At 43.4% G+C, this 224,028-nt stretch overlaps 3 protein-coding genes across 6 annotated transcripts; all 3 read right to left on the minus strand.

Moving 5' to 3' along the window:
* Positions 1-5,882: 5,882 nt before the first annotated feature.
* On the minus strand, positions 5,883-26,853 carry DUS1L (dihydrouridine synthase 1 like). 2 transcript variants are annotated; one of them, XM_084837867.1, is made up of 14 exons: positions 26,729-26,853; positions 24,845-25,035; positions 22,488-22,596; positions 20,997-21,047; positions 20,442-20,554; positions 17,672-17,754; positions 17,341-17,444; positions 16,070-16,214; positions 15,766-15,862; positions 14,940-15,028; positions 14,107-14,273; positions 10,052-10,089; positions 8,016-8,091; positions 5,883-6,377 (listed from the first exon to the last, which is right to left on the minus strand). In XM_084837867.1, the coding sequence occupies exons 2-14, from the start codon at positions 24,908-24,910 to the stop codon at positions 6,229-6,231; spliced, it is 1,287 nt and encodes a 428-aa protein (XP_084693993.1). In that variant the 5' UTR covers positions 24,911-25,035; positions 26,729-26,853; the 3' UTR covers positions 5,883-6,228. The 2 variants fall into 2 exon arrangements, with proteins under 2 accessions (XP_084693993.1, XP_084693992.1); XM_084837866.1 differs by having other exon boundaries at positions 24,789-25,035.
* Positions 26,854-33,341: 6,488 nt separating this feature from the next.
* On the minus strand, positions 33,342-97,888 carry FASN (fatty acid synthase). 3 transcript variants are annotated; one of them, XM_084837878.1, is made up of 43 exons: positions 97,652-97,888; positions 83,453-83,593; positions 82,288-82,440; positions 80,117-80,290; positions 79,472-79,672; positions 78,755-78,877; positions 77,803-77,918; positions 77,166-77,300; positions 75,273-75,732; positions 74,017-74,204; positions 71,335-71,524; positions 68,599-68,693; positions 67,075-67,209; positions 66,753-66,956; positions 62,805-62,920; positions 61,870-62,045; positions 61,394-61,585; positions 60,171-60,251; positions 59,886-60,071; positions 59,369-59,548; positions 58,916-59,119; positions 57,473-57,783; positions 56,980-57,369; positions 55,554-55,718; positions 54,951-55,069; positions 54,689-54,843; positions 54,079-54,282; positions 52,594-52,744; positions 51,235-51,413; positions 50,672-50,791; positions 50,382-50,504; positions 48,528-48,751; positions 47,025-47,223; positions 42,981-43,132; positions 41,673-41,764; positions 41,398-41,549; positions 40,923-41,165; positions 39,185-39,373; positions 38,082-38,303; positions 37,122-37,342; positions 36,733-36,831; positions 36,363-36,614; positions 33,342-35,243 (listed from the first exon to the last, which is right to left on the minus strand). In XM_084837878.1, exons 2-43 carry the CDS (start codon positions 83,577-83,579, stop codon positions 35,106-35,108), a joined length of 7,536 nt encoding a protein of 2,511 aa, XP_084694004.1. In that variant the 5' UTR covers positions 83,580-83,593; positions 97,652-97,888; the 3' UTR covers positions 33,342-35,105. The 3 variants fall into 3 exon arrangements, with proteins under 3 accessions (XP_084694004.1, XP_084694003.1, XP_084694005.1); XM_084837877.1 differs by having other exon boundaries at positions 61,364-61,585; XM_084837879.1 differs by lacking the exon at positions 33,342-35,243 and having other exon boundaries at positions 36,269-36,614; positions 61,364-61,585.
* A 9,584-nt stretch (positions 97,889-107,472) lies between these two features.
* On the minus strand, positions 107,473-202,885 carry CCDC57 (coiled-coil domain containing 57). Its single transcript, XM_084837880.1, has 18 exons — positions 202,797-202,885; positions 189,730-190,138; positions 179,988-180,096; positions 177,784-177,885; positions 175,641-175,798; positions 174,016-174,090; positions 171,743-171,943; positions 163,126-163,284; positions 154,948-155,110; positions 152,689-152,823; positions 132,434-132,638; positions 130,621-130,803; positions 130,250-130,350; positions 128,741-128,969; positions 127,917-128,053; positions 125,853-125,975; positions 122,879-123,101; positions 107,473-108,140 (listed from the first exon to the last, which is right to left on the minus strand). Exons 2-18 carry the CDS (start codon positions 190,128-190,130, stop codon positions 107,917-107,919), a joined length of 2,928 nt encoding a protein of 975 aa, XP_084694006.1. The 5' UTR covers positions 190,131-190,138; positions 202,797-202,885; the 3' UTR covers positions 107,473-107,916.
* Between the last annotated feature and the right edge of the window lie 21,143 nt (positions 202,886-224,028).

Here is a 224,028-nt window from a genome sequence, read left to right on the forward strand (position 1 = left end):
TGGGGTGGATGGCCCTCCCTTGGCAAGGAGTAGTACTGTGGCCAGGTGTCCTACTTTCCAGGGGACAGTCTTCTATTTGAAGGTGTCCTCTATTTGATAGGCTGTCCAGCCTGGTTTGAAGTCAAAGAACCATAAGGAGGGAGAGCCCACGGGCCTTGAAGTTGCCCATCAACAGTTAGCAGCTGGAAAGCAGACACACAGGTCACCTCATCAGTTTTTTCCACTATGGTGAGATGTATTGTATTTCTGTTTAAATTATAGTTATTGCTAAATTTGCACATATACCTATAGAGTGATAAGGCTAGTTAGACCTAGCAAAACTAAAGGCCTACCTGCAGGGCTAACATGTTTTCCAGTGTACCATGGGCAGTGGCACTGCAGATGCTCTGTGTCACCTCTAGGCTGAGAGATTCTGTTCTTTGGTGGTTGGTACCAACCTGCATCTAGACCCCATCCTTGGGGAACCGTGGGCTCTTGGCAGCAATATATAATGTGTGGTGTGTTAAAGTCACTAGGCTGAACTGCTCAGTCCCTCTTTGTGGCCACATCTTGAAGCCTTCAGGAAGTGGCCTTCCCCAACCTGGTGTCCTTGGATTTCAACTCCCACCAGCATGGGCAATGGCTGGGAATGCTGGGAGTTGTAGTCCAAAACATCCAGAGGGCACCAGGCTGGGGAAGGCTCTTCTGGAGTGCCTATCTTCCCTATTTAGTCTGAGATCACAACCATTCTGCTGGCAGCCATCACTTTTATTCAGTAAAGCCAATGGCTTCCCTGACCCATTTCCAAAAAGCCTTCGAAAAGTTCGAAGGTTTGGGGAAGGCTGTTCCTAGGGTTTGGGAATGGCAGCAATGCCTGAACATTTGAGCTGCTGGAGTATCTTTACAGCATCTATAGTTGGCTCATCAGCCTACATGGCTTCAATATGTAGAGCAGCTTTCACTCCTTCTTTGGGCCCCTAAGTGTTAGCAGTCTAGTAGCAGGTTCTGAAATCAGACAGGACATTGCACTTGTAGGGCCTGCAGTTAAGAGGGAAGAACCTTAGCCTGACAGTGCAGCATACCAAGCTGAACATCTCCTGCACCTGGCTTTTGCCTGTTGTGGTTGCTATCCACTTATACAGCTTGCATGCCCTGGCCCCCAGGACTCCCTTGTTTATCCTTCAGGGTGCCCTCCCCTCCTTCCTGGTAGCAGATTTGTGCTGTCTTTTATCAAGGTTTAGCAACCCTTAATCTGTTCTAGAGGGAATTCTGAGCTCGCTCCTTTAGGATCAGCACAGCCCTGCAGGCTGTGGTATGGTGGACCCATGATGGCAAGCTCATAGCCCTGTTCTACTTTTGTTTCATGCGTAGAATGCATGCATGGTGGGGCGCCATGGCCACTGCTTCCATCCCCTCTGAATCGGGTGGGCAACTTCAGGCCCTCCTGCTGTTGATGAACTATGGCTCCCATCAGCCCTTGCCATTGGCTATGCCAGCAAGGGCTGATGGGAGTTGCAGTCAAACAACATTTGGAGGGCCACAAGTTGCCCATCCCTGCTCAAGGTTCAGCATAAGGTGAGAATGAGTTCTTTGTGCTTACACAAAGCTGTTTGGGACCCGTACAGATAACCAGGGCACCTGGTATGTGCAGGGTCCCCAATTACAAGAACGGTTGCATGAACATCAGTATTCGAGGCCATTCTTACCTTATACTGAATGCGCAGAGGTTGGGGGCAAGGACAGCAGGCACAATCCCACTCCCATTCCATGCATGCCTGCTCCCGGTCTTGGAATTCATGGCGTCTGGAACGCCAGACATCCTGCTGATGCAGCTATATAAGAATGATCCATGGGAGCAGTATAGCATCAACACCCTGTGTGAAGCTTACAAGGCCTTTGAATGATGCCTGGCACATGCTCTCAAAGGCTTGAGGTTAGATCTTGGAGCACCTTGGCCTTCGTTTTGGTGGTGGAGCCATGCAGGCTCTTGAGCTGTTTGCCTCCCATGGTCCTTTGCTGCAGGCAGGGACCCAGTCTTTGGGGTGGGCGGGTTTTGTTACTCCATATTAACCCTTGGAAGGCATCTCCCTAAGAGGCTCAGAGGCTTTCACCCTAAGCCAGTTCTGCAACAGGAATAGAGTTCTGCTTCACCTTATAGGGGACAGCTAAAGGCATGGGAGCCCAACTGTTGGGCTCTGCCAATATGCAAGCTGTTTCCCAGCACTTGGTCAAGATTCATTCTTGACCAAGCTAATCACTGTCCTTGCATGTTAATCCAGCTGGAAGCATGGCCAATAGTAACACCGTAGTTCAGTTGTTCACCCAGCTCTGGAAGTTGTCTCCCTTACTTCTCCCCTCCCTTCTACTGTGAGCACAAAATGGGAGCTTGAATTTATGCCTTCCTGTGAATCCATTAGAGGTAGAAATGTGGGTCCAGGAGTGTGGTTAGAGGTTCCTGATTCTGCATTAGGGAAGATTATTCTGCAACATGTAATCCAGAGCATCTAGGCTTCTAAAACCTCCTACTTTGTGATACAATTATATTTCTTTAAAGTTAAAGCGCCTGGTGATCCCAACACTTATGTACTGTTCTTCCTCTCCATGCACCATACTTGCACTGTAACTTTAGCTAAAGGAGTGTGTGAGTCTACAGCAGGGGTGGGCAATTTGTACCCCTCCAGGTGTTTTTGCCTACAACTCCCATGATCCCTCACTATTGACTATGATGGTTTGGGCTGATGGGAGTTGTAAGCCAAAACATATGGAGGGCCACAAATTCCCCACCCCCGGTCTACAGGGACGGTTTGACCCAGCAGCCAAGTCTGAGTATGATGAGCAAATGATCCAATCCGATTTCAGTCGGGCTTCATGCTTGGGCATGGGACAGAAACGGCCTTGGTCGCCTTGGTAGATGATATGAGGAGGGCTCTGGATAGGGGCGAATGCTCCTTCCTTGTTCTCCTCGACCTCTCAGCGGCTTTTGATACCGTTGACCACGGTATCCTCCTGGACCACCTGGAGGGGTTGGGCATTGGAGACACGGTATTGCGTGGTTCCGGTCCTTCCTCTCCAGCAGGTACCAGAGTGTAGCACTGGGAGAGGGGGTTTGGGACCCGTGGCCACTTACTTGTGGGGTGCCACAGGGTTCCATCCTCTCCCCAATGCTATTTAACATCTATGTGAAGCCGCTGGGGGCTATCATCAGGAGGTTTGGGGTGCAGTGTCATCAATATGTGGATGACACGCAGCTCTACCTCTCATTCAAATCTTCACCAAGGTTGGCTGTCCAAATGTCTGGAGACAGTGAGTGGCTGGATGGGGAGGAATAAGCTGAAGCTGAACCCTGACAAGACCGAGGTACTTTTGGTGGGAGACAAGAGGAGGCTAGGGGATGTTGACCTGATGTTGAATGGGGTACGGCTACCCTTGAAAGACCAGGTCCGCAGCCTGGGGGTCATTTTGGACTCCCAGCTGTCCATGGAGGCTCAGGTGTCAGCTGTGAGCCGGACAGCGCTGTATCAACTCCATCTGATATGGTGGCTGCACCCCTTCCTTCCCGACCATCTGCTCCCATCGGTAGTACATGCCCTGGTCTCCTCTCGTTTAGACTACTGTAATGCGCTCTACGTGGGGTTACCCTTGAAGATGGTTCGGAAACTGCAGCTGGTACAGAACGCGGCGGCTCGCCTGATTAAAGGCAGCCGCCGGCGAGATCACATCACTCCAGTGCTGAAGGAGTTGCACTGGTTACCAGTTGTTTTCTGGGCCAAATTCAAGGTGTTGGTTTTGACCTTTAAAACCCTATATGGTTCCGGCCCAGCCTATCTTAAGGAGCGCCTCCAGCAGCACCAGACAGGCTGCTTAACAAGAACAGCCTCGGATGGCCTTCTCTCTGTCCCATCAGCCAGGACAGCTAGACTGGTGGGGACGAGGGAGAGGGCCTTTTCTGTGGTGGCCCCCACTCTGTGGAACTCCCTCCCTAGGGAACTCCGTCATGCCCCCTCTTTAATGAGCTTCCATTGTGCATTAAAAACGTGGCTGTTCAGGCAGGCATTTGGGGTGGGTTAGGGTATTTTAGAAAATGTTTTTATTGTTTTTATTGTATGTTGTACATCGCCCAGAGTGGCTGGGTGACCAGCCAGATGGGCGATTAATAAATTTAATAATAAAATAAAATAAATAGGCAAGGTAATGACAAAATATATTCCCCTAATGCTAATCTCAGAAGGAATGAGATGTGGGAAATGGGGCAAGTACAGGTGTGTCTGATGTTTGTGATGGATGACTTATCTCATGGACAAGATTACATTCGAACTAAATCATAAACAATCTCTTTATCAGGTCATTGCTCTGATGAAAGCTTCGGCTTGCAAAACAGTTCTGACGATTTAGCAGCGGAGAATCAGGATGCTGCAAAAAGCTACTTGAAAGAATAAAAATGTGGGGATTACTTAATGTTTTCCCGCATTATCAAAGCCTTTGGCTGTGGGGAAATATAGGAACCTACATAATATATAGGAACTCATACATTAAAAAGCTCAGACGCTTTAAGGATGAACAGACTGATTATTTTGAGATGCAATTGGACTCTTAACAGGCTTTTAATTCCTTAAATGTTCCCTAATTGTGTGTGGGGTCTGCAAATAAGAGCTTTGGTTAAGCAACTTTTTATGAAGCCAGAAGCACTAGGCCACAAGGCGCTGTTGATTCATTCGAGGAGAGGGGAAAGAATGACAAAGGCTTTTGCTAAGAGACTGTGTTTCATTTGTGTGATGCAAGTGCTACCTTAGCAGCAATCATGGTGTTCTGCGCTTAATGCTATCAAGCAATAAACGTTTTCCCATTTGAAAAAGGAACTGTCAACTTGGGCCGGCTGGACATTTTCTGAGTATCAAACAATGTACATACTCATCTTTTATGCCATTGCTACCATAAAAAACCTTGTAGGTAGCGTGACAGTTAAATTGAAATCTTCTGGGATAATGAATTGTTTACCCACATCTTCTGTCAGTTTCTCCTTACAGCATCAATCTGAGCTATACTGCTAAGTACGTTTACAGCTTGTTGTCTTAGTATCACAGCTTGAAAACAAGTGCTTAAGAATAGCAGGTTGTTGCATTCAAATTTGCAGTGCTAGAAACATCCTACCAGCAATCAGAATGGAGAACACAATGGTAGGAACAATATCTTACACTATCCAACACATGGCCAATAATTCTCTTTTTTAAAATTAATGTGTAACTTAGAAGCAAGATAAAATGTACAATGCATTAAACATCAAGCACTTAGTGCAATTAATTATTTCATTGAAGTCAATGGAGCTAAAAGTGCTTGACTGGGTTCAATTGAGCCAAAAAGATTATTTTCTAAATTTTGTTTTTAAAATCTTCCACAGCATGTATTAGGTATGTGGAGCACCTTCCAAAACTATAATTCTTTCTTAGATTACTTAGAGCAGATGGTTTTTCATATTGAGATGTATATACTCATGCCGCAATAGAAACTAAGGACACAATCCTATGCATTGTGAAAAGGGAAAAGGCCTACTACAATTCCCAGCATTCCCCAGCCAGCATTTCCTGTTAATCCCTACATCCAAGCATTCTCTATTTAGGTACTAGGAAGCAGTGCACCCTCATGAAGGGCACAATCCTATGCATGTTTAGACAAAAAAAACTCCTGTAATTCCCAACATGCCCCAGCCAACATGGCTGGCTAAAGGATGCTGGGAGTCGTAGGACCTTTTTCTGTCTAAACATGCATAGGATTGCACCGTAAGTTTCATAGTATCCCTTGACACCCATCTTCCTGCCTATCCTGACAATGTCAACCTCAACCAAACCCCTTCCTTTTGTGTCTAGAGTCGCCCCATGTCTTTTTTTTCTTATAATATTCCAGAAAACTATACTTATATCAAATATTTATTTGCTGATTTTAAAACCACACATGATGCTTAAAACAGGCAGGTCATATCTTTAGAGGTGTCTCCAATGCAGCGTGTTAAGGCCAGCACTTCTGGCTCAGTCCTCTGAAGTCTTTTAAACACAGCGTTGAAAGCTTTCATTGCATCCTTTTTATTTCCATTACAGGACATTTCCCTGAGAAAGAAACTTTTCCTTAAATAAGACTTGTCAATCATTTAAGAACAGGTCTGTGGAGTCAACTGCTGTGTTCTGGAGGCAGAGATTTCTCTGGCCCATGGAAGGAGAGAGAGGCCATTGAGTAGATCCAAGTGGAGGTTTCCCAGCCTCACGCCACACCATCAATAGCTTCTCTGAGCAATATAGTCTCCTCTACCTCACCTTGTTGCGCTGTCACTTCAATATGTTCCATGCTGGATTGGTCACTTTTCCACAGAAGGGTTTTTTCATATTTAGTTTTAAATAACAGACCATGACCTGAAGGAGCAAAAAGGGAAATACACCTTCGTTAACTAGCAGCTGTAGGGGAAAAAATAGTATTTAGGGGATTGACGCATCAGGGTACTAAAACCCCCCACAATATACAAATGGTATGATGACATAATTTCCATCAGCAGTTAAAAATTGGATTTAATTCTTTAACAGAGTTCATAGACATGAACTTGAAAGAGTTGATGAAGAAGGCTATGTGCATCTCAATGGGAAAATCCACGAAATAGTTAGATATCTTATTGGAGACAGAGGGCTTTCCATGTACTGCTGTAGACACGGTCTGTCAGCTTTAATAGCTCTTCTGCTCCAATTTATTAATTCATTTATTCAGTCAGTCAGTCATTCTAAAGCATTTATGCTCTGCCTTTCCACTTGGAAGCTCAAGGCTGCTAACAAAAACCATAAATTTAACAATTAAAGCATCTTTACCATTTAAAACACACTAAAATTAAAATATAAAAACTACAACAGCAGCAAAAATATTTAAAATATTAAAAAATAGAGACAGATTAAAACAGAAGGTTAAATATTACATATTAAATGCCATCTTGAAAACAAAGGCATTCACCAGCTTCCAGAAGGTCATTCATGAGATGGGTCTCTCTTGGAAGGGAATTCTAGAGCCTAGGCGCAGCCGGTGAAAACTCTCGCTCCCTGGCCTAACTAAACGTGCCACTGGGCTTGTTGTGACATACAAGAGAGCCTGTGAAGATACATTTCAATAGGTGGTCAGGCTCATATGGGAGAAGGCAGTCCTTCAGATATCCTGGCCCTCTCAGGGCTTTCACTCCCTAAATTCAGTTGTGCCCCGCCCAGATGATCCAGGTTTACTGCAATAACAGTCTGATTGGGGCTGTGTGTGGGGCTCTCAGTTCAGCAAGGGATTCACTTCTGTAAGCTTTCTTCTGTGGTTATACTGCCCTTCTTGCTGGATTGGGACAAAAGAATCAGTGCTATTTTATTTGGTGATCGTTTTATCAGGCTGCTTGAATAATTTCTGTGGCTTTAGTATTAGTAGTCTTGAACTATGTCAGCAGGAAAAACATTAATTGCATGGTACTGGAAAAAGCCGGATTACAGACTATTCAGCAGTGGCTTCAGAGAATTTGGGAATTAACAAAAATAAATACATGCACTAGAATGACCAGATATAGGGAAGGAGAACTGTAATATCTGAAAAGGACTGAGAAAATTATTCTGTAATTAAATGCTAGATATAGGATTAAGAGCATGATAGATCTGTATTTAATTAATAATTCCTGGACTATTGAGGGAGCACAGAATTTTTCAGTAGTTTGCCAAAATTTGAATGTGGATTTAAATTGCTCAGTTGTATTGTCTATTCTTAACACTAAAAAAAAAATCAACAGCTGAAGAAAAAACCCTCTCTTTCATCTTTTTTGTTATTTCAGAGATGCCACTGGACCATTGGGAAGTGAGCTAGGTTTATCTAAAAGTCAAATCAGTCAGGATTTGAGATCTAGACTTTGTATTTTTTGATCTACTAACATTTGTAAGCATGTAAGTACTCAATAGGCCTAACTGACTGTCAAAGTTTGACTTACACATTCCTTCCTTAAAAGTAACCTGCTATTCTGGAAAACTGACCTGGCCTATACTTACCTGGACAGTCTGCTGTCTCTCTAAAAGCCCTTTTCTTACAGCATCCTCGGCACAGGTTAAACACACATTTGTTGCCCTGGGAACAGAGAGAAACTAATTAGCTTGGCTTTTTACATTGCAGTCCCAAGTTCCTAATAAATGTGTGAATATGAAGATAAAGTACTTCCTTGGAGTTGAATCGGATTATCAAACAAATGTCAAGCCCCAGAGATGGTTCAAAACTTTTTGTTAATAGACTGCCCTTTCATAGGAAAAAAAAAATCCCCCCCAAGATGCATGGGTCACGCTCTTAAAGGATGCAAGGCAGGTTTTGAGAGATCTAAATGGGGCGCGTGCATACTTGCTTGCTAAAATTCTGCTTGTTTTGTATTCATATCTGAAAAGCTGACTGGTATATGCTAATGCCCTTTTTGTGCTTTATTAGTTTATCAGTGGGAACTCTGTCTTGATTTTCTATAGTTTGATAAGTGCTATGAAGGTCCTAGAAGCCATATGGACTTGATCATATTGGCTCAAGAATTCCGTTCTTGAACTCTGGTTTTCTTAAGATGAGAGGATGAGCTTAAGCAAATACCCCTACAAGCAACTTTCTAATAATAATAAATTAGGCAATCAAGTAGCAAAGGCTTCATTTAATACACATTTCCAAGATTTTCTGCTTAATTTGAACTATATACTGTCCATTATGTAAAATCACTCCAGTAAGCATCTAATCCCAAGTATTATAAGGAGAACACCACAACAGGTAGGAATTCACATCATCTCTTTCCTGAGTGGTTTTTGGACATAATCAGTGCAGATCTTGATGTAACTGTATTCTTCTTTACTTCATTACAAGGAACCAGCCCACTGTCACTGGTGTCTAGCAGATGGCACCAAACCACCATAAACCACAGTGAACCAAATACCAGGCCTGAGATTCCCCATCCCTGGTTTAAGGGGTCTCAGATTTAGAGCCACTTTGTGTTATACCTGAGACCCCTTAAACCAGGGGTGGGGAACTTCAGGTCCAGTATTCTAATCCTGCCCCCCCCCCCGGGATTCCAATATGGGCCAATCTTGCCCCCCCTGGATTCTATACCCCTTCCTTTGGCCCCACCCCATTTCCTCCAACCTTTGTGCACCATTGCCAGCTTTTATGTAGCGTTTTCTCTTTCTAGAAGACTGAAATGCCTCTCCTAAGGCTTAGTGACTGGTTGTAAGAATTTTAAGCTACAATATGCTGGCATTTTTGTTTTTTGGCCTCACCCATGACTGGAATGTGGCCCCCGAGAACATCTATGAGGCTGAACTTGGCCCTCGGGAAGAAAGTGGTTCCCCATCCCTGCATTAAATACTTAAAGCACAGCACAACCACAAGAAAAGGGATAGTAACCATTTGGTATGAACAGAAGAAGTTTAAAGTAACCATCATAGGTCCTGATAGCAATATATGTCTCCCCTTTAGTTGTGCCTCAGAGTATTGTAGAAAAGCTGCGGTCTAAGGAGTTGCCTGCAGATGGCAGCACATCTGCAAAGCTTAATAAAGTTGTTTCCATTCCACAATTAGTGATACTCAATTGGCAGAAGATTCCTTCTTGGCAAGCATCTAGTGTTAACATTTAAGTGTAACAAAGCTGTCTCAGCAATGAACTCTTGATCAACAAACTGCTAAGAATGCTCTTTTAGGAAAGAGTGGACAAAACAATTCAAACCCACATTTGGGGTGGGTTAGGGTGTTTTTAGAAATACGATGTTTTTAATGTAGAATTTTATTGTTTTAAACTGTTTTATTGTAGACTCTGTACATCGCCCAGAGTGGCTGGGTGACCAGCCAGATGGGCGATTGATTAATTAATTAATTAATTAATTAATCAAAGCAAGCTATTTAAATCTTTAAGGTTTGGCTTGGGCTACAGTTTTAGCTGAAATGCTGTCATTGTAATTAGGACAGAAGCCCTTTGCTCAAGCAACAGATATAGCACTTGTCATGTCCCTCAGATGGTTGATGTAGTAATGAGAATTACAAGGAGAGAGACAGAAGATGACAGGCCCACCTTTGGGTTTCCACACTGATCACACTTTGCATATTTAGCTGAAAAAAAGAAATAAAATATTTAGTCTCTGAGAATTTCAAACAGGCACTATGTCCCCAGTTATTGACATACAATTTCTACATCTCAATTTAAAAACAACTAAGATCACAAGAGAAAACTCAATCATGCAAAAGAATTTCGTTGAAAATTAAAAACACCCACACCTTGCCATTAACTGTGACCCTCTGAACAGAGAGATTCAGTAGTTATGCAGAATTGTTCGGAAAGACAACAAGTAGTGGTGAAGAAAGAGGAGAGACAGGTGGGATTTAAAAGGTTTGTTACAAGTCAGCTTTCACTGTAGTGACTGCTACTGTAAAGGAACCTGGATTTTAGGAAAGCTGATTTTAATAAACTCAGAACAATGATAAGTAAGGTCCCATGGCAAGAAACTCTAACGAGAATAGGAGTCCAAGATGGGTGGGAGCTTTTAAAAAAGGAAATTCTAAAGGCACAATCACAAACAATTCCAACAAGAAAAAAAGGTGGAAGACAACAGAAGAAGCCAATGTGGCTTCACAAAAAGCTTAGAGATGACCTGAAAACAAAAAAGCACACATATAGGAAGTGGAAGGAAGGCCAAGCTACAAAGGAAGAGTACAGGCAGGTAGCACAGAATTGCAGGGATGGCGTCAGGAAGGTTAAAGCTGAGAACGAGCTGAGGTTTGCGAGGGATGCTAAAAGCAACAAAAAGGCTTTCTTCATATACATGCATAGTAAAAGATAGAGGAAAGAAATGGTGGTTCAGCTATTAAATACGGATGGCAAAATGATAACAGATGACAAAGAAAAGGCAGAGGTGCTCAATTCCTACTTTGGCTCAATCGTCTCCCAAAAGAGGGTCTATGACCCCGCTGGCAAAGGCGAAGTACAGGCTGAAAGGGCAGGATTGCAGCTTGAGATCGATAGGCATATGGTCAAGGGACACCTAATTACTTTGAATGAGTTCAAATCTCCGGGGCCAGATGAACTGCACCCTAGAGTAATAAAGGAACTGGCAGAAGAACTCTCAGAACCACTGTCTATTCTCTTTGAGAAATCATGGAGGACGGGTGAAGTGCCAGATGACTAGAGGAGGGCTAATGTTGTTCCTGTCTTCAAAAAGGGTAAAAAGGAGGAACCTGAGAACTACAGACCAGTCAGTCTGTGATCAATCCCTGGGAAAATTCTGGAGCAGATGATAAAGCAATCCATTTGTAAGACCTTGAAAACAATGTAGTGATTACTCAAAACCAACATGGATTTGTCAAGAACAAATCCTGCCAGACAAATCTGATCTCATTTTTTGATCAAGTCACCTCCCTTGTGGACTGTGAGAATGCTGTGGACATAATATACCTCGACTTCAGCAAAGCCTTTGACAAAGTGCCCCATGATATCCTGATGAGCAAACTAGCTCAAAGTGGGCTAGATGAAACAACGATCAGATGGATCCACAACTGGCTACAGAATCGGACTCAAAGAGTGCTTATCAATGGGACCTTCTCAAACTGCGGAGAGGTAACGAGCAGGGTATCACAGGGCTCAGTCCTGGGCCCAGTGCTCTTCAACATTTTTATTAATGACTTGGAGGAGGAGGTGCAGGGAATGCTGATCAGATTTGCAGATGACACAACATTGGGCAGGAAAGCTAATACTTTGGAAGACAGAAACAAAATTCAAAGTGATCTTGATAGACTGGAGCACGGGGCAGAAAACTACAGAATGAAATTTAATAGGGATAAATGCCAAGTTCTGCACCTAGGAAAAAGAAACCAAATGCACAGTTACAAGATGAGGGATATGTGGCTCAACCACACTACAAGCGAGAAGGATCTTGGAATTGTTGTCGATCACAAGCTGAATATGAGCCAACAGTGTGATGTGGCTGCAAAAAAGGCCAATGCTATTTTGGGCTGCATTAATAGAAGCATAGCTTCCAAATCCCGGGAAGTACTAGTTCCCCTCTATTCAGCACTGGTTAGGCCTCATCTGGAGTACTGTGTTCAGTTCTGGGCACTGCACTTTAAGAAGGATGCAGACAAGCTGGAAGAGGGTTCAGAGGAGGGCAACAAAGATGATCAGGGGACTGGAAACAAAGCCCTATGAAGAGAGACTGAAAGAACTGGGCATGTTTAGCCTTGAGAAGAAAAGACTGAGGGGAGATATGATAGCACTCTTCAAGTACTTGAAAGGTTGTCACAGAGAGGAAGGCCAGGATCTCTTCTCGATTGTCCCAGAATGCAGGACACGGAATAATGGGCTAAAGTTACAGGAAGCCAGATTCTGGCTGAACATCAGGAGAAACTTCCTGGCTGTTAGAGCAATACGACAATGGAACCAAAGACCTAGGGAGGTAGTGGGCTCTCCCACCCTGGAGGCATTCAAGATGAGGCTGGACAGCCATCTGTCACGGATGCTCTGACTTGGATTCCTGCACTGAGCAGGGGGTTGGACTCGATGGCCTTGTAGGCCCCTTCCAACCCTACTATTCTATGATTCTATGAACTGTGAACAATACTTTGGGTAAAAACGTTATTCTAGTACAGGACTCATAGTAACATATTTTATAACCAATATTAAAAATTTCAACTGGAGAAAAGCTTTTACAGACTTATGATTTCAGTCCATGAACTCTGCTATAGTTGAAGGATGCTATCATTGGATTCCTTATGAACAGAGAGTTTGCCCATGTGGTGCCAATATGCTTGAAGACCTACCTTGCTACCTACTTTTTCGCCCAATTTATGAGGACTCAAGATGTTACAGCCTTGTTTAGAGACCTAGATCTGCTATCCAGCAGACCTGTTGGGTATTTGATTAATTTTTTATTGGGGAACAGGCCCCCTCATGTTCATGAAAAGGTGGCTTACTTCGCTTTTACAGCAATCCTTTATTTCTTAGTATGCTAGTTTTAAGGCGAAATCTTACGGCTGCTAGATGGTGTGTAGACAGCCATTGGTTTCTGGGAACTGAGAGCAGAGCCCAGGTTCCGAGCTCAGTTCCCAGAAACCTCACTCCCCGCCCCCTCCCCTGCCACCTTGTAGGCAGTGTGGTTCGTCCCTGTCTCCGTGCTTGTAAGAATGGCATGGAGCGGGCAAAAAGAGGGCATTCCCGGGTGCAAGGAGACCACAGAAGCATCGTTATGACATTTCCTATGTGCCATCTGCCCCCCCCCCCGCTCCAACACACCCCAGCTAGCTGCAAATGCAGGGCAGCTGGAGCGCGGGGGAGGGGATCCCCTCCATGCTCCACCCACCCTGCCTTGGATAGTCGGCCACCCCCCAGGATTGTGACCTCCATTAATTATTTTAATGGATTAATGTATTTTTACTTCTTCTTTGATGTGTTTGGTGTTCTGTTCTGTAACGGCTTCTGTTCTTTGATGTTCTGTTTTATAATGGCTTCTGCTACAGAAAATAAACTATATTTGATTTGATAACATATTTTATGAGGAAATCTGCAGTTTATAGCTAGTACTTTTTTAGTCTGAAAGATACTTGAAGGCTATTCTGTTCTGATAAAATATTTTTCCAACTACATAAGGGAAATAGTGTTGTGAGCAGCCTTCCCATAGTGCTGTCTAGACAGTCAGAAATAGGACAAGTTTTAGCATATTACTTGGGCTGTTACCTGATTAAAGAAACCTTAGTCAATTTGCACAGTGCAATCCTATGCGTATTAACTGATTGTATTCAACAGGGCTTACTACCTAGTAAGCACATTTTGTATTGCATTATTAGCTACTGAAACATATAAAAGTTCGCATATCAGTAAAAACAATAGTTCTGGCAGAAAAAACACATATACTTTTTCTACACAATGCACATGCATTCAGGGGGCATTTCTTCCTGTTTGGGGCAGGGGGGAATTGCCCTTTTTAAGATGGCACTCACCATTTGGAGATTTTAAAAATCCTTGTACTAAAAAAAAGAATCTGCTGCCCAATTAATCAGGAGCACATTTTTAATCAATGAAAAGGAATGTTTATAGATTAATCTAACCCACTGACTAAATATTAGAGCCCTGCACCTTACGTTTTAAGGATGGATCAAAACTTTTATTAGGATTTCTTAGTTTCTTCTTTTGTTTGTTCTTTGAAAGAGAATCAGCATTCCCATCTTCCTCATCCTCCAGAGCTCGTTTCCCCCGTGTATTTCTTTCCATCGGACTAGTGCCATTTTCCTTGCATGTCTCCTTTGGCCTGTGAAGGTTGAATGTCAAAGTATTTAAAACACAAGGCAACAATTGCTTTCTTTGCCAACCCCGCAGTTATAGAACCCTGTATATGGCCTGTATATGACACAGGCACCTTAAAAATAAAGCAATGGTGCGTATTCTTCTAGCTACACTATTAAAGATGAACAGATGTTTGTGTCATTATAGAACAGCCAACCACTTGGAAGAAGACTAAGGATGCAATCCTATGCATATTTAGCCTGAAGTTGGAAGTTCTGAAGTTGTAGAACTTTTTGCTGTCTAAACATGCATAGGTTGCACCCTAACTGGATCAGCACTCAGGGACATCAGCCAGAAAAGATGATATAATTACTGGTCTTGGGAACATAAATCTCATCAAACATCCAAAGATCCCACACACTGGAACTCATCCTTCTACAGCTCAAGGCACCTGTCAAGGGAAAGTAGACCAAGAGCTTAACTAAATCAACCTCCCATGCCTTCAAACATACCTCCACTCACCTTGTTGCAAGACAGGCTGGAAGGCAATGCTTCTTTGGCCTCTATGTTCCCATAGGTGTACTCAGCTCTAATTCAAAGATCATAGCTAATCAATTTAATCCTCGGGTGGAAGGACCTAAGCTGCATGTATTGCACAACTTATACTTAACACTGTAATATAGAAACTCACCCTGGCCTCAGATATGGCTGACAAATCCAATGGAAGAAAGGCAATCCACCCTTTGGCTTCTGTTCTTCCTTCAAATGGGCTATTTCTTTCTGTGAACATAATTTTATAAATCATAAGAAATCAGCTTTCCTAGAGAAGACACACATTGCTTCAATCCACACGGAGAGCAAAAATGGAAATTAAAACCAACACTCCGACCTCTCTTTCCCAGGTTCATCACCCATGCACACAAACATACCCATTCTCTCAGGAGCACTCCCCTCCTCCCACAACTCTTTCATACACATATGCACCTCCATTCATTTGCATTCACACACACCCTCCCTTCTCCTCCTGTTCTCTGCAGCCCTGGGTGTTCCCCACTGCCCCCGCAGTCCTCTTCCACAATCCCTGCTGCTCTCGCCACCTCTCCCTATGATTTTCTGCATCCTCTAGCCCCAATGCCAATGCTCTCCTCCCCCAGCTTATCAGGCAGTAGCAGTAGCAGGGTCTCCTTTTCTTTCTGGCCAGCATTTTCAGTGGGCAGCCTGCAAGACTCCCAGCCAGCTGCCATCTTCATTTTCTAAGAGTAGGGCAAAGAGACATTCTGGGAAAAAAAAATATGCCAGGTGGCTGAAAGCCAGTGCTGCAATGGCCGGCCATCTCCATATAAAAATATTTAAAATAATTTAATTTAAATAAATTAAGTGGGGGCGTGGGGCATTGTAGGCACCATGTTGGGGAAGGCAGGATTAGATCAGCAACGTATCTTTTGGCCATGTGGGAGCTCTTAACAGGCTCTTCCTCAAGCAGAGTTGCCCTGATCATGTAAAACCTCAACTGGTACCTGGCAATGTAATTTTAGCTCCCTGCTGACAGCCACAAGTCCTTCCAGTGTCTTCACTTTAGCCAATTCATCACGCAGCTGTTGGTGAATTTGCAGCCTGAGGGAAACCAACACAGTGTTAGTTATTCCATTCACCTCTGCAAGGACTAAGTGGCAGAAGATATTCATAGCCAGATCTTGAATCCTATATTCTGCAAATGGAGTACAGATTTCCAGCTCTGCCATGGGGCATAAAAACTGCCAATAACAAGTACACAGTTTATAAGATGTCACTGTTGGGGCCATAAACAGCAAAACCACTCACGTATGATGCCAAAGCTTGAAGAGATGAGCCCGGACATAGGACAGTGGGCAAGGATACTGCTGAACTATTTCCAGGTATTCCTCAGCCATCTCCCAGACTGCAGGGTTTCTTCCCTCAAACAAAGCTGGATTATGAAGATTGCCCTCTAAGATGAAAAAGCCAGGACAAGGTTTTCAGCATTTTGTCCTTGATGGATACAGCATGTGAGATTCCAACCCAGAGTTAGTCTCATAATGCCAATATTCAGGGACTTGTAGGGAGGCATTTGCAGGGGAGAATGGCAGGCAGGCAGCATTTAACCTTCTCTCAAATGACCCCAAGCGGTTTTAGCTCTCTTCTTCAGCTGAGGTTAGAGATGTCTAGTTGGGGGGGAAATAGCTGGGGTATTTGCTGGGGGACAATATGTGGGTAAAGGAAGAGTTAAGCACTTCCTCACAAATTCTCCCAACAACCCAACATGCAGTTCTGCGTCAGTCATTCAGATTTATTAAAAGGAAAATTAATGCATTTTAAAATCTGTTTCCTGACATTCTTAGAAAGAATTCAGAACAACATTTTAGTCTCATAAAGCACTGTGAGGTTAGTTAAGCCAAGAGATATGAATCTGTCCAAGGTTCCTCGCTGAGCTTTATAACTAAGTAGGGATTTGTTCAAGCCTGTAGCCACTGCACCACTCTTCAAATTAAAGGCCTGAGCAGGACTTTGCTCATCTCCTTTGTTGCTCTCAGAAAACCACCAAACCTTGAATCAATCATTTTGAAGGAAAGGTAGCTCCCTCCAGTGCTCAGCTTCCAGAGTTATACAAATGTTAGCTCCCATTTCATGAACGTTTGCTCCTCCAGTAGATTTTACCTGTATGGTCAACGTCCTTAATAAATAGTATTCCTTACATAGGCCAAGGCATAAGCAAACCCCTTATCAACTATTTGTTGTTGTGAACTGGTTGACCAATGTTGTACAGAATTAAGGGCTTCCTCTTATCTATTATGTATATAGGTAACTATCCTATCTCTCTACAGAGGTCAGGCATAGAGAACTAAGAACTACTGGTCTCTGTTCTGAAACCTTTGAAATTTCTGTCAGCTAAGTACACTAAATGAAGTCTGAGCCATTTATTCTAATTTTCTCAAGGCTTAAAATGGCATTAAAAACCAACAGCAGCAGCAGCTCACAGTCATATTTAGAGCAGGCTACTCAAGATCACTTGAACCTGGGGTTTGTCATGGATTCACTGAACCATTCAGCAGTATCTAGAAGTTCTCTCTTCCTACCTGCACTCATGACACCTTGAACTCCTGTCTTCTGAATACATTGTTCCACATCAGTGAGGTACTGAATGTTTCCGTTGGCAAAAACAGGGATGTTTACAGCCTTTCTATGACAGCAAACAAAAAAGCAGAGACAATAAAAGCAAAAAAGAAAAGAAAAGTCCAGAGCATGTTCAAATTAAAATCTTCTATTGCTGCTATAAAAGGGGCAACTTCACCTTTTAGAACATCATACACAATGCCCTGATCCTCAACTACATACATTTAGCCTAAAACGTTGGTTATGGGGTGAAGAAAACTGTTCTTTTTACCATGCTACCTGCTGGTACCTTACCTCACAGCCTGTATGTGCTCCCAGGAGGCCACACCAGCAAGAGGCCCCTTCTGTTCTTTAGTGCGACCATGGACAGTCAGGAGCTAGAATAGAGTTGTATTTGTTTTTCAATGTACATGAGTCAAACACATCTAGAGAAAGAATTGCTTTTTTCACTTGCTTTGCATATGAAATGCAATAAGATTCTTTCCATCAAATATTTCACCTGTTAGGTAGGGTTTCTGATTCAAGACTAATCCTCCCATTCCAGCTGATATGTCAGGGACTTGAAATCTTGTGAATACTAAACTCTCTACATGAGAAATCATACATGGAGTCCATTTTGTAAGCACTCTCTTAGATTAATACTGATCAAGGATGAAAGTTGGATCTGGAACTACAGCTTTCTCTAAATATACAGCTAGAGCAACACTGCTGTACAGCTTGAGCAACTATCTGCTTGTCTGCAACTAACTCATTCAACAAGAAGCGAATATGACCAAACACAGATGAAAGCCCATTTTAGGGCTTACTCTGTGGCTATGAAAAAAGCTTCTTTCTCCACCACCACTGTATCTGCACAATGTTGGCCAAGGGAGCTGTTTCAGGTCACCAGAAGCCTGCCTGGTACAGGCCCAATGGGTTAGCAGTTGGAATTTTTGAAAGGCCCATGGTAATTTGCATATTTTGCAGATAATTTTTTTTTGTATTCACTCTGACTCAGATGCTACAGTTTTGACAGAATCAGAGATGGATGTAGCTATAGCACCATCTGGTCCTGTTGTTATGGATACTTTTCCACTTGTGTAGCTGAGGATGTTGACAAGCTGCTTGGAGGACTGAGGCCTACCATTTGTTCTTTAGACCCTTGCCCCTCCTGGCTAGTGAAGTCTGCCAAAACCGGGCTTACAATATGGATATCAGAAGCAGCCAATGCATCATTAAGGGATGGGGTGTTGCAGTGGCTCCATTCCTTCCTGTGGGTGACAGACCCAGAAGGTGGTGTGAGGGGACTTTTGTTCCACTCTTTTGCCACTGACATTTGGGGTGCCTCAAGGTTTTGTCTTGTCCCCCATGTTTCTCAAGATCTACATGAAACTGTTGGGAGAAGACACCTGGAGGTTTGGGCTGAGGTGTCATCAGTATTTGATCACACCTCAGTTTTTGACGAGACCTTGATGAGGTACCAATATCATATACCATATTTTTCAGATATGGTAAGTGGTATAATAAATAAATAGACTTTATCTGTGTGTTTTTTTAATCAATACGTGGATGACACACAACTCTATGTCTCTTTTCCACCATCTAACCTTAGGGAGCCAGTTCAAACCTTGGATGATTGCCTGGGGGCAGTACTGGAAGAGATGAGGGCTAACAAGCTGAAACTTAATATGGATAAAGTGGAAGTATTATGGGTTGGGAAATCCAGGTCACACTGCCCTTGGAGGGCCAGGTTTGTAATCTGGAAGTGCGCCGGGACTCAGTGCTGTCAGGGAGGCACAGATGGCATCAGTTGCTAGGAGTGTTTTTGTACCAACGTAGGCTAGTTTGGCAGCTACAACCCTATGTATTTATTTACTACATTTCTATACTGCCCAAAAGCCGAAGCTCTCTACAGGAAACTGACCTAGCCATAGTGACACATACTTTGGTTACATCCAGGTTAGATTACTCTAATGTGTTCTACGTGGTGCTACCCTTGAAGATGATTCAGAAACTGCCACTGGTACAGAATGTGACAGCTAGAACATCTATGGCAGCAAGGTGCTCAGATCATATTATTTCTATTCTGTATCATTTACACTGGCTTGTTGTTAATTCATTCAGTCGCTTCCGACTCTTCATGACTTCTTTACATTGGCTGCCTGTTATTTATTTATTTAATTTCTATCTCGCCTTTTTTCCAAAGAGCGGTGCTCAAGGTGGCTAACAATAAATTTATTATTTTATGTTGTGTGGGGGACAGCCTGCTGTTGCTCACTAATGAGGGGGAAAGCATCCCGTATGTGTGGAGAGGTATTTTTCTTTATTACTCCTATCCTGTGTCATTTACATTGGCTGCCTGTACATTTCCTGCCCCAACTGGAGGTCCTGGTTTTGGCCTTTAAAGCTCTAAATAGTTTTGGGCCATGTTATCTGAAGGACCACCTACACCTGTTTGAACCTGCCTGAACATTAAGATCAGTGCCAGAGGCCCACCAGCAAGTGCCTGGCAAGTAGCGGGGATAAGGCTTTCTCAGTGGTGGCCACACACCTTTGGAACTCTCTCTCCAAGGAGATATGTATGGCCTCAACACTGCTAGCTTTTAAAAAAAATCCTTGAAAACACATTTATTCCAGTCTGCATTTGGCATGTAAAAATCATTAGCTTCTACTGCTGCTCGTGTGTATGCATTTAATTGTAATTGTATGTTAAAGTTTTTGTAATATTGTAAGCCGCTTTGTGAGGGCAGTGCACCCTGAAAGGTGCATTAAAAACATTTTAAACAAGCAAACAAACAAACAAAACTGAGGTGAAGTCAAACCCCTGGAATGTTGTATTTTCTCAGCTGTTACTGGTTCTTTTCACAGAAGAAAGCATTTTGCCTCCAGCTTGTTTCAAGATGATAACCTGAGTCAGGAAACCTAATTTCTATTTCTAACTTTGGCAGGAAGTACCTTTACCACATCTTTTCCCATATGCAAAAGAAGCTACCAAAACTTCTTTGAGTGTACATTATCTGTTTCATGTAAGAATATCAGAGCCCTGTAACGAGTACAACAAAATATGGAACAGTTGATTCCTTACTTGACAACCAGCCTCCTCTAGCAACTGGGCATATTTCACAGTCTTGCCAATTTCTGGGAAAACACGGATTTTGCAGGTGATAGGAATAGAAAGCTTCTCATTAGCCAAAACAACTGGAAAACAAGACAAAAATAATAATGGTGAAACTGGCTAAAGTCTACAGATCATGTTTCTAAAACAGCTTCGTATAGCACAACTCCTTTTCCCCACTACATTATTTACTACAAAATGCAGTAGCAAAGCAAAAAATAGAGCAGAATCCAGCTTGTCCCTTTGTCAGCAGAAGGCTTCCGTCAGCCAATAGGGAGTGTTATGAGTTTCAGTGATTTCCACCTCCATTTTGTAGCCTCCCAGGGACCCTTCAGACCAGATTTGGAGGGATGCAAGCATGGGGTTACAGGGAAGAGGGGGGAATCACTGTCAATGAACAATTCTGAGGCCTTGATATGCATTAGATATCTTTGTGTGACAACTCCAAAGACACATAAAATTCCATGTATTTTTCATTTATTCTGCTCTTCTCCCATCCTTTGCTCAAGAGCTTCATGGACTTACTCATTCTCTGAAGAAGGTCCCACTCCTCCTGCAGGAACGCTCCATAATGACCTATAAACAAACAAAACCCCCACAGCAAATCATGACTTAATTAAGACTGGGATACCCCCATTGTTTGTTACACAAAACAGTTAGCCAGAGATGAATGTAGACCCACAGAGCAGGGAAAGGTAATCCTAACCTTGATTTCTAAAGTATATATAGAAAAGAATAAGCTATCATCTCACTGTTCATGCCAGAACTACAGAGAGCTAAAACCTGGCAGAGCCTGAAAGCTTCGTCATGAAAAGTCCTAATTAAATGTCCGTTCTCTTTACACTAACTGATGTTCCTAGAAGCCTGTTCCTTTTCTTTCCTACATATTAATTTGAATGAAGGCAAAATATGAAGCTCAGGATGCAATCCTATGTATGTTTAGACAGAAAAAAGTCTTAAAACTCCCAGTATTTCCCATCCAGCATGTCTAAACGTGTGTAGGACTTTTTTTCTGTCTAAACATGCATAGGATTGCACCCTTAAATATACAGCAGCTCAAGTCATGGAATGGTCTCTATTATTTTAATGTGGTAGAAGGTACAAACTTTCACAAGTATGTATATGCACACATAGGAAATAGAGTCTTAACTGATCACAATGTGGATTATCAAACATACATGTAATTGTCGGTACCAGATTATGCAACTTGAGTATGTAGTTGGATTTTTTTTATTGCACTTTTAAACTGAATAATAACCCAAGTTCTCTGGGTAGCATAAAAAAAAAAGTAAAGGTGTCCCCAACCAGTCGTGTCCGACTCTAGGGTGCGGTGCTCATCCCCATTTCTAAGCCGAAGAGCCAGCGCTGTCCGAAGACGCTTCCGTGGTCATGTGGCCAGCATGACTGAACACTGAGGTGCACGGAACGCTGTTACCTTTCCCGCTGAAGCGGTACCTATTTATCTACTTGCAATTTCTTGCTTTCGAATTGCTAGGATGGCAGGAGCTGGGACTGAAGACGGGAGCTCACTCCATCACGCAGCACTCGGGTCTCGAACTGCTGACCTGCTGACCTTCCAGTCTGCAGTTCAGCGTCTTAACCAAGATAACATACAAGAGAGCATTTAAATGGAAAGTTTTACGAAGAGCTTTAACAGAATGATTAAAACAGGTTTACTAATGTTTTTCTTCTTGAAATTATATTTAAGGACTGATTCTGAGGCTGCTGCACAAACCAAGGCTGCAATCCTAAACACACTGAGCAGTACTTATGGCTAAACTCAGTAGAACTTACTTCTGAGTAAACATATTTAAGATTGGACTACAAAGATCTACTGATTTATTTCAAATGCAACTGTCCAACAGTCTTACGTCTTAGTTGTCTTACCACAACTAATCTTAAATGTCTTAACACAATTCCATGCATTTTTATGCAGAAATTCCACTGCGGCTTACTCCCACATAAGCATGTATAGCATTGCAGCCTAAATTATTTTAGATTATGATTTGTACATACCTCTCTTTGCAATCATTTGAGGACACCCCAAATTCAGGTCAATAGCATCGCAGTAATCCTGAGCCAACAGGGCAGCCTGGACAAACACTTCTGGGTCATTGGCACAGAACTGTGGAAGATAAACATAAGCCAAAGAATAAACCAGACATCATTTTAACCCCAAGGTATTAGAAGTATTTTATGAGTTCATAAAACAATAGCTTACCATGTGATAAATTATGGTAAACCTCATAAATTATGATTGTCACTCACTCCAAGACATTATAAACACATTTTTATCCTCCCAAGCCAACTGTTTGCCTATTTGGCAAGTTTCCCTGTGACTTCCACATTAATTCCACAGCACACACTTTCCTGTCCTGTTATTATTAACTTCAGCCCTCCCCATAAAGATCCAGATGGACCAAATACATGTCCAGATATCAGGGTTTTGTGTGTCTTGGAAATTATGAGGTTCTCTGAGGTAGCACGCAAATCAGCATTGTCACATTTCATGTTTTTCATAAACACTTCCCACCACATAATTGCAGGCTCAGGGTTTCCTCCTAAAAGAATGCTGGATTTGCACCCCCTGTGTACCCTTCCAGACCCCACACTAAATCTGATGCACCATGACATTAAAAAATTGGAGGAAGGGGAAGATCCCTGAGATGCAACTGCAAAGTAGCCAGGTTTAGTTTATGCTAAAACAATATAGCAGAAGAAATTAGCAAGATATTTATGGCAAATAAATATCTGGACAGCTATTTACACGGACAATGGCCACTAAAAGGAACAGCCTGAGATGTTTTCCTTGATCAGTCATGGAATGGTTTGTATTGTTTTCATAAGGCAGAAGCTTTCATACGTTTTTAATGAGGTACAAACTTTCACAAGCATGTACACGCACACATAGGAAACAATCTTCTCACAGTGTGAATTATCAAACATACTTGTGTAATTGTCAGTATCAGATTTTGCAGCTCAAGTATGTAGTTGGATTTTTAATGGCACTTTTAAACTGACCAATAACCCAAGTTCTCTGGGTGGCATACAACACATTAAAAAATAACATACAAGCAATGCAACAATTAATAAAAATAACACATAATGCAATCATGATAAACCAGCAGCAAAAAATTAAAACACATAAAACCAAGGCAAAAAATTAGCAGCAAAATAAAAGTGCTAAGATCTAAAAGCACTAAAAACAGTTCTTAAAATGCTTGGGAGAATATAAAGGTCTTCACCTGGTGCCAAAAAGACCATAACGTAGATGCTAGGTGAGCCTCTCTGGGGAAGGCGTTCCATAGATGGGGCACCACCACCGACTGTGCTGCTGGGTTACACAGTCCATATGTACCCCTCTATTCTAATTCTGTGATGGAATTATTGTGATTTCCCCATTCACATTAGGTTAAAATGTATACCCCTAAAAAATTTTTCACACCCTATGATACAGAGCTTTCTGTAACACAAAAAAAGCATTGTACTTTGGGGGTATATTTTGTGATCGCTATTCCTCCTGCAGCCCCTTCTCACTCCTGCTTAATTTACAGGCTTCAGTGTGGTCACATATTTTAAAAGTGCATTGTTTTGTAATGTATGGACAACAGTCCAAGCCAGGCTGCACCATTAAGATGTTCCTTCTCATTTTGCAATGATATGCTTATAAAAGCTGGTGATGCAAACAACCCCGTGAGTCTGGGAGGACACTGGTAAGGATACACAGAGCAGTTTGTGTCAATGAATGCACATCTCATGAGAAATAAAAAGATAGAGGTTGTTTCATAACGATGGCTTGACTTTATTACCAATCCCACTTGTACTTTTGTTATCCTAAGGGACATTATAAGGGGCACACGTAACAGAATGAAGACAAACTGGACAGTATCCCACTGCAGCGCTGTTGTTCCAGTTTGGTAAAATGTTGATATGAGGACTTCTGTGAACCATACAAATACACCCTAAGAACATCCCTACCATTCCTGTCTCTCACAGTGCTCCAGCTGCAGGAGCCTGATCAATGAAGGGAAGTATCTGGCTACTAGACATGACCTACGTGTGAAGTTATACTATGTAGCACTGATTTAGTCCACAGAACTGGTGACATATATTAATAGCAGCATGTATGATCATGAAGCAACATGTTCTCTAGATAGGTGCAATTACAGTGATTATATAATAAGTATTGAAACGTTGTAGCTATTTTAAAGCCACCTCTCCTAAAACATTTATTGTACTGTACCACCATGCAGGAAGAAGTGCTTCACACTCCAAAGAGTCTAAAAATCTAGAGAGAAATCATGTGGTCGCTATTACCTGCACAATCAAAGGTCTATCTTCAGGGCATACATCACAATACAAGTTTTCCTTACGGTAATTGGCATCTCTGACAAAGACCTGAGCGTGCAGCATAGGGGTGTAGCATAGCTGGGCTCCATGGCGGCGGCTTAATAGTCTCCAAGCCAGTTCACTCTGATCCACCATGGGAGCAACCACGAAACGGGCACCTCTCAATGTGTTTCTCCAAAACTCAAAGCCCTTAAGTTTGGGCATCTTCCTCCAACTGGAAGGAAATGGAAACAGTAGATGCTGATAGTCTCCTATTAATTTTAGTAAATAATTGTATACAACACACTAATTATGAGAACAGTATGGTACAAGCAGCAATTCTTGCCACTGACATTTCTATGGCTTTTAGTTTAGCCCCATACATCTCTCCACAGTAAGCATGCCCAATGGAATGTACAGAATATTTGGGGTGCCCTTCCTTTAAAAAAACCAACAATATGAGAAAAGGAAATATTTGTAGAGGCCTGGTGTGTGTGTGTGTGTGTGTGTGTGTATGTACATATAAAGCTATGTAATATACAATTCAGATAAATATACTTATAAGTCCCTACTATGTTCTTTTATGGAATTCTTACAGAAAGCAAATGGGAATTTCTACAGTATTATTTGGTATCTCATAGTTTGGAATATTCCACATTTCATAGATGTCTTTTTACATTTTATGGTTATAATTTTATGATTCAGTGATTATCATTCTGTGAGCTGCCTTGAGAATTGTCACAACCTTTCTTCACAATGGCAGAGCATACCTAATTTTGTTATTTTGTCTGTTAAAGCAGGAGTGGGCAACCTTTTTGGCCCCGAGAGCTACATGTGGTGCTGGGTAGGTACACATGCACACAGGGGATGGGGAGGGTAAAGCCCCACCTCAGAGCAATCCTAATTGGGGTGATCTCAGCTACATTGGGATTGCTGGGGGTGGGGAGGCTAAACAGCAATCCCAGTGACATCTTTAACAGTTAAAATTTTGTGTTCATTATTGTGTTCATTTTGCCAGTCCAAATGGTACCTAACTCGTTTGTTAGCACTGCATTACTGTAGTATTGCAGTAATGCACTGTACTGTACATTATTGTACTGTAGTAATGCCATGTTCAGAATCAGGGACATATTAAAACAGTGCTACACAAATACACTTTCATATCCTCATCCTTGGATGGTTCACATGGGCAATGCACTGCAAGAAACCAGGGCTGCCAAATCAAACTTTCATATTAAGTAACATCTATGTCACTCCCTACCCTATGAAGATCTATCAGCAACGTTGGGGGTGGAGAAACAACCCTCATTTCTAATAATTAGACACCAGCCCAGTACAGAGTAACCGGGGGTGGGGGGTGTCCTAGGTACTAGCATTATGTTTTTCAGCAACTGGGATTTACTAGTCCTGTTTAGGGAAATGGATGTAGAAGATAGAAGACAACACATCATTTCAATGGGGCTGACCCGTCTTGGTTATAGCAGACTATTTGATTTGTTTACTTTGTTGGTTATTTTATTAAATAGTCTGTATGCTACTGAATGTGGCTCCCAGCCAGGAGAGTATACGTTTTTATTACTGACAGCTAAATAAAGAGGACAGAGCGACTGTTTTCTGGAGCTGGCATTTGCTCTTCCTTCATAGTAAAGCAATAGGAACCTGTCCACGCTTCCTTCTGGGCCGGCATTTTCTGGAAGGAACTGCGTTAAAACGAGGCAGTCCTTTCAGACCTGCGGAAGCCTGCGTGCGCCCTGTCCCTGAGCATGCCAAGCCCAGCACCCGTCAAGCTCGCTCAGGCTGCTCAAGCGGGGCTACTTTTACGCTCGAGGCAGCCCTCCCAAAGCTAGGCCAGGAGCCGGGCCCGCCCTCCAGAGCGACCGCCCCGGTTCCTTTGCCCGCCTCCCTTCGTTTTCTCTTCCGAACGGTACCTGACTCCTACGCGGCGACTATGGCCGCCCGCTGAGGCGGAGCCCCAGGGAGGGCGCTTAGACAGCCGGACGGCGCCTCCGCCATCCCACTCCGACCGGCATGGCAGTAATGTAACGTCGAACTCGGCCCCTGCGGAAACGACGGCGCAGACTAAGGGGCCGCACGGAGACCTGGCTCCTCCCGGTTTCCCCCAAGCGGCCAGGTTTAGCATCACCGCTCCCCTCCCTTCTGCCGCCGCGGGAAAGGCTTGGGAAGGAACGGGAAAGTTCAGAAGGATAAGGCGCCTCCCTCAGAGCTGTGTGATTGCCCGTGAGGAGGCAAAGTTGGTCTTGCCGCTCAGGGCTGGGTGTTATTTAGCCCGTCACTAGTAAGGCTGCTTCGCTGATATGCGCGTGTGAGGTATCTTGGTGAACTTTCCCAGAGGGCAGGGACTTTTGTTGTTGTTCAGTCGTGTCCGACTCTCCGTGACCCCATGGGCCACAGCACGCCAGGCCTTCCTGTCCTGCGCTCTCTCCCGGAGCGTGCTCAAGTCCATATTCATTGCATCGGTGATGCTATCTAGCCATCTCATCCTCTGCCGTCCCCCTCTCCTTTTGCCTTCAATCTTTCCCAGCATCAGGGTCTTTTCCAGGGAGTTTTCTCTTCGCATTAGGTGGCCAAAATATTGGAGCTTCAGCTTCATTATCTGTCCTTCCAATGAGCACTCAGGGTTGATTTCCTTTAGGATGGACTGATTTGACCTCCTTGCAGTCCAGGGGACTCGTAAGAGTCTTCTCCAGCACCACAGTTCGAAAGCATCAATTCTTCGGCGCTCAGCCTTCCTTATAGTCCAGCTCTCACAGCTATATGTTACTACTGGGAAAACCATAGCTTTGATTAGACGGACCTCTGTCGGCAAGGTGATGTCTCTGCTTCTTACTATGCTGTCTAGGTTTGCCATAGCTTTCCTCCCAAGGAGCAAGCGTCTTTTAATTTCATGGCTACAGTCACCGTCTGCGGTGATCTTGGAGCCCAAGAAAGTAAAATCTGTCACTGCTTCCATTTCTTCCCCTTCTATATGCCAGGAAGTGATAGGGCCAGATGCCATGATCTTAGTTTTTTTAATGTTGAATTTCAAACCAGCTTTTGCACTCTCCTCTTTCACCCTCAACAAGAGGCTCTTTAGATCCTCTTCGCTTTCTGCCATTACGGTGGTATCGTCTGCATATCGGAGGTTGTTGATAATTCTCCCAGCAATCTTAATTCTGACCTGTGATTCATCCAACCCGGCATTTCTCATGATGTACTCTGCATATAAGTTAAATAAGCAGGGTGACAATATGCAGCCTTGTCGTACTCCTTTCCCAATTTTGAACCACTTGTTTGTTCCATGTCTGGTTCTTACTGTTGCTTCTTGACCCTCGTACAGGTTTCTCAGGAGACAGGTAAGGTGGTCTAGTACTCCCATCACTTTATGAATTTGCCACAGTTTGTTGTGATCCACAATTTGTTGTGATCCACAATCAAAGGCTTTAGCGTAGTCAATGAAGCAGAAATAGACTTTTTCTGGAATTCTCTTGCTTTCTCCATGATGCAGCGAATGTTGGCGATTTGATCTCTAGTTCCTCTGCCTCTTCGAAACCCAGCTTGTACTTCCGGTAGTTCTCGGTTCGCATACTGCTGAAGCCTAGCTTGTAGGATTTTGAGCATCACCTTGCTGGCATGTGAAATGAGCGCAATTGTGCAGTAGTTTGAACACTCTTTGGCGTTGCCCTTCTTTGGAATTGGAATGTAAACTGACCTTTTCCAGTCTTGCGGCCATTGTTGAGTGTTCCAAATTTGTTGGCATATTGAATGCAGCACTTTAACAGCATCATCTTTTAGGATTTTAAATAGCTCAGCTGGAATACTGTCATCTCCGCTAGCTTTGTTGTTACTAATGCTTCCTAAGGCCCACTTGACTTCACTCTCTAGGATGTCTGGCTCAAGTTCAGTGACCGCACTATCATGGCTATCAGGGACATTCAGATCTTTCCTGTATAGTTCTTCTGTGTATTCTTTCCACCTCTTCTTAATCTCATCTGCTTCTGTTAGGTCCCTGCCTTCTTTGTCCTTTATCATGCCCGTCTTTGCACAAAACGTTCCCTTGAGATCTCCAATTTTCTTGAAGAGTTCTCTAGTCTTTCCCATTCTGTTGTTTTCCTCGATTTCTTTCCATTGTTCATTTAAGAAGGCCTTCTTGTCTCTCCTTGCTATTCTCTGGAACTCTGCATTCAGTTGGATATATCTTCCCCTTTCTCCCTTGCTTTTCGCTTCCCTTCTTTCCTCAGCTACTTGTAAAGCCTCATCAGACAGCCACTTGGCTTTCTTGCATTTCTTTTTCTTTGGGATGGATTGAGTTGCTGCCTCCTGAACAATGTTACGGACCTCCATCCATAGTTCCTCAGGCACTCTGTCTATGAGGTCTAATCCCTGAAATCTATTCCTCACCTCCACTGTATATTCATAAGGGATATGATTTAGGTCATACCTGAATGGTTTAGTGGTTTTCCCTACGTTCTTCAATTTAAGCCGAAATTTTGCAACAAGAAGCTCATGATCTGAGCCACAGTCAGCTCCAGGTCTTGTTTTGACTGACTGTATAGAGCTTCTCCATCTTTGGCTGCAAAGGACATAATCAATCTGATTTCGATATTGACCATCTGGTGATGTCCATGTGTAGAGTCGTCTCTTGTGCTGTTGAAAAAGAGTGTTTGCTATGATCAGCGTGTTCTCTTGGCAAAGCAGGGACTTTAGTGTCCAAAAAATAGAGGCTGTTGCAGGCCTGGGTTTCTGCTGTATATGGACCCCCCAACTTCCCAGGTGACGAGGGTTCAGTGCCTTCTCTCAGCTGCAAATTCAGGCCTATTGTCTTGCCAAATTTAGGCTCTCCGATGGGGACAGTGAGGTTTCCTTTGGTAGAATGCCTTGGGACCAAATCATTGGGAGAAACTGTTCAACACAGTGTAGGTGGCTGGATGGGCTCTGCACCTTTAATAGTTGTGTAGAAGAGGGATTTTCAGACAGTGTAGTTTATCATGCACAGGCCCAGGGTCAAGGGTAGGCATGGTTGGGAACCTGCTGAGGGCCCACAGCCCAGCTGAGGCCCACTGACAACAGGCCCCTGGAGCTGCTCTTCCTCTTCACCATTGCAAACTACTTGGTCACTTGCCTCTTGCTCTGGCCCAGACAACAGTGATGGTGAGAAGGAGGAGGAGCAGATACCACTGCCTACTTGCCCACTGGCTCTCTGCCTGTCAAACAAGCAAGTAGTATCAATGATGAGAAAGAGGAGCAACAGCAGCTGGTGACAATGGTGGTGAGATGGTAGACTGAGGAAGGAGGCCCATTGAATGTGTCTTGCCCAGCAGCCCTCCAAAATCTGGAGCCCACACTGGTCATGCAAGTTGAAACTCCTTCTTCTACACAATTATTAAAGGTGCAGGAGCCCTGTCCTCTTTTGCATCTAGACATCCTAACACAAGGAATATATGGTTTTATTTCCTCCAACTAACACATAATAACACACATTGTGAGTGCAATCTGGGTTGCGTGAATGTCACGGGCATATTTTGTATGATGCCTGGGATATTGGTGGAGAGCGATCGCCTCTTCCCCTATTCCTGGGGGGGACATACTAAAACAAATGACAGTACTTGCCCATAGGGAAAGTATGAATGTCCATAGGGAAACATAGGCTTCTACCTGCCCATAGGGAAACATAGACTTCTACCTGCCCAAAGGGAGATCCTGAATGCCCATAGGGAAACATAGACTTCTACCTGTCCAAAGGGAGATCCTGAATGCCCATAGGGAAACACAGACTTCTACCTGCCCATAGGGAGATCCTGAATGCCCATAGGGAAACATAGGCTTCCACCTGCTCATAGAGAAATCTTGAATGCCCATTGGCAGGGGTGGGGGACCAGGTTTAATGGTCTGCCCCCAGAGGTTGATGAATCTGGATGGACTTCTGAGGTCTCCTGGGGATTTTCCTGCAGGCCTAACTGGTTATCATGCCAAGATCCTGGTCACTGTTTGGATTGAGATGACCTGGGCTATTGATATGTTCACTCCCAAATATCCTTGACCTAGTCACAGAAGCATGTCAGCTCCTTGGTATGCTGAGGGTGATGAAACTACTATGTTGATGATTAGAGTGCAAATGGTGGAAGACTCATAACAAATAATATCAAACACAGGTACGAATACATTTGAGATCTTATTCTGTGGCAGTGATGGTGAAGAAATCCTACTTCTCAGCCACCATTCCATGTGCTCAGTGTTGTCCAGCTAAGCTCTTTCGGGTGGTTAAAGGCCTCTTGGGTGTTGGCTTTAGAACAGAATGTTCTTGGCAGAATATTAGCTTGCAAGCGGCTATCTGGCCTTCACAGCAGAATATTTCACACTATGCTACTGTTCATTTGGTAGGGAAACACAGATTCCAGAAGAGTAGCTGTTGCAGCAAAAAGCAGCAAAGAGTCTTGTGGCATCGTAGAACTAAGACAGATGTTTGCTTTCATGTTGGTGCTTTCCACTACTTGTCAATGTATGTTTGTGCCTGGTAGGAGGGCACTTTGCAGAAGTAACTTTGCTGGGTTCTGTAATAACAAATAAAATATCACATATTCTTCTTCTCATCTTAATACTACATTTTATGTTCCAAGGGTAGTTGCATTTGTATCCACCAAACCCAGAGTGGGCAATGTGTGGCCCTCCAGATGGTTTGGCCTACAACTCCCATGAGCCCTAGGCAACATAGGCAATGATGAGGAATGATGGGAGTTGTAGGCCAAAACATCTGGAGAGCCACAAGTTCCCCACCCCTGTACAAAATGCTGGTTTTCTGGCTCCTCACTGGGGACACTAGAGTGGTAACAGCAATCGTCCCCTAGATGATGGGTGTGGAAGACCAGAGCATTTGTCACTGGCTGTCATCCTTGCCTCCCAGTGGTTTACTTCTCACGTACATCTATGCTGTGAATGCACTTTTAAAATCATAATATGACCTATCTTATATAACCTATAATTGACAAATGCAGATTAGAGCTGCCATTTTTTTTCTTGATAAGAGGCTCTAACAACAATAAATTATCTTAAAATGTCCTGATGCAAAAATGTTTAACTATGCATTTCAGTTTGTAGGATTCTCAAATCTTTTATCACTGTGATTTTTCTGCTTTTTCTGGGAACATTTTTTACTGATCCTATCTCCTTTAGAAACAATAACAGATGCATACATTTTTAAGTGAAAAGGGATCTTGTGTGGTTGGCTGAATAAGCTGAGAACAGGGAATGGCTTTTGATACAAAACTGTTAAATTTCAGATTCCAGTAACTAGTAGCCTCTTGTATGCTCTGATTCTTTCCCCGACTTTCTCTTTTGCAGACAACTATTCTGCATTTTTCTCTTCCACTTTTGCAGAAAATCATGGTTTTGCCATTGCATCTGAACTGGGCAAACTAAGTACAAGCCATGATTCTCAATTCTGGTTAACCGACAAACAATATTTTGCACATGTGATCATTTGCCTGGTTAATATCTAATGGCAAACTATGGTATGCTGCAAAATAGGAAATCAGAGAGGACATAAGGAGAGGAGGAGATGCGGGAACCTGAGGTTTACTCACATAACACCAAACCTTACACAATCTGAATTAGCTTAATGAGTTAAAGTGCTTTCCCCATAATCTCAGCTCAGCTATTAACCCTCTGATATAATTCCTACGCAGTTACAATTGTCCTTTTATTTCTCTGCTTACTGCCAAGTCATTTGGCAGTTTTCATGAACAGGAAAATTATGGCCATGTTCTCTTTCCCCCATTCAATGTAAAACAGTGACTGCAATGTTCCATTTCCTATGCTTTGCTGCTTCTTTCTTTGCATTTGCAGCTGCAGCCTCAACTTCTGTTAATTTCCTATTTTGTCTCTCAAGCCTGGCCCGCAGCTGATTCACACCACTGCTCATTGATTCACACCCATTTGCCCCCACTTCTCAGTGCCGATGCTAAGGAGCTTAGGCCCAGTGGTCCTCATTATGAACAATGGTCTACTTGTCTTCAGCAGCGTTCGCGTAGTGTAAAAATACGGCTTTTTCTATTTGCTAGTATTCCACATCAGTCTGTACACTTTGCAAAATGTTTAGAAGGGAGACCTTCATGACTTCCGATTAGAGATGGCGTCATGATAGGCTCTTTGCTGCGTCTCTCCTGAGTTTCAGCTTTAAAATTACCTCTTCAAGGCTGTCATGTTATCTCATTCTCATGTTTAGCTTTGTCACTAGTCATTTGCTGTGACACACAGATTAACTTCGGCAAACTACTTGACATTCCCAAGCATTGCCCACTCTCCATTTTCACTTCAGTGTTGCTGGCTTATTAAACCTACACAAATATGGCCCCAGAAGAAAATTTTCCAGTAAATACTTAGCACTTAACAGCAGTTCTCATGTATGCGTTGACTATCCTTACAACAGCCCTGCATGGTTGATCAGCCTAATTCTGCAGATGGGGAACTTAATGCAGTTATGTTAATGAGCTCCTAAAACCATAAAAGAAGCCAGAGCTAAGAGGAACAATTAACAGCACATAATTTCCAGTCACATAGCTCATTTATTTAATTATACCTGCCTGAGACATGAAAGAAAGAGGAAGCCACAGACCAAGGTGCTCAGGAAACACTTTTTGCAGCCTCCAAACTATACTAAACTATACCCTGAAGGAACTGGAGTATATATCTCTCTTCTCCTCCATAACAAAAGAAAAAACTCAAGTGAAAGTAAAGGAGTAAGGTAGAAATAACAGACAAGAGAAGCCATGGCAGTGTTTAAGTTGCGTTTAATTCCAGGAGAGCCACAGAAGAAAGGACACTCCAGAGCTATTTTCACCAAAGGAATGTAAAAATGAAAAAAAAAGACACAATAGAACACAATGTTTTCATTTTACATTTCAGATTTCAAAGGAATTTCCCCTGAAAATAAGCATTAAAACCAGTCACCCAGCTGCTTGTCCACAGAGGATGGCCTAGCCAACTCACTCCCAGCAAATATGGAATGTGTGTGCAGTCTCTATGCCCTCCAGTGCTGGTAAAATAATCCAGCAGAGAAACTGGATTCTAAAGCAGTTTGGAGAGGCACAGCACTCCCGATTGATGCTGGTTGCTCAGTGTTCCTCCTCTGTATCATTGGTGCAGCAAAGGTGCAATGATTCCCCTACAAGCATAGTCAACAAAGAAGCAGCAAGAAAATGCTTACTGGACTCCAGTTTTGTTTGTTTTTACATAGGAGTTTTAGGCAGACATTGACAACTGCTACAGTGCTTTGTTTTTTGGAAGAATGAGGGAGGGAGGTGGGTCAGCTGTGGGAGGATTAAATCAGGTTCTTGTCAACAAGAAGCCATGTGAAGTCTGAATCACTGTTAATCCTTCAAACTGCATATGAGGGAATGAAGAAGCTGGACTGAAAGCATTTGGGGGAAATGATTACACTGAGAACAGAAAGTTGTATATTCCTAACCTGTGCATTCTCCAGATGGACATGGGAAATAATCTAATATTTTGCCCCCAACCCCTGCAAAAAAGTACATATTATACATGCTCAAAAATACCAATCCCTTCCATCAGAGTCTGAGTAAGGGACTGGCAACATAGCAGAAGCAAACCCATCTCTCTACAGAGAAAGTTGTTACTTGTGTTGGGAATCTGCCTTCCACTCTAAATAGCTGCATGGTTCTAAAGATGAATTTTGGTTGAAATAAAAAGAGACAAGCAACCAGTGAGGGGGACGGGACCCTTCACAATGGAGTATTTTGTCCTTTCCATTTAATCAGTAACAACTTAAAACGGAGAGCCCCTAGTGAAGTAAAGATGCAATAAATACCTAGAATATTTCAAAATAAAAATAGTTACAAAAACACCTCAGTGGAATTAACTTACTGATATTACTACAGACTGACTCTTCACAGACAAATGAGTCTCCAAAATCAGTTGCAGCTTCCCTCTATACTCACTGGGCTTGGTTAGTTTCACTTAGCATTTGGAATACTTCTAGACAATACAATACAATACAATACATAGCACAACACATGCACACACATGAGCCTGCTCCTAATTTTTTTCATACTGCCAAATGGTGTACATTGTTGCCATCAGCGTGGGTCCTTGCAACAGTGCAACAATATTGTCACTGTACTGCAGGGGGGGGGCGCGAGGGAGAGACAGACAGACAGACGCTGGTCAATAGGACTTCCTAGACTTGGCTGCAGAGCAGATGATAAGATGGAGTACAGGAAGAGTTCCTTGGGTTGTCACAAGGGTAGCTTTGAATTCTCTCTGGCAATGACAGTAGAGTTTCTGAAGTATCTAGCCCTCTCGAACACTGTCCCGAGGTTCTGCAAGTGAGCTGTGAATGATCCCAGTAATTGACTCGACACCATCTCCCTCCAGGATGGTGCGATGGTCCCCTTCAACAACATGGACAAATACTTTCCCATCACAGACCTGCATAGGGCACAAAGATATAGAAGAGAATATTACACACAAATTTTAGTTTCATACGCCTTTTCTCTTTTCAGTTAGGAGACAAAATCATCTGAGCAGGAGATCTTAAAGCCCTATTGTGCCATTTAATTACTTTCTACATTCCCTTCCAAGACCTCGTCACATCAAATCAATCACAATAGAAGACACATCAAGCAAGACCTAAGCCCCCTTTCCTTTCAGAGAAGCATTCCCATAATGTACGGAACTGGAGGTTCTGCTGCTGCTGTTGCTTGACAGGCCAGGGAAATACTCACAGAAAATCAGTAGCTGGAGTGACATCATGTACATTTGTAGTTACAGCATAGATTGACAGGGATGGGAGAGGACTACAAATTAGCAGGATGCTGCAGGAGTGGCAAGGAGGAGGAAAAGAAAAATCCTTAATACCTCTTGCTGGTCATTATTCAAACTAGGAAACTCACAATGAAGCTGGGATAAGAAATCAAGCTGCTTTATTTCAGGGATCTCTTCCACTAGGCACTTTTCTGTACATTGTTTACATGGGCCATGATACTTTCTTGTGTGATGATCAGTTCCTTTGAAGGTCTGGGAGAACTGCACTTCTGGGAGATATAGCATTCAGTTCTTGAAAAAGCTGTAGGTTGTTCTTGGAAATTAGGGGAGAGGATGTAGCACAGTGGTAGAGCACCTGCTTTGCATACAGGTTCAGTCTCTGGCTCCTCTAGGTTGGGCTTCTCCCCAGGGAGACATGGCTGCCAGTCAGTGTCAACAATACTGGGCTAGATGGACCATGGTCTGACTCAGTATATAAGGCAGCTTCCTAGGTTTCCCTTCAGTACTAAAGGTTATACAACAGTTTACTAACTTGGTTTGTCTTTTAGATGTGACTAGCTATTAAACTTCATGACTTTTGGAGAACTTCAGTTTTCAATGGGACTTCATACACATGCTAATTTTATTGGTTTCAGTAGGACATAATTGGTTTCAATACACATAAGTAGATGTAGGATTGTAGCCTGTGTTGCTTTGAGGGGAGGAGCTGTAGTGAGTGAAAACTGCAGTGAGACATATTTACAAGAGAAAGACCTTTCAGTTCCTTCTGTCAATGAGACTAACCTCTGAAAGCTTGTAGTCTCCTCCAAGACCTTCTCCATACTCGTTGTGGGTCTTTGCTTTCAGTAGCATCACATTGCCATGATACTTGTGCTCTGGTATATACTTATCTGCTGCCTTCAGTTTGTGATAAAAGGAAGACGCAGCAAAGCTGAGCGCCTCATGGCTGATGTCTTTATGATTCTGAGTGATCAGGTCCACAGCAGCACTTGCACGAGCTTCCAAATCTGGGTGAGGCAGAAGACTCTCCAGCAACTGCAAGCCATAAAAATAGCAACACTTTACTACAAAGGTATGGTGCACTTTCCAGAGGGAAATGGTTGTGAGCAAAATATGTTTTCTTACAGCTGTGAACAGTGTGGGAAAACATTACCTTATTGTATTCCATGTCAGTGAACTGCTGAACAAAGGCACACAATGCTGCAGTCTCTGTTTCAGCCTCATTTCCTGGAGTTAGCTTGGCTGTGTAGCTCTGGAAGAGAGGATGGACCATAAAATAAGATCTTGTGAAAGAATCTTAGAAACAGAACAGAATGTTTAGCACCATGTTGAAGAACAGTTGATTAAAATACTGGGAGAATCCAAAAAACAGAGAAGGAGAAAAATAACTACTAATTGTCAGACAGATGGTTTGGGAAGATTCTCTGGTTGGTATATTTTGGCACATCATAGGTATGTCTTCAGAAGAATCTTGTGCCAGACAGTGATATGACACTGGAAAGTAGCTAGCCCTTGTAGCTAGACCGGCCCGGAATCTTTTACCTGTGTGTGTGCTGCTATGTAGGAGGGAGAACCATCCAACAGGAAGAGACTGTTGGGTAAATGGGAGGGATTCTGTTGAGCTTGGAGCTGACAACACATTTCGAAGGCTACACAGGCACCAAAGGAGTATCCAGAAATCCGATACGGGCCTTCTGGCTGCACTTGTTTTATGCAGTCAATGTAATAGGATGCCAGGTTCTGTATACTGTCCAAGGGAGCAGCTAGTGAGAAGAAACAAAGTTAGGAGAAGAGTGAGGCTCTGGAAGATCACAATCAGCATGTGTAGAATCCTGTGCTATAAACACCATCCTGCTACCAGGATTCTCCAAATTCTAAAATGGAAATTAATTAAGTTCAAAAATCTACAGTTACAAAATTGTATCTAAACTAAAAAAGGTGGTATTTTAGAATCTGGATCTCTTTAACAGAGATGGTAGGTGAAAAGGGACATTGCATTAACAGAATTACTACAGAGGACTAGAGACTGGGTGTTATGGAGGAGGGAGAAGGAACCATGTATAAATTCAATCCAGACTCTGGTAAAAAAAAAAAAGCCCACTCGTTTAACTGTTTTTTCCCCTTTAAAATAAAGAGTGCTATATATTTGTGTGTGTGTGTGTGTGTGTGTGTGTGTGTTTTTAAAGGAAAGCTAACCTCAGGATTAGGAGGAAATTTAGTAGATATAGTGCTAGAAATCTCAGTCCTGTGCTTTAGAGCATATTGTTTTGATTTTGGTTTTTGTCCTGAATTAATGAAATAGCTTAGAGAGGGAGGGCCTTGTTCCAAAGGAATCTTTGTATCCTAGTAGTGAATTATCATCATATACTTTTCTCTAGGCTTGGAGACACAATGCTGACATTTAGTAACTTGGGATGTTTGTGAAAGGCCTAAGTTGATTCCAGCTACACTGACAATGATGCACTGTGGTTGAGACTAATGAGATACACATAGCAGATGTACCTTTGGTGCACTGAAGTCCATAGCTTGGAATACGGAGCTTAGATGCAAGGGTGCTGAAGACTGTGATGGATCCCTCAATGGGGTGGATGAGGAAGAGAGGAGGCTCAGTGTTCTTCACCTCATTGAGCTGCTTCACAGTTGGTCCATCTGGATTAACCAACAGGTTCTTCAAGTCCGCTCTGGATTGCTCAGGCTGACCAGCTTTTGTCTCCTGCGATAACTCTAAAAACAAACAAGACACAGACGTGCATTGGAAAGGGCCAGTTCATGCTACAGTCAGTCTAGTAGGGTGAGCTAAAAGAGGACTCCAAGCTGGCTTGGGCCTAGACTCACTCAATCATATTGTAAAGCTTTTGCCTCTGGGGAACCAGAGGCAAAAGGCCAAACCAGATGTGGTACAGAAGATAGAGAACAGGACCTCATATGTTTTTTCTTTCAGATGGGGCTGGGATTCAGATCAAGGCCACAGCACAGGAGGTGGGGGTGGGGATTAAACTTTTCCTCCTGTGCCATGTCCCTGATCTAGATTGCTCCTGCCCAAACTGCTATTAATCAGCTCTACAGAGGGAAAAATACATACACAAGCTGTATTAGTTTCTTCTCCCTTTGAGAGTATGTTGAATGGGGAAACAGCATGAGAGGAAATCCCCCAGTGTGTGGCCCCAATCTAATTAGAAGACCCCTGTGGCTGCTTTGAAGGGTTTTTTTAGGTTTTTTTTTAAATAATCCATGGTAGATGCTAATCATGGATGTCCTGTGTCATATCTAGTTTGGGCCTAAATTTTGAACCTGAGACAGGAGGTTCCCCACAGTCTGCAACGATGGGTATCCAGGAAGTCCTGTTCACAACCCAATTTCCAGGTTTGGCTCCAAGTTATCAAATGTTTTTGATTCTCATCTAGAATGCCTGGATATTTCAGTCCCCATTTCCCCTGGAGGCTCAGGCACAAATTATAAATTTGCTTCAATAACCAGAAAAATCTGCTGATAACAGGGAAGCTGTTCCCACCCCTGACAGGAGTAAGTCGGCTCCTATCGACACCCCTGCTTTTGCATCACAGCTCCCAAAGCAGGGCAGAGTCTGACTGGCTGGACACACTTACGGTCTGTGGCCCCAGATTTGGAAGAAAATTCCCGCAGTTTGTTAATGGTAAGTAATCTAACGTCTCTCATTGTCATGACAATATCATAGTCCCTCTCCAGGGTCTGGCGTACTTCTACCCCCATCAGGGAATCCAAGCCCAGATCAGCCAGGGACGTGTCAGCATTCAGGCTGTTTACATCACGAACACCTGAGGAAAAGAAATATAAGTGTAACAATATCCGGACAGCCCCATTTCGACAGTAGTTTCAAACCGTTAATTCTTTACAGGCTTCCTTTCTTTGCTGACATGGCATCTCTCAGGATGGGGGAAGGTCTTACTTACTTATTTATTTCATTACATTTATATCCCGCCTTCTTTCCTCCTTAAGGAACCCAAGGCGGCGTACATGGTCCTCCTCCTCTCCATTTACCCTCACAATAACAACCCTTTGAGTTGGCTCTCGCTGTTTATAGGACTTGGGGGGGTTAACGGCATTTAGTGCAGTACTTCAAACTGTAGGACAATTATTTCATTATCTTCAAACTCCCAAAGTCTTCCTAAATATTTTGTCCCTTCTGTATATCAGTATTTGTTTATCCCTTATCATGGGGGTGGGGAACCTTTTTTCCTATGAAGGACCACTGACCCATGGGAAAAGTCAATCAGGGGGCGAGGAGTGCCAGCAGCGGTGGGCAGAGCCAGATCCAATAGTGGGCAGAGCCAGATCCAATAGTGGGCAGAGCCAGAGCCACTGCAGGATTGCATAGATCTTTCTCTCTGTCACTCCACCCCTTCTCTGCCTCTCCTGATCCTGTCCCTTGCCCCAGTTTTACAGTCTCTGTTATGTTTCTCTCTCTTCTTCCATGTTTTAAAGATGGGGGAGGTGACAGGTTCACACCTTTAGATCTGCATAGGACACGCCTGTGTATTCCTCTGACCTAATTTCCTCCCACATCTAATCCCGCTGGCTGTATTGCACCCAGATTTCTGCACTTGCAACACAGCACCTTCATCTATCCTAAGCCCTATGCCTGGCACCATTTTTCACATCTAATCCTGCTTGCCACATTGCACCCAGATTTCTCCACATGCAACATAGCACCTTCTCCTATCCTAACCCCTGTGCCTGGCACCACTTTTCAGATGCTCCCCAGTTCTGTAAGGTCATCTCCAGAACTGCTTCTCTACTAGTGTCATATGTGTAGGAGGCATAACTCAAGTCAGGGCACACAGTGCAGTGCAAACAGAACAATCTCATGTAGTAACAGCAATGGACTGTGTGCAAAATGGGCACAAACAACACAGAGGGGCCATGTAGGGGGTAATTTCAGATCTGCAGTTAGGATACTGCCCACACTAGCAGAACAGACCACTAGGGCAACAGGAACTAGCAGTGCCTGAAAAAACCGGAAACGAGCAAGAGCACTCATTTCCGGAACACGGCAGGTCAGCAGAATTCCCAGAAGGGAGTTCCACTGACTTGCCCCATTCTTGAAATGAGTGTTTCCACTTGGTTCTGTGTTTCTGTTGTGCTAGAGGTTCATTCTGCTAGTGCAACAGAACTAGCAGAGGCACAGTGGCAGTATAGGATACTGCCCATTATAAATAAGGTTTTCACCCCCCTTTGGGATGGATGGTACCCTTGCAAGTATTCCAGCTGCTGTTATGAGAGGACATGGGAGGCTCTGCAGGGAAGTTTCTTGATGAAGAGAGCATCACATCATTACTAAGACTAATTATCTACAATGATATTTACCAAGAATGTGAGCAACAGCTTCCACAAGAGCCCGCTGGCTACCTCCATTGCTTTTTGTCAACACTTTTTCTGCCAGGACAAAACTGGACATGACTGGATGAGGCTGGTTGAGGAAGTGGTCCAGAACTTCCAGGCATGAGCTCATCCTCTGAGGTAGAGTTCCCCCAATCACAGTATCATTACTGCCCATTGTCTCCAAGACGATACCCACATCGCCAATAGCACCCCATTGTACAGCTAGGCCTAGGGAAGAAGAGGGAATGCATGGTGGTGGTTACACAGGATCTGGCAGTACAAAAGGCGCAAGATGCAGGCAGGGAGGAGAAACAGCATGAAAACACGGTCAGTTATGAGCACAAGAATTTGGCAGTGCACAGGAGGTATTGGGCAGTGTACGCTTAATTCTACGTGAAGTTGTATTCATCTGTTTCTTTAGAAAACAGATTTCTCAGGGCTGGAAGAACTGAACCATTACCTGGAAGCCCATCATGCTGACGCTGTTCACAGATACGCTCCATGGTAGAGTTGGCGAAACCATAGTTACTCTGCCCACCATTTCCTCTCCCACAGCTTACTGAAGAGAAAACAACAAAATAGTCCAGGTCTGGGCACTTTTGGCGGGTTACTCTAAAAGAAAATAAACAAGGGAGGAGGATTCACTACTCATTTCCAAATAGACCCTCCCCTCACTCGTCTTCAGTACCATCAAGCAGAGCAGGAGCTCATATTCATTCTTCACATGCCACTTACTGGTCCAGATTAAGTGTGCCCAAATACTTGGGTTTGTTGACTTCATGGAAAAATTCTGGGGTCTGATTTTCCAGCACACCATCTTTCAAGACCTGTAGAAAATAGAAATGAGTATTTTCAGATTTTTCCCCTCAGTCAGGTAGGTCAAGATAAATATCTTGCTTCCATTTCAAAACAAATGTGGAAGCAGTCCACAGTTTGACTGAGTATCTCAGAGCTGAACAAGTTTAAGGTGTACATTTTTTTTTAAAGGAGCAAGCAGTAGCCATGAGAGGGTTCCTGATAATTAGCAATCCTGCAGCAGGGGAGAAAAGAGTTAAACTCCCCCTCACCACCTACTGTGATCCTGATAATTTACAGTCCATGGCTGCTATCTGCATTTTCAAACAGATGCATAGATGCAAGCTAAAACATGCAAAGTCTAGTTTGGCCCTAAGAAATCTAGCCAAGATAATACTGAGATAAAAGCTAGCATTTCTGCATTATGAGGGTCAGACATGTTCTACTCATACACTACTTGTGTACACATTTACAGCATAAAAATAATTAATAGAAAAAATATCTTGCAAAACATGAATTTTCCCAGGGTTCATAATCCCTTTGCCTACCCTCTATCCACTTTTGTTCACTGCAAGATCTAGGGCAGCGATGGGGAACCTCAGGCCCAGCGGCCAAATCCAACTCTCCTGGGGTCTCAATCTGGCCCTCCAAAGTTCCCCAGATAATCATGCCCCCTTCCCCTGACCCCACCACCTTTCCCCCAGCACTGATTGGTTGGTGGTTTCCTGGCTTTTCTGCAGTTTTTCTAGAAGGTTAAAATGCCTCTTCTAAGGTTTAGTTACTAACAGTGACAGCTTTAAATTACAATATGCTGGTAGTGTTTGTACTTTTGCCCTTCACCCCTTTTGCTTTTGGCCCCACCCACACTGCCTTCCACTGACCACTGGAATGCAGCCCTTGAGAGCTTCTCCAAAACTGAATTTGGCCCTTGGACTGAAAGAGGTTCCCCACCCCTAGTCTAGGATAAAACTTCATTTGATCGCTACTGCTTCTCTTTGTCTGATACAGGGATTGTTGTGTAAGCATAACCCCAACACCACAACTTTGGGGTGTTGTTTTTTTTTTACAATGCTGCTACCCAGGGAACACTGAAGATATGGACTGATAGGCTCCTAGCTTCCTGTTTCTAGACCTTTCCAGAACTACAGAAGAAGGCTCATCTGAACTGTAGCCTGCTAGCGGGGCCCAACTTAAACAGTAGAAAAGAAACCATCACAGCCATGTTGGTTCTAAGCACCTGTCACTCACCATAGCCAAGTTGAAGATGCCCCCAATGGACCCAAGCTGAGAAGCTTCTTGTATTAAGTGCTGAGCCCCCTCAAGAGTCCCAGCATCACTGGTTGACACGAGAACTTGGACTCCAAGCTGTTTCCATTCTTTGACTCGTTTAGCCTGGTAACCTGAAAAGCAAGAGAGTGTAGAATAGGATTCATTGGGCATTGGATGGACTTACAAAGCTATACTTCCTGCTCTATTTTTGGCTACAAAAATAATCCAGAGAGACTGTTCACTCTTTTACTGCCTGGAGATGAAAGTAGCATTTAAACAGAAGCTGCAGGAATCTGTCTTGCAACTACCAAAGAATATTTATGTGGATGCACCAATATGATAATAAAGTCAGACATGAATGCATTGATATTTTGGCTCTACATCCCTACTTTTTACTCTGTCTGAGATGAAGCAGTATTAACAGAAATAACTAAAAAGACAGTGCACAACACAAATTCAAAATACATGCTGTTTGCCTTTGGCATTATGCCTTCCCAACAATGCCATTCTTATTACACACACACACACACACACTCAGCAAAATCTTAAGAGATCAGCTAAACAGATTAATTGACACTGTTTAGACCTCCATATCTGGTCCCCACCCCTGCTTAAAAGTTTGTATGTCATTAAAGAGGAGCAAATATTTCCACAACAGAACTGAACAAGAAGAGATCATCACAATTGTTCTGATCAGAAATCGTACATTGCCTCACTTTCCAGTCTGTATCTTCCTCTCTTTCTTACTCACTTTTTTAAAAGGATCCAGTTATTATCTTCCATTGCTCCTATGTATCTAGGCACCTTGCCGGTTCTTTTAGCTGATGCTAAACATAGATGCTTCACAAGTCTAGTTCAAACTCTCCTCCCTCCCTTGTTTAACTTTTACACAAAGGGCTCTATCCAGTGTTAATCCTACTTAGGGTAGAGGCATTGAAATGAACAGGGATTAATTTTATTTATTTATTAATTAGATTTATTAGCCACCCATCTGGCTACCCGACCACTCTAGGTGGCATACAATACAAAAAACAACACAAAATGCAACATAACCAACTGAACAAAACAAAATTGCTCTAAAAGAACCCTAACCCACCCCAAATGCCCACCAGGTTTTCAAAGCCCAGTGGAAGCTCATCAAAGAGGGGGCATGGCAAAGGTCACTAGGGAGGGAATTCCAGAAAGTGGGGGCCACCACAGAAAAGGCCCTCTCCCTAGTCCTCACCAGCCTAGCTATCCTGGCTGATGGGACAGAAAGAAGGCCTCCCGAGGCCAATCTCATTGAGCAGCATCCCTGCTGTTGCTGGAGGTGCTCCTTAAGATAGACTGGGCCGGAACCATATAGGGTTTTAAAGGTCAATGCCAACACCTTGAATTAGGCCCAGAAAACAACTGGTAACCAGTGCAGCTCCTTCAGCACTGGAGTGATGTGATCTTGCTGATTGCTGCCTGTAATCAGGAAGGCCACTGTGTTCTGCACCAGCTGCAACTTCCAAACCATCTTCAAGAGTAACCCCACATAGAGTGCATTACAGTAGTCTAGGCGAGAGGAGACCAGGGCATGAACTACTGATGGGAGCAGAGGGTTAGGGAGGTAGGGATGCAGCTGCCGTATCAGATGGAGTTGGTACAGTGCCGCCTGGCTCACAGCCAACACCTGAGCCTCCATGGACAGCTGGGAGTCAAAAATGAGCCCCAGGCTGCAGACCTGGTCCTTTGGGGGCAGCCGCACCCCATTCAACACCAGGTCAACATCCCCCAACCTCCCCTTGCCTCCTACCAAAAGTACTTCAGTTTTGTAGGGGTTTCAGTTTCAGCTTAGTACTTCCTATCCAGCCACTCACTGACTCCAGACACTTGGACAGGGTTTCTATAGCCACCCTTGGCGAGGATTTAAATGAGAGGTAGACTTGCATGTCATCCGCATGTTGGCGACATTGCACCCCAAACCTCCTGATGATAGCCCCCAGCAGCTTCACACTGATGTTAAATAATATTGGGGAGAGAAAAGCACCCTGTGGCACCCCACAAGTGAGCACCCAAGGGTCTGAAGTCTCCTCCCCCGAGTTACCCTCTGGTATCTACCAGAGAGGAAGGAACTGAACCACCATAACATGGTGTCCCTTATGCCCAACTCCTCCAAGCGGCCCAGGAGGATACCATGGTGGACCATATCACAAGCTGAGAGATCGAGGAGAACAAGGAAGGAGCATTTGCCCCTATTCAGAGCCCTCCCCATATCATCCACCAAGGTGACCAAGGCCATTTCTGTCCCATGCCCAGGACTGAAGTCCAATTGAAAGGGATCCAGATAATCGGCTTCTTCCAAGTGTGCCTGCAACTGCAATGCCACCACCTGCTCAATCATCACCTTGCCCCCAAACGGCAGATTCGAGACCGGACGAAAGTTGTTCAAGTCTTGGGGATCCAAGGAGGGCTTCTTTAACAGTGGTCTTATCACTGCCTCCTTGAGGGCTGATGGCATCATTCCCTGCTTGAGGGAGGCATTCACCACCACCTTGATCCCCTCCCTGAGTCTCTCCTTGCAGCTCATAATGAGCCAAGATAGGCAAGGATCGAGTAAGCAGGTGGTCAGCCTTAAAGATGAAAGCATCTTGTCCACTTCATCAGAAGGAAGCTGGAACCGATCCCACACAATCCGCCTGCCACTGGCCACCCCTCGCTCACTAACTGTATCCACTGTGCATGGAATAGTACTCCTGATCCGGTTGATTTTATCCGCAAAGTGCTTTGCAAACTCATCACAGGAGGCCTTAGAATGCTCCATTGGTTCTGGAACAACTGGACCGACCAAGTTCTGGACCACTTGGAACAGCCTCCTCGGAGGGCACTCTGGACACGATAGAGGCAGCATAAAAATTCTTTTTTGCTGCCCTTACTGCCAAGTGGTAGGCTGAAGCTACAGCTCTAACCTGTGTTTGTTCGTCTTCGGAGCGAGATTTCCACCACCAGCGCTCTAGCCGTCTCACCTCCCGCTTCAGAGCTCGCAACCGTGGGGTGAGCCATGGTGCAGTGTGAGCTCTGTTCAGGGGGAGAGGGCATTTCGGAGCCACCTGGTCTAATGTCCTGGTAATTGCAGCATTCCAGCCATCCACCAGGGTCTCAACCAAGCGGCCGTTTGCGTGCTCCAAAGAATCCCCAAGCACAGTCAGGAATCCATTTGGATCCATAAGATACCTGGGATGGACCATCTGAATGGGTCTTTCACCCCTGTGGAGGGGTTGTGGAACCAAGAAGTCCAGCCCCACCAGGTAGTGATCTGACCATGAAAAGGGGGGGGGGTGGATATACCCCCAATTTCTGGATCACTCCCCACCTCTCTGGAAACAAACACAAGGTCTAAGGTATGACCAGCTACATGGTTGGGCCCAGTTGGAATAGGGTGCAGCTCCCAGGAAGCCATGGTCTCCATGAAGTCCCAAGGTGCCCCCACGAGGATGGCCTCTGAATGTACACTGAAGTCCCCCAACACCAACACATTAGGAGACTGCACACGCACATCAGAGACCACCTCAAGCACCTCAGCCAGGGAGTCTGCCATACAGTTGGGGTGGACAGAACACGAGCAGAATCCCCAGACTGTCCTTTGGGTCCAACCTCCAGTACATGCAATCAGCAACCCTGGTCTCTCGGAGAGGGGGTCTGGTGAGGACCAAGGACTCCTGGTAGATAACAGCCCCTCCCCGACACCCAGCCCTCGGCTGCTGCACATATGAAAATCCAGCCGGGCAAATGGCCACAAGAGTAGGAGCAGCGGCCTCATCCAGCCAGGTCTCCGTAATACATGCCAGGTCTGCACCCTCATCCAGGATCATGTCATGGATGAGAGATGTTTTATGGGCAATGGACCTGGCTATGGACCTGGCTAGACTAACGTTGGATACAGCCCAAATTCAGCTTTTATCAAGAACAAAATTACAAGTCAGAGCCCACAGTTCTGTGACATCATGAACTCTCATAGACTCAGTCTTTCCTCTTCATTGCTCCTCATTCTCAGCTTACCAGTTCGGATGCCAGAACGAGATGTGAGCACAAGCTTCTTTGCTCCTCTTTCAATGAGCCATTGAGCCAATTCCAGCCCAAATCCCCCAAGGCCTCCAGTAATAACATAGGACTTATTTGGTGAGCAAGACGTTCGGGAGATGGCAGGGAGTTGGCTTAGCTTAGTTTCTGTGGGACATTTCTGCTCTTCTTCATGGACCTGCAAACATCAGTACAGACAATGCATCAAACATTATAGCACAGCATAAAACTGAAGCATGCCTTTTGATGTTTTTATAGCAATGGGCTATGCTATGCCAGAAAAGACTATCCCAGGCACTGTGGACATGGTTCACATCCTGTGCTGTCCACAGACAAGCATGTGTTGGGTTTCCTTGCCCATTGCCCTTCAAGAAAATACTTAAAAAAAAATTAAATGTCAAAGAATAAATACACAATTGCATATTATTCGTACTGATGTGGTGCAATTTCACACATTTTTGCAGATATATGCAAGGAGCAAAAGAAAAAAAATATAGCAGGTGGTAAAAGGTTCAATTGTTAAAGCTCTTTCTGCAAGTGACTAAGGCTTAAGAGAGGCATTTCAACCTTTTAGAATTGGGGAAAAGCTGCACAAAAGCTGGAAAACCACCAAATGATTGGTGGTCGGGGAAGAGGTGGGACCAGGAGAAGCGGGTGGAGCCATCTAGGGAGCCCTGGAGGGCTAGATTGTGACCCCAGGCAGGCCAAATTTGGCCCTGGGTGTGAGGTTCTCCACTCCTGCCATACAGTAACAATACAAGGACATCTGGAGAATTGTGCCACACACATTTTTGGAACACATTCCATTTTAGTCCATCTTCCAAGTGTTGTGATTGAACTGCTGAAACATAGCCCTCCCTCTGTGGTGAGTCCTACACTGATTCCTAGATATATTCGGTGAAGGCATTGCAGCTCAGCTCTGGGCTAAATCAGATTAAACTCAATCCAAAGGCACCTGGACTTTGGAACTCCCTACCAAGGGAGGCTCGTCTAGCCCCCTTGTTGATGTCCTGCTGGCAGGTTAAACATTTCTTATTTAAACAGGCATTTGGCCTACTGAGTTCATTTGTTCCTCTTTGCTGCTCTGTGTTTTAATCTGTATTTTTTTGTATTTTAAATTTAATTATGTTCTTAATTGACTGCTATTTTTAAAAGCTTTTTATCTGCACTTCTGGCTTTTATAAAGTTTTGTTGTGTTATGTGCTTGTGTTATGTGGATTGTGGATTTTATTGTGGATTTCCTCATTGTTAGCTGCCTTAGCCATTTTTATGGCAAGGCGGAGTATCAATGCAACAAATAAATAAGTAAATAATAAGTACTCGTAGTTTTTAAAACCTGTTATTAACCCCACCTTCCTATTGCTCCCCCCTCCCCCCGTTTACAAATGCAGGTATGACAATCACTACTTGCAGTTGTTAATGCAGTTTGCATACGTGGCACTCTTGGATCGTAAATACAATCTAAAGATCTACCATTCATACCTTGATCACAACTTTTCCAATGTGTTTTCCTTGTGCCATATATCGGAAGGCGGCTTCTACCTCTTCTCTGTTGAACACAGTAGTCTGTAGAGGTTTAACCACTCCATCTTTTATGCCCTTCTTTAGCAAGTCTGACACTACCTCCCACTCTTGGTTTCCCTCTTCCAAAATGGCATCTAGCAGGATCCCATGAAAAGCCACATTCTTCAGGAAAAGAGCCATTCCTGGAAGAAGCAACACAGTTACAGCTCTTATACTCTATTGTCGTCTCTGTTGCCAGCAAAGCTCTGTTGCCCTAATTTGTAAACAATTCACATATCTGACAGAATGTTGGTAAGAATAGAACAGTGGTGCTGGCAAAACGGAAGGCTTTGAATGAAGCAGTTATTTCTAAGACGTTAAGCTACTGGACTGAACTCCACACGAGCAAGGCTTAAGAGAAACCAGTTCCACAGAAACATCGCCCACAAAAATCTTCTGAAAAAGGTATTAGCAACAACCATTACTTCATCGTTCTACTGGGAAGAGAACGTTTAGGGAGAGAGCTCATTCAGGAATTTTATTAGGGGACTCAAGTGAGTTGGTGACCACTTAAGGCTGGTGTAATTTTATTTACTTCAGTGGGGCTATTCAAGCAGAAGTGGTCACCAGGAAAGTAAAGAGATATTCTGCTGGCTGTTGAGAAACAGAGAAGATGAGTTAATAGAGCTGTCATGATCTAAGCACCAGGTGGGCTGTAAACAGGTGCAGGATTGCTCTCAGTAATGGGTAAAAAAATAAAGAGGACCAGGTGCTACTCTGAGTCCGATGCAGGGTCTTATGAATCCACAGATCAAAGGGAAGTCAGTAGCCCTCAGTCCTCAGGGGGCAGTGGGGGTGACATCTCTCAGGAACTACACATGGGTCTGGGTGAAGCTCTTAACTATGAAGGCAAGGACTCAGTCCTCAGTACCATAACAGCCAAGTTGCCACTGTGAGCACCCTCTGCTGGTTGGCCTCCTAATCCTACAGATTACCAGTGGGCCAGGTCAAGGCTGGCTCAGAGATGGAGAAGTGCTTTCTATGAATATATCTGGGTCTGTCTCTTTAACAGAGTTCAGAGTAGTGGTGTCGTGGAGCCAGAGCTTGCAGGGTTGAAGCACTGGGACTTTTTGATTAGCAGGGAGGAGGATGTCATCTGCTGCTGCCGCCACCCAGGCTTCCCTACTCCTGCAATCCTGACCGTAGCTGGGGGGGAAATGGATTTTCCCTGCACTAATATATTCTTGTGTACCCCTGTTGTCAAAGAAGGTATTTTGGGGAAAATGGGCAATTAAGATCAATTCGCTTTACAAAATATCTGCTCCTGATTGAGATGAAAATTGCTAGAACTGGTTTGTTGACTCTGAGATAAACTCTTTCTTCCTGGTACTGGGAAAATAAACTCCTGGAAAATACTGATGTGGTGATCTTGAACTAACCCATCACAAATCTTAATGACCTTTAAAACTATGGGATACGAAGAATAATTAATCTAGACTTTGTTTTACCTGCCCACTGCTTTCTGGCACATATTGCCTATGTGTTTACAAACATGCCTATGAAAAGGCTGGGACTCCCATGATTTAAAAAAACAAAACAGTTTGGGCACACGTGTATTAACCCCGCAGAGCTGATTAGCTCTCAGCTCTGACTTCTCAACCCCACTTTCTTATTCATCACAGAGTGAGAGAGACATCTGGAATGGTTTGTGAAGTCAAATTTGTGTGCATGAAATGAAACATGAAAGGTTAATTTGTGATACATATGGACAGTAAAGCTCTGAATGGCCATGCACCTCAGTACTCAAACGAAAAAATCCAGGTGAAAATTTACCAAGGGGTGTGTTGTTGGACAGGTCATATTTGCCTATTTCCAAGAAGCGCCCATGTCGAGCAAGGCAACGCACACTGGCCTGGAGCTTCTCTTCTGACAAGGAGTTTAACACCAGGTTGACACCTGCAAGAATTATCCACACAATAATTCAGCTTTGTACACTATAGCAGTCACACTGCCTTGTCTTCCCATCAATCCATCTGCATTTATCTATGTAACGTGTTTCAAATCAAATCTTCTTAAGCTCTGCAGGGGCTCTATCCTAGCTAGGCTCTAATCACTACACTTACCTCTCCCATTGGTGATTTTCAGGACATGTTGCTCAAAGGAGGTATTTCTTGAACTGGCAAAGCTGTTTGCATCAAGTTGGGGGAATCTTTTTTGAAGATATTCACGTTTCTCTTTAGAGCCTGAAGTCAGAAAATAAGCATTACATTTTTGTAAAAATTTTAGTGCGTTATAGACAACTTTCTGTCCCCTGAGGCCTACATGCTGATTGGAGAAGTGTACTGGCCTGACAAAGTTCCAGTTCATTGTTTCTGTGAGGAACCCAGGAGTTAATCCCCCTCCACCCCAAGAAGCAAATAGGAGAAGAGTCCTATTCTTATTCACTCCCTCCATTTTTATCTCTGTGGAATCAAACACGTACATTCTTGGTCAATGCTTTGGTCAATTTTTAGACAATGCTTCAAAACCCCTCCAAAAAACTTGTCTCTGAAGACAAATGCCTTGTTCCTCTCTTGTATTTTGCATGTTAGAATTATGAGTAACAGCATAACACAAAGTTGGAAGTTTCTCAAAATGGAAGTTGATAGTCTAGGGTGACAAGGGGAAAAAGGAAGTTGCTTCTTACCTACAGTTGTAAAGACACGGCAGCCCATGCTGAGGGCAATAGCAATGGCTGCTTGGCCCACTCCACCTGAGCCCGAATGAATGAGCACAGACTCGCCCTTTTTCATGCCACCTCGAACTACCAAGGAATAGTAAGCAGTGGCATATACCACAGGTACAGAGGCTGCTTCTTCTAGCGTCCTGAAAGGGAATGACGATTTTCTCAGGCATTTACACTTCTTTCTTCTGAGTCAAGTATCATCATCTCCAGGTCAGGCTCTTTTTACACGAGGCAGAGAATGGAGACAATACTGAATCTATAAATCAAGGCTGCAGGACCTCAAACCTGGGGTCCCAATCTGGCCTTCTGGTATTCCCAGATGGCCATGCCCCCTTCCTCTGCCCCCACCCCCTTTCCCCTGACCACCAATCACTTGGTAGTTTCCTGGCTGTAGATGTAGTTTTGCATCTTCTATAATGGGCCAAGGGACACAATGTGTTTTATGTAGATTGCTCGGCTGGTTAATAAATATAGAAAAGGGCATTGCTTGAAAAGGAAGGGACTCAGTAAGCAATGCTAGGTGAAAAAACACCATCTGTTCCCTTCATCAAGAAAAAAAATTCTAGGATACAGCACGTGTTTGGATGCTCATAGACGAGATGCACAGCAGCCAGTCCCACCAGAGTACTGGATTGTGTATTTGTTCAGCTCCCTTTGCTGTCAAATACTATTTCGTCGGATTTTTAAAAATTGAAGCCAAAAATTGAAGAGCTCATAGTAGATCATGCAGACTGTCAAATAAATACTCAGTAAAAAATTCACTTCTGGGGCTGTGCTTCTAACATCTGCGAGCAACCCTTCACTGAGGGAACTTTGAGTTGGCAACAACATAAGCCTAGTCCTGCAGTGTTTAGAGAACATTATTAAAAGGGATTAACTTCATATTCTAATCCACTCACAGATGCAAGTGGATCCACCAGACTACAGAGGAGCAACAAACAAATTCTACTATTAAGATTTTCTCAAAGTAATAGTGTAGTAACATGCCTACAATAGATGTAAGTGAAGACTGACTTGGTTGAGTGCTTTCCCCATACAGAGTATATTCCAATCAAAGAGGCAATTACAGGACAATGAGTCGTGTGTGTGTGTGTGTGTGTGTGTGTGTCGGGGCTGGGGGGAGACACAACTCACAAGACCCCAGGATATTGGCTGATAAATTTAAAACAACAGTTATACTACCCAAACAATAGCTAACCTTGTTCAATTGCTACTGATACAGTTCTTATATTAAACCCCAATTCATTTTTAAAAGGCGTTCACATCAGACAGAGTATATGTAACCTAGCCCTATAGTAGAGAAATTGTAAGCTGGCCTACCAGTTTTGCGGCACTTCACATAGGAACTTCTTGTCAGAGTCTACCACTGTAGCTAGTCCTTTGGCAGGTAGCAATCCCATCACTCGTTTTCCTGTTGGGTCACGTCCTGAGAATTCCATTCCCAACATGCACTGTTGCAACATCCAGTTTCCTGAAGAAGAAGAGAATGTCCCATGAAGCTACTCTGATGAAGTGCTGTTGACCAAGCATTCATTAAAAAGGAACACCCATAATGTTCAGATTGCTGTGCCCATCAATACCTTAGCATCCTCCATGCTTGATCACAGATAAATAAGGCCATTTTAGTATGTGACTGGGCAACCTCAATCACAAATCACAATACTTTTAATTTCTAAAAGTGTAGGACTTGGCTTCAGTAGATGCTTTAAACATCTTTGCTCCTCTTCCACCCTCTAAAATGGCAGTTACTGGAAGTAACTTAGAACAAGGATAAAAACTCTCTTATCACCATAATATCAAGTTTCTCTGCTAACATTTAGCAATTGCCCAAGCAGCTCCTACTAGCATGGCATTAAGTCATCATTACACTACATGAAGCAAGAGAGTTAATCCAGTTTTCTGACTGAGGAAATCATGACTGAGGCAAAGTGATTCGGTTTAGGGTAATGGCAACACTGAATGACCAAATGGAAACCAGTTTCAGGAGATTATTTCATATGAAGCAGCTTTATCAGGAGCATTCCTAAGCATGTAAAAGATTTGGGGCCCAGGCCGTAAGACACAAATCTGTGTAAACTCTGCATATGCTATTCTATATATGCAGATTTAGATATAATTACTAGGGTTTATTTAATTTTACAGAAGGCAAAGCCCGCCAATTAATTTCTCATCCAAATCATCTCAAATAAGTTCTTCAGCTGATATGCACCCTGACCCAGACTGTCTCAAACCCACGGAAAACAGTTTTTTCCCCCTCAGTTTAACTGCCATGTAGGGGAGAGATTTGGCATGGGGGTAATGCAGATGTGAGAAGGGGAATGTCAACCCTTCCCTCACCAGCTGCAAACCCCCTTGAAAATTGCCCCTTGTAATTAAGCTGAGGAACAAACCTCCTATTGGCACCAATGGACACTCAGGGCTCTGTGGAATAGATTCAGGACCCTTTGAAATAGACTTGGGTCCAGGGCCCCATGGACCCAAGCCCAATAATGCCCCTGAACCAGACAACTGGCCAATTCAGCCTAGAACTGGCTGTGACTGGCAGCAGCTCTCCAAGGCTTCTACCAGAGATTCTTTAACTGGAGATGCCAAAGGTTGAACCTAAGACCTTTGGCATGCAAAGCATGTGCTTTACCCCTGAAACATGAGCCCTCCCTAAAAGCTACCTGGTTTTAGACAAAATACATCTTATTTTTAGATAATATTTTTGCATAAAGGGGGAAAAAAAAGATGGATTACAGGCAGTGGGACCAACGGTAAAACATACCATGGTGCCTCTACATAAAGAAACATTCCCCAACTCACCTGGGATGGCATCTGGGGAGAGTTTTCCTGTAGCCAGCATAATGTCACGGAAATTGAGAGGTGCATAATAGACCTTGCAAAGCTGGACATTGGGATTGGTTGTGTAGAAATGGCGAAGTGGGGAAGCAATCCAGCGAAGAGAGGAAAGATCTCCACGTGTCAATGCATTCACAAATGCATATTTAGTCAGCTCTTGAGGTTGAGCTGGAGAAGAGGAGATACAGCTATTAGCTTTCTCCCACTTTACAAATCTAGATAAGGCAACAACAGTCTATTTCATGGTAGATTCTTTGGACATTAGGAACATCAAAGTGGGGAGAGTTGAGTTGTAGAGTCAGCCAATTCTTCCCATTCTGCCATTCCTAAGACTTTATGCCTGCAATTCCAGCTAATTGCAAAATGAATCATACCATTTGGCTGCATTTAAAAGGACATTTGTTATTTCACAGAATTAGGTTAATATCCCAGGAGCACAAGAAGACCGTTTACTTTGATCATTATGGCAGAGAGAGACTGGGCCAGGGGGTAGTGTCTCTTAAAACTTAATTGTTTTCTAGTCCTTTTGGAAAGAAGAGCTACAAGCTGCCTGTCCTTTTAGCATAAAAGTCACCTTGTTTTAGCTGAAGATGTCTGAAAGAGCCCCACTTTCCATCACGATAAACATTCATCACCAGATCCTTCTGTAGAATTGCCTGCATCTGCTTGGCAGAAGGGCTAGTGGGGGGCCTGGGAGAAGACGCATTCAGGTTGGAAACAAAAAGGCACCTAGGAAACAAAATACAACATTTAATCAATTCCTTATTTCACTTACATTTGTAATCATAAGAAGTGACAGGAAAGGGATGCTATCACTGGATGCTGATGTTTTGTACCTGATCCTATGGCCACCAGATTCTTTACGTAGACAGTTCACCATACCAACAACTCCTGATGTAGGACAGCTGGTAGCAGTGAGCCACACAGATTCTTCAGAAGGTTCTGCTAGCATTTCCTGCAAGAGAAATCCCAGGCCATTTGAGAAGTCATCATAGTAAAGAAAGAGGGATGCCCTTAATGCATCATATGCAAACAACAGCTTGAGAGAGTGCATTTTTTTAAAAAGCCTAAACATTTTCACTAAGAAATCTTACTCTATTACTGTTTTATTATATTTTTAATCCACCAAAATAACCCACATTCTCTGGGCGGATTACACATAGTTAAAAAAGTTTTTTTTTTTTTTACTAAACTAAAACTAAAACTAAGTGTTAACCAACACTTAAAAATATAAAATACAGTACAAATATTTAAAAGAATACAATACAATACAAAACAACAAACAGCATAGGAATAGATAGGACAGCCATAAAAAATAGAGAACTAGGTCTAGATCTGTGTTCCCCAACCTGGTGCTCTCCAGATGAGCTAGACTACATCTCCCATTGTCCCCAGCCAGCATGGCCAAAGCAACCTTTTCTCATATTGGAAGTCCTTACCTTCAAAGGTTCCACCCATTTGTAATAAGTTTCATCCACAGACAGGAAAACAGGCTTCTTGGGGGGAACTGGTCGACGGCTTAAGAAGATGGCTGTGCCAAAGGAGGATCTTTTTACAGCCACCAAGTTCAAACTGGCCTTGCTAAATAAGTCCTCCCATTCTACCTGCCAAACCAAGCAAAATTAGGGTTATAAAATGGGGCCAATCACATTTCTTCTTGAACAAAGATCTACTCAGCTGTTGGCGCTGTAAAGCAAAGAGTTTGGAAACCACTACTCTGTGGTCAAGAGTTCTGCTTTTTACTGCTCATCTTGCCTTTTTGATCTTCTCTTTACACCTAGGAGAATATTACTGGCTCCTGTTGGGTTGCATGCAACATATATAAATAACGTTAATAATATATTCAGTGTTAATATCTGCTGAATACTGAGTGGGGGAAGGCTTGTTTGGAAAGAGGAATTATAAAGCAGACATTTGCAACCCTAGCAGTATGATCCTAAACATTTCTCCTCAGAAGTAAGCCCCACTGAGTTTGGCAGGCTCACACCCCAGTAGGTATGTATGCCTAGGATTGCAGCCTAAATCTCCATTTATATCTCTCCTATTGGCAAATATGATTGTTCAGCAAAATATTCTTCATCCCTCCCTTCCCTTTCTCATTGGATCTTGGTCTGGGTCACTTCTGTTCATCCTTAGCCTTGTAGGAATTTTGTCATTCGGGTTATTAGGCTCCACAACCTGGCTATATTTCAGCTTCTGAGATTATCTCCTCCTCTTAGTGTTGCCCTTCTAGTTTTAAAAGGCCTGGTAAGCAGATATCACATCCCATTCATGTGTGGAAAATGAAGAGGTAGGCACTGATATGACTGATCATGTAGTTATTGTAGGTACCTTATAGCTGTTCCTTGCCAAAACAACAGAATATTTGCTCGGTTTACCAGAGCTAAAATCTGCTACTGATTATTCTTTTTTTCTGCTATAAAAGGCAAAAAATTCTGCAGTCTTCTTTGATACTGCTCTAACTTATGCCCTGCAATTCATTTTTTAAAAGGCTGCAATTGTATACACACTTATCTGAAAGTAAGGCACAATGAACTCAGTGGGTCTTAATTCTGAGTAGATATGCAAATGATTGTGCTGTTAATCCCTAAGAATGGGAATAAATAATATGAACAATGGAACAGTTAACCTTAAAAAAAACAAAAAACACCACTACATCAAACTCTAGAATTTTGAACAAAGCATCATCAGGGATGGGCAGAAGGTAGATTTCCAGATGTTTTGGGCTTCAGCTTCCAGACGCCCCTGCCAGCATGGCCAATGGTCTAGAATGTTGGACGCTGAAGTGGAAAACATCTGCAGATCTACTTTCTGCCCACCTGTGATCTAGAGCCAACAGGAGAGAGATAGGACAGTTTAGTATACCTGAGTCAGAAGACCTGGTTTCTCCTGAAGCTCTGGAGATGTGAGGAAACCGACTATTTCTCCCAGAGTTTCTCCTTTCAGAAGAGTGTGCAGTAAGATAAAACCACCTTCCTTCACAGTGGCTGCCAAGTTGGAGAGCACCTCAGCTGGATTCCTGAAAATGTTCAGTGAATAGTTGCACACCAGGAGATCAGCATTCATCAGACTTCCAGAAGGAGGGCTAGCTGGGTCCCACTGGTCAATGGAAACACCAATTTCCTGCAAATGGCTCTCATCTGATGCCAGGATTTCTGGTGTCCGGTCAGTGGCAATGTAGTCCAGTTGTAGCATGGGCTGAGTGTTTAAGATGCTTGTAACCCATGAGAATAAGTGCCCATCTCCTGCCAGAGCCTGTAAACACAGAGTAGTTGTCAGTGAGAAGCAGGATATGTGATGAGCACATGGGGGAAAACACACCTGTTTCAGAGCTCTGCAGAGTTGCACTATAGCTAACCTCTACTATCTTCATCCTGTGACTGGTGATGTTCTCCAGTGCTATGTCTACACAAGTCTTCAGCTCAGCAAAATCCAGCAAGCCATTGAGAAGGGGATCCTCTTTAAGATGCAGCTTCTCCCTTGTCACAACCTGTTCTAGCTCTGAGTAGAGATTTCCATTTAGTTCCAGGTGGCAGATTTCAGCAAGTATGTGCAGGAGTCCCTTCTGACCAGGATCTGTCTGTGCAGGGGTCTTCGTAGTCTCTAGTCCTGGAATAGCCAACTTGACTCCATGCTTTGCTATCTTCTTCTGTAAGTTCTGGATCAACACTATAGGGAAAAGGACCAACACGCAGAAATATTTATGTCACTGGTGCTTTCTTGACTCTGCTCACCTAGTTAGAATGGCAACTATTTTTCCAAAGAATGCATTTAACTTAGCGGTGGTTGTCTATGTCTCTACAGTACTCCTGTCATCTATGCATTTAACCATTCAAATGATCTCAAAATTATAAGTTACTGTTCTCAGTTTATGCAAGTTCATAACTAAAGACCTTCATGAAGGGAAATTCCTACTAAATAAAAATATATACAATAGAAATGCCAATCCTTCATCCTCACAACTTCTAATGTAAGGAGGTAGGCAGTTGTCCTCAACACTGTAGAGCTAGGGAATGAAATGTGGAGGAGGCAAATGATCCCAGGGGCATCGGAGCATCAGGGATGAGTTTGATGAGCAGCCAGAAAATATTTATGTTTTGTGAAATCCACATTAGAATAAATATAAACTTAATGTGGGTTTACAAAACTGTTTATAATAAAACAGTTTTTTAAATGGTTTTGTAGAAAGATGGCATGAAATACTATGCTGGAATACCTTCCTTTGGACTAAAGCTACTTCAGAAAGGAAAGATTTGCCTTTGACAGAAAATCGATTCCAGTCCCAAGGGACTTGGTGTCATTCAGGAACTGGCCATTTAATCAGCAAGACAGAACACAACACCCATGTCCTGTGGGCTAGGTTTTCTCTCTCAGTGATGCCCCAAAAGTATTTGTTGTGAATGTGGAAGCACTGAGATAAATTACTTAACTCATGCCCCGAAATACATCAGAAGCCGAGAGGCTGAAATTGGTGTCCTGTTTTCTCGGCAAAGTTACATGTCTTGAGCTACCTCTGAGAGGTAGGAGGTCGTTTTTTCCTGGGGCTGCCACTCCTACCTACACACTTCAGTTTGGAAAATGGCAAGATCTATATCATGTCAGTAGTTAGTGTTCCAAATAGGCTTTACTGGCATTCTCCTATGATGTATGTGCTGATTCAATGTGAGATGCATCCCAGAGGTTGTATCCAATGACATCAAGCAGAACATAAGGTGATGCTCTCATTTCATGGCCCTTATGCCTACTTTGAGCAGGGTGCATCATCTCAGGAAGTCACTGCAGGGATAGAAACTCTTTTTACCTTTGCAGTGTTCAAAGCTGGACTGAAGCTGGGCATTGGAGGACAAGCAGCTGCTCTCCACATAGGGCACAAAGCAAAATTTCTCAAGTGTGGGAGGGGTCTGTTCCTGCTGTCGTCGAGGAGCCGCACTCGCATAAAGGCCAGAGATCTGAACAGCTCCTGCTGAGACGGTATCAAGGCAGCGGTCCACAACAGCATCAAAAGCTACAAGGCAAGGAGCAAGTCAGCAGAAAGCATTGAAAAGGTAAACACAATCAGACAGAGAAGGATCTTTCAGAATTCCTTCTAAGGGCTACAAAAAAACCTCTAGCTGCTTATAGGCGTTTGGCTCCCACAAAACTATCTGACTGCTTTAGGCTGGCCCAGCAACTTTAGATTGTTGGCTTTCATAAAGGAGCTGCAACTATGCATGCAAAAAGAGAGAGAGAGAGAGAGAGAGAGAGTGCCCATTACCTTCAATCTCATCACTGGATTTTTGTACACGCTCGCGGTGTAGCTTTGGATCAATACACACAGAGCGGATTCTGGTTGGCAAGCGCAAAGTTCTTCTCATTTCCCCCAAGAGGATCAAATGCAGCAGAGTGTCAAGGAATGTCACCCAATTCCCATTCCACAACACCTTCCCAGTATTCCCTGGAGATGAGAAGCAATGTAAGTAGCATGCAGCAACTACCAGCGTGGTAATTCTGGCACAAAAGAAATTAAGAAAATGCATTTCACTCTACAATAACCATTGGACTAGCTATGACTCAAGATTCCTGTACTTTGCAGCCAGCTCCGGACATAAAGCCTGCATTGATCTCCACTTTCAAAAAATCTTCTCTAACTGCCAAGAACGCAAATATCTGAATGCCCCATACCTGAATTATATATCACTTTCATCTCACAGCCAGTCACTTTAACTAGTAAGCCTCCAAAATGAACAGTAATCATCCTTATTTCTATATTTCAGCTAGAGATATGGTGTTACCATCACTACTGGATTCCATGAGTCCCTGGAATGTTGGCCCATAGTCATAACCACGCAGGCGAAGCTCTTTGTAAATGTCGCCTTTTGATAAGCAGATTTCTGAACAAGCGTTTGGCTGGGTCACCAAGTCAATGTGCTGGTTTCGGAAGTTATTCAGAGCAGTTTCTTCCAAAAGGCAAATTTTTCCTGGTAGACACAATACAAGGAGGACACGGGTAGTCAATGGCCAGATGCACACACAGCACTGACTTCTTCAGAGACTGTATACTGGAAGCTTTTACTTACCACTTACAGCCAGATTTCCATTCCCAGACACTTCAAAACGCTGGGAAGCAGGCGTGAGTCTCACCTCTAACTGGGTTGAGCCTGCAAGGTAGCCAGAGATTGGTGAGATATTAGAGCAGGGGTGGGGGACCTCAGGCTTGGAGGCCAAATCCTGCTCTCCTGGGGTCCCAATCTGGCCCTCTGGGCCTCCCCAGAAGGCCACTCCGCCAGCCCCAGCCCCTTTCCCCCCAACCACCAATCATTTGGTGGCTTCTCGGCTTTTGTGCTGTTCTTTTCACTATTCCAGGTTTGAAACTCCTCTCCTAAGGGAGCAGTCCTATGGCCACTAAACAGCGGCTAGACAGCCATAGGATATCCTGTTTTCTGGGAACCAACTTTGGTTCCCGGAGAACCGACCTCCCCACACTTCCGTGCTGCCTCCGAGGCAGCGCGTAACAGCCCCATCCTCTGCACTCACAAGAGGAGTGTGGAATGGTCAAAACGGGGCATGCCTGGGGGTGTTCCGGGGCAGGGAGGGTGGAAATGCCTGTACGACACATCCATTGTGTCGTACAGCAGCCTCCTCCCCCGCTCAGCCCTCCCGCAGCTAGACAGCTGCAATCGGCTGTCTAGCCGAAAATGCAGGGCAGGAGAAATGCAGAGGGAACAATCCCCTCCGTGCTTCTTCTGCCCTGCTTTGGATAGGCGGTTGCCTCGTAATTCAGAGGCAGCCGCCTATCTGGATAGGATTGCACCCTAAGGCTTAGTTACTGGCAGTAAGATCGTTAAGCTGAAATATGCTGGTATTCTACGCTCCATCCTTTTTGCCTTTGGCCCTGCCCACCACTGGAATGCAGCCCCGGAGAGCTTCTCTAAAACTGAATTTGGCCCTCAGGCTGAAAGAGGATCTGCACCCCTGGATTAGAGGAACGTCAACCTCAAATCTCAGCATTTTCACACCCACGCAAGCATCCTAACATGTACCCAATTTAGCAAGAGAGGCGGAAATAGCATTTTCACTTGTTCATCTTTCCTTGTCATCATATATTTACCATAACAAAGACTCTTCTACAATTTCGGGTCCCTGTCCTATGGCTAAAATTGGATCACTTCCTTTAAGTGTACCCAGAAGGAAATCATTTCAGCAAACTGTGTTTAGATTTTGCCTTCCCTGGCTTCAGGGAATCAGCTCATATGCCCACGTCATACTGTACCTAAGACAGAGGGACCTTTGCTAGCCTCACTTTTCTTAGGAAGTATTGTTGCCTGATGGATTGTAACATCTTCAAACATGATAGGCATTTCTTCTATGGAGGTTCCCAGAGAGCGTGCCAGAGTGCGCCAGGCTAAGACCAGGTAGCCAGTGGCTGGGTAGAGAACTCTGCCATCAATACAGTGACCCACCAAATAATGATCAGGTGATTCAGGATTCACATCTGTCAGTGATTATGGAAAAGAACAGAATGCATTTTCAAAACTCCCAATAAAGCTCAGGCTCAAAAAGACTCAAAAGCTATTTCCCACGACTGACCAACATTCAAGCATGAATGTTCTCACTCTTCCCCCGACCGCATAGGTTTCACGGCTGCAAACACCACTCTCTTCCCCACTTCCAACTGCCCCACCACCATCAGTCTTAGTTGTCCTGCTCAACATTCTACTCTGAGCACTTCAGATTTCTGTTTTGGGGGAAGTAAGGCATACGACTTCCAGTACACACCAATATTGTAGACTGTTGCTGCTCCGGAACCCCCAGAGCCGATGAGGAAGTCTTCAGGTTTGGGGATATCCCATGTCTGACTGTGGTCCCACAGAATGTAAGGAGAGATGAGTGGCGTTCCCACAGGGGCAGGATATTCAACAGATGGAAACAGATTGTTTGCAAGGACATTTATTCTAAGAACAGAAAAAAAGAATGTATGAAAATTATACCCTAGAGCATTATAATAGTTCATGGGTACAGGCCTATAGCCAAGGACCAGCATGGTACTGGGGACATCCCCCCTAGTGATATGAAGGAAAAATGGGGGGGGGAGAACAGGCAAAATGGGGAAAACATCCCCCCTAATTTATTTTTAAATCATTCCCCCACCCCATTTTTTCAGTTTCCCCCCCCAGGCCTTCGCATCTCTAATCCTCCACCAACTTTTGGGGCCCCTGGCCTCTTCTAAAAACACACAATACTTTCTCCCTTTGCATCTCTTCTCTTCAAATTTCAATAGGACCATTTGAAACACTTGAAGGGACCCCAGCATCAATCAGAGTTGACGTTCTGATTTTTTAATATTAATATATATATGAATGAGCTGGATACGACACAAAGCTTTTGAAGCAAACACACTAGCTTTTTAATGAATCTGAATGAAAACAACCCAACTCATTCTTCTATTATACTGGCAGTATAATCGGAACTTCAGCACTTCTCCTCCAAACCATCAAAATACTTTAGGGTAGCAATAGAGCTGGGGCAAAAGTGATTAAGGCCACAATCCTATGCATGTTTAGCCAAAAAAAAAAGCTCTATGCTGGGAGTTGTAGGATGTTTTTCAGTCTAAACGTACATAGGGCTGCACCTTAAAAGGTATGATCAAGTCTATTCCAAACATGAAAGGTAGGCCATTATGTTTCCTCATTATCTTTCACTGATCCCCTTACCCTGTCAAGTGGATTTTTCCAACATGTGTCAGGAAGAACTCCAGGTTGTTTTTGTGTTCTCTCTTCATCAAGGGTACAATGGTGCAGGTTGGCTTCAAAGCCCTCCTCAGGATTGCCTGGTCAGGTGGATTTTAAAAAAGTGATCAGGAAAAGTCAGAGATGTCCTCCTCTTACAATAGAACCTTAGGGCAATAAACTGTGTTTTTTTTTTACATGGTGACAGTGCCACTGACAGGTGCCTGGCATACAGAAATTTAGTAGGTGAAGCTTTTCTCATTGCTGCATTGTCATGCTAGAAAAAGCTGTCTGTGTGTTAACACACAAGGGCCCTACGAAGAAAAATATTTGCCCCTTAACCTGAAAGAAGGAAAACTCCTTGTATATAACCATGACATGCCACAGCAAACAGTCATAAAATGTCACAGCTTGCTTGGCAAATGGTGAATAACTCCTACACACACATACACTTCTCCAGCACCTTTCAACTAGGATTAACTAGAAGGATTTCACATTACTTTCGGTTAGATGTGCAGACCTGTGAGACCTACTTTGTTTTTCTAGAACCCAGAGTTTCACCAACTGGAACCACATGCAAAACAGTGATTCAGGGTGCAAACATGCCCTGGAAATTAAGGATGGGGTGCCTCCGAGCACATGCTCAGCCCAAAAATTTGTTTTCAGACCCAGAACTGAGCTCACAGTCCTATCACTCAAAAATCCATTCCTGATATCCTACCCACAAACTTCTCAATTTCAGCAGCCTACTTGGCATTGCAATCCTATACACACCTACTTGGGAGTAAGCCCCATTGAACACAGTGGGGCTTACTTCTAAGTAAACATGCACAGGATTGCACTGTTGGGAGGGGGAAGGACTCCTTTTGGTTGCCGCTATTGTCTAAAAAAATGTGAGTCAGAAACTCTTCCCCACCTACTTCAAATCATGCAGGTATCTACCAGTAGATCCTGAACTACCTTCTGCCCTTCTCTGCTTTAGATACAATACTGGAAGAAATGATCCTTCTCCCTTCCTGCCCACTTCAAAATACTAGAGTCCAGAGACATTTCCATATGACCCCACAAGAGCCCAGACATAGCTGTAATGATACAAATCAAAGAAAAGAGAGAGTTAAACGAAAAAAATAATAAATAAATATTTGAGATCCTTTCTAGATGATTCTAAAAACCTCACATGTTCCTTTCAGTACTGAACACCAGCAGTTCTGGTATCAATAGTGCAAATATGCTACCCACATAATCGTGAGGGAACGCTAGCAGTGTGGTTTCTCTCTCTCTCTCTCTCTCTCACACACACAAGAGAGATGTGCACTCCGTTACTGGAGAGGAAGGCCACACGACCTTCGAAGATCTATATTATAAAACTGGAAACAAAACACATTAAAAGTTCACAAAATGATATGGGCATGGGGGTGGGGGATAGACTTTCAACGCTAGTGATGTCACGAGCACTATCCAGTAGACCTCAGGATACTTTGTCCTCCCACGTTACAGTCAGCCCTCCCAACTGCAGTTGGACATGCTAGTCGGTGGGTATGAGAATTGCATTTTCCCAGCAACAAAGTATTTCTGTTTGAGTGTTGGGATAATATAATACACCTGTGATAGAAGCATTGCCTTGAGGAAGGGTGTCTCCATCCCCCACAATACATAAATAACAATGAGGCATTTATTGTATAAAAATGAATGGCTTGGATCCTGAGTTGCCCTTCCATGAATGGAAGGCACTTTGATCCAATGCAGGCTCCCTCTGGCAGAACGAGGAGGGAGAAGATTTTTGGCAATTGCCCCTTTCTTGTTCTGGAAGGTCCCCTAACCCTCTGGAGCAGATTTTCAGAAGGCAAAGGGCAGGGAGAATGGGGTATCGGCAAAAATTATCTCCCATCCTCCTCTGCCAGGGATCCAAGCCATTGTCTGGAAAGGGCTACAGACACACAGACACAGCCAAAGTAAAATATAAATCAAGAAACTCAAAAACAATGGGTTGTATCCAATCTTAGTCTTACTTAGAGTAGTGCCATTGAAATGAATGGGACTTAAATTAGACTAACATTGGATACAACCCCAAGGCTCCTGTGGCACCACTGGGTTAGCCACATAGTGTTATGGGCTGTACTTTACACAGTAAATCCATAGCACAAACCGCACACAGGACCAGAAAAACCGGAAAAGAGGCTATATGCAATGCAGCCAACATAGCAGCAGAGCTTAATATCTATTGCATAATTGTAGTTTTATGATGCACAGTACAAATGAGTGCTGCATTTAGCTTCCTGTACTGAATCCTACAACTACCAGCATTCCCCACCCAGCATGGGTGGCTGGGGAATGCTGCAAGTTGTAGGACTTATTTCTGTCTAAACATGCATAAGAAGCATCCCACACAACTGTATTTGCCAAGATGCTTTTTCCTTTTCAGTTCCCCCATCCTCACCCAAATATGGCTTGCAACTTGATCCTGAACACATTCACATGGAAGTTAATTCTGGTGATTTCAATGGAGTTGCTTCCAAGAAAATATGTCTAAGCTCACTTATTTGGGAGGATGCCACATTGTTGAACTCAGTGGAACTTACTTCTGAGCACACATGCATAGGATTGTACTCTACAGCTGCAGTCCTAAGCATACATACTTGAAATCAATATTACTTATTTCAGAAAATTTCCATAGTACTTCTTTTTTTTATCTTGTGAACCACTTTGGGATTTTAAAAAAACTTCTTTTTTTTAAATCCCAAAGTGGTTCACAAGATAAAATCATGATAAAATACCATAAAACCAATCAATAAAACAATAAAACAATAATAAAACAATAAAATATATCATTAAAGTAACTAGGGATAGCCGGCAATGCTAACGATCAAGGAAAAACCTGTTAATTGGAGATGAATGCTATTTCATTTATATAAAAAGTATGGAAAACTTCTCTGTTCTATTTGGAAAAAGAGATCCAGCTCCATTCTTAGGAAAATAAATTGTGGAAAGAACCACCAAAGGGATTACTTTGTACAACTCAATTCTTCTCTGACAACCTAACAAAAAACAATAGCTAAAAACTACTTATAGCATTTCCAGCAGCCCTTGAGCACAATGAAAACAGCAGCCCTTCAAATTACCAATGAACTATAAAAACCACCACAGCCACCATACAAAGCTTAGTTATACAAAGCCAACTCAATAATCTCCAAAAGCTCAGGAAACAGGACAGCCTTTGCCTGGCATTTAAAAAACCATAAAGGAGGTGCCCGGTGGATCTCCCTTGAGAAGGAGTACCACAATTGGGACACAAGTACAAAAAAGATTGTCTCTCTGATCACCTGTTCCACCACTTCCTGCCAGACCACAAGAAAAGTCCCAGAGGGTCCAAGTATCCAAAATCTGGAGCCCACACTGGTCATGCAAGTTGAAATTCCTTCTTCTACCCAACTATTAAGGGTGCAGTATCCCTGTCCTCTTTTACATCTGGCCACCATAACACAAGGAATATGTAGTTTTATTTCCCCCAACTAACACATCCATTCTAATAATGCTGAATGCAATGTGGGTTGCATGAATGACACTGGCATCTTTTGTATGATGCCTGGGATATTGGTGGGGAATGATCACCTCTCCCCTCATTCCCAGGATTACGTTCAGGGCAGGACTTTGGGGGACAAAGTCCTGGGCCCAACACAGCAGAATGAGCAGCAGGACTGGTCTATTTTGAAGTAAATGAAGTAATACGCATTGCCATCAAAAACCTGGAGCTGGCACTGGATTAAAGTGTTTCATCTGGGATGGAAAGCTGTATGGACTATAGTATTTAGGAGCACTGAGGAGGGAAAACGATAAGAACTGGAGAGAAAAGGCTATTCTTGTAGCTAAAAAAAATAGGCATGTTGACCTGATGTCTTCAGACCAGCTTCAGACCATTAGCACCAAGGGTAATACCTGTAGAAGGGCATGAGGGGCAATCTCCACGACAACAGCGTTTTCCGGAATATGCCTCAGGCCCTCCTGGAACAGGACTGGGCTCACAAGGTTGTTCACAAGGTACTCAGCAGAGGCGTTCTGAGCCAGCTGACTTTGCCAGTGAGACTCAGGGATGGAGGTGCTAACCCAACGGGATGTACGAGGCTTTGGATTTGGAATAACCTAAAAGAAAAAGAAGGGAGTTGTGATACTTTAAGCAAGAAGTCATGCTGAAACTGGACACAGCCTCCTCTGACCTTAAGCACCCCTCCTACCGCGAGAAGACATTCAGAAGCATTACCTTTTGCAGGGCACTTAGCAGCACGGGGGCAATAGATTCCATATAGTAGGAGTGAAAAGCAACTCCAGCACTGAGCACCTCTTTAGCAAAGACACCTTTGGCTTTCAGTTTGGACACAAATTTGGCCACAGAATCCTAAGAAAAGTGAGAAAAAGTAGAATGGATTGGTGTTGTCAGGGAGTGGCGCCTCCCAACCATCTACTGCTACTTGTGTTGCTGATTTCGGCTCTGCAGCCTGCAAAATAACCATCATTCCCCATCTTTTCCTCACACATGGATGATCCTACATTCCTATGCATGTACAAAGTTCTGTTGGAGCAGGGTGGACATGCAGGGACTAAGGGACCCTGGGCCAGGAGCCCAAGAGATGGACAGCAGCTAAAGTAGGGACGTTGAGCCTCAGGCCTGGGAGCCAGATCCAACCCTCCTGGCATCCCAAAACAGGTTTTCCCAGAAGGCCCCACCCCTTTCCCCTGGCTCTACTCCTTTCCCCCCACTATTTGGTGGTTTCCCAGCTTCTGTGCAGTTTTTTCCCAAGTTAAAGGTTGAAATGCCCCTCCTGAGGCTGAGTTACTGGCAATCAGAGCTTTAAGCTAAAATATGCTGGTAATTTTGGTGTTTCGGCCCTGCCCTTTTGCCTTTGTCCCACCTACCACTGGAATGCGGCCCCCAAGAGCTTCTCTGAAACGGCACTCGGCCCCTCAGCTGAAAAAGGTTCTGCACGGCTGAGCTAAAGGGAGCTGGGTTTCACAAATGGCCTGGAATTTACCAGCCAAATTTTTAGCTGCAGTCATCTAGTTGACAGGAGCCCCCTAGCTGCCTCTTTAAATCCCCTCCAACAGCCAACTCATGACACAGACGAAAGGGATTCTTTCCAAGGCTTTATTCCTTTACAAATTAATGACTCTTTCAGATGCTAATCACCAGCGACTAAGCAAGGAAACGCACTGGGGTAGTTAGCAGAGTAGCCTAAGCTCCAGGTAAGGCAGTTGGTCCCTGTTTGACGGGGAAGAGTGGGAAAACTCTGAACTTATGGGCTATGGAGAGGTCCTCCCTCTTACCCTTGGGTCCTCAAGACGCGACCGTTGTTTTAACGCCAAGCGGGCAGAGCACCGCCTCTCAGCGCCCTCCATCAGGCGCCGCTCCCTCCGTCTCCGCCGAGCATCCAGCAAGATCCCATTCCCCACTCTCTCACTGCTAGGGTCACTATCTCTCTTAGGAATGCAGGCAGGAGGAATCTCTCCCTGTTGCTGTGCCTGTGAGAGATGAGCGAGCTCCTCTCCCATGGGTGGTTGGTCCTCCTCAGAATCAGAACTACTCTGGGGCTCTATGGGCTCAGGATCCACCCTGACACTAGTGTTACTTTATTGCTAGCCTACTAGCCTTCATTTCCACATCTTTTAATGAGGTATCTCTTATCGATCCACTGAGATTTGCCCCAGCCGACCTTCCTGTGATGAGGACATGCCAGTCGATTCCCTAAATGTGCAGCAGTTGACACAGTGGTTCCTATTATGTTCTCACCTGAGGCCCAGAAATCGTGACAGTGTCTTCAGCATTGTGACAGGCAGGCACCACTCCTGCAGGGCACATCTGCTTACACTCCTCCCATGTCAGACCTGTAAAAGATAGAGTGCTTTGAATAAGTCCAGTCCATATCGGAGCAGTCCCAAAGAAGTCTCTCCAGGAACAAAGAGAAAGTGAAGCCTAACAACAGAGGTCTCCTAGTTTCTTATTTCCCATGCTAGATCTTGAACGCATCTGATCCCTTACGGGCCCTTTCAAGTTGCGTCATAGTAGAGGACAGGTAGCCAACCTCATGCCCGCCAGATGTTCTTGGAATACAGCCCCCATACTCCTTGACCACTGGCCATGCTGCCTGGGGCTTATGGGAGTTGTAGTCCAAAACCTCTGGAGGGCATCAGGCTGCCTATCCCTATACCAGAAGAACTATGAGGAACATCTATGGGAGTAGGAAGCATATGTGTTACATACAGCCTAATAACAGCTGTAAGTCAGATGCTTAGAAAGCAAGCTAAATGAGAAAAGGTAAAGTAAAACTGTCCATGCAAACATTGTAGAATTAGAGTGGTGTTCTCAATCTTACTAATTAGAACAGCTAACAGAGTTTTGCCTTTGTTATAATCCTCCTCCTGAATTTGGTCATTCCTGTACCCCGTTCTCACCACCTCAACATGCACTGCTGGAAGCCTGGCAACCTGTCATAAGAACATGAGATGAGTCCTGCTGGATCAGACCAAGGGTCCATCTAGACCAGCGTTCTGTTCACACAGTGGCCAACCAGCCGCCTGTGGGAGACTCACAAATAGGATGTGTGTGCAATAGCACCATCCCACTAGTGTTTCTCATCAGCTGGTATAAAGGGGCATACTATCTCTGGAAACGGAAGTAGCATATAGCTGTTATGACTATTATGTGCTATGTGAAGAAGTACTTCTTTTGATCTGTCCTCAGTCTCCCACCATTCAGCTGCATGGGGTGACTCCAGGTTCTAATGTTATGAGAGAGGGAGAAAAATGTCTCCCTATCTAATTTCTCCTTTGTCTTTTATCACCAAAGCTCTCTTGCATTGCAGGCTCTATAGCGCAACTTTTTGAACACCCGAACTAAAGTTTTATGTCATGGTATTTCACCATGTTTTTCACTATTTAAATTGTACAGAAAGTGCCATTGTCAAATAGCTTTAGGACACACACACAAACTCAAAGAAGCCACATGGATAAAAGTACAGAGTGTTTAGGATGGCAAATTAAGTAGCAACTCCTCCATTTAACCACCCATGATCAAATCACGATCAACTGAAACCAACAACTGCTGCTTCAGATTAATTCAGACCCTCACATCACTCAATTAGCAGAGTTAGGATTTAAAAACAACAACCCTCCAATGATCATAAGATGCTGAAATACCTGACTGGATGCATGCCATTAATGTAAGATAAGATCACTAATGAATGTTCATGTAGTAATTGAGACTGAAGATAGAGGACAGGGTTCTCCCCTGCCCACCCCTGATAACTGAAGGGAGGGCAGAAAGAGGGATCACAGCTTGTGATGTATATACTCTTCCCACAATGGCCTTAGGTAAACAGGTTTTGCAGATGTTTGTGTTGTTTCAAAAAACTTGCATCGCCTGTTTGAACAGAAGCAACAGTTCAACGAAGAAAATATGTGTGGGCATCATGGGAAGCAACACATTTTTCATATCACACAACTATTGACCGCAGCTGACTTTTTTAAAGTAATGATCCTTGCTTCCTGTGATGTTCCATCAGCAAAAAATATTATTATTCTTATGGCTTACAAGGTAAAAATTTAAGCAAGAAAATATAAAATACAACCAACTAAAACAGCAGTATAAAGCATTTAAAGTATCAACAGAAAAATTATAACATAAAAATGGGCATCCATTCATTGAAAAGCAGTCTAGAATCTCCTGATCTTTAAGACCCTTTTAAAAAGCAGTCAGCCAGGGAACTAGAGAGTCATGCCCACATTCCGGGGTGGGGCATTCCACAAGGATGTTCACTGAATAAACTGTCACTAGAAACTAGAAAGTGCTTCTTCAGTGCCAAAGGCAGCCACACTAACTGGTGTCAAAATGGGATAACGTATGGTAAACACAGGATATTATGACACAGCAAATCCCTTTAGTATTTCCTGCCACTTGGACAGCATAAAGAAGGCAAATTGTTATTAGGCAATTTTGTGATGCTTGAATTTCAAATCAAGGGCCCTCTTATCTGATTTTACAATATGCAAAAGCAGCAGCACCTTGCTCAATATTTAAAAAAAAAAAAAACCCTATGCAATCAGGCATGGGTAGGAGTAGGTGTGAAGCAGCGGCAGTATCTTCTAAGAGACACTCTCACTTATTTACACCTGCTAGTGCAGGTAGGTGACCAAATTATAGGGGAAGTCACCCAGATGTGATTGTACCTTGGGGCTGTATTTTTCTATTTTTGTCAACCACAAAATTAAACTACAGAACATCCTTCTTTTGGAGGCTAATTAATGACATGTAACAGCACCCAACCCTTATAAGCACTAATAACTCCAGTTGCACCCCCCAGAATTTTCATGGAGTAGTTTTAAATGCAGTCAGTCTCCTTATACGTGTCCCATACTGCATCAGGTAAGTAGATTTGAATGCTTCTGATTACATATGTATTAATTTAGAAGGAAACGTGAAGATAGGCCATCAGGCAGAGCTAGAAGGGAAGGGCTCCCAGTTACTTACCAACAGCAGCCATGCCTCCTGGTGGCAGTTTGGCTTCTTTGACGCACCGCCCTCTCCAATACGTAGAGAGAATGGCCTCTTCGTGACTTAGGGAGTTATCTGCATAGCCACAGGCTAGCTCTCCAATGGAGTGACCAACAATCCCATCCGGCTGCAAACCCAAAGCCTTTAAAATATCGATCTGTGCAATCTGGGGAGCAGAAAACATGTTGCTAAGTTTACATTTGTGGAGTTGCCATACAGAATCTCATCCTGGCAAGTTTCATCACAGTGTCATGCATCTGCCACAAAAGGCAGATGTGTTCAATGCACTCAAAATAATTACTGAAGAAAGTGACTATTTTCCCATGCACACACATAAAGCAAAAGCTGGCTTGTTCTTGGAGCTGCAAGCTCCAGGCAATTAAGCATATTGCATAGAAGGTACTTAAGAATCCAGAGAATTAAATAAATAATAAGCTACTTGGTATCAGTAGGGAGGATAAGAAATGAGCTCACAATGAACTTTAGGTCATTGTTATCAAAATGTAACTGGCAAAGCAGTTCGGATAATATCTGAAGAGAGAATGCTGAATAACTCATCACCAGAGATGAGAAGGATTATGTGAAAAATGGAGAGACATCAAACTGTATTAGTCAGGGTTAGAGTGAACTTAAAGATTTCACCTATCAATTAATGAGCAAAAAATATTTTGTAAGGTATAAACTTTAAATCACATATAGCTGTCTAGAAAAACTTATGTACTTAGGTTTAATTAGTAAACTTTGAGCAAGGAATTGCTTTGCTAAAGACATATGTCAAAACTAATTGTATCTAAAAGTATGTAAGTTTTTGTATGTGTGTTTTAATCATCAAAAATTATTTTAGAAGTCAAGATTGTGAACTTAGATTTATGAAACAGCAATTATTATTGACATACTGGCAGTGAAATAATATTGTAGAAACGGTATAAACATGGTCTGATTTGGGGGGCATATAGCTTCTTTGATATTGAAGCTCCTTGCCTGTGATACTGCCAGCCAACTCTATAGAGAAGTCTTGATAAGCAAAATGGACTCAGCAATCCTCTCTTTTGTAACAGCAAGAAATGTTTAAGAAATATAGCTTTAATTGCTTTTAAATACTACACTACTTGTATTTTAACTGGGAACTTATATTTGTATCAATAAAAGAAAGAAATGGATTCAAAAATTCCTGTACAATAATTACTGTTAGTACAATACCTGGACTGCAACCCACCAAATAATCCTAGGTGTACACTTCGTTTATTTTAATCTGCTATTATGGGGCAAACAGGCAGCTAAATGCTTCCAAAGTACCAAACTATTGACAGCTCAAACAAAGTCACATCTGTAACAACAGCACAATCTTTGGAACAAGGTTTTATTAAACTCTGGGTGACGATGCCTAATTGCATTGACCCTGAACTCTAATTTATTTTTTTCAAATATTTTATCACATTGTGGCCTACGTTGTTCATCTTTCTCCTCAACGTCTCATTGATGGCCTGCTGTCGAAACAAGAAGCCCATTGTTACTTTTCCCAGCTCTGTAGATGGCTTGCAAGGGTGGCACTATCTGCCCCCATGTCAAGGACCCCTATCTCCAGCTGTACACACAGAAGCGTTGTCTCAAATCCAGTTGCCACACTGGCAAGACACTCCAGGCATTTTCCTCACCTTTGAGCAACAACAGTGAGCGCAACTCTGAGGTTAATGTCATACTTCTTTCCTCTCTGACCCAACCTGCAGAAACTGAGAATCACAGGCTGTGTGTCCACCACACGTTCAAGCACACCACATGTAGGTTGTGTTCAGACAATCTGATGATCTGGTGGAGGTCGGGGGCAAGTGGGTGCTCTTGCAACCTCCCACATCCCCTTCTGTGTCACCTTCAAAGGGCTAAGGACAGGGCACCTCAAGAGAGTAAAAGGTGAGTGTTCAGAAACACATCCTGTCTCCTCCATAGTAGCTGAGAAAAGCAAGGCCTTTCATAGGGACCCTGGAGCCACTCCGTAGTGAGCCCTGGTTGAAATTAAGCCCCAGGACTATAAACTCTATAAGAGGGCTGCAAGGAAGGCCAGGCTAGTTCCATCTCTGCTATCCTCCACCAGCAGACAAAAACGTTTTTGTCCAGGCAGGCTTTTGGCATCTAAGGGTGCAATCCTATGCATGTTCAGACACACACACACACCTCTGCCATAATTCCAAGTATTCCCTAGCCATCCTCCTGGCTGGAGAACGCTGGGAGTTGCAGGACTTTTTTCTGTCTAAACATGCATAGGATTGTGCCCTAAGCTGACTTGCCGCTGAAATTGGTTTTTAACATGGTGGATGCTATTATTTCCTTCTTATTCATGTGCTTTTATTTGTATTTTGTTTTTCTTTGCCTTTTATTCAATGTGTTTTTAAGTGATGAGCTTTCATGTTTTAATTATAACTTTGTTCCCCACCCCACCCCCCTGCCCCCGCCAGCTGTATTTTATGGTTAGCCACCTTCAGCACTGGAAAGGTGGGATATAAATTTAATAAACAAATACATATAGTGTACGTCTGCGTGGTACTAGTGGTAGAGCACTGATTTAGAAGATTGTGAGCCAAAGGAAGTGTCACGCTTCAAGCTTGCTTGCATGAATCAAATCAGGTGGAGGGGAGGGAGGAATCCACACCTTTTCATTCTTACCTGAATAGCAGCAAGTCCAACAAATGAATTAACAATATCATTGAATGTGTTCTCGTCCGCATTCAGGAGCAGATCAGACACCTTCAGCCCCGTATCTTTCAGAGCCTCATCTGAACGCAAGATGGACTGGTGGAAGAGTTCAAGCTTCATTAGGCTAAGGCCCATGCCTTTCCACTGGGCCCCCATGCCTGTGGGATTAAGAAGGCAGAGTCTCAGGACCTTTAATGCTGTTGCCATGTGTAGACTAGAGGATGGAGACAGGACCTTTTGCGCTGACTTTTGGAGTGGCTCTCAAGAGTCGGATCCACAAGAACTGAAACTCCTCCAGCTAGTACAGGAGTCCAGAACCTATTTCATCCTGAGGGCTGAATTCCATTTCAGAGAAGGTTTGGGGGGCCACATTCCAGTGGTCTGTAGGGCCAAAGGCAAAGAGGGCAGGGCCGAAATACCAGTATTTTAAAGCTCTTCCTGCCAGTCACTAAGCCTTAGGAGAGGCACTTCAACCTTATTTTTTTTTTTTTATTTTTTTTTTTATTTATTTCATTTCTATACCGCCCAATAGCCGAAGCTCTCTGGGCGGTTCACAAAAATTAAATCCAAGCAACACACAATAAAACAATTTAAAATATACAGAACATTAAAACCACAATATAACAATACAACCACAATAAAACCTAGCAGCAGTGCAGGAGGTTAAAATACAGATTTAAAACAGCAAAGATAAAAATTTAGAAAGCTAAAATGTCTGGGAAAATAAAAAGGTCTTCACCTGGCACCAAAAGGAATACAATGTAGGCGCCAGGCGAACCCCACTAAGGAGCTCATTCCAGAGCCGGGGTGCCACAGCAGAAAAAGCCCTCCTCCTAGTAGCCACCCGCCTCACTTCCTTTGGCAGGGGCTCACGGAGAAGGGCCAGGAAGCACCAAATGATTGGTGTTCAGGGGAAAGGGCTGTGGTCACCTGGGGAACCTCCAGAGGGCCAGATTTGGCCCCCAGGAGGGCTGGATTTGGCCCTTGGGCCTGGGGTCCTGCACCCCTGCGCTTACAGGAAGCATTGCTTCACACTATTCAGGGGCATATATCCGATAGGTTGGAAATCCTATAATCAGTGTGTGAACCACTCAGATCCTCACTGTATTAAATTTAAGGAGACCATGTAGCGTGCCATAAAACCTGGCAGAGTTAGAAATCTGGACTCAGACAACCATGTCTCCAGAGGGAAAGGGAGGGTCTGTATGTGATTTGGATGCAAGTACCTGAGCAGATGTACCACAGAGGCCTCCCGGAGGACTGAGCATTCTGAACCTCCTTCACATCACTCTCGCTGCCAACCAAGGTGTAGCCCCTATATGGCATAGATGACACAGATTGCCCAGAGATATCGTTGAGCATGCTCACAAATGCCGTGTGTTCCTGCAGATTTCTGCTCTGTTCTATTAGCGTTTCTACTGCTTCCTGAGTCCTTCCACAACACTGTACCAGTCGTGGCAATTTACGAGTCTCCTGTGGGGCTGATTTCTTCTCATTGGGCTTCAGGATGATATGGGCATTTGAGCCTCCAAAGCCAAAGGAATTGATACCAACGAAGTGACCTTTTGTGGGGGTTGGCTTAGTAACAACTTTGATGAGACCACCTTGTAAGGCAGGAATATCTGGATTGGGGGTATTGTAGTGAAGGTTTGGTGCCCACAGACCATGTTCTAAGGAGAGAAGTACCTGGGAAAGAGGACATAACAAAATAGGGTAAGAATTTTTTTCTAATAGGACACTGGCATAATTTTGATTAGGAAACAATTCTCTTTTAAATAAAATCTGAGGTCCGCAGGATTCTGAAAAGGTTGCTACATTCTGCATTAAAGGCTAATCTTTGCAATTCAACCTACTTCTTGTAAATAATACAGACCATCTTTCCTAATTGTACACATCTTGTTGAATGCCTTTCATCATTCACCATCAAAGTAATTCACAAGAAGTGGGTAGGTCAGTGTAAGGCAGTGTAAGATTCACTATGCAGAGCCTAAGGCAGTGTCAGGATTGGGCCCAGGCTCCCTGTTGAGTCCGAAGTTTCAAATTCAGAGGTGGCGCTAGGAGAAGAACAACTGGGACAGAGGGTGGGGGAGGAAATTCCCCAAGACTCTCCAGGAGCCAGCGAAGAACCTTCCCAAGGGCACATTAATCAGGAGGGTCAGGTACAGATACCACCTTCCCCTCCCCCAGTGGGAAATCAGAGGGGGAGGAGGGGCACGAATTGGCAGATGGAAGAGTCCACCATCTATCTAAGATGGCAGACCTTATGAGAGGAGGGTAGTGCTCTGCCACGCTGGCCACCTACCAGAGTCAAGGGAGGGAGGACTTACCCTGAAGGAGGGGCTCATTTTGGTACCATGTAGTAGCTTATAGCTAATTTAGCGGCAACTCTCTTTCCTACTGAAGTTTCTCTATCAGAGGAGTCAACTTAGTCAACTAGATCATGAAGGCAGCCTCTAGTTTTACTATTGGTTTGAAGAGCCACTGTTAGCTCAATAAAAGAGTGTGGATTGCAGGTTGAGCCTCTGACTGTTTTACTAGGCAGCAGGAGGGCCTGGAAACACGACAAGCAGCCTTCACCACCCTGGTGCGCTCCAGATGTGTCCAGCCTTCATCCTGGTTGAGAATTATGGAGTTGTAGTCCAATACATGTGGAGGGCTTAGGTTGGGGAAGGCTGATCTAAGGCATCGGATTGTTAAGTAACTTGATCAAGGCTCTTGTGTAAGTGAGAATTCTCATTCTGACCCTATTTCTGAAATCATGGCTCCCGCTCCTCTAATCCCTGAACTCTGCCACATTACTTGCTGTGATAGACCAGAGAAAAGCCTCCGAAGACAATCTTAGCAACTGGGCAGGAACATATGGGAGAGGGTGCTCCGTGGGGTAGACTGGTCCTAAGCCATTTAGGATTTTAAAGGTCAATAATAACACTTCGAATCAGGCCCAGAAATTGACAGGCAACCAGTGCAGTTGACGTAGCACTGAAGTAACATGTTCAAAATGGCTAATTCCAGTTATAACAGATCATTTTGATGTTCCTAAACATCTATCCTTCAATGCCTTTCTTCACACCCACATCCACATGGGATCATGTGCAAGGGGACTGACATCATTTTCTTACCTTTGCCAAAGCTGCAAGGCCAGAGGCAGGTTCTGGATGGCCCATGTTAGATTTCGTTGATCCGATCAACAGCGGTGGTCGATCCGACTGGCAAAAGACACCGGCAATGCCATTCACTTCCTGAGGATCCCCAACCTAACAACAGAAGAAGACAGGAAGTCTGGAGGAGTCACCAAGGGCTGGTTCACTCTGTCAAATCCCCCCCCACACATAATTCTGTATGCAACTGAGTGTGTGTGGTGGGGGAGTGAACATTGTGAAACAGGTTAGTACAAGTGGGGAGCCAGCAGCCATGTCTCCAATGAGGGAAACGGTTGACCACTCCTCAGATGCACAGTCCAATTCACCTTTCTCCACATGATTAGGTCTCCCCATACATGCTCACGTGGAGGTATTTGACACTGTGAACCGCTGCACAGATTCCCAGCATTCCTGAAATATACTGAGATTAAATAATGGGGTGGGTAGAGGTGGGATGAGGCCACATATTCTCCAGTGAAAGCGTCAAACGGAGAACCTAATTTCTCCTAACCCAGCTGGAGGAATTTAAAATATATACACTGGAATTCTTGGGAGAAAAAGAATGATAAGCTAGCACTAAAGGGAAAAAAAGCATCAGGATGGAGAAAGAACAAACCTTAGTGCCTGTTCCATGCGCTTCTATATATTCCACTTCTTCAAGCTTAATCCCAGAATCTCTGTACAGAGAACTGACCAACTGTTGTTGCATCAATCCAGAGGGAAATGTTACACCTGAGGCAAGAAGAATAGTCACTTCCTATTTCCTTATGAGGAATGATTGGTACTTCTGCATTTATGCCACAATCCTACACCAACTTGCTTGGGAGTAAGTCCCGTTCAACTGTAGGACTAACTTCTGAGTAGACATGTATAGGCCTGCACTGTTAGACGGGGAACTAAGCCTTGCTAGAGCAGACATTTGCCTCTAAGTGTAGGTGCTGAACGAAGTGACGTGATGAAGTGTAGTGGCCAAGACTGTGAGCTATGAGTCAGGAACAACAACAACTATAGTAGTAGTAGTAGTAGTAGTAGTAATGGGCTGTTGTAAGTGTTACTGAGATCGTTTATATGAAGAGCTTTGAATACTCAAAAACACCACCTGCTTCACCATCATCATGCCACAGATTGCACATGAAGAAGCCCCTATTTCAAATGAAAGGCTAACTTGCGGAAGAATTTTATCACCACATTCTCAAACAGAATTGAATTTTCCATATGCTCTTTGGATAGTAGATGGCTGTCTTCCCCAGCCTGGAAGCTCCAGATGTGTTGGACTGCAACTCCCATCATTCCTAACTAGCATGGGCATTGGCCGAGCTGGCTGGGAAACCATAGAGAGCTACTGCCAGTCAGTGTAGACAATACTAAATTAGGCGGACCAATGGTTTGACTTGATATAAGGCAGCTTCCTATGCTCCTAATGAGAAGAAAAGTCCCATCTGAACCAAACAGGGTGGGGCCACAGGCAACCTGGCCCCACTGTTCCATACACATTGCATCTGTTTTTGTCCTTGGTAAACCTTCGAATTTCACAATCTCCAGAGATTATATATATATATATATCTTACCTTGCTCCTTAAATCCATCAGTGTTACACCCAGAATTGACTATGGTAGCATAAATCCGTTTGGCTATTGACTTCTTGGTCAGGAAAACAACTACAATGGCTTCTGAGCGACAATATCCATTCCCTACAGAAATCAAGAGCCATGAAAACAACAATCTTACAGAGGGGGAATAGAAGACTATCACAAGAGGCTCCCGTACTCCAAGAACAAGCTGCGATCTCTGCTGGCTAGCTTCCACGTCTGGTTTGGTCAAACTTCACAAAGCGGCTCTCAGATAAACAAAGCAATTCAAAGTAATTCAGCATTTATTGTTTTTTTAGTATTTATTTACCACATTGTTATCCCTCTTTTCAGACAAAAAAGTTTGCATCAATTAAGGGGGGGGCAGGCTTACGAACTAAAATGACAACACACACAAGGGAAGAGGAATGGAGGGAAAAGGAAGAGCCTTGAAGTAATAGTCATGCCTTCCCTGCCTTTTTGGAATACCAGTTAAAAATAAGGCTAAGAAACAGAAATATTTAAGAAAGAGAAAATAAAGCCACAGGCAGGAGAACCTCTCTGACTGAATGCTGACAATTCCAGTCTTTGCCCCCCATGATAAGCGCAGAGTCAATCTTCTTAATTTATCACAAGAGCACTGAGTTCCAGACTCTCTCTAGTGTGGAACACTGCTTGCTTCTGAAGCCTGGTTAAACATAAAAACAAGCTCCTTACCTGAAGCATCAAAGGACTTGCAGGCCCCTTCAGGACTAAGCATGCCAAGTTTCATGAACTGCACAGAAGTGTTGGGTTTCAAGGTGAGATTGACTCCACCTACAAGGGCTGATTCACAGCGTCCACTATTGATTGCTTTGTAAGCGTTGTCCAGAGCAATGAGGGAAGAGGAACATGCTGTGTCAATAGACATACTTGGTCCTATGGAAACACAAGCCATGAAAAAAATGCTTTGTCTTAGTAACTTCCCTAATGTCACCATCAGAACCGGTCCATTTTTCCTCTCACATGTAACAAGTTTGAGATCTTTAAGTTCATTCATAAAGAGGAATTACAACTGTTCTTCTCTGTTGATTCCAGCCCTAGGTTCACCAAAACATGCCTATTCAGAAGATGTTTCCATTCATTTCTCAAGTGCTGTGATTCAAAGATCATCACAGAAAACCTCCAGGTAAAATTTGCAAAAGTTCATAAAGAAGCTACACTCTCCATCCTTAATATTCCCACAGTGCTAGTATTGTTCCTACTTACTTACTTACATTAAAATTCCATCTGTGGAAGGACTGTATCTTCCTGTTTGATTGAACACCAGCCCTGTACTCCACAGGTATTGCAAATACTAGACTTGAGCCTCTGTACGCTCACCTTTGAAATCAAAGAAGTAGGAAATCCGGTTGGCAAACATAGCACGTTGACAGCCAATCATACTGTACCCCACCAACTGTTCAGGGTCTGCACTGAAGGCTTCACCAGCTTCTGACCCACTCACACCAATCCACACGCCTGTGTCTGTGCCCCGAATGGAAGCTGGATCAATACCTAAAAGGGAAGGAGGTCAACTTCATGCCATGAGCTGGAATGGTCAACCAACTCAGGAGAAAGCTAGGAACCTTTGGCACCCAAGTGCTTGGTGCCAGTCCATGAACCAATGGAAAAAATAAATAAAAAATAGAAGGAAACATGAACTGGGAGATCAGGGCATGGACAAGAGGGGAAATAAACATTGGTTTATCAACATTGGTTGATAATGGGAGGGAAAATACCTACACCAGCTCCAGGGGAATGTAGGTGAGGGGCCCAATTCTGGGGCCACTTGGGGGAATGAAAGGGCCTTTCAGCCAATTTCGGGGCCTACCACAAGTGGAAACACTGCCACTGGCAGATCTACTCCGGGGGTGTCAAACTTCTTCTACCCTAAAAGGTGGATTCAGTTTCAGAGAAGCTCTCGGGGGCCACATTCCAGTGGGGGTGGGGGCAAAGGCAAAACATGGTGGTGCCAAATGACCGAAAATATCAGCCTATTTTAGCTTAAAGCTCTTATTGCAGTCACAGAGCCTTAACAGAGTCATTTCAAAACCTTAGAATAGATAAAAACACACAAAAGCTGGCAAACAGCCATATGACCAGTGGTCGAGAGAACAGAGGCATGGCCATGTGGGGAGGGCTGGACTGGGACCCCAAGTGGGCCAGATTTGGCTCAGCAAGTGGGCCTGAGGTTCAACATCCCTGGTCTACATCCACAGAGCTTTCCGTAGACATACTGGGGGCTGCTGGGGTGCCCTCTGCCCATCCCCTGCCTGGCAGAGCTCTTCCTTGCCAGCCAAGGGGCTCACCCATCCCATGCTAACACCCTCCAGCCAGCAGATATGGGCATTAGGATGGTGTTCTAAGAGGATCACGGAATAAGAATATAGTTCCACCAATGCATCAATTTGGCAGATGCCCCCAGACAGAAAGTATAAGTTTTAAAAACAAATTATCAAAACTTTGCACAGATCTGAAACTCAAGCATCTCTGTTTTACATCACTGAACAGGAAAGCTTAATACAGAGGCCATAGCAAAACGACCGGAAAACGTTCCTTCAAGAGATCCTATGGTCTCCAGATGTTCCTTGTGGCTCTCTCAGAGAAGGATATGTCAGCTGTTGACTGGCACGTTTCCTAGCTCTTATTTCAGCAGACAGATATTTGTTTGGAAGAATTACTATCGGTAATTATTTCTGTATAATCTTCCTCTCCCTTCCTTTTTGTATAATCTCCTTTTCGCTGCATTTAACGAGACCTTTGCAAAGGTGTAACACTTATTTCAAAAGTCTCACAAGGTCTCAGTTCTAGCACAACTGTCATGTACAGACCAATCCTATACATGTCTTCTCAGAAGTAAGTCCCAGTTAGTTCAATGGGGCTTACTTGCAGGTAAGTGGGTATAGGATTGCAGCATGGCTGGCTGGGGAATGCTGGGAAGAGTTTTTTCTGTCTAAACATGCATAGGATTGTGCCCATAGTCACTTAGGTCCAAGAAGTCTATTTAACTCCATGGCTATGATCTTCCCACAAGTAACTGAATTTGGTATTTTAGGTAAAATCAGAGTTATGATAACTTTCATATTTTCGTTTGAAAAACGGCCAACCCTCATGTCACAGTGAAAAAGAAATAGTATGTTCAGGTAGTTTGTGCTAGATTGGGAAACCATCTGGTCAGTGGACAAGATCTTTTCATTTCAATGCCCTGTACCTGCCCATGTCTCCCACACACATATTACATTCTGTTCCAGTACCTCCTTTCCAATCCAACCCCCCCCCCCAAAACTCAGAATGTTGGGTTGGATCCAGATGTCTTCATATTTAGAGTAGCCTCATTAAAATCAGTGAGACAATTTAGTCATAATGAAGAAGTCCTGTTGATTTCCTTGGGTCTATTCTAAGTATGAAGAAGTCTGGATTCAATCCATTACTGTGTGTAAACCACATGATTTATACACTCAATTTGCACACAATTAGAGCTTTGGATGCAGCATTCTAGACTCTTTGCTCACCGCCATCCAAAATGGCTTCACAAGAGACTTCCAACAGCATGCGGAATTGAGGGTCCATTGTGTTAGCTTGCTTTGGATGAACTCCAAAGAAAGAAGCATCGAATTTGCTGATGTCCTTGAGTTTCCCATTTCTCTTTGGCAGTCCATAAACTCCTGAAATTAGAAAGAAAGAAAGAAAGAAAGAAAGAAAGAAAGAAAGAAAGAAAGAAAGAAATTTAATCACATCTTCCATGTCCTATATAATTACTGAACGGTAGGGTAAAATTAGGAATCACATGTCAATTGTATGTACTCCGCATGTCTAATGTTATTTCTACAGCCTAGAAGCCCAAGTGAATAGGCTGGCAAGAAGTTGTACAAGAACAGACACTTTGTTACAGAGTTGTTCACACCATGTTTAGAGTTGAAAAAGAAAAATAATTATTGGTAGAGCACCAGTGTTTAATTAGGTGTTGCCAGACCAAATCTACAAGATCTTTCTCTTTTTTTTTTTTGGTAAAGGCAGAACCACAGGGCTTACTCTCCAAGCTTGGATACACTGTTTGATTTCTGCTAATAACAGAAGCATACATGTCATAGGGTTGGATCCAGATGTAATCATACTTAGAGTAGATCCACTGAAATCATGATAAACTGTTAATTTCCCATTAATTTAATTGGGTCCAAGTATGACTATGTTTGGATCCAACCAATACCATTTATTGATCCCCAAAGGAGTTAAAACCTATGCTGGACATTGGCAGGATATCTCTGTCCATAAATGTCACTTGAGGCTTGTAAACCAGGCCGTAGAGAAACTGGAAAGAATCCCTAGAAGCATATACATGAAGGGTTGCCTTATGGAGGATAGCAATTAGTTGTTCTCCTTCTTTGCCATAAATAAAACAAGATTCAATTTGTCCAAGGGTACTGTGGAATCTTTATCATTGAAGGTCTCCTAAAGAAAGTCAAGCAAGTATTTGATTGGATTAATTTAAGTGGATCCAGTCACTGAGGCAGGAGGATTGAATGGAAGTCCTCATGGGGTCCCTTCTATATATATGCAAGGTCATCCATCTGTGAAGATGAGAGAACCTTAACAAGAATTGCTTTGTGTATGGTTCCTGTGTCTGGCAGGCTGCATAACTTGATGCCCCTTAAAGGTTTTCTGAAGCACTCAGCCTACCTGGTTTCCATCTCCGGTCATCTTCTGTCACCATGTCCACTCCATTGATCAAGTTTTCCCAAAACTCCTGCAGGTTTTCTGATTCTGGCAGCTTGCCTGCTATGCCTGCAATCACCACGTCCTCCATGTCTCGACTTGTCTCTGGACAGAAAGTGGAAAAAAGTCAGATCTAGGCAGCAAGAGTGAATGAAGCAAAACATCATAATACTCATGTTAGCATTTCTCATGCTAAACAAGAAATATGGCATTACCAAGGATAGGTTGGAGAATGAATTTCTCATACTTGTGTTTAGCGGTTCAGATTCTTTTAAAGATACACCTGTAGGACAACACCACATAAGTACTGTTTTATAAGCACAAATGGGTTTGGGAATCCCAGATTCTAGTGCCAAAAGCCAGGGACTCACAAAATGAAAGAAACCAGGAATCAGAGCTGCTGAAAATGAGGTAGGAAAGAAATAGAGCAGTAATGGTTGCAAAGGAGGCGAATCAGTGCATACACAGCTTCAGTCTTCTTCACAGCTTCCTGCCTCCTGCCCTAGTTACACCACCACCCAGCCCAATATCCATAACCTTCCCTTTCTCCATCTTCACTCTGCCTTGATCCATGCCCCCAAATAATAAAAACCAAATTCTTTGTATTGTTTTTTGTTACCTTGCTGAACTTTTACAGTGTGTTTTAAAGCTGTGTTTCCCTCTTTTCAAGGTGAATTGTTTTACCCTACTCCTGATTTTATTGTATGAAATTCATTTTAGCAATCTGAACTATTTGTACTAGGTGGGATCCAGAGCATCCCTTCCACAAATAGAAGGGCTCCATGAACCAGGAGAGGCTTCCGCTAGGGGAAGGGAGAAGAGGAAAGACATTTTTTTTGCCAATTCCTCCTTCCCCCTCTGCCCTCTGAAAAGCTACTCCAGAGTTGGGGGACCCTCTGGAACAATTTGGAGGGGGATGCAGGGGGGATTGGTGAAAGTCACCTTCCCATTTCTCTCCAGTAGGAGCCTCAGTTGGACTGTGGAGTCCTTCCATTCCCAGAAAAGGGACACTCCAACCATTGACCGGATTTGGACAACACGCTGCACCTTGTTGTGGGTTTTTTTAACCCACAATGAGTCATGGCGCCTGCAGACACCAGGTTGCATATCCAACCCGCACTCAGGAGTTGACATGTCATGTGAACCTGGCGAGTGTGGGTTATGCGAGGGTTAAACAACAGACCATGGGTTATGCGAGGGGTGTGTAACCCTCACATAATCCATGATCACTGGGTTCACATGACACGACAACCCCCAAGAAGGGATTACATATTCAAAATGGTGTCAACATGCACCCCGCACACACTGCGGCTTCAACATGGATTAAATAACCCGCATTGGGTTGTTGTGTCATGTGAACAGCCCCATTGTGTTTTCTTTGTCTTGTGCAATTTTTGTAAGACATAATTTTAAAATAAATACAAACATAAATAAAATATTTAATTGTGCACAATAAGGACAGGGAAATACACCTACTTTGCATGACTTATTGATAGTGGAAAATCTGAATGATGCAGAATCTGGTTTTCCACACAGTAGATGCAGCCCATGATCAAATTTCTAATTCATTCTTGGCAGTTCGACACCCAAGACAGTTATCCTCCAGTCTATACTGTTGCTCTTGTTTGTCTCTCTCTTTCCTATGTGGATTTGCTCTCTTTGAAATTATTTTATTATCAACCTTAAACACTCCCTAAACAATTATGTATTATCAATGAATCTGATAAATGCATGCACCATTTCTTCATCAAGGTCATAAAGGTAGGTACCGAACAGCACAAACCCTGACCTGAATCTCAAGGGAATTCCACTAAGACCACAGTCCTACATACACTTACGTGGGAGTAAGTCCCATTTGAGTAGACATGTATATGATTGCACTTTCAGTTCTTCTTTCCTGCATGAGGTTTTTCTGTGAACCATTGCTCGCAGACCCCAATCCAGAGACATTTCAGCTGTGCTCCAGCATCCTCCCCCTGCGCTCCACCGCCAAACATTATCAGCGCACTCAGCGCTGTTCAGTGATATCTGCACTGTGTGGGATCATGGCACACGGACCTTCCAGCACTTTGTTATGAGACAAAGCATATTGGTATATAACAGAGCAACCCTAAAGTGGTGGTAGTGGGAGGGATTCCATGACAGAGGAACTGCCACTTCCTAAGCTCGGCTGGCTGGCTGCAGCCAGGGCTGGAGGTGAGAAGTGGTCTTTACCCTCTTGTTGTCCACTGTCGTTCCCCCCACCCCCGACATTTTGCCTGCCACTGAGATCAATGGGAGGGACAATGACTATAGCAGCTCCAGGTTAGCATAGTTCTCAGGCCTGATCCAGGGGAATGAGGGGGCTTTGGTTCATATGGATTCTAGGCAGCCCCCAACATGCCCATGGAAAACCTTCTGTTGGGCCGTACTGCTGGCAGGAACATGCCAGTGGAGCTCTCTGCAGGTGAATGGGGTGGGGATGGGGGGTGTCTCCAGTACAGAAGTGCTGTCCAACTGCTGAAGCAGTGCCTCCACCCCATCCAACAGCCTCCCAGCCAGTCTTCGGCCAACTTTAGGATTGCTCTCTAAGACAACGGAGGCTCTGAAGGAAAAGGACCAGTTCGTTTCTGCTTTCTTTTCAGCCAGTAGTTCAATAGATAGAGGAAACAGTTTCTATTGGTTTTCATTTCATTTTACATTTCTACCTTGCTTTTCTTTTCCAAAGAAAACTCTTAAGTTGCTAATAAGACACAATCAGCGCAAGAAATGCAATACAACAATTAGTTTAACAATACAATTATATCATAACAATAAGGAAGAGGGCCTTTTCTGCTGTGGCACCCCAGCTGTGGAATTAGCTCCCTAGAGAGATTCACCTGGCACCTATGTTGTACTCCTTCCGGCACCAGATGAAGACCTTTTTATTCTCTCAGTATTTTAGCATTTTAGTTTCCTAGTCTTTTAGCTCTGGTGTTTTAAATCTGTATTTTAAATCTCTGCATTGCTGCTAGGTTTTATTCTGGTTGTACTGTTATATTGTGGTTTTAAGCTTTCATATTTTATATTGTTTTATGCTGCACTTTGTGTTTTTAATTTTTGTGAACCGCCCAGAGAGCTTAGGCTATTGGGCAGTATAGAAATGAAATAAATAAATGAACAACGGTTTGATTCATATTAACATCTCAAAACATTCAAATAAAAACGCATCTCAAAAATATACTAACATTTCCAGAGCATGGTATCAGCATCTAACTAGTAAAATGTAAGAGCTAACATTACAATACTGGTAATACCCCTAACACCCCAAAATCCAATGTTTTGGTCTATTCAGATAATAGTAGCAATTCAGTTTCTCTGCTCACATTGGAAGAACTGGAAGAAAATACAGTTTAGCTGAGTCCAGGCAATTAGAATACTACATTGATAAGAAAATTGGTTCTCTTAAATTGCCTCTCCTATGCTTTAATTTCATAGGAATACATTTGGGACTGCAAGATGGTTTGATCACTAAAATATGGCTGCATTCCTAAGGTAAAGACCCAGTTTGCCCAATGCAATAAGCCAGAGTTCCTCTAGAACTCTGGCTTATTGTGTATGAGCTCTGTGCTGGTGCATGCTGCCTGATTGCTCCCACTGCAAGCGGGAGTGGCTAAACAAACCATGGAACTTTGGTATGTGGTTTGTTTGGCATGAAAAATCACCCAAGTTTTGTTGTTGGGTAATTTCTCAGGCTTGTCAGGTGGGAGAGAGACAAGCCAGCAGTCCATGGGTTGTTTAGCTTCTCTTGCCACAAGCAAGCAGCACTCACAAGCACATTGCTCTAAAACAATGAGCCACCGTTCTGGAGGAATGCTGGCTTATTGTAGCATGCAAACTCTCCCTTAGAGAGGGAGAGACAGTGAGCTGGTTCACATGATCAAATTGACCCACAGTGGCTTAAATGGTTTATGGGCACCCATTCCAGAAACCAACCCCCTTTCATGGCTTCCACTGTCATGCGAATCTGGCAAGGGTGGGTTGTTGGCATTGTTAACAAACCATCCACAACCCTAAAACAGCCCATGGGTTGTGGGTAGTTTGTTAACCATGCCAACAACCTACCCTCGACAGATTTGCATGACACAACAAGCTACAAGGGGAGATTGTTTTCTGAAATGGGCACCTGCAAACCACGGAATTATTTAAGTACCGTAGGTCGATTTGATGGTGCAAACTGGGTTAGTGAAGAGGCTGAGACCTGAACAGTGAGCTGCTAGTTCTTCTACTGTTCTAGAATATTTATCAGCTGCAGTTTTTAGTACAGTTGAGATCCCTTTTTATAATTATTTTTAATTTAATATTTGGCTACTAAATATTGGGCTACTTTGACACCCCCCCCCCCGCAAAACATTTCCAGGGTCCCTAGCTGTAAGTCCTATAGGTGGGTAGTGCCATTCAAACGGGGTTTTTAAAAATAAAGATAAAAATTGATCATAAAGAGCTGAGAGAAGCCCAGGACTTCAATAAGCAATAAATTGCTGGGAATAAAAATGATATAGTATGTATTTTTCCCCCTTGTGGGAGAAGATAACTTATTCTACTAATTCCTTTTTCCATTGATTATCAAGACTTTCCTAATGAGCAAGTACTTAGTGATTTTCTTTTCATTATATTCCTAGCATGTTTTCTTAGGATCCCTCTTCTATTAGATTTTCAGTAGGTGCATACTTATGGAATGCATATTATAATATCAGAAGTTAATAGACAGATATCTGACAGTTAGGAAATTTATAACCCGATTGGCAGATGTGAAGAGAGTGGATCAACGTGTACTTTAAGAGAAAAAAGCCTTCTCAGAAACATGATCCTCCCCTGAAAGGGCAAGCATGATTAGAGATAGGAATGGTTTGTGCTTTTATAAGGACTTTATTTGAGATTGGGACACTTATGGGCAAATGGAAGGTCTTGAAAAGGGACCATTGAAGACCATAAGCCCAATCATACACTGTTTAGCCTGCTTCCTGTTGAAGTCAATATAAAAACACCCCATTGGTTTTAATGGAGCAGGACTGCACACTTTGTTTGATAGTCATCAGTAAAAATTAAATTATGTCATTACTTTATCAGGAAACAGCCCTCCCTTGTCATGTTGTATACAGAAAGGTCTTCAGCTTCATACAATGGCATCTAATGAAGCTACTGGCAAAACTGCTTACTTCTATGCTGGCTTATTAGAAGTGTTCAAACGGACACCGATCATGTGTTGAGAGGGGCAAATGGGACACCCTTTCTGACCCTGCCTTCTCCTACCCCACCACTGTGCTTTTGGCAAGCATGAGAAGGGGTCCAAATGCACATTCCAACATATGCAGCATGAGTTCAGCTCCTCCACGCAAAGGAGGATTCTCACTGGCCCAGGATCTCCCCCTCATGGGGAAGCGCCCTACATGAGTATGCTGGTACACCGAGGGCCTCCTCCCATGCTTGCCAAATGCACATGGCTCGCCCGTGTAGCCCCACTGCGCCCTCACGCATGCTTTGAATGCATTAAGGTGTTTGTCTGAGCCCCTTATTGTTGAGTGGCATCACAGCTATTTATTTCTCAGATTTATATACTGCTTTCCACCGAAGTATCAAAGCAGTGAACATAAAATACAATGGCATCAACGCAACAGTAAATATAATACTAAAACAACACAGTGCAAAACTAATCGGCAGTAAAACTACACGGTCTACCTTGTGCTGCACACCATAGCTGGCTGGGTCACACTTCAGGGAATGCCTGTGTGAAGAGACAGGCCTTAAGAAGACATCTAAATGTCAGAACTGTGGGGGCCTGTCTAATGACAGCTGGGAAAACGTTCCAGAGAGTGGGTGTTGCAACACTAAATCCTGAGGCGAAACTCAGGAGCCTGTGGCACCCTCAGGACTGCTGCCTCTGATGATCGCAGAGAATGGGCAAGGACGTAAGGGGTGAGGCGATCACTGAGGTAACCTGGTCTCAAACTGCTTAGGGCTTTATATGTTAACAACACCTTGAACTTGGCCCGGTAGCTTATTGGCAGCCAGTGCAGCACTTTTAACAGGGGTGTAGCTTGCTATTGGAAAAAGGCCCCAGTTAACATCCTCGCCACTGCACTCTCCCAGCTGTATACCTTCAATGATCAAATGCCCTTAAATGATCAGATTTTTCAGTCACAGGTGTCATCCGCTTGGATACTTCTGTAAGATACTCTTACCCTCAGGATATCTTTATTTACTTCTGACATGGCATATTTACATGAACGGGATGGCTCTTGGAGTAGCTCCTGGGATGCATGTCCCATCCATATAAATGACTCACAGATATTCCTGTGAACAAAGGCTGGTCTACAATTACATCTGAACTTATTTATCTATAATCAATCAATCAATCAATCTAATCAATATTTATTTATTTAATTACATCTGAACTTCTTTTCTCATTCATACTATGATTTCTCCTCATCTTCCCCACGTGCATGTTTCTGTTTAACAAAGTTTCAGATCCCTGTTTAAGAAACCTACGGTGTTTACACAGTAGATATGTACGTATGATTTCCAGAGGGGTAGAGCCATGTTATGTCAGTTGTAGCAAGAACAGAAAGGGTCTTGGGGCACCTTAAACACTAACACATTTATCATGGCATAGGGTGGAATCCAACATCGCATGAGCAGAGATCTGCTTGTATGGTAGGACTTTAGTTCTCTCTCCTCCCCAACAGCCCCCACAAATCTACTCCGGAGGTTCCCAACCCTCTGGAGCAGATTCTCAGGGCACACAGTGAGGAGGGGGGCTACAGGGGAAAAGTGGGATCACCCCCCCTTCCAGTTCCAGGCAGAAAAATTTCACACATAAGCTTTCATGTACTACAGACCATATCATCAGATAAATGCAATGTTATGTACCTGCCAAATGAGGATAACATGTCATGCATCTGATGAAATGGACTCTAGTCCATGAAAACTTATGCCATAATAAAAGACTTTAATCTCGAAGGTGTCACAATACATCTGTGCTATGACAGAAGGAGTGACTTCTTCACTTGGATTTCAGAAACAAAATTAAAATTACCCTCCATGTTCAGAGGCAGCATAGATACTGAAAGTTTATGACCATTACTTTCATGCCCTGCATGTGAGATTCCACAAACATCTGGCTGGCTGCTGTTGTAGACAGTGAACTAGAAAGACTTTGGTCTGCCCCAGCAGGGGAGTTCATATTATCTTAACCAGCCTTACTCAAACTGGTGCCGTCCAGTTCTGTTGGATGACAACTTCCATCATTGGCCATGATAGCTGGCAATGATGGAAGTTATAGTCCAACACATCTGGAAGATGCCAGGTTTGGGAAGGCTGATCTTAACTTATGAGCAGGCATGCAGTTTGTGGAGGTCAGGGTGCACTAAGTAAGTGTATCCTGTGCAGACATGCCTGCTAATACTGCACTTGCTCTCTTTTCCCGTGAATCAAATATTTAATGACCTAAACCTAAGATTCGCTGAATCATCAGCTAAGATTTGAAAGTAAGGGAGCACCACTCAGTGCAGTGCCATACATGATATTAAATGTCAGACCTCTCGGTCACTGATTTTGTTTGTTTTTTAAAAACCTGATCTGAATGATATAATGTTATCATAAACAAATTTGTTTATTCACTTGGAGCCATGTAAGATCTATGGAGCTATATAAGCGTCGTGAAATAACAAAAATTAAAATGTGACTTATAGAAGAAGAAACTTTAAATTTATCCAGTCCACCTGTGGGCAAGGACAGGTATCCTCTAATTAGGTAGATATAAAGATGTATCGAGGTAGATACCATTTTATATCATCTAGGTAACATACTCCTTTAATTTACCTAGAAAGACCTTACCCTGTATAAAGTAATTGGTTTGGTTAGATGACATTTATATGTGTTTGGTCCTTGGATAATATATATCAAAAGAAAGTTGAGAAATATTGCTCTGATCAGCAGGAACTTGAGGCTGACTAGGCTTTTTGAATTGAGACAGTGACAGCCAAAGAGAAGAGAGATTACAAGGACAAAGAGGGAAAATTTCCATCAGCCCCAAGGATACAATGAAACAGAGGGTGAGGGTAGACTGGGAAGCAGACTAATGAACCTGAAACACAGTCTGACAACAGACAATAACTTTTTCAGACTGCTGAAAGTGGTATGAAACAGACATTGTACTTTCATTTTACTGTCAGCTCTGGAAACCAAGATTTGCAGATGCCTGCAGTGCTTCAGAACCAAACCACATATGATGCTCAGGGGCACGTGCTCCACATGTTAGTTTCATGCCACTTTCAATATACACCATGTGCAACAGTGCCCCTCTTGACACTCATAAAAACTTACCCATCTCCAGATTCAGATACAATAATGACTCTTCTTTGGAAAAGATTTTATTAGACCAAACCATCCTTAATCATTTGTATCTAAGCAAGACAGGCTGCCTTTCAAGATGAAACCTTCTTGGCTTTCCCTGGCATCTTATTCTATCAATAATCTGATTCTTACAGAGTTGTTTCACATTATTAATATCAGACTAGACACATTCAGAATGTGTTATAGAACAAAGACAGTCATTGCCCTGTTGTGATTGCAGCCTAATTATAACAGAATAGAGCAATAATGACATTAAGAATCAGGGTGAAGAAACGGCCAGGTATGAAAATGTGAGTTTGAAGCAAGGCCAATTCTAAGGGCCTCAAGCAGCAGATCAGCAAAGGTGCTTTGTCCAAGATGCCTTCTTGACCTAGTTTTATCTGCTGGTGAGTGTCTCATAGCTACCCACTGCACACAAGAGCGCTTCCACTTCTGCTCCCCATCACTGCTTCCTCAAATAGTGTATGGCAAACTATGGCTACTCTCTGGGGGCTGGCAAACTCAGGTACTCCACTGGTCATGGCAACCCCTCAGCTAACTTTCCTCCCCTTCTTCCATGGCATCTTGCCCAAGTGCTGGTAAAAAAAGGGGAGAGGGAGAGCAGCCTGCTTGGCTGCCTGCTGGCCAGCCAAATGACTGACCGATGGGTATGCTGGCACAGCAGTCATATCATGAGCTGCCCCGTATCATGGCTGCTATAGAACATACAACACAACTGCCCACCACTTCTACTGGACTGGTTACTGCCTGCCTGGAGGAGAAGAGCAGAGGTGGCATGGCAGGAGCAGTGGTGTGTGGGGAACCCAGCTGCCACTTGTCCAGACACCCTCTGAGCTAAGCCGCCACCACCTGAGGCAAGGAGCCAGTCAAGGGGGCAGGGATGGACAGGAGAAGTGTGTGTGTGTGTGTGTGTGAGGGGGGTGATGGGTTATGTGGTGTGTTCACTTGGGTGGTGTGGGTGGAGGGGAAAAGATTTACACTGTGGCAGTTCTAGGCAAGTTCACTCAGAAAACACCCTGCTATATTCCATGTGCATAGGATTACAGCCTGAGAGAGAAAGAGAATAAGACAGAAGTGGGGGGGAACAAAAGAGAATGACAAAGACAGAAAGGGGCAGATTTTGAAAGAAGAGAAATGATCAAAGAAAGGGAAAGAAAAGTGGGTACAACTGATCTGAAATAAAGCAGAGTGGGCAACTTGCAGCCCTCCAGATATTTTTGCCTACAACTCAGCCTTAGCTAGCAAGCCAATAGCGAGGGATGATGGGAGTCATAGGCCAAAACAGCTGAGGGCCACAAGTTGCCCACCCCTGCTTTAAAGCCAAGACTGTGCATGTTTAGGGGTACTATGCACCTGGCTGGTGGGTGGGGGGACAATTTACTGTTCTGCCTCAGGCAGCAAAATGTCTTAGGCCAGCCCTGGTCTGAAGTAGGCCATAGATAGGATAGTGGAGAAAGCCAGAAAGCAGAGGAGGGGCAGTCCATTCATAACATTTCCTGACCTAGGTATTGTATATTTTATATGTACCTATGCTTAAGTAAACACAGGAAGTGAGTACAACAGAGCAATAATGGGGCAAAGAAAGTAGACATTAATTATGTCGTTTCTGAGAGCAGGTTCACACAAGATGCACCTGAGCATTCCCCACCATCCCATGGTAAGCATTTAAATGGAGAGCATAATATATGAACTAGGTGATCAGAGGTAATGCCAGCACCATTCCCATGGCAACTTTTTGCTCTGACATTTCCTGACAGAATCAAGCGTGTTACATTTGATTCACATGTTACATTTCAGTGTGTACTCAAGGACCAGTAAGACTGTTCATGTATAGAGCAAAACATCTGTGAACTCTGATCTGTGAGCTCTGATGGATATAGTTGGCAATACTTCCTATGGGCTTTCTCCAACTTTTGTATTGTGACTAACTGGCCTTTCTGTTGGCGAATCTCTTCTACAGGTAAAATCTATGGCTGCTGCTGTTTCTTGTTAGTAACTTTGCCAGCCTTCCCTAACCTGGTTCCCTTCAGATGTTTTGGGTTATATCTCCCCTCAGCCCCAGCCAGAATGGCCAATGGTCAGTTGTACATCTGGAGGGCACCAGGTTATGGAAGGTTGATATTTGCCAGTAAAATTATTTACCCTTAAAGGCAGCTTTAAAAGAATTTAAAATACATTGGCACTTTAGGGTGCAATCCTATGCATGTTTAGACAGAAAAAAGTATTAAAAAGCGTGGCTGGCTGGGGAATGCTGGGAGTTGTAGGATTTTTTTTCTGTCTAAACATGCATAGGATTGCACCCTTAGACTCTTTTGTCAGATTTCTCTGACAAAAGGGCATTACATATAAGGAGCATTACATATATTGCTTTTTCCAAATTGGTTCCTCCATATTCTGAACTTAAAAAACCCAAAGGAGGCCTTGCCGTTGCAGAGGCATAATTATCATCTCACTTTTACACAATATTTTTGCAATCTTGTGGCACTTTTGTTTTAGCATCCTTAATAACCAGTCTCTCACTGGTATTAATCACTAGTAGCTATTTGTTTCAACATAGTGCCTTGACTACATATATTCCTACATTAACTTCATTGAGATATATTTTATTCCGTTTTTTGAATACTAGTCTGCTATTGGCCTTCCAAAGACACCAAAACCTGCCATTGTTTTCCTTGTGGTGACTGTGCAGCAAAGTCTATCTTTTAACACATTCAAGCCTTGTGCCTGTTCATTACGTGTCTCCCCCTCAGTTGTTTATCTTTAAAAAATTAAAGCTTTTGTATTGAAATTCTTGTTCATTTCAACATGGTTTGCATGTAACAGCAACCCAGAATATGGGTTGCCATTGAATTGTGAATTGTTGCTGAATCATGGGTTGTCATTACGTGTGAATCCTGCACTATAGTTTAACTATGGGTGGTTAACCACAAACAACCCAGGAATACCCATGGTTTGTTGTTGGGTTGTGAACTGTGGATTGTTCGTGGTTAACAACCCATAGTGAAACCATAGTTCAGGGTTCATATGTAATGACAACCCACAATTCAATGACAACCCATACTCAACGCATACTCTGGGACCTGGTTCACAAGGCAAACAACCCATCCATTTAAAGACCTATGTGTTGACATGTATGAGCAGGAGAGAGCAGGCATGCTGCCTGCAGCATGCCTGCCTCTTCCACTTTTACTCAGCAACCCACGATCAATTCATACTGACCTTGACATCCAAACCCAGACTTGTGGGTTGTTTAAGGCCTAAACAACCCAATGGTTAACCCATGGCTTGTTGTTGTGTTGTTTTGTCCCTAAATAACCCATCAATCTGGTTTCGGGCACCATACTCAGCAGGAGCTGATCATGGGTTGCTGAGCAGATCAGGCAGCACACCGCTCTTTTCTGCTTATCTCCAACATGTGAAAGGCACATTATTTTTAATCTATTTGATGCAAGTATGTTTATTTCAAAGGCAGGGGGACACTGTGTGCTTATTTTATATCACTACATCAATGGTTCCTAATATCTGTAATAAAGAGACTCATCAACTGAGTGGGGTCTTTAATGGCCTCCTGGTACCCATAAGTCTCCAGTGAAGTTGAAATGCTAGGATCTGCAGTGTGACCCTAGCTATGCTAACTCAGAAGTATCAGTGAATACAGCTGGATTTACTTCCAAGTATGTGTGCTTAGGAGTTCCACTGAATTCAGTCGGACTTGCTTCTGAGTTCACATGCATTGGACTGGACTATTACTCTGCAACCATATGCATGTTTACCCAGAAGTAAGACCCAGTGTGTGCAATTGAACTTACTCCCTAGTAAGTGTGTAGAGCATAAGTTCATGTTGCAAAGGTAAAAAATGAATATAAATGAATATAAACAAACAAATGAAACCTCTGTTACAATAATTTTACCCTAACGTTACAGGAAGCTCCATCAGGATCAGCGTGCCAATTCTACTGAAGTCAATGAAAGACCTACTATTTTAGTGCAAGTTCAACTTTCACTGAATTGTTTGTAGATCAGGAGGTTAAAGTTCCTTGCCTTAACCGGCTCAGGGGGAGAAAGAAACTTTTGTCCCCAATACAACTTCATTCTTGCTTACTGGAGCCATTAAAAGAATGGCTCATGGTTTTCAGATTGTTCAAAACAACAGGAGGCTAAGAAAGAATGATAGAAGGGAAATATTCTCATCGTTTCTGACTATCTTGGCTTGGAATCTTAATTCAGAAACTTACAATAACAATTTTGGCGATAAGAACTTAAGACAACCACAATGTATTGCCAAAGCTAGGTTCGCAAAGGGGGTGTGGTACCAATCACCTTCCATCATTCCAAATAGAAGCTTCATGTCTTCAAAGCCTCCATGTTGCGTGAATCTCTTACTTTAAAGTAATTAAAAAATAGATCAGAGAACCACCTTTGATCAGCTTTTATGCAACACAGAATAAAACTAACTAGCTGCAATTTTAAACAGCCCAAATCATCTTTGCATGACAAACACTTCCCTAATCTCTGGAGACTGCCAGAGTAAAGATAGAGGATCCTGAGGCCAGTCAGGAAATATAGCTGTGATACTGAACTAGAGAACAATAGATATAATATAGTTACAAACCAGACTGTGTGCATGTCCAGAAGCAAAGAGAATTTTCTTCCAAATATCAAGGAAGAATTCCTTACTTTTAATAGCTACCTGAGAAGTGGTGAAAGGTTTAGGTTGCAAGTAGCAAAGTAGAAAGGATATCTGATGCCCCATTTCCTGATGTCACAATAGACAAACTAGAGAATAGAATACAATCTACTCGGGGTCATCTACCTTTCACACTCTCATTAGTTGTGTACTAATGTACACAAACGATGAGAGCTGGAAATTAAGGAGAGAAATGAGCCTCTTTTCTCCCTGGATCTGCTGAAATGATGGGCTCTCGTGTGTTAGTGTAACTGGTATCAAAATGGCTGGATGCAGAACCACTTACAATGCAGCAAGGCTAAGCTTCCCTCTCCCCTCTTGCCGAATACTCCTCCCCTTTATTCCACAACCTCCGAAATCACATCTCTCATCGTCAGCTTCACTTCGAACCACACGCCCACATTACAAAATCACGAAACAAAGGTGGTCTTCTGCCTCCAGATTTTGTTTTGTAATTTTAAAGACAAAGGGGTGATTGATCGGAAGGCCATTCATCACGCCACAGCCTCGCTCGGTTCCCACTGCGCTGGCTACAGCTACCAAAAGCGACCTAAAAACGAAGAAGAAAAGCCGAACCGGCATCAGAACCTCTCCGATGCTGGATCTCAAAGAGCATTCGATGGAAGCTCTTTCGCCGGCGAGCGACACACTTCCCCGCGGCTCGAAGGCCTCCGCCTCCTCCGTCCTCCGAGATGTTTCCCTGCCTGCCTTTCAGAAGCACCTGAAAAATGGATGTCGCCTTCCGATTTCGCGTACGGCCCAACTTCGACTCAAAACGAGCCGCATTTTAGCCTCCCGAGCTTTGCACAATCCCATTTGCATGAGGAGGCTGGGGGAAGGAAATGTAGCGGAGACCGGGTGCCGCCGAGCCCGGTTCCCAGCCCTTCCGCACGCCGGGAGGGGAACGGGGCACGAGAGGAGATCATGGCCGCTTTGGCAGGGGGCGGGGACGCCCCCCACCCATCGGCCGTGCCTCACCCAGAGGAAGCCGCGGAGGCGCCCCGGCCGCCTGCTCTGGCTGAGCCCCGCGGCGGCTTCGTTTCATTCATGCAAGCCCATCCGAGCTTGGGCCGCTTCCTCCCTGGGCAATCGGAGCCGGTTACCTGCTCAGGTCCCTGAGATCAGCGGGCCGCACGAGGTCCGTGCTGGGAGGAATCGATGCGGCAGTCGGTGAAAAGTGGATGGCGAGGGAGGCGCGCTGTCCTGCTGCTGCTGTTGCCGCCGCCGATCGCTGGCACGCGAAGTCTCCGGGCTGCCTCCTTCCTTCCTTCCTTCCCGGTGGTTGATGCGCACTGAAGCTGCCCCCGCCGTATACGTGCGCTCGCAGTCCCTTTCTCACTGTCTCCCTCTATCTCCCAGCGCTTATTTAAACAGCCACCACCTCCGGTGGCCACGCCACATGGGCTGACAGCTTTCTCCTCGCCGCAGTCCAATGAGCGCTGGGGCTGGGCCTGCCGGCGCAGACCCTGGGCCGATGCCAGCCCCCTGGCTCACGGGAGCCTCTCGCAATCGCCGAGGGGAGGAAGGGAGGCGGAGGCAAAGAGCGGCGCCCGAGAGCACGCGCTGCCCCATACCCGAATAGCCTGACAGCTGGACCAGGCAGGAGCTGGGCCAGCCCTTAAGCTGCGTATCGCTCGGCTGGCGCAAGTCTATACACACACACATCCGCACACAAGCAGGGTCCAGCCTGCCTCTTAATCGCCACCGCCTCCATCCCTGCAAGCCTCAATTGATCGCCACCTGGACCTTCTTTTGAAAAGCAGCCTGCTTTGCAGAGATCACTCATCGGATCTATGCAAGAGCCCCTTTGCCCCCAATTCCCTTAACCCTCAGATTAAATCAAGTGCTGCTTCTCTCATTCCACGGAAACAAATGAAACGGCTCCATTTACATCCTCCCGCAGACCCCTGCTTAAACTCTGGGGTGTGTGAGTGTGCGTGTGAACGGGCCCGCCTGTCCGCACCGTCCAACCATTCCATTTCCCTGTTTAGTGGTGACTTCGCAGCGCCACCTTTCGGCAACAGAGCTGCAGCAGAACGCGCGGCGTCCCTTTCTCAGGCCGTCATAGAACTTGGGGCTTCTTCGCGGCGCTCCCTGATTTGGGCAGCGGCAACGTAAATGTGGGCGTCGCGTGGCAAGCCCGCCCATCTTGGCGGCGGTGGGGGGGGCGCTCGCTTGCCGGCTCGGGAACGATTGGCGTGCGGAGCGCCTGTAGTTTGGTGCAAGATTCGCATGGATACGTTCCCGCCCGGCCGCAGCTGAAAGTCCCGCGGTGTGTGGCAGATTTGGCCCTGCTTATGAACCACTGCATGGTGGTGGTATATCAGCCTTCCCCCAACTGGATGCTCTCCAGAGGTCTTGGACTACAGCTTCCAGCATCCCCATGCCGCCTGGGGAGTCGTAGTCCAACCCCTCCGCGGGGCATTGGTTTGGGGCTAAGGCTTTAGTAAATCGACAGTGCAGTGGAGTGTGGGAGAGGAGCGGGATTAATTAATTGCCTTTCGCGGCTATTGCGCGCGGAGAGAGGAAGAATTAATTAGGTTTATCCCTCAGGGTTTCGTCGCAGCACTTTGCAGCCGAGCAGGCCTGCAAGGCCGCGAGTTCGCTCGCTCGGCGTCCTCGGAAAACAACTGGTGTCCTGGTCAGAGACGAGCGCGCCGCGCGGCTGGCCGCGTTACACTCCGACCGAGTTCTTGCCCTAGAACCCGGCAAGTGCAACTACAAAAGGGAAAGCCACAGTTTCTTTAGGGCCTGAAGTCATTGAGAGAAGTGCCCAATCGGAGGGCTGGGGGATGTAGGAGTGTACGTAGCTCGGCCAATCTCAGAGGCCGTGTGGGTGTTGCTAGGATATAGGGTGATGAGGTGACTGTACGAGGGGGATGGCTCTGTTTAGGAAATGAAGCCGATGGTGATGCAAGAGGCGCCTGTGAATTGTGGCTTATTGCAGGTCATTCACCTCAGAAGAGTGTGAGCTTCATGGGTTACTATAGTTCAGTCCTTAAAGCAGTCTCCAGCTGGGTTAAATGTGCTGCTCCAGGGATTTGATTCTCTCCACACAGCGCTAGGAGACAGTTAACCAGCTTGCCTTATGGCTGAGGGATGCAAGCCACAACTCTCCACACCCTCTGCCCCTCTACTTTTGCCTCACTGGGTCTGCAAAGAAGTTTCTCTCACCAGTTAGGGGTGGGAGCTTGTAAAATCTCTTCACCTTATGCCTGTGCTAAGTTCTGCTGCCCTCTTGACGTCTGTAACCTCCTACCAGAACATTTGTGAGCTCATACTCTCCCTGTTGCTTTGCCCAAATGCAACACTCTCTATAATGCAACAAAGAAGCCACCCTCTTCCTCCACCTGATGAGGTCGATTTTAGCTCATGAAAGCTTAGCCCAACCTTTCTGAGTCTGTTGGCACATTTGGAATTTTGAGTGTCATAGGTGCTCTCACAAAATGGCTGCCACAGTGGGGGCTTCCCTGTTCATAAAATGGCTACCTTAGTGAGCATAGACACCCATTTCCCAGAAGGCAAACTGGCGAGACTAAAAGAAAAATAATTTGCCCAAGAACAAGGCAGAGGTGGGGTCTGAACTCCAAAATACAAAGCCACTCTTTTGAACTCAAATAAAGATGGTGCCGGAGAGCAGCACTTCACTTAGCAGCATACCAGCCTCCCAGTTAAAAAAAAGAAAAAAACCAGAGGGGAAGGGAGCTTTGTAGGCACCAAGTGATGTCTTAGGTACATTGGTGCCCACAAGCACCACATAGGAGACCCCGGGCTTATGCCATAACAAATGTGTTAGTCTTTAAGGTGCCACAAGACTCTTAAGTGACACAAGTAGCATAGAAGAGAGCAACGGAAAAAAATGCGGCTCAGTCTTGGATAGCAAGGCTGAGCCTAATTTACTTTGTGAATTACAACTTTACTCTTGCTTACTCCAAGCTGTATTTCAGACCAGCACGGCATAGTGGTTGGAGTGTTGGACCAGCGTTCAGTTCCCCCCTCAGCCATGAAGGTAATTGGGCAAACTTTGCCTAATTGTCTCTCAGCATAATGTACCTCACAGGGTTGTTGTGAGGGTTAAATGAGGAGGGGAGAACCATGTGTGCTACCCTGAGCTCCTGGATCCATATGTAGAGTCATATCTAAAAACAAGCAATACAGCAACTTCCAGAGCCCCAATTATTTATTCCCTATGTTCAATTATTGCTAATTTCTCATTCAGATTTCAATATATTACTACAAATAAAAGAAACATGTTAGGTTAAGAAATTTTATTTCATTATGTTTCAGAATTGGTTTCCCAAAGCAACCCTATTTATTTTATTTAAAGCATTTTTATCCCACTCTTCTGCCAAAAAGGCCCTCTAGTTTCCTGCCCCATTCTTATGACGGAGAGGATCAGGTTACTCTCCAGAGACCAGTTTCATAGTAACAAGAGGTGGAAAACGGGGGCTGGGGGCAGGGGCTGGGATAGATATAGCCTAATTCTAAACAGCTAGATTCCATGTCCAATCAGATTAGGGATTCTGTCAGTGTACTGGCCACCTCACTGCCCAACTGCCTCCCTGCTTGAACTGGTGAAGGTGGTCTTGGATGTGGTGTTGAGGCCCCTAGGCCTTTAGTTCTGGAGAACCTAAACATTCATGTTGAGGCTGCCTTGTCTGGGGTGGTTCAGGACACCATGGCCACCATGACAAGCATGAGGCTGTGTGATCCTGTGGGTCACACTTGTGATGGTGTTCCTGAGCGTGCAGGAATATGATGGTTTAGATGTTCATTGATTCATTTGTCATACCATTTCTTGTTGAAGTTTAGACTACCAGCACTTATTCCCCTCTGCAGTGGTTATGGAACTATCACAATGGTCTGTCCCAGAGGCTCATGGAATCTCTGGGATACCTGGGGACCCTTGGGGAGTTTCCAGGTGGCATGGCTGGTGCTCCTCTTGATGCTCCAGTCACTCTGTGGGATGTGGAGATGACCTGGGCAGTCGACACAGTCGCTCCTAAATACCTTCTTCTGCAATGCAGAGCCCTTTTAACACCTTAGCTTTGTAGGGAGGTATGGACAATGAAGTAGGCAGGGAGACAGCTAGAATACAGGGGGCACAAAACTCAGTGTGACTCTAAACACAGGTAAGAGGTCATTATCATGCTTATGATGTGGTGGTGATGGCAATGATGAAGGAATAGCTCTTCACCATCATTGCATCTGCAAGATGTTACCCAGTGGAACTGTTATTTGTTTGTTTGTTTGTTTATTTATTTATTTGCAACATTTGTATAGCGCTTCACATCCAAACCGATTCCGGAGCAGTGAACAACAAGAGATCAAATGAACAAAAGATAAAAAGAATGAAACATGGTATTCTAATTATTCTTTAAAAAGCAGAGTGCCAATAAAACTGAGGCTGGTAAATCAAGAAAAGCTTCCTGGAAAAGAGCTGTTCTCAGGAGGCGCCGAAAACAACCCAGTGTTGGTGCCTGTCTGACCTCCAGAGGCAGGGAGTTTCATAGGAAGGGGGCCACCACATTGAAGCCTCTTCTCCGGGTGGACTCCAGTCAGGCCTTTAGTCCATGTGGAACCACCAGGAGCATGCCCTCTGATGACCTCAGTGATCGGGCAGGTTGGTAGGTGAGAAGACACTCTCTCAGGTATCTTGGTCCCAAGTTGTTTAGGGCTTTGTACACTACTACCAAAACCTCAAACCTGGCCTGGTAGAAAATAGGCAGACAGTGCAGTTCCCTCAGCAAAGGAGTTGCATGCTGAAAGGGGGAAGCTCCTGACAACAGCTGAGCTGCCATGTTCTGCACTAACTCCAGCCTCCGGAGCAGCCTCAAGGGCAGCCTCACATAGAACACATTGCAGTAATCCAGTCTTGAGGTTCGTAGCACCTGTACTACTGTGGCCCAGCTATCCCTGTCCAGGAGAGGCCATAGCTGGTGAACCAGCCAAAGCTGGTAAAAGGCACCCTGAGCTGCCATGGCCATTTGTACCTCCAGAAACAGTGATGGATCTAGGAGTACCCCCAGACCATGAACCTGATCTTTCGGAGGGAATGCAACAGGCAATGAGCCTATCTCCTGGACCTGGGAACCCCTCACCCACAGGGCTTCCAGCTTGCCAGGATTCAGCTTCAGTTTATTGGCCTTCATCCAGCCCATTACTGTGTCTAGGCGCTGATCCAGGACTTGCACAGCCTCACCTGATTCAGATGTCACAAGGAAATAGAGCTGTTTGTCATCAGAGTACTGATGGCATTTGCTCCAAATCCCCTAATGACTGTTCCCAGCTACTTCATATAGTTGTTAAACAACATTGGGGACAGGATGGTACTCTCTTCCTGTTGATGGTTCCAATTGAGGCGGAACATCAATTGCCAAGGGGCTGAGGAATGGTCACCCAATGTTACTCTCTGAAATTGACCCTGCAGGTAAGTCTGGAACCACTGTAACACCGTGCCTCCAATGCCCAGCCCACGGAGTCAATCCAGGAGGACCCCATGGCTGATGGTATCAAAAGCCAATGAGGGATTCAGCAGAATTAGCAGGATTGCACTCCCCTTGTCCCTCTCTCGATAAAGGTCAACCAGGGTGACCAAGGCTGATTCAGTCCTGTAGCTAGGTGAAAACCCAGACTGGGATGGGTCTAGATAATCAGTATCCTCCAAGAGTGCCTGCATTGTTCTGCCATGACCCTCTCCAGCACCTTCCCTAAGAAAGGGATAGTTGCAACTGCGTGGTAGTTGTCTAAAACCATTGGGTCCAGAGTGGGCTTCTTAAGGAGTGTTCGCACTACTGCCTCCTTAAGGACAGCAGGACACCCCTTCCCAACAGAAGCATTACCACACCCTGGACCCACCCATTCATACTCCTTTGGCTAGCTTTTATTAGCCAGGAGGGGCAAGGATTGAAAGGTCACGTGGTCAGTCGCCTTGCGGCAAGCACCTTGTCCACGTCATCAGGCTGCAGCAACTGAAATTGATCCAACAACATCAGGCAGATGGTGGCATGAGACACCTCATCTGGAACTGCACTAACAGCCATGTCAAGTTTGCTATGGAGACAAGCGATTTTGTCCTCAAAGGTCCTTAAGGGGACCAGGGCCCGATTTGTTGGGGGGAGTGTTAACAGCCCCCAGACTGAGACTTGCACCATTTGTGCTCTAGCCAACATCCAGCCTCTTTCATTGAACATAGCTCTCTAGTATACTAGAGAGCAGAGTGGGCTCCACAGCGCCGGAGAGGGCACTCAGATGGAATCAAGTTGATGGCCCTCCGCATCTCACTGTTCCACAGTGAGACTAGGGCCTCAGCTGGATCACCAGGTTTCTCCACCGGAAAATCCCCAAGAGCATTCAGAAATCTATTGGGTTCCATCCATGTCCTGGGGCGGACCATCCAAATGGGTCCCCCACCCCCGCAAGAGGGAAGTAATGCTCTAAGTTCAAATCTCACCAGGAACTGGTTTGACCATGACAATGGGGTTACTTGGGGAATGCCCCCCCCTGCCCTTTTCAGATTACTTTTATCACAGTTTGTAGCAAAAACCAAATCAAGGGTATGCCCTGCTTTGTGTGTTGGGCAGTACTACTTTTCTAAGCAGTATTGTTCCCATATAGCTTGGTCCATAGCCTGATAGACTGAACGAACCTTTCAAGGCGTCCTTTGGTGATACGTTTACTAAACACTTTGAAGATAAAATGGTTTGTATTGGATAGAGTTTCTGTAGATCAGTCAAGGAATGTGTTCAGAGCACTATCTAGTCATGTTTTATGGGACAGATTTTAGTTGCTTTTTTCTGAGGATGTGGGCAAGATTATTGTGGCCTGCCACATGTCTACTCAATTCCTGCCCATCCTAGCTTAGAACATCTAGCAGAAGAAGGTTGACTGATTGGATCCAGAAGGCAATCAAGTAACCTTCCTTGTGGACTGTGGGAATGCTGTGGGCATAATATACCTCAACTTCAGCAAAGCTTTCAACGAAGTGCCCCATGATATCCTGATGAGCAAACTAGCACAAAGTGGGCTAGATGAAACAACGATCTGGTGGATCCACAGTTGGCTACAGAATCGGACTCAAAGAGTGCTTATCAATGGGACCTTCTCAAATTGGGGAGAGGTAACGAGCGGGGTACCACAGGGCTCAGTCCTGGGCCCAGTGCTCTTCAACATTTGTATTAATGACTTGGAGGAGGAGGTGCAGGGAATGCTGATCAAATTTGCAGATGACACAACATTGGGCGGGATAGCTAATACTTTGGAAGACAGAAACAAAATTCAAAGTGATCTTGATAGACTGGAGCGCTGGGCAGAAAACAACAGAATGAAATTTAATAGGGATAAATGCCAAGTTCTGCACCTAGGAAAAAGAAACCAAATGCACAGTTACAAGATGGGGGAGACGTGGCTCAACAACACTACAAGTGAGAAGGATCTTGGAATTGTTGTAGATTGCATTGGGGACTATAGGCTGAGAGACTGGCCCATATTGTCCATGGTCACAAGCCATTCCTTCCTCCCAAAGTATTCCAGCAGCTGGGCTGACAACAGCAACTACCTGGTCCCTGCTGTCAGAACCACAATAAAGTTTGGCTCTTACACACCACAGCACCTGTGTGTGTATCTCCTGTTATACCCCACCTGGCATAAGCAATCCTTCTACGTATATGTAGACTGTGGAACTCTATGTTGTTACACAGGAAGGAACACATTGTTGGGCAGTGGTAAAATCAATTGGATTTCATTACATGTTGTTGTTGTTGTTCAGTCGTTCAGTCGTGTCCGACTCTTCGTGACCCCATGGACCATAGCACGCCAGGCCTTCCTGTCCTGCGCTCTCTCCCGGAGCGTGCTCAAGTTCATATTCATTGCATCCATGATGCTATCTAGCCATCTCATCCTCTGCCGTCCCCTTCTCCTTTTGCCCTCAGTCTTTCCCAGCATCAGGGTCTTTTCCAGGGAGTTTTCTCTTCACATTAGGTGGCCAAAATATTGGAGCTTCAGCTTCATTATCTGTCCTTCCAATGAGCACTCAGGGTTGATTTCCTTTAGGATGGACTGATTTGACCTCCTTGCAGTCCAGGGGACTCGTAAGAGTCTTCTCCAGCACCACAGTTCGAAAGCATCAATTCTTCGGCGCTCAGCCTTCCTTATAGTCCAGCTCTCACAGCCATACATTACTACTGGGAAAACCATAGCTTTGATTAGACGGACCTTTGTCGGCAAGGTGATGTCTCTGCTTCTTACTATGCTGTCTAGGTTTGCCATAGCTTTCCTCCCAAGGAGCAAGCGTCTTTCAATTTCATGGCTACAGTCACCGTCTGCGGTGATCTTGGAGCCCAAGAAAGTAAAATCTGTCACTGCTTCCATTTCTTCCCCTTCTATATGCCAGGAAGTGATAGGGCCAGATGACATGATCTTAGTTTTTTTAATGTTGAGTTTCAAACCAGCTTTTGCACTCTCCTCTTTCACCCTCAACAAGAGGCTCTTGAGATCCTCTTCGCTTTCTGCCATTAGGGTGGTATCGTCTGCATGTCGGAGGTTGTTGATAATTCTCCCGGCAATCTTAATTCCGACTTCTGATTCATCCAACCCGGCATTTCTCATGATGTACTCTGCATATAAGTTAAATAAGCAGGGTGACAATATGCAGCCTTGTCGTACCCCTTTCCCAATTTTGAACCACTCGGTTGTTCCATGTCTGGTTCTTACTGTTGCTTCTTGACCCTCGTACAGGTTTCCCAGGAGACAGGTAAGGTGGTCTGGTACTCCCATCACTTTAAGAATTTGCCACAGTTTGTTGTGATCCACACAATCAAAGGCTTTAGCGTAGTCAATGAAGCAGAAATAGACGTTTTTCTGGAATTCTCTTGCTTTCTCCATGATGCAGCAAATGTTGGCGATTTGATCTCTAGTTCCTCTGCCTCTTCGAAACCCAGCTTGTACTTCCGGTAGTTCTCGGTTCACATACTGCTGAAGCCTAGCTTGTAGGATTTTGAGCATAACCTTGCTGGCATGTGAAATGAGCGCAATTGTGCGGTAGTTTGAACACTCTTTGGCATTGCCCTTCTTTGGAATTGGAATGTAAACTGACCTTTTCCAGTCTTGTGGCCACTGTTGAGTGTTCCAGATTTGTTGGCATATTGAATGCAGCACTTTAACAGCATCATCTTTTAGGATTTTAAATAGCTCAGCTGGAATACTGTCATCTCCGCTAGCTTTGTTGTTACTAATGCTTCCTAAGGCCCACTTGACTTCACTCTCTAGGATGTCCGGCTCAAGTTCAGTGACCTCACTATCATGGCTATCAGGGACATTCAGATCTTTCCTGTATAGTTCTTCTGTGTATTCTTGCCACCTCTTCTTAATCTCATCTGCTTCTGTTAGGTCCCTGCCTTCTTTGTCCTTTATCATGCCCGTCTTTGCACAAAACGTTCCCTTGAGATCTCCAATTTTCTTGAAGAGATCTCTAGTCTTTCCCATTCTGTTGTTTTCCTCGATTTCTTTGCATTGTTCATTTAAGAAGGCCTTCTTGTCTCTCCTTGCTATTCTCTGGAACTGTGCATTCAGTTGGGTATATCTTCCCCTTTCTCCCTTGCTTTTCGCTTCCCTTCTTTCCTCAGCTACTTGTAAAGCCTCATCAGACAGCCACTTGGCTTTCTTGCATTTCTTTTTCTTTGGGATGGATTTCGTTGCTGCCTCCTGAACAATGTTACGGACCTCCGTCCATAGTTCCTCAGGCACTCTGTCTATCAGGTCTAATCCCTGAAATCTATTCCTCACCTCCACTGTATATTCATCAGGGATATGATTTAGGTCATACCTGAACGGTTTAGTGGTTTTCCCGACGTTCTTCAATTTAAGCTGAAATTTTGCAAGAAGCAGCTCATGATCTGAGCCACAGTCAGCTCCAGGTCTTGTTTTTACTGACTGTATGGAGCTTCTCTTTCATTACATGCCTGATTTTTAAATTACATTCCGAAAAATGATTGGGACTGGAATAAGTGCAGAAACAGAGAATATGGGGAAATAAAATATTGGGGCATATAATCAAAATAACATTTTCCATGCTTAATCGCATTCAGAGTTTTTCATGAGACTCGGGTAAAGACTGCAGAGATCAACTTGAAGCACACTAATGTCTGTCTTTACCAGGTCAAGATGCGGAGGAAGCAGCACTTTCAACATACATTAGCATATATGTTAATGAAGAAATAAATCAGAAATAAGGAGGAACTTGACTAGTTGAATTTCATGATAAGACTGAAGTACAAATGAAATGGACAGACTAATACTTAAACTTGATTTCATAGCTTAATAACAAAAAACTGCACATTTCAGAGACAACATTATATATCTCACTGGAAGCTCAATCTTTTACATTGTAGTTTCGGATTCTGGTTATCCGCTGAGAAGTTTGGGGCTTCCTGGAATGGTTGTAAGATGACTTGTTTGGTTTTAGCTTTGGCTGGACATCAAACTTAGACCCCTTGACAGTCAAGGGAGCTACCGGTGCTCTCTGTATATAATTTGTTTGGTGTTTTTCTTGAGAGACTTCAAGTCTTTCAGGTTCGTGGATAACCCGCAATTTTTCTGCAAATCAGAAAAAAGGGAAAACTGACATTATTTTCACAAAATACCACCTGCCTAGAGCAGCAGCACCGAAGGCAGGGGAAGCAGGAACATCTAATGGACTGGGGACTGCACTCTGAATATACGCCCACCTCCAGTACCTCCATTTGTCATTGTCACCTTTCAAGGGAGCCAGTGTTGCTGCTAGGGCCAAAACGTGGGGTGCAAACTTGGGGGACCACACCCTAGGAGTCCCCAAATCAACAGAAAATCAGTGGCAGTTGTTGCAACGTATTTCTTTTTTCTTTTTTTACAGTTAGTGCACTGTTGTGGAGTAAAGCTCCATACAGTCATGCCTGCCATCTTCATTTCCGAGAGTGCATCTGTCCTGCAAACAGTTTTTAAAAGGGGAAGATGTTATGGGGACTGCCACCACCACTGAGTGATCGGGGCATGGGGGAAAGGAGGCTGACCAGAAGGCACCGCAGGAAGGGAATGAACAGGTCCCTTTTTCTTTCCCTAAAACTTTTTATAGGGATTGTTGGGTGCTGTAAGGGTGGAAACTGAGCCAACAGAGCCCCAGAGCAGTTCTGATTTTGAGGAGGAACAGCAATCCATGGGAGAGGAGCTCTCTCATCTCTCACAAGCACAGCAGCTGGCAGAAATTCCTCCTGCCATTATTTCTGGGAGAGAGAGTGACCCTGGCAGTGAGAGAGCGCTGGAGGGGGGCTTGTTGGACACTTGGCGCAGACGCAGGGAGCAACAGATGCAGGGTGCAGAAAGGAGGCGTACCACTCGTTTGACACTCAAACAACGGTTGCGTCTCGAGGACCCAAGGGAAAGAGGGAGGATCTCTCCCTAGCCCACAAGTTCAGGATCTTCCCGTGGTTCTCCTTCAAACGGGGACAAACTGCCTTACCTGGAGCTTAGGCTACTCTGCTATCTTTCCCCAGTGCTGTTCCTTGCTATGTCGCTAGTGATTAGTACCTGAAAGAGTCATAAAGGAATAAAGTCTCGGAAAGAATCCTCATTGTCTGTGTCCTGAGTTGGCTATTGGTGGGGACTGCAAGAGGCAGCTAGGGCGCTCCTGACAGGTGCGTTGCCTCCAGGTAGGAGCCAGCATGCCTGACAACCTCTGTAAAAAGTTTTGGAAAAGGAAATAAAAAGAGACCTGCTAGTTCCCTGCCCCCGACCCCCGTTACAAAGTGGCAGGAATTGAAGAAATGGATCCCCATTTCTTTTCCTTTGTTAAGTGGGGGGAAGAAAGTGAGCAAGGGTAGTGTGGGGCAGGGGGAGAGAGGTGGCAGTGTGGACAGCCCCTGGAGGGCATCGTGCCCAGGGACCCCTTGTACCTGGAAGCACCACTGAAGGGAGCAGAGCCAGAAGCCGCATGATGCCATTGTTTGATATTATCAACAGCACCGGTTATTGTGAGGGCAATATCATCCATCTATACATCAGATTTTTATCACTGTGAACCACTTTGAGAACCATTATGGTTGAAAACAATTAAAGAAATATTGTAAAATAAACAAATAACTTTCACAAGAAGTTCAGGAACCTTGTGGAAATGATAACGTTAATCTTACCAATACATCACCTCTCTCTATATTGCCTAGACAACAGTCAGACACTATTTCTATTTATTTAAATGTATGTTTCCCTGTCCTGAATGTTCATAGCCTTTTCATCTGATGAAATAGGTAAGAATGCCACAATCTGATTCTTCCCCCACCATATTCTTTAACTGGTGTAATGGAGCACAGATTTATCTCAGGCACTTTATTTACATGATATGGAAACTTACTGGTCAACAAACAACTTAAGGCTGTCTACCAAGTACATTTTGTATTTGTTTGGGACTTGTTACTTCCTCATAGAAGGAACCTCTGCATTGTTTAACATCATGTGCTGAACTGATCATACCACAGCAAATTCCAGTTCAAATCAAATGTTTGCCATGAATTCAAGTGGGCTTAGGTAAACTACTGTCTCCCAACTTAAACTTCTCAGCTGATTATGGATAATAATACTAACTATAATACTGATTATAGATAATAATACTTACTAGGTTGTTGTAAATATTACTGAGATAATGTATCTGAAGTGCATAAATACTAGTGAGATCATGCATGTGAAATGCATAGAAACTAAAATGTTATATACATTATTTATTGTCTGAAGGTGGTTTGGGGATGGATGAGGGCAAACAAGCTGAGACTTAATTCAAGATGGAGGTACTGTGGGTAGGGAAATCAACCAGTCTGAATAGAGAAAAACATCTGGTCTTAGATGTGGTTGCGCTCCCCCTGAAATACCAAGTGCATGGTTTGGGAGCACTTCTGGACATGGTGCTGAGGAAACTCGGGTGGTGGTGGTGCCCTGGAGTACTTTTTACCCACTTGGGCTGATACGTCAGGTGCAACCCTATCTGTAGAAGGCTGATCTTGCCTTGGTTATTCATGCCTTGGGTTCTATGTGGGACCGCCTTTAAAGGAAGTTTGGCTAATGCAGAATACAGCTGCCTGCATATTGGTGGGGGCTGGGCAATTGGCTCATGTGACACTAATACTGTGCCAGCTGCACTGGTTACCAGTGCGTTTCAAAGCCCAATTTAAAGTGCTGGCTTTAACCTTAAATGGTTTGAACCCAAGTTACTTGAAGGACCACCTTCACCACTATCAGCATGCTCACACTCTGAGGTCATCAACAGAAGCCCTCCTCACTAGTGCGCCAGCAAGGGTGGGTAGGTTGCTGAGTACAAAAGAGAGGGCCTTTTTGGTACTGGCCCTGCACCTCTGGAATTAACTTCCACTGGGGGTTTGTCAGGACCTGTCTTTGCAGGTCTTCAGAATATTTCTGAAGACCCAGCTATTTTCATTGGCCTTTAAAAAAAGGTGCTGCTGCCTTTATTTACAATTACTATTTTCACTGAATATTATTGTTTTGTATTATTTTATCTTGTACACCACCTTGGGAAGGTTTCACCTTTAAAAGTGGCCTAAAAGTAATTTAAAATACATATATATTATAAGCCACTTACTCCAAGAATACTACTGGTGGCCCCTTGGGAATTGTTGTTTTAAGCTGTAGCAGAAAGTACTTGCATGACTCTACATTGCATATGGGCAATCCATGGGCTACATGTAGTCTTCAGGGGTCTCTTCTTTGGCCTACTAATTGCTCTAGCCACCCCGCAAAGTGCCCTCCCCACTGATTATACATACTTTGCAGCCAAAATCTGCACACATCAGAGCCAGGTTTGTTCTGCTTCTTCACTTAGCAGTCCAATTTCTATTCAGGAAAGCTGAATAGAAGGGGGGGGGGCAATGACTGGGTGTGAGTGTAGATGCAGTGTGTGTGTGTATGAGTGTGAATGAGTAGATATAAATTTTGATCATGTACACTGCATTTCCCAGAAGCACATAATTTACGTACTTTCTCCTACTTTCTGACCTGGTCCAGCTTCGTTACCACTATTTCTATAATCAAAATCATTCCCTCTCATAATTACTGGCTCTGATTTGATGCTAGGAATTGTCAAGTCTAGAACATCATATCAGGTAAGTTAATATTTGTAAAACACTTGGAAGATGAAAAGTCTTACATAACACAGAACAAAAATTGCATGCCTAGAGCCAGAAAAGAGTTCACATCTCTCTATTGGTTAATATTCTACCCAGCCCTCTCATTGTCTGGTTCTTTACCCACATGACGGAAAAAGTGTTGAAATTTTGTCCCATAGGCAAGAGTGAAAGATAACATATGACCCAATAACATCTGGGCCAATAATGAGGAGCTATAATAAAAAGTGCTTCTTCAGTTTTCGTCATCTGAGTTCAAATATTGCGGCAGAACATCTATTGCAGTTCTGACTATCCCCTATTTTTCTACCCTTTGGCATCTTTTTACGGCAGCCATAATTCCCTAAAGACTGGCGCTCTGAAAATAAAACAAGGCTACAGCCACAGAATCCTACATTATTTATTTTTCAGCATTTACACTGATATTATCCACATAATTCTGTGCGTCAGTGCAATAATTATCTCAACAGATAAGAGAAAGACATATTCTAACAGGTAAGGCAGGACAGCCTAGGAAGCATCAGATTTGGGATGACTCATCCCTAAAGGATGATGGAGTAAGTGGTCCAGGTCATCTAATGGGGATAGGGTAGAACTCTGCAAAAAGCATATAGAAGGAAATGGAGTCATTTAAAGAAGCCTAAAAGTTATAGGGGAAAATGTGCACATGAAGGACATTTGGAGAGACCTACTATGTAGATATGTTTATATACTAATAAACTCCAAGTCAGAACTAGGAAGCCGGAGTGTTTTTTGCTGAACGAGAGAATATAGATATAGTGGGCATATCGGAAATCTCAGGTAACAGAGAATCAGTGGAAGGAGTTGGACTTATATTTTTTATCAAATAGCATTTTGTGGTCACCTCATATTTGAGGTGAGCATGAACCTCATATTAAGCTCACATCTCCAAGTCAGGAAATATGAGTTCTGGCAACATCTCTACTGTGAACCTGGTCTTTAATGGGAAATGTAACACCATCCAGAACAGGTTGAATACCACTCTTGTGGTTTGGTAAACCATTAACCAATGAACAGTACCTCTGGCTTGTGAGGACTGAGCTTCAACCCTGTTAAATGTCAGTTACGGAGGAGCCACAGCAGGGGAGGCCTACTGCCTTCATGCCCTGCACGTGGATTTCTTAGAAGCATCTGGTTGGCCACTGTGGGGAACAGGAGGTTGGATGAGATGGATTGTTCAGTCTGACCCACCAGGGTTTTTTATGCTTCTGCCATTCTATGCCACACGTAAGTCTTTTCTTATGAGATGCCAGCTTTTGAGCCAACGGCAGCTTGCTTCATGGGAGAGTGGCCAACAGGTGTGAGGCTTGAACAGTTATAAAGCCCAGTTCCCGAAGTTCTGTCAAACTCCAGCATCACACTCCTGCACAACCAAGAAATGGAATTCAGGGTGGGAAAATGCAGATGAAGGAGCAGGGCAATGCAAATGGGTCAGACTCTGTTCTAAGTGACTCCCCCAAGTTCTTTAGCACAGAGTAAATGGTTACTATCTGGGACACAGCTGGAAAGGGGTGGGGGGCTGCCCCAGACTCAAGAGTTCACCAGAGGCAAGGAGCAGGTTTTGCTCTACTAAGTGCGTCCCTTTATTTTCTCTCATAAATGAATGCCCACCTTTCATTTCTGTAGGGAAAGTAAAGTATTACACCTGGTGATAACTTTGCAGTGTGGACAAGATCTGCATTCCCCCATCACTGACACTGGGTAATCTGGTCTGCGACAGCAGTGTAGATTGGGTGTACTGCACTCTTCCCCTTGAGGTCTATGCAGTATACCTGCCCCCCTACTCCAAATACACCCATCCATTATAACCGCCCAGAGAGCATCCGCTATTGGGCAGCATAGAAATTAGTACATAAAACAAACATCACAGGCATTTCAGTACTACATGATAATGCACTGCACACGCAAATGCTGTAGCACATAATTTACAACATTTTGGCTTTAATACCCAGTTGGCTATTAAGGCAGATACATTTCACAAGTAAACAAGGTGATATACCAATCTTTGGCATATCCAAGCTTACCCACATACTTTCCCCACTTCATGAAGCGCTTAACAGGAAGAATAACTCGTAGTATCAAATGAAATGTATTTGGCGGTTAGCATTTCTTCCTTGGGGCTGAGGCTGTAAATAGGCCACAGTCCACTCATCCTTCCAAACAAGCCCTACCTGCCCCAAGGTTTCCAGGCTGAGCCTCACATGTTGCACCCTGGAGGTGAGAGTATAGAATATCAACCCACATGACACAACTGTCTCTTGAAAGAGGTATTTTGTGGTTACAGTCATGGTTCCACTTATTCATATAAACATAGAAATCTAATTTAGCAGCAGTTGAGATTAGCATATTATTAATTAGCCATTATCTTTGGTCTGACAATAACATTCAATAAAAATAGTAATAGTAAATTACTATTTCCTGTTTCCATTAATAACCCTCAAATGCTGCCTTCAAGGCTTGTTTCTGTGATGTCCTTACAGGGGCATGGGGTTGTTTGTCAGGTAAACAACCCCAAGTTAACCCATGGCTTGTTCTTGGGCATTCAAGGGTTCATAATGAAACAGGAACTGAGTCGCACACGTCCCTGCAATTTGTGGGTTAATTAACTCACAATTTGCTGCTAGATGTCGCTGTTACATCTGAACAGGGTCACTGAGTTTGATGATTGATGGGGCTTACTCCCAGGTAGGTAGGTATGACCGCAACCTTAGCTGTCTTGAAATAAATCCTCTGTTTTCTCTCTGAGGCAACCATCTATTTGAGGGGCTTTCAGTTGGACTCTTTCATAAGAATCCAGGACCAATATATCATAGCAGGCTGACATTTCTGTGAAGTCACTGTGGGAAGTGAGGAAGAGTGGCTTGTGGGGGTTGCCAGAAAGTCTGTGAGGAGAAAGGAAAGGTTTGACTGGGGTCCTGAGGAAGGGATTTGGGCGGTGGGGAGGTGGGGAAGAAGGTACAGGGTTGCCAACCACCCTCATTACCCTCCTGTGTGTGTGAGTTGGGAGCTCAAGAGGATCCGAGTGTCTCTGAACTGTGTTGGGGGCCCTTCATGATGCCATCTCTACACATTCTCAGCAGCCTCATTTGCAGGAGAGCCCCTTCTCCCTTTCTTTTGGCTGTGTAAAGCAGCGCATTTCAGCATCTCTCCTTAAGGCAACTGAGCCTCCCTCACAGGCCCTTCTCTCTAGACCAGGGTGATTATTCTAAAAATCAAGCCTCTCTTGGTCAAGAGGACCTTTTCCACTTCTGCAAAGGCCCCTAGGCAGGCTTTTAGTGACAGTCGCTAAACACTAAAGTCAGTCAAAGGGTACCTGCTTTTCTCCCTCCCTTTCCCAGAGTTCCCTCTTGAAAAATGCAAGCACATCTGCATCTTGATACTCAAACAGAGAGTAACACTTTAACAGTCATAAATAATACCAGACCTGTTCAGACAGAGCTTCCACCTCCATGACCATCAATACCCTGACTTTCATTTCCCCTTCGTTCTCCTCCCCAGAAGACCACCGCCAGCGCTTAATATGCAAAGGGAAAGGAAGCATTCACTGGTGCTATTCAAGGCAACGGATGGGACATCTTAGGCAAAATCTTTATATCTAAACTTTCTGATTTATTAAATGACAAGCAATAAGAAAATGTGATGTATCCTATGGGATTTCCAGGGAGATCAGGGGATCCTGACTAGGGTGAGAGGGGGCTTGGATACAGCATTCCAAGTGATATTATTCTGAAGGGAGGAGATGCTCTTTCACACATTAATTATCTATGATGATCTATATTTAAGCAGACCCAGATGCTAATTTTTAAAAGAAATTCCGTTTCCTCTTTTCTATATGAACATGTCTGGCGGGGGGATTTACTTCATGTGTTCAGATCTATTGTTGTATTCTTAACTCTTTACACTGCTGCTGATTTTTGCTTTGGTTTTATACTGTATTTTAAACTTTCAAAAGTTTTATATTTTATCATGTGGTATTTTATGGATGTAATTGTTGTGAACTGCCCAGAGAGCTTTGGTGATTGGGCAGTATAGAAATAAAATAAATAAATAAAATAAAAATAAAATATTTTTGAGCATCCGTAGAGAAATCTCCAAACTGTCATTTGGGAGACTCAGTGGATAGGTTTTGTTTTGAACTCAGCATTATACAAATCACCATATTCAAGTCCAGAAATAATTTCTCTGTCTGCATCAGACTGGTTAGTGAGCAACAACTGTGTCTTGAAATTTATTGAGGAGTATGTAGTCAGTTTTTTTCTAACAATATTACTTCTTATCATTTATAAAAGCCAACAGTGTCCTAAATTATAAATATTATTCTTCCATTTTTGGTTTATACATCTCTGGATTGATCAGGCAGCATGTCAATAAAATGTTTTGAAGGATGATCAGAGGCTTGAAACTCTCCACAGTTATTAATTTTTTGGGGATCTGGAATTTTATTTAAAAGTGAGCATGAAGCGAGTATCGGAAAGTTAATACTTCCAAATTAGCCATTCAATAAAAGACACTTCCAGAGCATGTTCCCAGAGTGAGACATAACACACAGACCTGGTTTGCATGTCACACATTTATAGTGAAGTGGGAGCAAGCAAGCAAGAGTGCTGGGTCCCAACCACTCCAGTTCAGTTAAACAACCCAGGGATGCTCTTTCCCTAGATTGTTTTTGTGACATCCAAACCCAGAATTGGAAGCTGCTGGGGAAGCCAGCCTTGTAACCCAAGAACAACCATGGGTTACAAGTCTGGGTTGTTTTCCCCCCAACAACCTCCAATACCAGGTTTGGATGTCACAATACACAACCCAGGACAGAAGTGTCCCTGGGTTGTTTGACTCGGCGGGAGCGGTCAGGTGCCAGCATGTTCGCTTGCTCTCACTTGTTTACAGCCACCCAGGGTTTTTGTTTAAAGCCTGGATAGCTGTAAAGTGCAAGCTGGGCCAAAGAGTGAGATATTTAACTAAAGCTAAGAGTGGCTGTGTTCTGCAAAATCAGAACCATAGGGTATTATTGCTCTTCACAATATCTGAAATGTAAACGCTGAACCACTTGCAAAATTGCACATTCCAAGCAGAATCAAACTTGCTTTAAAATTGCAACTGTAGCCACTGAAGGTGAAAGAAAAGGATTGCTGCTTAGCTGGGGCACAGCATTTATACTTTTAAAGTGGAAGAAAATGGTTAGAACAGCATTTTGGCCTATATCTTTATCGATGCCCTATTGATAAAAACAAGGAAATAAATCATTTACTTGTTCTCTTTAGAACTAAAAGCACTTGACAGAGAAACTAAACAAAATAAGCAACATTAACTCTGAACAATACCACAGTACAGTAGACATGCAACTACTTGTCATCCAACTATCCCTATTTAACAGGGATAGTTTGAAGTTTCAGGTACACGTCCCTGGTAAATCACTGTCCCTCTTTTGAGCCTATTTTGCCTTTTGATAAGATGTCTTCTTATCATCTTTTGATAAGATGATAAGATTTTTGGGGATGTCTTTTAAATTTAATGTTAATTTAAAAAGTTGCCATTTTTCAGGTTTCTGGCCCCTCTCTCCCAGGTGTCCAGAAATTAAATGTGGATGGGATTATCTCCAGTGCTCATGCATGAAAGTGCACTTACAAGACCACTAAGGCCCAAACTACATGTCATGCTATTGATGGTTTTAAAAGACCATGCTTTAACTGGCCAACTTTATTTGTGGGGGAGGAATCCAGAACACACTCGTTAGGGCCCCATGCCAGTTTCTGACAAACCCTGCCCCCCAGTTGGTTTTCACTTCCCAAGATGCTGTTTACGAGAAATTCAGGAGCAAACTATAGCTAGCAGGAGGGGATTTGCAGGCATGGACCCTCAGTCTGGACTGTGACCATGTTCTGGAACAGGAGCCAATGGCTGCTTCTTTCCTTTTCCTCATAATAAATGTTGCCAGTTTAAGTGTGTTTTTTTAAAAATGTGAATAACATCACACGTACTCTATTCCTAAAGCACCACATAGTGCACAGTCTTTCTTTTTACATGCAAAAGCCAGTGGAGTCTGTTTTGAAGTATTTATAACACAATGACCCAGTTCACATGTAATGGCAGTAGTGCATGCCAGCACATTCCGCAGCCTTTTCAAATATTCAGTCGGGACGATTGGGGGTTGCTACATCACATCCGAACCTGGACATACTATAGATTTACCATGAGTTAAACAACCTACAGTTAGCCTACAATTTGTAGTAAGGTTAAGTATGGATTGTTTAACCCACAATTAACCTATAGTGTCCAGGTTCAAACATCACATAGCAACTCCTAATTGGTTCAATCGGGGGTTGAATATTCAAGAAGGATACAGAACACACCCAGCACATGCAAACAGGCCCTGTAGGACAATTCTGTTTTTTGAGTATGTCCTTAACCAAATGAACAAACACCCTCTTTGCTTTTAAGTCAGTGCAGGGCAAGCTGTTGTAGAGTAAACAACTACACTACAATATAGCACTGGCAGCAAAGATTCTTTAGCAATTCATAATGGGGCTTAGTTGTCCTTGGTGTGAGACGAGAGGTGTAACATGTATACAAGAGTGTCCTTATTTTTACCTGTGAAATGTGGAGGGGATACAATTTAAAGTCTTGAAGAACACAACACTTCAATGTCTTATTCCAAAGGTTAAAGGAAAACTATACAAAAGCCATTACACGAAAGGCTAGACTCCTAAATCTTTAGTTATAGTGGAGCCTTAAGAGGTTAATAAAAAGTTCCCAAGCTAACTCTTTTCTAAATCAATCTGCATGCGTCAGCATAAGCAGACTATCTTCACTATAAGTAGCAGCAATTTTTGTTCTATTGCACTAGACTTTGGGTAACTCCAATATGGAGTGCCAGCTTCCCTATTTTGGGTGGGAGTTTCTAACACTAGATTAGGAAATTAGTGTCCTTGTAAAGTTGCCAGTTGAGTTTCACCAGTTGAGAACATGAAACATTAGGAAAGTGGCTGTGACATCTGCATGTGCAAACACAGTGTTTGTTTTATCAACAGATTCATGACCTGCAGTATCTTCTATTGCCTCAGTCCACTGAATGATTTTGATACAGCACATGAATCTCTAGCAGTAGCAATCCCATGCTGCGATCTCATGCTGTTACCCTTCAGTCCTTGCTGCCACATGGCTGTCAGCATATGTAAGTATTGCTAGTAAGGACATAGTAATAATGCGTAACTCCATTATACACTCGCTATTTTCAAAGCAAATATAAACTAATGAATTATAATCCTGGAGCTACCCTGGAGAGGGATTTTTCACTTTGTAAAATTGTCTGGTGAATTCATTTAGCAAACATTAATGCCTGCAGGGACAACATTAAAAGCAAGAGACTTTTAGGTCTAATACTGGGGAGACTAAAACTTACTTTGCTCTGATGGGCAAAAAGAAAGATGAGCTGAGCTGCAGAGTTAAGAAGGGATTTTAGATGGGTTAAAACAAGACCAACAAAAAGAGAACTGCAGTAATCAAACTTAGATAAAAGAAAAGAATGAACAAGACTTTTACCAGTATTTCCTAAGAGAAAATAATGTATTTCTGAAATATTAGTAAGTTGATACCTCGATTCTGAAAAGCAACAAAAAAAGACCAGAAAGTGTGAAAATAATGTAAAGACATTATTACTTTGTCCTTACGTAGAAATACTTATGTATGCTGACAGCCATGTGGCAGCAAGGGCTGAAGGATAACAGCATGGGATGACTAGAAATGGCAGATGACTAGAAACACCCCCAAGAGTTAAAGATATTCATACAAGTAGGGACTCATTCAAATTAATCAGCAGCCCAATTGCTCTTCCCCTAATGATCCTTTCAGCTGGTAGCAGGGTCTGGAGATAGCAGCGATCATCCCTTCTTCTCACAATCACTGCCCTTTTACAGTTTTACTCATAAAAACTTGGGGCATGATCTCTTGTAGTGGAGGCAAGTGACCACATTGACTCCGGTGAACATTGGTGCCAATCATGGCCTTCCAGCCCGTAGTGATGGGGTGGTCGAGGGACTGGTTCCATCAGAGACAGGTTCGGGATCTTGCCTTCTGACATAGATGTTATCAGGATAGGTTCCTCCTCCTGCCTAGGGTTCACTGTCAGAATGGATGAAAATAACATAGGCAGAGCAGCAGGTAAAGCTGTCGGTACAGGTGACTACATTTGAGCTAGGAGTTGGTGGAACAGTGGGAGACACGACCGGTATTGGTGGTCACTGTTGATCCCATGAAGTCTGTACTGAAAAGAGCTGTACAGTCAGCTCTTCATCTGGCCAACACCACCTGTACTGACTAATCCCAGTCACGACGTGTTTGCGCGGAGTCAGAGAGACCAGAGGGTCCAGGTGCTCGATCACAAGCAGGGCCATGCGACTCGTTAGAAGTCTTTTTCGTCTTCTTCTTTGTAGAGTGGGAAGAAGATAGACTAGCCTGCTTAGAGACTTTCGCCTTTCTTGTTAGTCTTTTCACCAGTGTAAGTGCCAAAGATTGGCCCAGAGCAGGAAGGGGATCTTGGGTACTCAGTGGAGTACGATGCTGAGGGAATGATGACTCCAACACTAAAGCAGGCTCCTGCATGGCAGGTGGGTTGTGAGAGAGCGAAGCTGGCAGGTCTGCCATATCTTTTGGCTCCTCTACTAGTTCCAGCACCCTTTTCTAGAGTGTGGCTTTTAGCTGATCTGATCTGTTTCTTCTCGCTTGCTTCAAGAACGAGGACACGCCTCAACAATGTGCCCTTCACCAAAGCAGTACAGGTAGAGAGAGTGCCCGCCTGAGGACGACACCTTAGAGACGCAGTGGGTGCACTTTCGAAAGGGGGTCCTGAGGGCCATACGCCCGTGAGGGCAATTGTGAAAACCGCAAAACAAAGGAAATTAAAATAACAAGCTGACAGATAGAAATATTTGAAAGACAGAAAGAAGGAAAAAAACTCAGGTTTTTTTCCAAAAAATGTTTTGAAACAGTGAAAACAACAAGAGAGCTTTCCCTGTGAGGCACATGCAATAGCAGCCGGAAGAGAATTGAGGGAATAAGCAGGAACCCACTAGGGACACGTACACTAGGACAGTGGAGGAGGGGTTTCCACCAAAATTCCTAGCTATAGAAGGTTCCCGAATTGAGGCTCCGCGCAGGCCCAGAGCCCATACGTGTGATGCATAGAGATCACGAAGAAGAACACTCCCAAGAGTTAAAAATATTCATATAAGTAGGGACTCGTTCAAATTAATCAGCAGCCCAATTTCCCTTCCCCTAATGATCCTTTCAGCTGCTGGGGATACTGGGATAAAAGCAATCTTCCCTTCCTCTCACAATCATTGCCCTATCCCACAGAGCAAGTGCCTGCGCTACAGGGATATAATATGGTGGCATGAGGGAAGAACGCACGTACAGTCTTTGCCCACTTGTGGGTTTGGTGTGGGCGGAGCAGCTGGGCACCCCTGTTTTTTTGTTTTATAGAGATTAGGGAGTCTCTGCAGAAGTAGGGACTATCCTCTCCTGCAGTTTTCCTTTCTTCCAGTCTACAAGTACAAACAGACAGGCAGAGTTCTTGGCCAGATACTGGTAGCCCAATCCTAAACATGCATACTTACAATAAGTTCAGCTGAGTTCAATGGAATTTTAATAAGCATGTTAGGATTGCAGATTTAAGCAATGCTTACACAATCACCATTCTTTTTTCCCTTGAACAGGACTTCTCTAAACAGAAAATAGGTTGTCGGTTGTAGCCTTAATGTGTCCATTATGTATCACTATGCGTTGTAAGATTTATTTCTGAGATTTCTATGGTAATACAAATAAATAATTCTTAATAACTGTACCTCCCATAAAGTACACATTAGAATATATTAAGGATGTAGATGTATACCTGTTCCAAACAAAGCTCATGTCATAAGAGAAGAAATTAACATTTATATTCCTCCCTTGGAATATTTTATTAAAAGTGGAGTTGTGCTCTGAATTATAAAACTAATATAGAACAGTGAAAGGATCTCTTGAATAGGTTAAACCAAAAACCTCAGAGACTGGCAGACTTGCAGCAGTCTCAGCTGTATACAACTGGACTAAGGACTGAAGAATTGCTTTTGAGTATTAAAAGAGTAGGTTCCAAATTTTCCACCTTCAGTTAACATTTGCCGCATTGTCTGGTTTGCTGAGGAAACCCTGAGCACTAGTTCCAAATCTCATTGCAATGCAGAGGCCAATGGGATAAGTTCCCATTGGAGGCCAAGTCCCACCGCCTGGAGGAACATCAGGAGGCTCTGTGGACTGGATTGCAGAGCCCAGTGGGCTGGATTAGGCCCACAGGCTGGAGGTTCTAGGCCCTAGAGCAGGGGTGTGGAATCTCTTTCAGACTGAGGGATGAATACAACTTTGGAGAAGCTCTTGGGGGGTGCATTCCAGTGGTGGGTGGCGCTGAAGGCAAAAGAGACAGGCCAAAGGCAAAGGGGTGGGGTTAAAATATAGAAAAATACAAAGAATAGCAGCCTAACTGCCCATAACTAAGCCTTGGGAGAGGCATTTCAACCTTTTAGAATGGGGAAAGAACTGCACAAAAGCCAGGAAACCACCAAACAATTGATGGACAGGGAAAGGGGGATGGGGCCAGGGAAGCGGTGTGGCCATCTGGGGAACCCTAGAGGGCTGGATTGGAACTCCAGGAGGACTGGATTTGGTCCTCAGGCCTGAGGTTCCCCACTCCTGCCTTAGAGTCTGGGACATACCCTCAGTTCATGTGGGGCACTGGGGAATGCTCCACAGGCCTCTTGGGAATGAAGAAAGCAACCTAGAATGCACCCAGCACTCCCTTTCGTCTGCACACTGCAGGGAAAGATCAGTAATGACAGGCAAGCTGTCATTCAGGAAGTTCCCTAGGATACTGTTTGAAAACCACTGAACAAGGATAAGGAGTGGACAGCTGCATCTGCAGCCACTGATTACTGGCGCACAGGCGTGTCTGTGTTCCCACTCAATTCAAAGGTGGTGAACAAGGGGCAGGAACATGGTAGATTGCACCACAAGTAAGGCAAGGACATCCCAAATGTATAATGGTACTGATATGTCAAGAAACTGTTGAACTGTATCTGACTCTCAACAGTAACATTAAATAGTTTCCTCTCTCCATATCATGCCTACCTTGATCATTGTTGCTCTGAGGGCTGAGAACAGAAGGGCTTGATCCCATCTCTAGAATCTGCCAAATTTCCTCCAGGGAGCTATGTGCACCAGATGATGACAATTGACCTTCCTGGAATTGGCTAGGACTTTCTTTTCTGAGTAGATGAGACTGATATGGCACTGAGGTTTCATGCTTTGGTAGATCTGCAGTGCAGTTTTGTACAAATGATTCCAATGGAACCTGTAGAAATGACAGTACACCCTCAGTACTGTCCAACATTTGGGACCAATGACAGCTGGAAATGGATTGGAAAGGTCTCAAAAGCCAGGGGCAGGCTTATGTGGCCCATAACACTTCCTATGTGCAGATCAGTCCTGTAATAACTTTTTAACATACAAACATAGCAGTAGGTCAACTAATTTTTACACTAGCATGGGTCTAAACTCTTGGCTTGCTGCTGTCACTTTACTGCACATTTAGATCCACATAGGCAAGCATACCTAGCAAACAGTAATACCCAGTTAAATTCTAAGCAGACTTCCATTTAACACAGGAGCTTACCAACAACATCCCATACAATCTTCAAATGAACCATAAATGGTATAAGCAAACACAAGGCATTTATGTAAGCTTATGCTAAGCTCTTGACTCACCCCGGAAAAGGTAGGTGCTAGACTGGGCCAGTGTGGCCATCCCTTTTGACAACTGCACCACAAGTCCAAGACCAAATTTCAAGATGGTGCCACGCTCATGCATGTACGTGAAGAACTGCCTCCTCTCACATTTGTCTACCTGCTCAGTGTTTTCAACATCTGGGATCCTGCTCTGAATCCTGCCATCTAGGAGGCATGATTGGTGGGGACATGCCAGTGGGCCTCTTTAGATACAGCATCAGGACTGTGGAACTCTCTCTCCAGAAAGGCTCAGTTGGCCCCCTCTCTTACGATGCATAGACAAATGGTTAAGTCCCATTTTATTTTACTAGACATTTGTCCTGTGCTGAATTTTCCCTACTGTGCTGTTTTTCATGTAATGCGCTAACCCCTGTTTTAGTGGTTTTATTGGGTTTTTTAATGCTCTTTTGTTTTATTGTATTTGTTATTTTTTAATTTTAAGTATAAGCTGGCTTGAGGGGCCTTGTAAGGGCCAAAAGGTAGGGTATAAATCTTTTAAATAAATGAATGGGTGCAAATGATGTCCCCTATGCCTTGCGGTGGTTTTGCCTGTGGTTTACTGAGCCAAGACTCAGGCAGCAGTGCAGGGCTGGAAAGACAGAAAGAAGTATAAGGATGATTCTGTGCCACAACCAGGTTCACAGGGCCTCCTGTTCCTATCTAGGAATGCCACAAATTCTCATTGCCCGTGCCACAGGCCATCCATCCATAGATTAAGGCAATCAGTCTATCTCTTGATAAGCCATTTGCAGACCTACAGACAGGATGGAATAGTTTGTCAAAGAGAAAGAACACAATGGCCTGGTTCGCATATAATGATAATCCATGGTTTGGGTTGTTGAATTCTGCATTACCATGATGTGTGAACACAACCACACTAACAAACCATGGTTTCTTAGTCACGAACAACCCAGGAAGAGAATGCATCATTTGTTGTTGGGTTGTGAACTCTGGGTTGTTTAAACTGTGGGATATCATCACATGTGAACATAGAACCATGGGTTATCTTGCCAGGCTACTGGAGTGACAGCCAAAAATGGTAAAAAAAAAACCCAACATCAGTCACTCTATGTGCCAGTACTACACTGCTGCAAAGGTATTTGAGATACACAGAAGGAAGAGAGCAGGTGAAGGAGGAGGGAAACGAACAACGAAGGGATTGAGAAACAAACCACTGTTGTTTGAGCATCTGCCAGACAAGACAAACCATGGGTTAGTGTTATGTGTGAATCAGGCCAATGTGTTTAATACTGTTTGATGCATTGGCATTTCATAACCACTTTACAGTAGGGGCAGCCTTTCTCAATCTTGTACCCTCCAGATGTTTTGGACTACAAGCATTCTGACCATTGGCCATGCTGGCTGGAGGTAGTGGGAACTGAAGTCCAAAACATCTGAAGGGCACCAGGTTAAGGAAGGCTGCAGTAGGGTATTGGGTCTAGGGGGTTGTTCCAAAGCCTTTGCAAAACAGGTGAATTTTGACAAGGGATTTGAAGTAAGCAAGGGAGCTGGTTACATGGAGGTGTTCAGGGAGACAGTTCTAGCCATAAGGCGCAGCAAGGGAGAAAGGACAGAGTTGTATCAGGAGACCTTCATATGTTGAGGGTGGTGAAGCTGATAAGCAAAGATGACAGGTAAGGATGTGCTGGGATATAAAAACAGAGAGAGAAGAGGAAGCAAAGTAACAGAGAGTCAAAACTCCATTTTAAACCCTACAAGTGAGGGGAAGCAGTTGGGTGGATTTGGAGCACAGATATTTGGGTGGCAAAATGGTAAGTATTCAAAGGCTTTCCTCTCCAAAATCCCATTTTAAAAGAAAAATATGTTTTCTTTAAAAACAACATCAGTATCAGGTTTTAATTTTTGCATGTGCACATGACATGTCATTACATTTCTTTGCCCTAAATGTCTTTGGCATAAGGAGTAATAAAAGTTGTGGGAAGAAAGTCACAAGTAGTTAGGAAATTACTAGTTTAATTTAACTAGTCTAATTTAAAAGAGTGCATGAAGAGTCAAACAGGGATACTTAATGAGCGAATTGGATACAAAGCAGATAAGGTTATGTTGTATTACTAAGCATTTGGGGTTCAGCATTTTAAAGGAAATTAATGTTAACTCACCTAAGATTACAGTCCTAGGCACCCTTTGCTAGGGAAAAAACCCTACTGAATATAATGGGACTTGTATCTATGTTATGGGATCATGAAGAGTCGGACACGACTGAACGACTGAACAACAACAAATCTATGCTAACGTACTTAGGATCAGACTGCACACAATGTAATTAAGCATATAAGACATTGGACCTGTACCATACTTGTTTCAAAGGGGCTACAGCTCCTTCGCTACGGCTCCTGCTGGGGACATTTTTGTTCTTCATGTTCTCAACAAAAAGAGGACATTTTCCTGAGGCGTGCTTTCGCTGTGCATATTGTAACTCCTGCATTGAGAAGGAGCAGCCTAAATTAATATTTTTCATTTACTACAAGCTTATCAATTTGTTCTCTGGAAATATATGTACTCACAAAGGAATATATTCCATCCTAAATTCCAGTCCTGCATCCATTTATGCATACTGAAGTCTATTAACTTCACTGTATTTAACCACATGTAATATGTAACTCAATGCACCACCACAGCCAAGCATTGTTAATGGCATCACAGACTTTCTTTACTGACAAAGCAAATACAATCATATATTGCTCACAAATGTTTCAGTATGAGATATCATAATCAAATAACGGTAAGAACTTTTATTCAGGAATTGTTATTATCTGTTATTATACTACATACTGAAAAATGTACTGTTTCCATCATGCCATAATAACAACACGTTCCTTCCATGAACTCTTAATAGGCCTAGTTCCTAGGCCAGGGGTGGGCAGCCTTTTTTCTGTCGAGGGCCACATTCCTTCACAAGTAATCTGTTGAGGGCTGTGTGTCAGCAGCGAGTGGGGCCAAAGCCAGCAGTGGGCCAAAGGTGGGTGGGTCACTCCTTTTCTCTCTCTCCCTCTTCCTTCCCGCTCAGCAGACTGAAAGGAAAGGGACAGAGGCCTCTTGCCAGAGGTCTGGTCTGATCACATGCAGAGGACTTTTGAAATTAGACTGAGGGCCGCATGTGGCCCTAAGGCCACAGGGTGCAACCCCTGTCCTAGTGCTTGATTAATGTTCCCCAAAAGTCTAGTCCCAAAGTCCCAAATTTTTACCATTCTAGTACATCTAGCTTGAAACTATACATGTGATGATAAAAATATTGTTTTAAAAAGATAATGTGATCAATTACAGTCTCAGTTCATCCATTCTTCTCTGCCTAATTAATCAATTAGGATTTATTCCCCTGAAAACATACATGTTAATGATAGTTAAGAGAAAAAGGAATTCATTTATTCTATCTGCCTCCCAAATCTACTGTACAATGTTTTTAATGAATAGTACATTTTTGACATGTGCCTGTTGTGTTCCCAGAAGTTCCAAAATAGAACTTTAGCAATAAGCTCCCCTGCAATTCTTCCTCTGTTCCATATTCTGAGGGGGAGGGCAACTGACTAGGGATTCACTGTCCTGGGGTGATCCTAGCAAATTAAAGAGAAGCCACCTCTGGCTCATTAATTTTTACATCATGATACAGTTGGCTGTTCCATGACTGTCTCTCCAGGCCTGCTTCATTGTAGGACAGTAACTCCAACGGGAATCCCAGTAATCCCAAAGACTCTCTCCAGATAACCATATAGTGCCCTTCTTAGTGTATAAAGAGATCAGCACAAGTGGGGGGGGGGGAGGCAGTAATGAATAAATGAATCTGCTGAGGGAAGACCCCCATGTTCAGCTCAGGGCTTTCCCAGCTGGGAATTCTAACTCTCTCCTTTGCACAGAACCACTGTCATGCAAGATAGCAAATAAAGCTTGGTTCCAAAGTTGCCAGGAATGAAGATATCCACTAAACTTTCTTTCTCTACATTAAATGTATCAAAGTTCCTTCAACATATCAGCTGATGTCTTGCTTTCTAAACTTTATAAATCTCCTCTAATACTTCAAGCTGCCTCTGATTCTGACAGAAAAGAAAAAGAGGAGGCACTGATGCAATCTCCACATTGGAGCAATGCTGAGTTGTACAGAGCTTACTGCGTTCTAGCATGGAACAGGAGGATTGCTGTAAATCACATACAGTGAAAGCAGAGCATGCGTAGTACATGCTCCTTTCCAGAACTTGGCTTTTGTACAGCTTGCCCATAATAACACTATGACCAGCAGAGAGGGCCTGGCATTATCAGGAAGGCTCCCTCAGAGCCAAGCATGGTGGCAATACTCCAGCAGCTCAGGACATGCTGCAAGCATGGGGCTGTTTGCTCATACACTGACATGTACTTACAACCACATTACCTGTGTTGTAAGCTGGTACTGCAGATGTTCTAAAGCTAGAAGGTGGTGCTTAGTCTCCTTGACAAATTCTTTAGGACAGAGGGCACCAGGGAAAGAGTGACCCTGAGGCTGCTTTGAGCTTTTAAAATCTTGAGATCCTACAAAGGTGAAAAAAAAAAGGTATGGGAGCTTTAACATGTCATTTTTAAGTAGAAGCAACATTTTGCCTATTACCAATTGCTCATGACAGCTGTAAATGAATTACGCAGTGTGGTAATATCTCAGAGGATAATGGTAACGGGATGTATAGGAACTGGCCTGGGAATATCTTTTCCAAGCAATGACCTTTATATCTCAACTCCATCCAAAGATACTGGGCCTCAGAACTCAAGCTTTAAATTCTCTTACAAGGCATCTATTTTGGATTCAAGTTTGTTATACAATAATGTCATTCTGCATTGTTTCTCATTTCCAGGAAAAAAATAAATCAAAAAACAAGTGCTTACTTCAGAAATCTTTATAAATACACGATAAATGCATAAAAGAGCTTTTTTTCTGTTGTGCAACATGAAGTTGCCACCTTGACCTTCTAAGGCCAGTTCTGAAGGTCTCCACAGCCAAGAGTAAGAAAGAAATGCTTCGTCCGTTCATGTTTCATTCCACCATCTTCAATATTTGGAGCAACTATGCTCTTAATCACTAGCACTTCATTCTCAAGTTATAACTGGGACTTCTTAATCTCAGCAATGAGCCTTCAGGCAGCACTTCAGACTCCCAACTTCCTCCATCTCAAGAGGCTGAGTTCCTCATATAACAACCAAGATCCTTCTACCTGGCGAGCTTACCTTCCCTTGAAGCTGCTCCAAGTTCTGCTCTTAATCTGTTTACCATCTCTAATAGCTGTTGCTTCTCTTTGCTCAGACTGCAGATCTTTCTCGCAGCTTCCTTAAGTCTACCTTGCATCATTTGGACATGGTTTCCTGTATGTCGATGGGGCCCATCACCTGCCCCCATGCCAAGTAACTGTAGCCTAAGATGCACAGAGTCCTCCTGAAGCCTCTTGACCACTGGATCCTAGAAGAGTAACAGGAGAAGGATTGTTTCAAATCTAAATTAATGAAGGCAAATGTTTAGCAAGGTATTTATTTTGCTATGGTGGAGAATAAATCAGGGCCCAAATGGCAGCCACCATGGAAAGGTTATAATTTTGAACAGTGTGTTGTAGTTCTAGTAATCCAGATATTCCAATAATGGTGTGCTATGAGAAGGACTGAAGAGTGTTCTGAAAAATGAAGCTGCCACTTTGGATGCATCCATTACTTAATGGTTCTTGGAGTAGGAAAGTCCCACGCAGCACTGATTGTGCCTCTCCCTGCTAGTATATGGTGGTAACATCATCCCACATGGGGAGAAGTAAGGACACACTCCTGATGAAGCCCACATTACAGCAGCATTTCAGCTTCCGTGCTAGCTCCCCACTGACACAAGTTCTAGATGCAAGGTACCGGCTCTGAGCTAAACTACCTAAACCATTTGCGGCAGGTATATTTTCATCTCATTGTGATCTCTTACATCTGCCAAGAGCATGGAATCTCTTTTAATTATTTAACCTTTTCACCAGTTTTGTACACTGAGAGTGCATGGAGACACAGTCTTGATGGCTTCCCCTTGACTATGAGATTCTCTTCCATGGAGAGTCTCAAAGTGATGGAAGCCCTTGTTGGGCTGGCTTTTGGTAGTCATGGTTAAACTGGTATAATTAAATTTTGATACTGGATTTTATATATTGTTGGAATTTAAATAAAACAGCCTGGTTTCAACAAGGAGATTTTACTGGGGGTGTCACCCAGGTTTTACTGGGTGAAAAAACTGAATTAAGATTGTAGCAAAGCAAGATCAATCTTGCCCTCTCTCTCAGCTTGTGCAGCTGCAAATGTAGCTAAACTATTAATCCTTGCAGTATGATGAAGTAACACAAGTTACTCTCCTTTGTGCCAGTCCCCATTTCAATTAGACCAGTCCTTTTATGGTAGTCAGTCATGAAAGGTAACATCTTATCCCATTAGATTGGAAAAACTATGTTGTGAATTGTATAATCCTTGTAGAGTCACAGTGCCTCCTAGTGGAGGTTGGAGGGCATGTACTGATTCTAACTCTCAAGGGTACAGTGACCAGGGTATACGAGGGTTCTTATAGCAAAAGTATAGCAAATTAAGTTTTGAGAAGCATACTAGCTTTCTTCTGAATAGATCATGCCCCTATTCTCAAGCAGTCATTGCCTATTATAACTTTGTTCTCTTGGTAAACATCTTCTTATAATAATAAGAGCACTAAGTATCCCCGTGTTTCCGTACCCCTTGTATTTCTTGTGTTCCCACTGAATCCACCTGCAGAGCTCTGATGTCATGCTTTTTCAAAGCAGTTTCAGTAGCAACTTCATCTGCAGGCAATGTACCTGAAAGAGAAAAACACAAATTACCTTTCAATGGTATCAAGGGTGACTTCTTTAGTTACATGCACTTCAGTTAAAATTTTCTAAATACAGATTGAACACTTCAAATATTATGAATGTCCTATGTGGAAAGCTCTTCTAAGAAGGAAAAAGTATATCATTGCAATGAATCTTCCCTGTGCATATACAGAAACATGCTGTTTTCATACTTTTTCTTCCACAGCAGTAGACACTTAAGGAAATGTATCATGGACCTAAGACGGTTTCTCTCACCATCTTTCCCATTGATAATGTGGTCCTGATTAGAAGTTTGAGTATTTTTATTACAGCTGAATGAGTTTAGAGAAGACACAAATAATTTTCCAGGAACTTCAGATGCATTTTCATGCTGTTTGTCCATGGCCTGGCATTTTTTCTTCAGTTTTCTGATCTCCTCTTCCAGGAATTCAACATAGTCTGTAAAAATAAAGACAATGACTATATCAGGCTCAGTAATTTGCAGATGTGAAGGTGGCTTTGAATGGCTTTTGAATTCACATCTCTGCAAATAAAAATGGTTTTCCTCAAGAATGCCCAGATACATATTTGTAAACAAAGCTGTTCCATTACCAAAGTATCATTAACTTCTCTCCCTATGTTTGCCAAAGTCAAGCCTTCCTTGGAGGTTTTCTGGAACAGATTAGAGTGGCATCTGTTGAGGAACCTTTTAATCGTTAGGACATCATGCCTTAGATGAGATAACTCACTCCACAAGCAATTTTCAACTCTATGCAGTCAAAATAATTTTTTCAAGTAATTAATTGCATTTTTCATCGTAGACTCAACCCAGAAGGAACGCATTTGATATATGCATTAGACTAAGGGTGCAATCCTATGGGGATAGGCAGCCGCCTCCAAACTTGGAGGTGACCGCCTATCGAATGCAGAGCAAAGCATGGAGGGGATCGTTCCCTCCATGCTTCTCCTAACCTGCATTTGCGGCTAGACAGCCGATTTCAGCTGTCTAGCCGCAGGAAGGCAGAGCGGGGGAGGAGGTTGCCAGATGACACATAGGATGCGTTGTTGATTTCTGCCTTCCCCCCCCCGGAACGCCCCATTTTGGCCGCTCCGTGCTCCTCTTCTGAGCGCTGAGCATGGGGAAGTCCGGTTCTCTGGGAACCGACCTTGGAGTGCAGGCTCCAAGGTCATTCCTGGAAAACCAGATATCCTATGGCCGTCTAGCCTCTGACTAGCGGCCATAGGATTGCTCCCTAAATAAGTTTTGCTGCATAATTTAAACACAAAATATATCTGTGATACAAACATATATAAAAAGGGTACAAAAACTGGAGACAGCATCAGGGATTGGTACATGTATAAGCACTGCACAGTATGTATTGAGTTATTTGATTTCTTTTTACATTTATGGTTTTTAAAAACCTGATTTTCAAATTGTTACAACGTAATCCAGAGATCAGGCATTCCACAAACTGTGCCTAATAGGAAAGTGCAACCACTGCAACGCTTTCCTGATAGCCTTGGGCATGTTGCAGCTTTACTGGTGCTTCCAGTAGAGAAGGGATAGAGGTGGGATAGCAAATGTGTACAAATAACATCTAGATATTTTTATTTTGCTTCATATGGCTTTATAACTTGGAACATGTATAATATTAACTATTAATGCAGGAATGGAAAGCCAATATCTTTTCTCTATTTTCTGTAATTATATGAGTTATTCTCTGAAAGTATCTTAGCTCATTGTAGATAGAAATATCCTGTAATAAATGTACTGTCTGAGTAAAACATTAGTTTTCACTGTACTGATCTTGCCCTAGTAACTAAATTGTAGTGATTCCCATCTGTTCAAATCTAGCTTTAATTTTATCCACAATGAGGGCAAGATTACTTTTTGCTATGGTTGAAAGATCTTTGGGAATGTATATTGCATAATGGGTGCCCATTGGCCATGTGTGAGGATGTATGGGACCAATCAAAGAAGAACATTAAACATTCTGTTAAGAAGATAAACACTTAAGAAGAGAAGCAACTGTTAAAAGGTAGGTGCAGAAAGGTCCTCAGTAATACTTAATCCAAACCACTTTATTACCAGGGGTGAATGAAACTGCAGCAGACTCAGTCCTATCTACATCTTGTATTTTCATTTTGGTATGTTCAGAGGAAGGTGCCTGATTATTAAGGGTTTCCATTTCTCTCCTCATTTCTGCAATAACAGCCCGTAAGGCACTGTTTTGCTCTTGTACTCTCTGGATCTCAGCAGAAGGAAAACCTACTTCAATGGCTCCTACAGCAGCCTGCAAAGTAACCAATCAATAAAAGAAGCAAACAAAAATTACACCCCAAAAGGAAAACATGGGACTCAAGCAAGCAAGCAAAACTGTACCAAATATAGTCGTTTTGTGAAACTACTCTTAAAAAATTATTATAATGATGTGCCACATGCTCAGTAGAATAAGAAATAATATTGTTAAATATCATTGGAGCTGTCTGAGGAAAGGTGCTGTGTTAGGACATCAAGCCAGCTATTAGTGATTATGTGTAATATAGCTTGAATGTGTTATATGAGTGCAGCCTCACTGGGTCAGTTCAATGTATTGGCTTGGATCCTGAGAAGTGCTGGTGGAAGGAGGTTGGGGGAATGTGATTTTGCCAGGAGACCCTTCTAAATGGGGTGGACTGTGGCATGTGGGGATGGCTAAGGGAGAATTGCCACAAATTGGGCAGAGACACCTTCCATAAGCAGGAGCAGCCCTTAATTGTGAACAGGCTAGTTTTAAAAAATGTGATTAGAGGGTTTTCCAAATATCATAATCAGAATGTAAATAAAACAATGGTATGTTTGCTATATTTTCAAATCGCATGATTGCTAATACTGTATCTTGTTTTAGGTGCTGCTTTATGATTTTGAACATTAGGATTATCAATACCAGTTGACTTGGAAATTTAGCTACTCAGAGGAACATCACACCTGCCAACATGTTTGCATGCACAAGATTCCAGGTTCAATTCCTGGCATCTCCAGTTAAAAGAATCTCAGGTAGGAGGGCTGGGACAGATTTTTGTCTGAGAGCTTTGAGAACTGCTACCAAGCAAAGTAGACAATTACTGGGCTAGATAGGCCAATGGGTTACTTGGCCTTAAGGCAGCTTCGTATGTTTAATGTGTGAGAAAGGGTTTCCTGAAAATGAAATGCCAAAGGTCATAAAATCAAGAAATACATGGCTCATATACAGAAACTGCAATTAGAGCAGATGGGCATTTCAGTTAACTTATCTTCACTATAACATCCTAAAAAAACTCAGGTTGCTTACCTGTAACTGCAGTTCTTCAAGTGGTCATCTGTGCATTCACACATATGGGCTCTGCGCCTGCGTGGAGCCTCAATTCAGGAAACTTCTATAGCTGAGGAATTTTGGTGGGAACCTTTCCCCCATCATCCCAATGCGCATTCTCTAATGGGTTCCTGCTCAACCCCTCTGTTCAAAGGAGCCTGCCAATTGTGGCCCCCTTAGAAACTAAAGAACCCTGGTACCAGCAGAGAAAAACATCACATTGACACTGAAGCGGGGATGGTGGGTGGGTTGTGTGAATGCACAGATGACCACTCGAACTACAGTTACACGTAAGCAACCTGACTTTCTTCTTTGTGGTCTCTGTGCATCACACATATAGAACCATAGAATGGTAGGGTTGGAAGGGGCCTACAAGGCCATCGAGTCCAACCCCCCGCTCAATGCAGGAATCCAAGTCAGAGCATCCCTGACAGATGGCTGTCCAGCCTCGTCTTGAATGCCTCCAGTGTGCGAGAGCCCACCACCTCCCTAGGTAATTGGTTCCATTGTCGTATTGCTCTAACAGCCAGGAAGTTTCTCCTGATGTTCAGTCGGAATCTGGCTTCCTGTAACTTGAGCCCATTATTCTGTGTCCTGCACTCTGGCATGATGGAGAAGAGATCCTGGCCTTCCTCTCTGGGACAACTTTTCAAGTACTTGAAGAGCGCTATCATATCTCCCTTCAGTCTTCGCTTCTCAAGGCTAAACATTCCCAGTTCTTTCAGTCTCTCTTCATAGGGCTTTGTTTCCAGTCCCCTGATCATCTCTGTTGCCCTCCTCTGAACCCTCTCCAGTTTGTCCTCATCGTCCTTAAAATGTGGTGCCCAGAACTGGACACAGTACTCCAGATGAGGCCGAACCAGTGCTGAGTAGAAGGGAACTAGTACTTCCTGGGATTTGGAAGCTATGCTTCTATTAATGCAGCCCAAAACGGCATTTGCCTTTTTTGCAGCCACATCTTCAGCTTGCAATTGACAACAATTCCAAGATCCTTCTCGCTTGTAGTGTTGTTGAGCCACGTCTCCCCCATCTTGTAACTGTGCACTTGGTTTCTTTTTCCTAGGTGCATTTATCCCTATTAAATTTCATTCTGTAGTTTTCTGCCCAGCACTCCAGCCTATCAAGATCACTTTGAATTTTGTTTCTGTCTTCCAAAGTATTAGCTATCCCGCCCAATGTTGTGTCATCTGCAAATCTGATCAGTATTCCCTGCACCTCCTTCTCCAAGTCATTAATACAAATGCTGAAGAGCGCTGGGCCCAGGACTGAGCCCTGCAGTACCCCACTCATTACCTCTCCCCAGTTTGAGAAGGTCCCATTGATAAGCATTTTTTGAGTCCGATTCTGTAGCCAACTGTGGATTCACCGGATCGTTGTTTCATCTAGCCCATTTTGCACTAGTTTGCTCATCAGGATATCATGGGGCACTATATGAGCGAATAACAAGCTTACGTACCAGGAGGAGGGTCAGTGTCCTCATTGAAGAACCTCTGACAGGATCGTCCAGCCAAAAGAACAATCTCTCCTAGCTTACATGTTGAGACAATAATGCTTGACAAAAGTGGATGGGGTCAACCATGTTGCCGCCCTACAGACATCTGGTATCAACACCCGTCTCATAAACGCCACCGACTAGGCATGTACAAAAGTTCCGCCACGGATCTCGGGGAGGCCGAATGCCAGCGCATTCGGCCCCCCGAAATCGGTGGCGGAACGGCCCCCCGCCCCCCCACGGGACGGGACTTACCTTAGGTGGATCTTCCTGGCGGCGGCGGCTCCGGCGGCAGTTCAGCGGCGGCGGCGGCGGTTCGGCAGCCGGTCTTCTGACCGGCCGCTGCCGCCACCATTTCCAGGTAAAACAAACAAACAAACAAACAAAAAACGTGATAGGCTATGTAAAGATTTATGTAGATTTACAGAGCGGAGCCGGCCGGCCAGGATTCCGGGGGGGGAGGAATGGAGCGCCTCCCCCCCCGGCCAGGATTCCGGGGGGAGGGACGGAATGCCTCCCCCCCAGCATCAGCATAATCCACGGAAAGGTAAGTACCTTTCGTACATCCCTACCACCGATGCCGCTACAGCTCTGGTTGAGTGCGCCCTCACCAGACAAATCCAAGCATTGCAGCTCATAAGACAGTTAATAGCCTGGACTACCCAAGACGCTAGGTGCTGGGAGGAGATGGGGAGCCTTTTCTTAGATCCCCCATAACAAACAAACAAATGATGGGACTGACGAAACAACTTGGTTCTAGCTTTATAGAACACCAAAGCCCTGCGAACATCTAAGGTGTGCATCTTTTTTTCAATTGTAGTCAAGGGCGAAGCAAAAAAGGCAGGAAGAACTATATCCTGATCCAAATGAAAACTTGAAACAACTTTAGGCAAAAAAGCAATGTCAGGACAAAGTATTACTTTGTCCTTACAAAAACACAGATATGGAGTGTCTACTCTAATGGCAGATAACTCCAGAGAATCTGGCAGAGGTAATGGCCACTAAAAACGCCACTTTTAGAGAGAGAAGACGAAGATCCACTGTAGCAAGCATCTCGAAAGGTTTCCTGGTGAGCGCATGCAGTACAACTGATACACTCCATGCTGGCACCGGAGATCTCACCGGAGGGACAAAATTCCTAACTTCCTTCAAAAATTGACGAACCAAAAGATGGGAAAAAAACAGAAGAACCATTGGCAACAAGACAGGAAGCTGAAATGGCTGCCATATAAACCCAAACAGAAGAATACTTAAGTCCTTGATCATGGAGCAACAACAAAAAATTCAGTATGTCCTGTATGGTACAGCGGGCAGGGTCAAAATCATTCTCCTGAGCAAAAAATGTAAATGTGCCCACTTACTTGCATAAGATTTCCTGGTGGCAGGTTTCTTAGCTGCCTCAAAAACAGCTTGAAATGGTGCAGGTAAGTTCATCTGATCTAGGGCTGGATCCTCCACGCCGTAAGATGCAAGGTAAGTAGGCCCGGGTGTCTCACTTTGCCCCTGTCTCTGGAGAGCAGGGTCGGTATTGGTGGGAGTAGAAGATACTCTCCTCTGGCCTGGTGCAGGGGTCTGTCAAACCACGGCTGCCTCGGCCTCCACAGCATGATCAGGATGCTGTCTACATTGTCCCTCTCCATCTTTGCCACCACTCAGGTGAGGAGTGGAAAGGCGGGGGAGGGGGTAACATGTAAAGAAAGCTTCCATTCTAGTCTCTCATAAACGCGTCTCCTAGGGACTGTACACCTCTGCCCGCTCAGCTGCTGAACATCTTGCACACAGCGTCCACCTCCGACGCAAACAAGTCTATGACAGGTTGACCTCATCAACTGAACAGCCAGTTGCGTACCTCACCTTGAGTTCCCATTCATGGGATATTGGAAGGGAGCAACTGAGGTGGTCTGCCCAACAGTTGTCCTTGCCTGCCACATGAATCGCAGTAAGGTGATCCTCTGAGCAATGCACTACTCCAGGATCTGCACTGAAAGACGAAGTAACGGTGCAGAGCGGGTGCCTCCTTGTTTGTTGAGGTAATACACAACTGTCATGTTGTCGGATGCAATCTGAATGTGACGGTTGTGAATGACGTCCTTGAATGCTCTCAGAGCCTTGTCGACACCGAGAAGTTCTAAAACACTGATGTGGTTGCTGGCCTCGTTCTCCGACCACAACTCCTGAACCGAGACGTCCCTGCAATGAGCACCCCATCCTCGTACAGAGGCATCTGTAGTAACCAGCCATGTTGGAGTAGGAAGCTGGAAAGGTGTGCCTTGTATGAGGCTGGGTAGCACCGTCCACCATTGCAGCGAAGCTTTGACGACAAAAGGGAGACAAAGGTGGACTTTCCACACATCTTCTTGAAGGCCAAAAGACCTTATAAGCCAGTTTTGTAGTGTTCTCATGTGAAGACAGGCATATTGCACTACTGCTGTCACAGCCACCATCAACCCCAACAACTTTTGTATCATGTAAGCAGTCATGGTGTAAGGGCCCTGAATATTGGTAGCCAACTTCACCAACACTCGTGCTCGATCCTGAGGCAGGAACTCTGACAGAGTCTATGGATGCCCCAATGAACTGGATAAGTCTGGTTGGAGTCAAGTGTCAGGGTGGACACTGAGCCCATAGAATCCCAGAGTAGTTCTGATTCTGAGGAAGAGCAGTCGCTCCTGGGAGGGGAGCGCGCTCCTCTTTCCCAGGGCCAACAGCTGAAGGAGATTCCTCCCACCAACATTCCTAGCTTAGATAGCAGTACAGGGAGTAACAGAGAGCGGATAGCAAACTTGGTGGATGCGCGACGCCGACGCAGAGAGCGGTGCCAGATGGAGGGCGCAGAAAGGAGGCGGAGTGCCCGGTTGGCGCACAAACAACGGCTGCGCCCAGAGGATCCAAGGGAAAAGGGGAGGGACTCTCCCTAGTCTTTAAGTTCAGGGGTCTGTCAGTAATTCCCTTTCAAACGGGGACCAACTGTTCCAACTTAGGGCATAGGTTCGGTGCTGCTCAGATCTAGTTGCAAACGGTATAGTAGTTAAGTTGTAAAAGAAGAATAAAGCTTTGAAAAGAATCCCTTCGTCTGTGTCTGGACTTGGCTACTGGATTAGACTGAGAGAGGCCTCCAAGGAGCCCTTGACATCAAGACTGACTTCTCAAAGTTTATGCATAACAGGTCTTCCAATAGATCCAGCATCCATAGAATGGCACTTTGCAACTGGTGCTCCGACTGCAACCAGAAGCCAGTCGTTGATGTAAGAATAAATCTGAATTCCTTGTAGTCTCAGGTAGGCACACACCAGGGCCATACGTTTCATGAAGACTCTTGGAGCCGTGGCAAGCCCGAACAGCAAAAGCTGGAACTGGTAAGGGAGGCCATCGACTGCAAACCATAGAAAGCACTGGATGAATTCTTCTATCGCAACATGAAAGGACACATCTTTTAAGTCAATGACTACGAACCAATCTCCTGTCTGCAGAAGGGGTAGGATTGAAGTCAACATCGTCATTCTGAACTTTTTGAGTGAGATGAACGCATTGACCCCTCTGAGGTCCAGAATCGGGCAAAGCCCTCCATTCCTTTTCAGTACTGTAAAATACTGGGAATAGAAACCCCCTTGCATGTTTGTGGGAGGCACCAGCTTGATTGCGCCTTTCAGCAGGAGGTTGTTCACCTCTTCTAAACGCACTGGAGAAGAAGTCGTGGTTGTCTGAAAAAGGAGGGAGAGTGTTGAACTCGATTCTGTAACCTCGGTGTACAGTTTCTAGGACCCAAGAATCTGTTGTTATCTTCTCTCATGCCGTAAAAAAGGTGGCAAGATGGGAGCCAAAGAGAGGAAGGCTGTCCAAGGAAGGTGGAAACGTGCTGTAGTCAAAGACATTGCTTTTTCCCCAAGTCGAGCTTAAGATGAGACGACGAGAAGAGTGAGGCAGAGGGAAACTAACATTTCTGTTGTGAGGCTGGTTGCTGGCATGACAGGCGATCACCTGCAGGCCTAGATTGCTGGAACGACAATTGACGGTACCATCTGCGTTGCTTAAACGCTGGCTGCGCTTGTGAAAAACCCATCTTCCGTGCCATAGCCTTAGCCTTTTGTATGGTATCCATAGCCTCCTGGGGTTTAGAGTTAAATAACCCATCACCGTCAAATGGTAAATCCTCAATCCAAGAATGTGCCTCCTGTGTAAGTCCAACCGACTGCAACCAAGCATGCCTACAGAGTGCAACTGCTCCCACCATCGCCTTGGCATCACAATCTGCTTGGTGTCGAGCATATTTATCTGCTGCCTTGCTACTCTTGTTGCCACTGATTGAAAAACACGGGCCAACTCACATTGATCATCTGGGAGATAATCACACAGTGAACCCCTCTTCTCCTACAAAAAAAGCTGATAGCCAGCCATGGTTGCTTGATAATTTGTGAATTGTAGTCCCAGGAAAGCAGAGGAATATATACATCTACCCATCAAATCCAATCTCCTGCCCTCCTTATCAACTGGAGAAGAATGAACATGATGAGACCTGCCCTGCGAGAATTCAACAAATCACTGAGTTTGGAGGAGGATGAATAAACAGGAATTTAACGTCCTTCTCCTGTACTCTATACATGCTCTCCAGCCTTTTATAGGTTGGGGTCATGGACGAGGGAGCCTTCCAGGAGAGTTGCACTGTCTGTAGCAAAGTCAGAAGAAACAGGATGGCCACAGGAGTAGCTGACTCCAAATGAACAACATCAAAGACTGGGCCCTTAATCCTCTCCATAGGTTGCTGGGTCTCCAGACCGAGTGACTGGGCCATTTTTATTTATTTATTTATTTATTTATTTCTATACCATTCCCAAAATAAGTTCAGAAAAATGACCCATCTCCTCTGAGGGTAAGGATGGGTCCTGTGAGTCCACAGCATCTTCGGGAGATGAAATGGAAGGAGCAACTGGTGACACTGAAGCAGAGTCAGAATGGTAATCCTCTCTTGGAGACACAGAAGAGCTGGGGTGAAGATCTTGATCATGAGGTTTAGGAGATGCCTTCCGAGGCAATGGAGGCAAGGCCCTACGGCCATGTCGACTTGCATAGCTGCTGTCTTAGGCACTGATGGCCGAGGCGGCAGAGGTGACTGCAGCACAGGAAGTGGTACCTGTACTGCCAGTGGTGGTGGTGGCAGAGGCAAAAAGGTCTCTGGAACTGGTGGTCTAGCCACGGAAGCTGACGGAAGAAACTCCTGATGGCTACGGTGAGCATCCGGGTAGGCAAAATTTTCATGAGGATAAGGGTGAGGATGATAATAATTCCAATCATCCCATTCGTAGCAACGTCTTGGTAGAAAAAAACAATCCGATCCTTTATCCCAGTCAGAATGAGGTGATCTCGACCTGTCTCGATCTTGTGACCGTTGAAAGGGAGGAGGCCTCTTAGCCCTACAGGAGTAAGCAGAACTGACTGATGGAGAGGACTCTCGGTATGGATGGTTTCGTAAAAGATCATCACCCTGAACCTCTCAGTCTCAAGTTGGCGTGGAATCACACATTTCCCCTTCTGAAACAGATGCCACCTGTACCGGTACCAACGTCGCTACTGATGGCGGGACAGCCATCGGAACTGGCGAATCCAACAGTGCAGGAGGAGTTGGTAAGCGAGACGTGGTCTCCATTGGACAGGTAAGTGTTTTTGACTCTCTCCTCTTCTTTTTTTGGGCCCTCAGATGACTGAGCCTTTTTCAACAATGTTTTTGCCAGAAAAACTGCCAAAGAATGTCCTGGCGTAGGTAGGTTAGAACAGCCCATAGCTAGAGCTGGAGCTGACCAGGAAGGTGCAGCAGGTGCCAATCCTTCCTTCTCAGGAAGCTTATTGACCATCTTCGCCTTGTCCGACTGTGGGTCTGACAAAGACACCACTGATTTTTTAGGGGCATCTGCCGCCTTCAAAGTCTTTTCCCAGAGGATCACCTTAAGACTATCAGCGTGGTTCCGAGCCTGTTTGCTGAAGAAAATGCAGTGATGGCAAGCTTCAGCAATGTGCCCTTCTACAAGACAAAGAAGGCACAAAGAGTGTCTCTGTCAGTGGATAGCAGCTTACCTCCACAGTGAACACACGTCCTAAAAGGAGCCTTAATGGCCATATGTAGTAGTGTAGTGTAGTGGTGAGAGTGACGGACTGGGAGCCGGGAGATCCGGGTTCTAGTCCCCACTTGGCCATGGAAGCTCACTGGGTGACTTTGGGCCAGTCACAGACTCTCAGCCCAACCTACCTCACAGGGTTGTTGTTGTGAGGATACAACGGTGAGGAGGAGGATAATGTAAGCTGCCTTGAGTTCCTTGCGAGAGGGAGAAAGGCGGGGTATAAATGCAATAAATAAATAAATAAATAAATAAAATATGCCCAAGGGTGCTCCAACAACCCTCGCCAACTGGAAAGAAAAAATAACTCAGTACGAAAAACGTGAAAGGAAGAAATACCAAGAAAGAAAGGCAGAGAGAGAGAAGAAAATAAATGACAGCTTTCCTCAGCACAGTCACAAAAAACCAAGAAGTCCCTTCCATCGGGTGCTGCCACAATGGCGGTCGACAAAGGACTGAGGGATTGAGTGGGAACCTGTTAGAGTATGTGCATTGGGATGGTGGGGAAGGGTTCCCACCAAAATTCCTCAGCTATAGAAGTTTCCTGAATCAAGGCTCCATGCAGGCAAAGAGCCCATATGTGTGATGCACAGAGCCCATGAAAAAGAATGAGTTTTTTCTGGTCTAACTTAAGCTTCCCAACATGCTCTATGGGGAATACACATGGGTTGGTTCCAGAGTTCCACAGGGCAGAACTCCATGAACTGCATGGTCCCATGGGTGGAAGGAGAAAAGCAATTTTTGCTGATTCCCCTTCCCCTCTGCAGCCCCCTGTGGCCCTGAACATCTCATTTGTAGGGTGGGGGGACCCTCCAGAATCATCTCATGTGAGATGATGCTGGAGGCTGCAGGGGAGAAGGACAATGAAAATTGTCACCCCACCCTTTCTTCAGAAGGGAAGCTCCAATGGATCCGGATTTTCTCTGCCAGTGGAAGGAGCCTTCCTGTTCGTGGAGGGTCAACTCTGGATCCAACTTTATATACTTACTAGCCTATAACCTGCAACCCACAACGTTTTTGCATATTTATGAAAATGTTGCATCTATTAAACATTATTTTTTGTTATTATATGTTTCCCAGGTGCTGGGTCCTTTACCGCTCAACAAGTAGTCCATCCTTGCTACAGATGGGTTACAAACCCCTGTAAGCCCTGAAAGATTGAGATGGATTAGAAAGATAAAGAATAATAATTATGCTTATTTATTTAAAACGTGTATACCCTGCCTTTCCAGAAAGGCTGGAAGGAGGCTCACAAGCCCAATTAAAGACAATACACATCAAACGACCAACAAAACCTGGACAAATGTTAAACAGAAACCACAAACTAGGAGCAACACATCATACATCCTTAGCCTGACAGTTACATCTTCCAAATTCATTCAGTCTCATCTCACTGCCCAAAAGCCTACAAAGATTGGTTTTGAATAACTGCTCAAGTGTCAAAAGAGAGGAGGCACAGATCTATTTCTTAGCTATGCATCCATTTCTTAATAAACAGATAAGAGCACCTGTCAACTATAGAGCATACCATCCCTGTCGTATTTTCTATGATTCCTGATATTTAAGGTTTTGGAATACCTTAAATATCACTGTTGTTATTTATGGTAATCCAAACTGTGGTTAATTGCCACTAATACCCTTATTTCCACTAAATGCCCTAGTACATTTTGAGTGGGGAAGGGGTGGCTCCCTGTGATGCACAGAATAGAAATTAACATTTAACAATCATACAGTATTGTGGCTGGGTGCATATAAATGGCCTTGAGAACCATTTCTGGTGGAAAGGTGGGATATAATTAAATAAATAAAACAATAAAAATAATATAAATGAGCTAAAATATACAAATCAGGAATCAGATCTTAAAGTTACTTCTAATTCTAAGATCTAAATTATTAAAGTCCAGACATTAAGAACATAACCGATCTTTCCAAATATAAGCCAGAAGAATATTTTCAATCTTAAATGGTAATGAATCACTTTCTTAACTGGCTTGATAATATTCTCTTAATCTAAAATTTCTGTGACTCAGTTTATGACACTCTTCAGTCTATTTTCCTGAATAGTCTCCAGATTTTCAGGGAGGATATAATTTCTAGAACAGGCAGCAGGCAACCACTAGAGTGCACCACAAGATATATCTACCTTCAGTATTCAAAACAGTATTTCACACAACACAGCTTTGCCACTGCGTGTGAAAATAGCCATTATCAGGGAAAGAGCAGAATAATTATCAGGAACCGCCTGTCTAGACTCTGGAATGCTCTGATGTTTCTCAGTGATACACATACCAAGAAGGATTTAAATCTGATGTAGGGAGTGAAATTACAGGTGGCAATAGTGTTGACAACACAGAACAGTGCTGAGGGTTTAAATAAGCTTTGGTTATACTCTCCTGCACAGCTGTACTTAGCAGATAGCAAATACTGGAAAATGAGCAACCTCCACAGTTAATACAAAAGCTACAAGTGCATCTTGGAACCAAATGGCTGCAGAAACAAGTAGGTTCTTGCTGCTTACAGCAGGGCAAGTAGTAAAGGACCCAAGCAGGCCTCCTTTAGGAGGGGATTCCATACTTTATGTGCCATGTCTGTAAAGGCCCTGTCTCCAGAGCTCATCCAAAGTACATCTGCCAGCAGGAGAACACTGAGCAGGGCTTCAGGTGTTGATTTTAGTGCATGGGCAGGTTCATGCAGCTGGAGGCAGCTCTTCAGGTATCCTGGGGTGCTTCCAGACAGAGGGCTCCTAGTGCTACAATCATTGTGCAGTTAGAGACCCAGTTCGCCTGACATGCTAGGCTGATCAGGGGTTGTTTAACTCAGGATGAGCACTGGGTTAACAACCCTTGCACAGGCCTACAACAAACCAAGGGTTATGCAACAGTTATTTAACTCTCAAATATCCCTTGGTGGCCAGGTTTGCATGACATGGCAACACGAGTGGGGATTTATTTATTATTATTTTATTATTAAATTTATTAATCGCCCATCTGGCTGGTCACCCAGCCACTCTGGGCAATGTACAACATACAATAAAACAGTTTAAAACAATAAAATTCTACAATAAAAACATTTTCTAAAATACCCTAACCCACCCCAAATGCCTGCCTGAACAACCACGTTTTTAATGCACGGCGGAAGCTCATTAAAGAGGGGGCATGACGGAGTTCCCTAGGGAGGGAATTCCACAGAGTGGGGGCCACCACAGAAAAGGCCCTTTCCCTCGTCCCCACCAGTCTAGCTGTCCTGGCTGATGGGACAGACAGAAGGCCATCCGAGGCTGATCTTGTTAAGCGGCCTGTCTGGTGCTGCTGGAGGCACTCCTTAAGATAGGCTGGGCTGGAACCATATAGGGTTTTAAAGGTCAAAACCAACACCTTGAATTTGGCCCAGAAAACAACTGGTAACCAGTGCAACTCCTTCAGCACTGGAGTGATGTGATCTCGCCAGCGGCTGCCTTTAATCAAGCGAGCCGCTGCGTTCTGTACCAGCTGCAGTTTCCGAACTGTCTTCAAGGGTAACCCCACGTAGAGCGCATTACAGTAGTCTAAACGAGAGGAGACCAGGGCATGTACTACCGATGGGAGCAGATGGTCGGGAAGGAAGGGGCGCAGCCGCCGTATCAGATGGAGTTGATACAGCGCTGTCCGGCTCACAGCTGACACCTGAGCCTCCATGGACAGCTGGGAGTCCAAAATGACCCCCAGGCTGCGGACCTGGTCTTTCAAGGGTAGCCGTACCCCATTCAACACCAGATCAACATCCCCCAGCCTCCTCTTGTCTCCCACCAAAAGTACCTCGGTCTTGTCAGGGTTCAGCTTCAGCTTATTCCTCCCCATCCAGCCACTCACCGTCTCCAGACATTTGGACAGGGATTCTACGGCCAACCTTGGTGAAGATTTGAATGAGAGGTAGAGCTGCGTGTCATCCGCATATTGATGACACTGCACCCCAAACCTCCTGATGATAGCCCCCAGCGGCTTCACATAGATGTTAAATAGCATCGGGGAGAGGATGGAACCCTGTGGCACCCCACAAATGAGTGGCCACGAGTCCGAAACCTCCTCTCCCAGTGCTACCCTCTGGTACCTGCCGGAGAGGAAGGACTGGAACCACCGCAATACGGTGTCTCCAATGCCCAACCCCTCCAGGCGGTCCAGGAGGATACCGTGGTCAATGGTATCAAAAGCCGCTGAGGGATCAAGGAGAACAAGCATTCACCCCTATCCAGAGCCCTCCTCATATCATCTACCAAGGCGACCGTTTCTGTCCCATGCCCAAGCCTGAAGCCTGACTGAAATGGGTCTAGATAATCAGTTTCTTCCAAGTGTGCCTTCAACTGCACCACCACCACCCGCTCAATCACCTTGCCCAAAAATGGCAGATTTGAGACTGGGCGAAAGTTGTTCAGATTGCATTGCCAAAACAGTGCCCAGCACATCCTGCGACTCATCATGGGTTAAACAACACCTGACAAGCCCAGCATGACATACGAACCAGGCTGTCTTTTCCTTCTTAGCAGAATTTTTCTGGTAAGAAAAAAAGATGGAAGCAGTGGTGGAGAAATATGGGACACCATCTGGATCCCTGTAAAATTCTGTGAACGAGGCAGGGTGATTGCACAATAAAAGCCTAGCCTGCAGGCACCCCTGGTCCCAAACCGTTTACGGGTTTAAAGGGCAATATCAATACTTTGAATTGGACTCAGAAACAAACAGTCAATGCAGTTGGACAGCAACGGTGTTATATGCTCCATATGACACAGGCAAGATAATACTCTGGCCACTGCATTTAAACCAATTCTAATTTCCAGACACATTTTAGAGGCAGCCCTGTGTAGTGTGTGTTACAGTAGTGTCATCTGAATGTATTTATGACATTAATTAACATAGTCAAGTCTGTTTCCTGGAAGAAATGGTGTAACTGGCACATCAACTGAAGCTGGTGAAAAGTTTGTTGTTGCTGTTGTTCAGTTGTTAAGTCGTGTCCGACTCTTCGTGACCCCATGGACCATAGCATGCCAGGCCTTCCTGTCCTCCGCTCTCTCCCGGAGTGTGCTCAAATTCATATTCATTGCATCCGTGATGCTATCTAGCCATCTCATCCTCTGCCGTCCCCTTCTCCTTTTGCCTTCAGTCTTTCCCAGCATCAGGGTCTTTTCCAGGGAGTTTTCTCTTCGCACTAGGTGGCCAAAATATTTGAGCTTAGCTTCAGTATCTGTCCTTCCAATGAGCACTCAGGGTTGATTTCCTTTAGGATTGACTGATGTGACCTCCTTGCAGTCCAGGGGACTCGTCAGAGTCTTCTCCAGCACCACAGTTCAAAGGCATCAATTCTTCAGCGCTCAGCCTTCCTTATAGTCCAGCTCTCACAGCCATACGTTGCTACTGGGAAAACCATAACATGGATTATACGAATCTCTGTCGGCAAGGTGATGTCTCTGCTTCTTACTATGCAGTCTAGGTTTGCCATAGTTTTCCTCCCAAGGAGCAAGCGTCTTTTAATTTCATGGCTACAGTCACTGTCTGCGGTGATCTTGGAGCCCAAGAAAATAAAATCTGTCACTGCTTCCATTTCTTCCCCTTCTATATGGCAGGAAGTGATGGGGCCAGATGCCATGATCTTCGTTTTTTTAATGTTGAGTTTCAAACCAGCTTTTGCACTCTCCACTTTCACCCTCAACAAGAGGCTCTTTAGATCCTCTTCACTTTCTGCCATTAGGGTGGTATCGTCTGTGTATCTGAGCTTGTTGATAATTCTCCTGGCAATCTTAATTCTGACCTGTGGTTCATCCAACCTGGCGTTTCTCATGATGTACTCTGCATATAAATTAAATAAGCAGGGTGACAATATACAGCCTTGTCGTACTCCTTTCCCAATTTTGAACCAATCAGCTGTTCCATGTCCGGTTCTTACTGTTGCTTCTTGTCCCTTGTACAGTTTTCTCAGGAGACAGGTAAGGTGGTCTGGTACTCCCATCTCTTTAAGAATTTGCCAGTTTGTTGTGATCCACACAATCAAAGGCTTTAGCGTAGTCAATGAAGCAGAAATAGACGTTTTTCTGGAATTCTCTTGCTTTCTCCATGATCCAGCAAATGTTGGCGATTTGATCTCTAGTTCCTCCGCCTCTTCGAAACCCAGCTTGTACTTCCAGTAGTTCTCGGTTCACATGCTGCTGAAGCCTAGCTTGTAGGATTTTGAGCATAACCTTGCTGGCATGTGAAATGAGCACAATTGTACGGTAGTTTGAGCACTCTATGGCATTGCCCTTCTTTGGAATTGGAATGTAAACTGACCTTTTCCAGTCTTGTGGCCACTGCTGAGTGTTCCAAATGTGTTGGCATATTGAGTGCAGCACTTTAACAGCATCATCTTTTAGGATCTTAAATAGCTCAGCTGGAATACTGTCATCTCCACTAGCTTTGTTGTTACTAATGCTTCCTAAGGCCCACTTGACTTCACTCTTTAGGATGTCTGGCTGAAGTTCAGTGACCACACTATCATGGCTATCAGGGACATTCAGATCTTTCCTGTATAGTTTTTCTGTGTATTCTTTCCACCTCTTCTTAATCTCATCTGCTTCTGTTAGGTCCCTGTCTTTTTTGTCCTTTATCATGCCCGTCTTTGCACAAAACGTTCCCTTGAGAACTCCGATTTTCTTGAAAAGATCTTTAGTCTTTCCCATTCTATTGTTTTCCTCTATTTCTTTCCATTGTTCATTTAAGAAGGCCTTCTTGTCTCTCCTTGCTATTCTCTGGAACTCTGCATTCAGTTGGATATATCTTCCCCTTTCTACCTTGCTTTTCGCTTCCCTTCTTTCCTCAGCTACTTGTAAAGCCTCATCAGACAGCCACTTGGCTTTCTTGCATTTCTTTTTCTTTGGGATGGATTGAGTTGCTGCCTCCTGAACAATGTTACGGACCTCCATCCATAGTTCCTCCGGCACTCTGTCTATCAGGTCTAATTCCTTAAATCTATTCCTCACCTCCACTGTATATTCATAAGAGATATAATTTAGGTCATACCTTAATGGTTTAGTGGTTTTCCCTACGTTCTTCAATTTAAGCTGAAATTTTGCATCAAGAAGCTCATGATCTGAGCCACAGTCAGCTCCAGGTCTCGTTTTTACTGACTGTATGGAGTTTCTCCATCTTTGGCTGCAAAGGACATAATCAACCTGATTTCGATATTGACCATCTGGTGATGTCCATGTGTAGAGTCGCCTCTTATGCTGTTGGACAAGAGTGTTTGCTATGATCAGCATGTTCTCTTGGCAAAACTCTATTAGCCTTTGTCCTGCTTCATATGGTACACCAAGGCCATGCTTGCCTGTTATCCCGGTGATTTCTTGACTTCCTACTTTAGCATTCCAATCCCCTATGATGAAGAGGACATCTTTTTTTGGTGTTGGTTCTAGAAGGTGTTGTAGGTCTTCATAGAACCGATCAACCTCAGCTTCTTCGGCCTCAGTGGTTGGGGCATAGACTTGAATTACTGTGATGTTGAATGGTTTGCCTTGGATTCGTACTGAGATCATTCTATCGTTTTTGAGATTGTACCCCAGGACTGCCTTTCCCACCCTTTTATTGATTATGAGTGCTACTCCATTTCTTCTAAGGGATTCTTGCCCACAGTAGTAGATATAATGGTCACCTGAATTAAATTCGCCCATGCTTGTCCATTTTAGTTCGCTGATTCCCAAGATGTCGATGTTCAGTCTTCCCATCTCATGTTTGACTACCTCCAGCTTACCTTGAGTCATTGATCTTACATTCCAGGTTCCTAAACAATATTGTTCTTTACACCATCTGACTTTCTTTTCACCACCAGACACATCCACAGCTGAGTGTCCTTTCGGCTTTGGCCCAGCCGCTTCACTCTTTCTGGTGCTACTTGGAAATTCCCTCTGCTCTTCCCCAGTAGTATACTGGACACCTTCCGACCTGAGGGGCATATCTTCCAGCGTCATATCTTTTAGCATTGTGATAGGTTCCATGGGGTTTTCTTGGCAAGAATACTGGAGTACGTTGCCATTTCCTTCTCCAGTGGACCACATTTTGTCAGAACCCTCCGCCATGACCTGTCCATCTTGGGTGGCCATGCATGGCATAGCTTATGGCTTCACTGAGTTACGCAAGCCCCTTCGCCACAACAAGGCAGTGATCCATGAAGGGGCGGTGAAAAGTACTCCTAGCTATCAACACCACTTTGGCATCCAAAAGTAGTGCTGGGTCTAAGAGAACTCCCAAGCTATGAATCAGATTCTTCAGGAGGAACGCACCCCCTGACAAAACAGTCTGTAAATTCTGACAGAGGAGCTTCAGACATGGCGTCTCTCTGCTACATGTATTGTACGCTATAGATTTGACAGGCATTAACCTGACACTTTAGCTCAAGGATCCATTTTAGTTCCAGAAGGCACAGTCTGAAACCTGCCTGGAATGCTGTTAAGGTTCTCAACTGCCACAGAGGCACTGGAGTTATAGAATATATTTGTTCCCTTCAACTGATTAAATTAAAGAAGGTTGTTCTCTGCAACAGGGGGAAACAGGCAAATGTCTGCCTGATTGTCATGCCAATCATAGGCTGTTGATTAAAAGTGGAAGGAGCTGACATGCTGCAGCAGCACACCCACTCTCTCATGCTCATGCATGGCAAATCGTGGGTTAATGAACCCACAATTTGCCATTATGTGCGAACCAGTTCCAGTACTCAAAACAAATTACTGGTCTCAGCATTCTTTAATTCTAAGTGTATGTCTTTTGCACCAGACCCTGGTGGGTGGGTCTTGGGGTTCTAGTAAAAAAACATATTAGATCCCAAAAACCTGAAGTCTGCCCACCCCTGCTCTAAACAACATAGTTATGAATATACAGACAGGCCAATCTAGACATTGTGCATTGTTTCATAGGGCAATAGAAATGTATTCCATTTTCAAGGCTAGGCAATTCCTCAAAAAGCAACTTATAGTTTCTTAGGTTTTCTCAAATGTAGTCTTCTCAACATGTTTGCTGCATACCAGTGTAAGGCAGAAAGTGTCACCTAATAACTAACTGTAGCTCCATCCACTCCATTATTTAAAAGGGCAGCTCTGCAGAAATATTTGAGGCTACTTTCTATTTCTGGTTGTACATAAAATGCGCTAGAGCCAGTTACCCACATGCTACAAGCTTCAAGGGCAGAGTGTAGCAAGAATGACTCTGCAAATAATAAAAAGCTATTCTCATTCAGCTTGTGTCAGGAAATATACAGCTTTTCAAAGCTAGCCACAAGGCTATACTGATGCAAGTTAAAAGTAGGAGATGCCAAAAATTAGCTGAGGCTAGCGATTGTCTAGTCCCACAATCATACTTCCAGACATTGCCTAATAATTACATGAATTAACTCTAAACTACAATGGTTTTCTAGTTATGTATAGTAATAAATACTGTAAGAAACCCCAACTTTTTCCCATTCACCCTTAGCCAGGCTAAGTGGCTACAAGACCTCTCTGTATAACTGGCCTAGACCATAAGGACAATCAAGCTTCTCTCTAAGCCCATCTGTGGTTCAGCATATTTGCAGTTCAAACCTGCATTAAGAGTTGGCCTTGCTGCTAGGAAGTCAAAGTAAAATGGTGGCTTTTAATAGCCACAACGCCTTTGTCTGCATTTTAAATACATATTTAGCAATCAGCTTTAAAACCAGACTTGACCTAATGAGTTGCACATGGCTGTGCTACTGCTTTTACCACTTCATTATTTGCATAAAACATGTTGGGGCCTTTTCATGTAATACTCTGTATACTCAGAAAGTGATTCTAAGTACTAAAAATACACACATGGTGTATTATGAAGGTACATGTAAGTAACTGCAGTTTCTGCAGATCAGACATATGCAGCTGAGGCCCGAGTCTTTATGGAATGATGCTCACGTGTATTGTGTGAGCAAAAAGCTGCTGCTCATACTCATGTGCACCCTTAGTAAATGATTCTGTACTGGGGAATTAAGCTAGCCTTTAAAGAATGAACTGAATAGGGATCTTGGCTTCCAAGTCATTGTCACCATCTGAAAATCCCTGATTAACATACAGTCCGTTCTCAAGCAATAAGGCTAACAGCCACTTGCAAGTAGCATATGCCATTTGCCCTTGCCCAACTCGCTTCTCCTCCTCCTCTTCCCAAATATCCAATCCAGAATGGGGCTGCCAACTTTTTAATCATCATTATCCTTTACTCTATGGGGAAAGTTACACATTGCTTGTATCTATTATTTACATGCAACAGACCAGTCCTATTTGACTGGATTGACTGAAGCACTTCAGTGCTCAAGACAGGCATGTTGTCCATTCTCTTGACTTCCATAGAATTTAATGCACTCAGCAAACACTCAACAAATATGACCAAAAGAGAGAGGGAGGGAGAGAAGTAACAACACAAAGAAGAAGCAGGGACACCAGCTTGAAAGATTAATACTTAAATAATACTTAAAACCTAGAAAATCACAGTTGAGCAACTTGGGCACAATACTCATATCAGAAGAAAGAGAAAAGAAATTCACTCTGAAGCCTTCTCTCTTGTCTCCTACAGTGGACAGGCTGGAAGAAATAGGATGTACATTGCATTGCATCCCTCATGGCAAGTATTGCTTTCCCAACAATAACAGGCAAAACTTCAGACTTTTAAAAGATGAAATCAATGGGACTTACTTTTGAGTAGACATGTATAGGATTGAATTTTTAACCTTTTTTGCCTCTTAGAAAAACTTTCACAAGGTTGCACTTCCAGACAATGACCTTTGCTGTTGTAGATAGGGCGTTTTTAAAGATCCCAAGAAATAAGCAATTTTGCATTTTTGGACAAACTGGGATAGAGGACATTGCCTTTTTTACTGTAAATTTTATAAACAACCAATTTCATACTCAAGTCAGCCCCAATTATTGGATGGCTTCAGAACTTTCTGTACCAAAAAACTGAACCAAAGGAATCATAAATATCCTCTCTAAACTTTTGCAAATAATTCCCCTGCCTCTCAAGCCTGCTTCAAACATGACACAATTCCTACATTGTAAGCACTTCCATGAAATAAACAGTATACAGCTGGTGTGTAGGTTATCAGTTGTGAGGATTCTGTGTGTGTTTTGTTATATGCAAATATGGTGTATATACATTGGAAAGCCATGTTCAGTCATGACTTTCCAATGCCTGTATATGCAGCGGAACTCACATATGTGCATATACATGTGATGTGGGCCATCTCCTATATGGAAGTATTTTGTCACATTTGAAGTTGTTCTTAGATACAAAATAAGATAGATAAATTATATCCCTTTGATGAAAGTATCTTAGAAAAATAAAATTGCTTCTCTCACAGAAACAGCTTTAAGGTGAGGTGTCCTAGGAGTAGCTCTCAAGAAAATGTATTAAGTCATTTTAACCTGTTTCTCTCCTTCGGGCAAGTGACCATGTTTTTGAAGTTCCTGAATGGCTTGGTCTCTCTCAAAGGTTACAGCAGACAAGACCATTTCCAATTCATGCAATTTATGTTCCTTCTCTTGTAGTTCAGCAGTAACCTACAAAACAAAATTCTAGTAATATAACAATACTTCCTTTCAAGAGAAAACTCCCCAAGCCTCTTGGTACCATTGATATTATCCCACCACCACCACACACATGTTTAATCTCCTTTCCTCTCTAAACTAAAACCAATCCAGAGAGATCACTTGCATCCTTGGATAGTAAGTTTTATAGAAAAGGTGAGTGGCTTTCTAAAAAAGATGGAACACATCATGTTAAATCAATACCAAATTCACTTCCATGTATCCAAGATATAGTTGGTAATGGATTATTAACAAACACAACATATTCCTTATTGGGAGGACTCTTGCCACCAGAAATGCATAAAGAACTTCAGAACTTGAACACATTTTGCTCTTCTTCAAAAAAATGTTGCTTAGATATTTTGTACAGAAAGGCTGGATCCCCACTTTTTCAGGGGAACCACTTTGTACTGTGTGTCAGAGTGGTGGCAGGGCAGAAGGAGCTCCATGCTTGAGATGACTGGATTGAGATAGCCAGTTGATTTATTTGGCCTCAGCGCACTCCCATTTCCTCCTCCCCTCAGTCGGTCAAGTTGCAGCTCAGGGGAAGAGCAATTCTCAAACTAAGCAGACCTGAATGGGAACTTCTGGTCATCTGTTCACTGCCTAGTTAAAGGGGGGGGGGGCATGCATGGTCCCAGCCATTCTGTTTCAGTTACTCAGCATTCTTTGTTTTATAATCTCAGCTTCTGGCCTCCCTCCCAGAGATATTGGGGGTACACATTTAGGATCAGTGCTACACTTCGGCAGCAGCTCAGGCCCTATCTACCACAGCCACTCAAACATTTGGTTAGTGGAGGTCCTCAGCATACATTTGCCCACTGCAGGTGCTGACTTCTAATCTGTTCCCCTTCAGCTGGAAGTCAGGGTGTAACATCTGTCTTAATCAACTTAGCCTAGGAGACCATTTATATATCACCTGGAACGAGAGAAGGGGCATGTGTTAGCATAGTCCAATGCTAATATTGGCAAACTAAATGGCCATCCAGGGTCCTCCAGATGTCATCAAAATTCAGCTTGGTGAGAATGACTTGGGTGAGCACAAGGACTGCGTCTCACTTATGCTGCCCAAGTTGATCAAGTAGTGCCTCAACAGTTTTTTTTATGCTGCAGATCTTATGGTCAGAGCTGCTGCAGCGTCTTTCATGATGAGCACCCACTGATCCTGAGGAGGGGCACGCAAGAAAATTAGCAAAGCCATAAGCTCCTTCACCACCTCCCATATAGGTGGTATTGTCCAGTATTTGTCCATTTCCTTTAAACAGGCTGAGTTCTATAGGCCTGATGGTGTCCACCTTTTGGACTTTGGTGACAATATTTGGCTCTCAGACATTTTTCTGGGTTGCTACATTAGTTGCAGCTTCCAGTAGTTTGGCAGTGGAGTACAACAAGCTAAGCTGTCATTCTTCTGTGGTGCTGGCACATGAAGCAGGGTTCTTAGTTGAGATGTAAGTCAGGGTAGGCTTCCTGCTCTCTCACACAAAAGAGAGGCCTCATAAATGGCTTTGGAGGTATGGGAAATGAGTCAGCCCACCTCAGGTTCTGACGCCATCACTATGCCCCCAGATGTTCACAGTCATCAGCTGCAGGAACTGCTTAAGCTGTCAGTGGCTACTGCTTTCCACCTTCCAATATGTACCAAGCAGCAGACTGGGCCATGCCATTTCTGACAGCATGCAGGTTGCCAGAAGCAGGATTCTTCCCTGTATGCTCTGCTTTGCTAGTTGAAAGCTGTACCAAAGAAAGTTCTGGCCTGTCTTTTTGTCCAATTGATTTTCAGTTGGACTTCCACTCCCTGAGGGGTTGGGGGGTGGGAATCCTCCTGAGAAAAACCAGCTAGTCCTACATTGAGACCTACCAGTGCTATTTATATACATTATTAAGAAGACCAAATCACTTTCTTGCATTCTCTGCATCAGCACAGACTGAATACTTTACAGGAACAGAGTGCTAACCCCCTGAGGAAGATGGAACACCTGAAGTATTAGCTTGAATCACAGAAGAATGATTAGTCCTAAAGCATCAAATCTTCTATCATGAAAGATGCCTCTGTTAGTACTCTGTGCTAAGCTGCTGGGAATGTAATACAGTTCTGACCTGCTCCCTAGCTGTTGATAGGCTCTGTATCAGAGCCTCTGATTTCTGATATTGATTCCTTTCAGCATTCTCGCAACGCCGCTGCCAGTCCAGCTCTATTTGCACTTTAGCTCTTTCCAGAATCTCTTCTCTCTCTGCTGCTAGTGAAAGCTGCTGTTTATACCTAAAACAAGGAGAAACAGGGTGAGTATTTTTTTAGATTATTAATTTAGGAGGGCAAGAATTTCATATTATCACTGCTTTAATGTAACAAAATATTTAGCATTTTAAAAAATCCTTTAAAACTGAATTGCTCTGTGCATAACACACATGACTCCAGCCCACCAGATAGCACAGAGAGTAATAACCACTAAGGCTTTTTAGGATACAGAGACAGGAAAGACCCAATGGTAGTATCACACACGTGAAGCTGACAGAGAATATTCAGGAAAAGAGTTTGCTCATCCCAGGATACATTTCTTTCAATAAGGTTATTTTGAAAAGAAACAATTTTATAGTTTTTATTAATTGTGGAAAACCTTGTGGTACATCAGGAAAAAAGCTAACATTTCAAAACAGAGAAATGAAATCACAATACAAGATATAAGAGTTTCATACTGAAAAATATAGGAAACACAATGCACCACAATGGAAACACACAAAAAGGAGACTAATATGAGAAAGGGATGTTGCATCTGTGTACAGCTAAAGTACTTAAGTACATAAAACATGGAAAGGGGAAACAAGAACAGCCTTGTAATTTGCTGCTTTCTTGGACTAAATAGCAATTTATTTATCTGTTACACTTATATCCTGCTTTTCCTCCATGTATTCTCAAGGTAGCATACATGGTCTCTCCCACCCCATTTTATCCTCACAACAACCCTGTAAAGTAGGTTAGGCTGAGAAATAGGGACTAGTCCAAGACTACCTAGTGAGCTTCATTGGCTGAGTGGGGATTTGAACCGGGGCCTCCCCAGTCCTAGCTTGGCCCTCTAACTACTACATCACACTGGCTCTCTGGACTATCTTAGCCACACTGGATGACCTTAATACTTAGGTGACCTCCTAACTCAATACCATCTTAGCTGGCCATCTCTTGACTGGCTGCAGCTATAGCACATCAGAGAGTTTGATGGGGCTGGCTGCCTCCATGTCAATCTGCATGCTCGGCTCTAACTTTCTTCTGTTGCAAAGCCTACTGGCCCTTTAAGCCAGAAAAATGCCAGAGAGCTGAAGCATAGCATGACATGGCAGCAGCCAGTCCCAGTTCTCTCAGTCTCTCCCCTGAGTTGTCTGTGGGCAGAGAGCCAGAAGTTGACAACATTACATCAGACTGTGCACTTCGCTCTCTTTCTTCCATCTACCTTAAAAGGTCAGTAGCCTTCTTAAGATAGAAGTCAGAGCTGTTCATGCAACCCAACATGGCTGGATGACCACTGCCACTGCTTCTTTTGGGCTCCCAGGTTCAATGAATGCAACAGCCCTGTGTGTTCTACTATGGGTGGATGATAATACATAAGGATAAATATGTATTATCTTCTGCCATGGCAAGGTGGCAATCAGTGCAAGAGCAGCCACCTTACTGATGTGCAAATCTGCCATTGTACTAGTGTCAACTGCCTAACCCAGGCCCTCTCAGTGGCCCAGTTCGCCTGTAACGAGAAGCTACTGTGAATTTCCCCATGGGTCTTTTCGTCAGAGCAGCACCATTTTAAATATTCAAGCTATGGTGGGGATGCACCATAGCTTGTTATTACGGCTGAACCAGGCAAGGTTGGGTTGTTGGAGTTGTTGACAAGCCTCCCAGAACCCATGGGCTGTTTTAGGATTGCAGGTGGTTTGTTACCACCCCAACAACCCACCCTTGCTCGGTCTGCACTTAATGACAAGCTATGGCATGCCACCACCACAGCTCGAATATTCAAAATGGTGGCTGCCACCGCAATGGGAAGCCCTGAAGGGAAATTCATCCATGGTGGCTTCTCATTACGTGCGAACCAGGTCTCTGTATTCTGGCCATGGGGCCCCTCTCAGTTGAAGCTGGACTACCTACTGTTAAGGGAAAGTTTTGCTCCCAACACAACAGTGTTTCCAAGTGCAACATTTCACCTTTTTCCAAAGGAGTGAATGGCGTCCATTCACTTATGTGGGTGAAAGTTAAAGGGTGAACTCAGAGATAGGGCGGGTTCTCACATAACGCTAAGCCACCCCCACAAATAAGCTACTCAGTGAGGGTTGTTCACTGAACAAACCACGGTATGCCCGACAGATGATCAGGCTTGCAGTGGGTTGTTTTGCCCCTCCTTCCCCCTCAGTCCTCCAGCGGGCTCCAGAATGTATTCCAGGGGACTTTGTGGCAAAACTCATCTTGTCTCCCCCTCCTTGCTCCAATCACTACTTCATTTTGATCCCTGGCTTTATTTTCTATTTTTCACTGCCTCAACAATGCGCAGTTGTGGTCCTTCCAATCACTACCCCTTTTCGTTCTCTGCCTTCTTTAATTTTATTTTTCAGTGCCTTAAAAATGTACAATTGGGGTCGCAGTTTTATTATTATTATTTTGCCAGTCTTTCACAAGTGCGCTCTTACAGCTGTCTGATACCTGGAGTCTTGCCTGGTCAATTTTCTTGTCTGTTTCAGCTGTCACAGGCAGCAGTGAAGGGGACTAGAAAACATACAAGGAAATTGACAAGACAAGGTTGCCTATGGGCTAATCTGTGCACAGTTACAAAGGACTGGTGGAGAAATTATACTAAGGGGAAGGAGGGACCTGGTGCCGCAATTAAGAAGCACTGAAAATGAGGGGGGGGGGAGCCAAAGGACTAAGTGCACCAAAAGGGGGAGGCAATATCTCCCCCTTGGCAATGTGATCCACTTGGTTTTAAGTGTTGGACTGACACTTCTCAGTGTCCCCCACCTTTTCAAAACTTTCCCAGAAAGGGGAGATATTGACTCCTACACTTCTCACAGCTCCCTGACACTTTAAAAAAAATCTCAGAAATATATGCAAATTTCATGTCTGGGAAGTAAATGGAGAAATTTGTACAAATTTAAGGGCTGCTAAGTAAATGGGGGGGAAATTTGCATGCCTGCATGAACTGCTCCATTACTGCAGGTGGGCAGATTTCCCTTCCATTTACTTCCAAGTCCCCCTAAATGTGCACATTTCCTCAACTTTTTTTTTTAACTGGGTGGCGGAACAGTATGGAGCAAATAGGGCGCCGGCGCCAGCAGTACTTACATCTGCCTGTCCCATGCAACTGCCTTCTCAGTTTTTTTTAAACTGTCTGGGAACCACAGTAACCACAGCAGTGAGTGCTCTGAAAAGGAGCCACAAAACGTGGGGGAGTTCCAGAGTACCTGGAGACTTGGGGAAGTGTTGAAAAGGTGGGGGACACTGAGAAGTGTCAGTCCAGAACTTAAAAATGAGAGGATCACATTGCCACATATCAGACAGCTGTAAGAGCACACTTATGTACTTGCAAAAGACTGACAAAAAAAATAATATTTTTTTAAAAATCACAACCCCACTTGCGCACTTTTGAGGCACTGATTTTTTTTTTTTTAATGCTGGGGAATGAGTGATGGCCCCTGGTGAGATCACGAAAAGCAAGCGGCACAAGCTTTTTTGCTGCGCTTGCTGAGGGGCTCTGTAACCCATCACCACAGCCCACAATAAAATCAGCCTTCCGGATTTGGATGACACGACAACCCATTGTGAGTGAAAATAACCCTACAAGCCATGGGTTCTCGGCATGACTTGTTCCTGAAAAATAAGCTACCCCACGGAAAGTACTCTGGGTTCAGATGACACAACAACCCATCATGGTTGGTTGCTCATGATGGGTTGTTGTGTAATGCAAACCCAGTCACTGTTGGAATAGGGGCTAAATCTGCCCTGACTCTTCTGACCCAGATCTTTTGGGGCGAGGGATTGCCCTTACTTATTTAGAAGTATTTCTATCCTGCTCCTCAGCAAAAAGGCTCCCAGAATGGCTCACGTACAATCAATAAATCAGTCTGAATGATCACAGCCTGTTTCTTTGTCCCATAGAACACTATGTGCACAGCTGAAACGGAGACAGCCCCCTGCCTGCATAGCCCTCATCCTACATCTGTATAGCATTGCTCTAGGTTCCATTTCTTGGTCACAATATAGTGTGACACTAGACTGTACTGGAAGAACTCTATGTCAGGGGCATCATACGGCTCAAGCACTGAGTGAAGTGAATTATTCCAGAGAGAGGCAAAAGGACCAAAGAATGACAATGGAAAGCTTGGTAATAAGATTATTATTATTATTACATATTATTTACTACTGGAAGTACTCATTGAAGCTGATCAGATATATCAACCTACGATTCATGTTTATAAATATTTATTATCAAAGAATAAATATGATACAAGTGGTTTACAGCAGAAATGGAACAGGGAATTGGAACATCCTATTTTGTTTAATCAATAGACAGCCATTTTGGCGTCTGTACTGGATCTCTTCAGGTATGACCTAAATCATATCTGGAACTCCCTAAATCATATCCCTGATGAATATACAGTGGAGGTGAGGAATAGATTTCAGGGATTAGACCTGATAGACAGAGTGCCTGAGGAACTATGGACGGAGGTCCGTAACATTGTTCAGGAGGCAGCGACTCAATCCATCCCAAAGAAAAAGAAATGCAAGAAAGCCAAGTGGCTGTCTGATGAGGCTTTACAAGTAGCTGAAGAAAGAAGGGAAGCGAAAAGCAAGGGAGAAAGGGGAAGATATACCCAACTGAATGCAGAGTTCCAGAGAATAGCAAGGAGAGACAAGAAGGCCTTCTTAAATGAACAATGCAAAGAAATCGAGGAAAACAACAGAATGGGAAAGACTAGAGATCTCTTCAAGAAAATTGGAGATCTCAAGGGAACGTTTTGTGCAAAGACGGGCATGATAAAGGACAAAGAAGGCAGGGACCTAACAGAAGCAGATGAGATTAAGAAGAGGTGGCAAGAATACACAGAAGAACTATACAGGAAAGATCTGAATGTCCCTGATAGCCATGATAGTGCGGACACTGAACTTGAGCCGGACATCCTAGAGAGTGAAGTCAAGTGGGCCTTAGGAAGCATTAGTAACAACAAAGCTAGCGGAGATGACAGTATTCCAGCCGAGCTATTTAAAATCCTAAAAGATGATGCTGTTAAAGTGCTGCATTCAATATGCCAACAAATCTGGAACACTCAACAGTGGCCACAAGACTGGAAAAGGTCAGTTTACATTCCAATTCCAAAGAAGGGCAACGCCAAAGAGTGTTCAAACTACCGCACCATTGCGCTCATTTCACATGCCAGCAAGGTGATGCTCAAAATCCTACAAGCTAGGCTTCAGCAGTATGCGAACCGAGAACTACCGGAAGTACAAGCTGGGTTTAGAAGAGGCAGAGGAACTAGAGATCAAATCGCCAACATTCGCTGCATCATGGAGAAAGCAAGAGAATTCCAGAAAAACGTCTATTTCTGCTTCATTGACTACGCTAAAGCCTTTGATTGTGTGGATCACAACAAACTGTGGCAAATTCTTAAAGTGATGGGAGTACCAGACCACCTTACCTGTCTCCTGAGAAACCTGTATGAGGGTCAAGAAGCAACAGTAAGAACCAGACATGGAACAACCGATTGGTTCAAAATTGGGAAAGGAGTACGACAAGGCTGCATATTGTCACCCTGCTTATTTAACTTATATGCAGAGTACATCATGAGAAATGCCGGGTTGGATGAATCAGAGGTCGGAATTAAGATTGCTGGGAGAATTATCAACAACCTCCGATATGCAGACGATACCACCCTAATGGCAGAAAGCGAAGAGGATCTCAAGAGCCTCTTGTTGAGGGTGAAAGAGGAGAGTGCAAAAGCTGGTTTGAAACTCAACATTAAAAAAACGAAGATCATGGCATCTGGCCCCATCACTTCCTGGCATATAGAAGGGGAAGAAATGGAAGCAGTGACAGATTTTACTTTCTTGGGCTCCAAGATCACCGCAGACGGTGACTGTAGCCATGAAATTAAAAGACGCTTGCTCCTTGGGAGGAAAGCTATGGCAAACCTAGACAGCATAGTAAGAAGCAGAGACATCACCTTGCCGACAGAGGTCCGTCTAATCAAAGCTATGGTTTTCCCAGTAGTAATGTATGGCTGTGAGAGCTGGACTATAAGGAAGGCTGAGCGCCGAAGAATTGATGCTTTCGAACTGTGGTGCTGGAGAAGACTCTTACGAGTCCCCTGGACTGCAAGGAGGTCAAATCAGTCCATCCTAAAGGAAATCAACCCTGACTGCTCATTGGAAGGACAGATACTGAAGCTGAAGCTCCAATATTTTGGCCACCTAATGCGAAGAGAAAACTCACTGGAAAAGACCCTGATGCTGGGAAAGACTGAAGGCAAAAGGAGAAGGGGACGGCAGAGGATGAGATGGCTAGATAGCATCACGGATGCAATGAATATGAACTTGAGCATGCTCCGGGAGAGAGCGCAGGACAGGAAGGCCTGGCGTGCTATGGTCCATGGGGTCATGAAGAGTCGGACACGACTGAACGACTGAACAACAACAACAACTGGATCTCAACAGATCTTCAGTTATGCCTTAGTCAGCAAAAACTTTTGTTTCGGGTTTATTGGACGCTACAACATCTTTTGAGGGGCCGCAGTGGCTTAGTGGTTAAGACGCTGAACTGCAGACTGGAAGGTCGGCAGGTCAGCAGTTCGAGACCCGAGTGCTGCGTGACGGAGTGAGCTCCCGTCTTTAGTCCCAGCTTCTGCCAACCTAGCAGTTCGAAAGCAAGAAATTGCAAGTAGATAAATAGGCGCCACCTCGGCGGGAAAGGTAACAGCGCTCCGTGCACCTCGGTGTTCAGTCATGCCGGCCACATGACCACGGAAGCGTCTTCGGACAGCGCTGGCTCTTCAGCTTAGAAACGGGGATGAGCACCGCACCCTAGAGTCGGACACGACTGGTTGGGGACACCTTTACCTTTACCTTTTTACAACGTCTTTATTGGATGTCCCTTTAATAAAGGTTTGTCAAACCTGGCTAATTGTTGGAGGTGTAATGCAGTTAATGTTTCTCTTATTCATATGTTTTGGAAATGCCCAATAGTTGCCTCCTTTAAGGATAAATTTTGTATTGGAAAGCTCTTTAATATTTACTGATGTAAATGTTATTTCAAATTACTTACCTGCTTCTTGGAATGTTACACATGGTCAGTGTAAATGGATTTTTTGAGCCCTTTTGGTTGCTAAAAGACTGGTACTACAATACTGGAAGATAAAACCTCACTGCCCATAATGCAATGGACTTAACGCTAGCAACATTTGAAAGAGTGGTATATAGGCGTAACTTGCAAATGGACTTATATGTAGATATTTCATCTGCTTTTACTGAAGTTTATGTGTAACCTGTACCTTTTCCCCCTTCTTTTAACTCTTTCTAAAATATTGTAATAATTCGAAACTGAGGGTTTTAGAATGTTGTTATACTTTTTTCTTTCTTTTTGGTTTTGTTATGCTGTTTTTCTTTGTTGAAATTCACAATAAAAAAATGCGGAAAAAACAATAGTCCAAACTAGAGTTAACCAGAGAGCATGAACCAATGTTCTTTCAGAGAAGGATGGATTTTTGCAGCATTGTGCATGGAAAACAAATACAGCTCCTAGAGCTAGCAATTAGAAAGCATTGTGCAGCTATGCCACCTCTTTTCCTTAACACATTTTCTCTAGTAAAAAAAAAAGCAGAAGAAATAGTGGGAGACATGGGACAGTAACAAGTGGAAGATGATGATGTCTGGACCCTCCCTGAAATATTATGTGAATGAGGCAGGCCAGTGGTGCCATAAAAGCCTTGTTTGAATCACCCAAGATCTGGCAACTGACTGAATACGAGAAATGAATGAGAGTGAGGGATCAAAGATACATCCAGGACTTCTTGCCTGGCCAACAAGGGAAGGACCAACAGAGTCATAGCCACCTCCCCTGTAGTATGACAGTATTCCTAGTGCCATCTATTAAGTACAGACACTGTGTTACTGGCACTCTGGAATTAATGCTCAAAGGCTAAAATGTGGTTGATGTGCATGGAGAAAGGCTAAAATGTGGTTGATGTGCATTTTGAAGAAAGGCCCTTTATAAAACAAAGATTTAATAGTCTCTAAAAATAATTTACCTTTCAATATCTTGTAATAAACTAGCCAGCTGTGCTCTCAGTTTCACCTCGTCTTCTTGCAGTGCTTGAATCTGAAGGTCTTTTGAAACTGTTTCCCTGTTTTTCTGAGCTACTTGAGATTCCCAGCTCGTTTTCAGTGCCTCCAGCTCTAGTTCAAGTCTATAAAAATATACAGAGCACAGGTCTAATCTCATTAGTGGTTTTTTCCATTTTAAGGAAGACAAACAAATAAGCCATATAATGTATATGGCAGAATAGTGTATGCACTTCTGTTTGTCCACTTTGAAGCAGATGCAGTACAATTGTACACAAATGGCCAACAAAAACATATAGTATCAGAGTAGATCATATTTATTAAAAGCTTTAAAATCTTGGGCTAATTAGCTTAGATAACTTTAAAGGGAGGGATAGACAAAGTAATGGAACATAAAGCTATCTAATGGTAATTAGTCATAGAATCATAGAACAGTAGGGTTGGAAGGGGCCTATAAGACCATCAAGTCCCCTGCTCAATGCAAGAATCTAAGTCAAAGCATCCCTGACACATGGCTGTCCAGCTTCATCTTTAATGTCTCCAGTGTGGGAGAGCCCACTACTTCCCTAGGGAATTGGTTCCATTATCGTATTGCTCTAACAGTGAGGATGTTTTTCCTGATGTTCAGCCGGAATCTGGCTTCCTGTAACTTGAGCCCATTATTCCGTGTCCTGCACTCTGGGATGATCGGGAAGAGATCCTGCCTTCCTCTCTGTGACAACCTTTCAAGTACTTGAAGAGTGCTATCCTATCTCCCCTCAGTCTTCTCTTCTCAAGGCTAAACATGCCCAGTTCTTTCAGTCTCTCCACATAGGGCTTTGTTTCCAGTCCCCTGATCATCTTCGTTACCCTCCTCTGAACGCTCTCCAGTTTCTCTGCATCCTTCTTAAAGTCCCAGAATGGGGCACAGTACTCCAGATGAGGCCTAACCAGTGCTGAGTAGAGGAGAACTAGTACTTCATGACTAGTACTTCATGATGACTATATACCACCTCTGGTATCAGAGACAGCATGCCTCTGAATATCAGTTGTTGGGGAACAACAGTTGGAGAGGGCTACTGACTTCATGTCCCGTTAGGGCTTTCCAAGAGGTGTCGATTTGGACACTGTGGAAAACAGGATGCTGGCCTAGATGGGCCTTTGGACTGATCCAGCTCCAGGGCACTTCGGCTTGTGTAGTTCTTTATAAAAAAGCTTGTATAACAGAAACATGACAGAGGTTTTTTAAATATTATGAGTGGTGTGGAGGCACTAAATACAAAAGTATTTGCTCTTTTTGAAAATACAGGTATTTAAGATCATCCACTGAACTGATAGGCCAGCCTGTGGGACAGATACAGCCTGGGAGGTTCCACATCCAGCCCACTGGCTTCTTCCCAGGGAAAAGCTCTTTTCTCCCATCAGCAGCTGTTCAGAGAGAAGAGCTTTTACCTGCTAAGCACTGAAAAAAGTCTGCTTTTTCTCAGCACTCAAGGGTGGTCTTGGAGAAAGCTGCTGAGTGAATCACTCCTATTTACTTCTGCAGCTTGTTCTGCTTGCTTCTGAGCAGACATGCAGAAGTTTGATATTTGGAATGCTATTTGAAACTGCTGCTGAGTGGTTCAGTCCTGAGCAGACTTGACCTGCTTGCTTCTGGGTAGAATCTGGGTAGATATGATATAAGAATCATATCTTGGCCATGTCGACCTTGACTCTGGCCCTACCCACACATGGAATGCAGCCCCCGAGACCTTTCCCATATTGGAGTTCAGCCCTTGGACTGAAAAAGGTTTCCCACCCAGTGATAGGCAGTAGACTTAATTCAAACACAATAAAGAGCTTATATACATAACACATAAGGTTAACCTATTGAACATATTGCCACAGGATGCTCCATGGTCACTAGGCAAAAAGTTGTTTTTAGATAAATACATGGATAATGCATCTATCAATAACTACTAGATGCAACAGATAACTATTTTAACACAACTAATTACTTTGATGCAAAAACATCAAAGATTAACAAGAGATGGTGGATATCAACACTACTCTTAAGTGTACCATGTATATCAGCCTTCCTGTATACCAGCACGGCCAATCATGGGAGTTACAGTCCAACACAAATGGAGGGCACCAGGTTGGCGAGGGCTGTGATATACTAATGGAATGCCTTTGTGTTTCAGGATGTGCTTGCCTAATGTAGAAATTCTGATCTCAAATTTTAGATTGACTCATTGGCTAATGGCATTGGAGTACCCATTATGCGAGCTATGTATTTTCCTTAACTGACAGCTGATGCCTTCCATCTGATCAGTGAACTAAATGCTGTCTCTCCAGGACATTTAGAATTCTGTTTTAGGGAACAGGATTTGGTTTCCTTCAGAACTATAATTAGTAGCACCACACAGGCACTCTGCTTTCAGAAAGAATTGTTATGGCCTAGAGCATGGACATAGGAGACCTAGCTTCTGCTGCTGAGTCTAACATTAGCTTAGTGAGTGATCTTGGAGAGGTCTCTGAACTACTGGTGTCTAGTTTTCACTACCAATAAAATAGAGACAGTAATATATTCCAGTTCTGTAAGAACATACGATCTGTCAGACCTGATTCTCCAGAATAGAATTCTGTCTCTAAATGTGACCAGGAACAGCAGTTTCTGATGAAACATGCCATTAATAACTGAAGGCCAGAAATGACTGTTTTATTTAGTACTCATTATTTAGACACCACTTTTCATTTGCAAAGTGATTTGCATTCTTCTTGGGCTTACCCAGTGAGGTAGGCAATAACTAAGGAACTGTGCTTGAAATAAAGTTTTTCCCAAGACCAAACCACCCAAGAACACACCATCTTAGTTCAATTAGCCGTTGATGGGCCAATCTTCTATTATACTGAATCTTTCTTTTTTTTTAAGTTACAGTTTTGGACTTCATAGTATCCCAAGGCAAATAATTTCATGGAATAAGAATACAATGAAGGAAAAATAAGTTTTTTGTTTGTATCAGTTGATGGCTAATTTTATTTGTTGTTTCCTGCTCCTTATATTATATGAAAGTAAACCTAAGTGAGTATCTATGTAGGAACAAATGCTCTGCATGTTGAGAAATATCCCACTGTGCTCTAGCAGCATTCCTCTCACAGATGGGAATGAGGAGTAACTGTGTGTACAGGCCTCTGGATTGTGCCAATATTCTTATATATGGCTATATATTCATACCTTTTTAGCAATTCTGCCCAAATCTCTCCTCATACAGAAGCTACTTCACACTCCTAATTTTTTTAAGCAACCTAATACCAATTTAAAAATCTAAAACAATAAAACAGTTAAAATAGTGTGCAATTTTAGGGAATTCAATTAGCCCTCAAAGGCTTTGGTAAAAAGCCATGTTTTAACTTGGCGCTGAAATGAAACCAATGTCTGTGCCAATCAGGCCTCCAAGGAGAGGACACATGACATTTTGATTTGTGCAGTTAAAAACCACAATCCTACATACATCTCTTGGAAGTAGAGATGTGAAGACCTGGAGGGAGGGGAGGAATTCAGGAGAAAATAATCCCCCCTCTTCTCCCCCCCCCGCAAATGTTTCCCCATTTTTCCAACAGAAAAATTGGAGATTTGGGGGAACACCGAAAAGAACTCCTATGAAAGATATTCTCTTTTGGAATGAGTGAAATTATTTTTAATACCAGTCCCATTCTCCATGTTTCTCTCTGCAGGGAGCATTATTTTTTTTTTTAAGTGGGTAGGCCTGGAGTAGATGACATCACAGGAGGGGGTGGGACTTCAGGACTGATATTATCCAGCCTGCCACGTGATCCAGGGGACCAATCCGGCCCCCAAACCAAAAGTAGTTGTCAAATGTGCAGTATGAAGATGTTTATGTAAGACAATCTACAGCATTAGAGAATAATTCCTACGTAGACTGTAGAGTTCAATGTTTTCCATGTTGTATGAAGTTTAACATGATATCCAGTTCTGCTATTAGTCTTTAATATTGTAACTGTATGATTTCTGCCCAAATAATAGCTTCCTTTTTTAATACAAAATTTGTGGTTTCTATTTTCATCTTTTATTCTTTCCTTCTTCTTGGATGGCAAAACTAACATATATGTGCTTAGGTAGCATAGGGCGCATCAGTTTGCATCTCTCTCTCTCTCATTCTCTCTCTAGTACTGGGTATATTCGCAATTTTCCTTGTAAAAAACTAAGACTGTAATCTTATACACATGTACTTAGGAGTATGTCCCTCTAACCTCAGTTGGAATTACTTGTGAGTAGACATGTATAAGATTGCACTCTGGCGTTTATATGTTTGAGTGTGCAATTCTATGTGCACTTACCTGGGGGTAAACTTCAGTAAACAGAGTGCATTTTACATTTGAGTAAACATGCACAGGATTCTTCTATGTAAGACTTTTACCCTAAAAGGTTGTGGGGAGGGAGTTATGCTAAAAGGCCACCTAAGAATCTTCAAATAAATAAATAAATAACATTGCTCTGTTAAATTTCATAAATATGCCAAGTAGTACAATTTATGAATGACACATTTTATGTTGTTAAAGCATTAAAATAAGTATTGCATATATTTCAATTCCCCCCCACCAGATTTTCTTGGAAATACACAGGGCCTCAGGGTCAAACTAGACATGACAGGACTGCAAGGAACATGTCTGCCCCCATTCACATATAGAGATCTACTCTTTATATGAAAAGGAATGTGTGGGGGAGGGGAAATAAACCCACCCCCTTGCCTTACCTCACTATGCTCTGTTGCTTTAAGCAATTTTATTCTCAACCCAGAACTGAACCAGGCTCAGAGAAAATTGCTTAAAGCAATGGAGGACGGCTAGATAAGGCTGGGGAGAGGCGGGTTTTGCTCACCTTCCCTGCCCACTCCTTTTTGTATAAAGACTAGATTCCACACGTACACTTTATAAGTGAACAAGGCAGACCATGAATAAAAATGACCTATATGGCTGACCTTTCATACCTAGTTTGGCCTCAACTCACACTAAGTTTAATGGGGCATTTCCAAGAAACTGCATTAAGAATCAAGATATAAGGCTGATCGTAGCACTCATAAGACATTCTCTAGTTCAAGTCTAACTGAAGCTCAGGGGATTGCTCCAATTACCATGCAACTATACATGCAATGCAGTGTGGTGCTATAACAAACCCTTCATCTCATTATAAGACATGATGACTGTGAAAGTTTGAGGCTTATAGCGGCAAAGGGAAAAATCGTCAGGCTTAGAGGCCTGGGAGTTTTTGTTGGGAGGGGGTATCCCTGAGAGGAGTAGTTTCATTTTCCCGGTTAACTGACTGAAGCAGGCATCCTGAAAAAGTAATCCAAATGTATTCCATGTACACAAAAGAAAGAGGTAAGTATCTTTCCTGGTTCTTGATGCCTGACATTGTGAGTGAACATTTAATATTCATGTTTTCTAGCTTTATTAATTTGTTAGTAAATGTTTAAGCATGTTGTGCTGTACCTAAAAAAGAATAAGTCAGTGGATTTATCATAATTATTCCTTACTCCAGATATCTGACTTATTCCATATTTTGGTACCGATCCCATACAGTTAAGGATACCTAACTTGCTCAGGGTCAAAGAAACTGGGATTGGAACCCTCAAGTCATCTGCTGTGATAAATTTGCTAGGCACTTCGAGGAGAAAGTCGCTCATATTCACTCAGAACTTGACGTCACAGTTATTGCAGAGTCTGGGGAGGTGTCCAGTGTTCCGTCTGGTTGTGTTTCCTGGGATCAGTTGCAGTTGTTGCAGCCTGATGATGTGGACAAGACGCTTGAATCAGTCCGGCCCACCACATGTAAGCTTGACCCTTGCCCATCTTGGCTTATACAATCTAGCAAGGGTGGATTGCCTGGGTGGGTCCAGGGAGTGGTAAATGCTTCGCTCTGTCAGGGGGTGGATCCTGCTGCCTTAAAAGAAGCTGTAGTGCATTCTCTCCTGAAGAGGCCCTCCCAGGACCCAGAGGTGTGTGAGAACTATCGCCTCATTGCCAATATCCCCTTTTGGGGCAAGGTGCTTGAGCATGTGGTGGCTGGGCAGCTTCAGACATTCTTGGAGGAAACTGATTATCTGGACCCATTTCAGTCTTGTTTCAGGCCAGGGTACAGCACTGAAACGGCCTTGGTTGCTCTGACTGACGACCTACTCCGGGTGAAAGACAAGGGGAGTGCTACCCTGTTGATCTTCCTGGATCTCTCAGTGACTTTTGACACCATTGATCATGATGTCTTACTGGATCGGCTCTGCAGGATGGGAGTTGCGGGCACTGTGCTACAGTGGTTCTGCTCCTACCTGCAGGGCCGATTCCAGAGAGTGGTATTGGGGGATTCCTGTTCTACCCCATGGCTATTAAGCTGTGGGGTGCCACAGGGTTCTATTCTATTCCCCCATGCTGTTCAACATCTATATGAAGCCGTTGGGAGAGGTCATTAGGAGTTTGGGGGTGGGGTGTCACCAGTACGCTGATGAGACTCAGCTCTATTTCTCCTTGTTGTCTGAGTCAGCTGAGGTGGTGAAGGTGCTGGACCAGTGCCTGGAGGCTATAATGGGCTGGATGAGGGCCAGTAAATTGAAGCTAAATCCTGACAAGACAGAAGCTCTGTGGATTGGTGGTTCCAGAGTCCAGGAATTGGGTAAGTGACCTGTCCTGGATGGGGTTGCACTCCCCTTGACGGAGCAGGTGCATAGTTTGGGAGTACTCCTAGATCCATCCCTGTCACTGGAGCCCCAGGTGGACTCTGTGGCTTGAAGTACTTGGGGCCAGCTTCCGCTGATCTGCCAGCTACGGCCTTTCTTGGAGAGAGATAACCTAGCCACAGTAGTACATGCACTGTTAACTTCCCGATTAAACTATTGCAATGCGCTTTACATGAGGATGCCCTTGAAGACGCCTCGGAAGTTGCAGCCAGTGCAAAATGCAGCAGCTAGATTGCTGACTGGAACACCTCATAAAAACCACATAACACCAGTTTTAAAGGAATTACACTGGCTGCCAATACGTTTCCAGTCGGAATTCAAGGTTTTGGTGATCACATTTAAAGCCCTAAGTGGCTTGGGGCCTCGATATTTGAGAGAGCGCCTCTCCCTATATATGCCTGCCCGTGAACTGAGATCTATTGGAGGGGACCTCCTCTGAATCCCACCAGTACGAGACATACAGTATGGTGGGACGTGGGAGAGGGCCTTCTCTGCTGTGGCACCCCGGTTGTGGAATGCCCTCCCTTGGGAGGCCAGATTGGCGCAGACATTGGTCTCATTTCGGCGCCAAGTAAAAATGTGGCTTTTTACCAAAGCCTTTGAGGGCTAAATGAATTCCCTAGCACATTGTTTTAACTGTTTTATTGTTTTAGATTTTAACTGGTTTTAGTTTGTTTAATAGTTTAATATGTTTTTAGGTGTTAAATTATTTATTCTTTTATATTGTTTACATTGATTTTATCTGTATACCGCCCTGAGATCTTAATGATATAGGGCAGGATAGAAATGTTTTAAATAAAATAAATAAAATAATAAGTCTTACTCATCTTATTACTATTATCGTACTGTTTGGTAGGGAACTTTCAAAGCTGTCCATCATACAATTGTAATTGATTCCTAAAATTAGACAGGACTTCCTTCATTATTTATAATACTTTCTTATACATATAGTTCTGCCCTTTCCATAAGAATGCTCTGGGAGATTATTACAAAATCTACCATATAGAAATTCACAAACTCTAAGAGTATGTTCATATTCACTTCTTGCATTTGCCATTGTTTCACATTGCCTGCATTTGTCCTTGTTTGTTTCAGAACTGTTCTTCACATATGTGCTGTAGATAACTCTACAAAGAGCTGGGCACATATTCAGGCGTAACAACATTTTTAAAGGTGGTACAGTGGCATTGTGCCACAGCTGTTCTGGAGTAAGCACTGTAGCTCACCACTTGCCACACCTCATGAATAGGCGTGGCAATGGGCTGCTGAATGGAAGAGGGACGGTGTCTCTGTTTACTCATCCTGAGGGACACTGTAGGAAAGATAGCACCCTCTTTGAACAAAATGCCAACTTTCCTACACAGAAAGCTGGAAATAAAATGCCTACCTGGGACAGATCTTGGGATGATGTGAAGACTGCACCAACTGTGTGCATTATGCCCTGGGACACATACACACACACACCCTTCTGCATGATACCCTAACTAGATATATCTCAGCAAAAAATATCAAGATTCCTGCTATATTTAACTTGAGTTCTTCACCAGAGAAGCTGTTTAAAAGATTCCGTATTACTTTCTATGAATCCAGTTTACATTTCTTTCTTTTTTTTTGCTTCACTGCTGTCAAAATCTGATTTTTGCCCCAAATATTTACAAATACTGTTTGTATGTGTATTTACCTGGCAAATTACAACATTATCCCTATACAGAGATGAGGCTGCTTTCTCTTGACATGTTATCAGAATCTGAAAATAAATGTGTGTGTGTGTTTCAGTGCATACAAGTGGATGATATCCCCACATGGATACCGAAAAAAAGAGGCTAATGCATCATAGAAGCACCGAGCCCAAAACAAATCAAGGCACACTTACTTTTCAATGATAGCCTCTTTCTCTCTCAAGTAATCCATATGCCTCCACTCAGCCTGATGTAGTTCCATTTCCAAAGTTTCCTTATTTACCTGCAGTTCTCGGATTTGATTTTCCCATTTATGTATTTGTTCACCATGGGAGTCTTTCACTGAAGCAAGTATTGCATCCTTTTCCCTGGCAAGGTGATCTATTGCTGCGTGTCTAAAAAAAAAATTAAAATTAAAAAGGCTATTCACTCTTTCAGGAGCTGCAAATTCCACCCTGTTGAAAAAAATCCATGAAACAAAAAGACATGATTTATTGTACATGCATCAAAACCTCTCCATTTTACATGTGCTTTGGGCCTGCTTTAATCACTCTCCCTTCCAAAAACAGCTCTGAAAATCTCACACTTGGGTACTGAGATTTACTGTCCAAAGGGCTCCTGCACCTTTAACAGTTGTGTAGAAGAGGGAATTTCATGCAAGCTACACCTACAGCAATTTCCTCTTCTACACAACTGTTAAAGGTGCAGGAGCCCTGTCCTCTTTTGCATCTGGTTATCCTATATGCAAACCCAACAGAGGAAAGCCAGTGTGTTGTGTTTTCCCTAGGTGCTCACAAAACTGGAGGTGTGCATGTCAAAAAAACTGCCAGCCCAGCCAGCAGTTCTGTTGAAAATTTGAATTTCGTGCCCCTGGGAGCCCTTAAATGCTGGCTAGCCTGACTAGGGGTCTTTTTCCCAATCACATTAAATCAGTGCTCACTGTTGGTATTTGCCCTCATCCCAGCAGCAGCCACTATCAATGCCATCATCCAGCAATAATTTGTATTTAGCTCATATACTTAACTGGATCCCCAAATTGAGTTTTTTCAACATAGCTAAATGGGATTACAAAAATGTGCTCAACAAAGCTTCACAATAGATGGTTTCATATGGTAAATCTACCAAAGTTAATTAAAATTTAAAAAACAAACCAACCAGATATGAAGTTTCTGTTTTCCTGACAGCTATCTCTATAAAAGCTTGTACAGACTGAGAGTTTTGAACTATGTGCATTTTTAGAAGCTTCTTATGCTATTTGATTTTCTTGGTGAACATCATTTTGTGTCGTTCCTATTTTCTCCTACATGGTTATTTTGATCTTCAGTTTCTCAGGAAATGGCAATTGTGTACTGCTGATGTGATCAAAAGCAGGGATGGGCTATCCCAGGAACAATCCTACTACATGGCTCAAGACTCCCAACTGCAAGCTAAACTATCCCCTCCCCTTTTCCAAATCTTCACTATCTGAAGACTAAAAAGAGGGGAATGGCACAGTCACAAAGAACTTCTTTAAGCACACAACAGGGGCTGCATGCACCCAGTATAACTTTTCTCTGATATGACCCTCATGCCAAAGCAGAAACAGCTCAAGCTTAAAAAGTATTTATTGAAACACAAGTTCAAAGACATGCTGAGCACAAAGAACTAATCCCACAGTTTTTTGGATTCTTATCAACGGCCCAGTTTGCATGATCACAACAGCTTGAACAAGCTATGGTGACTTGTTTAAGCCGCAGCATGTGCTGGCGCATTCTGGACACCATTTGCCTAATTACCCACCGGGGTGCAGCTTATCGTGTCATCCGAACCCAGGCAGCATGGCTTGTTGGAGGGGGAAACAGCCCTCAAATAACCGATGGCCTGTTGTTGGGTTATTTGAGAGTTGTTTCCCCCTCCCACAAGCCATAATAACCAGCTTCAGACAACACAACAAACACGCCTGGGTGGGTAATTAAGCTAATGGTGCCCAGCATGCACCATGGTTTAAACAAGCTACCATGTTTAAGCCGTGGTGATCATATGAACCAGGTCAGTGTGTTTAAAAGTGGACTAGAGAGAAAAGGGCCATAAATCTGGAACACCTATTTGCCTAAACAGAAAAAGATGGGACTGCATAAAGCAAGGCAGGAAGCAGATAACAACACTCAATCCACAGTCTATGTAAGGGCCACGTCACACATTTATGCTGACATGCAAAACAACGTACATCACCCTTAAAAGTTTAACATGTTAATGCAGCAAGAACAGAAAAAAAAGTTTCAGCAACACCAAAATATCTGCAGCAATCCGCAGCATTTTATGAAATTAAGGGTGCGATCCTATGCCTGTTTAGACAGAGAAAAATTGACTGGGGAATGCTGGAAGTTGTAGGAATTGTTTCTGTCTAAACATGCATAGGATTGTGCCATAATACTCTCAATAAGCATAATACATTTTAAATGCCATGTCATCTATCAGAAGAACTCACTTTCTCTCAAATATTTCTTTTTCTTTTTTCCAGTTTAGTTGCACCAAAGCAAGTTTACTTTCTAAATCCTGTATCCTACATTGGCAAATATTGGAGGAAAATACTGTATTAGATGCAGTTATGTAGTGCTTAAAAATTAACCTGCTCAGATAGAGGATGAAGTCTAAAGAATAACAATTTGCATATGAACAATTTCATTTCATTTTTACTCAATCCCTCTCTGCCCCTTACCACTACTGCTGAAGGAGAAACTGCTATCTGGACAGGTCTTAAGGAATAGTGGTAATCGCTAGCAAAGCATATTTTGTAGGGCTGCTTCTCTAAAAATGTTAATAATAATGAACTACTATTGTTACATGTTAGTGCATTAGCAGATGCAGTAGTGGACAGTACTACAGATCTTAAGATTCTATTCATGACACGTAACAAATATTTCCACACAAGTCCACCTGGTTTTTCTCTGAGTGTTTTCTAAAAATCAATTAAACAGCTATTGATGCTAAAATTGCAGAACTGTGCAAGATTGGTAATAAAATCCCAAGATTTGATGGTGTCTGGGCTTTTCTGAACTATCAGTATAGCACAGGTAGGTGTCCAATTGAAAACAGCTTAGCTTATAGTCGGCCTTCAGATTCTACACTAAAAACGTCTGTGAATCAGCATAATAGGGAAAGGAAATTGTTTGCAATGTTGTATTTTAGCTGCATGTTTCTGATGAGATATAATGGTTCCAATTAAAATTAGCACAATTCAGATACATGCCATTACCTAAATTCAGCCATGTGGTTGCCATATGTGTACTAAATTGTCTGTTTTTGTACCCTACCTTGCCTTGCCCTTGCTGCCTTTTTGCATTAAGCCAGACCAAAAAAAGGCAATCATATCATAGATGCAGGTGAACCTATTTTTTATCTGGTACCTAGATAATGCTTCTATTATAGGTGGGATGGGGGATCTTTGCATACACAGCTGCATAGATTTGAAATATAAATGTGTGCAACTGCACTTCACTATAGTGGAAATGTCCCCTCATGCATTTCTCTGCAAGAGTTAAATACTAATGATGAATAATACTGTTATCCTATACATGCTTGCCTGGACATAACTACCATTGAACTCAATGAGCTTACTTCTAAGTAAACATTTCATTTATTATATTTCTATACCGCCCCATAAAAGAAGTTCTCTGGGCGGTTCACAAAAACTACATGTAAACATGCACAGAATTGCACTATATGTCTTGTTAAAAGGACAGTCTATAAGTGGAGCACACTAGTAACAGACTGGAGGAAGAAAAGCACACTGACAGCCACATTAGGGGCAGTATTTTGACATCCAACAAGGATAACCCATTGTTACATAAACACAGGGATCATATCTAATTTGGCAGAGATTAACAAAATAGACAAGCACCAGCTCTGGAAATCAACACTGTGTAACTTTGAGCTACATTAAGTTGCAATGTAAGAATTATGAAGTAAGCCACTGGTATACTAGATGTGGCCCTCAAAGCACATGCTTTCCTCTCATAGACATGAAACAAACTTGGATTAAGAATATACTGGGAATAAGAAAGGAGAGGTGAAATAAAAGGAGACTTAATCCTCAGTGGAATGGTACAGTACTGAACATCTTTCACGGCTGCAAAATCCTTTATTTCCCAATCCTTGCATCTGACTTCTTTCTCCAGCTCTAAATTAGTTGCTTCTGCCACTTTCAATGATTCTGCCACTTTCATCTCAGCTTCTTTTAAAGCCTCCAGTTCCTTGGTCAACAACTTAACCTTCAAAAGGAGAAGAACAGAACACACAATCTATTCATTCCTTCTCCCATCAAGCCAGAAATTAGACAAAAAGATTGCTATCTTTGTCACAAAGTTAATTTCCCAGGCAACATTCCTTTATGAACACAAAGCACACACATCTTTTTTCCTAAAGAGATTTTAAATAGAGCTATAATTTTCCATTCCATTTTTATTCTATTTTTGCTTTTATACGTGCGTATGTATGTATGTATGTTTTAAAATGTTATTTTATTGCGCTGGAAAACAAGTTTAAGGAAGTCACCATTTCAAATACCAAAATTATCCAACTGTTGGGACACAACTGGAAAAATGAAAAGAAATGGTTTAAAAACCAAATGTTTAACTTTTCTGCAAGACTTGATAAGCCAATCATAATTTTAATCTAACTCACCTACCTTGTTTGGGACAGGGGCAGGAGCTGAAAGGCCTGTGGATGAGATGGATCCACAGCCTCTCCTCTCCCTGCCCTGCCCACCAGCACACCCTCCTCCTCTGTCCTCTTCCAGAGGTTGGAGCTCATGCCTCGAGAGGGGAGCTGCCATGGAGCTTTCTGCAGCAGCGGTGGGGTGGAGAGATCAATGATCAGATCTCCTTTGAGGTTGGAACTCTGGCCTCAGAAGAAAGACCTGCAGCATCCTATGGCCCCCTCAGATGCTGTCATGGGGCCACAGGATTATTCTCTAAAACTGACAAATGATGTTTTATGAGAGCTGGCACATCATACTCAGAAACCATGGTTTGAACTAGGTTTGCAAATTATGGTTTCTGCTAACTATTATTGGGTATGATGCCTGAATTGGCAATCCATAGTTATGGTTAGTGTTCTGTCTCCAAGGCCACAGCACCTAGAGACCAAAGTGCTGAGCAAATGGAAAATGGAAACAGATAAGCATCTCTGAACTAGGACTTATCTTCATATTTGGAAGTTTAAACTATGATTTAGCTTCTAGGCTATGATTAGTGTAAATCATGGTTTGGCATATCTGCACTGACCTCCTTATTTCTAACTGGCCCACAAGGTCAGAATGAATGAATGCACACATTATTAGCATCTTCACTTCCCCGCAGAAATGTTTCCAATATTTGGAGGCCTATGAAGGTATCTTCAAGACTAAGCCATCTTTAGACTCTACACAGGACAGCACATCTCCTTATGCATCTCTTTCCCCCACCAACTTATGTGTATGTGAGTGTTTTCTATATGTTATTGAATTAGACTGCAACCCTAAGCATAGTTAAATGGACTTAAAATCCACTGAACTCTATGGGGCTTATTTTGAGTAAACAAGCTTAGAATTGCACTGTTAATTTGCTGTAACATTTGTATTATAATTTTTGATGGAGAAAGGGAACATGCAGACTGCATGCCTATTAGCTACTGAGTCATGTTCGAGGTTTTGTTGTTGACATGCAAAGCCCTAAATGGCTCAAGACCAGGATATCTAGCTGACTGCCTTCCCCTGTATATACCCAGTCAACCCCTGAGATCTTGTGAGGAGGCTTTACTAGCCAATTTTAGTATATTAAAAGATATAAAACTATAATAAATAAATAAAATGCTGTGGAAGTGGACACATTTGATATTTTGTATATGTTCAAAAATCTTTTCAATAAACAGTTAATAAAAGCATCTTCCTCAACTCAGAAGCAACTCATTCATTTTTTCACCTAAGGTAGAAAATTAAAATGATGCATCCTTTCCCCCCTCCAGCCTATTTGAAATGGAGTTCATTTATTTAATGACAGACACATGGAGGATCAATGCAGTTAAATAGTGTCCTCTCAGGAATCTGCCCACTGAACAGTTCACTTCATATTGCTCCATGGAAAGGCTGGCTGGCCATCAGTTGCATTGATCATGGAAATAGGTAGAACTGGATTATGTATGTATCGCAGAATAAACAAAGAAGGAGAAATAGCAAAGTGGCTGATTTTCTCTTTAAACATTTTGAGGACACAATTACCTTAAGCTCATGAGATAGAACCACATTGCTCATTTCATCTGCTTTCTGTCGAAACTCATGTTCCCTCTTTTTCATCTCTGCATCAAATTCCACTAGAAGTTCCTGAAACAGAACACATGGGATTGTATGCAGTAGTGTAATCTCACATTTATAATAAAATGGAAACAGGACATCTAGGATCCACAAATAGTAAGAGAAGGAATTTTCAAAATATAATAAATAGTTTCCTTTTGGCACATATTAACAACATGAAAAGAGAGAGATTTGTGTAAATTAGAGCTACAAGTATTTATTAGATTAAATCATTAACTACAGCTTTAGTGGATTAATTAATGGGACCAATTGTAATCGAGGAGGCTATGAGCTGAGATTTATTTTTTGCAGCTGTTTTGGTTCTAAAGTGTTACTGTAATAGGACATGAAAAAGAAAATATTGCTAAACCTCATAAGTTATTTTGGTCAGATGTTCTTGTTGTTGTTGTTGTTGTTCAGTCGTTAAGTCATGTCCGACTCTCCGTGACCCCATGGACCATAGCATGCCAGGCCTTCCTGTCCTCCACTCTCTCCTGGAGTGTGCTCAAGTTCATATTCATTGCATCGGTGATGCTATCTAGCCATCTCATCCTCTGCCGTCCCCTTCTCCTTTTGCCTTCAATCTTTCCCAGCATCAGGGTCTTTTCCAGTGAGTTTTCTCTTCGCATTAGGTGGCCAAAATATTTGAGCTTCAGCTTCAGTATCTGTCCTTCCAATGAGCATCAGATGTTCTACCCTTGCATAATTTCACAGTTGTTCCAGTATAATCCTAACTACTTCTTCTACCTCATGAAACTTTATTACTTCTACTGCTGTACTTGTGCCCTCATTGTTTTCTTTGTGATATTATTATTCCCCCATGTTTAGTTTTCATTTTTTTCCTATCATTATTGTGACTCTAATGAAATCAGTCAATAATATTATCACCTTTCCGTTGAGAGATATTATTAAATTGCTTCATTTTTCACTATCTCAAAAAGACTTAGAATTTGGCAATACTGAGAATTTAATTCATGACTGTAAACTTCCCTGAAATCAAATGATATAGGGCAGTATATAACTTTTAAACAAATACATAAATAATCAAAGGGCAGAATCTAATGGGGCCCCCAACAATTCCTTTCCATCCTGCTGATTCCCTTCCGCAAGCAGTGGGTCCCACCAATTCCATTGTGCAAGGGAGATTTTGCGCTTCCTAGGGGAAGCCCCAAAATGAGTAGAATGCTCATTTCTGAAAGGAGTCAGGTTGGCAGGGCTCCCTTATGCAAACTCTGCTGACCTGCCTCCTTCCAGAAAAGTGAATTTCCCGTTGTTTCGGATTGCCCCGGAAGCACTAAATTGCCATTGCACAAGTAATGGGGGCCACTTGCACAACAAAATTGGCACGGCAGAAGAAAACTGGTGGGGTGTGAAGCACCCTGTTGGATTCTGCCCGGTATATTGTAAATCAGTTGACAGCCCTTTAAATGTTATATGCAAAGCTGGAAGGGAGAGAAACCTGAAATCAGAGAAGTAGTGACTGCTGGCAAAGACCAGAGTGTTTATTTAGCCTTTACAACTGCTCTTGATTTATTGTCTGACCTTCCTGAAATTTCAAGGTTGGTGGATTTAGCACAGTGTACTGGCTGTACCCCTGTGGAAAGAATTTTACACCATCTCATTTTACTAGACACAATCCTACCAATTTTTCTCAAGAGGAGACTGCCAAGGTGGAAAGAAAAGCAATAACATAAGTATTACCTAATATGTAGAATGACAACCCAATTTCAGCACTGCCCATTGCTAATTGTACATTAATTGTAACGTTAGAGCTAGGAAAAAAACACCATAAACATGACTCATGTTGGGGTGAGGTGGGGTGAATGCTTAGAGGAGGGGTGGGCAACATCACTGAAATTTGGTGGCAAACCAATATAGTGCATTAAAAGGGCCACATTTAGCTTGTTCCCAAGATGTATGTGATCTTTCTAGCACTCCATAGAGATAAAAGTGCCAATTTTCCCCCTCACCACCAAATTTAGCAGTGCAGGGGTATGGGGCCCACATGTGGCCCATGTGTTTCTCGCTCCTGACATAAGACTACTGAAGTGTAATGAACTCTTTGTTTTTGTATGTAAGAAAGGGAAATGGAAAATATTTCCTACATAATTGGTTTATCAAACTTTCTGTACCTGTCTTTGCAAAGCAAGTTCACCTTCTACTTCCTGGAGTTTTCTCTCCAGTTGATGTTTCATATTCTCATATTCCTCATAATGGCGATTGATATCAGAGTCCTTAGAACTACAAAACCAAGAAAATTACTATTTAAAAAAATGAACAGTGAACTGACAGTAATGCATAAAAAATGTTTAAAACATGTAAATAATTTAGAGTGCAATCCTATACACATTTAGAACTCAGTGGAGCTTACATCTCAGTAGACATGCATAGGATTGCACTGTTAAAGAGTGTAACCTGCACATACCTAGTCAAAAGTAATTGCAATTGAACTCAATGGGCCACTGAGATCCATAGGATTGTGTATAGGATTGCAGCCTAAACTACATAAAATGAAAAACTAATGACATCACATTCATTTCATCTACAAAAACATGGTTTGAAAATTGTAACTTGTAATAAACGTTATCCTGTTTCAAAGAACTTACAGACATAATTAAATCATTTAATAAATGATTGTAGTTTGAAGGTACTTTCAAACCCAGCAAACAATTCCTTTGGGGATCAATATGCACTGTATGTGCTTGAACAAAAACTAATTTCTATTTTTGCTCTCTTGAATCAGAATCACCTTATCCTAACTGCAGTTGTAATTCAAATACGTTCCTCTTGCACTAGATGTGTTTGTACAAATTAATTTGTCTGAAATAAGAAGAGGAAGACATAAGCAGCAACCTAGGTCATTTGACCATTAAGTAATATTAACCAGTATAAGCAAGTATTATGTAGTAAAATGTATCATATACATACTGTATATTCATACATTGATTCCCGCCACAATGCAACAGGAAGCACAAGGAAAAGTCACAAGGTATTTCATACCTTGCAAACTGGGACTCTTGTAGCTAAGGAGGGCCCAACACCCACTGTAGGCATGCAAACTACAGAATCACAAGGGTATGTGTGCCATGGCTATCCTCTGGCTCTGATCTTTAGCACAGAATGATTTATGACAGCTGCATATAGGCACAAAGCCAATGCACAACTGCAGTAGGAAAATGGAGAGTGCTGGCATTTGATTCAGTTGCTCTGATAACAATAGCCTCTAAGTCTTATCTGAAGTGAAACTAACAAATAGGCCTGTGGCATTTCAAATACATCTGTTGTGGCATAAGCATTTGTGGACTCAAGCCAATTCTGTAACATGCATGAAATGTTATCATCCCTTGGCAAGTACATATACATAGAATGGTACAGAGGGGGGGAAGTTTGTAAACAGGAGAACAAACAACCATGAAACACAAAGGGTAGCCTAGCCATCTGTCAATCACTTTTCTACGCAGAGCCAAATTATGCACGATAAAAACAGAATGATCCATTCAGAGCAGCAGCCAAATGAGGATAAACATAAGCCCTATTCAGATGTTTGGAAATATAAAGCATGGAGGGGAGATGGGGGGACACACTCCGCCCCTGCCCCCTCCACCCTAACCCCCTCCACATGATCAGGAACACTGCTCAGCCAGGGTTCCTGATTGCATGGAGCCCTATAACCACCTGAATTCCATTACAGCCTCTCTTCAGTTCTTCCCCATCAACACGGGGAGGTGGGGGGGGCGCATGTCCCTTTCTCCCCTCCATGTTTTGTATTTCTGAACACCTGAATAGGGCTTTAATGTATCTGACAAAAAAGACACTAGTACAGGGATGGCCAATTGGCAGCCCACAGGCTACTTCTAACCCCTACTCTGGGGGTGGGTTTGCCCCCACTACCCTTCCCCATGCCAGGTTGGCAGTGGGAGGCACACAGTGCCTTGCATTTGCAATCTGGTATGATGAGGGTGGTGGGGACCAATGGAATTGCATGTTGCTTCCTTATTTTGCAGTTGCCCCTTTCCACTGTGAAATAACAGATGCGCTGAAAGCAGGGTGTACTTCTGTCATGCACTATTTTTAATCAGATCGCAACCAGTCATATTTGGGAGAAAATATTTTCTTAAAATATGAATTCTCTTCCTATCATAGGGGTATATTCATGTTGTAATTCATAAAGAAGCTAAAGATCCCATGACAGTAACCTCTTATAGACCAATATCCCTTCTACATGATGATACTATTATTATATTTATATTTATATCCCGCCTTTTCCCCACTACTGGGACTCAAGGCGGCTTTACAACATTAAAACTTGTACAATTAAAACCTATAAATGGAAGTATAATAGAAGTATACAAAAGTTTAAAATATAATTAAAACATCAATAATATTAAAACTATATAAAAGATCAAAACATTAAAAAACAAGAAATATAGTATCCATCCGTCATATTCTCATAGGTCCAGACTCGCTATCCCCAAAGGCCTGCTGGAACAAAAAGGGTTTTACATGCCTGTGAAAGCATATCAAGGAGGCTGCCACTCTCGCCTCCCTGGGAAGGGAGTTCCAGAGCCTTGGGGCAGCCACTGAGAAGGCCCTCTCCTGTGTTCCCACCAGATGTGCCTGTGATGGTGGCAGGATGGCAAGAAGGGCCTCCCCTGAAGATCTCAGGGCATGAGTAGGCTCATAGGGGAAAATACAGTCTTTCAGATAACCTGGACCCAAGCCGTATAGGGCTTTATAGGACATGACCAGCACTCTGAATTGTGCCCGGAAATAGACTGGGAGCCAGTGAAATAGACTGGGAGCCAGTTTTAGCAAGGGTGTTGTATGCTTCCTGTAGCCATCCCCAGTCAGCAGTCTAGCAACCCCTTTGAATGTGCTGAAGTTTCTGAACACTCTTCAGAGGCAGCCCCACGTAGAGTGCATTATAGTAATCCAAACAGGATGTAACTAAAGCATGTGTTACTGTGGCCAAGTCAGACATCTCAAGGAATGGGTGCAGCTGGCACACTAACTTTAACTGTGCAAATGCACTCCTGGCCACCACTGAAACCTGGGCATCCAAGCTCAGGGCTGAATCCAGAAGTACACTCAAGCTGCGAACTTGTCTTCAGGGGGAGTGTATCCCCATCCAGCACAAGTTGAATCACTATTCCTTGATCTACCTTTTGACTGACCAGGAGCACCTCTGTCTTGTCTGCATTAAGCTTCAATTTGTTTGCCCTCATCCAGTCCATTACTGCTGACAGACACTGGTTCAGCACCCCAACAGCTTCCTTGGAATTAGATGGAAAAGAAAAGTAGAGTTGGGTGTCATCAGCATACTGGTGGCACCAAACCCCAAAACTCCGGACAACCTCTCCCAGTGATTTCATGTATATGTTAAATAGCATGGGGCACAAAACAGAACCCTGAGGAACTCCACAAGCCAATGGCCAGGGAGTTGAACAGAAGTCCCCCAGCACCACCTCCTGGGTCTGGCCCTCCACGAAGGAACAGAGCCACTGTAAAACAGTGCCTCCAACTCCCATCCCAGCAAGGCGGCCCAGAAGGATACCATGGTCGATGGTACTGAAAGCCACTGAGAGGTCCAGCAGAACAAACAGGGACATACTCCCCGACTAGTTCCCAGTCTAGATCATCCACCAAGGCGACCAAAGCTGTTTCTGTCCCATAACCGGGTCTGAAGCCAGATTGAAATGGATCTAGATAATCTGTCTCATCCAGGAATCCCTGGAGTCGGGAGGCCACCACACACTCCAATATTTTGCCCAGAAATGAAATACTGGTGACTGGCTGATAATTATCCAATATGGTGGGGTTCAGGGAGGGCTTTTTAAACAAAGGTCTCACCACCACCTCCTTCAGGCAGGCTGGAACTCTGCCTTACCTAAGGGAGGCATTAACCACTCCCCTTACCCACTTGGCCAGTCCACCTCTGGCTGCTTTTATGAGTCAGGAAGGGCAAGGATCTAGAACACACGTGGTGGCTCTCACCTGTCCTAGGATCCTGTCCACATCCTCAGGCTGTACAAATTTAAAAGTATCCAACAACGCTGGACAAGCAGGGGCCACAGTTACATCCACTGAGTCTGTATCAACTATAGCATCCAAGTCAGAGCAGATCCGAGCAATTTTGTCTGCAAAGCGCTGAGCAAATTGTTCACAGTGGGCTGTAGAGAGGTTTAAATTATCCTCTTGCAGGCTAGCATATAAAAAAAACCCTGACCACTTGGAATAGCTCTGCTGGGCAGCTCTTTGCAGATGCAATAGTGGCAGAAAAAAATATTTTCTTTGCTGCCCATATTGCCACAGAGTAGGCCTTCAAATAGGCTCTAGCCTGTGTTCGATCGGATTCACTCCAAGTTTTCTGCCAACGTCGTTCTAGTCGTCTTCTCACTTGTTTCATCGCCACCAGCTCCCTAGAAAACCAGAGTGCTGGTGTGGCTCCACTTTGTGAGAGAGGACACTCAGGAGCGATTGTGTCCACAGCCCTGGTCATTTCTCCATTCCAGAGATCAGCCTGGGCTTTGACAGAATCACCTGCCGAGGCAACAGGAAAATCCCCAAGAGCCGTCAGAAAATCATTCGGATCCATCAGCCTCCTGGGGCGGACCATCTTAATTGGCCCTCCACCCCTGCAGAGGTTCCAAGTGCCAGCAAGTCTAAACCCTACCAGGTAGTGATCTGCCCATGACAATGGAACTATAGAGAGTTCCTCCAGTTTCAGATCACAGAAAATTAGGTCCAGAGTGTGCCCAGCAACATGGGTGGGGCCAGATACCTTTTGGGACAGACCCATGGTTGTCACGGTGGACATGAAGTCCTGAGCCACTCCTGACATGGATGCTGAACTCCCCCAGCACAACAAGCTGAGGGGTCTCCAACACCAACACCAAGACTACCCCAGCTAGCTCAGGAAGGGAGACTGTTGAGCAGCGGGCTGGATGGTACAACAACAGAATCCCTATTCTGTCCTGGGCACCCACCTTCAAATACACACACTCGAACCCAGCAGACTGTGGAATAGGGCACTTGGTCAGGTGGGTAGAATCCCAAGACCAGTGACGCTCCACCTCCCCACCTGCCAGGTCTTGCCTGCTGCTGGACAGAGAACCCTGGAGGGCAGAGCTGAGAGAGGTTAACTCCCCCAGCTTCATCCAACCAGGTCTCTGTAATACAAGCCAGGTCAGGCTCATGCAGGACCATGTCCTGGATAGCAGTTGTTTTACCATTCACTGACCTGGCATTCAGCAGCAGCAGTTTCAACCCAGGGGGCCTGTTGCCAGGGCCATCCAGGTTATTTGAGTTCAGGGACAATTTAGGGACAGTCAACACCCTATTGTTACACAGTTTGCCTTTAGAATGTGACTGCCTTCCCCCTCCATATCTCCCTCCGCCCTGTAGAAACGTAATGGCCATTCCCTGGCTCCCAACACCTCCCCACTTCTTTAAAAAACACATGTCTAGTGCAAGGCCACATTGAGGCAAACAATCCCCTTCCCTCCTTTCAAGCAGGGGGACAGGCCCTCATCCTCATGTTACCTCAAAGTGGCTCCCCCAAAGGGGCGACCCCCTTTGGTGTCACCCCCTTTGGCAGCGACACCCGTCAGCAGCAGTCCCACCCCCACCAGGACCTAGGTTTTATGCCCTTGCTCCCACAGCTGTTGCAGCTGGGAGTGGGGTGGTGCTTGGCTGGACCTAGGTCTGCAAGAGGCAGAGTGGAAGTCCCCCAGGTGGAGGTAGAGCTCCAGCAAGGCAGCAGCACCAGATCACACCCGCCTTGCAACACTGAAGGGCTTCCTCTCCTTGCAGCAGTGATGGAAAGATTATAAAATCTTTACTAGCATTTTAGCAAAGCATTAGAATACTATATAAGTATATACACCAAGACCAAACTTGGTTTCTTTGAACAAAAAGAATGAGGGATAATGTGAGGAAAATCCTACATACTATAGATTTTGCATATGGACTAAGAGAAGAATCCTTATTGTTGTTTTTAGATGCAGAAAAAGCTTTTGACAACATTAAATGGACATTTTTATTTGAAGTTCTGAATGCCTTTAATTTTGGACCAAAGTTTAACAATGTCGGGATTCCTTTAGCCCCCACTTTATTTCAACACCGAAAACAAACACAGACAAGAGGCTTCAGTCTACAGCTTTTAATCCATTACTTCACAGGGTCATACAGATGCAAATTCTCAGTGACTCTCAGTCTACAAAGGAATGGCTTCAGGGTTTTCAAAAGGAAGTTACAAGAGTTACCCGCTGTTTGAAGAGGAAGGAGGTCTCACTAGCCTAACTTAAGGGGGGAGGTCCCTCTCTCTCATGAGGCCTCTGAGTGCAGCTTTTCACGCAAGGCCAATTGGGTAGACAGTCTAAGTTCCGCCAATGCCTTATCTCTCTTTGCTCTACACTTGCGTCTGGTGTCTATTAGATCAGACTCCCCAAACACCACCTCCTTCTGTTCGCTATCTCTCACGGGGGTTGAAGAGGGACCCTCATCCTCAGCCAACTGGACGTTTGTAACCTGAGAAGCTGGCCCAGTGATGTCTGGACTAGCCTGGGAAAACACCTCCCCCATGTCTGGCGGTTCTCCTTCAGAATCTAAACTGCTATCCCACTCCCTGCACTCAGAAACATCCCTGACAAATAAATGGGTACAGGCCATCTAGTTAAACCCTAAACCAAGACTGCATACACATGGGATATTATCACAAGTATTTGAATTAACTAAAAAAGGAAGGCAGGGATGCACATTATCTGCATTACTATTTGTTTACTGGCCTTAGAAACTTTATCAATACATTTCAGAGAAAATGCAAACATTTGCAGAATAAAAATAGGAAACTATACAGAAAAAATAAAAATCTATGTAGATGATATCATTTTAACCATCACAAAAACTAGGCAATCTTTTCATGAAACGGAACAGTTAATAAAGGAATTTGGAACATTAGTAGGATATAAACAAAATAAAGGGAAAACAGAAATTATTGGAATTAACATAACTAATATGTTAAAAAAATCATGAAAGAGGTAATTATGCCTGGAATGATAAACCAGTAATGTATCCTGGAATAAAATTGACAGATAAATTAAGTGATTTATATAAAAGTAATTATGAATGTTTATATAATGAAGGTCCTTTACTAATCAAACAATGGGAGAAATTATACCTGTCATTTTCAGGAAGGATTACTACAATAAAGATGATGATATTACCCAAAATTAATTTCTTGTTCAATATCTCCCAATTGGAATTTCAGTGAAACAGATTAGTTAATGGCAACAACTTTTCTTGAAATTAATATGGAATGGGGAAAAATCCAGAATAAAAGCTCTGATATTATATGATGAAAAAAAGAGGGGGGACAATCAGTTCCAAATTTGGAACTGTATTATATTACAAGTTATATTAATTGGATTGTACATTGGTTATTACAACCTAATTCTTTTATATCCGTATTTGAAAGAGCTCTGATAAAGGCTCCTCTGCCTGAAACATTGTGTGGAAATAATACCTATAGAACAATTGATGCAAAAAAATGTTAATTTCAAACTTATTAAGAGTGCAGGATCAATATAAAAATTTGTTAAGCCCTCCTGTATCTCTGTCGAAATACAGTGATAGAAAAACTAGAAGCAGGAGCAAGCTCAAATTATAAAATCTGGAAGGAAAATTACCTTTTTAGGTATAGGGATTTTTTGGAGCAGAATAATACAATATTATACTCAGGAATAAAAAGGATATTAAATGGTGTGTGTCCTCCCAATGTTTTACATTTTTCCAGATTCGATCAATTATCTGATAATGACATAAAGAACATTTAGTATCTAAAAGCTATAAATTACTCTTAAAATATGAAACAGAAACAGAACAAATTAAAGATTATATGGTTAAACGGGTACAAAGTATTGGAAAGCATATTCCAATGGAAATATGGGAAAACCTCTGGAGTAGGGGCTATAATTGTTCATTAAACATCAATTAGAGAAAATCTATATAAGGTGATAACGAGGTGGTAAGACACCAGTTAAAATAAATAACATAAACAAGATTTATCCAATTAATTGTTGGAACAAATAGGAGATTTTTTATCATTTATGGTGGGAATCCACTTTGGTAAAAAAAAGAAAAGAAAAAAGGATTAATTAAAATATGAAGAAAATATTAGGCTATAAAATTTCATTAGATCTCTTTTTTATCTCCTTAATTTTATGGATGGATTTGTTAGTCAACAACATGAGCAATTAACAGCTTATATCTTAGCTGCAGCAAGAATACTGTAAACAAAACCGTGGAGAGGACGTAACACCATCAGGGATGAGTGGTTGGAGAAAATATAGGACTTTGCTATGATAGCAAAATTAACATATTATATTAGAACTGCTGAAAAAAGACAAAGAGGGGATACATTTGTTAAAAATTGGACATGCTTTATTAATTTCTGAAGACGTAAAACAATATATCCAAATATTAAATTTTGTTTTTCAGTAACTTGATCTAGTTGGTTATAAAATTTATGGATATATAGGGAAGAGAAAATTGTATATTGGTACCTTTGGATTTTGCATAAGAAACATATAACGTATATACAAGTAAGTGTGAAAATGTTTATATCTTATTTAAGTGATTCAGAGTAGAGATGTCTTATTGACTGATGTATATAATATGTATTATATTACACATACTGTAAAGTGCGGGGGAAAGTTTCAGTGTCACGGGTGCCTGTGAGCATTGGCAGTGGCAGAATAGGTCAGATTCTGAAGACGAACTGCAAAACGTGGGGGAGGAACTTTTCCAGACTCTTCCAGACAGGGAGAGACAGACTCCTCAGGTTTCAATAGTCCAGCTGGATGGAGAGGGCCTCTCTTCACACACCCCTGTGAGATAGCAAACAGGAAGAGGTGGGGCTTGGACAGCCTGAATTCTTAAGACGCCAGGCGCAGACGCAGAGCCAAGAGAGAGATGGCAGGGGTGGAGCTGAGGCAATCCACCCAATTGGCTTGGTGGAAACAGCTATGCGTAGAGACCGCACGAGATATAGGGAGATCCCCACCCCACCCCTTAAGTTAGGATAGTGTGCCTGCCTTTTCTCAAACAGTGGGCAACTTTCAACCTTCGTAGCTTCCCTTTGAACTCCCTGAAGGCATTTCCTTTGCAGACTGTGAGTTACTGACAATTTGCATCTGTATGACCCATTGAAGTAAAAGGATTAAAGAGCCATGGATAGGAGCGTCTTGTCTGTGTTTTGATTTGGCTATTGAAGTTCAGCAGGGACAAAAGGGAATCTTGACATTCAGGATGATTGTACTAGCAGAACAACAAGTTCATTAAAAAAGTAGTTTCCACAAACATCTACTACAACGGGTATGCACTGTGCTTTAACCAATAAAAGTAAAAAGGTAAAGGTGTCCCCAACCAGTCGTGTCCGACTCTAGGGTGTGGTGCTCATCCCTGTTTCTAAGCCGAAGAGCAAGCACTGTCCGAAGACGCTTCCGTAGTCATTTGGCCGGCATGACTGAACACCGAGGTGCACGGAACACTGTTACCTTTCCCACCGAAGCGGTACCTATTTATCTACTTGCAATTTCTTGCTTTCGAACTGCTAGGTTGGCAGGGGCTGGGACTGAAGACGGGAGCTCACTCCGTCACGCAGCACTCGGGTCTCGAACTGCTGACCTGCCGACCTTCCAGTCTGCAGTTCAGCGTCTTAACCACTAAGCCACTGCGGCCCCTTAACCAATACATAGCCACTAATAAGAGAAGTTAATTGTGAATTATTCAGTACTTAGGCACTGCTAGACCCAAAGACCTGAGTTTGGAAGGCTGAATTTCTATCATAGCTATACAGTATCACATCTATCTTACCTGTGAAGCCGCTCCAACTCTAACTGGTGTTCTTTAAGCTTTTGTTGATATTGGTATTGCAGAGCCTCTTGTTTTTTTGTTTCCCGAGCAAGTGCCTGCTGCAGCTTATCTACCTGTATTCTAAGGTCACTAACCTCTGCCTGTTTAGCATTTTCAACCATTTTCAACTGGGTGAACAAGGTATCATAACGCTCCAGCTCTCTATCTCTCTCCTCTAGAACTTTAAGGTTATAGGTGAAATCTTCCTTTAAATTGTTGAATTTCCTATTCATTTCTTGAAGTTGCTTTTGAGTTTCTTGCAGCGTTGTTTTCTGAAAATGGATTTGACGAGCTTGTAGCTCTTTCAGTTCTTGTTCTTTACAGATAAGAAGTTCATTTAAATCTTTCTCTGTGTGTAGCATTGCTGAATCTGAGAAAGATGAGAATTATTAATTACAGCAGAGGAAGGCATTTTTCCTTCTGTCATCAATCTATTCCTCTCCTTAAGTTCTATGTAATAAATGGTGTATGATAATCATATTTAGCTTATGAAGATACTGACCACAACTAAAAGTACAATGGATAATAGGCACATCAATTAGTTTGCAAAGGAGCTGATTCTAGCCTGGCCACTGTTATCCACATTCTCGTATTGTCCAGGATTGTGCTGTACATGGGATGGCTTTGAAGACTTCTTGGAGTTAGTTCAAAGTATTGCTGCTAGTTGTTGATCAGGACTGGCCAGGGGAATATATTTTGCCAGTGCTTAAACAGTTTTGCTGGCTGCTGGTCTGTTTCCAAACACAATTCAATATGCTAGTGCTTACCTTTGGGACTCAGTTTTCTGAAGGGCCTACTCCCACATGAACCTGCCTACATATTAAGATCTTCCTCGGAGGCTTTTCTCCAGGCTCTCCCATCTTCAAAGGTTAGGTAGCTGGTGACTAGAGATAGGGCCTTTTTGGATGTGGCCCCCCACTTGTGCAATGTTTTGGAGGGAAGTTTGCCTGGTGTCTACTTTGATGCCTTTTCAGCACCAGATCAAGACCTTGTTCTTTATGAAGGCTTTTCATAAACTTCTAATTTTATCATCCACTAAAATGTGATTTATTTCTCTCTTGTTCTCTGCGATTTTAGCATTACTGTTTGGGATTGCACCATGTGGGGCAATTCAGATGCTGCTTTCCCATCACACCTACTCACTGCTTTGGACAGTGCAAGAAACAAAACACCACATTGTGGCAGGAATACACACACAGCCCCTTTAAGGAGCCATGTATTTCTTTAGAGCCACACATGAGTGACTGGTTGAGCTACAGCAGCCCCATTCCCATGACAGCAGTCAAACATGCAGTCGTGCCTATAGGAAATCTTTTGAGAAGTCAGGAAACTCTCGCAAGATTCTGCTGGTTGCAGGAGTCCGAGGGAGAGAGAGCTCAGGCCTTCACTCCACTGAACAGAGACAAGACAGAACAGGATGAGGAGGAACCCCTCCCCCCACTCCATTTCTGAGGCCAAGGGAAAGAAAATCTGGGAGGGCCAAAGGGGGAACCAGGACATACGAACATAAGAAAAGTCATGTTGGTTCAGACCAAAGTCTTATCTAGTGCAGCATTCTGTTTGCACTGTGGCCAACCAGCTGCCCACGAGAAACCCACAAACAGGACATGAGTGCAACAGCACCCTCCCATCCATATTCCCCAGCAACTGGTGTACATAGGCATCCTGCCTCTGATATTGGAGGTAGCGTATAACCATCAGGACTAGCAGCCATTGATAGCCTTATCTTCTATGAATTCGTTTAATTCCTTTTTAAAGCCCTCCAATGTGATGGCCGCCACTATATTTTGTGGTAGCGAATTCCATAGATTAACTATGCACTGTGTGAAGAAGTATTATCTTTAATCTGTCCTGAATCTCCCACCATGCAGCTTTATGGGATGACCCTGGGTTCTAGTATTATGGGAAGGGAAGAAAAATGTCTCTCTATCCATTTTCTCCATACCATGCATAATTTTGTACACTTCTATCATGTCCCCGTCCCAGTATTTGCATTTTTCTAAGTTAAAAAGCTCCAAGCACTGCAACCTTTTCTCACAGGAGAGTTAATCCAGTCCCTTTATCATTTTGGTTGCCTTGTACGGGATGCTGCTTTTGCCATTACATGTGCAACCAAGAAAGTCTGAACAATACATATCACAGCACAACTTGAGGTAAGCACAACAGAAAAAATGATAATCAGAAAATAAACACAGGTAACAGTGTATCGCCTTTTTGCAACTGGCCTGGGTAATCAGCTTATTTGTAATTAGACATGCTTTAGGAATCAGCAATGCATTCATACTAAAGCACTTCAGAATCTCCTTGTGGCCATTTTTAAAGGGTTACATTCAGGCTGCAGTCCCTAAACATGCTTACTAGGGAGTAAGCCCCAACAAACACAATAGGACATTTCTGAATAAATATGTATAAGTTTATGATGTTAAAGAGGTTCTTCCAGCCAGTTCTTAAAATTTTTATCCTGTCATGTTCACCATTCAGGATATGACCAGAGTTCTATTATACACTTTCATGGCTTTAGAGCTACAAAAGTCCACTCCATGCTTTTAAAAATACTGTATTTCAAACAAGGATTTTGGTCTAGTTAATGTATATCAAAATGCAGTTATAATTTTTCATCTCATATTCTCCTAACTCAACCATCCTACTAAATTATTAAGATTCATAAAATAATCTAATTCCACAGATTGTCATCTCGTAATCTTGGTAGTTTATATCTCATAAGGTCCTTTCTGGTGTCTTCTTATTTTTAGCTGAGCCCATAATGCATGTGCCTAGATAGAATGGTTAAGTTATTATATTAGGATAAAACTTAAACTTATCTTCCTTAGCCTCACTCTCTGCATTGTTTGTTACTCCTTCTTGCATTTAAAAGGGTATTTAAATTCTAAATTGTACACAGATTTGTATTTATTTTATAAGGTACTATTCATTCTCTTTTTAACAAATACTTTATTTTAGAAATATGAGATAATGAAGATATAAAAAGAAAAACATCAACCCTATATAACTCACACAGCCTGTTTTACATTATTCATCATGGGTTCTACACATAATTTAGAACTGTTCTCCTGAACATACACTTGCTGTATACATTTTAATCTGTTACAGCCACAGAATTATCAGATTTTAACTGTTAGCCTTACTGGTTATTACACCCTTCCAAAAGTAGGACTGCACACTTGGTGGATGCTAGATCCTGCATTGATGTATGCAATGAAGGGGAACCACATTTCTAAGAACAAATCCTACTTGGTCATCCCTGTGATCAATCATTCTGTTGTTCAGCCTTGTTTTCTAAGGATCAGCCTGGACATGATCGTGGCAGACACATTGGTTAAAATTGTCTGCCATACAACCCATATTCTGGGGAATGTGTGAAATTGCAGCATGGGCAATGGGGAAGCTGAACCTTCCCTCTACCTGTGTTTTTCACCCCTTAACTGCTGCCCCCAAACTGTTTTTACCAAGTATAGCTAATCCTCACCAGGAGAAAAACAGTTGGAGCACAGTGGATTCAGAGTGAAAATGTGGAGATGTGTTTGTGTGTCAGCTTTCCTGTCCTGCCTACCCATGCTGTGCTTTCAATCATCCTACCCTCCATGCCAGCTTTATATAGATTTGGCAGGATCCAAGTTGATTCTGCTGCTATCACATCTCATTTTACTGTAATTCTTTAAAACCAGTAGAACATGGTGTTTCTCTGTGTCGTTTATGGCAGATTATCCCATCTGTAAAAGCCAAGAGAAACAGCAACAAATGAATCAGATAAGTGTCTCTTTCCAATCCAGTGATAGCTCTTTAATCTTTTCAAATGAAAGAGAGCGTTTTCAGATCAAAGAGCCTGATAAAATATCTCCAATGAGGATACAGCAGTTTACATACTATTTTTTTTAAAGATTCAAAAATGTTCAGCACATTTCCAGATTTTTAAAAAAAAACACGTCCTTTTCTCTTAATGCTATACCTCCACGAGTATGGGTCCAGTGCCAGCACATTATCACTTCCCCACTAGTGGAGGATGGGATAGCCTTTTTGCAAGGAAGGAAGAGAAAACCATTCCTCATTTTAATCATTTGTGTGTTATGTTTGCATGTGTTTGTGTGTGCGCGCGCACGTGCATTCCCATGCTAGAGAGGGCCAGCAAGCTTTCAAAGAAATGAGTAAACAATAATCAAACAAAGGGTTAAAATAGCGGAGCATTACTATGAAGAGAAAAGTAACCTTTCATGTATTAACCACTTTTTGGTGGTGGTTTTTTAAAACATTATGTATTTAAAATTACTTGAGTGCTCCTGTGCTTGAATAGTATGAGAGAGCACTGAGATTCATAAATAAATGTAAACTACATCCCACACAGCTCTCATAATACCATTCACTGGGGGAAGAACCACATTTTCCCAGGGAGAATATACTGCAGTTTGAGTGCTGAGAAAATGTCATAGCTCCATAAGAGAAGCACTACCCTGAGGAAAGTTATATGGATCACCCTCACAGATGGATGATCAGTATTGATAGTGCTGATCATCTATTTGGTAGGGCCTGTTTAGGATAGAAACACTGTTGGACCCAGTTCTTATCCTACTATATTGTGATGCAGACTGTTAGTTTAACGTAGGTCTCATTGAAATCAACGGGACAAGTTAGTATTTACTTAAGGCCCATTAATTTCAATGGGAACTAACTACAACTAACAGTGTGGAACAATGTCTTCATGTGGAGTTTATTCCCACATACTTCAAAATGTACTGAATTCCCCACCCCACTAAACAAAACAGAATTTGATGCTAGCCATATGCAAAGTGGTATGAAAGCTTTCATACGTGGCTTTTAAAAAAGCTCTTGACACATGCCTCACTAGTTAAATTTAGCAATTCAGTCTTTAGACAAGACTTTTCTAATGGTCCTAAGAGATCAAAATTGAAGCAATACAGTAACTACTTTTTGCTCCTTCCCCTTTTGAAATAGGAATCGTATGTTTGATAGGCTTTTTTTCCTTGAAGAGCTTTATGTTCTGAGTAAATCTACTCTTGCATCTTTTTCTATGCTAAACATGCGAAGATTAATATATCTAGGAAACAGCTAAGAGTATTAATCTATTAAGATTTTAAGTAGCCAGCAATGGGATACAGTTATAAAAAGGGCAAATTAAATCACAAGAGTAACATAACTGCTCTTCTTAGCACTGATTAGGCTAGTATTCCAGGCAGTTTTGATCATGGTGGGCACAATCCAAGTTGAAGAAATGGACATATAAAAATGGCAGAATGGCTGCAGTATCCAATACATAGCACAGGAGAGAAGGGAAAAACACATGCTGAGAAAATACAAAATGGAAGGAAAATGGTAAGCACACCCACAGTGTCCCAGGAAACATCACTACAGCCCACCAACCAGGGACTGTGCCAGCAACAACGTCCACATGTGTTATGGATACTGAGAAAGCCAACCTGTGCAGGCAAAGTTGGGGATGTGCCCATCATGTCACCAACATTCCCAACATGCAAGCAATGCAGAGAATTAGGCATCAGCCAAGCATAGCAAAACCCCGTTTGCTTAAGCAGTGGCAGACATGCTCAGGAAATTGCTAGTTCACCCCCTGAACAAAATATTTTACTCCACACACACACACACACACACACACAAGGAGGAAGCAGTAGCCAGGGCATCATATTGCTGGGCGGAGTGAGGAGCCCATGTCATGCAAACCAAGTACGTTTATCTAGGGGCATGGGCAGCAGAGGGATGGGGATCACTTTGGCCAGGGCTACTGGGGATAGGGAGCACCCCAGAGACATGACCATTACATTGTGCGCCATCAATGGGGACATGGCTGTGGATGGAAGGGATATAAAACAGGGGTGGGCAGATGGTTCAACAGGACCTACCGGTAGATCTCCGGGTGATTTGTAGTAAATCAACAAGGATTTCTAATCCCAGTTGTTTAACAATAACAATCACTCAAAATCACTCAAAGGCTTCCTCCCTCTCCCATCCCACCTTTGGCAAAAAATGAGGCTCCTTAAACTTCAGGGACAAACCAGAAGTGTATTTTTGTGTGACATGACTATAAACTCAGTTTTGACACTGAAAACAAGCATGTGCTCAGAGGCACCCTTGTTCTTTCCAAGGCTGCAATCCAAAACTCACTTACTGGGGTCTTACTTCCAAACAAACATTTTAAAAAATTGTGCTACAAGTGTATGGCATACTTCCCCAAACACTATTGTGGCCTGGGTCTAGGAGTAGGTGGACCTTGGGATTCTACTGGAAAAAAATTAGATCCAGCAAGCTTGACGTCTGCCCACCCCTGGTATCGGACACAGCATAAGCATGCTCCTCCCTTGTGCCGCCCATGACCTGCCCATGACTCTGTCCCCTTTTGGTCATTCCACCAGCATATCTCCATCAGCAGAACTGAGTGTTCTGCCAGCAGAGTGTAGTACCAACGTATTTGGGGTGTTCTGCTGGCATATTTTTTGTGGCTGTGGTGTATCTGGCATTCCACTGGCATATTAGGGCTTCCACCAAATCCTACAGCCCCTCAGCTGGTGGACCTTCAGTAGGTTATATAGGAAAATAATAATTTTAAAATATCAAACATACTAAAAAGAAGTAGATACCTTTAAAGAGAAACACATATTGGAAGACTACTGAATAGGTCATGACTTCCATTAGCAAAGAAAGGCTTTTATATTCCAGAGCTTTTATATTCCTGCTTTTATATTCCAGGGCATGCCTGCAGAAGTTTTAGAAAGGCACTACCACAAAATTCAGGCTTGTTTTTAGGTTTTGCTAAACTCTGAAAGCATGGAATTGGGATAGTTGAAGACACCCCCATACACATGTATCAGTAGTGGGAATGTGAATTATATGATGTAATTCAATAATAGTAACTGAATGCAGTGCTTGCCAGAGGCCAGTTCTGGAATATTCACCAGAAAATTAGTTTGCTACTGGAGGATAAGGCTATCAATAATTTTACTTATGATAGCTATATATTATCTCCAATACGTTGTGAGGGAACACCAGTTGCTAGAATTCAGTGGCCAGGTTGTTGACTGGGAACATATAAGTCTGGTCTTGGCTCGCTTGCACTGGTTGCCGATTTGTTTCCAGGCCAAATTCAAAGTACTGTTTTTAACCTATAAAGGCCTACACAGCTTAGAACCTCAATACCTCAAGGACCATCTATCCCAATATGAACCTACTCAGTCCCTGAGGACAGCTTCAGAGGCCCTTCTATGCGTGCCCCATCCAAGAAAAGTTCAGGAGGTGGCAGTTTGGGAACAAGTCTTTTCTGTTATAGTCCCACATTTATGAAACAGTCACCCCAAGAAGGCTCACTGATACTCTCATAGTTTCAGCACCAGCCCAGTCATCAGGATGTTAACCATGGCCCAATTGTTTGGGGCTGCTTTTGTGATATTCATTCTGGCCGGGGGGCAGGGAGGGGAGTTGTGTTTTGTGGATGAACACTTTTTGTATTTACATTGATTGTGAGGAGGTGATTTCTGTTCTATTAATGATGGATTTCTGTATGTGTGTGTAAGTCAATTCAAGTCTGCTTTTTGTGATGGGAAGTGACCCATAAATTTAATAAACTATGGGCAGCATCTACTAGCACTAAAAGGACCTCTAGTGCAACACCAATAGCATTAGCTGGCACAACAGGATTCCCCAGAAAACCCGTTCTACAGGTTAACATTATTGGCATTGCACTAGAGGCCCCTTGCACCAGTGCAACATAATTTACATTAGTGCTAGTGTCCAATTGGATACTGCCCAATAACAGTAACAACAACAACATGAACAGGAGGTTACTATTTAAGAACATAAGAAGAGCCATGCTGGATCAGACCAAGGGTCCATCTAGTCCAGCTTTTTGTTCACACAGTGGCCAACCAGCTGTCGACCAGGAACCCACAAGCAGGTCATGAGCGCAAGAGCACCCTCCCACCCATGTTCCCCAGCAACTGGGGTACATAGGCTCATTGCCTCTGGTACTGGAGGTAGCACGTAACCATCAAGACTAGCAGCCATTGATAGCCTTTTGCTCCAGGAATTTGTCCAACCCCCTTTCAAAGCCATCCAAATTTGTGGCTATCACTACATCTTGTGGTAGTGAGTTCCATAGTTTAAAAATGCGCTGTGTGAAGAAGTATTTCCTTTTCTCTGTCCCGAATCTCCCACCGATCAGCTTCATAGGATGACCCCGGGTTCTAATATTTTGAGAGAGGGAGAAAAATGTCTCCCTATCCACATTCTCCACACCATGCATAATTTTGTACACCTCTATCATGTCTCCCCTTACCCACCTTTTTTTCAAGCTAAACAATCCCAGCTGTTGTAACCTCTCACAGGGGAGATGCTCCAGCCCCTTGATCATTTTAGTTGCCCTTTTCTGCACTTTTGCCAGCTCTACGATAACATTTTTTGGTGTGGTGACCAGAACTGTACACAGTATCCTAAGTGTGGTCACACCACAGATTTGTTTAGGGGCAGTATGATATTGGCACTTTTATTCTCAATTCCTTTTCAATGTATGCTTAACATGGAGTTTGCCTTTTTTTACAGCAGCCGCACACTGGGTTGACATCTTCATTGAGCTGTCCATCACAACCCCAAGATCTCTTTCCTGGTCGGTCACCGCTAGCTCAGATCCCATCAGGTTATACTTGAAGTTGGGATTATTTGCCCCAACATGCTTCACTTTACACTTCCTTACATTGAACCACATTAGCCATTTAAATGCCTATTCTCCCAGTTTGGAGAGATCCTTTGGGGGCTCTTCCCAATCCCTTTTTGTTTTAACGACCCTAAATAATTTGGTGGCCTCCACAAACTTGGCCACTTCACTGCTCACTCTTAATTCCAGTTCATTTATGAACAGAAAGAAAAGCATTGGTCCTAATACAGATCCCTGTGGGACCCCACTATTTACTTCCCTCCATTGGGAGAATTTATCATTTATTCCTACTCGCTGCCTTCTGTTCTTTAACCAATGACTGATCTATAAGAGGACCTGTCCTCTTATTCCATGACTGCTAAGTTTGCTCAGGAGTCTTTGGTGAGGGACTTTATCAAAAGCCTTTTGGAAGTCCAAGTAAACAATGTCTAAAAAACTAAGATCATGGCATCTGGCCCCATCACTTCCTGGCATATAGAAGGGGAAGAAATGGAAGCAGTGACAGATTTTACTTTCTTGGGCTCCAAGATCACCGCAGACGGTGACTGTAGCCATGAAATTAAAAGACGCTTGCTCCTGGGGAGGAAAGCTATGGCAAACCTAGACAGCATAGTAAGAAGCAGAGACATCACCTTGCCGACAAAGGTCCGTCTAATCAAAGCTATGGTTTTCCCAGTAGTAATGTATGGCTGTGAGAGCTGGACTATAAGGAAGGCTGAGCGCCGAAGAATTGATGCTTTCGAACTGTGGTGCTGGAGAAGACCCTTACGAGTCCCCTGGACTGCAAGGTGGTCAAATCAGTCCATCCTAAAGGAAATCAACCCTGAGTGCTCATTGGAAGGACAGATAATGAAGCTGAAGCTCAAATATTTTGGCCACCTAATGCGAAGAGAAAACTCCCTGGAAAAGACCCTGATGCTGGGAAAGACTGAAGGCAAAAGGAGAAGGGGACGGCAGAGGATGAGATGGCTAGATAGCATCACGGATGCAATGAATATGAACTTGAGCACGCTCCGGGAGAGAGCGCAGGACAGGAAGGCCTGGCGTGCTATGGTCCATGCGGTCACGAAGAATCGGACACGACTGAACGACTGAACAACAACAACAACTGGATCACCCCTATCTACATGTCTACTGACACTCTCAAAGAACTCTAAAAGGTTAGTGAGCCTGGACTTACCTTTGCAAAAGCTGTGTTGATTCTTTTTCACCAGGGCTTGTCCCTCTATGTGCTTACTAATTTTATCTTTAATATTGCCTTCAACCAATTTACCTGGAACACACATTAAGCTAACCAGCCTGTAATTCCCTGGATCCCCCTGGATCCCTTTTTGAAAATGGGTGTTACACTGGCCATCTTCCAGTCTCTGGGATAGAGGCTGATCTTAGGGACATGTTGCATATTTTGCTTAGAAGATCAGCATTTTCATATTTGTGTTCTTTGAGAACTCCAGGATGGATACCACCTGGGCCCGGTAATTTATTTGCTTTCAATTTATCAATAAGGTTGAGAACTTCATCTTTTGCCTTCACTGTTTGCCTCACTTCCTCAGACTCCCTTCCTGAAAGCATCAGTTCGGCCACAGGTATCTGTCCTATATCTTCTGCAGTGAAGACGGATGAAAATAATTTATTTAGCTTCTCTGCAATCTCCTTGTCCTCCTTCTGTCCTCCTTTAACTCCACTGTCATCCAATGGTCCAACTGGCTCCCTAGATGGTTTTCTGCTTCTGATATATTTAAAGAATACTTTATTGTTGGCCTTGATGCTGTTAGTGATATGCTCTTCAAACTGCTTTTTTGCATCTCTTATTGTCTGCCTGCATCGCCTTTGTGCAAGCTTATGCTGCCTTTTGTTTTCCTCACCTGGACAAGACGTCCATTTTCTGAAGAAAGCTCTCTTTTCTCTAATAGTTCCCATAACACTGCTTGTTAACCATGCCAGTGACCTCTTGGACTTGGTGCTACCTTTCTTAACCTATGGTATACATTTTAGCTAGGCTTCTATTATTGTGGTTTTGAGTAATCTCCAAGCATTCTGAAGGAATTTAATCATCTTGACTCCCCATTTAACTTCCTTTTCACCAGTTCCCTCATTGTTTCCTCTTTTGAATTCTAATGTGACTGTGTTGGACATCCTGGGCAATTCTCCACTTAAATATATATTAAATCTGATAGCACTGTGATCTCTGTTTCCAATTGGTTCAACAACATTTACATCTCTTACTACGACCTTGGCAACACCATTTAGGATTAAATCCAAGGTCGCCTCTGCTCTGGTCATTTCCACGACCAACTGTTCTAGGGCACAATCATTTAAGGCATTGAGAAATTTAACCTCTTTGTTATGGCTGGAACATCCATTTATCCTATCAATGTGGGGGTAATTAAAGTTGCCCATTATTACAACACTTCCTCGTTTGGAGGCCTCCCTGATCTCGTTTTCCATCTCAAGGTCATTCTAAGCATTCTAGTCTGTGGGACGATAGCATGTTCCTAGTACTAAATGAGTTTTGGAGCCTGGTATTGTCACCCATAGTGCTTCTGTGGAAAAGCCTACCCCTTTCAGGTGTTCTAGTCTGCTCGACACTATGCCCTCTTTGACGTACCGGGCAACCCCTCCCCCAGTATGCCCTTCCCTGTCCTTCCTATAGAGTTTATATCCAGAGATGACCGTATCCCACTGGTTCTCTCCACTCCACCATGTTTCTGTAATGCCCACTATATCCAGGTTTTCCTTTAAAATCAAGCACTCCAACTCTCCCATTTTGGCTCAGAGGCTTCTAGCATTTGCCTAAAAACACCTATACATGGTGTCCCTCCCCAGATGCCTCTGGCGTGTGCATCTTTTGTAATGGGACATTGGCCCCTTTGATTGGCTATTATGTCCTACCATGTACTCCTGGCCTATTCCCTCCCCTTCTACATTCTACATTTCACTCATATTCTGTTTGTGAGCTTCTCATAGGCATCTGGTTGGCCACTGTGAGAACAAAATGCTGGATTAGAGAGGCCTTTGGTCTGATCCAGCATTGCTCTTCTGTTCCCAAAACATTCGTTATCAAGAAAATAGATGCTTTGCAACAGTGCAACAAAGATCTGAAGAATATTGTTTGAAGTCTACACTGAATGCTGTATAAGTGATCAACTTGTAACTGTGTTGTTACATGTATTTATTATTTTTACATGGAACTTTTACTATCAGCTCAGTATCAAAATTATTATAGCCTCTGTCTAAAACAAGGGCTATGCCAGAGGGGGCAGTCAATTGTGTGAAATTTAGCAGTAAATCAGGAGTGTTTTGTATAATATTAAGAGTTTGTTTTTCTATTTTTATTTATTTAATTCTTATCAGTTTAGTTTAAATATACCTATGTAAAAGAGGAATGGTAGGCAGAGGTGAATAGGTGAGAGGAAGTGTATTGTTCATGTATAAGATCACAAATAATATTTCAATAAAATGTGAATAACTACAAATTTTAAACTTGGAACCCTGGGAGTGGCTCCATGTGTTACTACAGATGCACAAGTGGCAAATGAAGAACTATGTGAAAAAAGAAGTCTGGAAAGATAAAACATGTGCCCCTACTGTCCACACATTCTGTCTCCATCCAGGATGTACTGGCATTGTTACCACCAGACATTTACATTATGTGAACAACCCTGTGATATTTTGGTTCCATTTGGTTCCCTGTGATATTTTGGTTCCAAGCGTTCTCCCCTCTAGTTTCCTCTGTTGTCATGATTAACTGATGGCACTGTAGAAGTCTCAATGGAGAAAGGAAAGCAAGGGGGCTTTTCAGATTTCAGCCATGGTGGTGTTCTCAGCAAGGTTTAAAACCACACATGTAGATATATTCCAGATTAAAATACAAAACTTCCCAGTATGTATTAAGCTCTTCTTTTTTTTTTTACCTTATAATAGCAATAGCAATGTTATCAATGCAGGCGTGCCACCCTGTTTTATAACCAAAGAGATCTGTACCTAGTAGTACCTGAAACCAGAATTGTTTAGAACAGTGGTTGGGCACCTAGAAACAGAGGTGTAATCGAGGAATCATATGTGGTCTGAAACACGGGTGTGCGTGTGGCTCCTTCTCCAGCCAGCGGGAACTGACCTATGCTTATGTTTTAGTGTCACGAACCCACCCTGACCGCCTAAAATTCTCCCTGACTAAAACTGTATACTATTTGGATTAGAGAGAGACTGGGTTTAATGCAGAAAGATGTCTTCATGCGAGGAATCATTCGATTTGAGAGGGCAAGGTCTGCTGGCAGAGTCCCTCATGAACCCACCAACCCAACCCATTGCATACAATGCCCCCTTCCATTGTACAAACCCGACAGCTTATTCCCTTCAAGAGACGGTGCTGTCCCGGAGACGGCGAAGGACTCGTTTCCATGCAAACCGTAGCCACTGGTGCACCCTGAAAGTACTTCCTCCCGGCACCAGCTTCTTCGGACCGTTGGGACCGCCCTCACTCCTCCCCGCCGTTGTGCAGCTAGAGGACCCTCTCCCGCCGTCAAGGTCCACTGTATCTAGTCCCTCAAATCGCACAACTAGCAGAAGCTCCGCATTTTCTTAGTCCGAATTCCTACCGTCTCCAGAACAGAATGTCCACCAATTTGACGGTTTTTGCGTCCCCCAGCAGCATCCCATCAATAATACCCTATTTATATCCTCATCCATATGGCATAATAGCGTAGCATCTACCTCCATAGTTCTATACGGAAAATGCTATATTCTCCCCTTACATAGGACCATATTCAGCGAGATGGAACTTGCAATTGCTGAACGGTTTTTAAAAAGTAAATAGACGGGGGGGGGGCATACGCGGATTGGGGCCGTGGTGTGTGTGTGAAGGGGGGTGTTTAACCCTTTTCATCCCCCTGCAGCCCGGATCCTGTTCTTTGCATTGGAAGAAAAGCGAGAGTCCTCAACCAGCTCCCTTCATTATGTATTGAAAATACATCTATCCAGCCTCTCCACAAGATTATATCCTTCCCTTCTGCCTCCCAAGGTCTCCTTTGTCGTCCACCCCGTTCTCCACCAGCCCCATGGAATTTGTCTTGTGCTTAACCTATAAAAAGCCTTGTAGCAGGGTACCTTAAAGACAGATGTATTTATTATAGCCTTAGCTTCCATGGACTATAGTCTCAAGACACTGCACGACTTGTTTTTGCTCGAATAAATTAACACAGCTACCTCCCCGTAGTAACCTATGGCTGCGAGAGCTGGACCATAAGGAAGGCTGAGCGAAGGAAGATAGATGCTTTTGAACTGTGGTGCTGGAGGAAAATTCTGAGAGTGCCTTGGACTGCAAGAAGATCAAACCAGTCCATACTCCAGGAAATAAAGCCAGGCTGCTCACTTGAGGGAATGATATGAAAGGCAAAACTGAAGTACTTTGGCCACATAATGAGAAGACAGGATACCCGGGAGAAGATGCTGATGCTAGGGAAAGTGGAAGGCAAAAGGAAGAGGGGCCGACCAAGGGCAAGGTGGATGGATGATATTCTGGAGGTGACGGACTCGACCTTGGGGGAGCTGGGGGTGGCGACGGCCGACAGGAAGCTCTGGCGTGGGCTGGTCCACGAAGTCATGAAGAGTCGGAAGCAACTGACCAAATAAACAACAACAAACATATTACCCTGTTATGTTTGTTGGTTTGTTACATTAAAATATTGTAAGCCTCTAAAGTTTGCATTTTTAATAAAACATACATTTGATTTCATACCCAGTGTGGTTCAAGAACTGGTACACCCCCTATGCTCAGTAAATTCTCTGTGCTATCTAATTTAACAGGTATTGTCTTTTGCAGACAGAATACCTGAGAAATAACTAACTGAAGTTATTAATGATGATGATGATGACCTTGGGGGAGCTGGGGGTGGCGACGGCCGACAGGAAGCTCTGGCATGGGCTGGTCCATGAAATCACTAAGAGTTGGAAGCGACTGACCGAATAAACAACAACAATCCCTCTGAAACTTGGTACCTACATAATCTCTTGGCACCATTTTCCATTCTAACATGTATTGTGGCATAAGCTTTCATGGACTAGAATCTACTTCATCCGATGCCTGAAGTGTTCAGTTGGCTCCACCACTATTTTGAATATGCAATTTCTGATCAACCTGATCAGAGGTTATTCTGTAGCATGTGAATCTGGACACTATAGCTTAAGAACTAATCATATGTTAACTGGGTTGTTTAACTCATAATTAACCCATAGATCTGGTTTGCACATAACGACAACCCATGGGTTAAAAACGGATAGGTTGTAGGGGATAGACAGGCACGCTGCCTGCACTGTGTCCGCCTCTTCACTTTAGTGCACAACCTATGATCAACTCCTTCATTGGTTGCACGACATAGTGTGTGAACTCGAACCACTGGGTTGTTTAGGGGCTAAACAACCCAGTGGTCAAACCATGGTTTGTTCTTGGGTGAACCATTGGGTTGTTCTACAGCTAAACAATCCAGTGGTCCAGGGACCACTACAGGCACACTGCATCCACACATCCCCGACATCCCATGGGTTTTTAAACTGATGGGTTGTCATTACATGTGAACAGCCCCATAGTGTTTGGAATAATCTCCTATCATGGAATAATTTCCAATCGGGCTGATCGGAGTGTGCATATTCAAGATGGCAGTGGTACACAAGCCCAGCAAATTGTGGGTTAATTAATTAATTAATTAACCCACAATTTGCTGGGCTTGTGTATTAATTAATTAAGCCACAATCTGCTGCTGTTATGTGTGAACCAGATCACTGTCTGACATTTTTATGTAAAGCTTAAATGTGTGTATAGGACAAGGACAGTGACCACTGCAGCAAATGTGTAGATTTGCAATGCTAATTAAAACTTTTAGTGGGGGGGAAATAGTGGGCCCTATTGAGTCCTAAACAAATACAAGTAGAATTTATTTGAGATGCCACAAGACTTTGCTGGTTTTGCTGCAACAGACTAACACGCTGGAAGCACGTACCTACATAGTACACAACTATCACACAATCATAACATACTATCTACCTGTATTCCTCATACATTTTTTTGATTAATATCCAACCCAAACTTCTCCACATAAAGTACTCATCAACTGCTGTCATGGCTTGACCATTAACCCATGCCCCCGCCAACTTTGTCCTATTACTTCACTAATTCCTGCCTTACCAATAGTAATCATCCACAAATACCCTGTCAACATATCCTGTCTTCTGTAATTCCATTAATGTTGCATTCACTTGAATTGCAAAATTTCTACTTTGCCAGTCAAATTCTGTCCATTGATTCTCTACAAATGCCCTGTTTCTACTTCTCTTCACATTCACAGTCACATACTTTGACATACATGTTGGTTTTTTTCATATACCTTTATGGCAATGCTAATGACCAATCTATTTTTTTGTAGCGTATATGGAGTTTTCTCACTCCATTTGTCAACATTCAAATCTAATGGAGTATATGGGTAAATATGCTTTTGGAATGCCTTGGGGGAGTGATTTGGAATGGATAAATGGCTGAAGGGGAAAGGTTAAGTGCCCCATTATCTGTTGCTTTTCAACTTAAAATTACACTCTCTCCCAAACTGCCTTTCATCTTAAAAAACATAATTAGGGGTCTGTTACATGTATTTATGTGTAATGTGTAATTAGCCCCTATCATCTGACTTTTTCTGCTTCTTCACATACACACACACACACACAGAGTCCATAAAAGCATCTAAAGAAGTCCTTTTATAGACATGGTGGGGAAACATGAATACTCCCACAGTGCCACCATGCATATAATGTGCAATTAGTGCATCCTTCCCCCTCAATAAAGACGGAAAAGTTTACACAAATCATCCAGACATATGGCCACATCACACTTTACATCATAGATGGAAGTTTGCCCACCACATTTACAAAAGAGTCACTTAGGGTGCAATCTTATGCACGCTTGGGAAAACAAGACCTAGAACTCCCAGCATTCCCCAGCCAGCATTCAGTTGTGGCTTCCCACTACTGAAATCACTGAGATGGGCATGCACTAAAGATACAGCCTTCTCAGTAGTTGTCCCAAATCTTTGGAACTCCTATCCAATGGATCTGTTCTACATCTTCCCCTTTCTACTCTGGCATTTAGGCAGGCCTTGAAGACCTTGGTCCTCAAGGATGTTTTTGATTGTTACCATGGCTTAAGTGGGCAGAGCAACTTCACAAAGTAATTCTGGACATCTGTTCTGGTGTGAGGACCTTTAATTTGTACTGTCTCTCACCTGTTCTATACGTCACTTTGGGAGAACAACAACCCTGAAAAGCAGCATAAAATACTCCAAATAAATAACCTGTTGTTGTTGTTGTTGTTTGCACTAGGTATACGCATATACTGTGTTGGGAGCAACACACATTTGAAGTTTTGACATGGCCAGTGCTCCATGCAACCACTCAATGCAGCCCTATGAACTCCAGCATGGGAGTTCAAATGACTCTGGTGCTGTTGCTGCTGCTGGTTTTTTGTGTGTGTTTTATTTTGCCATTATTTGTCGCCTGTTCTAATTATTGTAATTGTTTAAACTGCTCTGTACTGTGATTATATATTGGATTACATCCAAAGTCACACAAGTGGCTTTCATGTAATGGAACTTCCTGTTGCTTGCCTCCCCTCCACCCCCCCTTGCATCCCCCAAATCTGCTCAGTAGGGTCCCTCAACTTTCTAGAGAGGTTTTGGAGGGTATGCAGGGGATTGGAAGAATCTGTTCTGTCCTCAGTTTCCATTCTGTTGGTGGACAGACAATATTGGATACAACCCACTCTTAGCTGCCTTCCACAGCCATATGATTAAGAGGCAAGACACAAATTAAATACTTCAAATAGGAAATGCATCAGAAACGTTCCTGGAAACATTTACTATTCCTCACTTCCCCACCAAGCAACACCCATCTCTCTGCCCTTGTACAAAAATATATCTGGAGGACAGTTTTTCCTCTACCAAGTCAAAGTCTGCATAATGTTTAAACTTGTGTAAAATTAACATGAACAATCACTACAGGAAATTAGTCATGTTTCCAGTCAGAGAAGTTACAGGGAGTGACGAAGTTGATGAGGCTTTAAATCCATCTTGTTGCGACAGAGACAGATCACTGAGGATTACATTGCATCAGAATTCTAGCAAAGAAGAAAAGAAAGGATTCAACAGCACCAACCGCACATTTTTATCTTATTAGGGACGGAAAAAATATATCCTTGTTCCCCAGTGCAGAAAACATGCCGTTCTCACTCTTCATTATCCAACACTAGTGTTTCTTCATTCAGAACTAGTTTGGTTCCATTAAGGTACAATCCTATGCATATTTAGACAGAAAAAAGTCCTACAACTTCCAACATTCCCCAGCCAGGCATGCTAGGTGGGGAATGCTGGGAGTTGTGGGACTTTTTTTCTGTCTAAACATGCATAAGATTGCACCTTTAATGTTTATTTACTGTAATATTGTCTGAGATAGGATGAGAAGGCATTAATATACAGCATAATGAAGAAAGTTTCCTAATCCTAACTTTGGGCACAACAGACATCTGTAAATACTAGGAACGGGGGGTGGTGGTGCGTGGGTGAGCGGGTGGGGAGAGTAATAACTTTATTTTTAGCACCTTAATATTTTATCTTTATAAATACTGGGAAAATTGATTTTTGTAAAGCATACTTGCAGTCACTGTGAGTACAATCTAGTCAAAGTGAAGCATGTTCAAGCTGAATTTATTTCAAACACTAAGGGTGCAATCCTATGCATGTTTAGACAGAAAAAAGTCCTACAACTGGCTAGGAAATAGCTGGCTAGGGAATGCTGGGTGTTTTAGGATTTTTTTCTGTCTAAACATGCATTGGATTGCACCCTAAAGCATGTGTATAAAATATTCCGGTCCTTTCACAGCAGGTAGAAAGCTGAAATGTGGTACACACAGAATCCAAGACATCCTAATTACCAGAAAAGTTTGGAAAGAAAATGGGATATTTTGTGTATTAAAAGATTTATATCCTGCTATTGTTGGAGGGTTAAACTGGTACATGTACTGCTTCTTGTCATGAACATAATATATTCCCATATGAACTGCTGCAATGAGCACCTGGTGACTTGGACCCATTGTTTAAATTTCCCACAATGCCCCTGACATAAGAGTTGCCTGGAACACTGTTGGAAATTAAAATGGCAAGCAGCTCCTACCGCCATCTGCCCGGTTTGGGAGGCCCCAAAGGCAGGCAGCAGTGAGCCCTGCCAGGGATCTGGTGCCCAGGCATCTGCCCAAGGATGCTGTTTGCTGGTACTGGTGCTTGATGGGGGCTGAACAGGCCCTTGGAAGATTAACTTAGGGGTCAGGAGACATGTTTGTGTGGGAGCAGGCAGTCCTTCAGGTACCACCTGGGGTTTTTAAAAAGTTTAAAGGTTGAGACCAGCACCTTCAGATCTGTCCAGAAACAGATGGTAGCCAGTGTAGTGCTGTGCTCCTATTTCCCTCTCCTTTTGTCTCCCTGGTATCATTTTCTACCTTGTAAGCCCCTTGAGGCAGAAACCTATCCTCTCATTCTTTAAAAAATTGTATGTACATAGTTGGTGTTATATACATTAACAATACTAATGAAGAGGGGATATTTATTTTGTGTGTATGGTTGCTGCAGTGCCTTCTGGGGAAACCAGATAAAGAAGAAAGAGGATAGTTCTCTCTCCTCACTCCCCCATCCATCATCAACTAAAAAGCATTTCCCTTCCACCATGAATGAATCAATAGGAAATGGCAACAGTGATCAGGGCCTAGCTCAGCAGACTGGAAAGTAGAGTGACCAGCAGTAGAGGAGGTTCCTGTATCTTCAATAGTTGTGTAGAAAATAGAGCTGGTGAGAAACAGGGATTCAACCCCAAATGCGTAGAGATGTCCGTTCTGGGAAAATCTGGCTTGGCTATGCAGGCTATCATGGTGAGTTCCTGCACTTCAGAACTGACCACTATGCTACTGGGAGTACTTCTGAGTAGACATGTATGGACTGTGCTCTAACTTAGGGACATTGGGGAGCACCCAGGGACATAATTGTGCTCACTGTTTGGAGTCAGGACTGGAATTAGAGTTTGTTCCACGACTGTTGACCAAGGTGAGGTTGTTTGATATGGGCATGAGAATAGTGGTTGTCTCACCATTTCTCATCCCACGAGGATTACATACCTGCACTGGGAGCAATTATTTAAATAGTACTTAAATAAGCATAGAATGCAAATCCCTTATTAATATAGTTGTGGCCCTTGGTTTAACTAATATCTTGAGCCTTGTCTCTTAATTTCTGTGTTTGTGTGCAAAGAACCATATAGCTGCAGGCGACCAAAAGGGCATTTTGTCCAATCCCCTGCTAGGACATCCATCAACTCAGAGTTCAAGGCTAGAGAATGTCATAAGCACAAAACATACTGCCAAAAAAGATACTACAGAGCAAATAGCTCAAGGGGATTCACATGCATGGGCTAAGGCACATTCTGCAAGGTAAAACATGTCCTCCTTCACACTTGCAACATATAGCCAGAACTGGAAGTCAAGGTGAACTCCAGTCTCATTGCCCTCAGAACTGTAAGCTTCTTTATCACTATGCCTTCCCTGTTGTGGTGCCAATATGAAAAGTGTATAGAATTTTAATCGAGGGACCACCTACACCAGGATGTTTTAGCCATTGTCATATTGTCACCACAATCCTATTCATGCATATTCAGAAGTAAGACCCATTGAGTTTATGGACCTTATGCCCAGGAGCAGCCACCATTGCCTGCCTGCCTGCTTGCTTGCCTTCTCTAACTGAGTGGTATGGGGGATTGGGCTAATTGGGTCCAGTCTCTCCCCCACCCCACCCCAGCACTCTGACAACAGATGGTTGAGCTGGTGTGATGTCATGGAACCCTCACAAACATTCTGGCAGCTCAGGGAAGCTAGCAGTAGGATGTAACATATACATTCTTGGTTGAAGGGAAAGTTGTCAGTTTGGCTGGGATAAAAAGCATCACACAGACATTAAGAACACTAAACTGGGTGAAACAGGCTGGGGACTGAATGGAAAGAGATTCCAGGAAGTACAGAAGCTGAGGGACAAGACCCAGGCTGGATGACTGAAGGCAGAGGTCAAAGAAGTGAGCTCAGAAACAGGAACATGTGTGGAAATAGGGAGGTAGAGGACCAAATTAAGCAGGTGAAACTTGTTTGTCCAACAAGTAAATACGTTCTGTGGGAAGGGGAGAAATAGAAGGGTACTTGGTGAGCATATAAGAACATAAGAGCCTTGCTGGACAAAGCCAAACATCCATCTGGCCCAGCATCCTATTTCTCTCAGTGGCAGACCAGATGCCTCTGGGAAAATTCCATATAGTAGCCATTAGTAACTGCCACTGACAGATATCTGATACAATGAGAGCCAGTACAGTGTAGTGGCTAGAATGTTAGATTTGGACCTAGCAATCTTGTGTATAAATCTTCACTTAGCCATAAAACTTGCTGGGTGGTGTTGAGCAAATCACTGTCTCTTAGTGTAATCTACCTCACAGTGCTGTAGTGAGGATAAATTTGAATAAGCCCCACATGTGACTGAGCTTCTTGAGGGACAGCTGGGATGCAAATGTGATAGACAGGTAAATAAAATACCTACAGGTGCCTTGTCCAAGCTATGCCAGTAAATACACAAAAAAGTGATATATGAATACAGCCTTACCAACCAGCTGCGTTGCATCCTGGAGACTGAAAGAGAGTCTCTCTCAGTTATCTGACACTGGCAGATTGCAAATTGTCCCTTGTTACACAAAACAATAGCCAGGTGACAACGTGTTGCATTCACAATTCCTTCTGTTTTAAAGGCATGCAGCTTCTTGTGAACTAGAAAACGTTTGTGATGTAGCCCTCCCAAAATAAACCCGTGGTCTCTGATTGCAAGTAAAGTTATGAAAAACAACAGCTACAGCACCCTTTAAAATGTGATGGTTAAACTATTTTGCTCAGACCAAGGGTTTTAAGAATTTAATGGCTGCTTGATATGGAGGTGCAGGGAGAAATCCTGAGAAAATATCTGTGCATATGTGAGGTGTTTTGAAGTCACACCTTCTATTACTACAGCATTTGCAAGGCTAGGGTGGATTACTCTGGTAGCCTAGGTTACCACACAACAGCCACTGTACATCTTCTACCTCCTACTCATTCATTTGCTTGCTGCATCTTTGCATTCTGCTTTGTTTCTTTAGAGCAGAGGTGGGCAACTTGTGGCCCTCCAGCTGTTTTGGGCTACAGCTCCCATCAGCCCTAGCCAGCGCAGCTAGTAGTGAGGGGTTATGGGAGTGTGTAGGCCAAAACATTTGGAGGGCCACAAGTTGCCCAACCCTGCTTAAAGTGGCACAACTCAATAGAGGCAGTAAGAGTGACCAGATATGTGAAGAACAAGAAACTTTACACAGCGTGTTTTCCCACTGGTTCTCAGCTTATTTTCTGGTTTTGCTGCTGTCTTCAAGAAGACAAGAGAGATATTTCTTAAAGCCACTTGCGCTAACCTGAAAAGTTGCATTAGTAAGCAGTTTTGCTCTGTGTGGGGTTGAAGTTAGCTTCCTTTCCTTTCTGCCTGGTGAAGAACTTTCTGTAATAATTCAAAGGCTGTGTAATTCAATAAAGCCAGAACAGGTAACTTTACATATCTTGCTCTCCGGATATCTCTTGGATATCATTATTCAAATGCTAATCAATGCATTTCACCAGTCTGCACTTTATCAGTAACCATAAACCCATATGTCTTCCATTGTATAATGCCTAGTCCAGAATACATGGCAGAGAATATTCCTGTTTTGGGGGAGTACCATGCTATGCTTATTTTGCATACATTTAAGCTTTAATTAAATTGTGTCACAGACCTTACATTTCATTGCTATTTTGACCCCACTGTTTATATTTTCCCCTCTACACCTATGTGAACATATGCCCACCAATTCAGGACTAACACTTCATGCATCTGATGAAGTGAATTCAGGTCTATAAAAGCTTATGCCATAACAAATGTGTTCATCTTTTCTGCAACAGACTAATGCAGACTTTAAAAAAAGCTAAAAGCTATTGAGCTATGTACTCCAGAGCAGGAAAAGAACCCACAGCTGCTAAAGGAAGTTACAAGGAAAACAATAGATAGCAGCTTACAATGTTTTGCGCCAGACTGGCAAAGAGAGAGAGACTTATTCAGGAAATAATTCTTAATAGGTTACCAAAAAAAGCCTTAGTGTGTGTAAGGGGAAATAATGATGCTAGTTATCATGTGTGTCACAGTCAGACATCAATTAGTTGGACCCTATGATACTGAAAGAAGGAACTGACTAGGTCAGGAGTGGGGAGCACTTAGTTAATCTTCTGAGGCCCTATTTCATGCCCCCCTCCTAGAGTGGTGAGATTGGTGGGGACTCAAGTCAGAGCCTATTACATAGTAGCACCCTGGTTGAGGCACTCCCTTCCCAAGGAGGTTAGGTTGGCTCCTTTGCTATTGACCTTTAGATGGCTGGTAAAAACAATATTGTTTTATTGAACTTTCAGTGGTTAATGCCACTCCTTGATTTGAGAGGGTTCTTCTTTTTGCGCAATGTCTGTTTTTTAATCTGCCTTGTTTTAGCTTTTGTGTTTTTTGCATTTATGTTTTTATGGTGTTACTATAAATCACCTCAAGCACTCATGAGTGAATGGGCAATTCAAAAACACATTAAGGGAGCAATCCTATCTAGATAGGCGGCCGCCTCCAAACTCGGAGGCGACTGCCTATCCAAGGCAGGGCAGGAGAAGCACGGAGGGGATCATGTTCCCTCCACGCTTCTGTTGCTGTTGTTCAGTCGGTAAGTCGTGTCTGACTCTTCATGACTCCATGGACCACAGCACAACAGGCCTTCCTGTCCTGTGCTCCCCCCCGGAGTGTGCTCAAGTCCATATTCATTGCATCGGTGATGCTATCTAGCCATCTCATCCTCTGTCATCTCCTTCTCCTTTTGCCATCAATCTTTCCCAGCATCAGGGTCTTTTCCAGGGAGTTTTCTCTTCACATTAGGTAGCCAAAATATTGGAGCTTCAGCTTCAGGAACTGTCCTTCAAATGAGCACTCAGGGTTGATTTCCTTTAGGATGGACTGATTTGACCTCCTTGCAGTCCAGGGGACTCGTAAGAGTCTTCTCCAGCACCACATTCGAAAGCATCAATTCTTTGGCGCTCAGCCTTCCTTATAGTCCAGCTCTCACAGCCATACGCTGCTACTGGGAAAACCATAGCTTTGATTATACGAACCTTTGTCGGCAAGGTGATGTCTCTGCTTCTTACTATGCTGTCTAGGTTTGCCATAGCTTTCCTCCCAAGGAGAAAGCGTTTTTTAATTTCATGGCTACAGTCACCATCTGCGGTGATCTTGGAGCCCAAGAAAGTAAAATCTGTCACTGCTTCCATTTCTTCCCCTTCTATATGCCTGGAAGTGATGGGGCCAGATTCCATGATCTTAGTTTTGTTAATGTTGAGTTTCAAACCACCTTTTGCACTCTCCACTTTCACCCTCAACAAGAGGCTCTTTAGATCCTCTTCGTTTTCTGCCATTAGGGTGGTATCGTCTGTGTATCTGAGCTTGTTGATAATTCTCCCGGCAATCTTAATTCTGACCTGTGATTCATCCAACCCGGCGTTTCTCATGATGTACTCTGCATATAAGTTAAATAAGCAGGGCAACAGTATGCAGCCTTGTCGTACTCCTTTCCCAATTTTGAACCAATCGGTTGTTCCATGTCCGGTTCTTACTGTTGCTTCTTGACCTTCGTACAGGTTTCTCAGGAGACAGGTAAGGTGGTCTGGTACTCCCATCTCTTTAAGAATTTGCCACAGTTTGTTGTGATCCATGCAATCAAAGGCTTTCATGTAGTCAATGAAGCAGAAATAGACGTTTTTCTGGCATTCTCTTGCTTTCTCCATGATGCAGCGAATGTTGGCAATTTGATCTCTAGTTCCTCTGCCCCTTCGCAACCCAGCTTGTACTTCCGGTAGTTCTCAGTTCACATACTGCTGAAGCCTAGCTTGTAGGATTTTGAGCATAACCTTGCTGGCCTTTTCCAGTCCTGTGGCCACTGTTGAGTGTTCCAAATGTGCTAGCATATTGAGTGCAGCACTTTAACAGCATCATCTTTTAGGATCTTAAATAGCTCAGCTGGAATACTGTCATCTCTGCTAGCTTTGTTGTTAGTAATGCTTCCTAAGGACCACTTGACTTCACTCTCTAGGATGTCGGGCTCAAGTTCAATGACCTCACTATCATGGTTATCAGGGACATTAAGATCTTTCCTGTATAGTTCTCCTGTGTATTATTTCCACCTCTTCTTAATCTCTTCTGCTTCTTTTAGGTCCCTGCCTTCTTTGTCCTTTATCATGCCCATCTTTGCACGAAATCTTCCCTTGAGATCTCCGATTTTCTTGAAGAGATCTCTAGTCTTTCCCATTCTATTGTTTTCTTCGATTTCTTTGCATTGTTCATTTAAGAAGGCCTTCTTGTCTCTCCTTGCTATTCTCTGGAACTCTGCATTCAGTTGGGTATATCTTCCCCTTTCTCCCTTGCTTTTCGCTTCCCTTCTTTCTTCAGCTACTTGTAAAGCCTCATCAGACAGCCACTTGGCTTTCTTGCATTTCTTTTTCTTTGGGATGGATTGAGTTGCTGCTTCCTGAACAATGTTACGGGCCTCCGTCCATAGTTCCTCAGGCACTCTGTCTATCAGGTCTAATCCCTTAAATCTATTCGTCACCTCCACTGTATATTCATAAGGGATATGACTGAGGTCATACCTGAATGGTTTAGTGGTTTTCCCTACGTTCTTCAGTTTAAGCCGAAATTTTGCAACAAGAAGCTCATGATCTGAGCCACAGTCAGCTCCATGTCTTGTTTTTACTGACTGTATAGAGCTTCTCCATCTTTGGCTGCAAAGCTTCTACTGCCCTGCTTTTTCAGCTAGACAGCTAGTTGCAGCTGTCTAGCTGCGGGAGCACGGAGCAGGGAAGGAGGCTGCTGTGCAACACATAGGATATGTAGTACAGGCACCTATGCTGTCCCTGCCCCGGAACGCCCCCAGCCACGCCCCTTTCTGGCCTCTCTGCACTCCAATTGCGAGTGTGGAGGATGGGGCTGTTCCGCGCTGCCTCGTAGGCAGCGCAGAAGTGGGGAGAGGTCGGTTCCCGGAAAACAACATATCCTATGGCCGTCTAGCTGCTGTCTAGCGGCTATAGAATTGCTCCCTCTGGGTGCAATCTTATGCATGTTTAGACAGAAAAACTTCCTACAATTCTCAGCATTCCCCTGACAGCATGGGTGGCTGGGAACGCTGGGAATTATATTACTTTTTCTGTCTAAACATGCATAGGATTGCATCAAATATTAAAAAAAAAAACTTATTTCTTTTTAGTAACAGTATTTGGTAAATGTAAAACTATGGACTTCGCATTGCAATCCTACTCAGAGGCAAGTCCCATCGAGTTCAATGGGGCTTACTCCCAAGTAAGTGAGTAGAGGATTGCAGTATAAATAATTTTAATTACTGAGTTCTGAGAGGAACTGGGGATCTCTAACAAAGGATTCTCAGCACCCTCACCAAACTACAGTTCCCACAATTCTTTGGAGGAAAGCAAGGACAGTTATATTTGTTTTAAAAATGCTATTAAATTTGTACTGTAGTTTGTATAGCATAGCAGCCACACTGTAGCTACTATGTGTTGCTAGAATACTGGGAAAATGCAAACTGCTGTGCAACAGAAGCACACTCTGAAGGGATATGACTGGATTCCCTGCAACAAATTTGTAAGAACAAACAGTATAATTGTTGCACACACACAAAAATATCACCCCAAAAGTGTCTTATTCTGTAGGGCAGACATGGCAAGGAATGTATATATTTAAAGAAAGGGGAAGTGCAGGGGAGGGGGGGAAGGAACCTGCTATGCTGCTGTCTGATATAAAGTATTCAGGAGGTACACAGTTTCTAAGGCGTTCCTACAGCTGTATGCATGAAGGAGAACAGAAATTATACCTTGCCACATGCCATGAACTCGAAGCTCAACACATTCTTATCTTGGACAAATATAAAAGGAGGAATGTAAAAGCAGAAGGAACAGTAAGCTTCTGGAGAAGTGTCAGGTTGGAGAGATGATGAGTGAGGGAAACACAGCCGAGATATAATTCCCAAACCAGTCATCTTCCCCCAATTCCGCTGACCCATCACTATTGCTGAAGCAGGTTCATTTAAACTTCTGACAGGGAATGGAGGTGGGAGAGAAGAGCCAGCCAAACAAGCACGAGACACCATTTGCTTTCTGGAAAAGTAGCGATCACAAAGATGGCAATCTGGTTGTGCGCGAGTGGCTACCTTATTTATGTATTTGATTTGTACCCTGCCTTTCTGCCAAGAAAAATGGCACTCAAGGCAGCTTATAATCATAAATACAACTTTAATAAAACAAATGCATTAAAACACAATTAAAAATGAAACAACAGGATAAAAACAGCATCCAAAGCAACAGGCCAGCTTGCATGCCAGAACCCTGCTTGAATCTTTGCCTGCCAGTGGAAGGACAGCAGAGAAGGAGCCAACTTAGCCTCCCTCAGCAAGGAGTTCCGCCTTCAGTCCATTAAAAAAAAATAAAAAAATCAAGCCTGAGTTTAGCCAGCTGCCTACCATCCAGTTATCACTGTGCGCCATGTTTACTGATTGTACATATCAGAAAATGAACTTTGGGAGTGATGCACAGACAATTTTCCAAATGCATGTGAGAAAGGAAGGACAACTGAGACACAGTAATGATCACAAGGGCTTTTAAAATTGTTGTTCGTAATTTTAATGAACTTGCAATTTGGTCCTCAAGCCACTTAAGTGGGAGTATTTATTTTTTAGACCTCTTTTTATGTCCCATTGCAATCAGTAATTTTAAATACAATTATTCTCTTAACTGATCAGTGGACCCCACTGTCTATGCTATCAGGTTGCAGGAAACAATTATAAGTCTAAAAAGGGATTATTTCCCCAACCTACCCTGAGGCAGATTTTTTTTTCTCCCCCCCCCCCATGAGCAGCACCTATAACAAAGTAATCCAGACAACAGCACACAAATGCAAGCAGATTAGCAGTATTGCAAAAACACAGCAGGAGAACCAAGGTGCAGCCACACCAGAGAGGTCTGCAACAAGAAACAAACAGTAAGAATTGACCAATAACCTTAATTCATAATTGTCATCCTAAAATCTTGCTACATTGAAGGTATCTCCCACAGTCCTCAATTTCATATGAATGCTTATTTAGATATATGGACCATGTATATTAATTTATATATTTGTAATACAAGTGTTCCCCTTCATGGATCACTGCTTTGTTGTAGCGAAGGGGCTTGCGTAACTCAGTGAAGCCATAAGCTATGCCATGCAGGGCCACCCAAGACGGACAGGTCGTGGTGGAGAGTTCTGACAAAATGTGGTCCACTGGAGAAGGAAATGGCAACCCACTCCAATATTCTTGCCAAGAAAACCCCATAGAACCTATCACAAGGCTAAAAGATATGACACCAGAAGATGAGCCCCTCAGGTCGGAAGGTGTCCAATATACTACCGGGGAAGAGCAGAGGGAATTTCCAAGTAGCGCCAGAAAGAGTGAAGTGGCTGGGCCAAAGCCAAAAGGACACTCAGCTGTGGATGTGTCTGGTGGTGAAAAGAAAATCCGATGCTGTAAAGAACAATATTGTTTAGGAACCTGGAATGTCAGATCAATGAATCAAGGTAAACTGGAGGTGATCAAACATGAGATGGCAAGATTGAACATCGACATCTTGGGAATCAGCGAACTAAAATGGACAAGCATGGGCAAATTTAATTCAGGTGACCATTATATCTACTACTGTGGGCAAGAATCCGTTAGAAGAAATGGAGTAGCACTCATAGTCAACAAAAGCAGTACTGGGGTACAATCTCAAAAACAATAGAATGATCTCAGTACGAATCCAAGGCAAACCATTCAGCATCACAGTAATTCAAATCTATGCCCCAACCACTGAGGCCGAAGAAGCTGAGGTTGATCGGTTCTATGAAGACCTACAACACCTTCTAGAACTAACACCAAAAAAAGATGTCCTCTTCATCATAGGGGATTGGAATGCTAAAGTAGGAAGTCAAGCAATCACCGGGATAACAGGCAAGCACGGCCTTGGTGTACCAAATGAAGCAGGACAAAGGCTAATAGAGTTTTGCCAAGAGAACACGCTGATCATAGCAAACACTCTTGTCCAACAGCACAAGAGGCGACTCTACACATGGACATCACCAGATGGTCAGTATTGAAATCAGATTGATTATGTACTTTGCAGCCAAAGATGGAGAAGAAAAAGAAATGCAAGAAAGCAAAGTGGCTGTCTGATGAGGCTTTACAAGTAGCTGAGGAAAGAAGGGAAGCGAAAAGCAAGGGAGAAAGGGGAAGATATATCCAACTGAATACAGATTTCCAGAGAATAGCAAGGAGAGACAAGAAGGCCTTCTTAAATGATCAATGCAAAGAAATCGAAGAAAACAATAGAATGGGAAAGACTAGAGATCTCTTCAAGAAAATCGGAGATCTCAAGGGAACGTTTTGTGCAAAGACAGGCATGATAAAGCACAAAGAAGGCAGGGACCTAAAAGAAGCAGAAGAGATTAAGAAGAGGTGGAAAGAATACACAGAAGAACTATACAGGAAAGATCTGAATGTCCCTGATAGCCATGATAGTGCGCTCACTGAACTTGAGCCGGACATCCTAGAGAGTGAAGTCAAGTGGGCCTTAGGAAGCATTACTAACAAAGCAAGCGGAGATGACAGTATTCCAGCTGAGCTATTTAAAATCCTAAAAGATGATGCTGTTAAAGTGCTGCACTCAATATGCCAACACATTTGGAACACTCGACAGTGGCCACAAGACTGGAAAAGGTCAGTTTACATTTCAATTCCAAAGAAGGGCAATGCCAAAGAGTTTTCAAACTACCGCACAATTGCGCTCATTTCACATGCCAGCAAGGTTATGCTCAAAATCCTACAAGCTAGGCTTCAGCAGTATGTGAACTGAGAACTACCGGAAGTCCAAGCTGGGTTTCGAAGAGGCAGAGGAACTAGAGATCAAATCGCCAACATTTGCTGGATCGTGGAGAAAGCAAGAGATTTCCAGAAAAACATCTATTTCTGCTTCATTGACTACACTAAAGCCTTTGATTGTGTGGATCACAACAAACTGTGGCAAATTCTTAAAGAGATGGGAGTACCAGACCACCTTACCTGTCTCCTGAGAAACCTGTACGAGGGTCAAGAAGCAACAGTAAGAACCGGACATGGAACAACCGAATGGTTCAAAATTGGGAAAGGAGTACAACAAGGCTGTATGTTGTCGCCCTGCTTATTTAATTTATATGCAAAGTACATCATGAGAAACGCCGGGTTGGATGAATCACAGGTTGGAATTAAGATTGCCGGGAGAATTATCAACAAGCTCAGATACACAGACGATACCACCCTAATGGCAGAAAGCGAAGAGGATCTAAAGAGCCTCTTGTTGAGGGTGAAAGTGGAGAGTGCAAAAGCTGATTTGAAACTCAACATTAAAAAAACGAAGATCATGGCATCTGGCCCCATCACTTCCAGGCATATAGAAGGGGAAGAAATGGAAGCAGTGACAGATTTTATTTTCTTGGGCTCCAAGATCACCGCAGATGGTGACTGTAGCCATGAAATTAAAAGACGCTTTCTCCTTGGGAGGAAAGCTATGGCAAACCTAGACAGCATAGTAAGAAGCAGAGACATCACCTTGCCGACAAAGATTCGTACAATCAAAGCTATGGTTTTCCCAGTAGCAGCGTATGGCTGTGAGAGCTGGACTATAAGGAAGGCTGAGCGCCGAAGAATCAATGCTTTCGAACTGTGGTGCTGGCTCTTACGAGTCCCCTGGATTGCAAGGAGGTCAAATCAGTCCATCCTAAAGGAAATCAACCCTGAGTGCTCATTGGAAGGACAGATACTGAAGCTGAAGCTCCAATATTTTGGCCACCTAATGCGAAGACTCCCTGGAAAAGACCCTGATGCTGGGAAAGACTGAAGGCAAAAGGAGAAGGGGACGGCAGAGGATGAGATGGCTAGATAGCATCACGGATGCAATGAATATGGACTTGAGCACGCTCCGGGAGAGAGCGCAGGACAGGAAGGCCTGGCGTGCTGTGGCCCATGGGGTCAGGAAGAGTCGGACTCGACTTAACGACTGAATAACAATACAAGTGTTAAATCCTGTCTTTTTTCCTTTCTTTCTTTTTTAATGTGTTGTAAATTATTATTCTGTATGGCCATGTTTTATGTCTTCTTCTCTTTTTTCTTTCATGGTTTCCCCCCTTTTTTCTTATTGTTGTATTTGCAAAAAACAAACAAACTCAGCAATATACATTGCATTTTTCAAGACATCCGTGGAAGCGGTCAGATTGCCAGGCTGTGAACACCCTTCCTAAATTAAGTGGTATCATGAGTTATTAATATCCACATTAACATATAGTCCCGAAGAGACTCACAGCGCAATCCTATAATCGTCTACTCAGAAGTAAGTCTTTTTGATTTCAGTGAGGCTTACACCCTGAAAGAGAAGAACAGCTGAGATCTTTCTCAAGACCCCTGGTTACATTACTGAAAGTGCCTTGCCTATTATATAATTATCATTGCTGACTGATTAGTTTGTTTGTTTAAAGCATTTTTACTTGGCACTCCAGCCCAGAAAGCACTCAAAGAGGCTGACATAGGATCAACACAAATAATATTATATTATCTACATAGCATATTTGAAGTGGTGGTGAAATTTATTACTTCTTCCTTTCCTGTTCACAGGGCAGTTGGTTCTAATGTCAATCAACACTGTTTGAATGACATTAGAACCAGTGGAGGCTGGTGGCTCTGAGGTCAGTGGGGCTATAAATATGCTCTGGGTCTCAGTCAGAACTCTAAAGGATCTATCCAAGGTATTGAATCCAACCCCCCCAAATAAGCTCAGCACCTTGGATAGCTCCTTTAGAGTTCTGACTGACTCTGACAGAAACGTAGAGCGAATACACAGGCCCATTGATATCTGAACCATCAGCCTTCACTGATTCTAATGACATTCAAACAGTGTTCAGGTTAGGACCAGTCGTTTGCATAGATGGAAATACATTTATCCTCCTTAATAAAAGAGAATTGTAGAAAAATGTTTTAGAGCATAGGATTAAATCCAACGCTGCACTAGCAGAAATCGACTAGTGCAATGGGACTTTCTTGCTTTCTCCTCCCTGCTGCACCACCCCAAAATCTGCTCTGGAAAGCTTCCCAGCCTTCTGAAGTAGATGGGGAGAGTGCTCAGGAGCCTGCCGCGGTGGGGCAGAGAGAATTGCCTCCTCCTGGTTCTGTCAGTGGAATGCCACAGCTGGGTCCAACTCAATATAATTCATCAGCAGTGAATTGATAAATAATAACTAAAAGAGAAGGACATATGCTTAGGTCAGAGGTGTCAAACATAAGGCATGAGTGTTCTTGTTTTCCTTTTCCCACCCCATCCTTTTTTTTTCCTTTTGTGTCAATTCTTTGCAGGTTGTAAGCCTGAGGGCAGGGACTGTCTTGCTTTTATTGATCTGACTGTAACCCTCTGGGAGCTTCTCTGGCTGAAGAGTGCAGAATAAATACTTTAAATAAATAAATAAGGCTTGGGAGGCATCTAAATCATGCCCTTGAGGTGTCCCCAGTGCACCTCATGACACTCCTATCTACTTCACCCAAACTGATGTGTCTTCAGAGCTTGGAAGCCAGTGGGACTCTTTGCACATAACAGCAACAAATAATGTGTTCTGCAGCCTTTATGAATATTCAACCCCCAATCAGGCCGTTTGAGGGTTGCTACATGTCCGAACCCAGACTCTATAGTTAATTGTGGGTTAAACAACCTACAGTTAACCTAACTACTAATTATAGGTTAACTGTGGGGTTTTTTACCCACAATTAACCTGCGGACTGGGTTCGGATGACATGCCACAGCTTATCATGGATTACTTAACACACAACGAGACAAGGTGCCTGCAGGCACCATATTGCATATCCAATCCCTGCTCAGGGGTTGTCATGTCATGTGAACCTGGCAAGCATAGGATTGTTTAACCCATATTTGCTGGGTTAAACCCGAGCAGGGGTTGCATATTCAAAATGGTGGCCTGCATGCATCATAGCTTCACAATGGATGGATTGTAATGTTGTGCAAACAGCCCCATTGTGTCTGGGTTTGGATGTCATGTAGTAACCCCTGATTGCCCCTATTGGGGGCTGAATGTTCAGAACAGCTACATAATACACCCAGCATGCCCTGTGGCAAATCATAGGTTTATGTGCAAACTGGAGCAATGTTTTTCTTGGAGCAAAGAGGCCAATTTCTTATTTTTGTATTCATGCTTTAAATACTTAAGAACAGATATGTCACCAGAGCTACAGGAGAAAGTTCCTCTTTCTCCAGTTTAATGTCTAATTGATAATTTGGTATTGAATTCAGATGGCACGGACATCTTTGGACAAATTATGGGTGTCTGCTCAGTGGGAAATTTGACCCTCCAAGCCATTTGTTTTAGGTGCAGGATCTGAAGGTTAGGTGCTTAATTCAGATCTAAAAGTAGGGGTGTTCTCAGGAGCCAGAAGCAGCAGCCAGAGAATGCTAAATGTAATGGCCAAGAGAAATGTCAGCAAAGTTCTGAGGGAGGAGAAAGGCATCCTGGGCTGCTATTAAGAGATGAGCAACAGATGAAAGCAAGTGTTACCATCCAAAATAGCCTTCAGTGACGCTAGAGGGCAAAAAGACATCTCCCCGATCCTTGCTATTGATCCAGATCCTTCCCCCACCCATGGTTGTTTCTAGTTCAGTCCCAGTATTTCTAACCCTATCCCTCAGCCTAGCTACTTCGATCTTGTTCCCTGCCTCCAGGCTTTGTAGCGCCCATATCTCTGTCTCTAGCTGCTCCCGGCTGTTCTGATCTCTGGCCCGTGGCTTCTCTGATTCTTATCCAATCCAGTGTCTATAGCAGCTTCCCCCAACCTGGTGCCCTCCAGATGTTTAACTCCCATCACCTGCAGCCAGCATGGCCAATGTTCAGGAATGATGGGGTTGCCATCATCACTCTCCCACATCTGGAGGGCACCAGTTTGGGGAGAAGGAGAATCCTAGCTCCCCATCCAGTGCCATGCATGCATGGCTGTCTCTAGCAGGGTGTTGTGGAGCCAGGGCTCACAGGGTCGGCGCACCAGGACCTTTTGATTAGCAGGGACCATGAGGTCATCTGCCAACCTGTCAGGCTTCGTTTTTCAATCCTGACTGAATGGGGGGGGGGTGATTTTCCCCAGCAACAATATATTCCCTGTTGTAATGTAACGCAAATTGGAATGGCTTGGTTTTGAATGGGCAATCTAGACCCATTAGCTTTACAAAAGACCTGCAAAAGTCTCTCTCTCTCTCTCTCTCGCGCGCGCACACACGGATCAAC

The sequence above is a fragment of the Heloderma suspectum genome, chromosome 2, assembly GCF_057233095.1.
Source record: "Heloderma suspectum isolate Gila_16-S chromosome 2, 16-S_ref, whole genome shotgun sequence".
In the NCBI taxonomy this organism is placed as follows: domain Eukaryota; kingdom Metazoa; phylum Chordata; class Lepidosauria; order Squamata; family Helodermatidae; genus Heloderma; species Heloderma suspectum.

Bases quoted from the DNA above. Each gene is read 5' to 3' on its own strand.
- DUS1L (XM_084837866.1), bottom strand. From the start codon at position 25,025: ATGCCCAAACTTAAGGGCTTTGAGTTTTGGAGAAACACATTGAGAGGT. The intron at 16,215-17,340 runs GTAGGAAGAGAG...TTTTCATCTTAG, and splicing joins TCAAGGTGTCATGAGTGCAG to AGGGCAATCTTCATAATCCA. The intron at 10,090-14,106 runs GTAAGGTGCAGG...TCTTTTTTTCAG, and splicing joins TTTTGATCCATCCTTAAAAC to CTAAATATGCAAAGTGTGAT.
- FASN (XM_084837877.1), bottom strand. From the start codon at position 83,579: ATGGAGGACGTGGTGATTGCAGGCATAGCAGGCAAGCTGCCAGAATCA. The intron at 54,283-54,688 runs GTGACTTTTATG...CCTCTTCTCCAG, and splicing joins ACATCTTCAGCTAAAACAAG to CTCAACCTCAAGAGCTGACT. The intron at 38,304-39,184 runs GTAAGTGTGTCC...GTTTGTTTTTAG, and splicing joins CAAATCTGGGGCCACAGACC to AGTTATCGCAGGAGACAAAA.
- CCDC57 (XM_084837880.1), bottom strand. From the start codon at position 190,130: ATGCTACACACAGAGAAAGATTTAAATGAACTTCTTATCTGTAAAGAA. The intron at 152,824-154,947 runs GTCAGAACTGTA...TTTGTTTTGTAG, and splicing joins TATCAACAGCTAGGGAGCAG to GTTACTGCTGAACTACAAGA. The intron at 130,351-130,620 runs GTGAGAGAAACC...TTTCTCTTTCAG, and splicing joins CATTATCAATGGGAAAGATG to GTACATTGCCTGCAGATGAA.